General features: G+C 39.7%; 4 protein-coding genes across 6 annotated transcripts; 1 reads left to right on the forward strand and 3 right to left on the reverse strand.

Moving 5' to 3' along the window:
• Positions 1-2,524: 2,524 nt before the first annotated feature.
• On the reverse strand, positions 2,525-91,494 carry adam12b (ADAM metallopeptidase domain 12b). 2 transcript variants are annotated; one of them, XM_035904674.2, is made up of 23 exons: positions 91,006-91,494; positions 78,673-78,794; positions 75,736-75,809; positions 56,136-56,214; positions 53,304-53,380; positions 52,482-52,665; positions 51,704-51,769; positions 50,864-50,935; positions 50,286-50,455; positions 49,494-49,578; positions 45,606-45,754; positions 30,995-31,172; positions 26,230-26,319; positions 23,466-23,661; positions 23,233-23,341; positions 22,591-22,789; positions 20,487-20,564; positions 18,565-18,673; positions 18,034-18,172; positions 17,204-17,312; positions 14,787-15,041; positions 6,699-6,874; positions 2,525-4,369 (listed from the first exon to the last, which is right to left on the reverse strand). In XM_035904674.2, the coding sequence occupies exons 1-23, from the start codon at positions 91,121-91,123 to the stop codon at positions 4,318-4,320; spliced, it is 2,886 nt and encodes a 961-aa protein (XP_035760567.2). In that variant the 5' UTR covers positions 91,124-91,494; the 3' UTR covers positions 2,525-4,317. The 2 variants fall into 2 exon arrangements, with proteins under 2 accessions (XP_035760567.2, XP_006783783.2); XM_006783720.3 differs by having other exon boundaries at positions 18,034-18,220.
• A 3,072-nt stretch (positions 91,495-94,566) lies between these two features.
• Positions 94,567-107,206, reverse strand: LOC118453716 (uncharacterized). The gene is made up of 6 exons (XM_087849696.1): positions 106,102-107,206; positions 104,315-104,472; positions 101,047-101,227; positions 99,500-99,563; positions 98,870-98,969; positions 94,567-95,476 (listed from the first exon to the last, which is right to left on the reverse strand). The coding sequence occupies exons 1-6, from the start codon at positions 106,850-106,852 to the stop codon at positions 95,447-95,449; spliced, it is 1,284 nt and encodes a 427-aa protein (XP_087705822.1). The 5' UTR covers positions 106,853-107,206; the 3' UTR covers positions 94,567-95,446.
• A 35,314-nt stretch (positions 107,207-142,520) lies between these two features.
• LOC102783072 (indoleamine 2,3-dioxygenase 2-like) lies at positions 142,521-147,484 on the forward strand. The gene is made up of 9 exons (XM_087849697.1): positions 142,521-142,610; positions 143,606-143,725; positions 145,733-145,851; positions 145,965-145,979; positions 146,066-146,165; positions 146,303-146,420; positions 146,535-146,586; positions 146,811-146,959; positions 147,129-147,484. The coding sequence occupies exons 1-9, from the start codon at positions 142,521-142,523 to the stop codon at positions 147,482-147,484; spliced, it is 1,119 nt and encodes a 372-aa protein (XP_087705823.1).
• A 2,765-nt stretch (positions 147,485-150,249) lies between these two features.
• On the reverse strand, positions 150,250-174,612 carry insyn2ab (inhibitory synaptic factor 2Ab). Of its 2 annotated transcripts, XM_006783722.3 has the most exons (6): positions 174,522-174,612; positions 174,155-174,317; positions 165,212-166,358; positions 162,000-162,071; positions 151,728-152,177; positions 150,250-151,571 (listed from the first exon to the last, which is right to left on the reverse strand). In XM_006783722.3, exons 3-5 carry the CDS (start codon positions 166,351-166,353, stop codon positions 151,994-151,996), a joined length of 1,398 nt encoding a protein of 465 aa, XP_006783785.2. In that variant the 5' UTR covers positions 166,354-166,358; positions 174,155-174,317; positions 174,522-174,612; the 3' UTR covers positions 150,250-151,571; positions 151,728-151,993. The 2 variants fall into 2 exon arrangements, with proteins under 2 accessions (XP_006783785.2, XP_087705824.1); XM_087849698.1 differs by lacking the exon at positions 174,522-174,612 and having other exon boundaries at positions 174,155-174,327.
• Between the last annotated feature and the right edge of the window lie 46,242 nt (positions 174,613-220,854).

A 220,854-nucleotide genomic window follows, 5' to 3' on the forward strand; every position in this document is an offset into this window, starting at 1 on the left:
CTCTGGCAGGTTGGGAAAGAGTTGTAAATAACTGCCCTCTCATTTATAAAGCCAGAGAGTCAGTTTAGAGCAACAGTCTGCACTGATGTGTTAACCTGAAAAAGATTCTTTTTGGAACACGGGACTCAACTGAATTGGTTGTATTATGGTTATATTTCTATATAAATCACTGCCCTGAAGTGAATGCAGAACTATTTGTGGTTAAATTCTGTTTCTGATTTATGAGGTTCTGGCTGGACCCTGAATGTAAGTAGTTAATATGATTTTATGTCTGTTTGTAGGTGACAAAAGATTCTGCGGAAAACTGACTCAGCCCATATCCACTGAGACATTTAAGGCTTAGTATGAAAATCTGACAGCATGGAGTGGCGATAGAAGTAGATGTCCAACCTTTCTGGGTCTAGACTCTGATGTTGATTATATGATGATTTAAGGGCAGCTTAGATCTCTGAGGTTTTCCTGTTTTTGTGTGCTTTTCCAGTGCTAGTGGTGTTAACAAGTGCTGGGGGAGCTGACCTTTAATGAACTTCAGCCTGTAGTTCGAGCACATTATGGCAAGATAACGAGCTGAACCCCAGAGAGGGAGGCGCTGCAGTTGTTGTAATGAGCCATGTTTTCCAGCAGGTGGCACTGTTGAACAACTAAGATCAACTGCTGAAGCAGTGCAGGACTTCATGAGGTACCTGAAAGGATCTGCATAAAAGACGTCACTGAGAAAATGAGCCATATCTCAGTCTCGCTCCTTTAAGTGACACAAAGAAACCCTGCTAACAGATTTCTGCTCAATAGAACGAAAAATAAAAGAAAGGACATTTGATGTCTTTCTTTTCATATTTGCTGCTTTCATCAGAGTAATATATTCAGCCACTTTATTGGTTCACCTGTTCAAGGGTTCTCTAATGCAGATATCTAATCAGTGAATCGCATGGCAACAACTCAGTGCATTTAGGTATGCAGATATGGTAAAAATGACCTCCCGAAGTTTACACTGAGCATCAGAAAGGTGATGCTTTTTAGTGCCGGCCTGAGTATTCCAGAAATCGATGATTTCCTAGGAGTTTCCCACACAATGGTGTGGAAAAGAGAAAATATATTTTGTTCACAGATTGCGTTGAGGTCCAAATGACAATAAGAGCAACTCAAATAACCGCTTGTTACCACTAGAGTTTTTTCAATTTTTTTTAAATCATAACCAATAATAAAAAAAGTTTAATTTTACCTTTCAATGTTGAAAATGTTTAGTTTTAGTATTTTTTAATTAGTATTGTAAGCAGGGCATATGTCAGGGGCAAGATTTAGGAATATCAGTACAGTTACTGCAATAAAAACAGACCTTTCTGAAAGCAGTTGACTCACAGTCTTGTACATGTTCAGAATCTCAATAAACACATCCATTAAAGGCTCATCGGGCAAGCTGCAATAAAACTGTAAAAAAAAATTACAATTTTTTATTATACTAAAAAATAGATACACTTAGGGTATCGATTACAAAATCCTACATCAGTTTTCAGAAAATGTGATCTCTGACCTTTTAAAGTAAACAAAATTCAAACTTCCCAGAGGTTTTTAGCAGAAACCATCCATGGTATCAGCTTTAAACTCCTACATCGCTTTGTTCTCAAGTTATTGCATTCACAAACTTGGCTGTTCAAGTTTAGTTTTTATTTTTATTTTATGTAACTAAAATGTTTTTTTCACATCTAGTTTTAGCTTTAAAACAAACTTGGTTACAACCAAGATTTGCAGAAGAACATCTCCTTTTAAAGCAGATAGGCTATAGCAGTAGAACACCGCACCGGTTACCACGCCTGTCAGCTCAGAACAGGAAACTGAGGCTACAGTTTACACAGACTCACCAAAATTGTACAATAGTAGAAAAATGGCCAAATGTTTCCTGTTCTAATGAGTCTTGTAATTTCTACTGAGACATTTGGATGGTAGGAACATAATTTGGCATAAACAACATGAAAACATGGATCAATCCTGCCTCATATGACCCCTTCAGACTGCTGCTGGTGGAGGTTTAATGTCTTGGCACACTTTGGGTCCTAAATGCCACAGCCTGCCTGAGTATTGCTGTTGACCATGTCCATCCCTTTATGACCTCTGTGTACCTGTCTTCTAATGGCTGCTCCCAGCAGGTTAATGCGCCATGCCGTGTTAAGCTCACATCATCTCAAAGTGGTTTCTTGAACCTGACAGTGAGTTCAGTGTACCACGGTCTCAATCCAATAGAGCACTTTTAAGTGGTGGAACAGGAGATTAATTTTGTGGATGTTCAGCAGACAAATCTGCAGCAACTGTTCGATGCTATCATGTCAATATGGCTCAGAATACCTGAGAAATGTTTCCAGCACCTTGCTGAATCTACGCCATGAAAAGTTAAGGCAGTTCAGTTGCTAGTTGGTCAGTCGGTTTATTGCATCGTCCTTATTGGTCATGGTGGCTTCTTTGTGGATTTTAATGTGGTGTGTTGCATTCTTATAGTCATAAATCAAAGTATGAATGAAATTAAAACACCGTCTTGTAAACAGGGGACATTTAATTGGCTCTGATGTCTTCTCACAGCTTAAATGTAATCCTGACACCTTTGTCATTCTTTTAAAATGTTGGAAATTGTCCAACATCATGTTTTCACCTCCTAATGTAATAGTGGCAACGTCTCAAAGCAGTTCTTTACATTTCTGTGCTTTAAAAAAGAAGAAGAAAACAACAAAAGGAAAAAAAGAAAAACTGACATTTACACTTTACAATGGTTTTTAAACATGTTACACTTAAAATTTAATAAACACAGTACATTTAGGTTTTTACAGATGGCATAAACATTGAACAGCTAATTGACACAGCAATAAGACATATTTTCCAGCAGAGCGGTGACTCTGTTGAACACATCTGAACACGTCCAAAACAAGGGAAATAAAGCATCATTTAGATACTACAAAAACACAACGCAGGTATGCAGGGAGTGACTGGCTTCAGTTATTCTGCAGCAGCGATTGAACAAGCACTGCATTCGGAAACACTGCAAGTACAAAATGCCTTATGCAAACACTGACACGTTGCGCTGTGAAGTTAACAATTGAATCCCTCAAGTCAACAACTAACACTGAGGAAAAAAAAAGAAAAAGAGCCTGACTCAAGCTCTGGGGTGCAATGAGCGCTGCTGTGAATGCGTGAGTGAGCTCGGCGTTCGACAACAGTGAAGTCATAGAAACTCCAAAAGGAATGTTGTGAAAGCAACAAAAAGAACAGGACGGATACGGTAAAACATCTCGCTGGAAAGCTCGTGGCGCTGAAGTCATCCGGCTTGGCTCGCACTCTCAAGGACGAGGCGAGCGCAAAGGTTAAACATACAAACGCCAGTTTTGATGTTGAATTATTCGGCGTTGGTGTAATTCTCTGGAACACAGTCAGTCTGTCAGGTCTGTTGACACTCCACAGCACTTGCCAGTATCAGGAGAAAACATGTCTAGAGTCCAACGCATGCCCCGAGCAGTATGTCAGAGGCAGGCTGAGGTGTGTGAAAATTACTTTTCCTCTTTGTACTTTCCTGCAAAAATGAACTTATAAGGAATAAAAGAGCCTGGTGCACAGACTGTAAAGTGAGCGGATTAATGCCACAATAAAAATGTAGTCTACGTCTTAAAAGGGAATCAAATTCTTTTTATCCAGCGTTTAGATGATTCATGAAGAAAATAGCCGTATTTTCACGAAAATAGGAGACTTTTTTTTTTTTAGCACTGAGGCAACAAGGACATAGAGGACTTATTTGGTGTTCAGTACAAGATAAAAAATGAAAAACTGGAGAAATAACATTGCGCCACCACTTACTGACTCGTCCTCTATCTCCATTTATCATCATCCAAGTCAAAAAACGAAATGTTTTGCACTTTGATCATTCAAGCAACGTGACGAGTTATAAAAAAGACTTTATATTTCAGCATTTTGTTTCGAAGAAAATGTATAAAAACAATCACAGAATGCAAAAACGAAGTGTCCGTAATGACGCCTCGTGTTCGTCTTTTCCTCGAGTTTCCCACGAAGAGAATCATCCCTCATCAGAGTCCTCTTTGCACAAACCGGTAGTATCCTAGTTAAATAGTTAAATAGATAAATAGTTCACTGGTACCTGAGCAAGGATGACAAAGCACCTTTTAGAGGCGTAGCATCAAGGTTTGATGTTAGCCCCCGTTTTTACTGGGAACTCTGTGACACTTCCAACTGTCCCAAAGGTCTAACAGAGTCTCAGAAATTAGTGCAAATTAAGAAAGTCTCCATCTATTAGTCGGAGATCTACATGTCCATGAAGTTGAGAGCTCAACAGTCCTTTTGAATCTTTGGTGGTCTGTATGGCAGTGCCGGTGCAGGTCTGAAGAGTGAACACAAACACAGATAGATTACAACATTACAATGGTAATAATAAGTTACTATATAAATATCTCCTTTCAGACAGGTTGGTCTCATTTCTGAAAATGTATATGATCTAAAACACGATGATAATCTGTCCAGTTTGAATGGATCTCTAAATTCAGAGAGAAGTCAAATGGAAAACATCTTTGCTTCAGCTTATCAATGATAGATACACGGAGAGACGAATGACACCATTAGGTTCTCTTTAAGCGTCTCTTTCGCTGTGCACTTCAGCTCACCACCAGTTGTGAAATCTGCTTGAGAAAAGGAGCCTGGATTGCTCAGCCCACACTGGAAAAGGATAGCGCTTTTGTTTTGTAGGGTATCGTTTCCAGTAACTAAAGTGGTCGATGCTGGAAACTGGACTGACTGTGAAAATGTAACTTGGCAAAAGAAGAATAATCTCATTGTCGATAATGACATCACTCAGAAAGAGATAATGGCATTATTTTTTTTTACTAGATTGGAGAAAAGAAGTATATTTAGGTCTATAAGTTTTGAATAAAGACACAGTTTTTACAGTTTTTGTAGTTTTGCCTCTGTACAGCACCAAAGATTATTTTAAATCAACTACGCACTCGATACGCACTAGACAGTTGACTTGACAGGCAGTTGTCTGGCCACGTCTTGTCCCCTGGCTGTGTTGTGACAAGTGAAGCAGGCATAATATCTGAAGTCAATTCAAAGTTTTCAATTTATATTTTATACTTTTCCACTGTAATTTTAAATATGAGGCTCAAAGAAACGCCTCAAAGTGAAGGAGGCCATCACTAGGTTAAAAAACAAAACAAATCTATCAGTGAGGCAACAAAAGCTTTACAAGTCACCAAACAAACAATCTGGGGTACTCAGAGCTCAGTAACACTAAACCAACACAAACTCAGCATCGCTGTACAATCGAGAGATGCCTTCATGAATAGAAATATAGAGTTTACATCAAGAAGGACAGATTAGACTTTGCACGAAAAAATATAAGAATCTGCAAAGTTAAAAAAAGAGCCTTTGATCGAAATGCCTCGTGTTTATTGATGATGCGACTGCCGATAGAAGTAGCAGGATGAATTCTGAAGTGTTTAAGGCTATACTATCTGCTCAGATTCAGCCAGATTGGACAGTGCTTCACAGTGCAAATGGATAATGGCCCAAAGCATACTCCAAAAGACTCCCAAGAGTTTCTCAGGGGAAAGGAAATGGGACATTCTTCTTCTTCTATTCAACAGCCAGCTCAGTCACCTGATCCCAACAAAATAGAGTATGCTTTTCAGTTATTAAACTGGAGGAAGAGAAAGCCACAAACAAGAAGCAACTGAAGCCGGCTGCAGTACAGGTCTAGCGATATTAGACTTAAGACAATCATTGACTGCAAAGGCTTTTCATCAGATTATTAAAAAATTTCCTTATATTTAAGATTATGTCAGTTTGTCCAATTAATTTTGAGTCTCTCAAAATGTGGGACTGTGTCTAAAAATGTCAGTAATCCCCTTAAATTAAAGCTTAAAGGCTGCACTTCAATAAAACAGTGATTGCTTGATTTAAATTCCAGTGTTTTTTTTACTAGTAAACTAACTATAAGTAATCCAGAGGAATTAATAAATCCAAACTAGTGTTTTACAGACAGTTATGCATTCTGCATGATGGTGACGTACAACTGAAATTTAATGCTGTTGCGTTAAAAGCATGCCTTGTTTGCTTCAGTATATCAAATCCTCCACTTCACTGCTTTTGTGTACAGCGATAATAAAAGTGGTTTAATAAAACAGCAAGCATCGCAAATGCGAAAGGTTTATGCAGCGAAAAACTATTTTTTATTTGCCCTCATGCTTTGGGACAGAAGAGGTAATAATCCTTGCATAACCACCGTAATAGCCAGGCTAGCACTCCCAACTATAAGGAGGAAGTTATGAATATCCAACAGCATACTTCACACAGAGCGCGTCAGCAAAGCTGAATTTAATGAGTGTTGTGAGAGTTGAAAATGATGAGGTTGGTGAACAAATTTATCAAAAGATTCACAAGTAAATGAGCGTCCCTCGCGCTCACAACAATCATTAATTAGCCTTTAATCACAAAATAACTTGAACTCCATTAGTGATGCAGCCTGTGACAGAAAAGATGACATTACTCTTTTCCCCAACTGCTACGGCTTCTTCTTAGGTGCAAAAGGTCACACAAGAATTAAGTCTCTTTAAATAAACTACCAAAAACTAAGTGACAAAAAAAGCCATCAATTTAACAGAGAGATGAAGACGTCTGAAAAGTAGTGTATTTTTTTGTCATGCTCCACAGACCTGCTTGGTAAAGGGATGGAGGGTGGAGGCCTTGGCACAGTGGGGATAGGTATGGGTAGGGCCGCTTTCCCGGGGATGTGCCCCCCTGCTGTTGCGACACTGTTACCCAGTCGAGAGCTCCTCCCTAGTGGGTCTGCAGGTAGGGGCTTCTGGGGTGCACTGGGTTTCTCAAAGTCCTATAAAAAGAACACAAAAAGTACCAATTTAGTTCATGTACTAATTTAAAAAACACCACAAAGCACGCCAGTCTTATCTTGAGTCAGTGCACAGAGCAAGTGACCTTCTAAGCTTTTTTTCAGTATGGATTAGTTGTGCAGCAGCTATCTGAACACAGACGCAAATGCGTTTCACTAGAGGGCACTGTGTTATCATTATCTCCTCTGAATTCCCACAGCTAACATGAGATGAATCCCAAACCTCCCCCTGCTCGTCTCCACCACCTCTGTGGCAGTGCTGTGAGAGTGTAGAAGGTTATCTGGATGTGGTGTCATCATGTGGTACTAATCTACACAGAGGGAGCGCGCAGTTGATAAACATCTGCTACCAGCTGCCTGGCTGCTATCACACACACACACACAAACGGACACGCACAAAACCTTCCCGCAACTGCCCACGCTATGGCACAAGCACGCAGGTTTACATGAGCAAACTTTAAGTAATCTGCATGCAGAAGAAAAAAAAAATCCCCACATCATGCAAGGATAAGACTCAGAAAGCTGGATGGTTTAAAACATTCATGAATGCAGCCACGATGTGACCGAGTTTGTCACATCTACATGCAAGAGATATAAACCTATGTGTTCACTGCTGCGCAACCCAGGCGCCTCAAATGTGACAATCTTTCATGGCAACAATAAACCGATATTCATTATTATTTAACTGCATGTATGCTTTTTTTCTTTTTTTTTAAACATAAATTGCAATAAAGAAATTCAAATGCAGTGATACTTTAAACTCACAGTTAAAGTTTAAACTGAGCATCAGAATGAGGAAGAAAGGTGATTTAAGTAACTTTGATTTTTGGTTTTAGACAGGGTGGTCTGAATATTTCAGAAACTGCTCATCTGTTGGCATTTTCCCACGCAAACATCTCTAGTGTTTACGGAGATTAGTCCAAAAAAACCCCAACAAAAAACAAGCAGCTGGGTGATTGTTGATTTCAGAGGTCAGAGGAAAATGACCAGACTCCTTCAAGCTGACAGGAAGGCAACAATATCTCACAAGTTACAACCAAGGTGCGCAGAAAAGCATATCTGAACAAACAACATCTAGAACCTTGAAGCAGATGGGCTAGAGCAGCAGAAGACCAGACTGGGTACCACTCCTGTTAGCCAAGGACAGGAAACTCAGGGTGCAATTTGCACTGCCTCACCAAAACTAAAATCAGGTCTGTCTGGTTTGATGTGTCTCAATTTATGCTGTGACATTTGCATGGGATTCAGAAATTAGTACAAACAAGATGAAGTGTCGCTGCATCTTACCCTGTATCAAAAATTCAGGCTGCCGCTGGTGGTGTGCTGTGGCTGAGCTTTGCTTTAACAGCGCAGCCTACCTGAGTATTGTTGCTGACCATGTTCATCCCTCTATGACAACAGAGTAACATCATTTGATGGCTGCTTCCAGCATGTCACAAAGCTCAAACCAGCTTAAACTGGTTTCATGAACCTGACAAATGGCCTTGAATAGAAAAGCTGCTCCAGTAAACTTGCTATCGTGTCAATATGGATCATAAGCTCCGAGTGTTTCCAGCACAACTACCACAAGCGTAGTTGTGAAGGCCAAAGGGGGTTTAACCTGGTACTAGCAAGATCAACCTAATAAAATATCCAGTGAATGTTTATATAATAGAAAAACCCCACAAAGTTTATGGCATGATTGAGGGGAACACACGATCCATAAAAATGATGTGAATAGTTTTGTGTGTGAGAACTGACTAGCGTGTGTATCAGTCCCTGACCTCTACCCCATCCACCGTAAATGGAGATATGAGTCAGACCTTACCTTGTCTAGTGTTGATGATTGAATGGATGTAAATCTATGGAGGCAAGCTCCAAAAATCGTGTGTCTATTCTTACTCTCCCTGCACTTTGTCCATGGAGTGTATGTTAGTGTGTTGCTGCAGGTTGAAATAAGCAAGGAGAAACTAATATTACAGCAGCAAATACCAAATGTTTTCGTTTTTTGGCAGAATAATCTGCCGTTTAATTTCTGGATAAAACCAGAAATGAAGCTGGTCCATAAAATGTCAGAAAATAAATAAAATCCTCCTAACAATTTTTCTTGCCAGTCTTTTCCAACCAGCAGTCCAAAATAAAAGCTTTACAACAGCTTTACTGACATCTGCTCGGCTACAACAAGAGTCATGTCTGCAAGAAGCAGTTAGAACAAGAAGAGCTTTTTTCATTTACTGCATGTTGTTAAAGACAGTCATGTGAAAAAGGAAGTCTTCATAGGACGTCATGCAGTCCTGTGAAAAACACACCCTTTGGCTCAAAACTTTATAGAACCATGTTTAGCAAGAATGAAGTGAAGTTATCTGTGTGAATTTATCAATCTGTCACATTGTGGAGGAATTTTGGTCCACTCTTCCTAACAATGTTGCTTCACTTCTTTAAGGCAACTGCAGTATTTCATTCAGGTTAAGGGTCTGGACTTTGACCGGATCACTGCAGCACTTTAACTTTTTCCTTTTCGGGCATTCTGCTGCCGTACTTGGGATTATTTTCCTGTTTTATGACCTGGCCAAGCTTAAGCCGACAGACAGATAGCCTCGTATTTGAGTCCACGGTACTTTGGTATACAGAGGAATTCATGGTTGACTCAGTGACAGGAAGGAGCACAGGTCACATGGCTGAAAAACAAGCCCAGATTAATGCTGTGTTTGGTTTTTGCCTAACGTGGGGCGAGTTATCATGGCCAAACATCGCCTGTTTGGTCTGGTGGTCTATCCAAAGGACATTGTTGCTGCAGTCTTGTTGTTTGTTCAGATGCAAGGCTTTGTCTTGGCAGCCCTTCCAAACGAACTGTACTTGTTCAGTCTTTTACTAATTATACTCTTATAAACTTTAACATCCTAACTGAGGTCTGTAGAGTCTGAGTTGCAGCTCTTGCATTTTTTTTGCAGTTACTCTGAGCTTTGCATGGTCTGAACTTGGGGTGAATTTGCTGGGAATACCACTTCTGTGCATAATCAAGTGCATTTGAATAGCACCACCTGGCTTCTACTTACCCTTTTAATTCTCGTGGAAGCGGTAATAGTATACTTACATTTTCACAGGACTGCACAGAGTCCCGTGTGAAAGGTGCACTTTTTTTTTTTACATGCTTCAAATTGACCTCCTTTGTGGCCAAAGCAGGTCACTTTGAGCAAGCAGTAGTGCTCATAGGGGGTCATATGATTGTTGGGTTTTTCTCTGTATGTATTATTGTAGGGTCTACCTTACAATATAACAGTGGTTCCCAAACTTTTTTTGCTGGGCCCCCCTTGTTTTACAAGAAAAATGTTCGCGCCCCCCTCGCGCGCGCGCACGCACGCAAGAACACATCCTCCAACCACACACACTCATATTTTGCTCCATTGCGGTTTATTTCACACCTCAAACATTTAGTAAACAATTAAGCAAATACAAGTAATCTGCAATAAATTACAGGTAGTAAGAAAATAAACTACCAAGTCTTTTATGCTACATCTGCACCTACACGGGTATTTTTGAAAACGCAGCTGTTTCATCCACACGTAAACGGCATTTCGAATCACCGAGAACGGATATTTTTTAAAACTCCTTTTTTGCGTTTACATGTGGACGAGGAATACAGAGTTCGTCACTCAACGTCAAAGGTATGTGCCTTTTTTCACGTCACGCTGTATGCACGTTATTGTTTACATGAGATGAATTGCAGAATGGCAGATAGAGACGAAATACTGTTAATCTGACTGTCTGCAGGTTTTACACGCTTACATATACAAGCAGTTACTGTCCCTCCATTTAGAAAGGCAGAGGCGTCACGGTGTAATTATTTTACATGTAGTTGTTTTTTTTTCCTGTGTAATAATATTCAACATTGCTATCAATACATTTTTCAAAAAATCCCTCTGCAAAATGGGTTCAAAAAACATAAACAACTGTTGGAGGCTGTTTGTCCGTGATTTGAACCGGGGGAACAAATTGTGGCAGGATCAGCCTGATGTTATTTGTATCCCACTGTAACTTTACTGTATAAAGAGCTAACATCTCCAAAATGTCAGGAGTAGTTAGTCATTACAACAAGTGTTTGTGAACTACAAATCAAGAATGTGGGATACTGTTTGTCCATGATTTAAACAGCCCAGCGCTGCTCCCAACGAAGGGAAAACCAATCCTGCAGGGAGACCTACCTCTGCACTTGTGCAGGTGAAACCAAAGGGAAGACATGCTTCACCATATTTTCTAGTCTTTGGCTTAGAATGAAGTTGGTTTGGAAACATATTCAGCTATGCTTCATCTCCTGCTTTGCGTTTGTGTGGGCGCCCGTGCTAGCAGTGTCCAAGCGTTGTTTTTTTTTTTTTTTCCCCCTTTTCATGCTGCACCCCCCCTGCAATGGCTCTGCACCCCCCCTAGGGGGCGGGCCCCACACTTTGGGAACGTCTGCAATATAAAGTGCCTTTAGGCGACTTTTGTTGTGATTTGGGGCTGTATAAATAAAATTGAATTGAATTTCCTTAATTATTAAGTGTTTGTGCTAATAACGTGTATACAGTGGGATTTTTATGCGATCCAATTTGAGATATCTGTGTGAAAATTGTGTATCACCCACTGTGTCCTTTCCTGTGTGTGTCGTTCCCCTACTGCCAAGCCTCTACACGAAGTTAAGTTTAAGTGAAGACCAACTCTTTAAGGGAAGAAAACCAGGCTGTTTTCCAGGAAAAAGCAGAAAAAACTAAGATGTAAATAGACAGATGCATCCACTGTAATACAAGATTAATCCAAGACCCATGTGCATTGTAATACCACTCTTGGCAGAAACCTCAAACTGTAACTGGAAACTTGGTGATGTTCACATGTCTTAATTCACAATGAAGGATTGCGCCGTCTCCTGTGGCCTGAGAAAGATCTATGAGCCCTGAGCCTACAAGCACCTTTCAAAACCCACCGGAGGAACTGAAAAATGCGCGGTCGTCTTGCCAAAAACAAAACTATTTTTCTAGGTTCCTTAAAAGATGACATTTTGGAAAGGCACGATTTTCACTCCTCGCCAGTGTGACGCTGCAGTCTGCTTGTGCAGTGCAACAAAACTGATCTGTTTCATATTTATTGGACTCTACGGGTATCTGATTTGTATTTTTCCTTCAGCAAGACTAGATAAAAAACAAACAGGTCCCACGCAGTTTTGTTTTCATCGCAACAAACGTGGGATAGAATTTACTGCCCTGGAAACACCTTGATATTAATGGACTGCGCTCGGCACAAAGAGAAACCCTGCAAGAGAAAGCGCTGTTTAAAATAAGACATACTGGCACAGAGAGCGGGGGTTGGGGTTTGTGTCAAGCCTTACAATAAACTTGTTAAACGCTTTCTTTTTAAGGACGGATGTCCTGTTCGTCCTTGTTGGCCTGCTATTAAATGTCAGCAGAACCCTGTCTTCTGTTTCTGACCCACATGTGCCATCTCTACTTCGCCCATCTGTTTCATTGCAATGAAATGAGCTAACAGATATTAGCAGGTAGTGGGATTTCACTGTTTTGGCAGGCAGTGAGCAGCCAATTTATAGAGCAAACAGTGGCCTTTCAGCTAAAGTACATCTTTAGTTGGCACGCAGTCATTGCAATCAAGGGTAATATGCTGCGAAGCTTAACATGGACACCACAAAACCATCCAGAAGTGGACGCGATGCCAGGTGTTTCTGCTGCTCACTAATGCCAAAGTAGCCAATGCTTTAATATATATTTAAAATATACTTACATTGTATAAAGTAATTTACGTATGTAAAAAAGCAGAGCATCTCTTGCATGGTCAGGCATTATTATGACTGAAATATAACCGTTAGTACAGAGTCATCAATGTGTAAGTGGCAGTAATAGATATTGATGGTTTTAACTACTACCCCACATAAAGTTGATCTAATAAAGGTAGTAGCTCCTTTGATTGTACATGATCATCAGGTGATTTATGGCAGAAATTTATAAAAGTTCTGCTACAAAACTTTTCTCTCGTTTTTTGCTCTTATGTGGGATAATTGTATGTTTTTGGGGCAGCAAATACAGTACTTGAAGTAAAGTGCTTTAGGAAGCCTACTGGGGATATGCCTCTATTATAAAAACTGCAGAAGGAGGCATTTGAAAGTGTTTGGCAAATCGCTGCATTTTAAAAACCTGATCACATTCTTGAGATAATCTATTTGTGTCTACTAATCTCGAAAAAACTTGAGCACATGTGCTCATTTAATTTCCACCATGTTATCCTCGGAGGTATACAAACCGGACCTTTCTCCGTGCTCTGCTTTAACATCTGGGACTATGTTCTAACGCAAACAGAGAAACAGATGCAAAACGAATGTCTTCCTCCTTATTTTTCTTTTTTAAACAGACAGACACATCTGCCAATTTCCCTTGCACCCCGCTGTGGCTCACAAAGCGCCGTCATCCAGCACAGCTCTCCTCGCTGTGCTACTCCGAGAACAAATCGGGATTTGGGTCCACCACCAGAGCGGACAGATGGATTTACTATCTCCACCGCCTCTGATTCTGCCGGCTCAGCAGAAAGCAGCACCTTACTCAGGAGCTGGGTCACCGTGAGGGAGACAGATTGAATTTGTTGTCGATATGTGGGCAGGCGAACCCACTGCAGTGCAGAAATCCAGCAGGTTCTGTTATCCAACATTTAGCTACAGCCTTTAAAAATGACGACACAGGTGGCTGTTCAAGTTTTAGGCCATTAGCTACAATTTGCATATATTTTACATTACTGCGGAGCATTTTTTAAGGGTACATAGCTTTTCATATTAATTCTTACCCTCCAATCCATTGGTTTCTGTTACTTTTAGTAGGTTCTGAGACTTAAAATGCACTTTTCATCTGCCACAGCGAGCTCTATTCTGCTTTATTTATTGTTGAATTATTATTTTTATTATTTTATTATTTCTATAAAACGTATCAAGGAAATCAAAAGATAAAAACAGTAAATCATCATGCATAACAAAATCATGCATAATGATTTCATAACACCACTGCTTCTGATTCTGATCTCCAAGCACACACACATTTATCTCAGCACAATATCTGGACCTTTCAGCCGCACCACATGAATCTTCCTCTGCAGATGGAGTCTGCCCTGTAATCATCGAACTGTGGATATTCAAATTAAGGACCGTAAGGACTTCTGATCGAGTCAGCGACTTTTTTTCCAAGGTAAAGAATTTAGGTTTTACGGATGAGGTGGGCTTAAAGTGCTTAGAAAACGTGAAATTTGAGCATCTGCTATTCCATAAGTGCTAAGCAAACTTCATCTGCTGAGGAAGATTGCTTTTTTTTGCCAACTGACTCAAATCTAAGATGTCACAGTGTCCTTAAAGGCCAGGGATTCATTGCAATTGACTGAGGATGTAACTTTAACAAAAAAAAAAATACCCGAATGTTCACCGTGACCTATTTCAGGGAGGCTTCAGGTCTTGGCAGGTTACTTTGGCACTTTACTGAAATGAAATAAAATTGATGGCGGCCTAGATATTGTGGAAAGTAAGTGTAGAAATGTGTGGCGTGGTTGAGAATATAGTCTGGAGTAATGTTGAGGAAAATATACACAACTTGAATTTAATGGGCTGTTGAGAATGTACGGCCCATTAAAGCCGTGGTCAACAAAAATAAATTGCAATTTTAAACTTTACAGTAACAATTTAAGACGAAGGCAAAAATAAAGCTTGTGAGATCATAGGAAGTCCCATAAACCTGATTCACGACAGCAATTATGCCATAAAGTGGCAGGTAAACAGAAGTGTTAGCGATGATATTAAACACACTTCTGTGTGAGTCACGCTGTGCTGTGAAAAAAGGGTCTGTCAGTGTTTAAATAAATAAAAGCATTGATCAGCGGTTTGTTTTTTTTCCACACTAACCTGGTCCACTCTGTACGACGACTGATGCCGTGGCAGGCTGAGAAAAGGTTGCACCCTAGGCGGCGGGGAGCCGGACGTGTGCGTCGGCAGGACTTTGTAGTGTGCCGGCAGAGGAGGCAGGGTGGGCTGCCCCACACTGAGAGACACCGGCATGGGCTGACTGATGTGGAGGGGCTGGTAGAGGGGCAGCCTGCGCAGGCTGTGAGAGTGGAAGTTGTGCGGTGGGAGAAGAGGCTCTGCACTCAGGAGAGATGGCTGAAAAGAGATTGCACATGTTATTTCCAGTAATACGTAGTTGTGAGCTGTGACACGTAGCATACATAATAAAATGATCCTGAAACTAAAACGTAGAAATCAAACTGATTTTAACTAAATTAAACTTTACCTCCTTTTTTAAATATAACATATCAACATGTGAAAAACCTCATCTGACAGGCTTTTACCTTCCACTCTCCCTTACTAAGATTATTTTCTAAACCCCTGCAATTTAGTCTTGTTGGTGCCAAAATAGTTAGAATGTGTGAACCGCAGACAGGCATTTTGATGATTCATTTTCTCTTATTAAGCAAAATGTTACAAATATTTCAGCTGCAGCTTCTGAACTGTGAGGACATTTCCATCCATCCATCGACGTTCTCGGGTCAGCCGAGAAACGTAACCTCATTTCCTCCCACTTCTACGACACGCTGAAATGACCTCACCTAGGAGCCACTTCGGATGAATCCAGATCCTCGCACCAGCTTAACTGCCTCCTTTTGATAAACATTATGTGTTGAAAATCTCAAGCAGCAACTGAAAGTATTTAGGAATGGTTGCCACACGCTGTATCTGGGTCAGGTTTGTATGTTAATTCTGGATCCACTTGGACTCATTAGCGAGTCTCACTGCACACAGAACATCATCAAAATACATTTCTGAGGTTACACAAAGACTACAAAATGTCTCACACACTTTGGATTAAGTCTTACTACCCTCTGGACTATATTAGATGGTGTCCTCTGGCCTTTCGGCTCATGCCTCTCTTTAAAAAACAGTTATTGATGTCTGGCCCCGGTTGGTTTCACAGATCCTAAATTAAAGGTCCCATATTACACCCCTTATTAACCAGTTAATTCAGGTCTCACATGTCCCTAAAAGGTGTCTTTCAAGTTTCAGCTTAAAATACCACACAGATTGTTCAGTGTGCCACTGCTGCGTACCCATTTGTTTAAAGTCTGCTCCAAAAGGACTGTTTGAAGCACCGATCTGTTGCTGGCCAATAGCTGATGGTTTGACGGTTATTTTCACTATATTCTGAAGCTTTCAGACCCTTTCAGACATGAAAATCAAACACACAATCTGCACAATGAAGTCATTAGGTGCAGCCTAATTTTGTCTAATGGTTCTAAAAGCTGAAGCCTGTGATATTAGGGTGAAACTGAGGTAACGTAAAAGTAAAACCCAACTTTAGTCATAAAGTCTCATTAGCGTCAGAAAGCTGATGTCAGAATCAGCCATAAAACTGGAAAACAATATTATTAGATGTGATGTTGTGAAATTGTAAAAGTCTGACAACATGTCCTGACCAGCTGTTCACCCTCCGCTCCAGAAAAAACGAAAATAAAAAAACCCCCAATAACACCAAAAATGGCCATAAAGGATTTGGCTGCTGGACAGCACACATGCACATTCACATAAAGAGAAAATGCAGATGTGTTCAAAGACAGCTGACTGACATCTGGACTTCTGACAACTGGCTGAAGTAATCAGAATAACGAGAACAGACAGACAGATCGACCTCACTCAGTTATTATATTTAATATGACAATTTTTGCACATTTTTTGCAGATACTGGTGAGTGCAAACACAAACCAGATCCACATACCCACGATAAATAAATGCATGTGCCTTTATTCTGGCACACAAACACAAGTGATAGGCAATCTCCTTCTGTGCTTATCGTTTCCAACAAACAAATCAAAGCCTATTTTCTTCCTCTGCCTGAATCAATCACCTCTGCTTCATTCTCAGAGCGAAACAAACAAACAACTATTAAAGAGGCTCGAATAACAACATTACAATCTCTTACAGTTAGTGTAATCTTTCAATTAAAGTTTCTCCGCATCCTTTCAACAACGACACTGTAATTAATACTGCTTTGAGTGAGAGATAGAGTGAGGCCGAATCGATTAGCCGGCATGCCATCATCTTGTTTTGTCAACGAGCATGGAAGCGTTACGGCTCTACGCCGAGGCCTGACTACATGTTAGTGAAGTGCTCTAAGAAAATGTCATCATTACAAAAGAAACCAAACGGCCTGTGACAGAAATGAGCGCGCACAACCTCATATAGAGGAATTTTACGGTTGTATGAAGACACGGTGTAGGCCGACACGCATAAAGGAAGCGGTCTGACAGACACATTATGGAGACACTGACCTTAAAAATGTTAGCCCCGGAGGGTTTGGGGGGAGGCTTGCGCTGCGGTGTGGGTCTGTACATGGACTCGCTTCTGATGGGGCTGGTTGGCCTGGTAGCTTCCACGGATCTATGAGCACAGTGTAAACAGTTTTTTTTAATTTATTTTTCACTACATGCCTCCTGCTATGGTATGATATAGGGAAGGTATAGCACATTAGAAATGAAGCCTTTTCTTGTTTCTCAGTGCAGAAATATTACCCATATCAACAAAAAAGAGCGAAAAATGATAGTTGTCTGCCTATTTATACTTCCACACTCCTGCTACCACTGCTGTATTTGTATCTAACAGTGCGATCACACCCCTGATGAAGCAGATCAACTTAGAAAATCACAGTTTCAAGTTTGTAAATCTGTTACTCATTTGCTTTTAGCTCTGCTGGTGCTTTAAAAAACTCCTGAGGGAAATATCAGCCTTGTCAGCAGTGAAATAATTTATGACGTTCACCAGCTTTCACTGACTGCGTTTGTTTGAGGTTTGGTGACAAACATGTGGCACGGTGGGTACATTGTCCAGAAAAGATCGGTGGCTAAGTTAAAATATATGCGCATTAGGTTAATTGGGGATTGCTTATTGGCTGTAGGTGTGACTGTGAGTGTGAATAGTCTGTCTCTCTGTTTAACCCTGAGATGGGACAGACTCCTTGCCCACATGACCCTGAATTATATAAGCAGTTACGAAAATTGTCAACTATGTATATTTTGTGTACAAGTTTCCCATAAATAAACTTTTTTCTATGAATTTTTATGAAATTTTCTTCTTCTTACGGGTTTTCAGAGGGAAATGTTACCTGAGTTTCTCCAAGGTGCTCTTCTTATTGGTGAAGAGGAAGCGCAGCAGAGTCTTCCTCTTCAGAAAGATGATTACGGTGGCTACCAGTAGGCTCACCAGGGTGCCCAGGATTGCCACAGTAATCAGCACGCTGTCAGCTGATGCCATATATGACAACACGCACATTAATACACACACACGCACATCTACAGCACGGAACAATGACAGGACATAACGTAAAGACCGTTACAGCTCGGCCATGGCCAGCAGTTCACACAGTTCACATTTCTCTGCTCATTTCTGCTTCTCACTCTATTCCTTCTTTTTTTTTTTTAATATAAACTGTTTACAGTATAATGTATTACAGGGTGGAAAGGGAGTTGTGTTGCACTAGGAAAATTACACTTTAGTCCAAACCACGCATTAATCCAGAACTGACTCTGCAAGAAAGAGACGTATAAGGAGCTTTGTGTTCCTGCTTATTTCTGAGTTAGTGTTGTTGTTTGTCTGCCTAGATGAGTGACGATAGAACTTAAACTGTCCACACTACCTGCAGCTCTCATTGGCCCGCTGTCAATGCTCCCACCAAAGCCGGCTGTCTCGCAGAACGGCGGGGCCCAGTGTGCTTCACAGTGGCAGTTCTTCTTGTTGTTGCAAACCTGTAAACAAGGTACTTTTAGTGTGTATTAGATGCAATATTGACTATTTCTTTTGTCTCCGGCATCAAATAGTATCAAAAGGCCTTAGATCTAACAGCAAAATAACAAGGTGCAAACTAAATTGGTCATAAACCATTAAATAAAGCAATCCAACAGAGCACTGACTGTGCTTGTGTGTGTACACTTATAATAGATAAAGCATGTGGAAGGGAGAGACTGTCCCCTAAAGCCTCAAGTTTCCAGTGCAGAAGTTTGATCCAGGAGGATTCCCTGATGAAATAACTCAGTCCAGCTGTCAGGTGGATAGAAGAGGAGACAAATAGAGAGGGAGCTGAGCAGCTGTAGGGGATTAACATAGCACAGACGTACAGTCCAGAGACTTCCCTGCCTCCAGGCCATGGACACTCCTTTGCATCAACTGATAGGGTTAAGAGGCACTTGGGGGGTTGAGAGGGAGTTATGGATTGAGCGAGATTTATATTTGTGCGAAGGGAAATGTTACCATAATGCGTCATGAATAAAAACTGAAGCAGATGTGTGAAAGATCTGCGAAATCTAAGTAGGCATCAAATTCTTTAAAACTCTGCGGGGCTGAAGATGGAGGCTCAAAAGCAGCTATAGAGAAATGGATTACATCTCCTATATGTGCACATGTAAAAGCCATAAATAACTTTTAAAAGTCTAAGAACATCTATGTGCTTGAAATAGTAATTAGATGGAACCACAATCAGCTACTCTGGTGCACACAGACACACATTTTGATCCGATTATTTATAGAAAACGTGGCATTGATCTGTGTTTAAAAGGTGCAGAAAAAAAGCCCCAAAAGTGCTTTTTACCTGCCAAATAAGTAACAAAAATAGATTCCAGCGTCAATACAGCGCATGCATTGTGAGATAAAGCAAGAGGACTTGCAGGCAAGCTCCTAAGGTAAATTCAGAGCATTGCTGCTTTCCCAGTCAGGTCTCGTACTGTGCGAGGTGTTTGACAAAATGGTAGGCAAATTATTCTTGGCAGATATTTCTGCAGGAGGGGAGATGCAGCTCTACTTCACACAGTGGGAAAATAATTTTCTCAAATTCCCCCACAAAGTCATTTTTAATGTGATTATTTTTGAGCCAATCAACACGCGGCTACAATATTTTGTTTGTTGCTGTTATTTTCCATTTACAAGCTAATTTGTTTCACAGACATTTAGCAAATTATAAGAGGATAAAAAAAAAATATATCTCAGAATCATAGCTTTGATTTCTTGTTGCACAAAATCTCGGTGCTTTACGATGCCGTAATTGAGTTGGTGTCTGTAAATTCATCTCGCCTGCGGTGAATGTTTGATTCACAGAACTAAACAACAAACTAAATAAATCATAAAAGCACCCTTTGCTGAATTATTAATAAGAGAAAAGGGTGATCATTTTAGAACAGTGCGAGCTGCTTTTATGCTGCAAAAAAATGACTGTTGTGTGCAGGTGGACACCCTGACATGCTGCACTGGCTCTTCTCCCTTTGTGTAGTAAAAAAGATGATGGACAACAATTTAAGTAGTCCCTAAATGATGCTGTAAAAGTGATTGATTTAACCTTGGTGGAACAATGAAGATTGATTGTACTTAATAGGAGAAGCTGCCATAAGTCAAAGGCTGTATCGTAAACATTGTTGCTCTGCTCTTGTTTGCAATTACGGGGTATGTGTAGTTGTTCCAAATGCAACTGAATAAATAAATACAGAGTTCTCACAGGCTTTTGACACTGTTTCAAAGGCTACGGTGTATAATTTAACACTAAAATTTGAGCTAATAGGTACTTGCACTCACCCCACGTCCACTGCACTTTCCCGAGCACTCATGCACACCAAAGACGCTGACATTCTGGCATTGCCGATTCAGGCACACCTATAAAGAGAAAAGCACCATTAAATATTTCAGGAGGTGCTGAATTCAAGAGCCCATGAAGATGAGCAGAAATACTAAGAATAAGAAGAAGGATTTATACTTCTGCAGAACAGCTGGAAAATATCTTATTTATGGACATCATAAAGGAGCATCATTGATGCCTGCTGCTAACTCAAACAGAAGAGTGCAGCTGCCCTGTGAATTTTTATCAAACGGTCTTGAAGTTGAAATTAACATGATCAATTAAAACTACAAATGCTGCATATAAATGTCATGATTAGGCTAACATCTGAAGAGACGCCTGTGGGAGATTTACAGCGAAATAAGCAATTTCCCACTCAGGTGGAAGTGCTGAATGCCGCTCAGGTAGCTGCAATGCGGTGCGGGGCTGAAGAGGCAAAAATCACAATAAGCTTTCTATTCTTTAGATCAAATAAAAACATCAGAATGTAAAAAAGACGGTTGCTTTTATGTAGAAAATAAGGCCCGCATTAGGCAAGCAGCTCTCATCTTATTCAACTGCTATTGCTGTGCAGGCTGTGAGCTGCTAACTTAATACCCTGATTGGCATGGAAATACAAATCCTTTTTTCAGAGAACAAAGGCACATGACAAACAGCCACCTCCAGGCCATCAAAGTTTCCAGGGCGCTAAGTCATGACTTGGGAGACTGTAGCCAGGAGACAAACTAACCTGGCTGACGTCCATTTTGCACACACAGCTCAATGGGGTAGGTACAAAGGCACCAAGTCCCCGGAGGCAACTGAAAAAGCACACTTGTAGACCCTATTATTTAGTTCCACTGCTTGTAAGAGAAACACAGCTATTTGAAACACTTTTTATACGCAACCTTATGCAATACAGTAAATGTCTCCTGTGTTAAGAACTACCGTGTGAAACCTGGCTATTTTCTTTTGTGACACAGCCCTCACATGTTTAGCCAGGTTTCAATCACAAATGACTTTCACAAGTCCAAATCCACAGCTCTGGGGGGATTTGGTAAATGCAATCATCTAAAAATGGCTGAGAACTCCCGAGCAGGCATCAAGAATATCTGCAAGGATTTAATGCTCAATGACCTATTCTGACTTGCAGGAGCTACACCAATCAAGTCAAGTGATAACTCCAACACCTACTATGTCCATAAAAATAATTTCAAATCATGCATACTGGCCTTAAACCCCTCCCAAAACCTGATATGACTCGAGGATCAAAAGGCATGAAAAAGGCATCGTTCTGGGGTCCAATGAAGAGTCCATGTGGTCCCAGCATGTCACTCAAAGCATTTGCTGCCAGCATCTTGGTGCCAGAAACCATGGGCCAAGCCCAGCATTTGTGACCCTGCCCCAATGGGTCAAAGCTGTTTTGGCAATATGGAAACAGATCTACTCAATAATAGGCAGGTGGGTTTAATGTCCTGGCTGATCAGTGTGTGCTCCCTCAACCGATTATCATCAAATCAGCAAATGTTGTAGATTGAAGAGGCAATTAGGTCTGTAAGTTATCCACTCGAAAACTATTAACCTCCTACTTGGCAGGAGTAGGGACTGATGTCAGTGATGTGGTGAGAGAAGTTTGGAGAGGAACAAAAAGACAGAGAAAAGCTGAGAGACACACCTAATAAAACTAAGAGCTCAAAAAAGTCTTATTCAGCCCTAAGCAAGATGTGCAAAAGCGCATCAGTGGATTCACACAGTTAGCTTTATTGGCCATTTTCTATAGGAAGTGAAAACCTTGCTGTACGGTCTGGTAGTCCTCAAGGGAATGCAACTTCAGGTTCCTACACTTGCGAGCCTTTTAGCATCTCTAGAGAATATGAATTAAACTGCATCCTGTTGTTATAGGACAAGAAACAACAAGCTAACTGATACTGTAATTAATGAAAAAAAAACACAGAACAATATTATAAAATTCTGCTAGATACTGGGGTATAATGTTGAGCAGTACTCGATTCATTACATTAAATTATGAATATAAATAAAGTTTTAACGGTTGAATTAAAGGCCTTTACATTACTGATCACTCACCATGTTGTCTCCACACTTTGTGCCAGCCAGCACCAGTCCAGGGTCAGGCATGTCATCACCCAGGTAAACATGTGTTCCTCGACACAGAATACGTCCTCCTTCTTGCAGAGGGATGTTAGTTTCAATGGAAACGGCATTTGTTCCGATCACTGGGCGGTTGGCTCCACCCTGGCACTGGATTTTACCACACTTTGCATCACTGCATAGAGCACATACACATACAGAAACACACACACATAGTACAACTTAAAAAAAAGCCATAATGCTGCTCTGTCAATCACAGTTGAAGATAAGTAACTGCAGAGGAGCATGGAAGAGTGCTGAAGGGGCCTGCAGTGATTCAGTCCTCTGGTCATCAAAGCAATTACATCAATTAATAAAAAGCTTGATTACAGAATTTACCAGAAGGGAGAAGATCTTAAGAACAATTAGCTGACAAAAATAGAATAAATTGATTCATGAATACTTTCTTAATTAGCTGCTATCTTTCTGGAATTACATTATTCAGCCATGCAAACTTTAGATTGAAGATCACGTCACAGCATAATGATGATTGCCAGTGACACTACGTGAGCTAATTAGCTTTGTTTTCCACAGTAATTTCTCTTTACCTTTACCACATCAGTGCAGCCGCAGCCTTACCTTGCATCACATTTGGCAAAGGAGCCTTTGGAGTCCTTCCCGCAGTTCCCGTAAGGATCGCCTGCAGAGTTGACTCTCTCAAAGCAGATCCCAGGGGCGGGCTTTGCTCCTTTGTACAGAGACAAACAAGAAACCACCCCCCAAAATGTAATCATGAAAATGAAACAATGTTTTACCTTAGAAAAGCAAAGATTATGCATAAATTTCCAGGTGGCAAGCATCCACTGATTTACCTGCTCCCCACAGAGTGATGCATTGCTGCTCGTGAGTCTGGCAGATGCCATTGTAGCAGTAGCCGTCAACGATGTGGCAGGCATGTCCATCATGTAGATAAACGTTGGCTGGGCAGTGAGGGCTGGCACCAGTACAGAACTCTGGCAGGTCACATGAGTTACTGGTTTCCCGGCAAAGGGTGCCAGCAGGTTTGAGCTGTGAATATATAGAGTGCTGTACATTAGACCCCCTTTTACAGTAGATACAAAAAAATCAACACTGGCTCATTGAACAGCAGCTTTATTTAACTCTTTTTTGCTTTTGGGCTTTGTAAATGTTCCGCATAGCTATGGAAGTGGTGGACACGAGGGCATTTCAATCTATGAAGCTATGCCACCCTGCATCAATAAAGGGTTTTAAAGGTGATATTTGCAGGTTAAGGCTTAATTAATGAAAGACGTGACCATAAACCCTGGCTTTTCTCTTGTGGATCTGCCAAACGCAAGATAATCTCTAAAAGGAATTTAAAGAAGATTTGAGGTCGACTCCAGTTTAATTTGTTTTTGCTCCCATCTATTGTGTTGCGAGTTTCTGTTTTGTGCTGTACTCAAACGTTTTATCAAGTGTTGGAAATATTGGGATGATCACAGTTATTACTGGTTGAAAACATCAAAGCTTTTGGATGCTGAAATAAAACCAGTAAGATTGTTTAAAAGTTTGAAAGTGTCTGGAAGGGCTTAAATCTGAAAATGAAATGAAAAACTACAAGGTCATATACATGCCCAAAAATAGCTTCTAATATAATACTGTGAAAGAGTCGCGATTAGCCCCTTATTTCCTTTACCAGGAAAATGGGAAATTGGTAAAACAATTTAAACATGGGAAAACATATATGAAAACTTAGGAAAGCTTTCTTGTAATATCTTCAAGTAGTCTCCAGGTTTCTTGTAGGACATTCAAAGCTTTTCTTTGGATGTTATGTTCTGGGTCAGGATGATCCCACACTCCTTCAATAACGTTGAGGTCTGCTTTTACTCCATTGGCAGTGTGTTTGGGATCATTATCATGCTGGCAGATGAAGCCATTGCCAACCAAACACTTTCAAGATGGTGATGCATGGTGGTTTACAGTCTGACGATACTTTTCTGTGCTAATTATTGCATCAATTTTAACAAGATCTCCAACACCACAAGCTAAAATGTGAAATGCAGTCCAAACCCTGACAGAGCCTCTCCTGACCTACTCCGTCCATACTGATGAGGAGTTAAACTAAAAATTTGGATCAAATTTGGATCTCTCAATGACTTTAGTTGCCTCTAATTTTCAGTCCAGTTCTTCTGCAATCTGGTCAACCCCAGCCTTTTCTCCATGTTTCTGTTCCTGAAGAATGGCTTCTTAACAGCCACCATTCCACCGAGACCATTTCTAATGAGTCTTTTGGTGAACAGTAGATGGATCAACTGAAAGGCCAGAAGCATCTCTTGCATTCTTGGTCAGGTCATTGACAAATCTGTTCCTATTTCTTAAGGACGTGATTTTCAGATACTGTCCATTTGTTGGAGTTAGATTTTTTTGGTCGTCACTTCTTTCGTCCTCCATTTGTTCAGTTCAGGACATACTGCACACCATACAGAGGTATGCCAAGCTTTCAGCTAATAGCTCTCTGGGAATCACCTTGTTGGTGTAAAAATACTATTTTATACCTGTCTGAGTTATCTTTGGCACTTGTGATTGATTTAATTAAAGAAATAGGAGCACATTGGGTTTTTTGTGACAGGCTGCTGGTAACAAAGTGACTAAAGCAGTGGTTCTTAACCTTGTTGGAGGTACCGAACCCCACCAGTTTCATATGCACATTCACTGAACCCCTCTTTGGGGAAAAATAAAATATGATTTTTTTTCAAATTCAAGACATAGATATGTTTTTTATTGGTGCACAAAATGAGCCGTACATGTCACAGTGGAGGCTCTGCCGAACCCCTGAGACCGACTCACCGAACCCCTAGGGTTCAATCGAACCCAGGTTAAGAACCACTGGACTAAAGGTATTTGGTTAAGCTGTCTGTTATGTGCAGACACACCACTGATTCACCCTTTGGGTTGGTAACTTTTTATGCTTGTAATAATTCACAAGTCAGTGTTAAGTGGCTCAACAAACAACAACAACCACAAACATTCCTCTGAAAGCAATGAAGTTAAAGAAAGGACTGAAAATAAGAGAAAAAGCAGCCGAGGTTTGACGAAAAACTTTGAAATACCTTTGGAAAGTAGCTCTAGATTATTGTACAGTACTGTACTTATGCAGCAAAAACAAAACATAAAGCTGTATCTTGTGAATAACACTTTGCAGTACTTATATCTTAAGATGTATAATCCCACAAGGCCATCATTGGCTCTCTAAATGCAATCCTTCGAATACATTTTCAACAAGTACTTTTTTTGAAAAGAGAAGACCACAGATAACATAAAATGATTTACATGGCAAACAAAAACCATGAATATTTAAGACGAAGCAAATCTTAGGCTATCCAACTTGAACTTGAATTCAATTGAAACCTTCCTATTGATGTAAGATATACAAATTTGGAATAAAATCACAAGTCTCTAACCAGACATAACCTTCTGCCGAGATTTAAGAGTTTTAGAAAGTTTTTGTAAAAAGTGAAGCTCTGAAAAGGTTTTACAGAATTCATTTGGCTGTTAGGAACGTATGAGTGCATGTAAATTAAAAAAACAGTTGAAGGACAAAGTGAAAAAGACCAAGAACTGCATGAAATCTCTTACTCTGCAGCCTTCACAGCACTGTCCGTGGGCACACACAGCATCTTCCTTCAGGGTGCATGTGGTGGCATTGCAGCACGGGTTCATGCATTCCTGGAGGAAAAGAAAACAAAATAGTTAACAACATGCGGACCTGATCACTTCCCTGAAGATCCACTGCTGGCTGCTCCCTGTCAGATAAAGACTTCCAGGTCAGGGGAGATGTCCGGAGATTCCTACCCTGACCTGCAGACCCCCGAAGGGACACATATAAACTCAGGCTCATATGTTTTGGATTTGGCAAATTCTTTAGACATTTAGAGTAGCAAAAAAAAGAAGAAAAAAAAAGGAAAGGAACGTGTTTAATGCAATACGCCCCCTCAAAAAAACAGAAGACAAGCAAGAGATAGAAATCAGGTGAAGCTCTTAAGAGGGCGTGTGTTAAAACCTCCACTGAGATTTGATGCAGATAACAGAAACGTGTTTCGGAGTTGACTATTAGGGCATCGTGGCCAGAAGCAGAAAAGGGATTTGAAGATTATAGACACTTTACCACAATGACAAGATCAGCTTGCAGAAAATGAGCCGATAGAGCATGTGTCAGGAGGCGCTGGATGGGGAGTAACGCCGTAACAAAAATCCCCAGTGAGGCGTTTATCTGTCGATGTTTATCTTTTATTGAATCCCAAAACACATCAGCTTTGTGCAAGCAGTGGTAGAAAGCACACTATTTCACAAAAACAAACAACATAGCTGTTTAGCCTGTGGGGCCCTAAGGTAATGACAAGATGTGTTGAAGGTGGAAGATGGAGGCAGGCGAGTTGTTGGATGTCTAATTTTCAGTGTATGTGAGGTTTTATGATTATGGCTGTTTACCTCTCGGCTCTGATGTAGGCCTTTTTTTTTTTAAGAGGGAAGAAGAAAGTTGCTTTCATCTCTTGGACTAAGTGGGTCGGCAGATCTAACAAGCACAAGCCTGTGTGCTGACATCACGGAGGTTACAAAGAGGTAAACTGGCAGAGATGTAACTACCGAATGGAAAATTTATGGTTAGTTTGTTGGTGGTCAAACATAACGACTTCACCGAAATACAATATGCTGCCATCTAAATGATGGAGACCACAGTAATAACAGCACTTATCGAACAAACGCAATGTTGAGTCAGTCGAAGTTCAGCGAGTTGAAAACAGGAAAAAAAAGCAGTAATTTAATTGGAAAAAACATCAACTCGAAGACTGTCCTGGCGATTACATCGTGTCAACTTCAGTAAAAACTATTTGAACTTTTCTGCTTAACATGTCAGTATTTTAAGCGTATTAGCCTAATGGCTCTATATTTGGATCTCTAGAGTAAACAGAGCTTGCGAAAAACAAGGTATAAAATCCACTAGGCAATAAATGTCATTTAAATCTATCAGATTACAGATTGTTATCAACAATTCATATCTCATTTTATAGCTGCAGTTGGTAAATGTTAATTAACCTGCCACAAAACTCTACACTGCTTCTGGCTTTTCTGCCAACTAAAGGTCAAAACTCACCTGAATGTTTGAATTTGAGTTGAAATTCTAATTATATGCAAATGTAACGGCAAAACATATAAGCTTATGCATAAGTTCCGTGACAAAAAGAAAAAAACAAAACATCTATATTGACCCGTCAGCCTTGATTGCTGGGAATTTGGGCTGCCAGTCTATTCTTTGCATCATTCCAGCCTTCCCACGCAGTCAAACTAAATTCTGTCGTCATAACTCTGGTCCAACCGTTTATTTCCTGTCTTGAGCCTTGTAAGCCTCCACCTCATCTCCAACTGCATCAAGTCTGCCACCACCAGCTTCTGGACTCTAGGGGTTCCTGTCCCAATCGTGTAGGATGATCAGAGTTAAACTGCCAAACAGTTTACTACTCAAACTCTGTCCTTCAATAAATCACTCTGTCCAAATGATCTGTCCTTATTGAAATCCACACTGCTCAAAAAAATTAAAGGATCACTTTTTAATCAGAGTATAGCATTCAGTCAGTTAAACGTCTGGGATATTGATCTGTTGAGTTAAGTAGCAGAGGGGGTTATTAATCAATTTCAGCAGCTTTGGTGTTAATGAAATTACCACAGGTTGATTTTTTTAAGCTAATTTTGGATTTGCATTTGTCACCGCTGGTAACATGAGGATGGCACAGTAATATTAGATAAAATTATTAATCCCTCTGGTGGGCTCCTCCGGGAAATTTAGTAATGTGTCATTACTAGAAAGTTTGCTGTGTCTCTAACAGAGTCTCACGATCATGGAGGTGGCAATCACTCTAGGGGAGCTAGACAGGGCCGTAGAAAGTCTGTAACTCACGAGCAGCTCCTCCGTGAAAGGAGGAAGAGGAAAAACATTGCCACAGCTCTACAAAATGACCTGCTGCAGGCTATTGTTGTGAGTTTTTCTGATCAAAAAATCTGAAACAAATTTCATGAAGGTGGACTGAGGGCGTCATGTCCTTTAGTGCGTCATGTGCTCACTGCCGACTGACTGTGGGTCAGTGACTTTCTGGGGAGGCACACCCATGGAGGGATCCACAGATTTCTATAAGCAATTTAATAAAGTTATAAAAGTACATAACGGGCATCAAGGTTGCGGAACGGCTAGCACCACCGCCTCACAACAGGAAGGTTAGCGAGGGGATCATGTCTACGTTGAGTTTGCGTGACCTCTCTGTGCCGGTCTTCTCTCCAGTTACTCTGGCGTCCTCCCAGAGCCCAAAGTCATGCATGTTAGCTTAATTGGATGTAGATGTGAATGTGACCTGTACATGTACCGTCTCTCTTAAACTAAGTAAGTAAATTTTTTTTTTGTAAAGTGCCTTTCACAGAGAGGCAGTCACAAGGTAAATTAAAGTAGACTAAAATACATAAAAACCACAATAAAATACAGTAGAGCACAGTAAAGTGCCACTGACAGCAAAACAAGAACAAATTAAAGTGCAGAATAAAAGAAAAACAAGTTTGAAACTGCTTTTTAAGTGAGTTATTTGTAGTCTTGATGTCACAGACTGAAAGGCACCGCCCCCTCAGTTTCTGATTTTATGCGAGGAACAGCAAAAAAAATTCTGAGCCTGCGTTCGGCGCTGGGATCAACAGTCTGGAGCCTGTCCAGTTGATGCTCTTTATCCGAGTACAAGAATTTTAAATTTACGGATCCTAAATGCTACTGGGAGTAATGTGAGCTTGCTTATTAGAACATGTTAGCAGTCTGGCAACGGCATTTCGTACAGCTTGAACATGTGAAAGAGATAGTTTATCTAAGCTGGACTAACTCATAAATCATTTTCTCCAGTTAAGCCGAGGAGAGCATCATCACAATTTATAAGAGAATTCCTTAAGTGAAAGAAACAGGAATGAAACAGATTTTACACAGAAGTCGAAGCTCAGAGAGGAATCAAATATTACGCTAAGATTTTGCAGCAAAAGGAAGCGAGTGTTTTTTTAGGATATAACTTGGAAGAGGCTATAATCACGGTGTCAGTCTGATTGGCGTTTAAAACAAGCTAATTGTTGGAGAGCCATATTAAAGGCTGGGGTAGACTCCAGCACTTATGCAATCCTGAATTTGATTAACAGTTCAGAAAATGGATGACTGAGAAGTACATCATTAGATATGGGGCAATAATATGTGCAGGATGTAGATACGATAGTTCACTTATAAGGAAAGTGCCAAGCATTTAGTGGTTCCAGCTTCTCAAGATGACTTTCTGCACTGTACAAAGATAATTAATGGACTTAGCAAAATGCCTCTGAAGGGCATTTGTCACTATTTTGATTGTATATTGAGCAATACAATTGAGCAATTGAGAAAATATATCGAGTGATATATTTCTCACTATATTTCCTGTGATTTCCAAGCAGCTGGGTTGGCTACAACAGTGTTACCTGCTTCCCACATGCGATTTTCACTTCCCTTCACAGGGTAGGGTATCCTGCCGTGCACACGAGAAAGAAACAATGTGTGCACGGATGCGTGCATCAGACTTTAGCTGGTACAGCCAAAGAAAATGTGTTTCAGCCTCAACCTGATTTGTTTGTTTCCTTTGTCACACTGTTATACAGTGGTTTGATTAATGGGCCTTCAGCAGGGATATGGCATCACCCGAGCGGCCTGTCAGAGCCTCGCTCCACACATGTGGGAAATCAAGAGAAGGTGTGATGTAAATAAAACACTTACACAGGAAGCCTTGGGTGGCTTGCTGGTTTTTGGGTTGGTATGTTTTTTTCCAGCTTACTAGATTTCTCTGCTTTTAAGTCATAAAAACACATTTCAGGGTCAAGAGAAAGTTTAACTTGGAAGTTTGTTGTGGTTTGTTTTAGGGGTCTGAGTGCGTGGCTGAGACTTTCAGTGGTCGGGGACGATTGCTTATAGGACAGTAACATTGTTTCCATTAAGCACAGTTTGCAAGGGAAATGTCAAGTAAGACAAGTGCACAAAAGTTGTTTTGTTTTGTTGCATTATTCATTCACAACCAGTCATTTCTTACATTTGGGAATAAACATATTGATTTGAAGACATTGTTTACTATAAGCAGAGAATATTTTGGGAGGTTTTTGGGCATCTTGGAGAAAGGGATACTCTTTTATTTTTCTGAATTTCGATTCTCCAAACTCACCAAGGGGAAGATTGACTGAAAACATTTGCTTTCTATGCATTTTCACATTTAGCTTTACATGCCCTGTTCAGTGGTAACCACGCAGGTGGAGATTGATCCACTCCAATGGTGCAGGTGTGGTTGAATGCCTTTTGCGTTGACCTTACCTCTGGCTCCCCGCAGTCACACTCTTCTCCCTCCTCCACATAGCCATTGCCGCATTTTTGGCCTCCGTAAAGCACCTTGACCTCGGGCATGTTGTACAAACACATTCCCACGCCTTTCTCCAGACTGGCGGCAAGGTCCTTCTTACTGCATGTGCTGAACACGGTTGGAAAGGGATACCTGCAACAAGAATGTAGGAGCAAGGCTGAACAAAATTAAAGAATGGAGAGCATTAATACAAATTCCACAAAGATAAAACTCCTTGATGTGTGCCTTTAACAGAAAATATGTCAAGAAAAGTGAACTCAATCACTCTACTGGGCAAAAGTCTTCACTGCAGCCTTTGTTCAATCTGCTCACTCGAGAGGTCTTTTCACACAAATTTAATGGTCTACTGGTATTATATGAACTCCATCTCGATGGATTTTCTATCCTACATGATACATAAATGGTCCTTGAGATGTCCAATATAAACATTTTCTCTGGCAGCTACATTTTCAAGAGTCATATCCTGGTTAGAGAGGGACAATTTAAGCAACTGATTGGATGGAAGAGGTGTGGTGTGCTGGGATGTGGAGGATTTGTGTCTGAGCATGTGCGCATGTGAAACCTTTATGAAATACCAAGCCCGAAACCATATCATTTCTACCGCATTAATTTCATTCCCTAGTATCACTTACCTGAAGTGCTGACTAACGTCTAATTTAGCGAGGAAAGAAATGGAATTTCTTATAGAAAGGAAGAAAGTGTTATGACTTTAAAGATGAAACTGCGTGATGTGCCAATAACAGCTGTGAAGCCCGGGGAAACGGCCCCTCCTGTTGGAGTGAGTTCCTGCGACTCCACAAACCAAAGAGATAAATAGGGCATGGAAGGAGGTGAGGGACTGACACTGAAAAAAAAGAAAATAAATAAAATGCAGAAAAGTAGGACAGAGGAAAGGATTTGTGCACAGTGTTGCCAGAAACAGACCAAAGGAGAGTGGACAAATAGTGGAAAAAAACTAGAGGGAGATCAGGAATAAATAAATCGTGGACTAGATAGAAATATGGTAAAAATCTTGCTGTTTGGACAGGAGTGGGGACAGAGATTTGGTCACGAGTGGCAAAAAGCCTGCAAAGAGGCAGCAACCAACCATGAAGACGCAAAGAAAGTGACATAAAACATCTAAACAGATCCCAAATGGCTAAAAAAGAAAAAGGCAGGGAATGACTAAAACGGGACAAACCAGTTCAAAATGACCCTCAGGATTTGCAAAACAATAAAAAATAGACATTTTAATCATTTTACATGCCCTGTGTCAAGTTTGGACTCTCAGTTAAGGCTTGAATAGTAAACATGCTAACAGAATAAAACACAACCCAGAGGATATATTGCATTACAACCCAGCATACAATAGCAACATAACCGAGACTCCAGCTACATTCTTCATGCCAGCAAACAAACAGGAACAGCATCACAAAAACACTCTGAGAAAGGCAGGCTTTGGGGTGTAAAATGGATATCTCAGAGCTCACACAGCTCATCGAGGGACACACTCGAGCTTCAAAAAAAAAAAAAAAAAAGAGGACGAGAGGAGGATATGGGGTGGCAGGGAGCGATGGCTAGCGGAGAGGATTGGCAGACGTGGCACGGAGAAAAGGAGCTGGCATTGGATGCTTGAAAAGCTTGACATCAGAAAGAAACATGTCACACACGTACTTATGCAGCGATAGACTGACTGGGGTCTTCAAACGCAACGGGGTGTGGAGGCTGTCTGCAAAGCTTGAGGCTTGACAGGGCAGATTTGTGAAAATTCAACATTACACAGAATATGTTTGTGGGGCCTGGCAGTGGACAGAGGTGGGGGGTAGGGATGTGTGATGCTTTGCCTTTGCCTAAGGGGGATTTGGCTGTTGCAACTGCATGGATATTTCACTGTTGTTAGTTGACTATAGTGAAGCTCCTCCTGAGGGGGCTTGAGATAAGGGTGGAGGCATTCAATGGAAATGGACTCTGCATATATATATATATATATATATATATATATATATATATATATATATATATATATATATATATATATATATATATATATATATATATATATACACACACACACACACACACACACACACACACACACACACACACATGTTAGAGATGGACCGATCAGATATTACGTATAGGTCCGATACTGACCCAAATTACTGGATCGGATATCAGAGAGAAATAAAAAAATGTAATCCGATCCATTAAATATCAAAAAAGCACCTCACAAAACTTGCGACATGGCATAACTCGCCTCATAACCGTAGCACGTCGGAACAGTATGCATCACGTGATAGAGCGGCTGTGGCGCAAGACCTGTTGTCTGGTTGAGCCTCTGGAGCCTCGCTACCAAACCGGCATTTCATCTCCGAGAAAGTGATCCCAGAGAGAAGTAAAGCAAGTGTGTAAGTTAATCTCTGAATGTTTGTAAAGCATTTTAGCGCTAAGCTTAACAACCGATATATGGAGCGACTGTCTCTCTCCCTCCCTCCCTCTCCTGTTGCTACATCAATCGTGAAACGGATTAATGATCAGCTGATCGGCTTTTCTGTCGCGAGTCCGTCTCTCTTCTTTGTTTATCGCCCACTTCGCACCAGAAAGAGGAAACCAGCGGCTGAACAACAGCAGCACGTTTAAGCTTGATAAGCTGTTGTTAGAATTTATTTAATATTACTTTGTACACCAGGATCCTTTTCTATGCAGCTGACGGCTGATAACTGTGCAGGGGCGGATCTAGCAAAGTTTAGCCAGGGGGGCCGATAGGGCATTAACAGGGAAAAGGGGGGCACAAAGACATACTTTTCTTTCTTATTCTCATTTAAAATATCTAGCTTTTAATAAACAATTATCTGAATCTTACACCCAAAGTTTTAATCGGATGTAAAATGTATAGAAGTCCATTACTGTATAATAGTAACTATTAAGTCTAATATACCCTAATAAGCTATAGTACTTTTTCCTTTGGGAAGGTACCATCTGTGCAGTCTGCAGTTCTGTTGAAGAAAGATGTTGAATCTATTTAATTATTCTTGAAAAATAATTGATTTCTGTGCATTTTTTTAACTGCATCAAATTAAAGTTGATTACGTCGATTAAGCATCATGAGGTGGAGGGTGGTTCCCTATTTTTTTTTTTTTTGCTGGGAGTTTGCAACCCTATTAGTTAGGTTGTTTACTCTTTAAACTACCAGAATAGGGAGGCTAGAGTAGGTTTAAGTTTATTAGATTGATTAGTATTGCTGAACTATGAAATATTTTGGGTATAGTGTATTTTTTGCATACAGGTATAACAGAATAGCTTTAGTGTTTTTTTTAACATGAGTTTGAACTATACAAAATGCAGAAAGATGTTTAAAAAACAGTTTTATTGATTAAAAAACACACTAGATTGGATTCATATCGGTATCGGCCGATATATGCACATAAATATTTCTGAAGAACACAGAAAATCAGTCAATCCTGGGTGAAGATGCTGCTTCCACTACACTTACACTGTTCACCTTTGAATGTCGACTGCTTTCATTTCTGACACACCAGAAGCCAATCAGCCTGTCTCTGTCCACCCTTGTCTGCTCCCATAAGCCACTTGTTAGAGTCTTTTTACCGCCATAAGGTACTCAGAAAACAAGCTCTGCTGTCCTGTGTGTGGATAACCATGCATGAAATCAAGGACAGACAGGCTATGCAGTTCAAACCACACAGCACAGTGCAGACCAAGCCCCCTGTAAATAGCACAGTCTGCTTCTGATAACAGAACGCAGGCTTGCTTCAGGAAAGGAGACGGAGTGTACATGAGGTGTAAGGAGAGCCCGTTCTCAATAAATTGGCATTAATGGAAAAAGCTGGGACAGTTGTCAGCAGCATTTCCTCATGGAGGAAAATACAGCTTCTCTGGATCAAATTAGACCCACATGGAAAGTATTAGAAAAACCCAGAGGATAAATGTAATGTCAAGAAAATACGAGTGAGAACCAGCGTGTCTACAGCTATGCTTTGTCTGAGACAAAAGCTTGATCATTGATTATTCTCGTAACCGAAAACACACTTTATTATCCCTGAAGCCTAAAGCTTGTGTCTGCTATCATTACTAAAAAACACTGATTAGCCCTCCCACTGGTTAAATAATAAAATAGAATAAAAACTACACGTGAGCTAGAAAGAGAGCCTAATGTAATCTTATTGATGGGGGTTAGAATAAGTAGAATGACATTTAAGCCGCTTAAATGCAACTCTGTGCAAGATGCGCTCCATCACTTATTAAGCTTGACTATTTAAAGTAAAGGGCACCTCGAGCGGGCATAATGGGAGCCAAGAAATTGCTCTAAATTATCTGCCTTTAAGTGATGTCTAACGTGGCCAATGATGTGTATCAACAGGGCTTTGATAATTGAGCTGTGACGCTAATCTGCAGCTGACATTCCTCCAGGTAACAGCTGCCCACTCCATCCTGGCAACAGATGCGGTGTCAACCCGACAGGGTGCCCAAGGATGCTGTGAGAATATCTCTGTCACCCACGGCCCGATGCGGCTCTTTATGACAATGAACAGAAACAACAAAGCGGCATCCTGTCCAGACGCAGATGAGCACGAATGCACAATCAAAGACAGAATCTGTGGCGATGCCTCTCAAGTGTTTCTGTGCCTCTGGGTGAATATCTGCGACTTTCAACCAGAGAACGGAAATTAATTTATGTGAACAGGAAAAGAAAACATTAAATTACTGTTCACTGGGTATGTGATGCAGGCAAGAAGCAGAGAAAATGTTTCAGTGCAGTGGCTCGCTGGTGAACTTTATGTAAAACTCTTAAAAATGTGGTTTCAAATGTATTATTTCTCTTCAGTGTTAAATAAACTACGCTACATAAGAAAAAAATCTAAGATCAAGTTGAGAGGAAAAAAACATCCTTAGTGAAATTTTTAAGGCTAAAATCTCTGCTGCACTTGCATTAAATTGTTTATTCCTCTATATATATTTTTGTGCACTCTCATTGCATTTGCAGCTCTGTGTAAGGAGCACAGTAAAAGAAAAACACTTCAATAATAAGAAATCAAACCGAGTAAGGTCAACAGAAGCATGCAAGTAGTTTTCTGTAAACCTACTCTGGGAATGGCTCCAATGAGCAGATCTTAGTTTGCAACAGATCCACATCAAACGTATGCATTATTACAGCTGAGACCACACGGCTGCTCCGCTGTCCAAGAAATTAGCCGAGCAGAGAGTGTAGGTTTCCCTGGACAATACTGGTTTAAAGCCCTGCACCCTCTCCAGGTGTAGTTTGCTGGGGTGGAACTAATTTGGCTGCTCATAAGAGTTATACAAAATCTAATTAGTCACATGCGTTCTGGCTGTCATTACTGTTTGAAAGGCAAATATGTCATTTGCAATGTGAATACCACACACTGTTAAAGATCCTAATCTCATCAGTGTTGTACAGCCTTATGAATCTTTGCTTCTGACTGAGGAAAATACATCTCACTGACAAGCAGTAGCAGTGTAGGGATGAAAACATCTAATATTTTTATTGTGGCAAAGCAGTTACGGTTAATCTAATAAAAATCTAATAACAACACGCATAATTTTCTGTCTCATGCTTCTTTTATTATAAGAGAGGATTTGTTTATTTCTCAACTTATAGCTTTTGATTTCAGAGCAGGTAGAAGGGTTAGAAATATGCCCCCCTGGTAATTTACTAACAGGAGTCTTTAGTTGTTGCCTGGGCTTAATTGCTGTTTGTTCAGATCTAATCTATGGATAAAGGCATGCCTGGGGTAGCTTTGCAGACACACACCACTTTTGCTAGACCTCATCATGCTCTTCTACCTGACGTTTTGACACATTGGTGGTAGATTATGAGATTAGAAAAAACAGAAATAACACATATCCGTCTAGCAGCACTCCAAAGACACTAACAGCAGCATCTTATCTGTTCACAGCCTCGAGATTTGAATTCTAATTTTATCTTTTGCAATTTATTTAAAGTCTTCTGTTACAAGAGATTACTTTAAGATGAACATGAGGTGCAGTCTGGGATCTTCAGGTAGGTCAGGGATGTCAAACTCATTTTCCATCATGGGCCACATACAGTCCACTTTGATCTTAAGTAGGCTGAGAAGTTCAACGTATAAAGACGTTTAACTACACATTAAATCCTAATTCATAGAAGAATAAGAAATGCAGTTTCAACAGTGTATCTCAGTTTTTCTACATGCTAAAAATAAATCCACTTAACATGTGCAGTGACGAGGAGCTGATTGAGGGTTTAATTCTGATGAGAACTTACTAAATGCTGCACCTGATCTGTTCTGTCGCTTTCCATATTGATCAAACTAGCTAAACTCTCTAAAACATCAGCAATTACTTTGCTGTATATCAACATTTTTTGAATAGCAAGCTGGATGGATTTTTTTTTAGTAAAAAAATGTCTTTCATTACTTTATTCACTCAGGAGATTTTTCCACTTAACATTTTCTGAGCCCAGGTCAGAATAATAATTTATTTCCCAGTCCACTGCTTTTACTTGATTGTTATCAAGTTCGACAGAATGGCAGCCAGTATATTTGTGCTGACTGTACAGGTCTTCCTGTCTTTTAATCCTCCACAGTCACTGCAAATCAGATATGACAAATTAGCAAGACGGTGCACAGTGCCAGGTGACTGCCATGGTCACACGTGTTACTCTACTCACTTAAAAGACTGGAACTAGCAAAGATCATCTTAGTAATCAAGGCCAAGCTAAGTAAAAGCCAGTTTTTGCAATCGGCCTTTTAACTCTCGCTCTTTCAGTGCAGGTAAACAAACTGTATATATAAACAAAGCATTGGAAGATTAGAAGGTAAAAAGATTTTTCCCGTTTCTCCAGGTGGTAACAGTTTATCTGCAGGCACTAAATGTTGTGAGCATGCTGTACATGAATAAAGCATGAATCTAGTGCAGAACTTCTTTACCCTTCCTTCCTCCACTCATCAGGGTTCAGTCACTCGGTACTTAGAGGACTTAATGATGTACGTGATCCAGTGATCTGCCTTATGCATAACATGAGTGACAGACCCACTTATCAAGTGAAACACTGGATTGACGTAAAGATGCAACACAGTGTTGCATTTCTAAAAAGCCCGGGGAATAAACTTTCCCCCTTACTGTGTGGTCTAAGCCTGTTTGAAATGCAGGTTTTCATTTGTGAGAGAAATGTAGCAAAATCTATGGCTGGAAATCCAAAACAGCGACTCTTGATTACACTGGAAGATACGTCCAAGGATGGCTGATTTGCTGACTAAAGACAGCCTGCAGCAAAATTTAGAGCCGAATAATCCCAATGTGAATGCTGCTACGCTCCATGTCTACAAACCATCCAATCAGAACACAGCGTAAAACGGCCAATTACAACGACAGACGACGCTGCTCAGCATAACGGATCATAAGCACCACGTTTTATATAAACCAAACAGATTCAAAACTCTTCACCACTTCCTCATTATTTCTAGCACAATTCGCCATGACATTCACCAGCGCACTATCTGGTAGCACAGTCTGACACAGATTTCATGAGACTGATCTTACAGAGTGTCAAACTCAATGAAAGTACAGAGAATTGTCAAAACTAAAGCAGCAAATTGACACGGCAAATTGACATGTCAAATTTTTTTTAACCCGGTAAGGCTCAAGCTCCAAAATGACTAAAGCCTACTTTCCCAATAATGCAACTTAATAGCACAAAATTGGTGCTTCGATATTAGCCAGGCCAAAGGATTCCTGGTGACCGCTGCACAGTGCATACCGATTAGATTTCTGTCGGACTTGAGCAATCAGGCTGGCTGATTTATACATGGCTGCAAAAATGATATGATTGCTACTTTACATGAGAATTCCTAAAAAACTGAGTTTACTGATTGCATATAAAGCATTTTAAACTACCCTTTTATAATTAAAAGATTCCAAAATGGCACACAAGCTGATTATACGGTGTGAATGCTTGCCTGACTTCCAGTAAAACCTGCTGGAAACTTTTAACACAAAAAAATTGCTCACTTAAAAAGCAAGAAAATGAGCAAAAATTGCAGCTTTTTTCATTCTGAGTTACAAAATGGTTCGACACTGTAGTGAGTTAAAGGTAGACCATCTTTAGTACATGAAGGAGCTTATTTTGGCGAGTGGATGATTCCTGCCTGATCATGTCAGAAGGTTGAGAGGATGAGGAAATGTCAGTCAGGTGCTGGACTTAGGAAGGTCTGTAGACGGAAGAGGCACTGGTTAAATGAAGGCTATGAAGGGCTCTACTGTTTATGGGGCCTTTGACTGACACTGGACTGTCTCTGCTGCTCTCCTAAACTGCATTGCAGACTGACATGCATCTAGCCCAGGCTAAACAGGAGAGACATGTTTGACCTTTTGGGAAATGTTAAGCTGCTACACCAGACGGAGCCTACTGTGATTAAAAATCCAGAAAACAAACAAAGCACAAGCCACACTTCCTACATTTACCCACTAGCACTCTTACCAGCTTTCTCTCTCTTTCTTCAGATTTTCTGTACTGTCCCACTTCACCCCAGTTTTGGACTCTTCTACTTATAAGAGAGTGACAAAAGTCACAGAAGGTCCTTTGTATTATCTTGACAAAGCAGTCACCTCTTGGCCTCAAAATCCAGCCACAGTACCCCTGCTGTGCTTCATCAGTCTACCCAGTTACACATATAGACACAGGAAAGTACTTCTGAGCTTTCTGTCCACGTTCATATGATGCAACTCTTGGCTCAATTTCTAAAGAAGACACCCCTGCTTCAAAACGTCCATGTAAAACTCTCCTCAGCACCTCACAGTTTCACTTGTTAAGACACAAATCTCCCACGGCCAGTCTCTATGGCTCACAAGCCCATCGCTGGTTTTCATGTTTACCCAAAATAATTCCTTCATTGTCATCTTTTTAATGTTTGTCTTTTGCTCTCACCTCTATCTCTTTTTGTGCTTCCCTTCTTGCTTTGCCACTGAGGGAGATAAAAGACGAATGAAACCGCAGCTCTCCTGCTCCGCCCGTCTATCCATGCATAAAGCACCTCTCTGCGGATCTCTCTCTGTGTGCCCTGGCCCTGATTGCAGCTGGCAGCGTCACTGATAATCACGTCATTTAGATGCAGCCTGTCTTCTCCTCCATTAGCAAGTCTAACATGAGACTATCCCAAACACACAGTCAAACAGCCTACACTGCTTTACAATGATGTGCTTAACATTCTGGAGGCATATGAACCAAGGGTCAAAGGAGGCTGCTAATATTAAAAAACAAAACCAGATCTGTGATGGGGGAAATGAGATCTAGATTGGTTTGTGAAATTATTGGTTTTGTTAACAGGAAACTGAATTTGGGCTGATACTTTAGGAAATTCAATTTAGGAGATAGCCGGCTAAGTCAAGCTTGAACTTGGGTAACTTCATCACTTTTATATTCGAAGCAGGCTCGCAAATGCTGGCAAAACGTTTCCCATGACAAACTTCAGACTACGAGCAGAGACAGATGCTGCAGAACGGATACTGTCGGGACAGAAATGCTGTGTCAGCAACAGAGTTAATCACCCTTAATATTACATGCAAATTAATTGGAGTCTATATAGAAACCTTTTATGAGTTTGAAGCACTTATGCAGTTTTGGCTTTGGAAGGAGCAGAACATTAAGAAACACAATACTGATGATCCTAAACATTTCTAGCCAGCATGTGGAGAGCAACATTTATTTGGAGAAGGTAACAAGGCGACTCAGCACGTCCTCTCCTTTTAGCTAAAGTTTGGTCTCCACCAAAAATAAAAGACTCTTGAGCTCTTTAGCTAATAGTTAGTTCTTTACTTAGGCAATGAATTCACATTAAATTAGGCAGATAAGGTGAAAGCTGGTTAATTCAGGTTTTTTATAAAATCCTATAAAGAACACAATTTTTAACTTTTTAGAAAAATGTTGTTGTCATTTATTTAAAGATGTATTTTGGGGTAATTTTTGCTGAACAGGACAGTGATGCAAAAAGGAAAGGAAGGGTAGAGAGCAGGGGAATAACATGCAGAGAACATCTCAGGGTCTCTGCGGTGGCCTTGTGGGATTTGGGCTGCCTACTCGACCCGGCAAACTAAAGCGGCACCCTGGGATGTCTTCTTTTAGAAGTCCCATTTTAACCAAATCTCATCTTTTTTTTTGGCGGCTGAATAGATTTAGCCCAGAAAATAAAATAAACTACTAAAAAAATTAAGTGAACACTTATGAGCTTGATCATCAGACATCAGTCTGTCCAGTTGGTAAACACACCCATTTAATCCAATGTTCTGGTGCAAATGAAAGTACCCCCAGACATACAAAGGAGCAGATATTGATCCTTCTCTGGGCTCCTCATGCAAGGGTCTGTCTCCTGATGTCTCCTCCTCACGCGTAAGATTAGACTGGGAGACACAGCAAACCTTATTTCAGCATGTATAGGTGCTGGACAACTTGTGCAACCTGAATGGGCTCCAGGTACTATCTTATGCTACGACTACTGACAAGGACACTACCAAAAATGCAAAACTAGAGAAAATCAGTCAGAAGAGATGAGGAGAAAACATGGTCTGCAAAACCATTTTCTTTCTGGGGTCTTGTTGCATGTCCAGCGCACCTGCTGTCACCTTCACTTACACCAGGGGTCAGCAATCTTTAAGACTCAAAGAGCCATTAGGACCCGGTTTCCACGCATATGAAAACACTGGGAGCCGCAAATACTTTTTGACATCTAAAATGAAGATAACACTGTATATATTGTTTTTTACCTTTATGCTTTGTGTGAACAACTAAGGTGTGTTGCTTATGAAATCCATGAAGTGCTACAGAGAAAATTACATTTTATTTATGTAATTAACACATTTTGAACTCTTAAAGAAATATAACAAAAGGAAAGACACCCAGCTGAACTAAAATGATCCATGTAGCAAACAAAAACTGTTGTGAGCCGCCACCCTTATATCGCCTTTGGGCTTTTGGAGCCTTGACCTGACTTTTAAAAAATACTTGGAAAAAAAGCACTATGCTGCTAAAAGATGAAAAATAGATATTTGCAAAATTCTGCCTAAATATGTATTTTACCTGGTTAATGTGTGTGGGAAGGCGTGGTCTGCAGCGCCGCTGCAGGGGAGGAGGACGCACCTGAGCGGCACCGGCAATCACGCCTCGCCTCCTTAACGTCTGTGCTATCTATGCTGTTGTCTTGGTATGTGTCGGGCTGTGAGCTGGAAAGCTACAGCCGGCTGTATGCGTACAGCAACCGTGTGTGAAAAGTGGTCAATAAAGAGATGCTGAAAAGCGTGTTCATGGAAACATCGTCGGGTCTGCCGTAATATGTTTACAATGGGACGTCTGCTCCTGAACCTCTGCGCACAGTGTCTGCAAATCGGGGCTGTACGAAGTCACTTTCATCTTTACGCAGGACTGTAAGCTGTCATCTGTGAGGCGTGAGCGGTTTGTTTTTAACATAGTTCACGGTGGAGCTGCTGACATAATGTGGATCCGAAGATCCATAATAGTAATGGTTGAAAGTCTCGATAAATGCACGGCGTTTCGGCGGGTACACTGGCTTCCGCGAGTGTGACGCTTATTTTGAGCGATGAAAAACTAATAGAATATAATTTTTTTTTAATTTCAATATCACAATAATCTTCCAATTTAGAACTACAAGTTAAAAAAATAACTAACAGAAATAAAATACACTTCAGCTAAATACTTCTAATTTATTTTCCCAAAGAGCCGCAGTATAAGGACTAAAGAGCTGCGGCTCCGGAGCCGCAGGTTGCCGACCCCTGACTTACACCAAAGCAGATGAAATAGGTCCCTGCAGTTTAACTGGCTTTGTGTTATCCTGTGATAAACTGTTCCCTTAATTTTTTTGACACGTGTTCATGGACACGGTGCTTCATAGGGCGCCACTGTTACATTATTATTTTAAAAGCTAAATATTGATACATTGTGTTAGTGTATCAACACAAAATCGGCATGCAAAATGTCAGCGGATCAAGGCGTGTGCATTTATTCCACATGGTTGGCAAACAGAGGAGCGGGTAACAGAGTAAAAGGTCACTGATCATCACTTTCAACTACTAATGTAACAGTGCTGATAAGTGGGGTTTTGCTTAATTAAGTTTTTTTTTTTTTTTTTTAGAAAATGCAGTATGGTAATTTTTTGAAATTCTCTGCATGACATCGCTAGAAGATGTTGTCAGTATGCTGGGGTCTGACATGCACTGCATTAAAATGTTTCGCTCTAATAGATGTTGTAGCACGAAACAGCAGGATGAGGCCAGAGGTTGCACGAATGCAATGTTTTTGAAAACTTCTCCCTCCTTTCAATTTATATGGTAAGAGGTCGTTCAAGTTTTCTGGGAACAGTTCTGGCAAACATTATACAAGCTACATTATTTGTGTGCCTGTTATCAGATTTCATGGAATTTTTTGTCTGCAGTTTGTTTCTTCTTGTCTCTGCTTAGTTCTAGAAATTATTTGAAATATTTTTTGGCTTAGTTTTTAATGACAAAAGGTCAAAACAAGTGTCAGTAAAATTATTTAGACAAAAATTCATCCTAATGTGCTTGTTGCTTCAAACTCAGATCCCCCGTTTCTCCTGTCTTAGCACATTGCTGTTAATGTCATTTCAAATACACGACAAACTGCAAACAACTGTGTTTAATTAATCTTTCTGTTTTGTGTTGTTATCCATTTATCCACCTGCAGTTTTTATTCAATTTCTTGACTATTCTTGTGTTTATGCTGCCCTTTGCTGCAATTGTTAGCTGTGATTATACCCATATTAAACCATCCCTTCCTAATGGCCTTTCAGTGTGAGGTAATGGGGGAGGGGCAGAATATTCCTGTACTGTGTGCTGTAAAAAAAGCATTTCAAAGTTTATCTGAATCGAATTTTAAGCTTCAACAGCACATGTTTTATAAGGCTTGGCAACCTTTCCTGCAATATTCTCCACGGACAAATCCACAGCCCCATGTGTGTATGATTTAACTGCCCCAGAGATAATGTGTGCAACAGATTGGGTTATTGTCGGCATGTGGGTTTATTTTAGTTTTTTTTTGTTTGTTTGTAGTTTAGAAACTCTATACGAATATTTGAATAATAACAGTTACGATGCATTTCAGGGTTTTGTCTTCTTCACAGTGTATTCATGCTGATTCATCTGTGGCTTGCGGGATTTACCATCAGACAAACCAGACTGGCACCAGACCAAGGGTGAAATCTGGTATTGAGCTCTGGGTTCGCCTTATCTGCTCGCTGTTTACTAACAGTCACAGAGTCCATCTCTTGCAGCAGCTCTGTTATCTCAGCGACCCAGGCAACACGAGCAGAATGCTAGAGCAGCTGCTCTAGTCTCAAGCCAAAGTGTGTGCATGTGTGTCTCTCTGTGGATGCGATTTAAACCTTTTCTCATTCATCAACTTATAAACAATGGAGCATCATGTACAGATGAAATCAATCCCACCCGTGCAAGTACTGCAGTGAATGCTTTTTGATTGGTTCAGGTACAAAGGAAGTTAGGCTGATAAACATTTTGATCTCGTATCCCAGCTGTGGCCACAACAGAGAGCAAAAACCCAAGTCCCAATTTTAAAAGTGTATCTAAATTTGTGTTTTTTCAAATTAAAAGCCACGTTTTCAAAAACTAATTTGTCAGAGAACACGACAGAATGAGCACTTAAACTGTAAGTGGACAGTTAAACCACAAATCAGTTTGACATATTTTACCCCCTGGCCTTTAACAATATTTATCCATTTAGATTATTTTGGTGTCAGTTGCCCAGCTTTGAGAATATCTGCTGTGGAAATGTCTGCCTTCTCTTGATACTATTGAACTAAATGGGATTCAAAGTTGTGGTGCCAAAAATACATGGAAAAAAAAAAACCACGACACAAACCCTCAGCAGCAGGGCTTATTTCCAGAAATCATGACTCTGTTACGAAAAAATAAAATACACAAACTTTGCTGTGAGGAGCTTCATGTTGGAACCGTTTTCTCTTTTATTGAACAATACGCCAAACATCACTGTGCAGAAGAAAGAGCCCATATCCTCACGTTGAAAGGCACTTCCTAGTTTAAGCGTGACAGGATGTAAGCATTAACCCCCACTCCTCACCCCCTCAGCCGAGCGCTGATGTAAGCTAGCCCCAAACCTCTTTAGGTTGGTGTATGTAGACAACAGAAAGAAAATAGTTCCTACATGAAACTGCTCACGAGTTTTCTTTTTTTTTTGCTTTTCGAGTAACTAGGTCATGATTTCTGGAAAAAAAAAGACATTGCTGCTGAGATGTTTAAAAGTATTTTTATTGACACTTGGTGAAATACAAGGCAAGTACTATCTCTTTCCATTACACTCAAGAGAAGGCAGACATTCCTACAGTGAATAACTGTAGAATAACTGGGCTTCTCAAGCAAAACAGTCTAGATGGATAAATGTGCAGGGGAATAAAATGTCATATGGATTTTGGCGGGACAAATCAGCTTAAAGCTACAATCTAAATGCAAGTAATACAACTGAGGATTAAAAAAACCCAATTAAGATAAAAAAGGTGCCAAAAATCTTACCCTGTGGAGGGGGTCATGATGCAGCCTCCGCGATCAACGGTCATCCTGCAGCCGCAGCCGCGCTCTGGGGTGTCATGGTTCATGCCAAAATTGTGACCCAGCTCATGTGCTAAAGTCACAGCTGCACCCAGCGGGTTGTCAGAGTGATCCTATAATGGACAAAAAAGTGAATCCAACATGGTAAATGTGTGCAATTTTGTGCATTTGACTATGCGTGAAGTTATTTAGGGAAGCTATAAGCAAAGAAAAACAACAAAAAAGTGGACTGAAGTGAATTATCCCCCACAAAAAAAGCAAAGAAAAGAGAAGAGTTGTCAAAGAAGAAGTTTTTAAGCTGCAGATTCAAAAAACAGTAACTGTCCACATTGCTCCTTTTGTCCTTCTCTTATTACTCATTCTCCTCATGGAGGCCTGAATTCATCTGCCATTCCACTACCCCTGCAGACCCAATCATACCTGCTGCCAGTCGAGACAGCTTCTGCAGGAAGTCCCTATAAACCTATCTCTGTGTGACTTGGTGCTGCATTGATAAGCGAGACAAGGGAGACGGAGATGGAGAATGACACGCGCGAAAGAGGGGGAAGTTTCACTTTCTGCTAGTTTTATAGACAGACTTGGTGGGAAGAGCCAGACAGAGATGGGGGGCATTTGGAGGGTAACCGAGATATTAAGTCAGTGTAGTGTATAAAGCATGTGTGCCAAGGTGAATGGGAATGGTAGTAAACAATGACAAATGACTACAATCAAAATGTGTTATTATTTTGCCAAAATTCTGCTGTTAGATAAAATACATCATTTTCCACAAACTGTAACAAAAAAGAAGAAGAAAACCACTAACAGGTTTTGACAATCTCCTTTCATTCAGCGCAAAACAGACACATTTTCATGCACAGACTAATGGGCAGCATACATTTCTCACAATGTTATCTGAAAAATGAAACTGATATTACCATTCTTTTTCTTTCTGTTAGAAAGAGTTACACAAAAGAGAAAAACATTGATATCAATCCCATGAATGTATAGTACACATGATATAAGCAACAGTAACTCATAAGCTTTATTTTGCATAAAGAAGGAAAACAAAGGGAAAACATTTCGCCTGACTCTGCCCAAAGGTAGAAAAAATAAGAGAAAAATCACCAACTGTATCATGCATTTTTTTCCAGCTGTGACTCTGAATACAGATTCCTCACTGCATGCCTCTGTATGAGTGCCACTAATGTCAAGCAATACATTAACCTCTCTGCAGGTTTACACAGAGATAAGTAATGTAGGTGACTGCTGGTTGCAGATGAGCCTACGCACAAACCTCCAGTATCTCAATATGCTGTGCAGACCAGAGCATTGAGTAAGCAAATTGGTTAATTCAACTTCTGCCATGAGGAGTGCTTGAAATGGGAAAGAAATGTTAGGATAAATGTTTAAACTAAAAGAAAATACAGAAATATCTGTGACAGCAGATAAAACACCAGTGATGAATTTTGTAATATTCCTTGAAATGTCTGTGTGTTAATGTGCAAGATTCAGAATTTGTAATTAAGCAAACCTCGGGGAAAAAAGAAGGAAGGAAAGAAAGGCTGCCAATTTACTACTGCGCATCTTACCATGGTTCTCTGCCATGCAGCTTATATGAGAAAATGTCATGCTTCCCTCGAGGACAAGGTCATATGTCAATGTTAAGGGCAAGATGAACCACTTCCTGCTGTGATTAAAGATCAGCATCATGGGGAGCTGCACCCTGCTTTTTCACAGCAAGGATGGGAAAACTTTCCATGTTTACCAGTGGGTTAGTGCATCTACACTGTGTGTGTGTGTGTGTACGTGTAATTTATAGCTGAGTGCTCCCTCACAAAAAAAGTGTAATATCAGAGTCAACAGCCACAGCCATTACTTTGAAGCTGCTACGAGCTGCTGTTGTAATGGTGAGAATTTGTGGAGATGGTTGCAACCAAGAAATGCTATGATGGGTGTGAAAATAACTCTCAGACGACAATACTGTACCACATAAAAATCATTTACAAAAAGACTTAGGAAGAAAAAAAATATAACATTGTGCTAAAACAAAAAAGTGAGGCTGCACTGAGGAAGATTAATACATTGTAGCGTACGGTTTGAAGAACAGTTCATCTCCTCTTACTGTCCCCTAACTGCTTACGTGGCCCTTTAATCTTGGTCCAGACCATCTGCTGTATGTAAGTGATGGGGAAACCAAACATCTGGAGAATCCTCAGTACGGCCACGGCCAGAGGAAAACATCTCCATTAATGGGGGACACATCTGGGATGAGGCATAATGGCACTGGGATGATAACCGCTTTGTGATTTGGCGCGGATATCAAGTGCTGTAAAAGGCAGAGGAGCCTAACAGGCGGCTAATTTACTACGTGTCGAAATTCAGTGCACCAGGGGTGCGACACAGTCGTGGGTAAAAATGGATTTTTGATTCAAATGTATGCTGTGCAAGAGCTGACATTCACTCACAGATAGATCAATTCATCACATAAAAATGTAAATGCGGTTCTGTTCGAAAGTCGAGGTCCTTTGATTTAATCCCGTGCCCCACCAATTCTACTAGCAACTCTTCATTGGCACCCTGTTAGCTCTGGAAATTAATTTAAAATCCTTCTCCCCATATACAAGGCCTTCAATAATCAATCAACAATCTTAAATACCTCTTAGTACCATATTACCCCAATAGAGCACCTTGCTGTCAGACTGCAGGCTTGTTCCTGGAGGTTTTAAACGTAGCTATCAGGCCCCTCTCCTCTGGAAACAGCTCCCAGTTTGGATTCAGGAGACAGCATAAAGCATAAAGCGTATAGTTAGGGCTGCTATAGACTTAGGCCTCCTATGATACACTGAGCATTGACTTGACTCCACTTGACTCTTTTCATTCCCCAGGTGAGAATGCCATTAAGTTTTTCCTTTTCTCTCACATAATTTGTATTTTGCCCTGTCTCTTTATGCTATCCTTTGTTTTTTCTCTATCTCATCACAAACAGTCACAGCAGATGGCTGCCCCTCGCCGAGTCTCCTTCTGATGGATGGTGTCTTCCTGTTAAAGGGGAGTTTTTCCTTCCCACCATCGCCTAATGGTTGCTTATAGCGGATCACCTGATTGTTAGTGTTTCTCTTTAACAGAATGATTCACAGCACCTTGTGGCAAATGCTGTTGTGGTGCTATATAGATAGAAAGTGAACTTTCAGCCTGCACTGGACTCATTCAGGAGTGACCCCTGCTTGTCATTGCAAACAGAAGCTCCACACACATCACTGATAAACTGGAGAGTCACACTGAAAACGTCCAGTAATTACCACATAAAAGAGCAGCATCAGTTTAACCTTCTGCCCACCTTTACTCATGTTCCCTCATTGAGAACTGTCCTCTCTTTCATTCCAGTAGCTGAACTGACATTTAGCCACTGGTATCGCTGAATTTCTTTCCATTTGTGATCGAAACACCAGGTCGCCAAAGCTTGCAGTACCTGTCCAGCTTTAGAAGAATTTTATGACGGATTGTTGTTTGATGAATGCTGACCTTGACAGAAAGCCAGTTTAACACGTGGGTCTGAAAGAGGCATTTGAGTTGCAGCGCAAAAGATTGATTGCACGACTGTTAGACTTCAAATAGCAACAGTGTGCGTGCTTGCAGAGCAATCCTTCTAAGAGTACACATTTTACATATTGTTATGTGCAAGCTGATGTTTGCCTGGCAGGCATGTCTGCAAGTGCCCTTCCAGCAAACAATGAGCACCTTTTCTGTGTAAATCGGGGCTGGATTGTGTTAGCCTGCTGAATCTGAACAATGTCAACACTGATACAATCAGGCTACGCAGAGGAAAGGGAGGGTGGAGGCATGCTGGGAGTAGTAGGAAGATTTTACACTCACCATGACAATACCTCCAGACTGCTCAGCAGTGCACATACTCATAATGGGTGCCATGCCAATAGTGGTGCCCTGGAAGTAAACCCCACTGCCAAGGAGAGAAGTAGGAGACAGAACTTTTAGAGGAGAAAACTGCTATTACATGTTTATAGTAGTCAAAGGAGCTTGCAAAGAAAAGCGTCTGGACTTCTTTAAGTTACTTGAAGATGTTTCACCTCTCATCCGAGAAGCTTGAGAGGTGAGATGAGAGGTGAAACGTCTTCAAGTAACTTAAAGAAGTCCAGACGCTTTTCTTTGCAAGCTCCTTTGACTACGATGACCTGGATGACTGAGAACCTTCACAGACATGTTTATAGTAATGGTATAAGTGAAAAACTTCAATTTTCATCTTTTTGTAAAAAAAGAAAAAATGGTAATTTTACCAATTAGTTTTCCAAATATAATTGTTTAATCATCTCACACCTGTCAGGAGAATATGTAATTGTTTCAGTCTGTCTTTTTGTTAGCAGCACTGTTAAATTCTACTAACAAATTAAATGCATTACATTTTCAATCCAGGAATTTATGCCCTAACATAACCAGGTAGGCTATCATATCTTCTTAACCACCAAATGGAAATAGTAAAAACAGGGAAATATAATCTTGATGTGAAAATATGAAAGGATTCAGATGAAAATCTCAATCCTGATTTCTGTTTGGGTCCATGCCCTGGTGGATGTATGTGGTCTCACCGCTACATCGTGCAGTCTAGGTGCAAATATTGGACTGATTACATTTAATAATTTAGATGTCCACCTTATAAGCTGAGCATTGTCGTGAGGTTTCTGGGGAAGCAGTTTGACTTTCCTCCAGTCTAAGAACTCGTGCAGGGTGGTGAAGGGATCTTGGGTGATGGGACATTTATCAGAGTCGCTCCACACCTCCAGACCCACAAGGGCCACCCGGATGTTCAGGGCCCTGTAGAACTGCACAGAAGATTTTAATAAGAATGGAAAAGCATGGAGAAAACACAAATGTCCATAAGACTGTTACATAAGTGAGGCTGTTTAATGGGGTTTTACCTTTGTTCACTCAATTAATTGATGTATGATTCTTTTCATCCTAGCAAGCCTAATCAATCACACGTTGCCTTATTTTTCTGACAGTATAAGATCATGTCTTTGCCATTTCCTTAAAGTAAATCTATCTGCCTACACAGCGTGTAAGCTATAGAGACACAGCTCAGGCAGTGGTGTGAGGCAGACTAAAGTCAGCTGCTTTAGTAGGAAATTAATATATCACGCAGACGTGCCATTAATCTCTGCTGCCAAAAATATTTCTATTTTAAAAAGGTGATTTATCCCTCCTGTGCAAAGGGGAGGAGGATGTTTTACCTTGTCCACATAATTGGCTATCTCTACCAGTCTCTGCTTCACCTTCTCCAAGTCCTTTCCTTGTTTCTGAAACTGAAAACAAAATTGCATGTAATCAGTGGAAGAAATTACACTCGCAAATTGTGAGTGTTTCATGAGGACATAAGAGACTGTCATTTCCAGAACATAGAGAAAACCCCTCAAACCACACTAAAAGGACACAGAAAAGCAGTGATTTGTATGAATGAGTTGAAATATTCACTGGCACTACATTTTTCTGCGTGTTGGGCAGGTTGTCAAGCTGTGACCATCTGGATCTAGAAAAATCTCCTAGCGTTAGAGAGGCGAATGGCATGGCCACAGGGAGCAGGTATGCTGGCAGATACGACAGCTTGCAAAGCTTTGGATCCAAATTGCAGCTCAAGTCAGACCTTCCAGTTTTACCCTTCTGTGCATCCAACTGCACCGATGCTGGACTGCATATCTAAGCCTAACAACATACTTGATCCCTTATCCTTCCTTTCATTTCCTTTCCTCCCATTCAGGTCAGTGGCATTAGCAGAGGGCTGTCAGGAGGAAGCCCCACAAATAGCTCTTCAGTGCTTATGGGAGACTATTCACTATCCACATGGTTTTTCCCCGTTTCCTGTCTGCTCTGCTGGGAAATTGAAAAAAGAACTTCCTGTCAGAAAAGAGACCACACTGCTTGTTGCACACTCATCCCTCTCTGCAGCTCCAGTGGGATCTATTCCATAGTTACTACAGCTCATGCTTATACCACAAAAGGATTGTGGGCTTTCAGTGTGTCGTCTCTGCTGGTCAAAAACTGCATTTGCGAAGAGAGGCAAGTAGGTGCATTACCTCTCTGTTGTCTGCAACAATGATCAGCTCGACATATTTGGTTGTCTTCTGAGCATGCCTTTTATGCTGTGATAAAAACAAAGATGGGAAAAGTTTGACAGTTATTAGGAAATGCGTAGAAGATCAAGACACCATTTCTGTCATTTCTTACCGCTTCTACTTAAAAGACTTAAGATGAACCTTTAAAAACTGCAACAGCTAAAAAAAGGTATTTACATTCTTGCCAAGAGATAGATGAGAAGATAACACTTAAACGTCTGTTCACTAAATATAAAGATATAACCTGGTATCTATCCTGCTATCTGGTTTTAGCATGCAGGCTAAAACACTGCAAATCAGGCTTTGTCCCAGCTGATATATTTCCTTTAAAAAAAACAAAGATGAGATAATCTATCTAATTAAGTACTGTATATAGGCAAGTTTCACTTCCTAAGTCAGACAGAGTTCTTAATGCTTGTAAATAGGGGCAGATGGATGCTGCACCTGCTCAATGCAAAGCACTGGCCAAACCTTCTGCGTGAGCCCTTGACTCCGTGCTCTCAATGCTGATAAAATGAGTGTCAAACCCAAGGCAACACCCTGAGGGAACTCATCCAGACAAGAATGCTTGCCAATATACTCATCTTGGTCAAACGCCCATTTATCTTTGATCAGTTCAATGATAGGCCTAACCTTCCGACTCGCTTAATGGTGAAAAACTGCAAACCAATAATGTAGCACTTAGCCGCTTTATCCAGTGACACTGTGATAAAAAAGAAAAACCCAGTAATAATCTCACCCTTGTGTGGAAGGACTTGAAGGGGCTTTCAATGTGGTTTTCAACTGAGGACGAGTTGAAGCTGTGGCCGCATGTTCCGGGGGTCAGCCTGAGCTCTTCCACTCGGTAAATGAAGTGAACTCCGATGTCATCGCCAGACACAGGCTCGATGATAAATGTCTTGTTTTCAAGTGCGATGAAGCCTCTGCGGAGACAACAGGATAAGTCGGAAAACAAAACCTCAAAGCATGACCAGTCTCTCAAATGCAGAGTTTGATTAAATGGGCTCTCTCTAATGGAATACATAACTGGGCCGGCTCTTTTCCTGCAATCCCACTTTTACTAAAACCAGATGTTCTTTTGTTTGAGAAAAAGACTACATTTTTTTAAAGACTCACATCTTTTGATGTCAGATCAGAAATATATACCACACATTAATAACCCAAACAAATCTAAGTGGTCCTTATGGGGAAACTTAACATTTTCTATTCCCAAAATGCTTCCTTGCTGTTGGATTAAGCAGAAAAATGTGCATGCTTAATACTTCAGTTTAAATACAACTTTGGATTGTGGTTCATTTTGTAGCAACAGCAAGATTATAATTAGTGCCCAAATGAGTCCAGACATTTACTGGATCCCACCGTGAGTAAAGACAATGAGGTGTGACATTTCACCAATTCCTACGAGTCACACCAACTCACTGACAGCACGCTTAAGGGCTTAAGAGAGATGGGCTGCTGTGCTGAGCGACTTAAGTAAATATAAACATTGGAGTGGCAAATAGCACTTAAAGGGCAGTGTAGTGATGCTGCTTGAATGCAAAATGATGCCTGAGATTCTTACCGAAGGCCTGAGCAGGCACTGAGGGTAACGTCTGAGCTGGGATGCGCCTGCACTTCCCCGTGGTAGTAGCAGTGATTCTAAAAGAGAGGTTTTTTTAATGTGAACAAAAAACCCCCGCCAAAACCTTTACATGTTAGCAATAAGAAACACTTTTAAAGAAACAAAGTGTGATATAAAATGTGTCATACTAAAAAAAAGCAGAAGAAGAAAGCAGCTTGTCACATTCCTATCGCTGTACTGAAGCTCTTACCTGACTTCAAAAGAGCAATACAGTACAAAAGACACTGGGACTATGCTGATGCTGTCCCAACTCATGTTCATTTAAATTAGCATGCTCTGAAGAAATCTGTCTACACTCCCTTTCTATAAAAAACAGGCCATTTAAAATTAATGCAACTTATAAAGTTGAAGAGAAAGCAGAAAAAATTGGCACGCATGGGAGGTGACAGTAACATGGTAATTGTTCGCCTTTTGTTAATCCATCAGACTGCTCTAGTGGAAGGAAATGGGGACATTTAAGGCTCCTCAGAAACAGTGAAAACGCTGTTGTCTGACCACAAGGGGAACAGAGAAAATGACTCTCATTAAGAGGGAATACAGACCTCCATTTACTGTCTAGTAGCACTCCAGCCCTTTTAAATCAACTGTCATTCCCCACTACACTGACCATTTCTCATTCCCTGTACTGAACTCCAGTAGGAAGAAATCTGGGGTGGGATTTTTACAAAAAGATGAAGTGAAGAAACTCCCATTTAATAAGTTCACTACAAGGTAATGAACTGGTAATGGATTTGAGAATCATTAGATTAAGGATAAAAATAGAACAACTATAAAAGGCTCTGTGCTCAGGCTGTGTTTGACCTAGCTAGGTTCACCTTTTACAAAGGATAACATCAGGTACAGTTAGTGACTGTCTCTGTGTCTCTGACGTTTTTACAGCAGCTAAATGTTGAGTGACTAAATACTCAAATGAAAATACAGAACAGATAATACGGTCATATGAAAAACAATGTTTTCACTTTAAGCTTTAATTTGTATCATATTTCATATATCCAGGATTTTTTTGGCAACTTATTCCTTAAAACTGTATTATGTCATTTATTTAGTTTTTTGGGGAAAACAATGACACTGATGATGCAGATATCTAAAAAATGATGCATTAAATATAATACGCTGGGCATTAAGAGGTTAGAAACATGGAATAACATGCTTTGGACATTTGAAACCAAAGTGGAGATGTTTTCTTACGGTGTTTGTGAAAACCAAACACGGCATATCAACACAAACACCCCATAGCAGCTGGCAAACAGCGGTGGATGGGTGATGATTTGAGCTTTTTCTTTCCAGCCACACGACCTGTGCGCCTTGCAGTCACTGAGTTTAGCATGAATTCCTCTGTATACCAAAGTGTTCTAGAGTCAAACGTGAGGCCATTCGTCTGACAGCTAAAGCTTTGAAAGTGGGTCATGCAACAGGGCAGTGATCCCAAGCAGTGCAGCAAAGCTACTACAGAATGGCTGAAAAAGAAAAGAATCAATGTGTTGCAATGGTCAATTTGCAGACCTCAACCGGACCTGAAATGCTGGGGCAGGACCTTAAGTGTGCTGTGCATAAACCAATACCCACGAACCTCAATGAACTGAAGCAAGACTGTAAAGAAGAGTTATTGCTGGTTCTACAAGCCTTTGAATCATGGGTGTACTTATTTATTCACACTGCCTCATAAATCCCTGTGAAAACTTTCTTTTTCTCATGACTGTAAATCACAGTCAACCTCTTGGTATCTAAGTTATTCATTTCCTTAAAGTTGTTAGCTGACATGCACTGCATTGTTCCAAACTGAGTTAGGTATTCTAACCAAAGACAGACAAGAACTGAATAATGTTTTGTTAAGCAGCATGAAATAATGACCCACTGCTAAGCTGCTTAAGGAGTCAATTTACATCCTAAATTAGAGGTCAGGTCAGGTTTGTTTTATAGGTGTGGGCTTGCATGCTAGAAGAGTAGCAAATGTTTTTAAATCATTTGCATATGAAAAATATATAGAAATGCAGGTTCAGTACAGCACATTCATTGCCACTGAATCATGGTTAACACTTGTTCAGCAGGTACTGAAGGTCTCCAGTCTGTTAGAATTCTTCTTACATCCACCAATGAAGGATTAAATGATAAAAATTTAAACTGTGGGGAAACTGGCTAAAAAGTGTCCCCAGTGTCCACAATCCAACTAGGCAGCAAAAAGGGCAAGAGGCTGTGAACTATGTTAAAAACAAAATAAAACAGCTTTTTTATAAAGGATCAGTTGTGCTATTTTTTTCCCTGAGCCACATAAACTGATTTCAACCATCCATGTGTCACACTAAAAAGCCTCGAGAAGTACTTTCTCCGTTTCCAAAGACTAGCGAGCACTTCGCCTCGCACAGCTAGCATGAACACAGCATAAAACAAGCAGTCAAGAATAAACCATCTGCTAAAAGGGGATTCCATAATAAAATCCTGATGGCAATGTTGGCTGAAAAACTACCAGCATGAAACACAGCTTATCATCAAGTAGGCCACGGGATAGAGTGTGTTCACCAACAGTGGGAGGCTTTCAAATACAAACTCGACCACATGGAAGCAATTAAAAAAAACAAAAAAAAAAAACGACAACAAAACTCTTATTTCTGTCCTAGATTTGATTTTAAATGAGTAAAGCTGATTCTCTGCAAGAAGAGAAAACTCGTCTGTCTTTGTGAGTTTTTAAAGGGTCACTTTTTACAACGTGACTGTGCAGCATCGCTGAACATCAACTTGACCATAAATGTCAAAAGCACTCCAACGCTGCCCTACCGTGAAGTTGTGAGCACCGGTGACTGCACTTCCATCCTCCCGGTAATGTGTCTCGGTGTAATGGCTGGCAAAAAGACCCCTAAGAAGAGAACATGACAAGAGCATAAAAAACCCATTTATTTACTCATCGATTAGAAAAAAGAAGACTTTGTTTTCAGACAACCGAGAGGACTTGACCCTCAGTTGACTTTATATGTAGATTGCTTGTAAGGATTTGGGGGATGATGTGGATGAAACACTTAGCAGTCCGAGGCGGGGAGAGGCTTGATTTTCTGTAAATTTATTACGTGATTCATAAGTGTCCTTGAATCCCCTGGCATTCAGCATGAACAAGTTGAACCAAATGCTGATGTAATTTCTCAGCATGCGTGAGTGTGTGTGTCTGTGCATATCTTTTCAACTGTGTGTCACTTGTGTGTGTGTGTGTGTGTGTGAGAGAGAGAGAGTGGGTGTGCTTTCCTCTACAGGCCATGAACAGATGGACATGGAGAGACCCACCCTGAGCATTGGCAAAGGAGCAGCAAGAACACCCATTTTTTGCAGCTGTATACTCAGATTGACATCAGGCAGGATGATCTCAGGATGTGTGTGTGTGTTAGAGTGCATTAGAAGAAGAGAGGGAGGTGGAGATACCCAGAAAACCAACAATACGTCTTGCAAGTCTGACGTGTATTATCCTAAAGGTGATTATATGGCAAAAAAGTAACAGAGGAGACTTAAAAACTAGATCACACACATACCCCACAGTGCTGTGCCAGCTCACGCAAATCGCATGTACCACAAACCAGAATTAGATGAGACGAGTGGCAACGGTGAGGCATTAACAGTGTGTTTTTTTCTTCCATTCTTCAGGTCCATTTAATGTCTTATCTGGATATTTACAGTTAATTATTTTATCACCCGTTTATAGGAAGATCAATCCTCTGTGCCCCGAGCCTGACCACATTTAAACTTCATTAAATACTTATTATCGCTTTAATGTGCCTTATCACGCCATTAGCAAGCTCTAAACCAAATCTGATAAGCCGAGCGGCCAGTAATCACTTTGAAGAGCCCGGTACGTCTCATAAAAATTTGATGACACATCAGAGGATGCTGCATGCTTCTCGGAAAAGCCCAAAATATGTATCTTAATAGTGAACATTTAACAGTGGCGCTCGGAAACAGCCACAGCACAATTATAGGAAACGAAACGGCTCAGTTTGCCGTAAAGATGGGATTTGTGTCACGTGAGCGGTAATTCCAAGCAAATGCTCTCGTGCTGTATTTTTTTTGGGACATGTTGGGAAAGCCAGCTTAGGGGCAGTGTGGCCGCCGGAACTGAGACACGCTGCGGAAAAGCTGCAGGATTTACATGATGGAATCTCCCTGTAATCAACTTGTTGGCAAGAGTACACAGAGTTTATGAGGCCATGAATGTTTACTGTGCGTTTGCAGAGAATTTCCTCACTGGTTATCTTGCACTGCTGAAGACTGTTTCATGCTTCTGTTTCTCACTGTCGCAGCGCTCTAACGTTGTGTCGTGTATCTGACCCAGTACGCAGAATGCTCATGTTTGTAACTAAAACACAGCTACCTAAGGAAGAAAGTGTACACTTCCATATAATTAAGCAATTTTTACTGGCGCCAACGGCCCGCCTCCGTCGTCAATCAATTTTCCATGATTATGCTGCAAAAGACAAAGTGTTAACATTTTTGAATCATGGGGAAAATAAATACATCTTTTACTTGTCCTCATTCCACATGAGAAAAATGACGGCATACTGTGAGGACCGATAATTTGTTCCGTAGCTGTTACTGATGAATAAGTTGCAGGATGTTTTATGCTCTGCGGGATGACTCTGTGTCTACACCACTATATTACACCTCCACAAAGAAAAACACATTTTCTTTTTCATTTTCATTCCTGTAATTGTTTAAGTCAATAACCACAGATTCTGTGGTCCTAACTGTGTGTTGCGATTCATTAGACACAGTGTAGTATCTAATTAACAGCTCACTAATGGCCGCCCAGGTTAAGTGTGATAAATGACGGGCTGTTTAACAGAACCCCTGGGAGGCAGAAAATAATATTTGTCTTAAAGAATAATCTCCCATCTTACATGCGCCTCCTTAGATTTAATTTAACTTTTCTGAAATAACTGCATGAATTATTGATTGTCTCTAAAAAGCCAGATGAATAGCTTTCCACAGCCTCCTTTTGAGGCTAGAGTGCTGCTCATGCGTGTGATGTTTAAATATAATTAGGAGCATGATTCACTATTTGGAAAGGACCTTCCAGTAAATCTAAATCAAGACTCCCACATATGTTTGCAAGAGCGCTCATTGTGTTGCTGAAATAGCCGATCTGGCCTTCGAAATCTGACGTCCCGCGACGTCTCTGATGAACATACAGCACATTTGCGTTTCCATTCCATCTGCTTGCATAAGTGGAACGCTACGCTATATCATACACAACAACTGAGGCTGGCAGAGATAGGACTAGCACAATGCAGGGACAATACAGACAGGGACAGCATAAAAACTCATTACGGCAGACCACAGAGGACCTTTCTTCATTTTAGAGGCATAAAACAAACTGGCAGATGTTATTTTCTGCCATATCTGAAATTACAGGAGACAGAACTATTGTTGTCTCTGAATTGAGCAAGTATTTTGATGAGTTTTATTTAAAAAGAACAAATCAAATCAAACAGACAAAGAGTCGCTACAACGGTGTGATCGATGAAGCTGAAACTAAATGCATCACTCGGTGTTTACACAGATCGATGTTTATAATAACATCTTTCTCTCTTGATCCAGCCAGTACGACGTTCTGTGCAAGTGCAGAAACTCATTTACATACATGTGACTGTGTCTCATGTAATAATTCACCATTACACAAATCCCCTTGAGCATGGAACCATTTGAGAGCAATGTGGCTCCTCTTGCAGCCTCTCTACTTCCTTTGAAGAGTGCTAACTTCAGTGATTTCTTTTAATCCCCTCTCCCCCACAAGCCTAACCCCTAAGCCTTCCTATAGCTGCTACTTATGGTAGCATATGCTAAACTCCAAAAAGAGCAGACTACTACAGAAGCAGAGGCAGATGAAGACGAGAGAGGAACTAAAGAGGTGTGGCTGACAAGTCTAATTCTATTTCCACATACGGCTGCGTTCCAAATTGATTTACATACAGCTCAGTTGCCTTCAGCTAAGGCTTGGCTGTGGCTGTGAGTGCACCGGAGTGTACAAGCCAGCAAAACCAGAGAAAACTAGGGAGAGACAGTGGTGAGGGTGGGAGGAGTGAGGGAAGCAAACAAACAAAAAAATTCCCTGAACTACATAATTAAAGAAAAGCCTTCTTTTAATCTTCTTTACTGGCTTCATAAAAGAGTCATCGTGTCCATTTCTGCATTACTTTCATCTTTGTTGTCTCAGTGGAATTTAAGGTGTCGGTTCAAAATGTTAGGCAGCTACACAGCTGAGGTGGGTGAGGATATCATTAACGTTGGGGGGTATGGAGAAATTTAAAATGACATCTGATGATAGCGGCTGATAAAAATTCGGAAAAATGCCAAACTTATTACATATTCAACTTTGGGGATGAGGACGGTCTGTTCAGAAATTGATGCGAGTCATGTAATAGCTGTTGAAACATTTCGCACTGAAATAAAAATGACCTAAGATAATGTGTGGGCAACATTTGTGCAGCATTTTAGAGCTGTGTAATAATCGTAGTTTGTGTGTTTCCAGTGTTATTGTGATAATGTTTGCTAACTTTACAGGTGCTGCTACTGTAGGTCGAATATTTTCTTCTCTAATTGCAGATCACAATGGAAGCTAATCTAATGAACTGGTACTTATATAGTGTATTTCTAGCGCTTTCTTACTTCATGCCTCATTCATCCATTCACACACACATTCATAAAAGTGCTTTTCCCTAACCTAACATTCACACACTCACACCCTGATGGGGTTCAGTATCTTGTCCTTTCCTCGGAAGAGCCAGGGATTGAACCACCAACCTTCCGATTAGCAGATGACTAAATCAAACAGACAGAGACTCTAAATCCTGAGTCCGAGTCACCCCAATCTAATCTAATTTATAAGGATTCATCACCAGGGAAAAATAAATACCTGTGCCAAACTTTGTGCCAATTCAACAGCAGCTGTTAGGATATTTTGATGCCAAGAGGTCATTTATATGGATCAATATCCATACAGACTTTCATGACAAACCACCTTATATTTCTTAAAGTTATTAAACTAAAAAGATCCAACCAGCATACGTTGAGACTCTTACCAGCCGGGCAAAGGATTGGGTCTCATAATGACACTTACAGCACCACCATAAGCGAAACTAAAGAGTCACATTCATGGATGAGCAGACTAAGATTTTCCATTATATATGCTCCAGCAGGCACGGGATGAATATCAAACATGCTGGCTGATGGGGCAGGCCTATTTAAATATTGACTGACCAAAGCAAAGATAGCTCCTTAATGAGTCAAGATCTCTCTTTGCTTAGGAAGAAGTCACAGAGGGAGCAGCTGCTTGACTATTTAAAAAATCCTGCAGCGAGGTCCTCAGAGGTCCGCATGATGACACTTTTTCCTAAAATAAAGTGCCCCTGCACATACAAATGATTAAATCTCTGAGTGGCCGTGTCCACAACTTACAAGCAAAGTTGATTTTTCATATCTGAATACTCTTTCATCCTTCTCCGTCGCCAAGATGGTTCAGCTTTCGTTCAGACAGCCCTGTCTGTCTGTCTGTCTGTCTGTGTCCCTCACCTCAGGCTTCATGGCATTGTGTGCTCAAAGTGGCGCCTAAGGCAACTGAAGTCATCACATCAGTAAAGTAAACCGCAGAGGGAAAAACATTATTCCCTGTGCTTGAAAGCAGAGGAGAGTGATGAATCATGGCAGGGGCACAGTTAGTAAAGGTTGCCACTCTCGCTCTCACATGCTCTAAAAATAACAGAAATCACAGGTAAAAAACAGAAATATCTCATAATAAACTCTAAGAAACTTTTTCCTGAACATGACACTTCAATGGCCATACAGTTTCTTTCCCGACTGTTTGAGTTGTTACCTAAGAAAACGAGGATTGTAGGCTGCATAAATGAGGAATATCAGACACGAATAAGAGGAAATAATGGTAAAGCTGTCTTATCTGTTCCCTTGGGGAATAAGAGAAGTCTGGGGGGGTTGGTGACTGATGGGAAATGGAGAAGCTCTTTAAACAAAATGTCTCTGTTCACACAAATTCATGCAGATATCCATACTGGATTGCCTCCCTCTCCTGATCACTTTAAAGCATGAGTGAAAGGTGATCGTATTACTGTGCAGCAGGTGAGGTTTTTAAGCACTCAGTGATAATGGAGTCACTTTCTTCATTCTGAATAAGCTTCTCCCTCTGAAACCCAGCATGTCCTTTTCAACTCTAAAGGGTTTTATTTTCTTTTATAGCCTGATGAAGGGTAACCTTATCTTTCACGCTTCCGGATATTTCTTCTTTTTAACCACCCATTGCTTTTTTCTTTTTTTTTTCCTTGGCATTGCATTTTTTTTTTTTTTTACTGCTACAGAGTCTTATGAAATGATAACAGAATTTGGATAAAAATGAAAGGCTGCAGGTGCAAAACAAGGATTAAAACGGCTACGGTGTCAAACCCCAAACCTTTTGATATTTCTAATGAAAGCACACTTCAGTTTGGGTGGGAAACATTGCAATTTCTGCTGAAGCTATATCACTGTTATTATTTTTCCTCGCTTGTGAACATATCGCCAAGCACCACAGCTAACAGCGGTGAGGCACAGCAGGGCTGTTAAAGAATGAACTGTTTCACTGCTGCTGGCCCACACGTTTGGAATTTTTAACACCAAAAAACAATTCCCACACTAAACATATTTTTCCTCATAACTGTACAAAGAGCATGATGTCATACTCTCCCTGCTCCCATTAAAGGGGGAATACATTTTCAAATCAGTGTGAGGGAAAACGTGCTCATCTACAGCACAGCAAGAGTGAGCCCTGTGCACAATTTCAGGGCAGTCCTCTAACTTCTCTCTGGCTATGGTTTGCTGCTAAAGTGCAGGCCCGACCTGTCCATCTTGCGCAAAATTAGCCTCTGGTGTTTGCATCTTCTCTACATATCGCGCCACTGAGGCTGTTTGTGGTAATTAATGCTCCGAGTTCACGCAGCTAAACATTAGACTGCTTAGGAAATGTGCGGCTAAAGGAGCTCATGAATTCTTTATAACCCTAACAAAGGAGTACAGATCATTTCTGGGCACGAGATGATGATGGCACAAACTCAAAATGCTTGGAGGCAAGATCTGCGCCACCAATGAGCAGCGAGCCATAAACACTTTATATCTTAAGATGTTAGCAAAATATGCTTTCAGTGGAAGAGCATATAGAGATTACATGTTAAAAATCCAATCTTAACATCCTTGTGACCAGAGGATTTGAAGTGTTTTGTGCATTTAGGAGAAAAAAAAGTAATAACTTTATAATGTTATTTTCATTCTACTATTTTTCATTCTGCTTTTATTTTTCCTGCTTATCCAGGTCTATGATTCAGGGGGTATCAGTCTAGGCAGAAATGCTCAGACCTCCCGCTCTTGCCAGCAGAGCAATATAATCTCTCCGGCGTATCATGGGTCTATACTGGGATCATACCCCAGTTGCCTGAAACACCTCATCCAGAACGTATGCTAGTCATATCCCCCCAATTGGCTCCTTTCAGTGTTGAGGAATGGCAGCTCTAATCTAAGCTCCTCCTGAATGACTTTGTTTCTCTCTCTATCTCTAAGAGAAATCCCAGACACCCTCCTGAGCAAGTTCAGTTGCCCTAGTTTAAGTCACTACTCACACTCTGTGGCAATAGTTGAGTGTAGAAATGTAGATTGACCACTGGATGGACTTGTACAGCATCTACATTAGTGCACATCCCAAAATACCCAAACTCTTCTACTTAGCGCAGCAAGTCACTCCCAACCCAGAGAGAACTCTCCACCCTTTTCTAACTGAGAACCCAGAATACAAGCTGGAGACCATCTGTCAATGAAGCCGACAAAACTACATCATCTGGAAAAGGAAATACAAGATGCTGAGACCACAGACACCCTCCGCCTCTTGGCTACACCTAGAAAATTCTGTCCATAAAGGATGTGAAAAGAAACGGTGAAGAAAGGAAACCCTGGAGTGGTACACTCAGTGGGAAAGGCTCTGACTTATTGCCAACAATGCCAAGATATTTTTCACTGAAGAGCTCCATAACAATGGACCCATACTACTGAAGCACCACCTAAAGGACACCTCAAGAGACACAGACTTCTCCATGTCCAAAAAAGACCAGTAGGTTGGTTGGAAAAGAGCTGGTGTACTTACTTCAGCTTTCTATAGTTAGTGTGTGCCATTTTCTACAAGAAAAGAGAGCAGGGAGTAAAACAGTGAAAGCAGAAATGTGTCGAATATATCTTACAAAACTTTATGTGAGCATTATCATTCAAATAGATGAGGGATAGTAGAAAAAACCCCTAAATAACATCAAAAAATGTAAATAAAAAATGGCTGAATATCTGATAACTGATGACTCAAAATCTCATATTGTAAATTGTGTCTTTAGCATTTGTCCCAACAAAACACCAAAAAGCCTTCTTCAACACTCCCTCTGGATAGTGAAGCTAATAATATAGATAATGGATGTACATGTACAGAAGCTCGCAATCTCCATTAAAAGTTGTGAAAATAAAATGTTCTGAACTCTCTCTGGAAATACTTTTTGTATTCCTGCCCAGAACGGCGATGAACTCTTCGTTTACTGCTTCAATATTCCCATCCATAACAAACTACAAACTGGAACTAATGAGAGAGTAGGGATCTTCAAGGGAGGTGGCCTATTATTATTCATTGAAAAAGAGTAAACAAATGCATAAATGTTAATGTCAGAGGGTTCCTATCTGTCCAATTAATCTATGGTGGTTCCCCTGGGCAGCCTCATTGTTCAGCCATACTTTTTTTTGCCTTCAGGGGAAATTTGCAATTAAGAGCTGAGCAGAAAAGACATTAAAGATGTCTTTCATTTTTCCCCTCCCTTTGATTTCTGTCTTCTTCAGCCATTTCTTTCGTAAAAAAAAGAAGAAGAAATAACTGGTGCATATCATCATCAGCTCCTGCTCTCCCGCAATCACATTCATCCATCACATCTGGCACTTTTCCTCCTTTCTTAAATCTAAAAGTTGAGAGGAAGAAAACTTTAAACTATAAGCTGCAAGGGGCACGTGTGGTGCATTAGGCAACTACTTTATTATAACGTGGTCCACTGACTACACATGTCCCAGACCATCATCTCTCCAGTCCCAGACTGCATGAGGCATTCTTCCCCTCCTCTTAAAAAACGTCTCACGTCATTAAACCCACTCTTTACACTTCCACAGATCCTATACTGATTCTCCAATAAGATAATAGCATGCAATCTTTCATTCTCCAGCCCATTACCCTGCAAACATGGTGGAGTTGGTAACTTTCACTTGGCACGGATGTATCAGTTTAACATAAGGATCGGGGTGAACGGTCTGTCACTGACGCTGATGCAGGGTAACATAAGGCGTCATGGTTGCTGGGTATTGAGCAGGAGACGGCAATTATTGTATGGGCTACGGGTGGTAAAACAATGAAGTGCTTTTAACTTAATCACAGCTCCTTTTCTGAGTTTCAGTGGTTCACTGATACCTAGAGTACAGGAAGTGAGAGCAGTCTGGAGCATGCCTGCGTTTTAAATATATTTAATGCACCACGATTCATCACTCACTGACCACAGGGCACAGACGCCATAAAAGTAGCTGTTGCTACAAAAAAAAAAACAAGCAAGGACGGTAAAAGGATTAAAAAAATATCACTGATCTTATATCACTAAAAAATAAATGTAAAGTAGTAATAAGCTTAAAAGATTAAGCACTGTTTATTAAGTCCTTGGCCATCATCTTCGGTATTTATACGAAACTGTCACATTAAAGAGGCTAAATTAATTGCAGAGATTTGGGAACACAGTGCTAAGATAAACAGGGCAGACTGTTCAGCATTACACAAAAATTCATTCAGCCCAACTGTAAACATAAATATTTTACTTCCATTCATTATTTCATTAAATTAAGTTTTCTAAATTTGATCAGTATTTAAAAAGGCTCGCCAGCATGAAATGTTTGAGAATTAAACTCCCCAAAGAGCTCGGAGAGTCAAACTAAATTTAAAAGCTATCCACTCACTGAACACTGTGTTAGGTACACTGTGATAGTACTGGATTAGACCCTCTTCTGCCTTCAGACCTGCCCTAATCCTTTGTGACACAGATTCAATAAGGTGCTGGAAACATTCCTCAGCGATTTTGGCCGGTATTGATTTGATAGCGTCACAAAGTTGCTGTAGATTTTTCAGCTGCACGTCATTGATGTGAACTTCCTGTTTCACCACATCAAAAAGGTGCTTTATTGGACAGCAACAATACATTGAACTCAGAGTCGTGTTCAAGAAAACAGCTGATTTGAGCTTTCTGACTACTGGAAGCAACCATCAGAACACGGACATACAGTGGTCATAAAGGGACAGACATGGACAGCAGTAATATACCAATAAACTTGATATCAGGCAGGATGGATCCATGCTTCCATCCTGTTTATTCCAAGTTCTGATTCTACCATCCGAATGTCAAAGCAGAAATCAAGACTCATCAGATCAGGCAATATCCTTCCAATCTTTCGTATGTAGCATAATCTCACTTTCCTGCGCCCACTGTGGTCTTCTGCTACGAATGTCCATCTGCTTCAAGGCTCCTTATGTTGTGGATTCAAAGATGCTCTTCTGCATACTTTGGTTGGTTGATTATACCAATTAGTTGAGTTACTGTAGCATTGCAACAACATATTTTTTTCCCCAGTGAACTGCTACTAACTGGATATTTTCCCAGTACATCAGCAGTTTCTGAAATACTCAGACCAGCCCACCTGACACCGACAACTACGACATTAACATTAAGTTGCTAAGTGTTTTACCTAACAAGGTGGCCAGCAAAGACTCGTTTCTATCAATCTACATGTGTCAACTTCATCTTTTAAGGAGCCCTCTGGTAACTTAAACTAAGCCTGCTGTAACATGGCACAACTCTGAGATGCACACTGTCACACTAATGGACAGACACCTGCAGCATTATGACTGAGTATGTTCCTCATACATGTTTCTGTGTTCACTTACTTAAAAAAAAGAAAAAAAAACAAGGCAGTTTTGGATTATTCTCTAAACAGTAACAACATGCGCATAAAAACTGCTTATCTCACAAACTCAGCTTCTTATTTGCAATACCATTAAGACGTGTCAGTGATTAATTTCTGCTATTCCCAATTCAGAAGAGAGACTGCAGTACATGCTTCTGAAAACAAACAGCACACACACACACACACACACACACACACAGACATGCAAAGCTTACTTTTAATAACAAGAAAATGATTTTCAATAAACTGAATAATTTTACTACAAGGAAAACACATCTTAAAATGAGTATTGAAATGAATCAGGTTATTTGCCTGCATGTAGTTTGTTTTATTGTTAACAACAACAACTTGTGTTTTAACCAATAAAAAATGAGACTCTAGTCTAGTTATTATAAAATATAAATACATTTTAAGAATCTTTACTAAGAATCTATATTTAACCAAATAAAACACAATAGTTTTGAAATGCATAAATTCTACACTTAGCAATTTTATTGTATACACTAGTGTACATACACATTTTAGAAAGGAAGACATTAAACTGAATGGATCTGCAACGTTAATGACAATACCCGCTTAAACTGCTGCACGCCTAGTGCTGAAGCAGCATCAGGAATTAAAAAACAACAACTCTATATTCCATATCTTATGTTACTTGCAGTGACTGATGGCGTTCTGGCGTTATTGCTGGCAATAAGCATATCAGATAAACACCCATGAGATTGTAAAACAGCTGCTGAGCTGTTCTGTCTCAGTCCTTATTTCTCATGGGTCTGCTACAATTGACCCATTCTCTATTCCTTGCTGAGATATGGCATAGGATGTGAATTATGCACAAAGCAATGTCTGCTTTGAAAAAGATTTCTCATTAAAGCCTTTACACCAGGCTTTTATGGCTAAGGGTTTTGAAAGGTTGTGTGTGAAACGTTATTATGATATACTCTGCAGGTTGAGTCCCTGGCCTAGAAACTGAAATCCGATGACAAACTGTACACTAACGGCTGCATCCTGCCGTAGACAAATATATGAATGTGCATGATAATGTACAAATCGCACATGCATTTCATTATCTTGAGCAATCTATTGATGTACAGTGAGGTAATGTAATCGCTCATATAGCACACTCTCCAGGACATATTTCCTGCTGATGCAGATAAATGATGCCCAGGATAAATGTGGATATTATGCATCAACATCTGTAGCCCCACTCCACATATCAAAAACTCCAGCACAGATAATAGATTTTCTGCTCACCGACACCAAGGCAACAGTTCATTCCACTGATGCCCTACTGAGTATATCACAGAGCGTAATTTAAAACAAAAAAGGTTTGCGAACAAGGCTGCAAATGCATCACCCCTTTGGTCTCATTAGGAGCCTCTTACTCTCTGCAAAGCGCCTCGAAACTAAATAGTGAATTGCTTACGTTCACAGGATGCTAAGTGTTCTCCTAACTAGCTCCGTTGACAGGTGACCATTCTCTATTCTCTATATGGTATGTGTAAGGTTCCACTATATCTCCTTACATAAATGAGAAATTACAATATAAAGAGAGAGAGAGAGACCAACACGACCATATTAGTTAAGTGCTATGACAACAACCTCAGCATCCTCTCTGCTGCTGCAGATGCCTAAAAATAGGTCTGCAGCAGGACCAAATAGATGATACCATGTGCTGATAGACTGCATTAGTGCATTAAACATTTTCAGCGAAAGCCCAATCACAACAATACCTGGAACACATTTTCAAATTATTCACCAACATACCAGACTTCATCTGTTTCAGTCCAGCAACAGTTTTAGGCAGTCGAATTGTAAGATAAGTGCTCCATTCAACAAGTGCAAGCTGCAAAATATGTGTCTACAGTGGGAACTATGTGATTTTCTTTACGCACAGTTAATTATTAATCACACAAATTTAACAAGGTACTGGAAACCTTCCGTTCCATTTTGAAATAATAACACGGCGCAGCACAGATATGTCAGCTGCACATCCATGATTTGACTCTCCCCTTCCAACACATCCTCAAGGTGTTCTATTGGATTAAGAGCTGGTGGCTCTGGGGGCCATCTGAGTACAGTGAATGCATTGCCATGCTGAAGAAACCAATTTGAGATCATCTGAGTTTTGTGGCATGGTGTGCTATCCTTCTTAAAGAAGCTATCAGAAGACAGGTACACTGTGCTCTTAAACTAATGAACATGGTCACCAAAAATACTCAGGTAGGCTGTGGTAATTCAGTTGGTACTGAGGGGTTTAAAGTGTGCCAAGAAAATGTCACCCACACCATTACACCACCATCACTAGCCTGAACTGTTGATACAAGGCAAAATGGATTCATGCTTCTGTGTTATTTACACCAAATTCTGATCCTACCAACCGAATGTGAGATAAAGCAACATTTTTCCAATCTTCTATTTTTTCATTTTTGTGAGCCAATGCAATTGCAGTTTCCTGTTCTTAGCTGACAGGAGTGGCACTCGATGTAGTCCCCTGCTGCTGTAGCCTCAGTTTCTTGCACACACTGTCATCTGCTGCTGCTGTAGACATTCTGCTTCAAGGTTTCTCATTTGTGCTTTCAGAGACGTTCTTATGTTTACCTTGGCTGTAACGAGTTACTACTGCCTTCCTGTCAGTTCGTCCCTGACCACTATATGTAAACCTAGAGATGGTTGTGTGGGAAAATCCCAGTACATCAGCAGTTTCTGAAATACTCAGACCGCCCTGACCAGCACAGCACCACGTCACAAATCACCTTCTTTTTCCATTCTGATGCTCGGTTTGAACTTTGGCAGGTCTATGCCTACATGCCTAAATGCACTGTCGCTGTCATGTGATTGGATAATTGTTGGATGACATCAAATTGGATGATTTGATGTTTTGTCTCAATACTAACCTCAGATTTCTAACTATTTCTAAGTAGAGGGGGAAAGTGTCGAATGTGAGAGTCTTTGAGCGAGCTTGGCTTTGACCCAGTGTTCAAAAAAAAAAAGAAGAAAAAAAGAAGAAGAAAAAGCAACACCTAAAATTACCCTCCCTCTCTCTCCTTTTCATAGTGTCATTCAAGATTTGGGCAACTGTCCCTAAGGACGATCTGCATTATCCGCAAACTGTTCAGCTAACTAATTAAAGATGGCAGGAGGCAAAATGTGATTACTATGCGCTCCAAGCTTAACAAAAACTACAAATGCAATGTCAGAGAGGTAGAATTCACAATCAGATCAATACTCAAACAAACTGGATGTGTGTTTCGGGATACACGTCTATGTATAGACCCGACTGCCAAAGTATTTTGTTTTTCTGGCTGTCCAAGCAGCAGGAAAAGGGACCCATTGTTACTGCAGTTAACCTGCATGAAACAAGAGAAAACAGATATCCTGGCTCTGTCGAAAGGCAACAAAAATAACTTTCCAATGCCACTGAACAAAATAAAATACAATGTTCCACCGTGTTTAATCCCAATGAAAACAAAGTCTGAGAACAACTATTTAACTGAATGGAGCAAAGAAAGCCGCCAACCCAAATCCTTTGTAGGTTTTTAACCTAATAATGCCTGAATTAATTGTGACAGGCACAACAAAATGGCTTGGCATCCAAAGGCAAAGTCATACAGAGAGTTGGCACCAAAGTACAAGTACACATGCGTTGGCACCAAACAGCAGCCTGGGGTCCAACGTTTCCCACCGGTGGCTTTGACAGGGTCTCAGGTTGCGTGGTGACAGATTAGCTGCCACCAGTGAAAACACAAGCGAGCATGTGGGAAGCGTGGGAGGAGAGGATAGGAAGAGATAGCATAAGAAGGGGGGTGTTTGGGGTTGGTGGCAGTGGGGGGACCTGAGTATAGCCAGAGAAACAGAGAGACATGTGACAGGAAGCAAGCATCGCTACAACTCGATCACAGACTCACTGGAGCAGAGGAAGTGGGAGTGATAGAAGAGTTGGTGCAGGAAGAACCCAGTAGAGGAAGTGATGCTTGTAAAGTTTGCTGCTGTTTTCAACATCCAGGATCCAGTTTCTGACCCGTTTACTGACTGTGCTTACTTAGAATGCCTGAAAACACATTATTACTTATTATCACTGAGTAGTTACACATGCAGTCCCTAATACAGGCCTGCTTAGGTACCAAAGCTGACACCCAAACACATGGGTAAGCCGGGTTTTCTTTATACAAATATTGAGTGAAAAACAGAACTGCATAAAGTTCAACTTATCTCATAGTCGACAGTAACCTGGGATCACTCTCTTTTTTTCTTTTTTTGCCAAAAACTCTCCACAGTGAATGGACTGCGTAATAATATATCTGCTCTGTGGTGCACGAAGAGAGAGATATTGGCATTGTCAGCTGTGTTATTGAAATAGAGTGCATCTTCTTTCCCCTGGAAAACACACTGAGGATGTTGCTATGGGGATTTTTTAGTCAAAAGCATAATGATGTTGTTTAGATGTGGCCATGTGTTTCAAAAGGCCTCTTTCCTCTTTTCTTTCCTGCCAGAGAAGAATGAAAGGAAATGTTCTCAATGGGAATTGTATGGTCTTGTGTAGTGAGCGAGTTAGAATATGGACACATCAAGCTCATTGTGTTTCAAGAAGAAAAGCTGAAAAGGTGTATTTTATTAAAAATCATAGTGAAGCACAATAAGCATGCATAGTCTATGTATTCACTATTTAAATTGTAAAAAAAGAGAAATCCATTCTCTAAACAAATGTATTAAATCACTTTTTGCAAAACGTTAGACAAAACTTACAGATTTGATCAAATCTTCATGCAAAACTCTAAAAACACACTCACTAAAACAGATTATGAACTTGTGATACATAATGTTAACCACATGCAGAATAATTTAAACATACAGCACATAGCTCCCACACAATAGCTCAAAATTATTCACAATTGTTGCAAATGATGTCACGAACCCAGTTCAGAGTCCACAAACAGCTCAGTGATTTGAAGACTGACCCCAGTGATGATAGAAGCAACCAGTGTGCAAGAGGTGATGGATGATGAAGAGTAAGAACAAGAGCAGCAATTTTAGATAAAATCTGAGGAACTGCGATACACCTCGCTCATGGAATGACAATGAAGGAGGCAGGGCAAAGAGTGCAACCCAATCACAGCTGATTCTCCGTGGCCACTACGAACAGGAGATCAAGAGAAGAGAACAGGCCATTTAGTTTGTGGATCATCAGGTTTTTACTGACGCTTCAGTACATCATGTTGCCAATATAAAAATGTGCGTGAGTGCCTGCGTGCGTCCTCTTTGTCACTGTTCCCTTTTTGTAAATGGCCACATAATGGTACCATGTCCTGAATGCCATATTTTCTATTTTTTCCAGTGAAGTGCGCCATGAATGTTCAGTAGACTTTTCCCCCCCATATGCTTCTTTTATTTTTCTGAAAAAAAGAGTCGTTATGAGTGATTCACTGTTATGTCTAAAGAATGCAGCTTGAAACGTGTGTTATGTGTTTACTGCTTAAGAAAAGGGCCCAAGTGTTCAAGAAAAAATCTCTTCTGAGTAAACTCCATTCAACAGCATCGGGAAAACCTTTCAAAATAGGAAATATTTAAGTACTTATTTTCTCAGCAACTCTGTTGCAGGTCAACAGTTTACATTATTTGGCATTTTAATATTCATATATTTACTTGTTCAGAAGACGGAATGATCCAGTACCGAAATCCCCAATAGGTTTTTTTCTTTTTAGAGAAAAATTAGGGCAGCTGTGACATAAACGTTTCCCCTTGTGGTGGTCTGGTAAATGTGATAATCGCTGTATTTTAAGTTGAACTCATTTTCCAAAAAGACAACACAAAATACACAGTTATACATGAATCTGACTCTCAGTCTTCTGCATATATAGTGAACATATAATGCAACAGCCCCAACATCTTTCAGTTATGTATCCATGACTTCAGTGACTTTATGACTTAATTTCACTGATTTGCATTCATTTAATGGGAACACTACTTGGTTAACCTAATTTAACCTCAAATTTCATCCATGCATTATAATTATTTACAATGCAGCAACATTTGTCTCCATAAAATGATAAATAGAGTGCTGGTTATAAAGTGTATTTCACATATAAAGCTATAATTAGCTTTAATATTCATACAGCGCTGTATTTTATGCCTTTACGAACACGTGTGGACTGGAGGAACCAGGAATAGAAGCAGTAACCTTCCGATTGTCAGATGATCCTCTCTACCTTCTAACCCATATCCCCATAATGCCTCAGTCCCCAAAGCATGAGTAATACCTAAACTACAACACACACACACACACACACACACACACACACACACACGCACACACACACACACACACACACAGAAGTATCTTTGTCCCCCAGACAGTGCTATTGAAGTCTTTAATCAAGACTAATGTGTAATGTCCCATATGACCACCATTAATCATTTAAAGCCGGGCAACAGTGCTATTGATCAATGCTATACTTCAAAGCAGCCACTGCTGGCAAAGGTGTGCATGTCTGTCTAACACAGTTTGCTCTGTACAACAGGTCAAGCCTTAAATATCATATATGATGATGTTCATGTTGCTTTTATGAAAATGGGGATATAATGTCTCCTCTGTCTCTGTTTTACTGCCAACTTTGAATGAACTGTGATGGAAAGGAAAAATGATATGGTATGGCATTCAAGAGAGGCTGAACTAACTCTCTGATATATATGTTGCATGGGTACAAAAGTAATAAAAGCCAAAATACAGTGTACAGTGCAAAAGTACTAAGATTTCCACAGAAGTGACTCTTTTTTGGAGCCAATATTCACAAAGAGGAATATTCTGAAAATAAGCTTTGCAGGGCTCTTCTTTCAAAAGCTATGATGACAGACTGACAAAAGAATGTAAAATCTATGTTGCTTACATTTTGAATTCAGACAGTTTGTTCCTTGTGGCTGGCAAGAACACAAAAGAGATAGCCTCTAACATCAGGGGAAAACAAATTCAGCTGAAGCTCAGGTGTTCGTGCAGTAACACTTCATTTACAAGTTGTACAAATATAAAGGGACTTTGACTCTGCATATAGGCATTGCGCATGCCGCCTAAGAAATACACACAGGCAAACAGAAGATCTCCTCTGGTTTCTTCCTCAGTAGATTTGTACTTGTCCTGCTATAGCCAAGTTTGCATGGGACAGCGCCAAGCAGCTAACAACCAGCAGTTTATTAATTGGATCTGGTAGCTTGTTTATATTGGTAAGGACTGAGATCATTTCACACTTGCCATGGAACAGGTGTGCTCTGCAGCAGTGCCAAATGAGCAAACTGCACGGGCTCAGCACATTGAAGCAAAAAAATTAAAAATTAAATCAAATTAAAAAATGAGCTTTCACCAAAAACATGCAGTAACTCAGCAAAAAGAGGAAACACTACTGAGATCTAGGGCTCTCCACATTCAGATGTATCCGATTCCTGAATACCAGCACTAAATTGTTCTTCTTCTTATTTGCTTCATTCTGAAAATTTCACTCCATTTAATGTTTTTACTACATTTCCCCTCTAATTAAATTCAGTTGTGTGAAGGCTTGCTAGACGAACCGCCTTTACTTTGATTATAATCTTCAAATCTTAAGCGTGATTTTGAAAAATTATACAAAAGACTAAATTTCAGATGCACTAGACATGAGCCCAAGGATATTTTTGATAAAAATCATTATGAGTTGGATAGAAATGAAAAGGCCCTGAGGGTCTAAACATTGCTTGGGACAGACACTGACTGCTGTTTCTGAAAATGAGCTATACCTTTAAACAGTCATATCCTGAAGTCCCCTATCAGAGACAATCACAGAATAAATATCTGCAAAGTTCAATCCTATTTCTAATCCTATGGCCTCTGATGACTATCCAGTGAAGAAATATGTACTGACAGGCACTATGCAGATTTGGGTAAAAAAAATGTTAATGTTAATTTGCACAGCACCTCAGAAGCGCATGTTGTGTCTGCCTCCACCAAACGCCGGAAGCAGAGACGATGTGTCTGAATCTTAAATATTGCTAAAAAAAACCTCAAGGACTTCACTAAACTACAAACATACTTTTTGTCCGAAGCGCCCTCATCTTTCCTCCTGCCCCAGACTCAACGGATGCGCCCTCGACATAACAGGCACACGTAGAGGTCAGAGACCACCTGTTCCGAGCTGGCTGAACTGCTGAAGCGATATCAGAGGACACATCTGGCCTGACACGCCGGATGGGAAAGGCAGCCAGCTTCCAGGCTGGTGACAGCCGGTGACGGATGACTCACAGCTGATGCTGAGGTTACAGGAGGTCACATGGTGAGCAAGGAACGGAAGGGTTAGTTGGGACAGTGTTTTTCTAAGGAGGGTTTCGTTTCTGGAGAGGAGCACGAGCTGATTTCTAGTTTGTTTTGCAAGTGTTTTGAAGTATCGAAGCGTGGAGTGGCAGAGTACCTAGGGGATGTACGCTAACTCATTTGTTCATCTGCTCACATAATAGACCACTTGCTGAAATCGCTCCTTAAAATGGAGAATAAAGATGGGAATCGATATTTGATTTCTAAATTTCGACAGGAGTTATTGTTTCTGTCTCGCACACAGCTCTGCATTTTGAATCTCGAAAGTCCAATTTGAGTTTGTTCTGAGAGTTAGCAGTGACAAGGGGCCTCACCAGTTCTGAACAAAGTCTATCAATTCAATGTCAATATCCGTATCCCAAAGCAGCAGAGTAAAATATTATGTCTCCATTCCGTCTGAATAACAAATATTGACAGACACAAGACCTGAATCGGGAATGCAATCATTCTTGTAAGATTCTAAATTTCCCCCGGACATGTAACCTGGTTTTTCTTTTGGCTTTACAGCCATCCTTCTTGCCTCTCTATATAGATTTCTTCTCAGTGTATTTCAGTTTGTGCGTGACTTTGTGTGGCTATATTTACATATTTATGAACTCTACATGATCCTCACCCCTCATTCCAGAGTTCACAGCGTTATTTTCCACAGTATGGAAGGGAGAGAAGTGATGAGAGATGCGGAAAAGCAAAGAAGGGGAGGACGAGCATGTCCTCTGAGCTCTGTGCTGCCTTATTCTTTATCAGCTTTCATCTCTTAGCCCTTCCGAGAGACTGAACCATAAAAGAATCCAATCACAAGGGGACATATTATTTTCTCCCTCCTTGAATACACTATACCGTATCCTAGACCCACACAATGTCTTGTCCTCTTGCATATGTAACTCGAGGAAGCAATAGTCAGGAGCATGGTTTATCTATTGACTCTGTGTGTGATTAGCATACTAAACATGCAGTTTCTTCTAACTCAACGCACACGGTGAGTATTAAAATGAATCATAAGAAAAAACTCACTCATTTTTCTCCAGCAACAGGATCAGCTGTTCACCTTCTGCGGGCACCAGCAGCTGCAGCGACGCAGGATATCTCTGAAACACAAAAAGATATGAGGTCATGCCCAGAAATCACCAATCCTGCCTGTGGATGTGCGTGAAGGTTCAGCTGAGGTTTTCGTGCACAAAGCAGGATGGGGCGAGGCACAATAGTGGTAGAGGAACAGGAAGAAAACTTCCACATCATTCACTTCCAAAATCTGGAATCACCTTCCATTTATACCATGACAATCCTTAAGCCTTTAATGTAAACAAATCCACTGAATAGAATTACAATGAATAATATAGTGTAGGGATTTGTTACTGTTACTGAGGAAACTGGACTGTTGCTGTTTAATGTTTCACAGCATATTGAGACAACTCAGGAAACAGTGTATTTTATACACAGCATGAAGATGTGTCTAAAAACAGACAATGTTAAGATGCTTTGACAGTGGATTGGTTTAGGTTTTGCAAAAGAATAATGGAACAAGGAGGAGGACTAATTAATGGTGCTGTGTGGGAAACCACATGTCACTCAATGACATGTTGCTTCTTTGCTTCTGACAAGGTTTGTTTGCAATAAATTGATTAAGACTCACTTGAAATGGGACTTTTTGTCACTGGTGTATAAAAGCACAAAATCTGCAATAATGTATTTTAACAGTATTTCAGTATTTCGGTTTGGTGTTAATGACGAATGGCTGCAAGTGTCATTTAAAGATTGAATCCTCTATCAAATGTAAAAATGTCAATTTCCAAAATATATCTTTAAGATGAGTTAATGCTTTTCTGAAAATTAGCATCGTCCTTAAGGCAAAACAGAGGCAAAGAAGGTCCATGCTTTAGAGCCTCAGTTTTGTAAAAAAGGATTCATGAATGTAAGCTAGCAGAGAGGAAAAAGGGTCAGACATGTTCACACTAAGCAGAAATGGATTTATATTTCATCAGCTGATATTTTAGATGAACAGAGTGCTCTTTCACAGTGACATTTCTTAGGATAGCTGACCGATGCCTTCGGGGAAATACTCTGCTGGCCAGTCTGAAGCTGTGTGTCTGCAAGTATGTGTGTGGACAATTCATGTCATGTCTACTGTGCAACAAAGACAATGTGTCATAATTCTGCAATGCTTTACAGCTCCAAGATAACTTCTACTTGGCACACAAGGCAGGTATACCGTAGCTGACCATTTTACACCTGTTCAGCTGTGTATCGATACAAATGTGTAATATACATCTAACCAAGCAGAGACTGAAGATGCCTGTGAAAATGTGAGAATGCCTTGTTGGCAGATGTCAGCGGACTATTACCAGCAGTAAAATAACATCTCTCAGATGGGCTACAGCAACAGAAGACCACTAGTATTGTGACTCCTGCAGGTAAGAACTGGAAACTAAGGCTACAATGCACAATGGCTCCCAAAACCTGAACAATAAAAGACTAGAAAGACTGGTCGGATGAATAGATTTCTGCTACAACATTCAGAAGATAGGGTCAGACATTGGTATGAGCAACATGAGAGCATGGATCCATGCTGCCTTGTATCAACAGTTCAGCCTGCTGCTGTTTTCATGATTTGTGGGAGATATTTCTGGGCCCCTCAGTACCCCTTAAATGCCACAGCTTCCTTGAATATTGCTGCTTCTAGCAGGACAACACACCATATCACAAAGCTCAAATCATCTCAAACTGGTTTCTTGATCATGACAGTGAATCCAGTGCAGTCAAACGGCCTGCACAGTCATCAGCTCTAAATCCACAAGAGCATCACTGTGAGGTGATGGAAGAGGAATTTACAACAAGGCTGATAAATCTAGGGCAGAATTTGATGCTATGATGTCAATATTGACCAAAATCTCTGATGAAATGATCAATGTTTCCAACACCTTGTTTAATTTGTGCCATGAAGAATTTATGCACTGCTGAAGACAACAGGAACAGCAAAGTATAGCCAACAAAATGACCAGTGTGTGCATAAATCTGCCTCTGTGTTGTGACTTTTACTGCAGTCTCTGATAAGACAATCACAAGTTACCCTTGTAGTAAGTTTAATATGGGACAGCAGGCTGCTTTAACTATTGTCTCACCTTAACAAAAATGCCTTATATCAACACAGTAGGTGATAGAAAAATATGGCTAATGTAGCTCAAAATGATTAAGGCTATAAAACGTAGTTTCACTTCCCCACAGTATGTGACATTTTTGTGATGACTGACTGTGAGGCAGGCACATAATGCTGGGGAAAAAAAATCCTAAACAAAACAAATCGTTCAGATGGTGACTTCCCTGCACGAGGAAAAGTGGTTGATTGCTCAGGGAGTTCTGAACACCTACACATTTCCCTCCTCTGGAAAGTTTCCTTAAGTTGCGGTAGAGATGCCAAATTTCAAACATTTCCCTTTCCAGCTGTAGTAAGTGGAACAGACAGGGTTTCATAGCCTGAGAAGGCATGTTTAGAGAAACCAGAGAGGGATGAGTTGTATATATCTTTTAATCTAGTTTATAACGTGTAGTACATGAACAAAATGACACACTTTACAAGCTGTTACAGAGCTTTTAGCAATAATTTCACAACATGTAGTGTCTAGTGTAGTGTGGCAAGCTCATATTTAACAAAGAAATGAAGACATGTTCAAAACAAAGGCGAGAGCATGGAAGAAGAAGAACCACAAAAAGGGGCATAACACGGAGGGAAAACATAGCAAAAGAGGGATATTCTCTACCAAAAGAAATTAAATAGACAGGCAACAGATGGAGGCAACAGAGGAAGGAATCATATACTGTGGTTATGTTAAACAAAAAGCCAGACATCTATACTTGGCTGCACTCTGAAAAGCACACTGACATTAGCTCAGTAGCTGGCTGAGTCAGCTTATTACCAATAAGCTATTTCTGCTAAATGGTTTTGAGAGTATTTACCCCAGATGTGAGTTGGCTGAGAGGTCTGCGCTCTTTGCCCTTCAGCAACAGAGGTATGGCGGTCTCATAAGTTTGCGGTCTGGTTGCCTCCCCGCTCTGTTCGGCCTTGTCTGGACTACTTCCTGTGAAAAGATCATCAGCACAGATTAGCTTGAAATTTAGCATCACGCTACAAACAATACAGATTGCAAACAAAGGGGTCAGAAATGTGGGTCAAAGCTGCTGTGTAATATCCTCAATAATTCAAGGACACCATTAATGCAACAAAAGCTTGGAAGGCTCAGACACACAGCAGAGCAGAACACTATTAAAGACTGTGGTCGGTGCTGCAGAGAAAGAGTAAAAGCTCACTCCTGTTCCTGCGAGTAGATATGCTATCCCCCAAAGGACCCTTGCAACAAGACCACAGCCACAGACAGAGCATCAATAATAGATGCTCTCACGCAGTTTATAACTCTTCTTCTGCAATATTTCCCCAGATGGGAATGGGGTTTTTTTTCTAAAAAAGGTAGGATGAAATTGTCTTTCCCATCTCTTATATATATATATATATATATATATATATATTTTTTTTTTTTTTTTTTTTTTTTTTTTTTCCTGTCCAACTTTGTATAGTAGGTCAGGAACAAGCACCATACTATGCTGTTTCCTCCTCTTTTCCACATATCATTTTACTCCTCTTCCAAACTTGTAATAGAGCTAAATTACCAAAGTAAGAAACTGGTTAAGCTAATTAGTTTTTAAAAGATTGCTCTTTTGGGACAGAAAGAAACATACTGTATATAGCATAAGATGAAGTATAGTAAACCATATCAATGCTTGGAGCAAAATGTGGGAATCAGTCACAATTCCCTCTGCTCTCTCAGTGTCTCTCTCAGCTCCACAGAAGACTTGGCTGTCCCTAACGACCTTACAGAGCATGTCTGTGCTGTTGCTAGCCCAGCAGGATTCCTGTGTAGCCCAATAAATGTTACAAACCCATAGAGGATTGAATAGAGAGTGTTAAAAGGGGAGGGGAGAGGCTGTTTGAGGTTTCACGCTCCCGCTATCAACAAAGTAAAACTGAGAGTGAGTGCGCCGCCTCTATTTACTATACATCTAAAGTCTCGGCATATTCTCCAATCCCTGGAGATTTGCAGTAAAGCATCCGCGTGTCTGCATGTGCATGTGTAACATCATACACAGTGCAACAAGAGTTCAGCAGTACACTGAGCAGATATGCTACAATCCCACATATTTTGTTGCTCCTCCTCCCGCCCGGAGTTGTTTTGATTTTCAGGTACGTTTGTCTCTTCAAAGGGTGACGATTCTTGTCTTTGAAGACTGACTCCTGTGCCACCGTGACTACACTTCATACAACTTCAAACTGTCTGTGACGGCGGCTCGTCTGTGTTCTCAGCGTGGCCCACACTCTCAACTTAGCCACAGTACATAATAAGCTAACAAGGGCATAAAAGGGACCTCCTACATTTAATGGGATATTTGAACATATGCCGATGGTAGTTTGTTGGTTTTAGTGGTGCACGAAAACCACGTTAGACAGACGGAGCAGCATGACTGAGACCACAGGCTGCGGCTGGAGTGCCATTAAAAAAGAGCTATAAAAGGAAAGTCAGGCAGACGTCTTGTTAATTAAAGACTTCATCACTTCCACCAGGGTCCCTCACAAATCATTTAGAGCTCTCTGACACTAAATGAGTTTGCGATCCTTAAACAATATCAGTTTGGAGTGGAGACTTCAAGCCTGGGTGAGCTCAAAACAAACTAGTTTGTACAATGTGTTTTCAGCCCACATCTAAGCGTTTCTAATTCTTCTGTAAAGCCACATTCTAACGAGCTTGCCATCATAAAGAGCAACATACGGAAAATCTTTCCTTGAAGGCATCCATCTCGTTACATTTGTCTCTACACAAAAAGAGACAAAGGGAGTTTTGTGAAATCTAATCCTGCCCATTTTCTCTCCTCCACACACATGGCCAGTCTCTGGGTAAAGTAAGCGTGCTCACTCAATGTTGGACGTAGCCTCCCTAATTCGAGAGGTTTAGATGCCGTTTGATGTTCTGGTAAGCGCTTTGTTTGAAGTACAGTGACCCCTTTAATATGTGAATTAATGAGTTTTTGTAGCATTTTGTGTGTGCTAGGCTTCAGTTTGCAACATCTGCCAAAGCAAACTTAAAAGAAAGTTCCCTTCAAACAGCAGAGAAATATGACATTCATCATCATTCTCACGGGTTTTATCCTCTTTGGGAACCTTTTAAATTCACACTAAAACTGGGTTAATCCCGTATGTTTTCTGAGAGCTCCATGACTGCTAAGCCAACCACAGTTGTACCCCCATATTGGACACAAGGCAGAATTATCTGTGGGTCACACATGAAAAACACAAGTTCTGTTTTTGCAGCCAAGATCATCTTTCCCCCACGCTCTCTTTAAATAGCCTCATAACCCAGATTTCTTTTAAAGACAACTCTGTTTTGATCATCTAACAAATATATTTTTCTTTCTGCCACTATTTCATGATCTGCGCAGCTGAGCATTACTGGTAGGAAATGGGAATTCAAACAGAGGCCGATGTCCACTTTTCTCAGCAGGGCAGTGAAACAGCCAAAAACATAAACAAACAAAATGAGCCACAATTACTGCAGTCAAATCGAAGATGCTGCTGGACTCTGGGAAAAACTCTACCTCATTACATAGACTTGGTATTTTACCTGCTGCATCAAAAGGCTTCTCTGATAACTTTCACATCTTTTTGTCCATTTATCTTTTTGATTGAGAAAGGTGTTTATATTGTGGAGTGATTTAAGCAAAGCAGCCAAAGCAGAATGGATTACCTTTTGAAAAATGCGCATGTCTGGCTGCTTTTGTATCTGATCAACAAGCAATTTTATTATAGGGTCCCTCTAGTGAGATGGATAAGAGAATACAAAACATAAGGTCAAAACCAGTTTATGAAGGACATTTAGCAATCTATAAGGAAAATGTTCAAGGAAACACAAGAGAAGATGAACACCACAGCGGGACTTGAGAGACCTTCTGCAATCAGATTAGCGTCAAACAACATATGCATACAAACTATGTGTAACTTAACGTCTTTATGTTTTGCTGGGAAAACAGGAAATAAGGCTGTGTTTGCCTTTTTACCTAAAAAAAGAGTTTATACAATTCTAACACGCTTGAAAGTCAATATTTGGTACAACCATCTTTATCTTTAAGGTACAGTAGCCACAGCTTCTTAGTCAGTCTTCTATAAATAATTCACTGCAAATCAACTTACTATTAGGTTGTTTATTATATATATTATATGTTGTATAATAAAAAGCTGTAAAAATATTCATTATTATGCAAACAGAAGAATCACAAAGTGAAAAGCAGCGAAATATTTCAGACAACGTGACACAAAGAGAAAAAGTCATCAAGCAGGAACTCTTTGAGCTTTGAGTTAAAAATAAAATCAAGAAAACACAACAAAGCCTGAAGACATGACTTCAGTTATTTCTCAAGACAGAGAAGAGACCTTTAATGCCAGCTGATCAAAGGATAAGAACTCTGATTATGGATTTGATAATGGTGAAGATTTATTGGTCAATATCTGCACAGCGGCTGCAAAACCAACCCACCAAGCCTCCAATCATCTGTAAATGCCCTCAGAAAGGTGAATCTTGGCCAACAGTGAATCACTGAAGAGGCTTTTAGCTTGAAAAAGGAAAATGACGGTACCCAGCGCATACACAGGGACAACTGCCAAAACGCTGATAAGAAACACACAGCATAGGTGAGTTCAATTGTTACAATTGGATTTGATGGAAATCTGGATCTGATCCAGAACCATTTCTGGAAGTGACTACTGTATTGACTTTCCTTATTGATTACAAAATGGTAAGACATTGACCCAAACTAAAATCCCTGCGTGAGCGTGAGATGAGTGTTGTTATAAGTGTAGGCAGGCTGGCTTTTTTCATCCTTAACTGATATGAAATCAAATTAAGAAGTGTTTCTCTGAATGAAATACCGAGGCCATATACAGCCTTTGTACATCACACATTATAAGCTTTCAAAGAGTGATATTTTTCATTTTTTATTATGTATTTTTCATCTCTATCACGCATGTACATTTACACAAGTACTAAAGTAGTTCCTTTCTTCCTTAGAGTTAGAGAAAGGCATCAATATCAATCTCATCTTTGTTAAATATGAAGCTATAACCAGCAGATAGTTAGCTTAGTTTAGCTGAGTGGACTGGAGATCAGGGGAATGTGAAAGGAATTAAGCCAGATGGTTTTACAGAGTTTCATGTGTGAGACAATTTCTTGGCCAGACGTTGTAACGTCTTATGGTCCTGTCATCACAATGAGTTTGCCTGGAAAACAGGTGTGAAGTTACCATGCACAGCCAAAAGTAACTCCCCTTAGAGAGCCACAGTGTCACAGTACTGGGTCTTTGATCCAGTGTTTCTATGTTTCTGGACTTAATAGTATTTGCTGATTTCTAAATATATAATTGCTTGCCTAGAAAGAAAGTGCTTTATAAAAAAAAGGTGGATGAGGCTGCTATACACAGTAATAGGTCTCAATATAAAGAAATACATTAAAAAGTGAGGTTGTGCTAGCATTTATTTAATCAGAAGTTTCTCAGAAAAATAGAATACCATCAATATATCTTTGTGACCGTCTACCATATTACAGCTTATTCAGTAAGACATATTGCAGAACTCAGCACTACAGCTTTTATTTCCTTTTACAACGCATTTCTTTTTAACACATCAAAGGGAGCATTTTACAGTTCCTACTTCAATATTATGTTCGTAGACTAATAAAAGACATTCAAAAGTAGTAATGGCATTGTTTAAAAAAAAAAAAAAAGGAGCGCTGTAGCTCTCGGAGGTGCTAGATACTTTCCTGCATATGAATTAATGTTTGATGGTGGAAGCAACTTCAAAGAAAAGACTTTCAATGGAAAATAAGTCACTCGGTGAACAGACAGGCTTCTCTTATAGAGATTAATGTACAAATGTATATTTCAATTTGGTGTTTTATCTTGAGCAGTATAACTGGCCTGCTTGCTCAACATTAGCTCACATTGTCCCAGAATGGAAGTGCATTAAACAAGAAAGCTGAAGCTACAGCATAATTTCCACACATTTGCAATGTTCAAAAGCAAACTATGAACGCCTTCCTAGAAATTACACTTTTATCTTGAAGGAAATGTTAGAAGTTATAGTAGTATTTAGTAAATAAAAATGTCTTTACACATACACACACACACTACTGGGACCCCACCCGGGCCCAGCAGTGCAGGGCCTACATGTGCCACTGCATTTCACGCCAGTACTGGGGCCCACAGTAAGCTGCCCAATCACAATGGGTCACCACAGCAGGTAGCACCACATTTTGGATTTGGCAGATTTTTACACTGGATGCCCTTAACAGTGGATTTGTCGTTCCTCCCAGACTTGGACTGGAGATATATCCTTGTTAGACAAACATGTATTTGTCTAATAAGCACTCTCCCGAACAGTCTAATATTTTCATTTGAGTTCTTTTGCAGTATATCAATAAGATCCAGTCTAACTTCCAATTTACTGAGGTTTTAAATCAGCTGCTTTTTCCACTTCCCTGTATAGTGTTTTCTTATTGCAAACAGTTTTGCAGCAAATATTCCTGTGCAGACCCACAGTGGGTGCTGTAGATGAACGGTGGAGCTGTGCAGACAGGGAAACCTGAGTGGGTTTGACCTCACAGGTCAGACAAAAGTCAGGCTTTTAGGAGCCCTGTATGGGTTTTCTATGGGCAAGCCCAGAAGAGGTTCTCACAAAATCCTTCATGTGGGCCTGTGAGGTAAAAGTACTATGGGGCCTGCATGGGCTAACCCACAGCATGGCCAGCAAGGATTTTCTGTGGGCAATCTCACTATGGGTTGCTTTGAACCCAGGATCTTGCTGCTGCGCAAAGTACAGCATACAGCTGAGACAGGCAGGACTGTCCTTACTTTAGCAAGTACTTTTAGTCATAATCCAATCCATCTTGGATATATAAGTCGATGCGGTTGGTGATATATTCCACTGGAACACTCTGACAGCTCTTGGTGTAAAAGTAAAAAGTGATTGCATCACTTGTTCTTTTGAGCAGCATGGATATCTGGACCACAGGTCATGGCAATAAATTAAAATGCTGTCATAACATTTTACATAAAACTAAAAATGTCAACCTCATGGTACCATTATAAATAATGTTATTATAACATTAAAAAAAACTGCCTAGGGGTTGTAGCAGCAGGATGTAACCTCAAGAGCCATGAAAACTGCCACGGGACTACAATCAGAAGGTTGTTGAAATATTTTATTCTGAACCAAACCAGTGGACCAAATAAATAATGAAAGGACAAGCCAGCATTGCTGTAACTAGAGCCATGCCTCAAGCACTGGTTAAAAAAAAAAAAGACTTAAAAAAAACAAACAAAAAATTCTTTGAGATCAAAATAAGGCACTGATATTCTTTTTACAGGAGAAAAAAACCCCCAACAAATTTCTGTTTAAACAATGCATCAAAAGATTTACCCAGCACTCTGAGTAAGACTAGTTTTTCAGCCCTGCAATTTTGTTTGTATGATTTCTAAGGGAAAAAATAAATGGGCTTAAAATGTAACAAAGAGGAAAAGCATTATGAGCTTTTTAGACACAGTGAAAGAGACCACTCTAAAGTGTCCCAGGGTCTTTTGCAGTCTTTTACCAATTCAACAGTGCCTCCTATCAGTTCCCACATTGCACACTCTTCCTGTGATAACAGACTGGTGTAATTAGTGCTGAAGGTGTTAATCCGGGATGTGTCACCTCCTAGATCCATTCCAAACACACATCATTATTGTTCTGATCGAGCAATCACTGGCTCAGAGTGAAATGATGGTAATACAAGATTTCTCAGCGTGGGTTAGTGAGATTTACTCGTGTGTCTTATTCACATCCTGTGGGAGCAACAGTGGAATAGCCAATTCCCGTCTTGTCTTGCACAGATTTGGGCATTATGTCTCAGAGCTATGGGGATTTCAGCTCGGGGGATTTAGGGATTAACTGGAACTTATCACACATCCTGGGTCACCCAAAAGCCATCAGCAGGGGAGACAAGGTTTAACAAAATATCAGTAATGCTAGCAGCTTGTTATTACAATGATAATCTTAGTCAATTGGTCAGTCGGTCAGTTCCTTAATCACTGACCCTATTGCTGTCTACAACTACTGAAATCATTAATAGTAACCAGAGAGCAATTCTACTGACTCTGGTGATCTCCTGACTTTAATCTCCAAGCACCGCTTCAGTGAGACTGTAGTATAGTATATAATGTCTATAACAAATTAAATTATATTTCTTCTGTGTCTTCGACATTTTTTAATTTTCCTTTATTGGCTGTCATAAACGGCATATATATGGTACCACATATACCAGCAAATAGCTGCTATCTATAGCTATATTTTTGGGGCTCTGACGAATACGATGATTGAGCAACATAAGGCTAAGGCTAACTCCTTAGCAGCCATTTCAGCCTTTCAAAATAAGAGCAAGGATGCTATCCCTCTCAGTTTCCAGTTTTCCTGACTGTGTCAAAAATCTGGTGTAAAATCCCAAAACAAACACGAAGAGATACCTGCTCTGACGACCACTTGTGACAAGGAAGCGGCCGAAAATAACTTTCTATGTTGCGTTAATCTTATGACACATGCATTTTCTTACCCAGTTATCCAGCTAATGGGGCAATTGGAGCCTTTCCTAGCTTCTGTAAGATGAAAGGCAGGCTACACCTTAGGCCCATCACAGGTCTAACATGCAATTCTTTCAGATTATTTAAAAAATAACATTTCAGACATTTCACAGTGCATATTTGGGTGGCCATTAATATACCTAAGCAGCCCACTCTATGTGTGGAAAGGACTGAATGATTGTATTCATTCAGAATATGCAATTATGTAATCAGTGATTCAACGTGTGCTAATTTTTTACCAAAAACAAAACAAAAACAAAACACTCAGCAAAACCTTTTGTGTTCTTGAAGGAAGGAAATTCAAGTATGGGCACTCCAATAAGACAAAGATCAAGAGGTCCCAAATTCTGTGGAGAAAGCAGAGCCTAACTCTGCTTCACATGTCTTTCTCTAAAAAAAAACATCATATACTATTCTCTCAAAACACCTTCAATTCCTTCCATGAAAAGCTTCAGGATATAACGGCTATTGGCTGAAGAGCATGACTGGATCCAATAACCAACATCTCAAGGTAAACAGGCTGACATGGAGGTGTGGTGACCTTTCTGCTGTGAAATTATTGATGTAGGGCAACCTGATGGTTCAGCCTGCTGTGCAGCTGTGTGAGTCTCAAACCTGAATCATGTTGTTGCATCAGTCCACTTCCTTGCTTCTCTCATCTGAGTGAAACCTAATATTTCTTCAGAAGGATGGTTGGTCAAAGGAAAAGAAACAAACAAGGAACCGCTGTTCTCAAGAAATCATATGTTCACTAGCTCCTTTGTACACTTCCCATTTGTGCTACGTTTCCAGCCAGCCACACATTCATTATGGACGCGAGCAGAGACGACTGCATGTTTAAACTTCTCAGAAATCTGTCATGCTTCTGCATTCTAGCGTAAATAACAGCTCGCTGTTCACAGTGGTGACAGGAGCGACTCCATGTTCCCATCCTACTTTGCACCTATTCAGTATTCCTTTCTTCCTCTCTTTGCTCCACTATAAAGATTTTTTCCTTCAGTGCAGGGGAAAGTGTCCCACTAAAATATGTAAGCATCACAGGCGGTCTGACACATCCAATCACTGCGGTAAATGTAGGTGACTGACTGCTTTCTCACCTGTCTCAGTGTCTTTTTTTTTTGGTTCTCTAAAGGATAATGCAGACTGGAGAGAAATGCACCCACTCTTATCCGTCACACACATGACTGACTGCTGTTTGTCAGAGCTCTTTAGGTGGTGGTCTGTAGCTCTGATGCTGTCTAACACCCAGATTTCTCACAGTTTCCCAATACATCGCTCACATATTCTCTTTTTTTTCACCCTGTTCTTTCTTAATAAAATCGGGAATTATTCCATGTATACATATTAGATTCCGAGTCGCTCGTGCTGTTTTTTGTGTACCGCTGTGTTAAGTTGCCTTTGCATGACATCAGCATATCTATTAGGTATCTGTAGCATCCACAGGCAGAGCAGGAGGAAGCTAAATCACACTGATGGCTATAATGACCAATGATGCTTAACAGAGGGAGACAACTCTAACTGTGCGTGGCCTTACCTCGCGGCCAACAGATCAATGCCAGCCTGTCCTCAAAATGTCAAGTGACAGCTTATGGAGGGGCTTGAGAGACAGACCAGGATGAGGTTATTTCCTAAATGGATTTTACAGAAACCTGTTGTTTTTTTCCCCACACAGATGATAGTCAGCATTCCACCACAGACTGGAGAATGGGCTAGAGCTACTTCCCAGGAAACTGTGCTGAAAGGTGACCGATGCTCCTCGGAGACCAAGGAGACTGTGCATACATTATTGTGTGTTTCAGGGCACTCGGGGTAGGTTTTATTCTCCCCGCTGTCTGTTTGTTTAGACAAAACAGACATTTTAATCTTTCTAATTAATTCTGTCTGAAGCTGCAGTCAGTCTGACCAGCTGATATCCTCAAATCTAATTCAGGTCATTTGGTTCTGTCTCTAATTATTTATTGAGTTTCCTCCACCCGGAAAAAAGAAAAAAAAAAAAAGATCTTAGAAAACCAGTTGATATGCAGACGAGAGACAAAGAAAGTCAGGCAGAGAGAGAAAGCAATAGACAGAACGATTCATCAAAGATTTGTAAACACGGCCTGCTTGATTCTCGCCCTTATGGGACTTTTATTTTATTTTTGCTATAAAAGTTCAGAAGCCGACTGAGCCCTGAAGGGCCGTAGCACTTCACACAAGAAAACACAAATGGTTATTCAAACATACTCAATATTCCAGTCATAAATATAAACAAGCTTTCCGAAGGCTAACAAGCAGAAGGCTGAGTCAACCACTGATAACCTGAGTTTTACTTTGTAGGCTTGTTAAACACTGTGCAACCAAAATTTAATTACAGCTACTTTCACAAAGAAGCTGATCTTCCAGCTTAAACATGAAATATGTTACTATTCTAATCGCTTCCTGAGCTGTCGGTCAAAGTTTTAATCAGAGGGGATGGGAGTGTGACAAAGCAAATGATTATACAGTACGATGAAAGACTGCATTCATAGCACAAAACCTTTAAACAGATTAATTTTAATCCGCGGAACTTAAATGTAAAGTTTTTGACACTTTTTCCGCTACTTTTTGGTGAATATTACTATTTTATTTGTAGCACATGTCTTCGAATATTCATTATTACTGGCTTCAAAGCCTTGGACATGCTCACTCAGGCACTTTCAAAACCACTACAGAGAATGTCCTCATTATCTAATGCATCACTTATTTCACTAAATGACAACACAACAGTTTCTGAACTCTGTCCAGGTAGCTGATTGCAGCTGAGTGTTGGCACAGAAAGGCCGAATGTCAGTCAGTGCCGATCTGATCCATATAGGACTACCAGATTTGGCAACAGAGGTACTAGCTGCAGAGGTTTTTTTCCGGGGGGTACAGAAAAGGATTGAGTCAGTTTCAGTCAGCAGCAACACTAAGGCTAGCACTGGAGAAGTGTGAAATCACTGCACTGGCGTAAGTTTGACCGATTCTGGCAGGGCTCATCACAAATCTGGCTTAAGTCAAGGATCCAGTTATGATGGATTTAGGCCACTGTTAAGCCAAACCATTTTGACTAAATGGATATTTATGACATGATTATTGTGTCCGGCCAATGTGACAATCTTTTACTGACAGTGCACGCCTACGTAATTTGTTATTTCCACATAAGAACAACAAAACAGGACAACATTTCTTTACAAAAATCATCATTTAAGGTGGGGAGGCACTGGTTATGGTTAAAAGAGTCATGTGACTGTTAGGAAGTGGGAAGCAAACATCAGTATCCCATGTCAAAGGTCAATATTTTGTCAACCCAACCAGTCCCTTCTAAATCCTTCCTTTCTGGACTTTGTAGCTGTATAACACCTTCACACTATTTCCTTTTTTTGCTACCAATCTGAGAATAGACATAGCTTTTACAGCTACTGGATGGAGAACATGACTACAGCACATCTGGTCTTCTTTTTACCACCATAAATAACAAAATAAATTAAAAATTCGGAAGTCAAAAATTGTGTTGTGCACATTTATATCATAATTTTTAATAGGATAGACCAAGTCTATCCTAGTCTATCCCAATTTTGGGAGAACATGAAAAGAGTCTGCTACAAAAAAAACCCTCTCTGCCTCCATTAGAACAAACTGTAGTATGACTAAAAGCGCTGTAGCAAGAGCCCCCACCAAGGTGGGGGGAGACTGTGACAAACGTTTCACATAGAGGCTGAAGTCAATATCCAACATTACTGTATCTGACTGCTGCCATCAAAAGAGCCTGCCCTAGTTCAACGCTCACACAACCCATTACAACTGTTTTACTCTCTGCATTTCTGTTTTAATTAACCCAGTGTGTGGCAGCTTTAATGATCCAAGAGCTGGCTAATGTGGACAGCAAACAACTCATGAGCTGAATCTTTCTACTTCTCTTTCATGAAAGCTTATTATTGACTTGTTGGCACTGTACATCTGTATTAGCTGCCCCAGCTGTGATGGTAGCATGTCGTATTGTTTCAGTAGTGCACTTTTAACCTTATATGGCCTGTATTTTCTTATTTATCACTTCAGCAGGCTTGATCACCTCAAAAATATCTATATTTGAATAGCTCCTTATGTTTAACAGTGGGTGGCATTTATTTTTGTTCCTTTTCCTTTTGTCTTACTACATCCACACGCACAAATTTGTACTGTGTCACGTGCTCAATCCCATACACAGACTACCCCATAATCAGTGGCTGATTCATTCAGGAGACATCCTGTTTGGGTTTATGTTTACAGGCTAAAGATGAAGCTGCATCCTCCTGGATGTCAAACTATCTGTTCATCCGCAGCAGTCTGACTTCCTTTTATTGTTTTTCCATCTGAGTACGAAAACTGATGTTAAAAAAAATCAATTTCCTTTCTGCCCAGCCTATGTGTAAAATGCGCAGCTTGAGACTAGGAAACGGCTTTTTTTTGTAAAGAGAGAAATAAATAAAATGTGCAAACACTGAAAATCACGTTACCAGACTGTGGCTGAGCATCTGCAGCTGTACATGACAATGAGCCCGCTGAGTGATAGCACTGATATTCACAATAAAGATATCCACTCACCCCTCTGTATATTGTATACCATGCTGTCAGCATGTTTTGCTGCCGTGGACATGCACCAGACTCGGAGAGCGAGGATCAGCAAGCCAAAGTTCTTCCGCCGCCTCCAGGTTCGCATCATGCCCGGGTTCGGTAGGGTGAAATGAGGAAAAGCGCTCCGGTCAGACTGCGTTATTAACGTAGCTACCACCAGATGCTTCAACACTGGTGACAGGATGGAGATACGGGTCAAAGCAGTTCACAGTGAGTGTGAGGGAAAAAGAAAAGGGAGGAAAACACTTCACCACCCAGACTCCCAACAAGATGCGGCAGGCTGTCACTCCAAGAAAGAAGCTCTCAGAAACTTTTCCATGCAACACCAAACATATGGTGGACAACGGTGAGGGGGGAAACGAGAGATAAGCGGCAAGTGTTAGCTAAATGTTTCTGGGAAAGGGTGTTGCTGATGTGAGGAGGGTGTTAGAAAGCGACAGCACAGACAGAATGAGAGGAGACTGTTGGAGAGTATAGTGAAGCGGACTTGCCATCCCCTCTAGACCCAGAGCAGCTACAGTTTGCCATGTGCTCTTCACACGCCTCTGGGTCCTAAAGTCCATCTGTGTTTAAGACCGCTGTCGTTCTTTGTTTCCCTTAACCTACAACGGAGTCAAACCTAATCCACTGACCAGTGGTTCTTGAACTTTTTCACAATAGAAACCAAAACGAGTTCACCTCAAAACCAATCATTAACAATTTTAATGAGTTTGCTGCCAGCCCTCTGAAATTATCTGATATTTTCGCCCATAAAAATTATATTCATTCAACTAAGTCTATTCTGGACATTCAAGGACATTTTTTTCTTAAGCAGCAATAGCCACTTGTGAAACTTGGAGATAAAAATATAAAATATAAAAAAATATAAAAAATAATTATTTTAGCATAATGTTTTATAAAATCGGCGATATATAACACTGTATGATAACTGCGTATTTTGACAGGTGAAAACAGCTTTCAGGCACATGATTGTACACACACTTCTGTAGTATACCTTCATGCAGCTGTCTTTCTTAGATTTATAGTGTACATATTAATTATTAATGCAGTTTGCACTATTGTCTCACACAATGTTAATTTTACTGGTGGACTGGGATTGGTCTGTATAAGCAAATATATTTACTAATAGCAGTATCATATACGTTTTTGCGCTTTCTGTTCAGAGAACATTCGAGTGGATAATGTAAATCAATGAATGCATAGATTTTTCCCCCGAACTCTGCAGGGGGGATGCTGGTTAGTTATAGTTTTTCTTTCTTCTTTTTTTTTTTTGCCCTATATGTGTCTGTGATAGTTAATTAGCTTGTTGTCAACAAAGAGTAGGTGAATTTAAAGAAAAAAAAAATTACATATGGCCAGCCTTACAATGACAAAACATGTTATTCAGGAAAAAACATAACTAGAGCAGCAAACGAATAAGGAGAAAAATATGAAAGTTTATAATAAATAAAAAAAATGTGAATTTACATAAAATTGTGAAATTAATGAATTGAGTTACAAGTCTAAAGAAATCAGACAGCCTTGTCCTGAACAGTCTGCTTCTGAGAAGGAATGTGCGTAGGCTGTAAAGAAAAGATTTTGCAGAGAATATATTGTAACCTACTGTGCATATCTTCCTCTTATTAATCTTCAAGCTCTCTTTTGCTGGCTTCTCACAATTTAACAGGAAACATAAAAACCAGATAAGTGTGTTTGATTTTCTGTATATTTCTCAGAGCATGTTACCAGGATGCACAAATGTGGCTTTTCTCCAACCACTTCTGCATGGAAGTAATCTGCACATTTAAACATTTCTTTATATGTCAGCGACAAATAATTGCAGACAGATTTAAACCAATTAATTCCATGAACACAACAAATATTGATCTTGCTTATTTAGTCTTAATCCTCCTACACATCCTTGAAACACAGACAAATGTCTTCTTTCATCTAGCGGGTCCAGGGTGAATTAGGATGACTGGCTTTTTTCTGACTTTCTCAAGCATGTGATGATAGAGTGGCTGAGATACACACAAGTGAGATACAGAACTCAGCTCTGAAAAGGGCAGAGCCCAAGGGGGGTTAGCGAGTTTTACCACAGCATCGCTTGGGATGTAATTTGTTGGAAATGATCGTGAGAAATTCTGTGATGAGTTGTGTAGAAGAAAATCTTTGAATGTAGACTCATGTGGTTTCTGAGCTGACATTTTTAAAACACTAAGCCTTTTAAACCTGTTGTGCTATAAGTTTTCTTTGTCTTTTTTTTTTTTTTGCGTGGCAAACTTTGAAGTAAGATTTGAAATAATGTGGCATTAAACCATAGACCTAGCTATCTGCACAACTTATAATTGTAATGACTGATGGAATAAATGTAAGACCTTGACTGAACTAGCATGATTCAATTTCTCAGAACAATCTATATTAAAAAATATGAGTCACCTCGTATTTCATCTCCTCTTCCTGTTTCACTCCGTCTCTGTGCCCAGGCACACAAACCGCCATAAATCAGGCCCCATCTGTGTTCTGCACAGGCTACCTGGTGTGGTTTAGCCTAATCTTTTTTAGTGAGTGTGCTGCAGGCAAAAAAGTCACAGATGTATCTCTGCGCAGGCGTCATTTAACTTCACATTTCCACTGAGGTTACAAACTGAAAAAAGAAAAAGAAAAACAGAGCAAGGGAGAAAGAGGAAGAATTTCATCGCTTTGCCTGAGCTGACTGGAGTTATGTCTGCGTTAGGTCTAGTTTTGTCTTTTTAAATGACTACCTATTGTTCAGTCTGAGATTCTTTGATGGCTTTAACGCCTTAATACACCTAAATATAAAAACACATGATGTCATTGAGGCTAGATGTTCAAATAGTATGCCTGCTAGGGATATGCCTAATGACTAAACGCGTGTAATGAGTGGCTTTGCATGGACATACACATTTAGCACTGTAAGCTCACTTCTTTCTAAGCCTGCCATATCAGTCTTACCCCTCAGGGCTGTTGAGTCAGTCAAAGCCATTGGGAAGCCAGCTGAGGGGCCTCAGAGCACATAGTACACATTCTGCGGAGATAACGCTGTGACATACAGACGCATGATGCCTAAGAGAGAGACGGGCTGACTGACAAGCACTCGTCTCCTCTTATACGACTGCCTGTCAGTATGTGTTCATCAACTGGAACCAGTCTACATGGCAGGAGGACATTTCTCCCGTGCGCATTACTTTTGCAAAATGGCTTTGCTGACCTGACAACACAGGCAGGAGTAAAGTCAGTAGTTATTGATGCTGTTTACTGCACCTAAGGGCCTTAATTAATCACTTTAATCCTAGTGGAGAATGAAATACAGCAGTAAGCAAATTTAACCTTTATTAAACATTTAACGTAGCATTTTGCATTTACTCCAAAGAAACTGACTCACCAAAGAATTTACTCTTTGAATATACTGTGTTTTTGCTGCAGCACATATCCTTCCCGTCTTCTCTCCTCATCCCAGCAGGCACTGTTTAAATGCCACAGAGTTGTCAGTCACCTTTACAAGGTATATGTGGTCTGCGGTCCCAGACTGTGCTCAGGAGTCTCCTCTCTTATTACAATGTCATCTTTGGTTTGGAGCTGTGTGACAAAGGCCCCTTTCACGGGTGCTGCAAGTCTCCTGAGTTCGATTAGCTTGAAATTCCACTGTTCCGGATGGGAGGTTCCACAGGCCTCCAGGCACATGTGAAGTCAATGACGAAACGTAGCCTCCCTCTCCTGCTTTATGAACACCTACTGTACAGTAACAATGACAGCCAAGGTTTTCTGGTTAAAGCACCAAGGCTTGACTTCCTGCGTTAAAATAACTTTAACGCAGAATGTCCGAGGGATACATTCAGTTTTTTGCAGCCCTTGAGCGACATTTGTGGAAAAAGATATATCCAATGAAGAAAAGCATCAGGAAAGAAACTGCTCAATTTAGATGATTATGTCTGCTTTGTTTGACTGCTGCATGTTTATTTGACCAGCAAAAAAGACCTGACAACTGACAAACTCATCACATTTGTCGGTAATGAGCAATTGTCGGTGGTAGGTGGGGTGTGTGGGTTTTGTTATTGTTTGCACACAATTGATCTCACGCAGATTTCACTTCATGCAATTTCCACCTGCAGACTACTTTTACAAAATTGCCTATTTAATAATAATTTCAGCATCTCTGTTTAGTGTCAGATTGAATCATATCAGTAACAGATAATAGCCAAAATACATTATCCTCAACTAATAAAAGCCTGGTGACAATATCTGCAATATCGTTTTTTTCTGGTTACAGGATGCAAAATACAACATCAAATGACATAGCATGACTTAAGTAAGAAATTAAAGGCGTTATACAGTAATTATTATTGCAAAGTGTTAAGCCTGAAGATGCAGTGAGTGGTCAGCGAAGTATCCCCATTCGCCGGTGTCCGATTTATCTTTGCAGGACCTGATCCAGAATTTTCTGCAAGACAAGAAAAACAACAATGCTACGCTAGCTCCTGAGAAACAGATCAAAAACATATCTGTCTACTTTTAGACCTCCCTTCTCTTTTAAGAACAGCTCAGCGTCACTCAGGTGAGACTCAGGCTGCCAAATTGGCTTTCACTTCCATCAGCTTCACCCCTGAGAAGGCTAAGCTCAGGTAGGGGGAATAATTATAGCTTGCTTCCTGACCATACACCCCTGCTATGCAATCATGCTTCTCTTACAGTACTACACAACAGCTGAAATGAAATTTCAGTCAGCATTCACAACCACCCACCCTCTACACTGTGCTATCAGACCCTGCTGTGAGTCTTAGCTGGGCTCCCCCCTGTGTGTGTATGTATATGTGTGTGTGTGTGTGTGTGTTTTGGAGAATTTCTGATGAAATGAAACCTCTAAAGTACACAGTGTTTGTTAGGGAGGAACACACTCCTTTTCTCTCAGTCTCTGTGGTTGGGCCCAGCTAATGGCTTCATTTGAGAGGTGGGAAGGTCACACTGGCATCATAACTGCTCCATTTCACCAGGAAATAAAATATTCTCTTACAGAGCGATTTGACATCACACTTTCTTCTACAGTTGCTCGCTGTGTCAGTAAACCACACGACTGTGATTTACTGTAGATTCACAGTTTTCTTAAAAATGAAAGGGAGGCCTAAGGCAAAACGGTTCCCAGCATGCCTACACAGTGGCAAAGAAGAAATAAGCCTTTCAATTTGAGCTCATATTGAATAAGATCATGGAAAAACACGTGCACACACCGTTTCACCCTCTCTCTCTGTCTCTGTCTGTCTTTTGTGCGCACACACATACACACACACCGACTGTCATAATTGTGTAATTATCTGTAAGAGATTGGAGACATCTCTTCACATCTCTTCACATTTTTCACATCTCACCTGACTGACAGTGAATTCATTGTTCTGGTTATGTTAGAGACTGAAGGCTCGATCATAAGGGAAGCCAAATGGATCTGTCTGACACCGCATGTCCTAAATATATCATTCATTTGCCACAGGCCCCTAACAGTTGGAGGATGTGGATGCTTCCACATCCTTCAGCTGTGCTGCATCATGTCAGCATTGCCTAATGGATATAAGCTTTCGTAGTGCTAGATTTGTCTGTAGCAGTGAAAGCCAAAACGACATGGTTGTGTAAAGGATGAAACAGGCTTAGCTGTAATGCAGTAATGATTTTGTTCTGGCATGACTGATAAGAAGGTTCTTTAATGCTTTCTGATTTTTGAACACATTGCAAATAACAGATTTCAAGCAAATATGAGGATTTGTGTTTAGATAGATCTTAATGTTGAATTCATACACTGGCGATACTCCACAGTGAGAAATGACAGAAACATCAGCAGTTGAGCAGTGACCTCTGGTGGACAAGGATCAAACCACGCTTCATTTTTAGATGCGGACACTATATTCATTAATCAAGATATAATTGCAGATGGTTAAAGACATCTGAACATATATATTATATTTTGTTTAAGTTGGTTTTTCTGTGAAATGGCTTGCTTTTAGCTTTTCTGAGAAATATGCTAAAACATGTTAGCATGCTGAAGAATGACTGGCCTCTTGTATTTTTTGGCTGTGTGTGCTTATGCTTCCATTAATTAATCCAGTCAAATACAACTGAAAATACTGAAATATTACTTGAGTATACAGTACTGTGCAAAAGTCTTGAGCCACCCCTCATTTATTTATATTTTGCTTTAAAGAAGCCAGACTTGAGTCTTGAGCAACAGTCCTCCACGATCTCTGAAAGACTTTAAAAGCTTTTCTGCGGAAGGTGACTGCCTTTTTTTTTTTTTAACTCATTTTCAGCTTAACACTTACCTAAGAATCATTCAAAACGGCACCGAAGTCAAAGGATGAACCAGGGTTGTGTATACATTTTTGCAAAGAACCAATTTTAAATCATATCTTTAGGCACTTTATTACTTGACACCTGCCATAAAAGTCATACCTTGTTTCTTTCATTGAAAAATGCCAAAGATAACACAATTTGACATGTATTTTTGGACCAACAAGGTGAATCCTAATGAGATACTGTCTGAAAATGTGTTATATCTCAGCATGATGTGCAGTGTGTCCTTAAAAACTGAGAAAACTGGACAACTGGAGGACAAAAGAGAAAGTGGCAGTTCTGAAAAACTACAGTAGTATCTGAAAATCATGACCTAAAGAAATTTGGTGAAAAACATTTACAGGACCTGAGAGGCGGACCTGCACCTTCAACCGTCTCAACAATCTACTTTTCAACTAAGTCTGATTACAAATGGTCTTAGTGAGAAAGAAAGGGAAAACAGGGAGACAAGACTAATGTATGTCAATTAAATTGGATTGAAAATCAGTGGCAACAGGTCTTATGGAGTGATGAACCAAATTTTTACACTTTGTCTCAAATTGTTAATATGTATGGAGGGAGTCAGGAGAGAGATACAACAGTGAGTGTCTCCATCTGTAAAACAGAGTGTACGCTATGCATTTCAGTACTTTTAGATTTTGATCCACCATGCAATACCATCCAGAAAGCATCTGAATGGTACTGCCAGTACAATAAAAGCTTAGCTGGATAGAAAAACACACAAGTCCACAGTCATGGATTGGCCTCCAAGCGACTGAGCTTCATTGTTGAAGCAATGTAAGATCATCTTGACAGAGAATAGAACAAAAGGCAGCCAACATCCAAGAAAGAGCAAGAGACCTGGAGAACTATTCCTGAAGACTAGAGCGATTTAAAGAAAGCTTACCTAAAAGAGTGAAGGCTGTGTTGAAGAATAAAGGTGATCATACCAAAAAACTGAATTTTTAAGCTTGTTAGAGCTGTACAAACTCAGTTTTCGGTTGCCTTCCATTTATCTTTGCATTCGGTTCAATACATTGTTGCATCTGTAATGTTAAACAGCACAAAATATGTATTTAAAAATGAGCAGTTTTGGGGTTCTATGGGTACAACTAACAAACTAGAGAGTGGGGCTGGAGCCTATCCCAGGTGGAGTTGAGCTAGAGGCAGGGTACATGCTGGACTAGTTGCCAGTCCATCCGTAGGCTAACACAGAGAGTTCCTCACAACCGCAGCCAAATTAGAAACATCAATTAATTTCACGCAAATGTCGCTCAACTGTGGGGGAAAGTGAGGCTATCCAAAACCAGTACAAAAACTTAGACTAGCAGGTCACAATCCAAAACCTTCTTGCTGTGAGTTGACGCTATACTACTCTGTGCCCCACCATGCCATCCTTTGGATCAACCCTTCTTGTGTTTTCTTTTGTACTTCAGGAGCATTTTTAATGTTGACAGTTTTCATGCACAATAATCAGTGTTCAGGACTGATTTTTATACCAAAATCACCCAAGCACTACCTTTTTAAAGACTTCGGCCCGCAGTCTGTTGGCTTGAGATACAGCCCTTCTTTTTTCCTCCTCCTTTCTCTTTGTCACCTCTGGCAGCATGTTGTAAATCCTACAGACAGAAAAAGGCATATTCATACGCAGCAGGGGAATATAGTATCAGAAGTTTGAGGGTGGCTGAGCCATGCCAGCAGACTGGCATACTAGAGATGAGGTTTTATCTAGTGAGACCACAGCCAGTGAAAAACCTGGATCCACTGATAAACAGGTCTCGCTCAGACTCCTTTTTCATTCCCGCAACTACAGCCAATTTGTCAAGAGATCCTCCAAGCCAGATAATGTTGCTTTTGAAAAAAAATTACAATGGGCAGCCATCATCTGATCAGGTGTGCCTTTCCAGATAAGGGAAGAAAAAAAAAAATAGATAAGGTATACAGAGGAAAGCTCATATCTCCTGCCAAGACATTTGGGCATCAAAGATCTATCGTATCCATACAGTATGCATATGTGTGAATGTGCATTGCGTGGATGCATCCAGATATGACAAACAAGGGTGATGGATTGTCCTGAATTTAAAAAAAAGCAAAGTGCAACAAGAAGAAGAGTGACAACGTCTGACTCGGGTTTGATCTGAGAACTCACCGTCTGGACCTCAGCTGCATCTCTCTACTCGATATAGACCTCTCTCTAGGCTTGAAAAGGTTATCTAGGACACCCACACACACACCCACACACACACAGACACACACACAGGCAATAATATGACACACACACACACAAACACACAGGAATAACAAATAAGAATTAAAATGTAAATGAATCTCGCATATGTAAATGAACACTGAGGGCTGTGTGTGATCTCTCTGTTTCAGACAGTTACACACACACACACACACAGACAGACACACACACACACACACACACACACATACATGGACAGATATCAAACCCACACACATGCCAAGCACGGGCATATCTAGTCCTACTAACTCTGTTTATATTTAGAATCCAAACTTCAGTCAGAGATGACTGTGAGCTATTCATGGTTCCTAATTTCATGACCCCGCCATGACCTTCCAAAACAGAATTCAGAGCCGAGAGATGATCTGAAAACACATCCCTCCTACCTTCAGAAAAAAACAGGCTGTTATCCAGCAAAAAAAGCCAGGAAATGATTATTATGGGATGCTTAAAATTAGGATGCATTTATGAACATTTGATATTATGTGACCTGTGGAGAGCTCATATTCCACCAATGTAATAAAATCCCACATTTTTCAAAAGCACAAACTGGAGATTAATGCTCAGAAAAATGTATATAGAAGCCAATTTCTTGCACAGTGAACACCTTTATGAATCTTTAATAACCCAACCACAATTAAAGAAATACACATCATTATATGTATTTAAAATTATACTTGGCACTGCGTATGAATGCTTTTTTGACTAATTTTTTTTTTTAATTTGAAATAGCACAAAACAAAACTAAAGGATTATTATGGTCTATTTTTTGAAACTTTTTTTACTTCCTGCATGCAGAAAACAGTGCTTTAATGGATCTGCAGTACCAGATAATGTCCAGCAGAGAGCAAAGTTGGATAAATGCCACTACACTTTAAAGGGAATAAAATGTAGTGTCCTCCCCTTTGTTTCAGTCCACCCCAGTTTAGATAGGTTAAAAAGAATTATTGGAGAAACAATTCACAGTTCCTCAAAATGCCAGAAAAATTCAATATGGTATGGCTACGAGCTTCTTATTTAATTATTTCTCACTCTGTGTGTTGGAGGCTGCAGTGTCTCCAGAAAACTACACTGACTGGAGGAGCTTTCATCGTAGTGCTTCATGGGTTTGATGAATGTTTCTGTCTCTGTAGAAGTGACAGAAGAGATGGGATACATGGTAAAAGATCAATGTAGGAGATGAGGGCCTGCTGTGGACTGAATCCTATCTGATCTGCAGTAGCTACACTGTGGATTGCCTGCTGTTGTTGCAAGAGCTCCTGCCTTACTTTTACTTCCACAACCTCCAGGATCTTTCGCTGTGACTTAGAGCTCCTGATGTGCTGCTGTCATTTTACAGCAGAATCAAATCATTCAGATTGGTGGGCCAATAAGTATGTGAAATTATATTCTACTAAGTGGCTTACTTCTGCTCCAGGTTTCGACCTGAGTTATTCAGCTGTGCTTACCGCTAAGTGGATCTGGTGTGGTGCAGTTCCTCTTTTGCTTGACACGATTTTCCCTAAGGCCCTGCACCAGGTCTGGATTGGAGTCCTGCAGTGATTTCCTTATTCTAGCCCTCTGCTCCAACCTCCTCAGTCGACCCTGAGATCGGCTGATGAAGTCTGGTCTGAAGAGCTCCAAAGCCTCCTGGGGTTGGGTGGGGAATATGTATACAGTAAGCTGCTTGTTTGTGGGAAGAATAGAGTACAACTCATATACACTAATCCTGTGGAAAGAGAAAGAAAATCTTCACTGGGTTGAAATCTATTTTGAAAACATCCCTAATCTACATCTTAACCTTGGAAAATCCTCTTCACAGCCTTGTAATGGCTAGGAGGTGGAGGCAACAGGGAAATATTATGCTTAGCTTTAGTGGAGATAAAGGTAGAAGAGCCTTGCTCACAAGGGGAAGCGGAATCCTTTAAAAAAATTCACAGAACTCATTGGATCTTTACCCATCACAGCAATAAGATAAAACTACAAAAATGCTTTCAAATAGCAAAAAGAAAAAAGGGAAACTGTAATTGTTAGTTTTTTTCTTTTTTCTCCTTAACTTGTTGAACCCATGGGCCAAAATATGTGAAATGTAAAGATGTGGGACCATAAGCACAAAGCTGGGGGCAGTGTAACGAGGATTTAATTTCGGGCCAAAAACATAAGTACAAAAATAAGTCTAAACGCAAAGAATTAAGCAACGAATAATCCAGAAGCACAATCTGACGAGGAAACCTGTGATGACAGGTGGTATAACGACAAAAGAGTAAGTAAACTGATGTAAGGAATAAAAAAAAACAATCTTCAAAGTAAAACAGGAAATAAAAGACAAATACTAAGAGTCTCATGTAAGACATGATGGCGAGGGCAGTACAGGCACGATCAGAAATTAGAGACAGATGGATGAGAGACAGGGAAAACACTGAAAAGCAAAAATAAATAAATAAATATACAAGAAACAAAGCACTGGATTGAAAACAATAAATATTATGAGTAGGAATCATAAAGTAAGACAGCAACAGAACCAGAACTGGGTCTGTATAGATATAATATAGAAATCAAAACATAAAGCTGAAAGATATAAAAAAAAAAAATCTAAAGTTTTCAGAGAAACTCAAGGACCAGGACTGAGGACCGTCCTCATCAAGTTTTTTGAATTTAGGATCTTAATGAACACATTTGAGGTTTTGTTCCTTTACTATTCTAAACGTAAGTTTGATTGCTTGTGATGTGGCTGAGTCTTTGTTTTCTGTTTTGTGATCCTGTGTCTGGGTTCATGTATTCATTGTTATCCTGGTACGCTGACACTTAGTTTTTCTGTATTATGTGAACTCTGGTCTGTGTGGAGAAATGGATTCCTGCTTTTTCATTATTTTTTTCATTACTATTCTAGTATCTTAAAGTTTCACTTGGGTATCTTTGTGTTTATGGAGTTTGAATGCCTGTTAAAATGATTTACAGTCTTAGTTTTGGGTTGTGAATCCTCGGTCAACTTTAGTTTCTCAGCCGAGCTGATTATTTTTCACAAGTGTAGTTCCCTTAGTGTTTCTCTGTTTCTTCCCAATCCGTCTCATTTTATTGTGTTAGGTTATTCATGCGTTGGTGTTGTCTTCTTTTAATTGTTTGTTAATTTACTGTTTTATTCTGATAGGTGGCTTCCTCCATTGATTAGAGTTTTACTTCCTGTCTCTTTATTGTCCTGATTGCATTTGCCTACATCTCAGTTCTCTTCTGTTTCTCATCCCCAGACTGTTTTCTGTGTATAAATAGCCCTGCCCCATCCTTTGTTGGAGTGTCTGTTTTACTTTCTTGCTTCCCTTGAGTAGGTCTCTGTGTTTCAGTTTCAGAGGTAGACTTGATAATAAAGCTTGCTTTTATTCTGCTTTGTGTTTGAGTCTGCAAGTGGGTCCACATTTGAACTAAAATGTAAAAATGAGAAAAACAGCTAAAGTAATAAAAAAAATCTCTCAAATCACCCATTGAGATGATGCAGCTGTTGGAAAACAAATTAACGCTCTCTGTGTGGGAAAGCTTAATTGAGCAGTGTACATATGTAAAACTTGACTAATGAGGATTTTAAAGGTTACACATGGCACATATACTGCCCTCTTCCATCTTATGTGGTTGCATTGTGACAATACCAAACTGCTTTTTGTAGTATTTTCTTCCCTCCAAAACAACCTTTGTATTATTGGTCGTGGTTCTGTGCCTTGTAGAATAATTATTTCTGAATTTCTATCCACAGTAGCTTCACTCACCTTCAACATTTTTCTTTAACTTTGATGGATCAAAAGGAGTGGAAAGAGAAGAAATTTGGAAGTCAATTTGCCACTGGAGGGTCTGGTCTATTTTTTTTCTTTCCTTGAAATTATATTTAATAATATCTTACACAGCTGAAAGAGTGCCTGAAATCATTTCAGTAAAAAAAACTACAACACCCTTCAAAAAACAAAAAAAACAAAAAAACAAAAACTGGGACACTGTGTAAAAAAATAAATAAAACAAAATGCAATACCTTTCAACCAATTTGAAACCCTAAATTTAATTGAAAATGAACAAACACAACATACCAAATACTGAGGCAAATATTTTTTTTATGACGTATGTGCTTATTATGAATTTGATGCCAAATTTGGGAAAACTTGTGTAAAAACTTAATTTACAAAGTCCTGAAATTTGATTTAGTATAAAAACCCAATTTTGCATTTGAGAAACAAAGTCAACAAGGCAAAAACTGAGTTTAAATGTCAACAATAAAGTCAAACATTTGAGAATAAAGATCAAGCTACACTGAAAAAAAGGGATTGGCCAGCTCTTTGATTTATGTAAGCATCTGTTTTTCTATAGCCTTATGTAGATACAAGATCTCTTTAAATTTGTAGAAGTATGATGCATATGTGCAAAAAAGCATTAAGTACTATTAACTGGTTACAATTCTGTCATTTATGCTATAGGAAAATTTGACCCCTCTGGCCATTTGTGGCATTGCAACAACAAACAGCTCTTGCAGCCAACAAAGCATTTTTCTGGGTATTACCAAAAATAGATATCTATGAGAGTGTTGTTCTTAAACATTTCTGTTATGATGTGGGACTCCATTGAGGTTTCATTTCAATATAACCTCCCAAATAAAGGTCAATATAAACTCTAAAGGAGCTTTCTTAAAACAAACAAACAAACAAACAAACAAACAAACAAACAAACAAACAAACAAAAACAGTATAGAAAAATGGCTCATACTTGAAGGCTGAGAGTCTTGGGAGTGCCTTCTATAGTCTTCAGTTGGGAATCATAATAACAGGTCTTATCCAAAGTAGGAACTCTTTCAGTTTTCTGTGGAACAGTCATCTTTTTGCCCTTTGCAGGTCTCTCTTGCTTGCTCCATGTTTCGGAAACCACTTGACGGACACAGAAAAAAGTGAAATTTAATTTGGCGAGTCTTGTCAATCAAAACCAAAATAAATTTCAAAGAGCAAGATGATTTTCCCCATTTCACAAGCAAAAATAATTTGAAGTTGTGTTTGTGTTAAGCGGTATCTTTTGCAGTTTGTTCCAGTTAATTTCTTTCCGTCACTGTAATAAAGATTTCACAGTATGCTTAAGCTCCAGCTAAACTTTTATAATCTGCAAAGGCACACACACACACACACACACACACACACACACACACACACACACACACACACACACACACACACACACACACACACAGATAGAAAAACCCAGAGGGAACACGAGTGTGGCCCATGAATAATGTAAAAGATGGCAGTGCATCCATCCAGCACCCATAACCCCATTCCTGTAGCTTTTGTAGAATATATATCTCCACTGAATACTCTGCCATAAGCACATGGCATGTTTAAAGAGCACTATTACAAAGTAGCGTCACTGGTCAAACTATTTCTATAGGAGGTAGCTTTCCCTCTTGGCTTCACTATAAATTCCAGTGAAAAGGAAATCATCCATTAACAGCCTTTCATCTCACATCAAGTGAAAAATATAAAATGAGTACAAAGAACAGTCACTTAGAACGTAAAACAGTGATAAAGTAAAAACCAGAGGAATTTCACCAAGGAGATGATTATTTGTCTAGGACCTCAAATGTCAGTCCTATAGGCCTTCTGGGCTCCTGCCTATAAGCAAGTGAGGCTTTTTAGTCAGTTTTAGAAGTGCAGATATGTTGGTTTTTATACCTTTGTACACATCCTGTTTAACTGCTTCCCCATTTTTTCTGTCTTAAACTAAGATAAGATATCTGGCTACTGTAACTTCATATTTCGGGATTTATTCAAACATTGCACAGATAAGACTACCTCTAAGCAGGAAAACATTCAAAGTGTGTGTTTTAAGATGGCTTTGAAGTGAAATAGTTGGTCTCCTACACCAAAAGACCAAATTTTGCATTTAATAATAGACCATGTTGTAGTGTGACACTGAAAATCTCACATGTGCTGAACAACTCTGTTGTTTTGGGGCTGGTTTGCTGTCTTAATTTCCATTTTCTAAAACAGGAAATTCCTCTGTGGCATAAACACAATTAATTTTTTTCAAATAATCCTTTCATAAAATCTTGTCCTGACTTCTTAAGAGATTGGAAGATTCTTAAAATCCTCCAGTTTATTTTAAGTCTATTGTTAAGATATGCAGCAGCAAAGTGTGAAAAGTAAAAGGAGGATGAAAGAAAGTGTTTGCACTTTAATAAAACTTGCAGTTGAGCTGAGTATGCGCTTGTATCAGCTGGGATTTATTTAAACAATGTGAATGTACAGTAGGATAAGTGTGGTAGGTGTGTGTGAGTCTATTATCCATGCATGAAGTATAAATCAAAAGGTGACAGGCACAGTGAAAAAATGAGACTTTCTACCCTCCAAGACCACATTTAGATTACTTTCACACCTACAGAATAATGCGATCTTATCTACAGCAGCTTTAGAATATATATAAGGCAGTCAAAGGAGTATACAGATCAGTTGGCATGGCCACTTTAAATGTTTTAGACTTGTGAATCAAGGTGATGAAATTCATACCTGAGCCAGTTTCGAAAGTGTGTTGCCTGAGCCTGAAATTTCTCCATGCAGAGAAGCTAGCCTCATCTGCATTCCCCTTCTGTGTGCCAGTCTTTGTGTTTGAGGGACCTGGCCCTCTGAATGACAATAATCCCAAAGTATTACTGAGGCAGTGCGTGTCTGAATCCTCATTCTTGCTGTTAACACCACAAGCGGGTGGTGTTCGGTTGAACCTGTAGCCCCTGTGCTTTGATAGAGGGCCTCTGCAGCGACCCGAAGAGCTCTCTCGGCCATTACATTGGTTGCTGTCCAACACGGCTGCTCTGGATTTCACATATCCCTCATTTCTTTTGGCTGGTTTGCTATCTTTAGAAGATCTGTGGCAGGACGAGGTACCAAGGCGAATTGACAAAGTAGACCTACACAAAGCTGGTTTACGTGCTCCTTTCCCCTGTAGTTCCACAAGGGAAATACAAAGTGGCTTGTCCAAAAACACAAAGGATCTAGTGCACCTCAGAGGTACCTCGTGATAAATACAAGACCGGTAAGAAGGCTGTGAGGAGAACAGGTTCTTTACTGAGCCACCAATCGCTTCCTGCTTTCTGTCTTCCTCTGTATAGCTCAGTCTGCAGTGCACAAGTTGTACTTTCTTCTTTCCGGGATCTTTCACTGCCAATCCATCAGCTGGTGAGTAGGCCCGTCTGAAGTCACTTGGCATCAGGTAGGCAGGATTTGGTCTGCACACGTTCAGTTGGGAAACTGAGACTCTCATGGTGGGTTTAGATTGGGCTCTTCTCCCAAAGGTTTCTGCCACTTCTGGAGGAGTTGCTAACTTCACAGGTTGTGTTGGCGTGGATATCTTGGAGACTTAAAGTGATGGTAGGACCTTATGGGCTGCAGTGAAGAAGGAAGAAAATGTCTCTGTGGACTCTTTACAACCACCTCTGGGGGTATCTTCAGTCCGAAACAAGCTGGAAAGTCCACTGAAGATATCCAGTAACTGTTGCCTGAGAATAGACCGTCTCTGCTGTTGCTCTAAGAGACACTCGCCTCACACTTGCCTCTTACCCCCACCACACACCCAGCGACAGGACATTTCTGTGCAGTGAAGCGGTGATATCCGTATTTGAGAGCTATGAAAAGACAGAGAAAAGAAAAATGTCTTGTATCAGAATTGTGCTCCAAGTCTTCATTTAATACCACTGCAAACCAAGAGGTTCTGTAGTTGAAATGAAACAAAGAAAGACTGCAAATACAAAGATATGAACTGTTGTAATGTGACAGGGCAGACTTATCATCTGCTCTCCTGTGCTATTTGTTTCTTTATCTGTTGCTGTTTCCATGACAATGTGCAACTTGATGGACAGCATGTGGGGCCAAATTATCCACCACATTTAAAATGAACAATCCAGTTGGTCCTTTGAAAAACAAAGATCAGTGCCTTCCCTGTTTCTATTCCAAACTTCACCTAAAAAAAGAAAATCAAAGATCGAACAGGACAGTTTCCTACTGTCGCTGTAAGGATACTTTACCGGTTAATATTTTTTTTCTTCTGATCGTCTTTGAAGGGCAAACTATAAAACATCTTCCCCAAACATCCCTTGCGTTGACTCACATCCTCGAGAGCTAAATATCAGGAGACGTTTGCACAAATATAATTTGGATAATTTGGATGAATGACATTTCCTCTTGCTTGAATGTTATTATAAACCAATATTAAAGAAAACTTTAAACATAATTTAATTTGTTGAGAGATTATGCATAAACATGTTTGTTTTTGCTGGATATGTATCTTTAGCTGACAGTAGGTTGCTGTCCCAAATCCTTTTAAAATGCTTTTTGTTGAGAATTAAATGATAAGATTTGATTTTCCACTTACATCTTAAAGTACAAAATACCACAAGTACACAGTGAAAGATCGCACTGTGCAGTAGCGAGCTCACCGACATTTGCAGACATAGTTTACGTCATCGGTCTATGTCACAAGACCTCAAATAAGTATAACAAGAGCTGTTCATTGATGTTAACTGTCAGTAAGTTTGGAAATCTCCAGCTGTGGAAACCTGCTGACATCAACCAGCTGTCTTATAATTCTTTCATCTGTCAGCTCAGTACAGAGAAAACATTAGCGCACTGCGGTTTCTGATTTTGGCTGCACACACCACGTATGACTTAAAAGAGAAGTCCACTTCAAAGGCACACTCCTCAACATAAAATACAATTATCAGACTTACCCACTCATCACAAAAGTACACCTATCCTGTCACAGAAAATGGTAGTTCCGTTAACACTTCAATATCACATTATTCACTCCACTTTATCATGCCATCATTTATTCCAAGCTCGGAGCCATGCTCATTCCCACCTAACAGCATCCAAAAGAAAAATCTCTCTCTCCTGCTTTCTGCGTTCCAGCTCAGCTGACGATGACTCTCCTAACATAGTTATCTGCCTGCTTGGCTGGCACTTTTTGGATAATGTCTTGACAACGTACAATAACCTAAATGTTTTGTCCTATTGTTTCAGAAGGCAAAGAAAAAGGCTTTATCAACTCATTTTATTCACCACTGAGCATAGTTCAGTTTTTTAATCATGATACCCAAAGTGCACTGCTCTCTAAACAAAGCCCAATGTAGTTATTACAGTCAATAAAACTGAGATTATTATGAATGGAGGCGTAATTTACTCAAGCACACAGAGCATTCTTTCAGTGTTATACAATGCTACAGTGAGACCTTGCAAATATAAGTCTCGCTGTTGGCCCGTTCAGATGTTTGCATGAATTGTACAGAGCATATTATACAAGGGAAGTAATTATGTTTACTGTGTGTGCTCCACTTTGAGGTGAATCACTTGGGAACTGAATGCAGGGCCGAACAACAACGCTGAAATAGAAATTAATACATACATGGTTTCAGCCCATTTTCCCTTTGATTTATTTTCTCCTTAGCCAACAAGTGTAACTGAAATTATTTGAATATGCAGTGTTTGTTAAAAACAAGATATTTGATATATTTTTTGATAATAAACATGGTAAAATGAATAAAAAAAAACCCCCAAAATGACCAAAAGCCTGAATCTCTTTTAATGGACCAGACCCTTTAGGGGTGCCATAATTTACCGATATTCGTGATGACTGATATGTTAAAGATATAGAAATATAGATATCATGTTTACATTTTGTAAATTATCAAATACTTCAATTATTCAACTGCTCATTAATGCAAATATCTAATCTGTCAATCACCTTCCAGTTCACTGAATTTAGGCACAAGACAAGAATAGACTGATGCTGAAGTTCAAATGGGAAAGAAAAGTGATTTAAGTGACTTTGAATGTGGCGTTGCTGTTGCCATGTTTCAGCAGATCTGAGAATTTCAGAAACACCTGATCTCCTGGGATACACAATGCAACAATCTTTACCGTTTACAGAGAAAAGACCAAAAAAGAGAAAATACCCAATAATAGGCAGTTCTCTGGGCTTTGTTGATGCCAGATGCCATAAGAGTATGGGCAGACTGGTTTGAACTGATAGGAAGGCAACAGTAACTCAAATAACTAATGAAATAACCATGATATGCAGAACAACATCTCTGAACTAATGACAAACCTTGACACAGATATGCTACAGCAGTAGAAAGACATAGCAGATGCTGCTCCTGCCAGTAAGAACGGGAAACTGGGGCTATAGTTCACCAAGGCTCACCAAACTTGGACAAAGGATTTTGGACAATTTCTCCTGCAACGTTTAGATTGGTAGAGTTAGCATTTGATGGAAAACAGTGGGAAAGCATGGATCCATTCTACCTTGTAATAGTGGTTGAGGATGGTGGTGGTGCGATGGTGTGGGGAGTATGTCTTTGGCACACTTTTGGACCCTTTAGAACCAAGTGAGCATCATTTAAACACCACAGCGTACCTGAGTATTGTTGATGATCATATCCATCCCTTTGTGACCTCAGTGCACCCATCCAACCCTACCAACAAGAAAATGCAGTAAGTTCAGATAATCTCAAACTGCTTTCCTGAACAGGACAATGATTTCATTGTCATTGTAGTCAAATGACCTCCGCAGTCACCAGGTCTCGCTCTAATAGGGCACCTTTGGAATTTGGATGAATGGCAGATTCACATGTTTATAGTATTTTAGTACAGGCTAGAGTTTCTCACACTTGTATTTTATGTATAATTTAATTGTCAAGAAGAATGTAAAATATATAAATGACTGATAGCATTACCATGTTACCCCTACTTCATACTTTTTCCAACAGCTAGCACAAGCGGCTGAAAAGGCTCCAGAGGAGCACTGCCCACTCCTGCGTCAGAAATGAGTGCCCCACTCTTTTTGATTTGTTTTATGTAGGTTTCAAAAAATGAAATTAACTAAGGTTAATGAGGAATTGAAAGAAAGACACACTGTTGGTCTGCCATGTCTTACTCTATAGAATAGAAGCCAGTCTTGTTCTTTAAAAGTAACCGTTATGCACCAACCAGTCAGTTTGTGAGAGATTGGAAGAAAATATGCAAGCTGCATATGTGAGAAAAATAGCAAGGTGCGCATGGAAGACAGAGTGACAACACACAACAGTGAACAGGGTTTGAACTTGGCAGATGTGAATATTTGCTTATTGTTGCATGCATGAAAACCAGTGATTGAGTAAACCTTTGTGTTCCTGACAGTGCCAGGAACACAGAGGGAGGCAGTGGGACCTACAGCTGGTTAGGAAGCAGACAGGCTGTGCAGAACTGTGGGCATATGAGAGATAAACCCATCAGCACAGCCAGTGTTGAAACGAAGCTTACTGAGAGAGCTCTGAGAGACAAAATGCTGGTATGTGTGGTTATTAGCATAGGTCGTTTCTGTCATGAACTAGTGTTATTACCCCGGCCTTCCACTTTATGCATGCAGTGTCTTTAATTTCTCGGCAAGCTTGACTTACAACGCAAAACAAAACAAAGAACCCAGCTATTTTCCACTCTCTGTTAAATTATTAGTTAAATTATTGTCACAAGCACACATTCAATATTGATCAATGTGTCACGGATTATGAGGAAAACATACACGTTGCATTCATGCGTGCTCCTCATTATGAGCTGTGGCAGTGGCATACTTGTTCCTGGATTAGCGGAATTATTTCGAAGTGAATCAAGCGTGCCGTAATAGTCCTGACTGTGGGACACTGGAATGTGGTCACATGGACAGTAATTAGTTCAAAATCACAATATCAAAACATGCCACTGGCCTCAGGAGTTTTTTTTAATGGAAATTAAAACCCAAAAAGCCTCCCAAAAACATTTTGAAGATTAGTTTTCCAGAAAGACTGTTCGGTTTGGGTAGATTGTATCGGTAACTCCTTTGACCACATTGTTTATCATAATATATTTTCCATAAGGGTAAAAATTATTGACCTAACATTTACTTTAAATCCAAACACATTTTTTTAAACAAAATTTCATCAGTCTGAAATCTCCTGTCCAACCATATTGCGGAGCCTTCTTACCTTGTAAAGAACAGTATCTGTGTTAAAGAGGTGACTGTCCAATCTTTCCTTGGAAAAGATATAACCCCTTTTTCAGCAGCGGCCACTGTGTGAGCTGTCCTGCACTCAGCCAGGAGTATAACAGATCTGTGTAGTCATCAGGTAGCTGTGGTATTTTCTCAAGCTGTAGTGGAAACTCCTCTCAGCTGACAGGGGCTCAAGGAGAAAAGAAAAACCAATCAACTAAGTCAATATGTTTATAAAAAATTAGCCAGTGAGCTTAAGCTAGCCAACTGAGAGTGAGCAGCCGATTACACTGTGCAAACAAAAAAGAAGTCTTTGGTAGAAGTTTAACCACGATGGCTCCGGTGGACACACTTCACTGAATTTTAATATTTTCCAGTTACTTCTCTACAAGCGCCTCTGGTTTAGTCATGCTGGTTAAAAAATAACCCCCAGGGATTTATGAAGCTCCCAGCACTCCTTTAGGCCCTGTTTGAGTGGAGTCCTTCAGACAGACAACTCAGGATGTCCTTTCCTCTTCCTCTGTCCCCAGAGCCCAGGCTCAGGTAGCAGAACAGGTGACTGGCTCTCAGGTTTCAGGACATGCATAATAGCTCCCTAATGCACATGTTATTAATGGAGTTAGAAGCTCTCCACAGCTCCCACAGTTCAGTTTACTGATGCAGCAAAGACAAAAAAAATATATAGGAAAAAGTACAGCTGTTTGCACCCAGTTTTACTCTTTCCAGTGCTTGCTCACACCATCATGTTTTCCCAAAGCTGCTTTGAAAAGACAAATACATCTTCTCGGAATAGGCCGACCAGGACATAGACGAAAGAACAGAGCGAGTAAAGGCAAAACTATAAATAAATGTCTAGATTCAGTACAGCGCTGAAAGTGCTGAATATTCACCTTATTGTTTCTCCCTTATATGAAACCCAGCCAAACTAGGTTGGCATTAAAATCACACTAAAATGCAATAAGTTTACACTTTGTCAATGATAAATTACCCAGTTACTCAACTAATACAGAAAAAACATCGAAGAATATTTCACTATTGTCACTGCTCATGACCCACTGGTTATACTGATACATGCGCTGAATGAAGCACAGTCGTGATCAATGGCTCATATCTCCAGCGATTAATCAGAGCCATATGGTGCTACTGTATTAAATAGGTGTAAATACACAGCGATCATTTTAAAGTCATTCCGTGAAGAGGCTTTTTGGGTTTTTTTCGCTGGCCTAGCAAAAGGCCAGCAACAATAAAAGCAAGGCCACACACAGAATTAGGGGTTGTTTATTGAATCCAAATAGGCAAATTATTAAACATAAGTACGAGGAGGAACCGGTACTGTTTGCGGTGAATGGGAAAGGGCAGATATGTGCTTGTGTTTTGTACTTTGCTTCAGATAACACACAGAATCAGGTAGGCTGGGGAGGATGCAGTTAGCTCTGCGAGAAAGGTGCGGATGGCCCAGTAGGGGACCCCTTTATGCTCTACAGGCCCAGCCCAGATGTTGCAGGTTCGAGTAAATGTCAACCTATTTGCACACTTAAAGGTAGCAAAGAAAGAGTAGCTCAATACATTTTCATCTGCAAATTGCTTAAAAGGTTGTTTCATAGTGATTTGTCAGTTAAGTAAAAAAAAGTAACCTCAGTCCGCTTTTCTTAAAAGCATCCTGGCATCCTTGTTCCTAGTTTCATTTCTTCCTGTCTACAATTTTGAAATCAGTGTTCCTGTTTAAACGCTCTGAGAAGGAACCTGGAAATAACTGTGAAATAGCTTTTACACACCACGTCTCAGGATATGTGCAGGGGAGTCTATTCTGCACTAATCCTATTAAAATTCTCTTGTAGTACAGTACGTTCACCCTAAGTCTTCCAGCCATGTCACTTTTCATTTGATTGTCACCGAGCTTCGTGGGGATTTGTACAATCAATACTGGGCTCTAACACAATGCCATGTTCATTAGACAAACTCTGAGCAGATTCTTTTCTCACTTACCCCGAAGAACTCCTTCGCCTACATCAGAAACACCATTGATATATTGTACTAAAGCCATCTTCAGCCCTGGAAGAACAATTCGAATCTCAATCTCTCTCACACGCACGCACGCACGCACACAAATCCCTTGAAAACTCCAGCTTCATCAGATCACAGAAGATCGTCTTTTTATCAGTGGAATAATGCCCTTCATTTTCGTCATCATGGCTTTCGCCTCTTGATTTGCCGCTTAAGTATTTCCACATCTTGAGATGGTTAGACCAGTGTAGCTGTAGCACTATCTGCACTTACTGTGTTGTATGCAACTAATAATTCAAACTGCCTACTTTATAGGAATCGTAAATTTGGCAGTATATTGAATTTTCACAGTTCTATTTGTGCACAATGGTGAAACGTAGGAGCATCATCCTAACACAATGACCACTATCAGTTTTTGTCAGCATCCACATTAAATGAAAAATGTCATTTAACCGATAGCCTGTTTCCCCAAAGCTTATTTTGCTGAGGTTATTCATCAGAAATAGTGCACACAGCAGCTGTTATCAGGTTGTGCAAACAAATTAAATCTTGTATGTGGTCTTAAAAAAAGGGGAAAAAAAGGTGCTGTTCTGGTGCCTGCTGGGCTTGTTTTTAAGTGTCAGTTCTTTCTTTAGGTACTTTCTTTATGATGTTTGGCCATTTTATTAGGCTTACATTCTCATGTACCACATTATCTGCTGACAAATAAAAATGCAAGCTGATTTTTTCATGGATTTTTATCATAATTATGGTATATCATCCATTCTTGCTTCTCAAAGGATTTTCATTAGGAACGGGGCAGGAGGGTGAGCAGATGTGGTTTTCTCCAATTTTTGCATCAGTTCTAAACTCCATAAAATGCTGCCTCTGAACTTAATCCAGCCAAAGATTATGTCTGCCAGTCACATATCTGGGAAAAAATGAAACACAATTAGTCATCCTGAATATTCAAATGTATTATAAGTCTTATTCTTTGTAACATTGCTTAATTTTGTCGATAAACGTCGATAAACACAAATGATCAGGAAGGATCGGGAAAGCGTTTGTCTGGAGACAAAATGTGTCTTGATTTTCTGATTAAACCTGAAGAGGAAGCAGCTGTGAACTTCATTTCATAATACTTTGCCTGATTTTGCAATTATGCCTGAATAAATGCAGTGTTGGACAGAGCAGCATTAGTCCATGCTGGGATTAAGGAATTGTGAGAAGTGCTTGCACTAATGAAGCGTCAAAGACAAAAATCTCAAGTTTTCAATCAGATGAAAGTTGCCAATTAAATAATAATAAAATATAATTTTATTTGAGACTTCACATGATGAAATGATTACTTACTGTAAAAAAACAAAGAGTACTGCTTTATAAAGCACTAGGTAGAGAAGAGATAGAAGTCCCTGCCAAATGTTTTTACTTAACAATTCACCTCATGAAATGTAGCTGACATTATTAAGGCTTTTTAACACATCAGATTTACACAGACGAGGAAAGAAAAAAATCAGCACATCTATAATGAAAAGAGTAGGTACCCATGATTCCATATTAAGGACTTTGATGTCTGCTTTGCTTGTTCACAGACTGAACAAAAGGCTTAATGTGCAAGTTTCAGTTAAACATCAGTTGCAAATGAACTTAAATGCCTCTCAGAGGTATCCTGGATGGCACACCAAGCCAACTTCCCCTTTTATAGTGAACCACTGTTTACTTTGAATTAGAAGAGTGGCATTGCTTTATTTCTAAATCAGCATAATTAAATCAAGAGTTACTAATTCTATATTTCTAGTTCCTGTTTCTCTTACTTACTGCTTTTTTTGATGATCCTTTTTCATTGTGCTTCAGTTTCTGTCATTTCTCATGAATTTCATGTGCCACTTGTCTTCTGTCACCTCAGTACTCAGCTGTTGTTCACCTTTCAGCTGCCTGTTTTTGTTTCTTCCTTGTGGTCAAGCATTGGAGCTGAATTCAAGTTTGTGTTCCTTATGTTTTGTCTCTAGTTTGATCTTCTCCTTGTGTAACTGTATTTTATTGCGTTTCAATTTGCCTTCCCAATGTAAGATTTTTTCTTTAGTTTTATGGACCCTACCTTTTTGCCAGCAACTTTCCTATATTGTTTGCTTTACATTTTGACCTCCTGTGTATGCATTCCAGACTGAACAATTTTATTTTTATTTTTTTCCACTCTTTTCATGTCTTAATAATAAGTATGTGTGCTAAATGTGTTGTATTTAGCATGAGCTGCAGAAGAATATCATTAAAGACTAGATTTGTTGTTGTTAATGATTAGCAAAAAGTGTCACCATTGCTAAATCACAATGAACTATATTGCATGACCACAAAGAATGACTTCTGGAACAGTTGTGTTTGGAAAGGCAAGGACAAAGTGAAGATGTTTGTCCATAATGCACAGCACCATGCAAAAAACACAACAGATCAACATGAATGTTAAGCATGGTGGTGGAGGGGTAATGATTTGGGTTTGTTTTGCAGCCATACCTTGACACCTTGCAGTCATTGAGTTGACCATAAACTCCTCTGAATACCAAAGAATTCTGGAGTCAAAAGGAAGGCAGTCTATCTGATAGCTGTAGCTTAGGTGAAATTGGGTCATGCAACAACACAATCATCCCAAGTACATCAGCAAATCTACATCAGAATGGTTGAAAAAGAAAAGAATCAAGGAGTTGCAATGGTCCAATCAAAGACTGAAGTGGTGTAGTGGGGCCTTCAGACTACTATGCTTAAAGCAATGCCTGCAAGCCAGAACTGAAGCAACACTACAAAGAAGAGAGGGCTAAAATTCCTCAACAACGATGTGAGACTGAAGAAGTCATAAAGTGATTACTTCAAGTTATTGCTGATAAAGGTGAGTCTCAAAGGTACTGAATCATGGGGTGTATGTGATTTTTCACAGGACTAGTTAGAGTCTGGTGAAAACTTTTTCTCATGGCTGCAGTACTTCAGGAAGTCTACAGCTACTCGGCTGCTGAAACGATTCTTTCCTTGTTCTTGACATCTTTTACGCTTATTTGACTCCTTCCCATAAACAGGGTGAAAACAGTAGATGAGCGAGCCACAGAGGGCATGTGAGCGTTTAATGGCGGTCCAAGGGTGCGCTATATCCACTGTATAAGTGCTCTTCATATCAGGACTGAAACCAGTTTAGGACAAAATCAATTAATGCTGACCAGACTGTTTTGCCGTTATGGCTGATTGCAGCAGCCTCCACTGCAAATAATATTGTTCCACAGTTAGTGCTCATTTTATTGTCTTCCATGATGAGCTCAGTCTCTGCGCTATGATGTGGTTCAGCTGAAGAATATAACCTGATCAATTTTATTTATGTGCAGTGTTTGTACAGTTGGAATGTCACATGCTTCTTCCAAGGCAATGCACTCTTTCAATATGTTTTTTTTTTTTTTAAAAATCATACTGTTAAAATACGTGGAGTTTTCATTATGGTGGCTGTTTGTGCATAATATTTACATTTGTGTGTGTGTGTTAAGAAAAAAAAAAAAAACCCATATCAAAGTTGGAAATTTCATATAATATATATATAAGCAGCAAATATGAGTCCAAGAACTTACCGATAGCCCATCTAGCTCAAAGTCTTCCTCACAGTGGAAAGTGGATTGTGCTTGTTTGCTGTCCTCAGTATGTCGCACTCGGGTCAAATGACTGCTGCATGCATTTTAAGGTCTACTAGGCACGCCAGCCCTTGATTGCTCTAATTCAGCTCACCTGGTGGAGCGGCGCACACCAGGCCGCGCTTAGCTGTAGACTGCACAAGGTCTAATCAGCGGCCATGCACAAGCAGCAGCACAGAGCAGGTAGTGGGCAGGAGGAGGAAGAGAAGAGTAACAGCCACACCTACTAGGTCAGCGTGACATTTGGCTTCAGTCCACTTTTCCTTGAAAACACGTTTAAACAAGTTATATCAGCTCTATAGTTGGTAGATGACTACTGGGAATTATGTAGCAACATCTACAGTTATTTGAAGAGGCACTGAAGATAAAGGAAAAAGTAGCAGTTTTGTAATTTTGTAACACTATACTGCTGAATCACAGCACAACTATGCACTTTATTATTATCGCTAATTGTTAGCTAGGTTTGGTACTACTAATATATATATATATATATATATATTAGGGGTGCAACGATACACAAAATTCACGGTTCGGTTCGGTTCGATACTTTGGTGTCATGGTTCGATATTTTTTTGATACAAAAAAAATATTCATGCCTTTTTAATTTGTCATTTATTAAATTTTCACGGCACATTCTGCACCACATCTCTGTGCGTTCATCATTTGTTTGAAGCCAGCTCACCTCCTGCAACCACTTTTCCGAGAATACGCGCTTCTTTTGTGGTTCGGACTCCTTCTGACATTTCTTTGGAGGTGGAGGAACATCACAGTAATTGCTTAAAGGAGCTTCTTCGACATCTTTAAGAGTTCTAAACAAATGTCTGTCCTCCTCCTGAAAATCTTATGTACGCAAACACGCGTTGCAACTTCTTATCTTGTGCGCGTTTTTTATTTTGACACCGAATGCGCACCTGCGGACCACTTATGTGCAGCCCTGGTTATTTAGCTCGTCATATTGCAGCCACAGAAATTCATTTGTCCATGAAACCATAAAGCTGCACTTTCTTTTTGCCTTATAGTCTGATTTGTCATTACTTTTCCGTTTTGTTGTAAGCTTTTCTTTGGCTGTCACTTCTTCACCCTGACCTGTCTTATTTGGCTCAACTGAACTAAAATATATATTCTGCTGCTTTTACATACGCACTCACATAACGCTCAGCGATTCTCTGCGCGATCAACCTCTCACATGTTTAAGCTTGCTGCGGGAGATTTCACTTGTCATGTTTGCATAGTAAGCTAATGATTGATAAGACGATGTCAGAGGAATTGGTGCGCAAATTATCATCACTCACCAATCAGTGCTGTCGCTCTCTATACACAGTTTGCGTGATTGCAAAGTGAAAGCAAAAAACAAGCGCAAATTCAAACGCGATTTCAATAGGTCACATATTGACAGTGGCTCACTGATGCCAATGACATAATTACCCAGCTACATTTCCGAAAGAATGCAAAAGCACATATATTTTTCCTTCCTACGATAGGCCGACGGGCAGGGCAGAGATAGATTTTGGTAGCCCGACTGGAAAAATCGCTAGTCCCGGGAAGTCGGGCTAGCGATTTTGCGAGCCCTGTATCTGATTGAGGAATCATTCATCTTTGGAAAAGAGAGTTTATTACAGAGAAATGGCTCTTTCCAAAATAAAAGCTATACTATACACTTCTTCTGGGCTATATTCTCAGCAGCATATTAAACATATCAGGTCCCCATAAGGAGAAACATGTGCTAACGGCTGTCTAAATGACTCGGGTAAAGTTTGTAGCATGCGTGCTTGTTGTTTTTGTCTGCTTCCACTTGTCTTTGCACTAGGATGATGTCACGTAAATGTGCAGTCATATTCGTTGTGTTCCCACTAGTGCTGTCAGCGTAAATCTCGTTGAAATGACTGGACTGTCTGGGCTGGGCGGCCAACACGTTAACGAGCTAACTGTGCTAACATACTAGTTCCCACCCATGTAATTGAGCATTGCTGGCACATCCAACATACTGTTTTACTTTAGTCCATGACACGCTTACCTTCAGGGTCATACTTCACATGAAAACCAAAATAGTTCCAAACGCCAGATCTGAATGAGGGTGGGGGAGGTTCAATTTGCCATGTTGCAAGGAGAGCTTAACTTCTGTCTCGCTAGCTTGCCCTGTGCTCAGTGAATCTGCGTTCGACTACTCCGCCTAGGCTGCACTGTCGAGTGCAGATCCATTGAGCGCTCAACACAGACAGCACCGTCAGAAGGAAAGTTGATAAAATAAATTAAAAATTTTGTATTGTTCGATAGATATGCGTACCGAACCGAAATCACTGTATCAAACGGTTCAATATCGATACGAGTATCGTTGCACCCCTAATATATATATATATATATATAAAGTACAGTGTTTTTGCACTGCTATGAGGTTGACACAAAAAATAAATATACAGCCCATATAATTGGAAGCATTTATGAAAGCAGTTGACAGGCTTGCATAGACATAATTAAGATCCAAGACACAATTCTGGTACTGGTCCTAAAGTGGAACCAGTTTGTGACTCCTATTGTCACTCTTATTATTGGGATGGGATCAATGTGGGTTTTTTTATTTCGTCTTTTTTTTTTTATTATACAAGCAGAAGAATGCTTTGCTCCTCTTTCTTTATGACATACTATCAGAATGCCGTACCACTAGAGAAGCCATCTGTGTATAAATTGATTATTTCAGCCCCAGAGATAATGAGTGTCGATTGAGAACCCAACGGAGAAGCAGTTGCTTTCCAAAAATCAACAATCTGTTTAGCTCTCTGTCTCCCTCTAGCAAAATATTGACTGTAGCAACTGTGTCTGTGCTGTTGTACCCCTCAAAACCCCTGCTACCATTTGTCACCATCCCCCTGGAAAGCTGTGTGTGTTGTGTGTCTTTGTACATGTAGCTGGTCATTTACGCAAAATTACTTTTCCTGAATAAATTACTTTACCCACCCAGGTCCGTAGCGTATTTGTCAGTACAACTCCTCCAAGATTGTGTGTAATAGATTAGCCTCCGCTCACTGCACTGTAGTAAATGCATTTCCACAGGATTCCCCAACAGGGCAAAGCAATAACAAAAATAATTCTGCATCATGAGTTGATTCATAATTGTTGTGATGCAGTATTGATAAAAGAATTCACGTTAATATAATCACTTCAAGAGAAACGAGAAAACTACCCAATATATGATCAGTTTTATGAAAAGAAAACGAAAAAACAGAGAAGAGAAAGATTTGTATGCATTATGCTTTAAAGAGTGGGTTTGGAGGCATACAATGATGCAGCTCGGTGAAAAGATGCTATTTGAAGCCCGTTTTTTGTTGTTCGTATTGCTTTAAATTAGCGCTGGTGACTTTGCTGGGTGGAGGGGAAATAAAAAGGTAGACATTCTTTGTCTTACAATGAGTTATACTATCTGAAAGTGGTTTACAAGATTAATACTTGGATGGCAGCTTTGAGAAAGATTTTGTGAGCAGGTTTTACACACTGCTGCACCCCCCAACTCTAATACAAAAAGCTGATGTGTGAGAAAACTAGTGTACATGTCAACCATTTGCTCTCCATTGAACAACATTCCTGACAAAAGAAAGAACCTGGCGGGGTGGAGATATGGCAGGTTGCTACACTGACCTGACAGCTTTGGCAGAGATGACCTAATGAACTTTCAAGGAGAGAAATGTGAAAGAAACCACAAACAACACAAATACAATTTAAAAATACACTTTTTGTAGGCTATATGGCTTTTACATTACATCGATGTGATTTCTCCCCATCCTTCACACCAGGAAGTCACATTGAACACAGTTATACGTATGACAGCTTACAGAAGCATTACATTTTGATTCTATTGCCACTTCTTCTACAGATATTTCTAATCTGTACCGTGTATACCATTCAATATTATTCTATTCTTATAACTAGTGCTCTGATAATTGCTTTAACTTACCACATTAGACATGGTGCACCTCCTCTCCTCTGCAGTCAGACTGAGCATCTGTTGTTAACACAGATAAGAAGCGTGGCATTGTGAGCGGCTGACAGGATTGGCTGTCATTCCAACTCAAAGCACATGGCATGTACTGTGCGTGTTTGAATTGGCTCAATGGAGGCTTGCTTCCTCACCTGTGACAGTCGCGCCTACTGCATGAGGGAGGGAGACTCAGCGCATACATGCATTCAGAATCATGCCAAGCCTGATTGTTGGTGTCCTACCTCTGAAAATGAATCTATAAAGCCTTGTATTAGATGATTATGGTGTACTCATTTTTAAAGAAATGCAGTAGTACAATGATGAGCCGCTTTGTCAGTAACAATTTTTATTTCAATAAAGGGTGGGTTTGCATTGTAAAAGAATAATTTATCAAAACTTTGCGAAGTAAATGTGAGTGTTATGTTCTTTAAAAGGTTTATATATTTGGCAAACAATAGCAAAGCATCAGTGATTTCTGGTGTCTTGGATGATAAAATTTCTCCGATTTATACTAAAAAGATTAAGCACCAATAAATGTGAAATACATGACACAATGGAAGGACATTATTGTTGCTTTGCTCGTGGTGATATTCTTACATTATGTTCAGCAGTCAGTGCCAGGCTGACAGCTCTTCCAAAAAAATGCCAATACAAAAAGCGAGTGCGTGTGCATGCCGGTGCCAAGACGGCCCGGTCCTCTGTATTTGTTGTTCTATTAACAGAAAATGTGCATGAAATGCAATGTTTGATAAAAGCAGAAACGTGCCAAAAAAATGCTTGTGCCTAAAATGTGGAACCTCACCTAGTATTAATCACATATTTCCACGGGCCAGGGCCAAACCACATTTCACTGAAGTCTCACCTGACGGGTTTGCTATACCCTGTTAACGACTGAAATGACAAACAAACGCGACTGTAAGCATAACCTCAGTGGCAGAAGTAATTACACCCAAGGTAAAGGGAGGGAGGAGAGCTCATAATCAGTTTGTCAGCTCTAATAAGATCTCGCTCCCACTGAGAAGAAGTAATCTACTGGAAGCTGATTTGACTGATGAACCTCCAAAGTAACCACCAAGCCAGAGAATTTATCATATTATACAGTGCATTATTTCAGCGTTATTATGGTGATCACAGGGGTTACAGCCTGTAATAATTCAGGCAATTCATATGGTAATATTACACTATATTATTTTATACATGCAAGCATTTAGTGCTAAATTAAGCAGATTACAAAGAGTCCTGTAACAGTAACTCTGTCGTCAGGGTTGTTAGGGTTAGGGTCAGTGGGAAAGTGTATAGTTTCATCAGCCACTTTATAGTATACCGTTTCAATTGGTGATGCTACAGTCACACAATAGATGGGACTCAAGCATGACCAAAATTATCTCAACAAATTAGTTGCCATCTAATTATAAAACCACCAATCTTTGTCTAGTCGCAAAGAGAATGCAGTCCTATTTTTACTCTGACTGACTAAGCCATAATGCAAACATTTAATCAGCCAATCACATTGCAAATGCATCAGACTGAACAGTGATTTAAGTGACTCTAAAAATGGCATGTTTGTTGGTTTCAGACAAGCTGGTCTGAGTGTTTCAGAAACTGCTGATCTACTGGGATTTACCCATTCTAATGTCTTTGGGGTTTACAGAAAATGGTCCAAAAAATGAGCAGCAGTCCTCTGGGTGTACATGCCTTGTTGATTTCAGAGGTCTGAGGAGAATGGCTGGACTTCTTTGAGCTAACAGGAAGGCAACTCAAATAACTATTCATTACAACCAAAGTGTGCATAAGAGCTTCTCTGAATGAACCTTGAAGAAGATGGGCTGCAGCAGTGGACCCCAACCCCCGGGCCACGGACTGGTATCGGTCTGTGACTCGTTTGGTACTGGACCACGAGAGTTGAGGCTCGGGTGTGAAATTTATGGTTTTCAGGGTTTTAATTGGTTTTTAGCGTTACTTTTTAAATTGTTTTTATCATTAACTCGGTTTCCCTGGGTCTTTTCATGTGTGTTATGAATAAATCTTTGGGGTTTTTTTGACCGGTACTGGTTTTCTTTTGTTGTATTTATCCGCGACACCTTAAAGGCTGGTCCGTGAAAATGTTGTAGGACATACACCAGTCGTTCAACTGGGCCTTGTAAGGTTGATGAGGAGAAGGTGCATTAAAGGATAAAGCTGTGGAATTCCCAGTAACAGTATGCTCGTGTATTCTTCCAACTATCCTGCTAAGTGTTTCCTCTCAACCACTGAGTACAACCCAGCGTTACAACAGCTAACCTGAGTATTGTCGCTGACCATGCACATCCCTTTATGACCACAGTGTACCTATCTTCTGATGGCTGCTAGCAGCACCATAGGGTACTCAAAGCTCAAATCATCTCAAATCGGTGTCTTGAACATGATGATGAGTTTACTGTACTTGAATGGCCTCAATCTAATTGGACACACTTTTGGAGTGTGGTGGAAAAGCAGATCATGCACGTGCAACTCGCAAATCTGCAGCAACTGTGTGATGCTATCGTGTCAATGAGGACCAGAATCTCTGAGGAATGTTTCCAGCACCTTGTTGAATCTATGCCACAAATGATTAAGGCCGTTCAGAAGGCAACAAGAATCCGACTCGGTACTGGCAAAGGGTCATCTAATAAAGTCTATAATTAATTCATTGTCATAAAAAAGGTTAATATATAGTGTTTTAAGAGTGACCTGCCATGACATTTATGAAGATGTCAAAGACTGACTTTGAGAGTAAGGGCCAGATGATATGATATTTAAAAAAAAAAATCTCCCATGTTGGTAAAACACTGTTTTATATTATGGTTATAATGGGGCGCTGTGCATCATAATTACTTAAATGATAATACAGAAACCACTGCAAGGGCTTGCACAAAATTAAGAGCTAGCTGAATGTGCAGTGTAACATGATAAACATGCAGTAAAGGGACCATCTGTGCATATGGTGGAAAATTACATTATAGCTCCATCTCTAAAATGGTGATTGAATAGAAGAGAGCAATACAAAGACAGACAGTGGCAGGTAAAACATCCCCAGTGGACACTGTGTTTTATAGGATGATTCTAAAGCTTTACTTTTCTACTCATTTAGAAGCATCTGATGTTTTTCATGTCAGTTGATTCAACTCTTGTGCACGCACAATCCAAGCCTTTCACTGAGACACTGATCCAAGTGAATGGGACTTGTTAGAGTGAGAATGTCATGTGGCAAATTGTGACAATTGTTTTGCACAGGGCACCGTTGCCCCTGTCCTGGCAGTGTTACACAGGACAGCCATCTGCATCCCACATGTCAGAGAGCAGCAGCCAACATGGTGACAGATAATTGGTAAGGGAAGAGGGCTGGAGTGAGAGCCAGGGTCTAAACCTTCTGAAATCAATTTGCACAAACTAAACTAACAAAACAGTCACATTTGTGTGCATGTGCACTCTCCTGCAGATGCAGAGTATGAGCACATTACCATTTACATACCCGCCGTGCACTCTATAGTGTAAAGAACCCTTCAGATAGATTCAAAGACTGTGAAGGTCTCTGAGTTATTCATGCCTTGAGGGCGCTATCATTCTAATATATTTCACTGCACCATCTGCTTACATTTAACATTACTCATGTGATGTAATGACAAAAGTCAATATGTAAAAAGAAACAAGCCATGGATGTAACGGTGCTGTTACCTTGCACAGTCTGCAATCACATTTGTACTAAAGTGCAGTGCACAATGCCGTTGCATTTAATTAAGCATTTGCATAGAGTATGTGTTCTGTGCTGGCCCAGAATAACAAACCGTAACGATAAATAATAGATTACCCATGTTGTGTTAAAACTGAGTCATGTCTTCTTTTGAGGTACTTTTTAAAGCAAGGAAATATTTTTTTTTTAGTTGACATTTTTTGTTGTTGCGTTTGTTGTTGATGGAATATTTTCCACCAGATCCAGACAAACACACACAAACACGAGCATGCACTCCAAACTGACACAAACTGAATGACAGACAATCCGTCAAAACTTTCATACGTCTCATTTGTCTGGGAATTAAAGCACGAAGACAGCTGAGGAATCTCAGACAGCAATCTATTCCTTAGACAATATGCTTCCACTACTTGTATGAGCCAAATGATTATTTAGCGCCTGCTGTCAGCACTGAAAGTATGAATAAATTCATGCGAGTGCTTTGGACTGCATGAGGTGCTAGAATTAACTTGCCCACTGTCCATGCATGCATTTGAGATTATTGAATCACAGATGACAGTCATGTTCTCTATTTCATCTTCCAATTACAAGTGGAAACTCATCTTGTATAATTTTTTATTTGCTGTTATTTTTGATCAATATTTCTTTTCTTTGCCTAGATTACAAATAATTTGTTTTATTTATTCAATTATTTTACGATTTGAACCTGTAATTTCAAGATTCTACTTCCTGCATCTTTTTCCATTTTTTTTTTACCGAGTAGCCATTAGTGTTGTTTTCTTTTTGGCAGCATTGCCCGTCTTATGTTGAAATGACAGTATCTTGGGTCCAGTGGTCCTCTTGAGGGTATGATGTCTTCCAGGTATCAGTGATGACAGGCAAAACAGTAATACATCCCAGACAACAAACTTTCATCATCCAGCAGCTCAGGGCTGCTTTCACCCAATAAACTATACCTGGAAGTCAATAATTATAACAGTGCAGGCAAGGGTTAAAAGATTCAGAAAAATTAATATTCACTTTATCCCCTAATCTGCTTTTTAATTTTTTTATTCTTTTTTATTTCCTGCATTTCCTCTCTGACAGGAAATACAGAAAACCACAGTTTAGTAGGAAAGCAAAAGCTGTTAGCAAGTCAGGGGATTATCATTTGTGACGGTGTCACTAAATTTAGAAAGACGCAATCCTGGTTTCAGATGTAATCTTTTGCTGTGCTGAAACTCACAGACCAGATGACACTGAGTGCATTGTAATGAGGTGATATGTATATAGTGTGTAGGAAAAACAATCAGGATGAATAGATATTTCTCAAAGTGAGACCTTGAATGCATTTTCTTTTTAAGGTCATTTAGAGGTATTTCACTCTAATAGCTCTATATATGGAACCCTTCACTGCGCTGGTTGTGATTTTTCTGTTTATGCTGCAGGAACTATGTACTCTTCTGAAAGTCAGCCAAAAAATCTTGTTGTGTGACGTTCCCTTTATCACAACTTGCAGCCATTTGATACAACAAATGCAAAGCACAAAGAGAAAGAACCATACGCTTCACATTGTGGATTATAATCAACACTATACAGTGACTTCTGGATGCATAAATCTTATACTGCTGGTGTATATTCAAGGGCAACCGTTAAGACTGCAGTTATCTGTTATGGCATTCCTGATTGTCTGGTAGATACATTTCTTAGGCTGTACATAATAAGTCAGGATTTGTACCCATTCAGCCTTTAAACGAGAAAACACAAGAACTGCATAATTTTTTTTAGCATTTCAAATTTCTGCATTTACAATAGGTTTACGAAGTTTACAAAACAATATGATAACTATGCTGACAACATTATACCATCTTTACCACAACAATTGCATTTTAAGGGGCACCTCAGTGCATCCTTGTGAAAAAGTATTGCACTCATAATGCGGGGGGGGGGGGGGGGGAGACAAGGAATGCTACTGTCATTGTCATGAAGAGAAAAAAAATATCCTTATCTACTTAAAATGTGTCATGAGGTGACCAGATACCTGAATGTCTAGGGCACATACCACATGCCAGTCAGCTGAGTCATGGCTTGCTTGCTTAAATCCCTGTCTCTCTTCCTGTTTTCTCTTTGTCTCCTTTCACTCCGACTACAACAACAGAGCCCCAAAACACGACAAAATGAGCTTTAGGTACTTATTTTCTAACAACCTGACTTTTATATTTTTTGCTTGTAGCGACGGTTAATGTGGGTAATAATTACAAACTGGACACTGGAAAAAATGGTTTTGCAGACAGTTGACAACTAATCATGGTAAACGGTAAACCTAAATAGTAAATGCACTGGTCCTTACAGAGTAATTTTCTACTCTACTTGAGTGGTTTATTCAACGTGCCTCATTCTCCCATTAACACAAGTAGTTTTTCTACACCAAAGTACTTTCTATCTAACATTCTCACACATTTATAATAATGGATTGGATTTATATAGCGCTTTTCTGGGCACCCAAAGCGCTTTACAATGCCACTATTCATTCACTCTCACATTCACACACTGGTGGAGGCAGCTACAGTTGTAGCCACAGCTGCCCTGGGGCAGACTGACAGAAGCGAGGCTGCCATATCGCGCCATCGGCCCCTCTGGCCAACACCAGTAGGCGGTAGGTGAAGTGTCTTGCCCAAGGACACAACGACCAGGACAGAGAGCCCGGGGATCGAACCGGCGACCTTCCGGTTACAGATACACTTCCCAACTCCCTGAGCCATGGTCGCCCCCATTTATATTCCAATGATCATATCAAAGGGCAACGTGGGATTCTGTACCTTTTGGGATACATAGGCATGCAGACTGGAGCAGCAAGCAATCGTACAACCGTCTGACCTATAGCCCCCCCCCCCCCATGTGACATTAAAAGTCTTACATTCTGGACATGTTACAGTCATGTTGACAATGTAGGATCAAATGATAAGACACTAGTCACACAGGCCTAGATACTGGTCCATGACCAGTGTGGCGGGCGTGGTCTGCGGTGCCGTACTGCACGGCATCTGCAATCATGCCCGCCTGTTGAAACACGGGGACTTAGGGGTTGGTGGGTTATTGAGGTGTGGTGTATTTGCGTGTAATAAAATGGCTCAAAACACTGATCCCTGGACCCGCCGTGTCTAATTCACACCACACTGATGCCGAAACCCAGGAGACGGCACGGCGAGTCCTTAACGGACTGGGGAAGGGAGGAGCTGGCCCAGATAGTGGCTGAAATGGGGGCCACCCAGTGGGGGAGGATGGCGGAGCTGCTCCATTCCTGGGTGACCTTGTCGCCGCCACCCCCACCGGGGTATCCTGACGGTGGGAAAGCAGTGGAGGAGCTGTGTGGGGCACCTCGGCAGCCGGAGGTGGTGGATGAGGCGCGTGGGGGGTCCGCGCCTACCGAAGGAGGGGGAACAGCTGGGTGAAGGGCTGCTCCTGCTGGGAGCGGTGGAGGAGCCCCTCCAACCGGAGGCAGCGGACGAGGTGCGTGAGGGTCTGCCTGAGCTGGGAGCGGTGGCGGTGGACCTGCCGTGTCTCCTTCACACCACAACAAGTCAACCACTGGTCATGAGGAGAAAAATGAGTATTCCCCAACCAGTTGCATGTAATTGCTGGAGGTTGATGGTGTGGTTGCTGGGAAAGTGACCGCTAAAGTCCTAGTCAGACAGGCTGGCCAGTGACCCTCCAGGCAACCACGTGTTGTTAATGAAAATGGATATTTCACAACCAGTTGTCAAAAACCTCCTTGGCATTACTTTGACTACTAGCATGTAGCTACAGTCGTAGTTTTGCTGGAAGTGACAGACTTGACAAACACTGGTCAGCAAGCTGTAGTGAAACACTGAAAAATGGAGCATAAACTGGAAATGAAAACGGTTTGCCTTCAAAGTAAAATCCTGCAGAAAATTGAAACAGGTCTGCAGCACTGAAACTTTTACTTTGAAGGTAAATATTCTCTATTTCTGGTTTGTGTCAGATTTTATGAAGTTGTTCTACTGCCCACCTAGTAGTTAACGAGTGTTTGTAGAAAATTATGATAAATTACAGGCAACCATGACAATCTGCCAGCGACCAAAGCAATCACTTAGATATTTTTTAGTTCTAAGAAACCTAGTTTTTTATTCCCTAGCAACCAGTGGTTGCATTATATCCAATATGGTCGCTAACTCTCAAGCAATGTGCACACAATGAAACATACTGTAAGAAACTTCAATACAGCCATTAACCTCTCTGAAACGTATCTGAGGCAGATTATTTAGTTACAACTTTCGTAATTATTAATTTAGTGGTAACTTCAAACTCTCAAAATATCTCTAGGTTTTAGTGTATTTAAATCATGTCTTTTGAGTGATCACTTTACACTTCCTTTTTAAAGAAACAGAAGCAGCAGTCCCAACCTTAGTAGCTGCTTCCAGTAGTGCCCTCAGCTTCGAGCTCTTTGACAGCTGTGCTGAAGTATGGATGTAGTTCAAGAGAAACATAAAGAGAAGGCATTCATTGTCTATCCCAACATCAGTTCAATACTAATTCAGTCAGAGGCAGAAGGTAATCTTACTATATTGCAGAATAGAAACCACACACACAGTAAGCTCATCCTCTAGCTTTGACTAATGACCTACCCTTTCCTGTGGCCATTCAGACGGCTGCAGCATATGGATGAGAAAGGTTCACTGGGGATTGTGTGTGTGTGTGTGTGTGTGTGTGTGTGTGCGTGCGCACGTGCATGCCTGTTTACATCTGTGTCTTGACATTCTTTCACCATATGGTAAGAACTATATCTAGCCATGGCTTTCTGTCTCTTTTGACATGTGCTATATGTTAGAGGAATGACCAGGAACAGAATGGGTTCTGTACTTGCCTTATGTGACACTTTCTGGAAATATATTAGAGTGGATTAAGGGGGAGACTGAGACTGATAAATTGTCTGTCATAATTTTTCATGACTCATTCTTCAACAAAGTTCAGAGTTTTTACAAATTACAAAGATTCTCAATGCATAAAAATACCATTTTAAAGGTCTTATAACAAAATTTTATAAACAACGTTATAATATTTAAAATATTTTATACAACATGACAGGTGTCATGGTCCAGCAGTCCTCAACCTGCCTGTTGTGTTCGAGTGCGGTGTTTTGTGTTTGTTTCTACTCCCCTCCTGTCTCTCTCTCCCTGTTGTGGGTGTTTTGTGTGGAACGTTCATATCCCCGGACGTTTTGGCGGCGCGTATTGTTCGACCTGGAAGTGTTCACTCGCTGGAGTCAGCCACACCTGCGGCTTGGCTGCCACTCATAGATGGAGCTGATTACAATCATCGGCAGCATCCCTACTTAACCGTGTGGTTAAGCTTCAGTCGACGCTGGATTGTTGAGTTGAATTTGTTGGTACGGCCGTGGATTACTTTGAGAAAACATTGTTTATTAGAGGATTGCTTTGTCATCACTTGTGTTTTTCTTCACTATGAATCAGGAGCGGAGTTGTTTTCATGGGAGCGGAGCCACTGTTAGTAATTGGAGTTGCTGTTTCACGATTCACACCACGGACATGAGCACTGTGGGATTTGGGAGAAATTGCCACGGCAGTCATAGTGCCGGGACTTGTATTTTACACTGTTTTACACCATAAATAAATTCACTGTCTTTTCTTGGAGGAGTTCTGTGTTTACCTCTGACCTGACAGAAGGATCCACCCAGTGATGGACCCAGAGGACTTGAGCCCTGTTCAGTGTGAGTTATTGCTACAGGTGGATTTGTTAAAATGCCACGAGAAGATGTTGCAGCACATCACTAAGGAACAGAGCGCGCAGCTCCAAGTGGTCACTGACCCTAAAGGTATGTTTCAACCTCACTGCGGTGGAGCAGAAAGTGTTTCATCTTCTCTGCCTTCGCTAGGTGTTTCTGCTGCCTGCCCTCTTCCTCCGTCTCCTCCACCTCAACCTCAGGAGCACCCACTACCGGTGTGGGAGAAATTCTCAGGGGAATTGCATAAGAGCGGAGGTTTTCTAGTGCACTCTGGTCTTCAGGCAGCAGAATTGAGCTTATGCCACAGATTGTACAAAGATTTCCTTTATGGATCAGCTGCTGACGGGACAAGCGCTGAAATCATGAATTTCAAGATCCTGTACTTTCCTATCACGTTTTTCTGTCTTACTTTCACTGTGTTTTCAACAAAGGTTCCTGCCCTGACACGACCGCGCATCGGATGTTCACCCTCAAGCAAGGGAGGAGAACCGTGGCAGATTTCTCTGTGGATTTCTGGATTTTAACCGAGGAGACCGGCTGGGAGGAAAAAGCGCTCTGTGGAGAATTGTTGAACAGCCTGAATGAGCAAATAAAATGTGAGTTGGCCACAAAAGAACTGCCAAAGACTTTAGATGCTCTTATTTATATTTGTGTTAGGTTGGATGACCTTATGCATGAGTATGGGAAATGAACCAGTGACCCTTGGTGGGCTGACAGAGAATCGAGCTCTTGGACGGGGTTTCAGTTTACAGAATGGCATATGGTGGAACACGAGCAACCTGACGATGAGGAACAGCCTGTGCACCTGGGCTATGCCAAGCTTACCCTCTCTGATCAGAGAAGAAGGCATGTGGCAGGTTTTGCCTGTGGGAAAAAGGGATATTTTGCAGATACCAGTCCTTCCCAGCTAAAAGATGCTGCCTGTCAGTAGCGGTAGGGATACTGATGGACGAAACTGACCAAACGGCATTCAACACTCATCTGGGTCAGTTTGAGTATCTTGTAATGCTTTTCGGTCTCACCAATGCTTCCGCTGTTTTTCAGGCCATGGTGAACGAGATTTGATTGACCACTTTGTGTTTGTCTACCTGGATGACATTCTCATTTTCTCCAAGAATCAAGAAGATCCTGTGAACAGGTCCGGCTCATCCTGCAATGACTGCTTGAGAGTCGTCTGTTCGTGAAAGGAGAAAAACAGAAATTCCAAGGGCAGACAGTGTCCTTCCTGGGGTTTATTGTGGAACAGGGGCGGATGCGGGCAGATCCGGCCAAGCCCAAGACATGGAAGGAACTACAGAGGTTCCTGGGATTTGCGAATTTCTACCTGCGATTCATAACAGACTACTGCAAAGTGGTAATCTCCTCAGTCAGCTTACTTCTCCTAAAGTGTTGTTTCACTGGTCTTCCTCTGCTCAACAGGCCTTTGACCGTCTCAAGCAGCTGTTCTCCTCCTGTTACAACCCGGCTCTGCTAGGCGACAGAGGATATAACATAAATGAGCCCAGAGGCAGGAGGGTTAGATAAAAAGAAAAACAGAAGGTTTATTACCACAACTGAAAACCGTTAGTGAAACAACTCACTAGGCAATGGGGTGATTTAAACAAACAAAAAAACCTCATATATTCAAATAACACTAATAACACTAGTGGAACACTAATCATCTAAACATCTCACAGGCAGCTACTCAAAACTAAGGTTCAAAAGGCAGCAAAGGCAAATGCAAAGGCAGAGGCAGGAGGGACAGTCTGCACAGTCTATTCAAATCAACAAGTCCCCCACGAATGAAGGATTCTCAGCCTTTTATACTACCAGGTAAACGCTGGCAGCCGCTTCATTGGTCATTGTTCAAGGATCCTGCAGCAGCCAATGGTGTGTGTGGACTGCCACACTCCGATCTGCATGAAGTTGGGCGGGCATAGGTCCCTGGCCAGCCAATCACCTGCGAGTCCTGGAATGCTTGGATTTCCATAGAGGAAGGCGGGGCCACATGAGGCCAGGGGCCGTAACACCTCCGCACCTACTCTGGTCCAAGCAGACCTCAACTGACCCTTTGTGGTGGAGGTGGATGCCTTCAACTAAGGCGTGGCAGCCATCCTGTCTCAACAACTAGGAAGTCAATTACATCCCTTTGGCTTTTTCTCCCATTGTTTCACACAGGCTGAGCAGAATTATGACGTGGGGGATTGCGAGCTATTGGCCATAAATCTGGCCCTGGAGGAATGGTGGCATTGGTGGAGGGCAGTGAGCACCTGGTCTTGATCTGGACGGATCAGAAGAACCTGGCCCTATCTGAAGGCGGCTAAGCGCCCGGCAAGCCAGGTGGGCGTTGTTTTTCGCCCACATCAGGAGTCATTGGAGAAGGAAAAGCCCATTCTGCCTTCTACATCCATTGTGGGTTCCCTGACCTGGGAGATAGAGAGGCTGACCCGGGAGGCACAGCAGCATGAACTTGACCTGGAAATGGCTAAATTACTCATCAATCATATGTTCCATTTGCATGGTATCCCATGGGATATTGTTTGGGACCAGGGTTCACTTCTCGGGTGTGCAAGGAGTTTAGTTTGGAACTGGGGGCCCAAGTCAGTTTGTCCTCTGGTTTCCACCCTCAGACCAACAACCAGGTGGAGAAGGCTAATCAGGAGCTGGAAGCTGTCCTCCATTGTGTAGCCTCCTCAAATCAGTCCACATGGAATGCTCAACTGGCGTGGGTGGAGTATGCTCAGAACTCTAATATGTCGGCTGCCACTGGAATCTCTCCTTTTGAGGAATCCCTGAGTTACCAACCTCCTCTTCTGTCCACTACTGGCCATACCCTCCATGCAGCACCATATGCGTTGCTGCCATTGCGTGTGGCAGACCACACGGGCTGCTTACCTCAGGTTAGTGGAACAAAACAAGCGTCTTGCTGATTGACGTCATGTTCTGGCCCCAGCCTACCAAGTCGGCCAGAAATTTTGACTTTCCTCCAGGTACATTCCACTGTGGATGGATATTTAAAAAACTAGCACCTCGATTCATTGGCCTATTTGAAATACAATTTATAATCAACCCAGTAACTGTTCAACTGAGTCTTTCTCGCAACATAAAGGGTCACAATGTGCTTCATGTTTCTTAGGTGAAGCTGGTACGAGCTTCACCTGAGAAGTTCCGCTCCCGGTTCTTTATTCTACGTTTGGGTCCGCTCATTACCTCTGACCTGACAAAAGGGGATCAACACCTGTGATTCAACAGTTCAACCCTGCAGTAGTTTATCATGTTTCACAGTTCAGAATAATTCATATTTATACAACAGTGGGCATTGCTGCAGACTCTGCATTCTAAAATCTTTGAAAGTATAAAAGCTGTAGCTAGCTACCATGACATCACCCATTGGTTTCTGAAACTTTGACATCAACGTTTCTTCTGTTGCCATCTTGGCTGGTTGGAGGAATGGCAGGTCTGACTGATTGACAAAGTGTTAGCCAGTAAGTTTTTGTTAAAAAATTCAAATTTGCATTTTTAAACATGGTAACATTTAAGATTTACAGAAAAGAAATGTCTATGAGAAACTGAGTCCATACCTGAGCACAGGAACCTAAAGTGATCAAGACAGAAGGATGTTTTCCCATTGGACTGGAAAACTTTTGGCAACAACAGCTATGGCCATCTGGTGGCCGATGGATAAAATACCAGTTTAAAGCACTTCCACAATGGCTGCATTTTTCCAACTCAGAAGCTATGCCAATGTTTTATACTATGCTTGAAATAAGCGATTTTTGTCTCTTTCTTCTTCCTTTTAGATTGTCTTTTGTAGTAGTAGTAGTAGTAAACATGAGAGTTTGAATAGTGTGTACTGCAGTAGAAAATATTTAATAGTAACACATAGCAAACAAGGCCAGGACACTTTTAATGTTGGTTTTTCCACACCACTGGTTATCAGATAGTTAGCATTAGCACCACAAATGCCACTGACGATGCTTCCTGCTCTTAGTGGCTGGAAATCTGTTGGTGCTCCCTCCACTTTCGCAAAGGAGAGCAAACCAAGAGAATGAACATTTATAATGAGATACAGTTTTTTTTTTTAAATTTCTATTCCATGGGGACTACACTCTCTCAGTAGTCATTGTGCACTTCATTTAGCTATGCATTTCATATGCCAGTTAGTCTTGTTTCTAATGCACATGTACATAAAAATCAATATGTGAGAATTTGATCATGAAACTAAACTGTGCTCTCTATGATTTTTGTTTTTTACAGTTGTTCACACAAAATTCTTAAATGCACCTATTTAAAGTGATATAATTACTCAATTATGAATATGCAAAGCCATGAGATTGACTTGGCTAGTTACAGTTATTAAAGTGTCATAGAGTAAAAAATTTTATGACACTTTAACCACAGAGTTTCATATGAACAATACCCTTATTTGACCTAGTTTAACCCCAATTAAGTGCTTCTCTGCATGCTGAACAGGGTGAGCTGTAAATCTCGGGGTGTAATTGTTCTCATAGGCTTTCCCAGAACACAAAGATGCTGAAAACTTTGCCAATTATTACAGCAGCAGCAAGCTTGTGGAGCATGATGGGCTACTAGAAAACTTTTGCACATTTGAAAAGCGTCAGCCAGGATTTACTTAATGAGTACAATGCAATAACTATGCTGCTGGACTCACTTTGGCACTAACCACTTTCACCTATCATGGTAAAAGCCAAGTAAAGTGGTGTGTAGTGAGTTGCTGTGAAACTGGCTTTTTATTATTGTCATATGGGGTATGGGCGGTAAGCTAAAACGAGAATTGGGTAAACATGTTAAAATGTGCCCCTGAGAATGGGATTGTCAGACTTAAATAGGCTTATGTTTGACGCTTGGATGGTGCCTTATTTGACACATTTCTAGGTGAATATTTAGACAAGTCCTTAATCGTAGTCTTGTTGCTTAGTTAGCCTGAAGCCAGGGGGAATGTATATGGGGAATTATTTTTGATTGAATTACAAATAAGGCAATTTGCAAAACCCTACACATGAGATAACAAAGTGTTTAGCCCATTCTGTTATTCTAAAAAAGGCACACAGGTACATCAATTGCTATAATTCCCAACTGGTTAATGCAATAGTTTTATTTTACCCCATGAAACAAACTGGATGCCTGCACTTAAATTGCATCTCGATTCTTTGATTTGAAATCATTGTTGTCCGAATACTATCTGTATTTGACAAAGAGCTAGATTAGTATTAATACACTTTCTGTGATTTGTTCTAAAATGATTAACAATAAATACTTTTTACTACACAGTGTTCTCATTTTTATACACAGTGAAACAACACTCTAAGGAGCAGATGAAGGAAAGCATTTCTCTGAGCGATTCTCTTCCATCAGTTCTTGTGCCAGTTGGATACCGTTCTTTTGCCTCCAGACAATGTGCATGTGGGAGAGAAAAGAAAACGAGTTGGGGAGTCTCAGACGGTGAGCAAGAAATGAGAAGAACTGAGGGGTTTGCGACTGAGAGATTGCACAAATCACAAAAAGATGGGCCTCTGCTGCTCTTGAAGGCTCCCTTTTTTCACTTAGAAGTATAATATTCCACAGATGCTGTCTTGATTTCAAGTCCCTTTTACCAATTTATCTACTTCTCCCCTTGCTTGAGTAAATTTACTGCCCCTTTGTGCCCCCTGTGTCTGATGACTTGGTAAGTGGTCTTGAAATTAATTTGAGCTCCACAGCTTTCATCCCTCCAGCTTCTCGCTCTTTCCTGCTGGTTTCTCCTGCCGTTTTGGAGGGTTAAATGGTTTGAGAGATTTCTGGCAGTAGCAGAGAAGTATGCTGACAACGGGAGGCAGAAACCAAGGGCTGGTATGATAGGTGGGGTGGGTTCTTTGCTCTGTAAATACTACAGTGATGCAATCATTTGATAAAGCCACGTACATATGGTTCTAAACAGGAGCCATGAACAAAAAGCTTGAGAAATTACCTGCTGACAGAGGGCAAAGAAACTTCTGGTAAGCAGTCACATGTATGAGACTGGCGTACATTCCAGTATTATTTCATGTTGATGAATAAAAATTGTTCCAGCTCATGCATAATTTAGAACTGCTTATCTTAACATTAAGTACGTCCTTACATATGGTCAGATGCACACAATGATAAGCACAGCTGAGAATCCAGCTTTGCATTTTTATAAGAATTAATAATAAATAAATAATAAAACACATAATAAATTAAAATAAATTAATTATGACTTTTGGAAATTTCAGTTCACACTAATACATCAAAACATTCTCAAAGACTCACATTTGGTACACAGGCTTGGTCAACATTACAAGTTTAATCCCACTGGGTCTTCACATTAGAGACACCGCAGATGTGTTTGTCCATTTATTACAGGCATTTCAAATGTAGAAAACACAATATATCGACCGATGCAAACATCAACCATAACTGGGTAGCTAAAATAGAACTAAAATGAAAACCCTGACATGGACATGAATACATGAAACCTGGAAACATGGCGTGAAACAACAGACTCTCTCACCATGAACGCATGATAGCAGACCACATAACTACACACGAGGGTGATGAAGGAAAAGGAAACGCACGGGGAACACAGTTGACTGGGATGAACATAATGATACCACAGGGGAAGTGAAACTTAACACATTGACCATGGGACACCAGACCTCTTCAAAAATAAAACACGAAACATAATGGGACGCAGACATGGCAACGCGAGCCTCGTGACATAGAACACGCAGACATGAAATACATGACAGACTAAGATGCGGACTTATCAGAGGGAAAAGGGGACTAGAGATGAGACATGGACATAACTAAGCAAAAACAGAACATGATGGCTGGGGGTGGGACACATGACAGAAGAAATGGGTCACAAGGGGTAAACAAGAGGAGGAGACGGGAGACAAAAACATTACAGAAACACATGAAGGGCGAGGGAGACTTAAACACAGGGAGTAAAGACACAAGGGCAATCTAATAAACAATGGACTGTAACAGGGCAACCTAGGGAAAACAGAATGAGCTTAAGATAACTAAATGAACTTAAACATAAATCAAAAACCATCGAAATATTTTCAAACTCAAAGTGCTTGGTCAAATGATCCAGGACCATGAAAACAGGACTGTTTCACAGGGAAAGTCGACCCTTGCTGATTCATTAGGAATTAGGAGGATAAATGGCAGTCAGGTGCTGCTAATCAAATACACTTAATTAAATGCCCATCAGCAAGTTTGAGCACCTCTATAAAAGCAGACATTTCAATAGTTTGCTGCTCTGGACGTTCAGGTGTGTGTTAACACAGTGCCGCAATCTTACCAGGAGTGGACGGCCCAGCAAATTTAACTCAAGGTCAGACCATGCAGTGCTTGGAGAATGAAATAAAGAGCTTCAGACTCAGGCCTCAGTTAGCTGTTTAGGTTCATGAAGGTATAATTATAAAATGAACGAACAACCGTGGCTTGTTTGGAAGTGTTCCAAAAGAAGAAGAAGAACATGGCTGCACAACTTGCAAGTTGCATCTGAGCAAACCACAAGACCTCTGGAGAAATATCCTTGTTTAGCATGTTAGAAATGAAAGCTTTAATGCTGGAGAGGGGAACTCCAGCCTTGTCCAGTTTAATGAAACAACTCCACCATGACTTTCAGATTAGCATCTGTGAGAAAAATGTGGTTAACTAAATGTGGAAAGTGAAACCAGCTATTTCAATAAGACACCAGCTTCACTTTTCATTCATTTTTAATCTCCCTGTAGATGTATACAGATAACCATGTTGCACAGTACTCAAGTCTGTTAATTTAATTGTAATTTTTTTTATTCATAAATATATTTAAAACACAGTGTGTCTCTTAGCTGATTAAAAGCTGCCGTAGTCGTCACAGGACAGCCACTATAAAGATATGATTTTATAGAATATGATTAATTACTGCAGATTAAACTATAAATAATACAAAATGTGCACAGTCTCAATCATCTGGAGCAGTAATAATGATCCAGCACAGATGAGGAACACGTTTCTTTAAATACTTTTATTTTTGATACTTTATGTCAAATTTGCCCATAATATAGTTTCATGTGTAGTGAGGTGATTTAATAATATGTTACTGATTCTGTTCTGATTCTGGTCATTGTCACCTGTTAGTAAATAGTTAGATAACTAAGAAATTTATAGTTCTTCAGCCAGGAAGGAGTGGCAAGAGGTGAAGACTTCCAGAAAGTGTAGAAAGAGGCTGTTAAAAACTTTCCTTTTCACATTACTTTATGATGTAATAAATGGTAACGTTATTTCTTTCTGAAGCATCTCCTTCAGATGCTACATGATGTCACAGGAATCTGCAGTAGTGCGAAGCAGAAGTCACTGTTTGGTCTCAGCTCACAGCGCACAGTTAAAGGGGACAAATAAGCAGTGAAGTAAAAATAGCAGCTGTGCTGAGATCTGTCTGGATATGCCCGAAGATTATCAAAATCATCTTATTATGTGGAAAACCAACCGGTTTAACTGTTCAACTTTAATTGTTGAGACGTTCTATTTGCATTATTTATTTTATTTGTTTATTGCAGTTTTGGAGACCTTCTGTGAGACAGCTTTTTAAAGCTCTTTAAAGATCCTCTGTCATGTCAGCTGTTAATTGTTATAGAAACACTCAATAAAACAACTGTATGAATTGACATCGATTTTAGGATACACTTTATCCTCAGTCAATGAGCTGGAAGAATGGTTTTGACTTTTCTGAGGTATTTGTGTTAGGCGGACAAAATTTAGTGTCATTCTGGTCTTTCAACTGGCTCTCATTCTCTGTAACTGTGAATGTATATGAATTAAATTTGTGTGTATCTCGTATATTATAAATGCTATTACCTTGTCATAGAAGAATGATGGCGTGAAAAGAAACATTTTTCCACCAAAATTGTATTTCAATTCAGATGATCAAACATCTGATCTGTGCTGCATCTTCTAGGGTTTTCAGCAGCAGCAGCCACAATCACTAAAAGCATCATTTTTTGTTGCAGTGCTACAGGTGGGCAGTATGCAGGTATTTAAAGCCTTAAAGGGAGAGGTATTCACTATGCACTTTTTACATTTATGACCTAGCATATTTCCTTTTGCATAGCCTACCATGCAGCACCATTTGTTATCCTTATCACATTAAAGATGACTGCTATATGCTGGTCTAAAAATGAAATGATTCCACAGTATGCACTCTTCACACCAGTGATTTCAAAATCCACATCACACTGTGAGAAATTAATTTTGAAGCCACAGATCAATCATCACACCCATCTTTATTTGAATTTTTGCAGTCAGAATTTGTCTTCCTGGTTAGTAGAGTTGGATGTCTCTGGTCTCGAGACCACTTTTACGTGGTCTTGGTCTTATCTTGGTCTCGACGGACTTTGGTCTTGGTCTTGTCTTGGTTTCGCTGTCTCGGTCTTGCTGTCTCAGATCGACATAGTGTTTGGGAGATTTGAAGTCAACAGTATCCATGGCACACAACGTAATGTTCGATAATGTGTCATGAACAAAAGCATCAGCTCTAAGAGCCGTGCTTAGAGAGTGCTTTGTAGTGAATCAGCTGCTGCTCAGCTCTCACATAGTGGCTCAGCTATGCTCCAATTCCTCCAAATTGTGGCCAATCACATGCAAGGATATAGGATAATATCATTATGTGAAAAACAGAGAGGGTGAGAGATGCGACAGTTAAGTGGAGCATGCGTCTGTCCTCTCAGTAAGTGTGTGAGACAGTAGACAGCGATGAGGAGGGCTGTGCGAGTGCATCGTAAAAACACATAAATATGCCTGACACCCGTAAACGAAGCAGAATCTGACTGCAGTTGAAAGACTTTTTTGTCTCGGTCTCGGTCTTGTCTCGACTTTGTCTTGGTCTTGGTCTTGTCTTGGTCTTGGTTTAGGTGGTCTTTACTACAAGTCTACTGATTTTTTGAAAATGAGTTTAGAAAAAGACGTCCCATTTGAATTTGTTTGAAAATGAAAAGCACATTTGTCCTCCCTGAACGCTCTGCAAACCCATTAGACAACCTGCAGATTCAACCTGTCTCTGTACTAACCCTACTTGTGTGTTCTAGAGAGTTCTGAATCAATGCCCATTGTTACACAGGTAAGTTGCGGTCTGTTGCAATATGTATGACTAATGTTCACCTCTTCTGTGACCAATTTTTGTGACTAGACTTACCCTTCTCTCCTCTGTACTGATGCCAGAAGCCTCAGGAAATCCTGTGAAGAAAGATTCATGGAATCAAGGAATCTCTGTGTGGAAGAGAAATCAGTTTGGAGGAAAACCTCTTCTTTGAATTATGGCGTATTTAGTTTTGACATATTGCAATATGTGTCTGCAATAAACTGACTTAACTTTCTATGTCCTATGCTTGTGTCCATGCTTGGTTTAAGACAAGAATGATTTGCTGTAAGGCATCAGCTCTTACCACAGCACAACTGCATTGCCCTAGCAAACAGGAACACATGTTGGTTTGTCCAGACTCACTGTCCAGAGGGGAAAACTAAATAAAGCCACTGTGCAACACACAATAAAGGCCATAAAAATTTTGCCCATGCCATTAAGCTCCTGGTGCACAGATTTTATACTAATGATAATGTCAGAAGACATTTCGAGTGTTGGTACAGCAGAGCTCCCCACTTTTTGATGTTTACGTGCTCTGCCACTTTGTGATTGAGCTGCTGTGGTTCATAATGCTTAACTCTATAATAATACCACTTGCAGTAAATTGTGGGGGAAGAAATTTACAGAAACTGTTTATGTATATGCATACACATGCACACTGCCTTTGCAGACATTCTGAAAAACTGGCATGGCGCTATAACAGGATGCAACAAGTCAGTTCTTGAAGTTTTTGTGGGTTAACGTGACCTTGACACGTTGTGGCTGAATTGCTATCATTGCCAAGCACACTGTGTACACCACATTAATTTAACTGAACTAGAAATCATATAAATAAATATGACAATAAAAACTGATAAGATACCAACCTGCAGAAGTCTATTACACAGAGCACCAGGAACAGGGCCAGATATAGAATTACCCCTATTTATTAGCATTGTTTCTGGAGTATACCAGAAAACCAGGATTCATACCTAGAAACTTTACCAAATAATCAACAATGTGGTTTGTTTTTATTGTTTATATCTCATATTTCCTCTAAGGCAAAAATACAAATGTCAGTGTCACCATGTTTAAAGCCAGTTTTATCAGTAGAAGAGATGTGCCATTCGTTGTATATAAACGGTAAAAAGTACCTACATGTAGGCTGAAAAGTCAGGCAGTAAAACCCCCCACAAACCTTTAATGACTGTTAACAAAATCCAGAATCATACAAATTAAAATAGAAAATCTAAGCAGAGCAAAAAGAACACAAGGAACTAAGTGTATACTAACCGAGCTACATATCACAGAATAATTAGTGAAGACAAAGACAGGAAGTTGAGGCACAGGTGAGACATAATCAAGAGCAGATACCAAAGTAAAATAAGAAGTTAAAACAAAAAGACAAGCAAAATACAGACAAACCATGTGTTGAATTTACACACGGCGTATGCGTGTTAAAAACATTTTGGTGTGTGTTCAAGAACACTCTAAACAGTTTCTGTTATTTGGCAGTTGTGTTGTTTTCAATTTTTTAAATTAACTGACCAAAAGAGGAAGATTAGCCGATTAACCGTTCAGTCTGTCAGCTCTTGACATAAAGGGCAGGGAAATGTGATTGGCTATTTGCTCTTCAGTGCAATAAAAAGGGAAGTGACAAAGGGAGTGAAAAAAGGCTCAGTGCAAGTTTTAACAGCTGATGACTGACAAATGCACAAAGAATTTTGTCTCTCAGCCTACTGTAGCGCTACACAGGCCAGCAGACATGGAGACTAATAGCAAAGAAACACTACAAGCAGACTTTGATGTATTTGATATTTCTGAAGATTTTGGATTTCTACTTGAAGAGCCACTGGTAGGTTTCACGCTCATCTTTTCTCTTCTCATGATGCAATGTTCTCATCTGAGACGCATTTTGTTTTGCCATATACTGGATAAATCAAAGGAGGTTTGAAACTGAGGGATACTATAACATTGACTATGCTGTATATGTTGTTTATCCTCACAACACATACTTTTCCTTAGCAGCAGCCTTAATTTAAATGTTTGTCCAGCTAGACAACAGTCTCTCTGGCCTAATTATGCTTGTTTTCTAGAAATATAACGAAAGACTACTTATCTGTTGCGAGCCTGTCTCTTTAAGTCTGGACTGGACTGCCACAGCATTTAATAGAATTAACTGAATCTAAGTTGTATAAGTCAACTGATAGAAACTATTGATACATATTTCTCAAATTGGATAATTGTAGTTCTTTGGGTTTGATTTCTATATGTAGCAAAATGTAACAGCATTAATCTCTGATGCTCATAAAAAAATATTAGTCTAATATTGTTTCTGTTTATGGTATAGCCTATAGTTTCCATCTCCCCGCCCTTTTGGACCCTGTTTTCTGCTTGGTTGGGTGTTGCCTTGTTTATTATGGCCTCCTCTTTTAAATTGCTTGCTGTTGCTGATTGATGACTCCAGTCATTTGTTGACATGCAGGTCAGGCACCATGGAAAACATGAGCTGATGATGTTACTGATTACACTCTACATGAAAATCCACCACGCAAAAAACAATCAAAACCCAATGAGCAAGTCATTTTATTCCTATTATTTTCTAGACTCACCTCCCGGACCATTATCAGGTGTGGCTGGACCTCGCAAATAATCTCACACATCTGATAGAATCACGTAAACTACGGGATCTGGTTGATAAGGTCAGAATGAGCAAAGCCTTCCAAGTACAAAAATACTGACAGGCCATACATGTAAATGTGTACAGGTGTATTTTTGAGAGACTTGATGATGATCACCATTCCCAATAAAAATAAATAGATTTAAACAGAAAATCTAATCACAATTCAGATGCCGGTCTTGAGTCCAGATCTTTTGAGTGACCATCGGGAGCTTAGGCTCGCTCACCTAGCACTAGGATTTATCAGCATGGGATATGTATGGCAGGAAGGACAACATGCACCTGCTGAGGTAAGACACACAAATGAAAGACAGTAAAATGTTTACATTTCAATCAATAGTGCTCTAGCTGTTTGACCTACATGTATAGTGCCCCATGCACACATAGAAGTATTTTTACTTTTTGTCCACTTGTCAACTGCATTTTTAGGTCACTGAAAATGGAGATTTTTTAAAAACTCCTTTAAGAGAGAACTTTCAGAAATTCAGCTTATGCATTTATATATAGACAAGGAAAAAGAAGACTTTGTAACACTTTATAACCAAACACTATTAAGCATCAGTAAGGTATTAGTTGATACATAATTCATTCTTTATAAAACATTCAGAGGTGGATTTAGAGGAATTTTCTTAGCGTGGCATGAGGGTGGCATGGAAACCAAATAGGGTGGGACAATCAAAGCCATTTTTTTTTACACACATGCAGATGTTACATTCTATAATATGAATTATATATGGTTAAAATATATCAAATGCAGTAAGTATACACATGTACGTAAAACATGTGAGTTTTGATTTTATGTACTGTACAGCCTATATACTAAATAAGTATGTAACCAAACAAGTATAAAATCCAGAAAGCTACACAAAATGGGGTGATTCATTTACAAACACGTCTAACTTATGTTTCACACTCCTTTACTTATTGGAAATAAGAAAATTGTTCCATGCTTAAATTTACACAAAATGTTAATGACGCTCACCTTTGTTCCGTTGCCAGAGTGTATCAACCACCAATGTTGAAATCTGAAATGCCTTCGTTTGGTGTTGGAACAAAATGTGCTCTTGCACAATTATAGACATCGGTTGCTACTGACAACAACAAACACAGCCAGCCTGCAGTAGGTTTATTATTAAAATAAACAACACTGTTACATGCAAAACTAGGGTGACACTTGGAGTGGGACATACCACCCCATGCCACTGCTGAAAACATCCAACTCCTTTTAATTTTTTTTAATGCATTAGCTTATCTGGCTAAAGCTAGCTAGCTGACTACAACTGACTACAAACTAGACCGAAGATAAACTCGAGGAACAAACTAAAAAAATGACTCATAACTCATAACATCTCAGTAGCCTAAAGTAGCTTTTATCACTTTAATGATACTTTTTTGGCAACACTTTTTTGTGACACTCTGTGAAATATCCTCCATTGCTTTGTCTTAACTTTATTTATGTTTTATTTTATATGCAGAAGTTTCAATATATTTAAGTTAAAGTACTCTGTTGCTGTCTTAAACCCTCCTACAAACTCTGATGCTGCTCACATTTCAGTTTTCTGCAAATATTTAGTGAGCAATATTTGCACCTTCCATTAAATATTAGCATGTTGTATCATTTTGCTCTTTGTTTGTATCCTTTTCTGTTGTGAAGACAGATGAGACGTGTTTGATTCTTAAGGTCCTGGTGACCATGAGATTATTTTATAAATGCTTTGCAAGGTAGAGATTGTCCTCCCTTTAGATGAAATAACACACAATACTTAATTAACAACTATTAACTGCCTGAATTAACCATGAATTACTAAAGATTTAACGTTTATATCTATGTTTATAAATGGCATACGCACGTGGATTAATGGTTCATAAATGACGAATAAACTATTAACGAATCCATTACTTGTGCTTAATAGTGTGTCGTTATTATAAATTGTTACAGTTTTATCTTGCTATGTCATAACACAAAAAAATAAGCATTTGTTAACAAAACATAAACTAAAACTGATGGGAATCTCGTCAATGTGGTAAACAGAGGCACATTTACATTTTGACTAATGGTGCTGCAGGGCTTAATTTGACCATGACTAAACCAAATTTATATTAAGCAGGAGGTGACATATTTCACAGCAAAAGTGAAACTTTTCACTAGTTAATGTTAAATAGAAAGTAGAAAGGGAAATCATCAGACAAATCAGCCTGGTCAAAACTGCTGGCGCAGCCAAAAGATAGTCACTACAATCCCTGAAATCTTAGTGAGCCTGCTGGATTGAAACTTCACTGTTATGGTTGTTTGATAGATACTCCCAAAGGCTCTGGCCCTGCCTTTTTGGCTGGTATCACGCAGACTTGGCCTTCCACCGATCCTGACATATGCAGATTCAGTTTTAGCCAACTGGAAGTTAAAGGATCCCACAGGGTAATCCTTTTTCTTATTTAATGCCAAAATATTAGGCAGTCTCGTTAAATGCAATAATAACCTCACAGTGAAATTCTAATAATTGCTACTTCTTTCTTTTACTTTCATTTCAGGGATATGAGCATTGGGTGAGTATCACTCTGGACTTTTATGTAATCTCATGTGTCATGTGGTTTTTACTCATTGTTTTGCTAAATATTATTTTTAAAAATAGGAACATGGACCTGATATTTTCATTCCCTGGTGGTGACACTTGCAGGGGATTTTTTATTGTGTCACTGCTGGTTGAGATGGCGGCTTCACCCGGCATAATGGTTAGTATTACTTCTTTTGAAGTCTTTCTGAACATTAGCTTGGCGTTTTCAATTTCTCTATTCCCTGGTCCACAAACTGTGTGTGCTTTTGCCACTTGTAACTTGGTAATGCTGTTTAAACCTTTGACTTTAACCAGGGGGCGCTGGAAGTGATGCACGCCATTAAAGTCTCTAACCTCACTGGGATAAAAAATGGCCTCATCAAAGTAACTCAGTCTTTAAAGAAGATGAAGGAAAAATTCAAATTTATGCACAGTAAGTTTGAATTGAGGCTTGCTCACATGAATTTAATCACTTTACATGCTGTGCTCTTTTATGAAGACAGAGAAATCCAAGGTAATTAGACAACTGACTCTGTGCTATTTCCAGATCACGTGGAGCCAGCTGCATTTCATGGAAAATTGAGAATTTTTGTCTCAGGGTGAGTTTAGCACCGCTACAGTGTTCTCCAAACTAAGGTTTTCAAGGTTTTAGTATTTCTCTCATGCAGATTTATCTCAGTAAAAGTTATCTTTTTATCTGTTTCTATTGGTGCACTTTATATTTTATAGGATAACATCTGAAGTCATATCATACATATTTAAATTCATGTACATCTATTAGAAAGAGGCTTGCAGTATAGGTTTTTTGTTTGAATTGTTTTAGGTGGCGAGACAATCCAATGCTTCCAAGGGGGGTGCTGTATGAAGGTGTGAGCGATGAGCCTATTTTGTTATCAGGTGGGAGTGCTGCTCAGAGTTCAGCTATTCAGTGCTTTGATGCTTTGCTGTGCATCAAGCATGAGGAAGAGACAGGTAAGCATGCATTGCCTTCAACCTTTGACCCCTTCAGATGGCTCTCGTGAATAAATCACATTTGTGCAGCCAACTGATTGCTTTGAATGAGAATGTTTCCAGGATAGACAATTATTTTCATTCTTATAAGGTCTCTTTTCTGTCCCTTTCACTGATTCACTCAATCTAGGAGCGTTCCTGACACGCATGAGAGATTACATGCCTCCTGCCCACCGTCAGCTGATAGAAACGCTCTCCGCCTGTCCACCGCTGCGAGACTTCATCTTGTCCTGCTCCAACTCTGACCTCTGCCAGGCCTACAACTCTTGTGTCTCCGCACTGGTGGATTTACGAAACTATCACCTCAATACTGTGACCAAGTACGTCATTATTCCTGGTAACTACGCGCAATCTGTGGGCTGTCCATTCAGAGGTGTGGGTACTGCACTCAACACCACTGGGACTGGTGGATCCAACCTCATGGTCTTCCTTAAGAGTGTTCGTAACACCACTCAAAAGGCACTGATTTTAGAGAGACTATCATAGTCTAGAAACATCAGTGTAATTCCTGGCACATATATACTGCTCCAAAAAAATTCAAGAAACATTTTTAAGTCAGAGTATAGCATCAGGTCAATTAAATTTCTGGGATATTGATCTGGTCAGTTAAGTACCAGAGGGGGTTGTTAATGAGTTTCAGCTGCTTTTGTGTTAATGAAATTAACAGGTGCTTTAGAGGGGCAATAATTTGACAACCCCCAAAACAGTAATGGCTTTACAGGTGCAGGACACTAACATTTTCCCCTCCTCATCTTCTCTGAATGTTTTTTTCTGTAGTTTTGCATTTGGCTAGGGTAAGAGCCACCACGTTACTGTAAGTACAAAACTTCCAGGACAGCACATCAATGCGAGCCATTGCCAGATGATTTGCTGTCTCTCCCAGCACAGTCTCAAGTTCATGGAGGAGATTCCAGGAGACATACAGTTACTCTAGGAGACCTGGACAGAGTTGTAGAAGGTGATATATATGCCAGATATATGTCCTTTGTGCAAGGAGGAACAGGATGAGCACTCCCAGAGCAAAATGACCCGCAGTAGGCCACTGGTGGGAATGGTGCTGCCCTGTGCTTTTCAGTAGGTTAGCCCTAATATCATGTGACAGAGGTGAAAGGGCCTAGAGATGCAATGCTGCCTGTAACATTGTTCAGCATGCCATTCAGTTGGCATTCACTCAGCTTTCACTCTGGGTTCTTGGCTAGCATAGTGTTAGCATGCTGTCTGGCTAGCCTAATGTTAGCATGCTATCTGCGCATGTGCTTGCAAACAGCCGATGTTGCAGCATAAAGTATCTGTCTCTGGGAATTGGTGCTTGTCTTGATTCCCATCCCTATTACCCAGTCCATATCAGTTTTCTCTGTATTATTGCCTTTACCGTACAAAAAAGGTAAAGATACTACAATAATACAGCGCCTTGAGGCAACTGTTGTTGTGATTTGGCACTATATAAATAAAACTGATTTGAAGATTGGTTTAAATATCCAGGATGCCCCCCCCCCATTGATTGTTGCATTTTGTGTTCCATAAATTTTTTGAGCAGTGTAAAAATATGTATTATAACCAAAACATTATAACCCTGACATCAGTAAATCTTTGAGTAAACTTTTATTTTTTTTAGATAAATGATTATTGGGTTTTCACTCTTTGATGGTGTCATGGATGATTTCTAGCATGAATACGTCACTACATTAACAAAGTATTCTGTTTGAAAACTGTACCTCTTTACTTTAATACTACTATCAACAATTTTTTATAAATTTTCTTTTGGAGAATTGCATGACAAACTTGAGCTATGTTTACACCTATCACATACACACAACAAGCTCCCTGAGTATTAACACACACTTTTGAAAGTAAACCTGTTTCTAAGAAGTAGGTTTCTCCATAGATCACAGAACAAAAACTAGCAAACTAGTGGAAATAATTATTCCCAATGACTGGTACCATTGTTACATCATGTTTGTGGCAACTAAAAGCTTTTAAACCTACTAATCAAACCACACTATATAATCCTTTACATAATCAAGTAAAACAGACCATGAAACAGAGAGGCACTAAGTGTGGCGATTGCTTTATTTTCAAGTGTAATTGTGCTTGTATGCATTTGAACCCTAATATTGTTTTGTTTGTTTCTTGTTGTTTTAGCTCAACTGCATAGTTGCTGAGGCCTTATGATGGTCAAACTCTCTTACACAGAATTGCAAGGTGGAGGGGGTAGTTGTTGAATAAGTGTGTTTCCTCCATTCTGTACTTCCTTTTTCATTAATGAAATCCTCAGTGTTGCTTTATATGGTCACAGGAGAAAAAAAGCTAGGTCTATAGAGTATAGACCTATGTAATGAGCTTTACATGTTAAGAGGAAATAAATTTAAGTTAGTGGTGTATACTGACAAATTTGTAAGCTCAGTAATTTTTTAATGACCTTTTGATTAACATTTGTTTATGTACATAAAATTGTACTTTTTGAGGAGCAATTCATGTCAGTCACATTTTTTGTTGTTGTAAAAAGTTAGATTTTTGCTTTGGGCCCCAGTCACACAGGTCTAGAGACTGGTCGATGACTTCTCCCACTTCAACCACTGGTCAGCTGGTTTGTTTGTAGTTGCGGGAGGGTGCTGGCAGTGGCTTGGTGAAATTGTTTGCAATGAGATATTCCATGCAGCACTGAAAATTAAAACCTGCAATTCCTTGGGTTACTAAAAATTACTGTGTTTGCCTGTTATTTGCATGGAAGACATTGACCTTTCAGCAAACACTTCGAAGCTACTTGCTAAGCAGTAGTGAAACAGTGAGGCCAAACCAGAAGAGACCTTTACCTTCAAAGTGAAGAAAAAAAATGCAACTTGTACTTAGAAGGTGAAGATCCTCTGTATCTGGTTTGCATCACACTTTTTCAGGTTTCACTGCCATTTGGTGGGTAGTCAGCAAGTGTTTGCAGACAAGTCGACCTCTTGGTGCAAACTGTGGGCAACCATGGCAATCTGCTAGGAACCAAAGCAATGGCGATGAGGGTTTTAGCTCAGAAACCTCTGGCAGCCTCTTGCCAACTGGTTAGGGGAGTACACATTTTTTCCTAGCGACTGGAGGTTGCCAGGGGGTTGCCAACTGGTCTCTAGGCCTGTGTGAGTGAAGCCTTAATATCTCTAGGTTTGCTCCACAGAACGGTTAGGGCTAGGGTAACCATCTAACATTTAAAAGACATACAGTAAGAGAACACTGAATCACCTTCATTTGAAAATGTTTTAATTGTGATGTAGAAACAGTAGAAAAATGCATAATATTGCACATAATCACTAAATTGCACTTTTCCAAGATACAGATCTTTGCATGGAGATTGTTGACCTGAATAATGTAATCTACAGTGTAATCTAACAATGGGAGGCCAGTGTGAGTCTTCCTGACAATTCTTGTACAATTCCATTCAATTATTTACATGACAGCTGCTGTTATGAAGTGACTAAAGGAATTTAATAAATGCCTGCTTTATAAAAGCGTGCAAGTTTAGTGTCATTGCTACATCATCTGTGTTTTATTTCTGTTTTTTTCCCCTAGTTGACCAAAGCTGGTGGACACAAGTCTTTTCTGCTGTAAGATTGCTACCATTACTTCTTTAGCACTGTATATAGCCCTTCTGCTCTTGCTGCAAGTTCAGTGCACAGTTGTTTGTGTGGGTTGGTGGACATGTGTTTGGCATTCAAATTTTTTTTTTTTCTCATTTTACTAAATGGATGAGGATAAATAAATGTTACAAAACAACAGTTGGATTGTTAAAGTAGCTAACTGGACATGAGACAAGTGGCTTAAAATGAATTAGTTTCAAGATTTCACATCTTTGCTGTGACTGAGAGCCAAGACAAACTCTTGGACTCAAGAGAAATGTCAAAATAGCTTTTACTTTCTGTCTGAACTGTTAAACAAAACAAGCCGATAAAGAAATACTCAAAATAAAAAGCAAACAGTGTTATCATAGAAAATACTCTGCCATACAAGTAGTCAAAACATTATATATGTTTTTTAAAAAAATCTAACCCAGAATACTGTATTTTTTATCTATTGTACCTGCTTCAAGAGGAGGGGCCCAAACATACATATTTTTAAAAATTCATTTCACAGTACTTTGCTATAAAGATGCAGATATTCCAAAGTATACACTCTGAATATTTCATGTCACTCCAAGAACAGAAAATGACAGAATGACTAAAGCAAAGATAGCTGGTCAGTTGCACAGTAAGCTTAATAAAAAGCTACAAAAGAGAGAAAGAGATAAAGGTGTTACAATAAGAGGGAGGACAAGGAGGAGTTATTAGCAAAGGCAAGGAGATGTTCTGTCAGACAAACAAATTACACAGTATGCTAACAGATAAGGAGGAACAGGAGAGGATAGTAGGGGTTATAAGAACAGCGCTGACATAAAGTCATATAGCGTTTCAGTCTTTTACACATGCTTCTCTCAAAAGTCAAATGTTTGTGCTTTCAGGAAGTGGGGGGTGAGGGCTGATGTCCGTTTAAAGATTAGAGCTTCACCCATTAAAAGACCCTCCACATGGCTCCTCCTCTTGTTGCCAAGCAATATACTCTAAGGGGAAAAGACCAAAGTGCATTGCATTCATTGGAAGGTGAGACAAAGAGATTTCAATATAAAGTGAGAGGTGCATTGAGCCAGTACGTGAATAACGGCCATTTTTACACAGATTTTAAAAATATATGCGCAAAAATGTATGTCAAAGCTCACCTAGTTTTTGCAGATGTGTGTCGATCCTGTCCAGCAAACATGCCAGAAAAGGTAAGACTGAATTTAAAATGTTTTTATTTTTTATTTTTTTGGTCTTAAGCCCCCAGGTGACATGGTGTGGAATCTCAACACAGAACCTTAAATCACGTGGTTTCCATTCCCATGTGTTGATTACCCCATCTGAATATTCCTTCAGCAATTTTGAGAATAACAGGGGTATTAACGTGCCCAAGAAAATGGTCGTTTCCAAAGGCTTCAGGTTTTATTTAGAGGAACCATAGTTTCCATCGAGCATGCTTTTTGGATTCTGTCTTGGACTTGCGTTTCGGAGTAGATGTGAAAACTTCATTGGAGTAAGGCAGAGCAGGGCACTGTTGGCTGTCCAAGGGACAAAGTCTCTTCATCAGAGGCTGTAGCTTGTCCTCCTGCAGCTTAAAGTCCAGCTCGACACTGAAACACAAGGATATCAGGTAGAATTACAAAATATTTAGATAGGTCAGTTTATTTATTGTAATTCTTCACTTAAAGTAATGCTAGAAAAATTCATCTGTTCCATTTAAAAGGTTAGTGGTCTGTATGTTGTGTGGCTATAATATTTATGACTCAGCTTTTCACTTATTTTTTTTTATGTTAGTAATCCATAAAAATCCACGGCCAGATGGAGGCAGGGAGGGAGGCCGAGGTTCAAATGCACTGACAGACACCCTGGCAGCACATATTAGTTGCGGCACATATCCATATTTCTGAGACGACTCTGAGTAATAGAGTTCCTCTACTTCATCTTTGCATTTTTTTAATGTATACAGTCAAAGGGCTTTTCCTGCATAGATTATATTGGAATAATAAAAAAAAAAGGGCCAGAATGTGGGTTGCTCCTGACATCAGACTTTCACATCCGCAAGTGTAATCCCAGGCCGGTCATCGTCTGATTTCGTTCCGACACCATAGTTCAACCCTCTCTCTGATTAAATCTCTCAGGCCTGAGAGGAATGTGGGGATTAATCCCATCCAAATGAAACCACTGAGAGGCCAAGCAGACCCTGATTAACTGCATGTATTCAAGCAGGAGATAAATGCACCATTATACGCCATCTCCTTTCACTTCATTGCTATTGATTTGTAGAGTGCATGTATTTATTCTTAGGGCATGCGATAAATTCTGAAGGCATCATAGTTAAAATCAAAGATAATTAATCTCTGCACCTGCGACAGTGATACTCTGCAGCAACCCTTACCTGGTAATCGAATGTTAAATTGCTTTTTGGTTTGGAGTTTCTTTTTTTATTCATCCTCATTTTGTTTTATCGCTAAAATTGCCCAACACGCTGCTTTTAAAAGACTCAGGGAATACTACGACTTACAAAGCTCATTCATGTCAAAGTAAAGAGGATTATTGGGCGAGAGAACTAGAGCTGCCAAAGGAGATGACATCCGACAAGTCAAGGTCAAACATGAGGTCCATTCCTTGTCTGCATGCAGAGAAACTGACGGTAAGGTGCAAAGCCTGGCCCAATTTGGTAAGCGCTTTGATGGGCAGTGTAATTAGTTGCCTAAAGGATATGCTCTACTCATATTAACATAATGAATCCTGGGAACTGTCCTTACCCTTAAGATAAGTGTCAGTTATGAACAGTGCTCTATTAAAGCCTTCAGGGGAGAAACTGGATGGATGTCTGGATAGTAGTTCGGCAGGTCTGAACTTCCAATGAATCAATATGTTAAATTTAATGAAAATCAAGCAATAAGGAGTTTCTAAAATCTAACATCACTATTAATACCAAAAATATATTTTTAAGCATGTGCTCTCTTAGTTGCACTTTTTCTTATTTCCACTGGAAACGAAAGCTAGCAATTGCAGGTCTCCAAAATACTGAGTCCCTCACAAAGAGAAACACCATTTTTTTTAGAAAAGACTCTATCCACTATCTTTCTAAAACTGCTGCTTCTAGCAGTATGCGATGAGCATCTCTTATTTATATCATCCATTGTTTCGTTTCCTCTCCGTTATCCCTATTTGTATCTTTTGTTTTATGTTAAAAACTTTTACAAGTGCTGTTTAAATAATGTTGACTTGACAGAAAGCCGAGCAGAACAGCGAAACACAGAATCGCCTCAGAAATTATTAAACAATTAATCACTTGGCAGATCACTACAATTACTGCACGCTGTGGACAAATGCCTCTATGGGAAGCCAGAGGCAGCGCCGTACGATGCGGGTGGCACTGGGGAGCAGGTGCTTCAGCAAACAAAAAGCCCTATATCTAAGATCATCTCTGTACACAACAGATTGAAGCGGCTGGAGACAGGAAAGCTTTTCTAGGGCATTCACCAAAGCAGATTAATCATCTCTTTAGCTATGCAGTGTGAGTAGCTGTTGCTCTGATCAGTGGCGAGCAGTTTGTTTGTCTGCGGTCGTGGTGTGCTGAGCACCATTCAATGATTGTTGCTCCTGGGAGGGATACTGCAGCCGTGAGATGTCTTTTTAGCATAGCACAGTCTATTCATTCAGCAGTGTACACCTGCTTGCTTCTATTCTCTGTTCTTTCTGCTGCTGGCACCTTTCAATGTAAAGTCATTTCCCCTTCTATGATTTCCCCTTCGGCCATTCACAGTTCAAACTCTCCACTTGACAAAATGAGCAGTTCAGGCCCAGCAGTGTAACATCCTCAGAACTGCATGATGGGGCATCATAGATAAATCACCAGAGAATGACAGTCATTTCCTCTGCTGACAGGCAACAGTTGAAGCAGAAACTTCCCACAGGTTTACTACAGTAAATGACATGTAGAAAGTCTCTCCCTGTCATGTATATCGGAAATAAAAGCCTCTGCTGTTGTGCTACACTGTTTTCTGCTTCAAAGATGCACGGAGAAATAAAAAAAACAATCTAATTAATGAGCATAGAACAGGCAATCTTGACAATTGTTCAACAAAACAACCACATCTCCGCTATCTCAGCACACAAGTGCTAATTAGCTCCTTTCGTCTCATCATATTGAACTGCACTTGCTTTTTCCTGAACTTAACTGTTCTTCAAAGTCATTGTTAGTTCCAAATTGGAAACACTACATTATATACTTTTGTTTCAAATGCTGGGTCTTAGTCAACACAGCGGTGGCAGGAATAGAAGCTGTTAATGCTTTGATCTGAGCATGTTTTTTTCTGATATGGGCTTCCTGCTGTAGTCTAGGTTGACTCAGTGGTAGGCCTCATATAATTTGCAACTGATGGTCTTGTAAATACTCTTTGAACACACGCAGGTAAGTATAGCAAGAAAATATAAAGCGCTGAAGCTGTCTGCATCTCTGAGTTAAGTTATTTTTGTTGTGTAAAGGCTTCATGTTTTTGATTCTCTGTGGTATTTCCTTGAATGAAGAGTTAATAAAGAGGACAGCAAAAGGCTATCTGAGCTAGCAAACCTGCTAACTGCTAGTAGCTAGGTATCCATTCATGTTCTTCCCTCTATCCAATTCAAGGTCACAGGAATGCTGGAACCTATCCCAGTGAAAGGCGCGGTACACCCTAAACAGGTCGCTACTGTAGTGCAGAGCTAATAGCCATTCACACTCACGTTCACAGCTAAAGTTGTGGGAGGAAGCCAGAGTACCCAAAGAGAACAGAGACACAGGGAAGTCCACAGGCCCCAGCTGATTGGTAGATTCAAACTGAAGCCCTTCTTGCTATAAGGCAACATGCTAACCACTGCAACACTGTACTGCCCAAGCTACGATACCACACAGCTAATAAGCTATGATAGTGTCCTGCATTTTGGACCTGTTCAAAACATGCTGCTTTCCAAATTTCCAACGGTGGGATTGCTATAAAACAGACAAACACACACATGTATAGATATACACACAGAGAGAGAAATAATTAGTTGATATCCTGCCTTAATTTGTAAGTTTGGTCACTTACAAAGAAATGTACTACATCCTACTTTTATGGTAGTTTGATTTTAATAAAGAAACAAGCCTGTAATTGTTTTGTCTATAGACATAGCCTCTCTAGCATTTTTTTACTTGCCATATATATATATATACATGCCATCTTTGTTGCAGTGATAAGTAAGATCCAGCATTATACAAAGAGTGGGAGAGCGAGAGCTGAAGCCTAGATAAGATGCACAGATTGACTACCTCATCTCAGCATCCACTAGAGTGGTTGAATTTATTGGATGCATTGGATATGCTGGAGCACTCTGAACTCAAGCATTTCAGCGGCTGATAATCCAGGTTTCACTTCCAGCACACAGTTACTAGTTGTCTAAATTTGAGGGGTAATTGGTCCCAACTTGCTGTTCTTGCCCGGTTTTAATTTTCCTCACTGTACCCAAGCCTTTCTTATCAAAGTGTCACATAGAGTAGTTTGTCCAGCATCGTGATTGCAGTTGTTTTAGCAGCAGATTAACTCAGCAGATTAAAAAACAGGGATGCTGTGATGGGATCATTCAGCCGTTTGAATAATGAGGTAGTTTGAGGAGACAAGGCAAAATACACTTGAAGGTAAAGAATAAAGAGATAATTTAATTCTCTATTGAAGAAAACAATACTGTCTTTGAAAGTTTGAGCTTTCCTGGTTAACAATGAATACTATTGCAGAATGACATAGTGCCCCAATACCTGCCTTCAAACTATAGTTCTGCAACATTCAATGACTACTTAACCAAGTTAGATTAACCAAAAAACAACAACAAACAAAGTAAATGTAATCTGTGCACTACTAAATGTAGTGCACAGATGAAATGATAATCTTCCGTTTTACCGTCACTCTGCAGAGTGCATCATCATTGCAGCTTTATTACCATATACTGCTTGCTTTGGTTTACTGACAATAGGCTGAAGACAATGTTTTTGCCATTAAATTTTTCTTAGAGTTTGTTAATTAAGCCAAGTTGCTTTGCTGACATATAGAAATGCCACAACTGTGTCTTATCAAGATACCATCAGTGAACTGAAAAAGAGAAATTGTGCTCTACAGTTCAAATTGCTCTTCTATGCAGAGGCCTTCCTGCTTCACACTTAGATACTCGGGCTGGATAATGGACCAAATTTTAATGTTGATCACGATTTTAGCTTCCCACAATTAAATAAGCATGATCAAGCGATATTTAAAATGCTGCTGCTCTGCCAATTAAAATGCAATGCAAAAGCAAATCAAGTTCTTCCTAAATCACTGCCTGACCATGTGTCTTTATGTGTCAGTCACAGGAGATCCCTTCACTGCGCAGCTTGAAGATTCCTGGACTAACCTGGGAGACTAGTCTGTAGTTAAAATTAATGAAAAGGCCTGTCTAGTCGATAAAGACACAAATCGACATACACACTGCAGTATAAAGCCTTTACCACAAGAGATCACCTGTAATACCATACATACACTCACATCTGTTCAGCTGGGTGCTAATGATAAAAAAGTGAAGCCATAATAATAATCATAATAACAAGCCCTCACTTGGCAGCAACTCAATGCAATTAGGCAAGTAGACACGATCAAGACAGCCTGCTTAAATTCAAACCGGGCATCAGAATCGGGAAGAAAGGTGATTTACGTGACTTTGCCACAGTTCTTGGTACCTGATGGGCTGGTCTGAGTATTTGAGAAACTGCTAATCTACTGGGACTTTTCATCTTCGATGTTTACAGAGAATGGTCTAAAAAAGAAAAACTAGTTTGTCCAGTGAGAAACCCAAATACTTTAAGCTGATAGGAAGGCAACAGTAACTCAGATAACAACTTGTTCCAAGTTTTCAGCAAAACACCTCTGAATGCATCAGTAAATTTGTCACATTGAACTTTGATAGGGTACAATAGCAGTAGACCATAGTGGTGCCATTTCTGTCAGTGTAAAAGAAGAAACTGAGGCTACAATTTGCACAAGATCACCTAAACTTGGCAAGAGGGATAAAAAAAACATTTCCTAGTTTGAATAAGTCTTGATTTCTGCTCTGACATTTGGATGATGTGATCAGAGTCTTGCATAAATAACATGAAAACAGGGATCAACCCTGCCTAATATCTATGTTTTAGACTTGCGCTTTTGGTGTAATCATTTTTTGATATTTTCTTGGCACACTTTGGGCCACTTATTACCTGCAAGCATCGTTTAAATGCCACTGCCTGCCTCGCTGACCATGCCCATCTCTTTATGACAACAGTATATCATCTTCTGATGGCTGCTTCCAGGAGGATAACTCATCCTATCAAAAAGCTCATATCATCTCAAACTGATTTCTTGAACATGACGATGAGTTCACTGAAATGGCCTCCACAGACATCACATCTTTGTCCAATAAAACACATTTGGGATGTGGTTGAACAGGAGATTCACTTCATGCATGTGCAGCTGACATACCTGCAGCATCTGTGCGATGCTATCATGCCAACATGGGCCAAAATCTCTGACTGTGTTTTCAGCAAATTGTTGAATCTGTCCCAAAAGAATAAACGGAGCTCTGAAGGCAAAAGCAGGTCAAACCTGATACTAGAAGTGTAACTAATAAAGTGTCTGGTTAGTGTATGTACCTAGAAGGATGAACAAAAGATGATATATGTTAAAAAATCTGTCTTTGTCTCAGTTCACATCTTGAATGAGTCCATGATGCGATCTTCATCATAATATTGCAAAATTCATATACATCTTTACATTTATATACTTGTAGTAATGATCTATTAATAGAATAATAGAAATGACAGATCTATACTACTCTCTGTAAACCTCTTAAAACCAGAGGATGTTCAATTATTTAGCATTTATTGGTTTTCCCGTACGTTCCATGTAGGATTTATGAAGTGAAGTCTATGGACTAGCTTAGACAACTTCAGCTGCATTTCTCTTCGCACAGACTTACATGCCTCAACCTACCCCACCATCTGCCATTTCAACCCCTCCACCACCCAAATATCTATCTGTAGGCTCCAGGGGATGTTTGCTTATAACTCCCTAGTCTGAATGTGTCTGAATACAGGGAGAGATAGAGATGAGCTTAGATGCCAAACTCTGTTTTCGCTACTTAATTTTAAATATAAGTTGTCTCACTAAAATTTAAAGACTATTGAACTCACTACTGTAACTGGAGGGTGAAGGTATATATTACTTATAGTATTTGATTATATGTTACTTTGTCAGCAATGTTACTATTGCTAGTATTGTGAGTATGCCAGTATTGCAAAGTGCTAAAACACAAAGTACAAATAAAAACATAGTTTGAGGGAAATAGTGACTTTGGCATTCATTTAGTAATAAAAGGAGATATAAACTTCAGAAATTTAAATTGTTATTAAAGATCACCAATAACTAACTCATTTAATCTGACAGTAAACAGGTTTTTCATTTTACTTGAACTAAATAATGACTGCATAGTGTAGTGGCTACAGAGTAATACAAGCCTTATTCATTCTATGTGATCCTGTCAGCCGCTGCACACAAAATTCAAGCTTAATTTAATAACCGAAACAATAGGAGGATAGCACTTGTGTTTTCCTTGGCACCTAGATTTTCTGCAGATTTCCAGAAAGTATTTCCTAGAATAACTAAGAAGAGCCTTCCCAAAGAAGGAGAATCATAGAAAGAAAACATGAAACAAGAGAGAGCTCCAGGGCTTGGCAGGGTTTACAAGACAATCAGCTGCCTGTATTTCTACTAGATCAGTATGAGACAAAATCTTCCTACTTATTAGCCTAATAAAACTGTTTTTAAATTACAAAATGATCCACACTTTCCAGGGTTTCTCATATTTTGCTATTTTTTTTCTGAGGTTGTTTACTCCTCTCTTTGAAGAAAGATGACTCAGTTCTTTTTTCCTCTTCCATTTTCTAGCTCAGTGAAGTGCTTTAGACTAAGAGAGGGGTCTGAATTTGAGTGGAAAGAGGAAGAGGGCAGTGAAGTGTTTGGAGGAAGACAACAGTTCTTCTTTTACCAGCCAGTTGGGTCTTGTTTAATTTGATTTCTTTAGGTGCTATACAAATGCATGGATGAGTAGTGTGTGTCCTTCCCCGAAGACCATCTGTTTAAAACCTGCAGAAACTTAGCCTGGCATGCACAATCCCTTCCAGGATCAATAAATGAGACTGAAGGCTCCCTTCAGGTCAGATATAATAAAGATAGCCTTAAAATTCTAACTGCTGACACCTATCAATTTCCCATACGTGCGAATGAAATTAAAGTCTAATAATCTGCTGAGAAATGGGGTTGAACTCAATTTTCTTCTTGAAGTTCTTTTGGATTTGAATGACCTTTTATTCTGTTCTCTATCAAGATGATCTCTTACTGCTTCAATAAAGTTGAAGCCAGTCCATGACTGATACTGTACCACTATGTGTTTTTCTACCCAGGTATGCTTTAATTGTATCGGCAGGGTGTTTAGGATTCTTGTCTTGGTGAAAACTGAAATCGATGCCAATCAGGTGTTTTCCAGATGCTGTTGCGTGGGGGGTGAAATTTCTGACAGAACTTTTTTGTGTTCATAATTTTTATACTTCTGTAAGACCTGTCATAAGAACTTGTGTAATTTGGCGCTCCCCAGCCTTTTATCGCCGTTTCCCTTTTATGCCTGTCAAACTGTGTCTTTTGACATTTTTTATACATTAAACTTAAGATATGGGAGCAAGCCGTGCGTTTTTGTGACAGGCTGCTACCAATAAAGTGCCTAAAGATAAAAATGTAAAATAGGGTTGTCTGTTATGTGTAGACACAACACTGGTATGTCCCTAGAGTTAGGTGCCTTTTTTATGTTTGAATGATTCACAGGTCAGGCAAAAAATATATTCTTCTTAAGTACAAGAAATAGACTGAAAATGAACGAAAAAGCAAAGAAAAACTTCAAAACGTCTTTAGAAAGGCTGGAGAAGTGTTGTTCAAGACCACTTTAAAAAATGACAAGAAGCTCTGACTATGCTACTGTATAGATATGAGGGGTGACTCTGGACTTCTGAAAAATGTTAGATATGATAATTTGAATGAAATATAAATCTACAATTGCACAAGCAATATCTTGTGTTTTTATCAAATTGTTGAATGCCAGTCTAGAACTAATGTGGTTTTTTTTAGAGGGCCTTTTTGTTGTTGTTGTTTGTTATTTTTCTTCCTCTAGTAGCCTACATGTAACTAAGTTCCTGTTTTTAGGTCCTGTCACCACAGGCCGGGCCAACTTGACACAATGCACTCTTCAAATAAGCAGACAGAGTTGGTATGATTTTGCAGGAAAAGTTACACGAAGAGAAAATCCTGTCCAAGGCAGTGTTAATTCTTTGTCCAAATCACTTTCAAATATTCCTGGTGTTGTAAATATCAGGAACATATTCAAAATAATTCAGAAGATCAGTGGAGTATAAATGGGCTGCCAACATTATCTTACGTATGGAGTCTATTGTCCAAAAGGGGAAGTATGAAGCAGAAGTGGGAAGGAACATTTCCATATGGCAACAAATGTTTATATTTTTTTTTAAAAAAAAAGGTAAAGTTGAAATGTGCAAAAAATGTGATGGTGTGTTTTTTTGTTTGTTTGTTTTTTAAGCTCTTTGGCTTGTGCCTATGTGAAAAAAAACTGGGAGGTCTCAGAGGTCAGTGTGTTTTCTGGGGATAAGAGCATTTTCCAAACACTTTCATGTTTCACAATTTTGGAGAACAAGGTAACAGCGAGTTGTAGCAGTATACACTTTTAGATAGAAGTGACAAATGACACGAGTACAGCTTGAGTGGATTTTCCTCATGCTTTTGAGACATTTTTTTACACTTAAAACGTATGAGAATACATACACTTTGGACTCGGAAGAAAGCATTTGGAGTTTCCAAGTATGTTTTATTTGAGCTCCTCACATACTCTGTGATGGGATCACGGTATTTCCTACTTTATATACAACTCACTTCCCACTGTTGTGTATTGTTACTCATTCTGTCACACCAACTCGTATATTTCCCAGAAACCTCTGCAAATAATATTGGAGCCATCATCCACTGTATAGTAAAACAATGCAACACCCAATACACAGCACTGTCAGCTGTATTACATCTGTACTTCTTCCGTGACCTTGATGTGTATTTTATGATGCCTCTCTTCTGAATTCCATTTAATGTCACACCTAAAAGATTTGACTTTAACATTTTCAGTACTCTTCAGATTTTCTGCCTCAGTCAAACCACTCTAGATGCAATGTTGTGCATACAGTATATTTGATTTTGCATTTTCTGGACACTAATGCATGACTGCGCCAGATGAGTCTCGTAAGGACCCCTTTCAAATTGATTCATTGCGTTATACAGACAGTGCAAGAAGCCCACCTGTAAATGATGCAGGCGCTGTTTCGACAAGTGTCACAATTTGCTGTGTCTTGTCCTGTTCGGTAGGAGAGCCTGTGAAGGGAGAGATGGAAAGATATACGTGAGCTCCAGTGACAGGCTTCGCCGTCATATTTCAACACCTGTGGGCATCGGCTATCACACAGATTTGCTCAGGTTTGTTTTCACTCAGGGTTGCTCTTTGCTAACAGTTGAAAATGCAGCAGGGATTTTGATCCTGCAGTTCTCTCAGATTTGGCTAATCAAGCGTGTAGACTTGCTGATTTAACATAATAGGATTACCTTGCTTTGCCATGACATACTTTGAATTGTCTATAGGCAATAGGATTAAACAACTAAATGCAGCTCTTGTGTAATAAAAAAAATCTATATCTTTACATTATGTGCTACAGCACATAGTACATCTTTCCCATAAAGGTCAACTTGTTACAGACATACTTTTTCAAAATGCAATAAACAGCACTGTATCTGCTCCGTTTGTGGCTGAGGTGTATTGCCCTGTGTTGTCTGTTGTTTTTATGTTGGAAGCCCTCCGCAAACACCAGCTGCAAGCCAGGTGGCACATAAGGCTCATACAAAATGTGCACATGGTAAAGAGGACACACTAAATATCCAATGACTTTTGTTAGTGTGGCGTTCTCTGACTTTCATTAGTTTCTGTTTCATCATTTGAGTTTAGATGAGCATGCAGGTGGGCTTTTTGTTATTGGCAATATGTCGCTGAATAGACTGTTGGACCGCGTGGGATGGGAATGATAGGATATTTTGTTTTCGAGCCACACATGTAATTGCTTGCTGTCACGCTAGCCCTTTGTACCTGATGGATGACACGTGGAAGAGCTGCACCTCAAATGTTCACCGTGACATGAAAGGTGACCTCATCGGAGGAGACAGAAGGGCTTCTTCATGGATCGAAAATGCTGATGGAAGCTCAAGGTCACTGAGTTCATCCATCCTGCCCCGTTCTCAAGTAAAGTCTCTTTGAACAGCTGTGAGCAAGGGCAGTAACTGACTACACAGAAAAAAGATCTACTCTAGTGCTACACTGCTGCCTAGGTTTTCATGTACTCCCATATCATTAAAAAGAGTTGCTTTAATAATAAAAGTGTATTAACCTAAATTTACAATCAGTGCATGTACTCAGCACAACACCCTTTTTTGTATTCTGTGTCTAATGTTCACGCTTCACTGTTGTGATTCTGTATTAAACCACAGTGACACAGAAAAGATCTTCATAGATTTTTCATGGAAAAAACAACAGCCAAAAAAAATGGCACCTTTGAAAGTCTTTCTTTAAGCCGACTGCTTGTTGGCACAGATTCACTGCTGTGTTGTTTGCCCACGTCAGCTGTCCTGGGATATGTCCTGGCCTCATCATTCTAGTTTCACTAGTCCCCCTGCCTACGTGCCTGCTGCTCTGCCTGCCTGAGAAATGCATAACATGCGAACAGAAGCTTCACTAGGTCAAGCCACCATGTTTCAAATGCCACTTTTTATATACAGTGTTATTCTGTGTTCTACACACATCTTTGTGTGGAGAAATGAAAGTGTTTCCTGAACAAGGCTGGGGAAGTGACTTTCGGAACTGTATGAAGCCAGTAGACAAATATTATAACAGTTAGATTAATATAAGAGAAAAATACTGAGCTATATATTCTTACTGTTAATATGTTTTTTTTTTTTTTTGTTTTAGCACATTCATAAGTGTTTAACAATAAGCATCACATGTCACTGAGATACACTGAGGTTAAGGTCTGGAAAACCATAAGAGAAGTGAAACATGTGGCATTGATGGGACTTCCTCTTCATAGGCTGTCATTGAAAAGTATCCAAAATAAAGATGTGAAAAAGATCACGGGGAAATGCATCAATCAAAGCTCCTACTGTACTTATTTTTGGTTTATGTTTGGGATTGTCTCGTGGAACAGATGACGCAAAGAAAGTAAAATCCCCTCCAAAAAAAAAAAAATTTTTTTTTGCCATAATGTTATTTCCAGTGTAAACCGTGAAGTCGCTTCTCAAAACACTTTACTTTTGCTGGAAAGTAAGTAAAAAGTGAGTAGATTATTTCTAACACCTTGCTAAAACCACAAATGACATGCAGTACAGGTTTAATGAAGAGTGGACATTGTGTTGGACATTGTATATGCTGGTTAAAAAAAGGGGAAACTTTAAGTTGCTTTTTGGTTCAAGGAAGCATAACTGACACAAACAACACAAAATAAGGAGAATAGTTTTGTGTCCTGTAACTGCACTTCTCTAATAACACTCGAGCACAATGCTGGAGCACAGCACAGTGAAATCACTACAGCAGGCACAGTTTTGTGAAGATGAAAGGCAACGTGTTATGAGGCTGTACTAATTGGGCCTTTAAAACCAAGCTCCTCAGAGTCACACCAGGGTGCCTTGTTCGCCACTGGATGTGGATGAAACTTAAATACAATTTGCTTTGTGTTGTGATAGAGCACAGGTTTTTACAGCTGTGCTGCTGTGAAAGTGGCTGAAGGACTAATGGCATTCCCATCAACTACAGTTGAACTTTCTGTTTAATGCCAAAAGTCAAATGTTACCACATCTAAGAGTAGTGCAAGTTCATGCTTCCCAATAACACCAATCACATTTCTTAAAAACACAGCAGATATTGTTTTCCTCTCATTTTTTACTTTTAAAATATTCAGAGATATATTGTTCTAGAAACCTCTTAGTCACATCCATATTTTTTGAAGAAAATGTGCATTCACACTGATAACTATTGCAAATTGTGATTCACCAAGATCCTGGGTGGCATACTGTTGATAGTCAAACAATGATGTGTGGAACACTGTAACCTCAATGGCTGTGCACTTGGCTACATATCAGATAGTGACTGACATCCAAACAGAAGGCAGTATAAGGATGATATACTGTGAGGACCAATGCCATGGATGGGATATGTATTGTAATATTAGGTATACATGTACTTTGAGTCTTCTTCACAGTAGAAGGCCTTTGCAGTATTGTTTCTGGTAAGTGCACAGCTTTGAATGAGCAATTTCAGATAACAGCCTCTTAAAATACAGGCATTTCCATGTGTACACTATGTACCTCTGTGTTCCTATGAAATGAGGGATTATTTCTATGATTCTAAATGTCTTGCTTTAGGTTTCATGTGGAGCTTTCACAAACATTTGCACTGTAAACGTTACTCTACTCACCCCTCTCTCTGTGCTTCACCTTTCTCCAGCTCCTGAATAACTCCAAGAAGGACCTTGATGGTCTCCTGGCTTGAGCTGATGAGACTTTCCATGGCCTGCAGCTGTGCTTTGATATCCTTGTCTCCAGATAAGGTTATTATCTGCTGGCTGCTCCCGATGCCCGTGGCTCCTGGAGGAAAGCCCTCGTCACCCCCATGTGTTCGCTGGAGTTTAGAGGAGGCTGACACATGCCTTGTCCGACACTGCCCTTGCGACTTTAAAGAACATTTGGCACTATGGGGAAGTGTCTGAGACTGCTGCTCATTTAGCTGTGTATCCTTTTTCCGTTTACAGCTCACAGAGGGGCTTCCTAAAGACTCCACCTGTGTCAAAGAGTTCCATGCAACAGGGCCTGTGCCCTTTGGCTTGTCCTGCGAAAACTCTGAGTCAGCTAGCTGGCGCTTTGAGGAAGTGCCGGCATCCATGTCTTCTTTGGGTAATCCTTTGTGTTTGGTCCTTGTCCCACAAACCTTGTATTCTGGTTCACTTTTGGAAGGAGAGCTGGTAGGATGACCCTCTTCTGAGAAATGTGAGGGTCCATCCACACAGTTGGCACTGGAAAGCAAATCCTCTGTATCACTGCTGTCATCAGTGTGGTGAAGCAGTGCTTTTGTCTGCCCCACAATCTTACCCTTGTACTTAGATGACTCCCCAGTAGGTTGTCCATCATCTCCTACTGCTTTTATGTCACTCAAAAATCCATTGTTTTGTCCTCTGTACTCTTCCACCAAAGCAGCATGTTTAAAGGTGTGTCCTTTTTTCCTTTCGAATGGGAAAGTCTTGTACCGTTTTGTAAGATCTGGTGAAGTCTGGACACCAGTACTCTTGGTCACGTTGGGAATAGATCGCCGGGCAGGCATTGTCATGTACTTTCTGTGGGTAACTTTACAGGAAATGGACCTGGAGCGTCTGGCACGATGCTCTTTCTGAGCTTCGCAGATATCCTTAAAACGCACTTGTAAAGCCTTGTTTCTTTTTTTCACCTGCTGTTTGCCAGATTCGGAGCCGGACTGTGCGTCAATGCTGTGTGAGGGAACTGTTTCTGAATCCGATTCATCTGAATTTGAGAGAACAACGCATTTGGTGTCGTCTTTGCTCACCATATTTCCTGAAACAGCCAAAACAGAAAAAGAGAGAGTGTGTGTTAATCTAGAGGAGACGATTTTTCACATGTGATGACTTTGGTAAGATACTGTGGCAGATGGCCTAATGCCTTTCTCCTTTTTTGGAATATAACTTGTAAACCTCCATTAAAGTAACCCAAAACTGAGATTAAAATATTTATTTTTTGTTATTTATTTATTTTAATAATAGAAAAAATTAAGCGTAGATAAGCGTATTTTAACTGTAACTAATAAGGACACCTTGAAAAAGATTCCAGTGATTCATGCATGATTCAATTCATGTACAAATGGCTTGATATCTTTAAATAAATACAATGCGAACCAGCTAAATATATAGAGAAGAACTATAATACAGTGTTAAAAAGTACATATTTCCTGACAGTTTTTCTGTAAAGTTTGCACTTGTAGTGTCTGTATTTCTCAGCATAATAAACAACAATCAAAGTGCTTAATTCATAAGATGCAGCTCATCTACCCGCTGCCACGTTGTACAGATGATGCACCAATCTGCAACATAAATGTGTTAAACATGGAGGAAATCTGTGAAAACATGAACAAAGATGATCATATTTCATCTGTATCTGATGACTCAAAAATGGTCCCATTTACTTTTTGTTCTTTTAATAACATTTTTAATATTATGTTTCCAAACTCAACAGTGCTGTTGAAAAATCGAACAGGCCAGCGGTGCTCATCCAAAACGGATCCAGAATCTAAAATCAAACTCATTTAAGATACAAAATAACATTTACTTTGCACGTGCCATTTAGTTTTGCACGCATCACGACTGAAGCTCGATTAAACTGTCGTTCCGTTGTGTTAATGTTTCTGAATCACACCTCATGCTAACATTTGCAGCCATGACAGTAGCATTTCATAAGCACGGTCCCCTGCCAACTGTTTGATAATTTGCTTCAAGAGACCTTTTTAGAATAATAATTGTGTTCACACTGCTCTCCTTGTTGCTGCTGCCATCATTCAATACTCTGTTTATTGACTCTTCATTATATCAGTTGTCAGCTTAAATATACACCTCAAGCTAAAAGCACAGTTTTTCTGTTAACTTGATGTCTTACCGCAGTTTAGATGCCAGATCACTGACTTAGATCAGTAACCAAAATATCTGGTAGTTAGGCTAATGTGAAGGCTATGAAATACATTTTAAGCAAGCATCATTAATGTGTTTAGGTTTTGTTTGCTTCATATCAGCGTCAGCCTATAGGATTGCCGAGGCTGCTGTCTGCTACTGCTGCGCCATAGATTCACTTGGGGAATGATAACTTTGAATTGCTGCTCTTATTTTTTTATCTTTTGCCTTTTGCTTTACAAATGCATGACACCCCTTTTATATGTCACTGATTTATGTAGCAGTGAAATGGAAATACTTTTATATGGGGTGTTTCAAGTGAAATCTGCTGCCAGTTCCTTGAAAAAGTATTTGAAATAAATATAAACATGAGACTCACATTGAGATGCTCTTCTTTTTATTTTTTTTGTTTGCAAATACAATTATCATATTTTTATTCCTATTGGGAAGGCATTCCAATACAAATGGGTTTGCGTGACAGCTTGTTTTACTGTTCTTCATGTCATAATTACATCTAAACGGCTGTTCTCTGCTTTGCACCGATGCACTCAGCCGCACTCGTTGCCAGCCTTATGCTTACCGTACATCCATGCACCCACTCCTCCCGCTATCCGCGCTATATAACATTTCATACAACATGTCATTGTGAGCTGCTGCTATTATGTTGCTTGATAACATTCTCCCCACAACAGTTGGGGGTGTTTTGTTAAGGAATGGTCACAGAGTGGTTGGTGCTTAGCCCAGGGCTTATATATATTCCCCTTGTGGTCTGAGGTTGATACCAGAAGCAATGGTGACACAGCAGCTGTGGCCCACACATATTAAACGCTGCAATAATAGCTAGCGTTAGGCTCCTCCACCTGTATCCACCTGCAGGCTCTGAGTCTAAACTCTGTAGGAAGAAATTTATTATCGTCACTCCCTGGTTGCTGCTGTGCCAAGCGGAGTGACGAGGTCAGAGCCTAGAGTTGCTCTGCGATCGTATCGGAAATCTCTTTCATGTGAGTTGTCCGTGTGAACTGACCTTCAGCTTTTAATGTTTACAGATTGCTGTTTATCACAAATTTAGATTCAATTATATTACTTGAGCATATTTCTGAACGAAAAACACCTATATTAAGTGTGATCCTATAGCACACTATAGAGTGTTATAAAGTGCATATTTCCTAACTGGCTGTGTTAGCATATTGGTAATATTACATAGGTTTATGCAACAGTTTTAATAACCTGAACTGAAATGATTGGTTTCCAGCTTTCGATCTGCATTTTTATGTGGTTTCAGGGTTTTTTGGGTTTTTTTGCAGTTCCTCAAAATAAATATTTACGTCTCGTATCTGTAAAGTGACACTGAAAGAGTGTAATTAATCATTAATTCATAAGATGCATCTCATCTACCTGCTACCACACTAGGGCTGCCACAAACGATTATTTTGATATGTCTGTGAAGGTTCTCAGTCATCCAGGTCATCGTAGTCAAAGGAGCTTGCGAAGAAAAGCGTCTGGACTTCTTTAAGTTGCTTGAAGACGTTTCACCTCTCATCCGAGAAGCTTCTTCAGTTCTAAGGCCAAATGGTGGGGATTATTTTGATAGTCGACTAGTCACCGATTATTTTTGCGATTAGTCGACTAATCAGATCATCATCCACTGGACGTAAAACGTACAACTTATTGCACCAGCATGCATCTGCTCTTATATAGCTATCATTAGCTTACAGCTTTAAGTGTTTAAGATATGTGCTAACTAAAAATAAAGACAAGATGATAGTTTATTAAATTTTAATGAAGTTTGCAGATTGTTTCGGTGAAGTTTAATAAACTCCTTGATATCTAAAATATAACAGGACACCGGAGTAAATTCTCGAGCATCTCACACTTCTGATAATCAGTTGTCTGCTTGAAGTTTATTCAGCTGTGTAAAAACTATAACTTTAAGCTCAGCCAAACCGACTTACTCAGGAACAAATAAAATACTACAAAAAGCCAAACAAAAACATTTTGAAGTTATCTAAGTGACTTATATATGTTTAACCTGAGTAGCGAAAGACGGAGGTGGGTTTGAAAACTATTTGCCAGGAGTCCGGTGTTCTCAGCGGCTCTAGTGAGCCTTGCCCCCGGCTAGCTATCGAGCTAGTGGGTAACAGACATCTCCAAAAACGTCGGAGCGCTTTTGAAAATATGTGGTGTCTTGATAAACTGAGCAGATATTTGAGGTTTACATAGTTACATTCTCGCCTGAAAATATGTTAAACGTTTATTTTGTGACCCAGAAAGAATAATAAGAGTAATATTAAAACTAACTAGCTGCTGCCATTGCTGGAAACTGAGCTGGGCCGCGCTATGAATTCTGGGACACAGCTTCTTCTTCTTCGGGGTTTAACGGCAGCTGGCATCCTTGTACATGCAGAGCTGCCATCTTCTGTTTCAGTCCGTTATTACACTCTTAAATTCTACTACTTATTCCTGCGTCTTTTGGGATCTTACAAAGCTTCAAATGACGCGTCGACTATTAAATCAGTCGTCGACGATTTTGATAGTCGACGTAATCATGACTAGTCGACTAATTGTGGCAGCCCTATACCACACAAATGATGCACCGGCACTGTAGACAGATCGATATTTAACTTTCAATTGCGTAACTTCATGCTGCGATACATCATAAACTGTTTTGATCACACAGAGCAGCTCAAACTGAATTAAAAAACAAATAAACAACCAAATAAATACTACTCTCAATGCCAATCTCTGTGCAAATAAGACCAAATAGGACCAATACGATCAAGTAAAAATGACACATTTTCTGACTCATCTGTGATGAAACACATTTCACATCTAGAACATGAAATATATCAAGCAGCACAAGGAAATGAAATGATGTCTGATATGGCTGAAAGGAAACATCAGAATGAGCTGGTTAATCATTTTTATATGACAAGACAGCACGCGATAAATAAACTCCAATGAATCATTTATTACCACACAAAAGCCAGCTATTCATGGTGTTGCAGCTTCTCGGAAAGTAATCATGTTTTATCATTTAGCGACATTGTAAATCTATCAATGTGATTGTTGTGGTGGGGAAATTTATACTGAAGAGACATTTCCTTACTGTCAGTTTCACTACTCCCAAGAAATTTGTAAAACAAAAAGCATGGGTAGATTGGATTATTGTTAATTTCCCATTCGCAGCTGATCTACAACTACAGTTCATGTGGAGTTACAGTGACATAATGACCAAAAAAGTAATTACAAAAGATTGAATAACTCAGTGTAATATGACTAGACGATGGAAAGAGTTTTCCATGTAAGTCGCTCCTGTATTTTGTTTGCATGTACATGGGCATTTGTATATAGAATATAGATCTACTTAAATATCTATATGTGTGTGCTTCACTTTCATTCACTTGTCTGTGAGTGAAAGAACGAGAGACAGAGTGTTTGTGTGTGAGTGTTAGTGTATTTTGGCCTTGTTGTCACCTTTCAAAGAGAGGCCTTTGCCAGAATCCTAAGAGGCGCATACACACAGATGAACACCAAAGCAGAGAGAGACTGATAACACAAAGCGCGAGGGCTTATTTCTTGGGACTTGTGCCATGTGCTTCACCTTGCTGAGTGTCCACTTTAACCTAACCCTCAGCTCTAACTATTGGTAAAATGGAATATATTTAGAGGACACTATGTTTCATCTTGCTTCCTGTCAATGCTAGAAAACAATACATGCCAACAGCTCTTAGCGTCACTTTAGTCAGTGCGACGCTTTCGGTGCCAAACGAGGAAAAAGAAAGGCAAAGAAAAAAAAAAAAAAAAAGCAGGCAACGAGCTCAGTCTCATTGCACAAAAACAATATGGTCTGCTGTGTCATGAATTTACGCACAGTTGTTTTGGAATATGGAGCAGATGAATTTTATTGGGCGCTGGTATTTGTTCTGAAACATAGCTTAGTATGCACTTTGATTCGAGCGCGAGATGTTTGTCAGAGGCATTTCTACGGGGGGAAAAAAAAGCACTTGTTCACAGCTGTTTCACATGGGCTCATGCTATTTCACACTCAGAAATACCAATCTCACACAGCTGAAAAGGTAATCACATCTGCAGGAAGTCTCTTATAAGTGCATACAATTTCTTATGCAGTCATGTAAGGCATGCTAAAGAGTTAGATGGTAATTCACATAAAGGGACTCTAGAAAAGCTCTTCAGTGACTTATTATTGTTGGAAGTCAGATACGCAGAGTGAGAGCGAGACGAAAGCCCTGCTGAGAGAGAGACTGTTGTCACACATGGATATATTCGAACAGCTGAAAGAGAATCTCCTTTTCCCCGTCATCTTCTTTCTCGTCCTCCTCAAAGCAAGCTATCTCTGCTAATGACCTGAGGTCCTTCCCTGATTTGGCCTCAGCTATCCAAAGGATTATGAATAATGCATTGACTCTAAAATTGCAAAAGTAATCCTCTGAAATCTCCTTATGTACCCTGGCAGACCATGTTGTCTGTTCCAATTGCCCTTCAGTTCTTCAACCTAAAATGCTGCATGTATGAGAAAAAAAGCAAAACAAAACTCACCTTTAGCTACACTAACATGGTTGATTATCGTGATCACAATGCGGTAGAAACGTGACTGTTAATGAAGAATGTTGATAGGTGTTTGGATCCATTTTTCAGTGCAATAGTAGGCCTGCAACACTGCTGACTCATGATTTATGCCCCAACGCGAAGCAGAGAGAAAGAGACGGCTTTGCTCAGATCGCCTTACATCCTTGTCAGCCTGCATCAACACAATAATTACTGAAGTGCATCTGTGGGATATTTACATATGAGAACACTGTCTGGCCACTCTCATTAATGGTTGAGTAACTATCGTGGCCTCCTACTCTTCAAACACGAATTTACTGAACGCAACATAAACAGTGAATGCTCTTTGATGCTATGGCTCGTGATTTTAGTAATGACTTCTAAAACACTGGAGTACTGCAAAGTAAATCCCCTGTTTTTATTATAAGATGGGATTTTGCTGTGCTCATCATTCACTGTGTATTATACTGTGTGCATCGTTACTGTGCAATGCATCCACTTTAAATGAGGAATTTCTACTCACTATTAGCATAAATTAAAGACAATGACATTGCACCAGCTTTGCATTAATAAGCACAATGTAAAGGGCGAGATGTCACCTCGCAGTCTTTCCCTTTGATAGTCCTTGAGGCTGTGCACAGGTTTTGCCTTTAGTTGGTCCACGCTGTAATAATGCTTTCTCAATAGTCCTCTTCTTCCAGCAACATTGTAGGCCGCTTTGGTGGAATATATAGTCTCGTCCTCAGTTTTTGAAAGACATCCCAGTCAGTTTTGAGAGCATCACAGTCATCCGGCTACACACACACGCACACCATCTCATTCCTGCTGTCGTCCAGCTATCTGTATCTATCCTGGCTGCAGGCTACACCTGTAAAAGTTTGCTTTATGACTTTATTGGCTTAAAATATTTATCACTGTGAAGCACTTTCTGTTATAGACAAATAGCGGGGGGTTTTAAAAAAGCTCCCATCCCTGTATCTCTGAGAGCACGGGCTGTGAAATGGATCCTTGGGAAGAGGAAGTTTGAAGAGGGTAACATGAAGAAGGTCTTTTTTTTTGGCAATCACATGCTCTACTGCCAGTGTGGGCTTCTTCTTGTATGAAGGAATGCCAAAGTCCATCTTTCCTTTTGACAGTTAAATCTATAGTGCATCTCCCTAATGAGTTCACTCATTAATAACTGGCTGGGATTTGGGCATATGTGTTTACTCAGGTAAACCTGATGATTAACTCAAGTGTCATGTACAAGACAAGAAGTGAAAACGATGGTTAAATAGACAAGCTGCTTCTGTGCGGGGCGCCTTAAAGCCGTGCCATATCTACGTTTCCTGTGAATTCTGGTAGTCAAGGACTGACGTGTAGAAAATAGAGGGACAGAGAGAGAGGGGGGGGGGGGGCTACGGCTGACACCAAATACAAGTGCAGCTCTGGATGTGATGCAGTACCCCAAGAGGCTCTGAGATCACACATGTCCTTAGTCATGATAAGGCTGAATCCACCTTTCATCAAATTCAGCCTTGAGGAGGACATCAATCGCCGCATATGAATTTCTTACATAGTTCGCATTACTTACAATAGGTGCTTTCTCGTAAATGATCATCATTCTGACAGGACGATATGCAATAGTCTTTACACTAGTCTATTAGTGAGCGCTCATCAATATTCCTCACTATCAAGCCCAGACAATTCCCAAGTACAGCAATCTCGATAATCAGCCTATGCCTCACTGGATAAATACTGCATGTCTGTCAGAGGCTGCAAAGATATGCATAATGATAAGTACATTAATCAAAGTCAAATTACATCACTATTCATCTTCATTATCAGATGTGGAGAAAAACCTTTGACGTGTTGTCCTGATTAGTCATAAAACCTTGAAATGCTTGGATGCAGAAATGCCCCCTCCCTAATTTATCCATATCTAATGCATGCAGGGATATACACATGCATGCAACACAAGGACTTTAACCAATTTCTATCAGAATACGTGCATGCCTTTGACATTTTGATTTAGTAACATTTTTAAAAGGCAGACTAAATGAAGCACCCACTTTCATCACAATACCTGTGAATGTGTGTGCAACTCAAAAAAAAAAAAGAAAGAAAAAAAGAAGAAGTAACTCTTACCTTGAGAAACAGATCAAAGGTGCAAAGGACAAGATAGCACAGATCCCCTGTAGATCCACTGCTCATCCATGTACTCAGTGGGTGCCGGGGTACTGTCCAGCCACTGGAGCAGCTCTCACAGGCTGCGGGAGTGCTGAGAGAGAGGCAGCCGGTGCAGTGACAGCTGGAGTAGTTGTGGCACATCCGGCAAAGATTCAGGTTATAGGGATAGAAGAGGGAAAGAAGCAGACAGACATTGCCTCAAAACCTGATCGGGTCCTCACTGACACCCCCCTCCTGGCTTTTACACCGATCTCTCCCCCTTTTCTCCCTCATACACCTCATTCAAGCATCACTGACACTCGTTTGCTCTTGTCCCTGCACTCACCGGGAACAGGCACTCACACACGCAGCGGAGATCTCCATCTCGCAGTGCTGCTGCTTCTGCTGCTGCTGCTGCTGCAATCCCTGTGCATTCGTGATTGAGTGTATGTGTGTATGTGTGTGTAAGAAAGGCAGGGAGAGGGTGGGCTGGTGGGTGGATGGGTGGGTGGATATGGCAAAGGGAAGAAGGGGGAGGAGTGAGGGGTAGTACGCAAGCTGCTGAGGAAAGTCCAGAGTTGGCGAGCTGCATCATCGGTGAAGACCCCCTCAACTTGTCCTCCACAGGCTGGCTCTCTTGACACGGAGCTGTTATATAATATGAAGGGCTTTTGCAGATGGCAGAGACGGGGAGCTGTGAAATAATAATGCATTGTGCTTTTAATTGGATGTCTCCTACCCCCCCATTACTTTCATACATCTGACACATTGTTTATGAAAGGTGGTGAGATGGGCTGAATCAAGCAAAGAAGTGGCTATGTAGCTTCACAAAGGGGCGATCGGGGAGGCGAAGAGCCAACAGGGCAGCGGTGTTAATGAGAATCCGAGACAACACAGAAAATGAAATGACGGGAGGGAGTAATAGAGAGGCACAGATAGAAAAATACCACACTGGAGAAAGAGAAATATTGATTTTCCAGACTTCTTAAAGTTTCTCACATTATTCTACTTTTTTTTTAAGTTAAGAGGATTAATAATATATTGTATCCTGTTTTCTAACAGAGAAAACATAAATATGAAAACAGATTAAATGTTGTTTCTGGAGAAAAAGGGTTTCTGCTTTAAAGGGGGAGGAAGTTACATCAAAGCTGTCCAAACTGATCAAAGCCAAAACACAAAAAATACTCTTCATGTATATATGATCCTATTATTATCATCTTGTTATGATTTATATACATGTTTTTTAGTTTTGTTTTTACCTCTTCCTGCTTCTTGCTTCATGCTTAAGTAAAGTCTCTTTTAACAGTCGCTGAAACCTGCAGACACTGTACCACTTTTTTCTTTCTTCTTCTTCTTCTTCTTTTTAGCTTATTAGAATATAAGTAATAATATTTAGTTGTTGACTGGTATTCCAAAAAATGTTGTAAATAGAAGTTTTGCCAAAGTTAAGTGGTGAAATGCTGCAGGATACAGATAAAATTGTAAAAGATCTATAACACTTTTGCTGGTAAAGAATATCAAACATTTAAAAAGCAATGAAACGAAAATTCCATTGAGAGAAAACCTGAAGTGGCCTCTATTAGCCAAGCTTGTTCCATGTCTACGTTTACTGGATGCCAACAGTACTGTGCAAAAACTTTTAGGCTTATTTTCTGCATAATCAATTCTTATCTGTCAACAACAGATTCACAGAGGTGCTGGATTGTCCCAGTTTCATCCTGCAGTCCACGACAAAACACAAAGCAGAGACTAGACTTCAGTGACTAGAAGCATAAGGGCAACAAAGGCAATGTCCATGATCAAAAGCACCCACCCGCTGGCTCCAAAGCATCAAAAGTTGGCCTCAGAGAAATGACAACAGTCTATTCTCATTCCCAACAGGGCACAGACATATACTTGGTAAGAATCCAGTGGTGTCACAACTGCATGCTGTTACATATAACGGCTGGAACAACATAACAAAGACTTTAAGATGTCGCCTTCACCTCAATTTACCCCATATTTCAATATGATTGGGCAACTTTGGGCTGTGAAAAAGAAGCTGAATCTCGAGGGGCTCCACAGCTTCTAATACTGCTGATTTGCTGGTTAACATAAAATGATAAAACCCCAACTGAGAGTCAGTTTTGTCATAGACATATGCTTTGATTATTTCAGAGTTAAAGGTTGAAGTTGAGAAAGAGATGTCATAGGAGGTTCCTGACGCAGGACAAAGGTTTCATCATTCTTAGCTTATATAAGCAACTTGAATATGAAGAGAAGAAAGGCTTCTTCATATTATTTTTTCTTCTTAAAGGCTGACAGGGAGCAGCAGCCAGTGCAGTGATCTGCTGACTGCCGAATTATTGATTTAATTGTCTGTTTTCCTCCCAGCCCTGCTTGTTCATAGACCTATGATGAGCTTCTGACTGAGCCCACTGCATGCATGCCAATTCAACCTGCCATGAACCACAGCTCCCCCTCAGTCTCAACACCAGCTTAATCTCACTGTACTTAATGAGTGGAACAAGACAGAGTTGACAAGTACAAAAAAATCCCCCCCTCCACCGCTTGCCACAATCCTTCCTCCTCTACTACTCCGTTTATTGACATGCCAAAGGCTGTGAGGGGAGTGCCCAGATTTATGCAAAAAAGTGCTCGCTACTTGCTGATGACTGTCAGCTTAACCATTCATTAGGTTTGGATCCCAGAGGACAGCTTGAGCCTCTGGGCCACTGTACAGTAAATGCAAAGATTTTAAAGTGGCCATGCCCAATTTAAATCAAGGCTTGGAAAGGGAAAGCATATGAAATGGAAAACAGCAGAATTTACATAAAAGATTGAGGTGCAATGTTGAGGCTGAGACACAAACATTGCTCCGTTTCTTCCATTCGATTTCCTGGTCTCTGTCGAGCTCTCCAACATCTCAAAGGTGAGGGGAGTATGCACTGTCAAACGCTTCTCTCAGATCCACAGAAGATCCCTAGGTGAAATAGAAATGTTTGGATTAGCATATGAAACAGCCAAAGCAGTAAACATACATTTTTATCTTTTATCTAAATTATTCATAAGGATTTTCCTACTGTATGGAGAAAACTCATGGGGATCCGAACAAGTAAGATCACTAGAGATAGCTGGAAACATGAATAAACAAGGACTTTCTCACATCTTCTCAGCACCTGAGGAAAACAGTTTTTGGCACTGTTGGGAAGCTGAAGAGAACAGCACTTTTGCTTCAGACATAAAAATATTGAGCATGGTGATTATACCGATCATCTACAACATTAAAAAACACTGACAGGTGAGGTGAACAACATTTATTACATTCATGAAACTGCATTGGATGAGCACTAGAACTTAATGTTGGAAGCACTGGAAATGGGCAAGTGTCAAGCACCTATACAGTTAAACAAGAGTCCAGTTGTAATTGCTAGACTACTGTGTCAGAGCATCTCCCAAACAGCATGTCAGCTGGGGCTCATCAGGACTTATAGGACATGCTGATAAAGTTGTGCTTCCTGATATCGCACGCCACCTTTTTGGTCTTGTGGAGTCCATTTTAATTTTAATTTTAATTTTTTAATTTACCATGAAAGTTTACGCAGACTCCCCTTATTAATGCATAGCAGCTTATCTACACCTGAGAGGAAGAAGTTGGATAAGCTCATCGGGAAGCCCAGCTCTGTGCTAGGATTCCCTCTCAACCCAGTGCAGGTTATAGGAGGTGGTAGAGGAACTTTGGCAAAAATCACATCACTCTTGGACAATGTCTCCCAACCCATGCATAAAGCTGTTGCAGAAGTGGAGTGCATCTTCCGTGACAGACTGCTGCATTCTAGAGTGTTATCGCAGGTCTTTCCTCCCAGCAGCCGTTAGACTTTATAACCATCACTGCTCCCAACAAACACAAAAAGTTGTTTACATCCCTGCTGTCATTTGCACAGTTTTTTACATTTTCTGTAAATAGTCTGTCATTGTTTATAAAGCACAAATATACACCACTTTTTGCACATTTAAAAAAGATTATCTTACTCAGTTGCACATTTCTTTGGATCCAAGTATGCTATTTTTCCTTTTTATTTTTGTGTGAATCTGCATGCTCCACGCACCTAAATTTCCCTAATAAGGGACATCAAAGGATATTTCTATTCTATTTCTGTTCATTTTCTATTCTAGTCATTCAGCTGCTGGTCAGTCTCCTTCTATAGCTCTTGTTAAACAAATAGCATGTCTTTGTGTTGACTCTGGCTCTTTTTTAGGAATCTTCCCACCAAACTGCCTCTCCACTTGTGTCCGATCAAACAACGTTGACAACACAGCACTATTAATCACTATTAATGTCACTGGAAAATTGGCTTTACTATCTGTAAAAAACTCCCACAGAGAAGCCAACGCTAATTCTGCTTAACTCATTTCCATTATCCAACACAGGCATGTAAACACACAACTAATCAATGTAATATAGAAATGTTACATAACCCATAATTTTTCCATTGGATAGATGATTACTGGGTACCTATTTTATATAGTCTATAAACGCACTGGCAGGTCATTGTGTTTTAAAGTGTTGCCATTATAATCTAGTGTTGAATGTAAACTCATACATTGTCAAAATATCGTCATACTGTGACTCTCACTCTCTCACGTCTTACTCTCTTTGTGTTTTTCAAGTTGCAACATGTCTCTTCCTTGTGGTTTGAAGAGTCATTTGAAAAGTTATCAGCGTAATTGGTTGTCTGTAGATTTATTTGCATATTCACTGTGTGCCCAGGTCTCCTGAGACCGCATTCAAACACACATAATCTGTCACTGGAGACTTAGACCAGCATGCTTTTGTTGGACCAACAATTGGAAGACACAGACAGCTCTCTTCAGCATCTTTTTTTGGGGGGGTTTTTACAGTGTCCCTTTTAGTTTTAGGACAAATAGCAATTTGCAACTGATATCCTCAATGATGCAGTCAGCGCTGGAATAAGTGACTTTTATGTATACAGTAATAGCCATTACTTTCAAGCCTTTGCAAAACAAATTTACCCAATGCTGAATAACGCTACAATTGCTGGGAAAATGTTTCTATTGCTCTGCATTTTACATTACTGCTGGCAGATTGGTATGTATCAACCAGAAATGACTGTTTTGCCAGAGTTGACAAAAGGAGCAAGATTAGCAACATAGCAGTGATGTGTGGTGACTTTCACAGACCCCCCACCACCACTACTACCACCACCATCAACAAGACAACGGTAAGTATTCAGTTGTCATCTAAATGTTTTCCATTACTTGTCAATAATGAGTGTTTTTATAACCATTCATTTAAAGTAGAAGTAGAAGTAAAATACTAAATACTAAAATAAAGATGTACTGTTAGACAGGTTGTTTGTTAGAGATGAGAATCTGTGCTGGTGGAGGTTGCAACTGTTCAGCTTGTGCTAAAGGAGTAATCAAAACTTTAACTTCTCTACTTCACACATATTGGCCTGTTATGATTATAAATCCAAACATGTGCATGAACAACCAGCAAAAGCTTCTGGTCTCACAGCTTGACAGGTTTTAGCAATTTTTATCCTGCTCATGAAGTCAAGACTCTGCAGATTTCAGTGAATTAGGAGGCAGAGTTAATCCTGCTTCCAGAGTCAATAGCCAACTGCAGCCACAAGATGGCAGTAATTTACAGGCTGGATGCGATCTATGGTAAGGACAAACAGTGTGGCTTCTCCTTACTGGATAATGCATCCTAACCACAGTGCTTTTGTAATTACTCCCATTGACAGAAGCAAGGAAGTTTGCACAGCTTTATAAGCTGGTTTCAGTATTGTATGGGACATTGTATATTTTTACTCTATGACGTTTTGGGGAGCTTTTAGAAGAAATATTTACAGGGATGTATAGTTGGGTTTTGATTCACTGTTGGCACGCTACATCTAAAAAACAAAGGTCTGCTGTGCTAGCATTTCTCACTAAAGTCATTATGTTTCCTTTAGGACACCTTAATGCGTGCATCAAATTTTGCAAGACCTTTTATTTAAGGTATTTAAGGTATTTATTTTGACCTACTGGTAATGAGGAAAGGTTAGAGAATTGCAATGCATGATTAATGATCCCCAACACGGTCCTTGATTTCCTGTTACAAATAAGTGATCTTGATTGACTGACTAACTGCCTAGAGCCATACTTCTACTATAGCTAGGAAATCTGATCCATCTGCACTACAATATATAAATGTATATTCCTTCTTAGATTTACTACTAAGAATAAACTTCTTAGTCTTTACATTTCCTGTAAAGAAAATTTCTGTAAAGAAAATTCATCAGAATTTTGTGTGAAAAAAATCTAGAGCGCTGCAGCTTAATTGCGCTCATTTCTAGGTACACTTTTATTTATATCAGCCACTTCAGTTTGTGCACGTTAAGATCTTGAAATTGTCAAATTATTTTTTTTGTCTGTGCAGTAGTTCTAACAGCCTGCTGTCCACAGAGCCTAGAGAGTAACAGTTGTGGTCTCTTGGGTATGTCCTCTTCCATCATTAAATACATAATGGCCCAGATTTTGTTTGCTTCCAGTCTGTGTCAACAGCAACTGCAGGCACTGGTCGACAGCGCACTTCAAAGTGAGAAATGATCTCTGAGCCCCAGTGATGCTGGATGTGCTTAGGTTCATGTCTCTTCACTCTGCGCTACTTTAGACTGGAAGATTTTTTTGTTTCCATGGTAGCCCGTATTGTTGTGACTAATCAGATATTTTCAGATATGCATTAGTTTTGCAGTGGTTTTATCTCATCAAAAAAAAAAAAAGCTTCTCAGAATAGTACAGATGAACAGAACATATTATGTGGAATTAGTCTAAAAAGATATGCTCTGTGTGGTGCTCTGCAAAAGAGATGAGCTTCGAACAATATTTAATAGGGTAGATGAAAAAAATATTAATCACACATGAAGCTACAGCTTTGATTTATCTTGGCTAATATAAGATCTCCAGGAAACCACACTTCATCATCCCTGCCATCATTTGTGACTCACCAAATATGGCTTTGAAGTTCCCTCATGCATGAAGATGTCATCTCTGCCCATTCAAATTAAATCACTGTTACTCATCAGTTTTTCCGTTTGAGCTCATATCCTATCTCAGTGGTAACTAACACTACTGGTCATTTAGTGCACCAAGCATAAAGACTGTGCTACATGTTGATGGAATATTGGTCAGACTTCAGTGGCAAAGTATTCAAATTAGAAATACCGTTCTGGCTTTTGGGCATTTTACATTAACAAAATACATATAACATATATGGCAACACGGTGACACGGTGGTTAGCACTGTTTCCTCACAGCATAAAGGTCCTGAGTTCAATTCCACCATCTTTCTGAGTGTTTGCATGTTCTCCACGTGTTTGCGTGGGCTCTCTCTGCGGACTCCAGCTTCCTCCCCAATCCAAAGACATGCAGTTAGGGGGGGATAGGTTAATTGGAAACACTAAATTGCTCATAGGTGTGAGTGCGAATTGTTGTCTGTCTATGTGTTAGCCCTGTGACAGACTGGTGACTTGTCCAGGGTGGACACTGCCTCTCACCCCAAGACAGACTCCATTCTGTAATCCTTTCCACATATTTCACTTCATTGGCAACACGTTTGGGGTCATTGCCATACTTAAAAATGATAGCCAAGCAAATAGTTTCACGATGATATTGTGTGATGGGTCAAAATCAGACTGTACTTGTTTGCGTTCATTATTCCATCAGTTTTAATTAGACCTCCAATACCACTGACTGAAATGCAGCTCCGAACCATGACAATGTTTTACAAATGTCCCGACACTTCTGACCTCCTCAGTACATCCTGACCATGATTTGAACCTAAGATTTTAAATTTAAGATAAGATAAGATAAAACTTTATTAATCCCTCGGGTGGGTTCCTCTGGGAAATTTGGTCTTTTTTTTTTTTCTTTTTTTTTTAAGATAAGATTTAGATTCATTACTCCATGACACCTATTGCCAGTGAGTTTCTGCCAGCCTTACTTGACAGCCAGTCTTCCACTGCAACCATATCTAACATTTCTAATGAGACTTCAGCAAACAGAAGATGGATCAGCTGAAGGGACCTCATGCAGCTTTGAGGTCCTGTGTCATGTCTTGCTGGATGTTGTTGTTGTTGTTGTTGATTTGCTACTTAATGACTTTCAAATATTGTTCATCTGTTGTAAATATGTACTTTTTTGTTTTTACGCCTGGCACTTTTGTCCTCCACGTCTCTATTGTCTTCACAGACACTGAGATATGCCAAGAAAAAACAACAACAAAAAAAATGGTCAGATACTGAAAATGAGTGAAAAGCCATCAATATCCAGGGAAAATCTTTGAAAGATGCTCAGAAATCCCAGAGAACTACAGTTCGCTCAAGATCCTTTAAAAGTTACGTGAAAGTCTGGATCCTTGAAAACTGGCTCAGGACTTTATTAAATGGAAGCGGGCAGCTTTGCATTTTGCAGCTCTGTTTCCTGCTTATTACACATAAACTACCACAAGTGTTTCCAGGTAATAATCACACACTTTTTAAGTTTGCTTTAACAGGTTATGTTATTAAATAGAAACAGGCAGTTTTGCAATTCCCAGCTCTGTTTCTTGCTTATTACACAGAAACTGCAGAAATAGATCCTATATTAAATTAAAATGTGGCACAAGTTCTGCTAAGTATTACACACATCTATGAGAACTTGCTAAGAATGTACTGTTTCTTCTCTTCTTACTATTTCTCCTGTCACAGTTGCTTCTGTCTCTTAATGTAATCCCAGACTGATGCAATGATGTAAGATCAAGGGAACAATACCATCTGTTCCTTTTCTTCTTGTAGCCTAGGACAGTTCTTTACGACTTAATATTGTATGTATATTTGGGCTTGTTGTCATGCTGCAGAATGAATCTGGCACCAAACAGACTGAAGGTAGTGTGATGGATAATAAGCTAAACATCTGTGTTGCTTGAAACATTTTTTTCCTCTAATTTTGTGTATAAAATGAAAAAAAAAACAAAACTCTTCTGATACATCCACAGTAACACAACGATAATAATATTCAGATCACCGCGTGGCCATCTGTTTCTACTAGAAATCTGATATGCTGTGTGATTACTTATAGTCAGCTAATGAGCATCGAGCACAGCACACTGCAGTGATGTTCCCATCACTTCCGAGGACTTTACAATGGTTTATTTATTAATTTTGCCCAACTCTAACAATATACACTACTTGGCTAACCCTAACCCTAATCAAACACATAACAGACAAACTGTGTGTATATTTTTTATATGCAATAAGATATTAAATACCAGTAACTGCTAATAATATTATTTGCAGTCACTGAATACACATTAGGATTTTGGCTGCTGTCCTATTTCCAAGATGCAGAAGATGCAGATTTGGTGCAGATTTTATGCTGATGCATTTATCCTTTTTTGAGACTGGCAAAAGGAATATGCTAGCCAGTCTAGGTTGGGTTTGTGTCTCCTCCCGGTTCAAACCAGGTGGCTTTTGTTATATGAGGTGTAGTCCATGGAGCCACGATGAATACAAATATCTACAAACACAAATTATGTGGAAAAGAAAATTTGCTGTAATGACTGCAGTAGCAGAATAGAAATTCTAATCACAGTGATTCATGAATATATCAGCTCTTCTTGGGTTGAAACTACTTTCCCTATCATTTTTCTAACTCTCTTGCAATTTCATCATTTTTTTCAAACCTTATCTTTCTGCATTCTTTGGTTTCTGTGGTCATGGTCTTTACATCCCTTCTGGAAATGCCGCTTGGACGAGAGGCATTAGAATGAGTGGTTTGTCTTGTTCAAAGCGGCCCCATAGAATCGCACCATATTGCATTGAGGACTTAATAATGACAGTTCTGAATCACTCCCCAAATAATCTGTCTCAATTCATACACCCTTGAGATGAAGCTGCAGCTCGGTATTAGTGGAGAGAAGCTGTCAGATCTGTCAGGAGCAATAGTGGAAGTGCTTACTCATCACTGGGTTTACACACTGTGCTCTTCGACACCCACGGCTGATCTCTCTGCAGACTGGACATATATTGAATGTTTCGATGTTGTATCGAAATGTCCATTGACTGGTGGCTCAGTAGCCTTCGCTTTAAACAATATTGCACATTGAGAAATTCTGGCAATCTTCTGGAATTTTGGAAATCTGGCAATTACAAAGCAAAAAAGAAAAGAGAAAAGAGAAGAAACAATAAACAAAAAACAGATCAAAAAAAGAACAAATCAGGGAAAAAATATCATTCATCGTCAGTCATTTCCAGACAGTCAGTACACACACATACTCGTCCACATTTTTCTTCCTCCTGCTGTGACACAGCAAAATCCTCGACAATTTAATTTTTAGGGGCAGGAACCATGATTTTTATGGAAGGCACAATCCTGAGGAAAAGGGATCTGAAACCAAAATGGAGTATTCCTGGCAAAGAAAATTGAAAGTACTTGCTGTAGGCTGAACTAAAGATCTGTCTCTAATTGGATGGAGGTAATTGTGGCTGTGTGACACGGGTCACAAGTAAATTGGCTTTTTTGCACAAGCAGCAGGAGGTTTCCAATTATATAACCATAACAGCAACGTATTCCCCAGCCTTTACGTCTTTCCTCTGCCCCCGCATGTATACAATGCTGTATTTGCAATTATGAGTTACATATAAAACATTAGACACTCGCTGCACATCAAACAGGAGAACAGTAAACACTTTTCAGGTGTTTAGGATTTTTGTGAATGCTGAGAAATCAATTTGAAAAAGCACTAAAGTGCTGCTAAAAGGTATTTCAGCTAAGCTTTACAATGTAACATAACAGACAACCTGGGTGACACAAGCTTCAAACTTCATGAGAGTCAGCTGTAAAGAGTTCTATTTCAGCAATGATAGGATTTTATCACAAAGTTCTATAATCGGAGAGCAGGAAGATTGTGGGTTGTACCTGGTAACACATCTAAATGTCACTTTAGAGTCAAACAGGTGAGCTTGTGCAACATGTGGACTTAGGAAACATGTATTTACACAAAGCATATGATGAAAAAAAACTTTGTCAATGTTCACTGCAGTGATGATAGCAGTACTTTAAGCTGATGTATACTAATGAGAAACCCTTATTTTTTTATAAGTTGGAGGAACTAGTGTTTTTTTTTTTTAATATGTGGCTTTTTTAAAACTTGTTGGTTGATTGCTAGATTGATGATTGAATGGTGTTTTGTATTGCTTTTTATCTGTCGATTAGAACTTGGTTACTTAGAATTAATCCATTAAAAAAAACACAGGAGCGGGCGCCAGTTTGTGGAACCCATCCATCTTAAATACCCTGCCCGCGGTAACCATTGTCATTAAGCCTAATCATGTTTTATGTATATGGTTAGAGACCAGCTGCATTGTCACAAAACTGGCTCAGAGCAGGTGATAAGAAAGGTGTTCACAAAACATGTTTACTAAAATATAAAGCAATTTAAACGTAACCTAACCAAGACACAGAGTTTACCAATAGGTTGATTTCAAATGGAGTGGAAGAGAGACTGAGCAGTTCACCTGGGCCAGCTTTGATAGCCTGCAAGACAGTAGCTGACGATCCTCCCAGGCCAACCAAAAAGCAGGCCGTGGCTTTCATGAGTGTGAGAGGGTTGTAACAACATACATAGTATGCCTTATAAGTAGTTACTTTTCATTTAAAGATGACAAATAGTTCTGTCAAACTATATATGCGTATTTACCATTAATACAGGCAGCTGCAAAAACAGCTGCACTTACCAACAGAAAAGTTCATGATATTGTCAGTAATGCACCTCAGTATCGTTTTCATCAGACAAATGATTTTCTATTCAGTATTTAGGCTCTGTGAGTCATTTTGAACCACATGCATATTGGCTAATTGTGAATCACAAGCCATTAGCCAAAAAGCATGTGGTTTCACAGTCATACCCGTTCCTCCTTGTGACAGTGGGGATTTTTTAGCAATCAAGATTGCAACGGAGGAAACACTCATCTCAAAGTTTCAAAACAGGACTTCAGAAAACAATGTATGACATCACAGTAGCTACACTCATCTTTTACACTTTTTTTATGTAAAATCATTACCTGATGATCACTGAGCACTGATGATTGAGAAATACGTTCTTTTTGTCTCACTTTTAGTCAGTGACAGTGAGGCCACACAGATATTTAAGTATAAAGGCTTTTTAGTCTTTGATACTGCACTACGTATGTATAAACACTATGAGTATGTAGCTTGTTCCATAAAAGCAACATGACATTCCAAACTGTTTTTGCAGAAAATTCCTCAAAAAACGCACTGCGAAAAAAATGAAGTCAAAATCAAGCATCATGCAATGATGTGTCATAATCTACAAGGTGTGCAGACTCAGTGAAGCTGGGAGGCAGCGAGGATTTAATGGAAGGTGAGCCATTTAATAAGGCTGATTGTCAAATAATTGAAAAATTAAAAAACAAAACATAACAGGGAACTATAACAGAGAACCTAAACTGAGAAAAGCTAGTAACAGAGCCCACGAAACCCGAAGAAAACACAAGCATAGATAAACAAACATTTTGGCAAAGTGCAGAGGAAAACAGAGACAGTATATACACTGAGGGGAGATTAGAGAAGTGGAACCACATGGGAACACAACAGGAACAAATTAGACATAACAAGACAGGGGAAGCAAAACTGAACAAAATGCACATGTGACAAGGACTACCAAAATAAAACAGGAAGTAGCACCAACACTGAGAGTCAAACAAAGACACGCCAGCTTGATTCTAAGACTATATTCAGTACCGATGCACATTTTGAACTATGAGCACACTTGTTGCCAAATGTAGTGGTCTGATTGATCAAATCTGTTTATTTAGATGGGAAAATCAAGCTTGCTTTGAGTAAATAAATGCTGGACATTCAAATCAAAATAAGTGATTATTAATATGCCCCAGTGGAAAAAAAAACTGGGCAGCATGCAGAGAATTTGATTGCATACTGTTAAAATGTAAGAGTACGTGAAAGGCCTCTGAGGAGAGAAAGGTACCAAACAGGTAATGGCTAGGCTCAGCTTGTGGCTTATATTTGTGGCAGGTACAGCACAGCAAATGCCAGTGATTCCTACTAACTGCTCCTGTTAACAATGCTTGCATGGATTTGGAAATAATGCAGATAATGGCAGAACTCAAAGGCAATGTAAAAAGCTGGTCATTAGAGGTAGGGAGAGATATAATTTAAATGCAGGGATAATGGTGCACATGTTCAGAGAGTCTGTTTCCCCCAGCACAAGGAACAGAAATAGCTGTGTAACAAATAATAAAAGACAGACAAAGAGAGAGGGGTTCAAACTGTGGCTGCTGACAACTGAAGACCCGTCACTGCATGATGGAGGTAAAAATGTCAGATTCCTGGTTAAAGAAAATGTTGCAGAAATGGTTGGAAACAGTCCAGCATTGGAAAGCTCAACTGATCTCAAAGAAATACATGAAATGACACTTTTAACAAACCATCACAATATAATGCTGTGTGAAGAGGTGAAAAGTGGAAAGTAATGTGTTAAAATTAGATGCTCGCACCAGGTAAATAATGCCAATAAAAAGTGAACTTTGTTGTGATGGGTACGCAAATTCCCTGCTTAATGTGCAGCAACAACAGAAGAGGATGTAGCGACAAAGTGGATCAAACTCTAGGACTCTAGGACATGCACTGTGTTGGATCATAGTTTTTAATATGGCTGACTTAGTATTCAGCTCATTTTAATACTTTCGTTCTCGGTTGTTGTTTGGCGCTTCAGGCACTGAAAATAAAATTGGTTAGATTTGGGAAAAGGTCAGGGTTTGGGCAGTGAGGCACCTCTTGTGGTTGTGAAATTAAGTGGATGCAGAAACTCTGACCTTTTCAGGTGGTTACATGACCTCAGCTACTGCCGTGTAATGGGGTGTTTGGAGGTTGTACGCGTTTCACTTATTTCTGAGGAAATAAGGCTGGGGAAGGAATCAAGCTTCAAATCTATTTAAAGATCAACAAGAGTATGTTGGTCCAATCAGACGCAGGGGTAGAGGAAAAGCTTGCGAGTGCTGTAAAGTAAGAGAGTCTATCACAGGCTCTGTGATCCTGTATTTGTTAGGTATGCTGGTCATGTCAGGTCACAGTAGCATGGATGTTCAGAGCTGTTAAACATCTTTAGGGGGTGACCACAGAGGATTATCCACTTCTCTTTCTATCTTGTCCTCTGCATCTTCCTCTGTGAATCAAAAAAATAAAATGTCTTCCCTCCTCTTTAACATTCCCATTCTTCTATTTACTGGTAGCCTGGCCTTCAACATCCTTTTAAAAGTATGCGCAGAACCCAAATCAAGCTCACCTCTCTTACTTCTTCCCTTAGCAGTCCAAGGTGTGCAATACTGATTCCTGTTTCTGTCCATCTTTGTCATTCCCAACACAAATCTGAGCATGTTTCACTGCCCTGCCTGTAGCTGTGGCTCATGCCTTTTCATCAGCAGTACTTGTATACATAGCTGATCTTACTATCGTCTTGTAAACCTCCCTTTTCACTCTTGCTGGAGCCCTTCTGTTTTAATTCATCAGTTTGTCTCCATCCGTGCCACCATGTCTTTTCTCTCTTTCTCACACCCCCATTTGCTGTAGATGGCTTCGCCTGTTGGCAAAATTCAGTTGTCCTGTATTTTCCGGCACATATATTCTCTACCTACTTTCATCCCTGTTCGCTCCAAGCATAATTCCACCTCTCTAGGTGCTTTTCATCCTTCTATAGTGCAGTGTACATGCAACTCAATTAACCCCAATTCCAGCCCACAAACCAAAAGTGCTATTCATAAAAGGAGGCGTTAGCATGGCTGACTGTACAAAAATGTGAAAATAACATATTATTGATTTTCTAAGTATTACATGGGAAACAATTTGTTACTTGAGCAGAATGATAACAACACACACACACGGCAACAAGACTACACAGACTGTTTCATGACCCGCTACCACGTTCACATGAACCTGAAAGCAATAACACAAAATAAATAAATAAATGTTTATTTATTTACTTTTGGTCCACTTTTTGGGGTCAATTCTGTCTTACTTCTTTTGATTTTTTTTCATCTTATTGGATAACGTATATATGTGCATATGTATATGTATGATATCATTTATTAAAATTCTTTCTTTTATTGTGACTACATTGGCCTTCTGTTTAGCACTTTGGCTGACACTTGATGTCTAAACAAACAAAGCTGACTTAACTTAAAAGAAATAAATATAAATAAGTAGGCCAAGTATAAGAAAATCCCACCAATAAATTGACTGAGTGAGGGTTAACATTTCTTGAATATCATCAATACTTTTACATTATTCTGCCACAATATCTAGGAAAAGACTGTGTCATTAATCTTTGATGCCCACCTATTAAATCCCTGCAGGGTCTTCACTATATGAGTCTGGACAGACATGGATTTAAATGCAACTTGCCTGGTTGTCAAAGCAATACATCCATAGGTCTGTTTTTTCTAGTGGTGCTCATTTTTTTTCAGTCCAGTTTTGATTTAGGCTTATTTTTCCTTATATATTATAAAACTGGCTTGCTAAACATTTGAGTAACTGAACCATGATTGTCTCAGATTAAAGAAATTCATAAAGGCTACATATAAACGGTATTTCTTGTTGGATTGCTTTTATACAAAACTATCAAAAATAGCAGTGGTGAAAATCTAGACATGATCAAGGGGATGGTGTTTTTGCAGGAGCGGGTGGTAATAGCCCCAAATCCTTCAGGGGCTGGTGGGAGTGGGATTAAAGAAAAACAGTATGGGTGAGACATCCATTTTCTCCAGATTGCGTATAAAAATTTTAATTTTGCTCTGATCACCCCAATGTTTATGCCTCAGTCTGTGTGCATACTGTTAACACAGCCTGTCAAAGTGAGCTGCACGCTACCCACCTTTCTATCTATTCCACGAGCAAAGACATATATATGCATGCCTCTCCACCACCCTGATCAGTTGTCAACGAATATTGTGCTTTTTGGAGAGATCTCTTCATTTATTCAGCAGATGTGGGGATGGGAGATTCTTGAAGTCCCTCGTTGCTGCATTCACACGTGACCCATCAGGCCATCCTAGAGATGCTGCAGCTGCTCTAATTGCCTCTTGCTGTGCTGTCCTGTTTGTATACTTTTATCTACCTGCAATTTCTTACATGGAAGTGCCAGGATAGGTTATATAGGAAAGATGCTAATGGATGTGGATACAGGCTCCTCTTAAACAAATTCTGCAGCCATAGTGTGGATACCGATCACCTTGTGTTATTTTCGTCTGTTGCTGTAAAACTGACATTATCATTCTCTTTATTTTGTATTGACATTGAAAGCCTTTGCCCATGCTCAATCTCAGGATCTGTGCTGTGTAAAGACAACAATACAATCCTGTATTTTGTCATGTTAAGTATCATTCTATCACTTGTAGTCCACTCTACCACATGACAGTTACACACATTCAGATAATAAAGAGTAACAGAAATGCAGCCATCTATACTTGTAGCATGTTGCAGCATTCAATCCGTGTCAAGAGACAATTATTAGGATACTACACAAGGGAAAAGTGCTATGTCTGTGACAAAAATGCTTGAATTTATCATGCAAAACATAAATGCAGAGGCTCTCTTTGCTTTTAATGGGCTCCCTAGTTTGAAACAAAGAGTATTTCTTTCCAGCTACACTTCCACTTGCTCTCCTCATGGCTACATTGATGTAAACGAAAGGCAGTGTTTTCATTTTGTGCATGTTGAGTAATAGCCCAGTGAGCGTGCCCTCTTAATTGTCCCTGTCAGGCTTGTAAATCATGGAAGTCTCCCCACCTCTCCATCACATGCAGCCTCTTCTTGCATAATCCTATTAGCTGCAAAACTATCAAACAGAGGGGAGCAATATTGCTTACTGGGGATGGGTGTTATGTTTTTCTTCAATAGTGGTAGGGCGCAAAAACATTTCCAGCAATTTCCAGAGTCAGATTGCAAATGCTCACTTGGTTTGCAGATGTAGTTGCTTTCATTTCTTTTTGACTGTCCTTGTGAATTCATTGGGGGAAAAAAAGTTAAATACTGTGGTGCAGTGTCATACCTTTAAGGCACGCAGGCTCACAGTCTGGTATTAGATATATGCAGTGAACTATTCAGCAATCAAAGGTTTTATATCTTTCAGTAAATTAGAAATGTCATCATGTCCTCAGTTGGGACAGAATTTGTCAAGAAAGATAAAATATCATTAAAAACTGCAGACAATGGGGGACTCCAATAATCATTAAGAACAAAATATCTCTTCTACAGTGTGCTGCAATATATATGTGCTAATTCTAAAGAGGGCTAATGTCTAGCAGGACATTAGCCCCTTATCATTTCTCTTCTTAATCACCACACTCTCTCACTGTATGAAGAGTCATTCTGACCACTAAAGTCCTTCTTTTTATTGGACGCTTTCTGCAGACTCACTCATGGTGAACAAAGAGCTGGAATATCAGGGATCAGTAATTTTGATTCAAAACAGTAATTGCATTTCAAAAGAAGACCCAAACAATTCTGGTTTGCCATATAGGCAGGCTCTAATGTCATGACCCACCTCTGCTTCCAGATGCTGGCTCTTCTCTTGACCTGCATCAGGTTAACTTGATCCAATCCTATTCTGATCACCTGCAAGGAAATTGAGTTAGGCTGTGGGCTGCTCAAGACAGTCTGGTAGGTCAGTTTTTCTCCCCTTAAGAGCTTCAAACACTTAAGCTATTAACCTTTTTTGTTAGGACAACCGGCCTGGATTACACTGTCCGTCAGTCTTCTCATTACAGTTCCACTTTCCTAGGGGTTTTTTTTGTACAGTTGCAGCAAGATTGAAGGTACTTGTTATCATTATATGCCAAATAGGAGGTGGACTTAAAAATCCCTTCAAATCATTTCCTGCAGACAGGTGTGTGTTTGAAAGACTAGGGATCCAAATGACTTCATTTCAAGCCCATTTGAGCCAATTGTGAAGAAAGTATTGGATGCTGCACTAATGTTTTGCTGTGTTTTGGTGCTGTAGTTTGTGGGGCTCACCATGAACTAAAACTAAATACTGCATCTTAGAAATATTAATTTATATAGTCTAACTAAATAGTGAACGCTGAAGAGGACCTATTAAACACTTGTACTTTATTAAATTAGCTTTGTATGGCTCACAATTCAAAATAAGTCTGATCTATTGTTCATCACCTTTTGTTTTGTTTTGTTTTAGTTGTTTTGTTTTTTTATGATTCCCCAGCTCGGCAACACTAAATGGCCTGTAAGACAACAGAAGACAACTGAAGTGGATGATCGCAGAATTATTTCCTTTGGTTGAAGAAACTCCTCACAAAATTGAATGGATAATGCACCAAAGCATTCTGCAGACCAGGAGCATCTCTTTAATGGTCAAGTAAGTCACCTGATTGTAACCCAATAATGCAGAAGTGTCCAACTCCAGGCCTCAAGGGCCAGTGTCCTGCAGGCTTTAGATGTGTCCTTGATCCAACACAGCTGATTTAAATAGTTAAATTACCTCCTCAACATGTCTTGAAGTTCTCCACAAGCCTGGTAATGAACTAATCATTTGATTCAGATGTGTTGACCTAGGGTGATATCTCAAACCTGCAGGACACCGGCCCTTGAGGCCTGGAGTTGGACACCCCTGCAATAGAGCATGCTTTTCCGTTGCTGAAGACAAACCTGAACAAAGACAGACTTACAAACAAATAACAACTGAAGATGGTAGCATTAAAGGCCTGGAAGAACATCTAAAGAAAGGAAATGGAGCATATGATGATGTTTAGGCAGTCATTGACTGAAAAGGCTTTTAATTTAGGTATTAAATATAATCTTTATTTTTTTTTTAAATTATGTCAGTTTGTCCAGTTACTTTTATAATACTTAAACAGTTAATACAGCACTTTATTAAAAGTGCTTGAATTAAAGCTAACAGTCTGCACTTCAGTCACATTTTGATAGTTTGATTTATCCAGTGTGATGTTGCACAGAGGCAAACAGTGTTGGTCAAGTAATCAGTAACTAATTACTGATTACTTCCCCCAAAAAGTAATCCCGTTACTTTACTGATTACTTATTTTCAAAAGTAATTAATTACTTAGTTACTTTTTAAAAACACTATTTACAACCTGAATAGGTAATAAAGCAATAGCTCTTTCAGCCCAATTCTACTTTTTCTGCATAATCCATCATACAAAATGTAATCAAATGGAAAAGTGTCTTTTTGAAACTTGTTTTATTAGTTTTAATCGTTTAAATTTACGCATCAAGCAAAAATAAATTATATGCAACATTCTCTGACTGGAAGAAATTTGTTTAACATTTAAACCTGCACATTCCAGCACATAAAATAAAATATTTTTTTTTGTGTTTACACTCACTCTTTCAAATAAATGCAAGTGAAACACAGCAGAAAATATCAAAGACTCAGAGGTCCTGTTGCTCTATATTCACCTGTAAAGCAGGCGGATGTTTGCCCTGGTGCAGGTGTGCCGCAGCGGTCAGTGGAAGAATCCGGGAGTTTGTTTGTGAATTTCCCATTACGTGGTAGCGTGCTGTCGGTGCTTGCTCGGAAGTCAAGGGTTTTTTTCGCTGTAAAAAGAAGTCTTCTACCCACGCAGTGAACAACAGACGCTAATGTTTTTGTCACGTTTTACGGAATCAAACTCAAAGTAAGGTCAGTACTTCCACACTTTAAACGCTGCACGCTCATACTCTCTCCCGCACTTGATATATTATCCATTGTTGATCTGCACACAGCTGTTGCCACAAACGTGGCACTTACTTATGTCATTATCATGAGACACTCTCGCAAAAAATCACGGTTTTAGTAACGCAGTAACGCGGCGTGCTTACGGTAAAGTAACAGTAATCTAATTACCCTTTTTGCAATAGTAATCCCTTACATTACTTGTTACTTGAAAAAAGTAATCGGATTACAGTAACGCGTTACTGCCCATCTCTGGAGGCAAACTTACAAAAAATGATAATTGCCCAAAAGCTTGATATTTTTAGGTCCATAAGCTTCTGTGTGTGCAAAAAGATAGTAGGGGAAAGAGGTCCACTTTAAGGAGCTATGCATGAAGTGTTCACTAGTGACATTAATAGTGAAGCTTGAGTCAGTTAGAAGCAATTTAGGAAATATCACAGTCCTTTTGTAACACACCCTGAGGTATTTATAGTGTTTGTGACGTGGATTAACACTAATAGCATTTACCGCAGTCACACAGGCCCAGAGTAGCAAGACCAAATAAAGACATATTTCTTTGAAATAAAAATCAAAACAGCATAAGAGCTGCTTCACTGTTAAATGTATTACTTTATACCAAATTCAGCCAGGCCATCCAGTCTGCACATAGTGGACATGGTTACACTGTGCATAATGGCAGTAATGAAATGTAAGATTTGACAGTTACTGCAAATTGTAAGAATCAGATTTAATAATATTTATCGGTTATGACCTTTCAAACAAAAACAATTTATTTTTTTTAAATTGTCTAAAGTTTGTAATCCAGTTCATGACAAAACTTCGTAAAATGCCTTCCACACAACCATTGGGAAAGTTTTACGCCTAAGCACACTGTATTAACAGTCCATTGCACCTTTCTGTGAGCACTTTGTTCTGACAGGCATTAATCATGCATTTTAGTCTTTGATACTCCAGAATGGTACAACTGTGTCTTTTAGGACATCCCATTTGCTTTTACCTTGTCAGATACACTAAGACAGGTCTATGTTAATATTTTATACATGGTGAATTACAATACAATTCCCTGTAAGCATGTCTTTAAAGTTTATTTCAGATGAGGAAAGAGCTAAGATGGATTAAGTAAGTTTTAGATGTGTGAAAAAAAGCACGCTTTCTAACAGCAGCACTATTCACTTTGCTTTTGGTGGGCCTATTTGCCTATTTTGTGCCATTATATGGGTATATGAGTTTGCTGATTGACTGATTTCTTGTATGTTAGCATGATGCTTCTTCTGTGTGAGGCACCAGATGGCCTATACTGGGATGAATACAGCCACTGATATGTTTCTCAGCATCAGAATGCTAATGCAGAAATGATGATTGCCATATTGTTTTTGACTGCACCCAAGGGTACCTAGAAGGACAATGAATCCATAGGGACTTCAGCAAAATGCCTGCATGTGGACCATGATGGATGTGTACTCCGAACAGGATGCCTTGAATATTAATTGATATCCACTGCAATGAAAAAACAACATCCCAACCATTGATATATTTAAAAAGCACAATAGACACTATAAGCAACTTGACACAGTGAAAAGACCCATTATTCTCCAATGCAAAAGTGTTTATCAGCACTGAATGACATCTCATTGTTTTGCGAGAGTGCACTCATACACTAGGCACATCATGATATACTCATGCAACAATAAAACTCTAATAAATCTCTCAAAGAGGTTTTTGTCCAGCTTAACTGGCCTTTCCCTGATGACTTTTGTTTCTAGCTTACAACTATAAAGATTAATTAAAGTGTGTGCAAAAAGCTTTCTTGGACTGGTTCTCAATTACTTTGTAATGAAGTGACTTGTGTGGATAGCACAGGGTTAATTGTATTTTTGTGCTAGTGCATTGTTGAAGCCACTAATGAAATTCAACTCTGTTATTATTCACTACTTCTTTTCAGTTGACTTTTTTCTGCCTTTACTGGGTAAAATATGCACCGAATTAGTTAGAAGCTGACATTTTCATGAACGCATATTTGTACATACACAAACACAAGTTGACTTGTGCTCTCACTAGTAACCTTGACTTAATTTATGCAAGTACGTTGTTTTTCTTTGGTGCATTCTTCTTCCTTTTGGAACCTGTCACCCCACAATACTTTGGTTGAAAGTTTGCATGTTATGGAACGAGCTAATGAAACCTCAAGCAACAGTCCTCAAGCTGAGATATGGGGATTACAGCTACAAAGGTCTGGTGAGCTCACCACTTTGTAACACTTTTTGTATTGTAAATATTAAATTAATGGTGGCAGATTTACAGTGAGCTCTCTCTGTTCCCAGGTCTTGGTATTGTTCATGTTTGCTTACTGCCACGCTGATGTGACTTACTGGGAGGCTTGAATACAACAGAGGCATTGTTAATCTTATTAGCAACACCTGTGCCTGCCCTGCTGTGGTGATTCAAATAGTCTCCTGTGAATAAGACTCTGTAATAAAACAGAAAATTGGGAAACACCTTTGTGTCTCTGGTGGCACTGCTGAGCCTGACAGTAGCCACTAGAGCACTGTACATATTTTAAAACAGCTATCTTTAAAATTTCACACATTCGCAATGCACACACATACCTAGCTTAGCCCTTTTTCTTTAATAAAGTTAATATGGGCCAAATATATAACATAAATTATTCTTTTTTTTGCCTTCAGAATTGCTGTAATTCTTCATGACATAGAAACAACGAGGTGCAGGAAACATTCATCAGAGATTCTGGACCATATTGACTAGAGATGGGCCGATCCGATATTACGTATTGGATACTGACCTAAATTACTGGATTGGATATCCGAGAGAAATAAAAAATGTAATCCGATTCATTAAATATCACAAAAGCAGCTCACAAAACTTGCGACATGGCATAACTCGGATCATAACCGTAGCACGTCAGAGCAGTATGCTTCACGTGATAGAGCAGCTGTGGCGTGCAAGACCTGTCAGCGGTCTGGTTGAGCATTTGGAGCCTCGCTACCAAACCGGCATTTTATCTCCGAGAAAGTTATCCCAGAGAGAAGTAAAGCAAGTGTGTAAGTTCATCTCTGAATGTTTGTAAAGCATTCCAGCATTAAGCTTAACAACCTATATATAGAGTGACTGCCTCTCTCTCCCTCCCTCTCCTGCTGCTACTTCAATCATGAAACTGATTAATGATCAGCTGATCGGCTTTTCTGTCGTGAGTCTGTCTCTCTTGTTTGTTTATCGCCCACTTTGCACCAGAAAGAGGAAACCAGGGGCTGAACAACAGCTTGATAATCAGTTGTTAGAATTTATTTAATATTACTTTGTACACCAGGATCCTTTTCTATGCAGCTGACGGCTGGTAACTGTGCAGGGGCGGATCTAGCAAAGTTTAGCCAGGGGGGCTGATAGGGCATGAACAGGGAAAAGGGGGCCACAAAGACATACTTTTCTTTCTTATTCTCATTTAAAATATCTAGCTTTTAATAAATAATTATCTGAATCTTACACCCAAAGTTTTAATCTAGTTTTAATTTGGGAAGATACCATCTGTGCAGTCTGCAGTTCTGTTGAAGAAAGATGTTGAATCTATTTAATTATTCTTGAAAAATAATTGATTTCTGTGCATTTTTTTCACCTTGCATCAAATTAAAGTTGATTACGTCGATTAAGCATCATGAGGTGGGGGGTGGTTCCCTATTTTTTTTTTTTTTTTGCTGGGAGTTTGCAACCCTATTAGTTAGGTTGCTTACTCTTTAAAATACCAGAATAGGGAGGCTAGAGTAGGTTTAAGTTTATTAGATTGATCAGTATTGCTGAACTATGAAATATTTTGGGTGCAGTGTATTTTTTGCATACAGGTATAACAGAATAGCTTTAGTGTTTGTTTGTTTTTAAACTTGAGTATGAACTTATACAAAATGCAGCAAGATATAAAAAAAAAAACAGTTTTATTGATTAAAAAACACACTACATCGAATTCATATCAGTATTGGCCGATATCCAAATTTATGATATCGGTATCGGACATAGAAAAGTGGTATTATGCCATTTCTAATATTGACATGGCAGCATTACAGAGTTGCAGTAGATTTGTCAGCTGTATGTCCATGATGTCCTTTGCCAATTTCACAACCATCCAAAAGCTTTAGTGGAATTTGAGACTCATCCCGCCAGGCAATGTTTTTCTAATCTTGTCCAGTTTTGGTAACTTTGTGCAAATTATTGCTGACAGCACTGACACACACTGTGATCTTCTGCTGCTGTTGTCCATCTCCTACAAGGTTTGACATGTTGTGCATACAGAGATGCTCTTCTGCATACCTCTGTAAAGTGTGGTTATTTGAGATGATGTTGATCTCACTAAGATGGATCAATTACAGAACACGTATTCATAAATCATGCAAAAGTAAATTTTCCCAACATGGCTGAAAACACTATTTAATGTGCTGCCTCAGATGACAAACTCATTATACACATAAAATTAAATCTATACCTGACTCCTACATTTACACATACCTAAAAGGCAGCAAAATCGGTGGATACACACAGCAGAAGCCCTCTCTTCTCAAGCTTCTTGCGTTCCTTCTTCCTTATGTTGCTGTCATTCGGTATCGCTACATCGATCACTACCGCCATCTTCTTCTCCTTGTCTACCACCATTATGTCCGGTTGGTTAGCCACCACCATTTAGTCCGTCTGTATCTGGAAGTCCCACAGGATCTTAGCACCGTCATTCTCGACCACCCCAAGGCCACCCTTTTGACCTTGGGACTTCCAGGCCATACTCGGCACAGATGTTTCTGTATACTATCCTGGCCACTTGGTGATGGTGTTCCATGTATGCCCTGCCTGCTAGCATCTTACACCCTTCTGTTATGTGCTGGATTGGTTCAGGGTCTTCTTTACACAGCCTGCCTGGGGTCTTGCCTGGTGTGATAGACCCCAAGGCTCAAGCTCAGAGCTTGTTCCTGTGCTGCCATGATTAGTGCCTCTGGGCTGTCTTTCCGTCCGGCTTTGTCCAGCCACCGGTAGGACTTCTGGATGTCAGCCACTTCCTTTATCTGCCGGTGGTACAGGGGCCTATCCTTCCATGATGGTTCCTCCTCTTTCTCGGGTTTCTGCTGCCTGAGGTATTCACTGAGCATGTGATTGGTTGGGGCCATCTCCCTGATGTATTTGTGGGTGTTTGTTGTTTCATCCTGGACTGTGGTGCTAACACTCACCAGTCCTTGGCGTCCTTCTTTCCGCTTAGCATACACCTCAGGGTGCTGGACTTAGGGTGAAACCCTTCAAGCATGGTCAGGAGCTTCCTGGTCTTGATGTCATTATTCCAGCAGGGTACCTGATCACGAGCAGGGCGTAGGTGTTGATAGCCCAGATCTTGTTATTACCATTCAGCTGACTCCTCAAGACTTGCCTGACCCTCAGCAGGCACTGTGTTGTTGCAGCTTTCCTAGCGGCCTCTTCATGGTTCCCATTTGCCTGTAGGATCCCCAGGTACTTGTAAATGTCAATATTGCCTTCTGGTAGTTCGATGATTAAGTAGTCAGGTAGTTCTGACTACCTTCCCTCTCTTCGTTGTCATCCAACTACACTTCTCTAGTCCGTACGACATTCCAACATACAGGCTACGGAGACCTGACGCAGATCTTGTTAAACTGGGCTACATCCAAGCTGGTGTTGCTTCATATCTGTTGCGCTCATGTCTGTCAGGTACCACCGTAAGTCAGTGGTACCTGACTTGATTTATCCTGTAGCAATGATCTAAAAACTGTTCTTTTCTTTATCTCCATCTATCTCTCTATCATTCACACTTTGTTTGCTTTGGTGAAATAAAAGTCTTTGGGGTTGTCTAAAGATTCACTTTGTAATCTCGAGAGTGAGAATTATGACAGTGTAGCAGAGGGCTCTGGTATAACACTGGCTGGGGGTAAAGAGTGAAGGTTGGCTCAGGCAGGCAGCAGGCACAGCTGCAGGTTATCAGGTTGATTAGCAGCCTGATAAATAGCAGCCTGATAAATAGGCTTTCTCTTGGCTGAGGCTGCAGGCATATGCACACAACCACTGGCAAGTGTTTCACAATGAAGCTGAGTGTTGCATTTTGAATTGTTTAGTTTGTGCTTAAATGAAGAAGGTGTCTATACCCTGGTGTATGTCAAAGTAACTATGCAAAGTTAGTGCATGTCTTTTTTTTTTTGTTAATCTGTATTTTTTATACAACTGTAAAATGTTTACTTTCCTCCAATGAATTATCTTCCTGCTGCAACATCACACATTTGGGACAGAAATTTAAAAAGATCACAACTTGTCTAAACAAATGACTCCTAACCCCATGATGGAAGGGTAAATTTTTACGCTTCGCCAAGGTGGAAATGCTGGCATATTAATAAAATCAGACAGGCAAATACATCATGAGCTATATGAGGCATGTGACCTAAAAATCCTCTCAAGCTTTTTCAAAAAACACCCTGGCAGGTGAAACCATCACATATGCAGTACCGTATATGCCTCGGAGAGTTTCCTCCAGGTGCTATGATGATTCTAAACCGGTCATGGATGTGGTACATAAAGTCTTTCAAGTAAATCGAATAAAGTAATCTGTGAATGAATGGTTATGGTTGAATTTGGCTTGTAGTCTAAAGCACTTTGCGTGGTCAGTAAAAACAGAAATTATACATTATATCACAGTGCCGTGAAAGGGTTTCCCCCCTTTCACAGATGTTAAAATCTGTATTTATTCCACAACCAAAATAGACAAAGTATTATTGCTTTTATTACAGTTTTTGTCTTTGCTACACTTTGCAGTTGTGATGAATAAAACTGCTTTGGGCCTCTAATGGACTGGTGACCTCTACACTGTGTATGCTACTTTTCTCCCATTGACAGCTGGGTTTATGGATGGATTATAACTGATAAATTAAGCCTCAATTCATATATGTCTGAAAGCATCTGTAGTGTCGGTAATTAATTCAGCGTTATTTATATAGTGCTAAATTGCAACAACAGTTGCTGCAAGGCACTTTATATTTTAAGGTAAAGGCCTTGCAGTAATGGAGAGAAAACACAAAACTTAGATGATCCCCTGTGAGCAAACACCTGGAAATACAGGGAAGGAAAAATTCCCTTTTAACAGGAAGACACCTCTGGCAGAACCAGGCTTAGGGAAGGTCAGCCATCTGCCACTACTGGCTTAGGGGAGGACTAAGGACACAATATGTCAGATAGCCAGATTTTAATAATAACTAATGATTAAATGCAAAGTGGTGTATTAACACAGTGAAAACAGGTGAGCAAAGAAGAAACACTCTTCTTGTGCAATACGGGAAGCCCCCAGCAGATAACGCCTATTGCAGCGTTACTAAGAAAGGATCAACCGTCACCTGATCCAGGCCTATCTATAAGCTTTTTCAAAAAGGAAAGTTTTAAACCTAATATTAAAAGCATGCATGTTCCCTGAATCGACACTGGGAGCTAACATCATTTTTTCTTTATTGTTTCTCTTGATATCTTAAATTTAGTTCAAACTGCGACGCCACTACAGAAAACACACATTTTCTACTGTGATACTGAATAGTGACATTAGGCAAGTGAGTGCTTACAAACAAGATAACAGTAGATGATAGCAATGTGAATTCATTTAACCATTTGACCTTTTGTCTTTTGGGGTTCTGTTGTTGACTGTGATAGCCCCTTATGGGATGTACTAAATGTCACGGTAGAGTAATGTGGCCAGAACTTTGATTCTAACAGTTAACACGGAGAACTGCATCTACTGGTATATTTCCTGGTGACATAGAGACCTTAGAAAAATTGAGTTACATGTGTGATATCACGAAAAATCAAGATAAGTAAATAAAGTGGCGTTTGTGTGTCTTTTACTTCAGAAGTATCAATGTTTTACACACTGGCACAACAAGATATGATCTGCTTTGTCCCTTTTTTCTTTTGCAGTTCAAGGCTGCCGTTTGTGTCAAATGCAGACAGCCAGCAAATTGAACATTGGAAGTAGTGTACTGAGGGATGAAAAGGAGAAAGACAGCTGGAAGTGCAAGTAAAGAAGTTTTATTTTGTTGAGCTTTTTGTAAGGTGGGTTTATCACTGTCAGTGATGCAGGTGTTGATTTCAAAACACAAGCCAAAAAAGAAGCTTCTGTGTTTTTGATCTCTTGTTGGATAGGTGCCAGCTGAATGTTTTAATTTGAAAGTTGGCCTCAGTGAAACATTTGTGATTTGTTTGGTTGTTTTTTCATTAAGCCCATCTGATATTCTGAATAAATAGACAAGAAAATAAGCTAGCTGAAAACTCTAATTTGTCATGAGATGAAGAACGAAGACAAGTGTAGCGTGTCTGAGTCTTTGGCTACGTCCACACGTACCCGGGTATTTTTGAAAACGCAGATTTTTCTATGCATTTGCACCTTTCGTCTACACGTAAACGGCGTATTTGGTCACTGAAAACGGAGATTTAAAAAACTCCGGCCAGGGTGGATATTTTTGAAAACTCCATTTTTGCATTTACGTGTGGACGAGAAAAACGGAGAAAATGCAGCGGCAAAGGTGTGCGCATTTTTTGACGTCACACTGTGCGCCACGTTATTGTTTCAGTGAAATGAATTTCTTCAATACTATTACTGTTAATTGTACTCTCTGCAGTGTTTAAATGCTTACATATACACATACAGTTACTGCCCCTCCACACCACACATACGACTCGGTTCTGCTTCTATGCCCCAGCTTTGTTTACCTTTTCCCACCGAGGCTTCTAGACTTCTGATTGGCCAACATTTCTGCACGGTTAGGAATATGTCGCCACCTGTTGCCACATGTTCCTAGCAGCGTTTTCCTTCATTTCTGCCTTTACGTGTGGACGGGATTATTTTTTAAAACAAAAACAGAAAATCTCCGTTTTCAAAAATACCCGTGTACGTGTGGACGTAGCCTTTGCCTATTACGTTGTTTTGGTTTTATATAGCTGCGTAGCATTAACATTCTTGCTTGTGACACCCTAAAATATGTTACAGAGTATAGACATATTTTTAGTTCAGTTGATGACTTTTCAAGTGGCAAAGCCAGCAAATATAGACCAACACTACATTATGCTGAGTTTTAAAAGCTTGCACTTCAGTGTTGTTTGATATGTCTCAAAACACTAGAGCACTTTTATCAAAGCAACTAACGTTTTATTGTCATAGACTTCATAAGAGTAGAAGGCATATGTCTCATGATTTTACAGTAACACTTTTGAGGGTTTTTTTGTGTTGTTGTTGTTTTTTATTTAGGTGCTGAATCCTTCCCACTACACCACTCAGCAATTTCACACTATACAACTCTGTGGTTGTGATGATCTGTGTTTTGAAATGTCCAAAGAATATTTATTCTCCCTGCACCAGCTTTTCTATAAATCCCAGCTGGTAGCTTCTTCAAAGACGACTTCTGAACATGCATTCCAAGACTAACGTGCATTGCTCTTATTTGCTGTCATAGTTTATGCTACACAAACTAGGTTACTAGTTCATTTTGAGGTCATTCTGGTTAATGGACTTCCCTTTGTGAGAAGGTGCAGGACACCCGCTTTCCTAGAAAACAACCCTATCCTTTATGATGAATACAGTAGCTCTCTTTGTGTGTGAGATAAAATAGCAGTTACAACAAATTGTGAAAAATGTGGAAAAATATTGACGTGCAAAAATCTTGTGCATGATTTCTTCAGAATATAAATGCAGGCATATGCATTTTTTTATACTCTGTCATTACCTGGCGATTACATGATGGAGAGTAATGCAATATAAATGTCATTAGTAGTGAAAGAAATTTTTGCTGCGAGCAAATAAGTAATGCCTTACTTTCTCTACTTTTTTGTTGAATAAAGACCCCAACATTGTCCAAGAGTGCACTGCTCCGTTTACTGTGACTATGTTTTACTGCTGAGGTTTTGGATTTCCAGTCAAACAGATCAATTGTACAACAGTCTGATCCTCCGTCTAAGCCAGGGACACTCTTTCCAAGTCCAACAAACCACAGCTTACCAGAAAGTATCACTGCAGCTCCTTTTTTTGGCTGCAAATCACCTCACTGTTCAGTCAGTCATATGCCATACATGTGTGTGCACACATAAACCCACACACAGACACTAAATACTATAACCAGAATGGCGTTAATGGCTAAAAGAGACTGCCTTCACAATCATAATGCGATGCAGGCCAAGCTTCTTGGATCCAGTTCAGCAGATAGACACTAAAAACTAAAAAAGAAAAAGAAAGCACACAGTGTCCCCAAATTTCCCCCCTCAGACTCGTTCCTTAAAGCAGGGATTGAATATCTTCTTGACATATTTGGTTTCACCGTTTCACTGATGTTGCTTTAAAGCTTTATGGCAAAAACAGTTCAAGGTTCCTGCCAATGAAAATGACAAAATTCCAAGTAGGAAGCAGTTTTAAGGATAGTAGGTTGGAACCATGGATTTAAATGTTGTCTGGTGCAAAGTAAAATATCTCAGCAGTTGGACAAATTGGTGTACTTGTAAATCTCCTAACTCATATAACTCAAAGTGCCCCAATGTTCTCCTTACACCACCATTTGTAGTTTTGAGCCGTTCCTGATAGATTCCCATGATACGCAGTGTGGTGCACATATGCAGCCGTTATACAGTGCAATCATTTGATGCTCCCTTATCTGACGCAGTCATCAAGTAAGACTTTTAACTTGTGTATGAATTTGGTTTGTGACATTATATGAGCTCAGCTGACAACCCAATCAGCTGAGCTGGAGCTTATGTAAAGTGGTAATTAGCAAATGTTGGCATGCGTCTTGCATCCTAAATGAAGACGGTGGCAGTGTTAAACATTTTACCTCCTTCACATCATCACAGAGCTGATGTGGGCTAATGGGCTTGTTTACAGTGCGCATAGAGCATGTTTACTTTTTGATGCATGATACAATGTGTTGCATAAACAGAGAGATGTCAGCACCAGTAATCGTTCATTTGAAGTCACAATATCTGAAGAAGAAGTGTTAAATTTGCTTCACACATCTGGTGGCTAGCATTGCCTTCTCAATTTTCCTTAAACATTGTAGTACTTAATTCTGCATATGTTTCAGGGGACATAGTGTTCCTTCATAATTTATAGGACCTGACAACGAAACACTTCAGACCCTAAGATGAAAGCATGCCCTTTCCCAGAACACTCAAATTAGTTCGTCAAACTTAATGATTTTTTTGTATAGATCAATTCTTCCTCTGGCACACCAAAGGAAAGATAGGAAGAGCTCTTAGAGAATCAAGAACCTAATAATACTTTAAAGCATTTGACAAGACCCAAAGACTGTATTTTGGCTCATAAATCACTCATTTTAACTTCAAGGGCTTTCCCTTCAAGAAAACATCTGAATTATACAACATGTTCCTGTGTAATGCATAAGGGGTTTTAAAAAAGGCAGACAGGCAAAGCTATAGGCACTGTAGAAGTGTGTTACTATGTGTACACATATCTGCTGACATGTGTAGGCATCAGATTAAGTTTCTTTTTATATAATTATTTAACGTCTGATTTAGGAGAAGAGAAAAATGTTGCGTGTTCTGTTGACTCCAAGTTTCTGCTGTGACATGTGGATGGTGGGGTCAGAGTGCGGCGTAAGGATCCATCCTGCCTTGCATCAACGGTTCAGAGTACTGATGATTGTGTAATAGTGCGGAGGATATTTTCTTAGCGTGTTTTGGGCGGCTTAGGACCAGCCGAGTATTTTCCATGACCATAGTTTACCTGAATGTTATTGCTGACCATTTCCATCCCTTTATAACCAAAATATATGAGTCTTCTGATGGCAGCTTCAAGCAGGATCATTAATGTGGAGCACCTTTGGATTGTGGTGGAATTAGAGATTTGCATCATGGATGTGTGCAGCTATCATGTCAGCATGGACCACCCCTCTATGCCATGAAGAATTAGATTTATATTTATAATATATATTTGGGCTCTCATCTCATTAGCACATGATTTGATGAGAATTTCCAGTAATTTAATACAGTGTAATTTCAAATGTATTATTTCAGTAATAATAAATTAAAAAGGTCAGACCCTGAAAGAAAAACATTTGGCTTGCTATAAAGCACCAGTAGCTTTAGGCACACTTAATCAGCTGACAAAGGATACAACGAATATAGTTCCTCTATTTTTTGTTACTTTATTAATGAATCTGTATCAACAAAGCCAGTGTTTAACCATAATTGTACCATATTAATACATTTTCAGACATTTTATGTAATTTTGTATATTTTTTTTAGTTTTGCTTTAAGCTTTTGGCAAAAAACTTAAAGCACAAATAAGCTGATATCAGGTATATTCAGAAACATTCCTGAATAATAAATTGATTCTAGTTTTGCTTTTTCCTTTAAATATGCTTTTTATTCATGTCAAACCCTTAGGTCTTGCTGGGGCTGCAAGATTGTTAGATCAGCTCACCACATGTTGGACTCTTTTACTCTCTGGCAAAGTGGGAGATTTATATTCAAAGAAAACAGGAGAAGTCACGAGTAATTTAAAAAAAAAAGCTCAGTGGAAAAAACAATATTGATTGGGCTGCGTCTGGACATTGCATAAATTGTAAGCATACTCAAAATCTTATTCTCATCAGTGTGCTTATATTGAAATAACAAGAATTTGATACACTTAAGCAAACACAGCAGTTTTATTGCAATAATTATTGTGAATTATGAATGTAATCACTCATAAAATTGTTTAAACATGCTCAAGATGAATTTGAAGTTTCTTCATTCATCTGTCAATCTTTTCTTTTTTCGTCGTGTACGCCAAAGATGTTCCAGGTTAGACAGAACGGAGGCTGATGAAGTCGGCATCTGGAGTTTTGAAAAAGCATCTCTGTTTTCTCTCTCATCCTGCTATTTTCGATTTCGACAGACACCTCTGCCGTCCACTCTCCTTGCTGCTAAAGTGCAGCTTTCACTGCACCTTTTATTGATCCTGCAGAGACACAAACTTTCAGATGTGCGAGCGGGATCAAAGGGCCAGAGCTCGAGCAGCAGTCAAAGAAATAATAAACCCTGTAGGTGAAAGCTGCTAGTAAGTTTCTTTAAAACAGACCCTAAATTGGAGCAGAACAGAACATAAATGACATCAGTATCACACTGACAAGTGCAGACGATAATGATGCATGAAAAGTCACTACACACTAGCCAACAATGTCTTTAAGATACAAACGCTACCACATGTTTTATTCATATGATTGAAAGCATGTGTTTTTCCCTTTAGCCTGTCATTTTTAGATGAACACAGTGCTTTTCAAATTTATTAGAACACCTACCACAAAATCAAGAAAGCACATTTTTTGGGGAAATCTTTCAAGCTAATTCAAAACAAAAAATAATAATATATCATAATCATAATACATTATTGGTTGTTGATTGATTTGTCAGACAAATAGCAAACTGAATTCACATTTTTATATCCAAATTTGAGCTATCACACTGGACTCAACCACTAATCAACCACTAAAACAAATTTTTCTATTCAGGAATGCAAGTAAATAATGTGATTTGTCATCATAATAGATATTAATAATAATCCACTTTTTTGTTCTTCTTTTTTTTGTAAAGCAATCCATTCTAAATTTATGGGTAACATGGGTAATTATATTTTTTCATTAAAAATATCTTTTTCCAAGTCAAAAACTTGCACATACTGTTGAATCAAACATTATGGAAACATGGAAAGGATGTCGGGAAGTACCAGTTTTACTAGTAATTTATGGCCGCTGTGGCATGAACCTAAATTTGTTCAGCACTGTACCTCCTAGCTCTAAAGGTCACATCCCTCATATACTCCATAGAGAATGAAAAGATTATTTCAGATCGAACCTTTTAATTTTTTTTTAAATTAATTTTAAAAATATCTTAACGACCAACACTGATCTTTACTCGAATTTAACAGTACAATGGATCCTATGAACGTAAAGATGACATGTACATTATTACAGAGCTCTGCCAGAGACTTTCAAGGTGGAAAAGAAAAGATGAACTAAATGAGATCCTGAGTTACTTTTGCGAAATGGAAATCGTACTTCTAGCTGTCCAGAGTCTGCAGCTGGTTGCTAATCAAGTCAACAAAGAGGTCAGAGTAGGCCTCACGATGATGGTGTCCACTTACACTAAGAACTTTCTTCAGATATCTCTCACTTATATAAAAAACATGTCTCCTGCTAAGCACTGATTTAATGTCTTGTGTGTGTAGGCCAAGCTCCAAATAAAAATTGCATGGTTGTGTGTCTTCCATCACTATGGTTGTTTCCAAGGTCTCGGTAATGACCTGGAAGTGCATGGACTTTTGGTCAAAAGTACATTTTCTAATTTTTTTTACTCCGATGTCTCTTACAGGGCTCCTTACTTTCTATACTTCTTGTATTTCCTGAAAAAAAAATATGTATGTCATATGAAAGGAAACTAAGTTTTAAAATGCTTGCTAATTAATACAAACAGGTAAGCCAAACCTGAAATGTTTTGAAATGCAAAGCTCCTTTGATTTATTTGGAAAAGCAGTGGAGCAAGGCTGCTGTCCATTAGAGACAAAGTGAGGCTGCTTTTCTCTAAAATCCTCTTGCAATTTGCCCACTATTTCTTGCATAGGTGGAATAAATGCAAACACAACACATCCAAATACACAGACTAATACAGAATTAGGTTAATGATGGTCAGCATCACGCGGTTTTGCAAACAAGTGTTATCATTAAAAAGACATGATGTACCTGACATTATGCAGCACAGGGAGCAGTCCACCCTTCAGGCGAGCTAAGCCTCTCTTATTTATCAAGTGATGGCGTAAATTCTAGAATGTCTAAACAGGTTTAAATGGGCTGACAAGCCAAGCCTTCAATGAGATTTCAGTGGAGACTGCACAACAGAATCACTTTAAGCTCTTCATAGTCGCTGAAATCTTGATTTGCCATCATTTAAAAAACATGTATGAACAAATCTGGGGAATAGTAAAAAACAAAGAAAGAAAGAAAGAAAGAAAGAAAGAAAGAAATGGTATTAGTAAAAAAAAAAAAAAAATTAATCAGTTATTTTGAAAAATACATGGCCTAGTTCTGAATAGCAAAACAGAAGCATAACATGTAGCATATATTGTTGCAAGTTGAGTATATCCGGCTGCAATAAGCTGCAGTCAAAAATAATGGCTTATATAGCACAATAATGTTAAAAAAAGCTAACAATGTGTGGCTCATTTGATGCTTTTCAAAAATGATAAAGAGAAATGCTTTCATTTTCTAATTTCAGTAATTATTGTGCTCCATCCCATGAACTGTAATGCAACCAAGCGCTGAACATTTAATGGTTGGCGAGGAGGAAAAAGGAAGCAGGACTCAGTCACTGGTGTATGCAGAGGCAGCGCATAGGGTCGATGCACAACACAGTCCCAGAGGAAATGCACAGCCACAGATCTTAGCAGCTCATAGTCAGCCCTTATTAAAAACCAGGGCCAGGCAAGCCTCGGCTGTATATCATAAGCCTTTATCTTTTAATGTGCTGGCAGAGCATTATACCACATTTAACCAGTCCAGCCAAAATGCAGTCACTTGGTGTCTAATTTTAACAAGTTATTTTATTTTTCGAGGAAAACCTTATCGCTCTAAACGCAGGACTGCTGAATTCTCACATTAGAAGGCCGCTTCATTCATTTCAGAAATGAAGCTCATGATGAGAATTGTATGAGGCTGAATTAAACTAAACATTCATATTCCAAACGCCACCTGTGTTTTGAAATAATCTTCTTTTCAGTTTTGAAGGGGAGTCAGTTGCCTTTTCTAAGCAGCTGGCTGTAATAAACAATGACACATCCAATTAAAAATGCACAACAATAAACGGTTTAAAATTAAGAACATTTCACACTTACAACTAAGATGCTGTGAATTGCAGGTATGTTAATGCTCGCTATACGCACTTTTAACTCATCAGCATTTGAGCTGAAATGAGGTACATCATCAGTTCAAGGACCTAATGTCTTTTTGCTGATGACGGAAATGAACATCACTTGCAAATGCAACCTGTGGCTGTATATTTTTCACTAAATGCTTGCTGCCAAAAACTCTTTATGCTCTGGTTTAAACGTTATCCTTGAAATATGAGTGCGCTCTGTGTTATTTTTATTCTAGATTCAGCTCTTTTTTTCTTATTAACCCATCAGGCGTGACAGAGTAGAACTAACTGGCACTAACTTTAGGTGATTAACACGTGAGTTGTGTTAAGTGTCTGTGCTTTCAACTGACTATACTACTCAGAAACCACTGCCTCGCGTGCGTCATTGACATCTTTAAACTGCCATCAAAGTGCTTGCTTCATTATAACCACCAGCCTCTCCCTGTGGCTAATATTACAAAGGGACTATTTGGAGAGCTGCCACATATGACAAATGTCCCACAAGCCTTTAGTGATTGCAATGAATCCAGCATGAAAGTTATTTGAATGTCATTGATATGGAGATTATGTTTATACACATCAATTATGAATTGGGGATATCTGGGCTGAACTTCCCCCAAAGTCCAAACTTTTTTTATTTTTTTATTTTTAAGCTGAAATTTGAAGTGGATCTTGAAAAAAAGAAATTCCATTAGTGTATTATGTGGAAAAGCCTCCAGGAATGTATACTCTGTATGCGGCTGTGTAGGGCAGCCTACTGTGTATAATATGCATATTTTAAACCTTGACGTTGAGAAGCCAAATGTGAGTTACCTGCTAGCCAAGTTTATGGGGCATAAACAGTAAATAATGCTGCTGTGTCACATTTTCCTAGAAACTTTATTTAGATGCACTCACTGGACACTTCATTAAGTACCCCTTGCTCGTACCCACCTTTTCCTCCAGAACTGCGGCAAAAATCTCATGCCACCCCTCATTTCTTTATATTTGTTTGGGAAATGGGAAACAGGCGCAGGATTGAAACATATGCAAATAATAAGGCAAAAACAGAATTCGTACAGTTCTGATGAATTTACTGTAAAGTCCATACTTGGGTAAATCCCTTTTCAACAAAGTCTGAACTCTTTTAGGGAAAGATTTTCTGTAATTTCTTTAAGTACTCTTCAGAAAGCATTCCAGGCTTCTTGAAGGACATTCAAGGCTCTTCTTATGATGTTGGCTGTCTTTTGTTTCTTTCTCAGTCAAGATGGTGCTACACTACTTCAATAATATTGAGGTCTGGGAGGAGGCCAGGATTTTGGTCCACATTAACATGACATGTATACAGTGGCTGCAGATTTGTTGGCTGCACATCTGTGATGCAAATATCCATCACATGCCATGGGTGCTCTATTGGATTGAGATCTGGAACTAAATTAATTTATTATGTTCAACAAACTCATTTTTCGCTGATAAAATCCACTCAAAGTATCCAGTGTGAGTTAATATCTTTTGGCACTTAGTATTCAGTCTTCTTCCATAATCTTTTCTTTTTTGACGAAATCAGAACTCTAGGAAACTGTGACTTCTGATCTCCAGTATTAAAGCCCTGTGCTCCGTACATTTGCTACCCCAGACACAGGGTAGCATGACAAATATTTACTTTAATTACACAAAAAATATGTAGGAGTAGGTAATGGATAATATTGATAGTATTGATTTATGAATAACTGGACTTGAATAACTTGAGCTTATTATATATTATACTACAGTGTATTGCTGACTGAACAGTTCGTTCTCTTTCTCCCGACAATACTTTCCTTTAGGGTTATAACGCATTTTTGAAAGAACTTGACAGAAAAGATTTGAAATATAAAAGTGAGCTCAGAGGTCAAATATGACAAACTATAATTCTAGGCAGTTAAATTTAATGCGTTGTTTTAAAGATGAAAGAAATTTTAAGAAATTTTGACCCTGAAAAAGAGGTCAGAGGTGCAAACTAACATGAAAGTGAAAATTACCATACATCCCATTCCCTTTATGCCTATATGCTGTCAATACAAACAACAGCAGTAAGAATCATAGTTTTAAATAGCTTCTTTTAGCTATTATTGCTTTGGACTTCAGATCAAGCAATTAACCTTGAAGGAGAGGTCAGAGGTCAAATGTGACATTTTTTTGTTGACAGAATACCCATACTTCTAAAAATCTTAGTTGAAGACCTTGGTGGACGTGAGCCAAATTTTTATGGATCTTTAATACAACCCTTCTCCATATCACTAAAATGTTTTTAAGAATGCGTTCAGAACATTTTGGGCTATTGTCTTCACAGGCAGAACAGCACACAGGCATGCACACACGCAAACACTACCAAACATGTAACCTTTTTGATAACAATTAGTAAGACACAGTAATAAGAGGGAGTCCTTGTAGTGCGGTTTTAGTACTGCACAAACTCAGCATTAATGGACATATATCATGATTTAAGCTATCAACATTTACCAAGATGCTTGCTTAAGGTCATCTTAATATTTTAGGTGTTTTTACACAAGTTTCTGTTAAGTATATTTTAAGGTATAATAGCTAGTATACAATTAGCATCAGGCACATTTTATAAACATTTTGTCATGTATGAAGATAAAATGATTTAAGCAGAAACTTAATCTGAGCATAAGCTGCATATTATGAATACGACCTTAAAAGTGAATTCATTACTGTCTTGGATACAGTGAATGCAAACACTTAAACACTTAAGCCCTGTCAAATGTAGATCTCTCTCTCTCTCCCTCTCTCTCTCTCTAAGTCTCTTTACCTGGAAGGACTTGCTAATGGAGAATAATCCCTTTAGAACTCCCCAAATCCTCTGTAAATCAAAATACAGGGGGATTTTGTGGGACATGTATTTACTTCAATGAAAAATGTCTTCAGAGCACACTAGTAAAATGATAGGCATCATAATCTGCTCCAGTTTGGGCTTTTTAGACCTAAATTCCATCTCTGAGTGCACTTTGTGTTTTTGTATACCCATGCTTTCCCCTAGTTCTCTCTAAAAAAACAAACAAACAAACATTAATAGAGAATCCAGATTTAATGCAATTCCACATGACTGATGCTTTTAGCATCTTCCCAAACAGCCAGAGAACCTAAAGACATCTTGCAATCTCTCCACTCTGCTGTTCCCTCCATAGGCAGAGGTGCGTGACAGGGGCATTATAGGTGCATTACTCTCCACTGATTCAAGATAGTCCATGCTAGTCCATGCGCTGGGTCTGAGCATAGACTGAAGAAAACTGGGGCCATGTGTGTGTATTTTTTAACAATATTTTGTGTTTCTTTTTTTCTGCTGAGATGCAAAAAAATCCATCACAGAGAGTCTGAGTTGAATCATTAAATGTATTACTTTATGTGGCTTAGTGGAAAAAAAAATGTACACAGCAGCAGCCATTAAAAAAAACATACCTAGGAAACTACTTGATGTATTATAAAGAAGCAAAGTGGAAAATGAACAACGCACTGTAAAATGCATGCCATTACATTTAATTTTAAAACGCACTGGAACAAAGAGCATTAAAGCAAGAACCAATGACTTTTCTTCTTTTCATTCTCACACTGCTCCCCTTTCCCCTGCTCTTTGTGTTGAAGAATGGAAACAGAGAGTGTGTAATAGTGTTCTCCACTATCAAAGACAATCATTCATGGAGCATGAGGGTCCATTAACCGGAGGTTTGCAGTGCATTTCAGGCCCTCATTTTGTCTTATTGTTTTGCTACCCATGTTTGCTGAAGTCACACTAATAATAACAATGCAAGTTTTCAACTTACTTCCAGTTTTCTTTTTTTACTTAAATATAACAATGTTTTTGAGAAACTTTAAAAAAAACATTACTCTGATTAATGACCGCTTTTACCAGGTTTTCCCCTCTTGTAGAATCTTAATCTACAAATCTTCTCTTTTAGTGGTATCAGTGAAAAGATTTTGACTTTACAATGTATGTTTAGCTTTATTAGGGTAGATTGTGAGTAGATATCTGTAATCTGGGCTGTCTTTGGTGTGAATATGTTGGTGATTTAAATCTGAAATTGGTCTTTTTATCATGTGACTTGAAGGAATGTATTCTGTCATTTCTCTAATTTTGAAAGGTGTTTGACATCAATTGCTGCAAGAGCTTTTAGTCAAAGTAAATATGTCTCCTTAACATGTCTTAAAATAATCATATACTATGTCAGTGTAAGTGAAATAATATACAAATAGAAGAGAAAGATGACTCTACTATGAACGAATGCCAAAATAATGTATTTTTTAAGTAACCATACAGCCCATGGGAGTTTTTAAAGTGAACTGTCCCTTTAAGGGTCTAAGAAATATTGAAGTTAAAGTTATAAAATTAAATATTAAATTCAGGTGTGTGGTATGTGTGCTCTCACTGCATGAAAGTCAGGCGCCCTTTCCCTGCACTGGCGCTGCATATTGGCAGTAAGTAATGAAATGTAGATTCATCTAATATGAATATAATTCCAATTTCCATTATCCTCGGTGCACCTCTTTTCCAGTCCAATTGCTCTTGGTTCTTTTGTAAATAAGTTTATTAGTAAGCCTTTGAAGATATTGCAATTACGGCCCAGAAAATATTCATCCATTCATCCATGTTCATCCATCTGTCCATCCATCCTGCTTATCCAATTTAAGGCCCTGCTGGGCTAGACCCACACCCTGCACAGGTGGCTAGTCTAATATAGAGAGACAGACAACCATTCACCTATGGCCAATTTTAGAATCACCGTTTAATATAACTAGCTCTGCTTAGGATTGTGCTTGAAGGTTGGAGTGCCTGAAGAAAAGCCACACACACACAGCGAGAACATGGAAACCCTTCGTGCTGTGAGGCAACAGTGCTAACCACAGTCCCACTGTGCCCATACCTAAAAAAACCAACAAAACCCCCCACAAAATATAAATCCTTCCATCTTTGGAGTACAACAATACTATAATAATGTCATGAATAGCTTGAGTGCGCGAGAGGAACATGCTTTGTTTTTCATGTCTACACTACAAAGGTTTGCAGGAAAATGGTTATTGTAAAATATAACTAGATTATTTGAGCACTATAAAAACGCAATTATCTTTTACCATGCAATCAGGAAAATTATCTCTATTATCCCGCTTTCATTATTTGCCTTTGCTTACATTGTTTCTTTCTTTAGAATGGCAGAGTTGATAGAAGTGCTAATGTAACATTTAGGGATTCTACAGACACGAGTCTGGCAGGCGTCCTACTTTGATTTGTATGGAAGCCGTGATGCATGTGCAATGCCACTGGCTGAGTTAAAAAGAAGTGGTTCTAGTTGATGAGACTGAGCAATTGATAGGACTTAGCCCACTTAGATGGTGTGTCCAGAAAGCATAAGGAACACATATAGCACTTGGAAAATCACAATTTGGGGAAAGAACTCTGATTGCCTCAGTAAGTTGTAATTTCAGAAGTGACCCATGTTTAAGTGTGAGGTGTCTGCTTTGCTAGTGTGTGGCTGTTGTGTGGTTTCTCGGGTAACATAAAACTGAACTTTTTCTATATAATTGATGTATCTGGTAGAACTCAACTTGTTCTCTGCAAGTTGATAAGTAAAACTTCACAATTACATAGTTTGTGTAACAGTTTGAAATGTTTTTTCGTGGATGTGTGTGTGTGTGTGTGTGTGTGCCACCCGTGTTTGAGAGGTTGAAAGAGAGGAGCGGGGTTGGTATTTGCAAACTGAGCCGCACACATCGTGATGTCCCACTGTGCAGGTAAGAGGGCCAGTTGTATTCAGAGGCGAAAATGTTGCGCATAATGTGATTATGGTCTCAGTAGAGACAGAATTGGAAACACATTTCAAGCCATTATTAGGAGCGCTACTCAAATGCTAAGCCAGAATTGTTTGTTCATGGCATAACATGTTTATTGTTTTGTTTTGTTTTTTCCTTCTCAATATTTCCGTGCTGCTGAAGAGCTCTTCTGAGAGCAGCAGGTGCTTCTTGATCCCAGCAGTGCTGCTCTGTTCCTCCCTGTGCTGCTTGTCAGAATGACATCTACCTCTGCACCCAGGTCTCGCCGCTGCGGTCTGTTTACCTGACAGAGAATTAATAAAGGTTCTCCACTGTACCTTACTCCTGCTCTGAAAGTCTGTGGTTTAGCCCGCTGTGCTTCAATTACCCCTCGTGCTTTTTACTCAATACATACTGTAAAGTTGAGCAACTAAAATGGCTCAGAGAGTCTAATTTGTACACTTACAATTCAGACAAATGAATTAGTATTATAAAGTGTACTGTGGAACACTGATTGAAACTTGTAGTTGCCAGAGGGGGAAAAAAGAGATTATCCTAGTAAGCAACTGAATGTTCAGTAAATCGCTGCCCTGAGGAGGAATTGTCCAATCATAGCTTAACCAATGTAAGCTGAGCCGACTTGTCAAGCTTTGTAATTCTGCTCATGCAAGAGTGACGTAAGAGTGATACTTCAAGCATAGTGTCTGTTTTTAGCAAACAAAATCAGAAACACAACAGCAAAAGTGTGAGGAATGGATTAAACTGTGCTCTAATCTGACATTTTTTGCATGTCCAACAAAGTGAACATTTAATGAACTTGCAATTTGTTGCCTTAGAAATGGTTGCTTTGAAGACAGAGACCAGGCCTGTGACCACCTGAAGTCGGTTGCCAAGTGTGATGAGGGCATGCTGTATGCTTTTCTGTTTGTCCTTCTAGGTTGTCGTGCAGGTTGCTTGTTGGTAGTGTTCAATGGTGCAGCTAGGAGCACTCAGCCAGGCTTCATTCATCCAGTACCAGGTTGTGATCCATATTTCATGTATTGCTGATGTATTTTGATTGTGTGAATAGTGCTGGGCATTATGTATCGGAGATGTTTGTTTGCTCATTCGGAGGAAGTTGTTTCTCTGTCTTTTAGCGCTGCTTTGTCTACATTTCACCTCTTCCAGTGATTCGGTTATGTTTATGTATCTTTCTCACTGGCTGGATGTCATGGCAACATTGCTCACCTAGCTTCAACCACACCGAGGGCTTGCCTGGGGACGCTTATCAGATCCATGGCGTGGTTTGGTTTTTAAACCCTGATTGATTGCTCCAAAGACAATGGTGCTGCTACTACAGTGTCCAGCTACACTGCTCACACACCCTATGCAGATTGTCATCCTGTTTTATTGGGGGGGGGGGGTTGTAGTGTGACTGAGCCATTATTCCGTACAGTATAGCTGCTATTAATCCAAGGAAGACAAAACAAACTAATTACATTAGTTTGTAGAATTAGAATGTGTAATGAGATGGCCCATTCATGACTACTACATCCACACTTTACCATTACCAGCTGGACATTCATCTTTTTCAGCTAGGAACTTAATTGGTAAGCCAGCTGATAAAGTCTGCCAACTCCTGTTGTGATTTTCAGCTGGTAATTGCTGGCTAGAAAAGCAGAAAAGAAAAACATTCTTTTGTGTACTTCTGTTTGAATCCAACCCCATTGTTCCAAATAAAGCAAAGTCTCCTATCGTATCCAACATTTCAATTTGAAAGCTTTGGCCAGGTGGCATGCTTAAACAGATGGTCAGTTGTTATAGGAGGAAAAAAGTTTTTTGGCATCCCTGTCAAGTTTCCATCTGAGGACATCAAACCTTCATCCATGCTGACAGGGGCTGCTCTGGAAAACAAATGAAACATGACAGCACAAATTCCTTATGCTTAGATGCATCAATGGCCAGTTGCCAGAACGTGTACTGGTCAACATCTGGACTTCTCGTGAACTTATAAGTGCAACTAAAGACAGCAGAGCAGTACTTCTTCAGAGACTTGGGAATAGACCAGTTCTTAAGTTACTTAACTGCAGTGACGTCCCTCCACTGATGGCTAGCATTATTTCATTATTTTTGACGTGATTAAAGGAAGCATGCAACATTTATCTGTGGGTTTTGTTCTGCTGACTGCTGTCAACCACATCCATTTCCTCTCAAGAAGGCCGATCAATATTTAAGTGCCTCTTTTCTTTTGTGTTAGATGTCTAAAGTTCATCTCACCTCAAGCATGTGGCAAGGACTTTTGTCTGGTCATCAGCTCCTCTCTCTTCAAAGTGAACACCTAAAATATTTAGCAAGAACAGTCAGGTATTCAGATGCAAAGCCTGTTCGGCCAGAAATACTGGATGCTGGATGTACTTACCAAGCAAAACTTTTTCTAACACCTGAAGTTAGATGTAAACAAGTAAAAAATGTATGCTCCTTATAGCTTTCAATCTTCCATGAGTGCTGCATTTTGCACAGCTAGGTGCTTTTTTTCTAAGGGGTGTGAGTGTCTTGTTTACACCAGTTGACCGAAGGAATGACATCTAACTAGAACAAGCAATCCATGCTACAGCCTTGTGATTAATAAAGCACATATTGTAGTTGAAGGGAATTGGGAGGATAAGTTGAGGCTGGGAGGAGTCAGCTTTCACTTAAGTGTTCACGCATTTTGGAAAATGTATTGGCTTACAATCCGAACAGAGGAAGGAAAGTATGGTCAGATCTCTGCAGATTTTAGTGAGTCTGAGACAGAATCGTTTTCTCCCTCAACAGGCAGCTTTATACTGTTTTGTCTTCCATATCCACTGTACACTCGGCCTCTCCTCTGTACACACCAACACCGTTTCAGGATTTGCAGCTAAACAGTGGCCTGCAAATTACATTAAAGATCACTTGCTGTACATAAAAGGAATCAAGTGTAGATATGACCTAAATGTTAGGTGTTGCCTCTGGTATTTCTTAAATCTTATAAACGAAAAAGCCTCTTTTTTCATGAGCTGATAAGCGGCAGCTGCATCATGTGGCAGTGAAAAAAAAAATCACTTTTTTCTCCTGGGAGATTGTCATCTTGTCTGAGCTGTGGTAAAGCTCCACTGGAAATCCCTGGTATGCTGATGAGGGTTTAAAAAGGAATAGCTCATATAATGGGGTGATCCTGGGTGACTTATCCAGATCCCTCACTCATCTTCTTTTATTGCTGTTCACTTTGTCCCCTGTGACTGATCCACACATGGTGGGTGAGCAATGCTGGAGAAATCCTCAGTGTATTGCCTGTTAATTTTCATCTGCTCAGGTTTTGTCTCATTGGAACAGACAGAGTTATCAAGAATGCATTTTAAATGATTTTGAGTACAACTTTTGCAACAGCCAAAGCAGTGATGAATCAAGAATTTTGCCAGTGGAGATTTTAAAACCAATGAAAGGGACTATTATTTAATTTCCATTCATGGCTCAGTTATTAAACTTGTAGACACAATGTGAAGGCATACAGGAAATCACAGTATAATACAGTGCTGCAAAGTCTTTTGAGCATACAAACCGTAAGATATCTACTGGGTCCTGCTTGTCATTTCAGGATTTAGAAAAATGTTCTCAGACTATTGTATCTTATCAGTTACTGCACTACACAGTTATTTTTCCAATGCTAAAGTGTGGAAGATGAGTCCAGTAATCTCACAGCCTGAGGAAAGAAACCACTCCACAGTCTCTTGGTATGGCAGCAGATACTATTGTTTTCCAGATGGTAGATGGTGGTTCTGGATACTTTTCATCACCTGTTACACTCCAGCAGTTATAATGCTTTCTATCTTATACAAATCTGGTCTTCTATAATTTTATTAAACAGTTGTTTGTAAGCTTTCTGTACTGGGTGGGCCATGACATCATCTATGTGATATTGATATAAATTGGTCAACCTAATATTGATCAACAGGAGTGTCTTAGACTCTTTTTCTTCCCATTTTCCTTAGGTTTGTTGATACTGAGCAGCAGGTTGTTCTCTGTGCACCACAGTGCAAGATGACTCATCATTGTTTGTAAAATTCCAATTTCAATACACAAAATAAAGTGTAAGCCACGTCATTAAAATCCAATTTCTTTGAACAACTTTTCTATTGTACAGGTAACACGCTGAGACATTGTCTCCATTTCTGCTGCCAAACTGCGCAGAGGCTTTGCAGATTACAGTTTGTGTCCTCTGACTTATTTCTGGGATCGGTATAATATTTCGCAAGTCAGATCACCAAAGATAAAATATTAATTTAACCGATTGCAAAGAATTCTAGATGGCAGACACAAAGATGCAGTTAATGTTCTGAGCCTCGTTGTTGTGTTTGTGTAATTAGACTTTTGCAGGCCTTTATCGGCATAAGATGGTGTTTCTTTGCATCTCATTATAAGCCGCAGTTTCATGAATTAATCATTTTTTGCAAAATATCTGCCGGATCCAATTACATTGTTCCTTGCATGACCAATATTCAATTTGTCATCATGGCATGTCTCTTACTAAACTTTTAAATTAGGCACACGATCTTTAATGACGATTCAGCAGCTAAATACAGGATAATTGCAATACGTACATGATATTAATCAGAAGTGTCAGGTCATGTTTTACACGGAACCTTTTAAAACTTCAAATCAAAGACAGAGAGGACATGATGAGGGACGCTAGACGTTACACAGAAGAATGCTTCACTAACATTTTTCTGACTCTTAAAAGGATCTAGTCAACTCTTGACAACGCTAACGTGGCTGTTAGCTATGTTTGAGTTGTATTTTCCATTTCTGGGAATATTGTTTTGCGTTGCAATACAAAACTGAATTTTATATAATAGCTAAATTTACAAGTTGCACTATTTTGCAATGTTATGTTCCAGTAAGTTTCAATCACCAATACATTACTGAATTTTGGTTTAGGCTGAAAAAGTTGACCTCAGCAAGGATGTCAAAGGAGAATGAATTTTCCGTTGCATTTCAACAGGAGCAGAGTAAATAGCAATATTTGACTTGTATTGACTATTTAAAGTAAGCTGCAGCCATTTGCTTTTGTAATGTTTCTAATACACACAGCATAAAATGTTGGGGTTTTTTTCTTTATGTTTAGTACTGCTTCATATGTTCAGTGAGCTCCATGCAGGCCTACTCCTCTCAATAAAGGTTATCTAATATTTGTTTTGGTAATGAGCAGGTATATAGGACTGACATAAACTTAA

The sequence above is a fragment of the Neolamprologus brichardi genome, chromosome 13 (genome assembly GCF_056152115.1).
Source record: "Neolamprologus brichardi isolate AB-2024 chromosome 13, ASM5615211v1, whole genome shotgun sequence".
NCBI classification, from domain to species: Eukaryota; Metazoa; Chordata; class Actinopteri; order Cichliformes; family Cichlidae; genus Neolamprologus; species Neolamprologus brichardi.

Bases quoted from the DNA above. Each gene is read 5' to 3' on its own strand.
- adam12b (XM_006783720.3), bottom strand. From the start codon at position 91,123: ATGATGCGAACCTGGAGGCGGCGGAAGAACTTTGGCTTGCTGATCCTC. The intron at 18,674-20,486 runs GTGAGTGCAAGT...CCTTGTTTACAG, and splicing joins GAAAGTGCAGTGGACGTGGG to GTTTGCAACAACAAGAAGAA. The intron at 4,370-6,698 runs GTCTGTGGAGCA...TTCACTCTTCAG, and splicing joins TCCATCCCTTTACCAAGCAG to ACCTGCACCGGCACTGCCAT.
- LOC118453716 (XM_087849696.1), bottom strand. From the start codon at position 106,852: ATGAGAGTCTCAGTTTCCCAACTGAACGTGTGCAGACCAAATCCTGCC. The intron at 104,473-106,101 runs GTATGAATTTCA...GTGTCCGTCAAG, and splicing joins CACTTTCGAAACTGGCTCAG to TGGTTTCCGAAACATGGAGC. The intron at 98,970-99,499 runs GTGAGTTCTCAG...TTCTGTCTGTAG, and splicing joins ATGCAGCTGAGGTCCAGACG to GATTTACAACATGCTGCCAG.
- LOC102783072 (XM_087849697.1), top strand. From the start codon at position 142,521: ATGGAGACTAATAGCAAAGAAACACTACAAGCAGACTTTGATGTATTT. The intron at 143,726-145,732 runs GTAAGACACACA...GTTGTTTGATAG, and splicing joins GACAACATGCACCTGCTGAG to ATACTCCCAAAGGCTCTGGC. The intron at 146,421-146,534 runs GTAAGTTTGAAT...TGCTATTTCCAG, and splicing joins AAAATTCAAATTTATGCACA to ATCACGTGGAGCCAGCTGCA.
- insyn2ab (XM_006783722.3), bottom strand. From the start codon at position 166,353: ATGGTGAGCAAAGACGACACCAAATGCGTTGTTCTCTCAAATTCAGAT. The intron at 162,072-165,211 runs GTGAGTAGAGTA...CTCCCTTCACAG, and splicing joins GGTGAAGCACAGAGAGAGGG to GCTCTCCTACCGAACAGGAC. The intron at 152,178-161,999 runs GTGGGCTTCTTG...CTTGTGTTTCAG, and splicing joins AGCGCCTGCATCATTTACAG to TGTCGAGCTGGACTTTAAGC.